Below are 288,358 nucleotides of genomic sequence, written 5' to 3'. Positions count from 1 at the left end.
TGCTTGCAGGCAGCAAGGTACCATGGGACACGTAGTCCTTACAAATTAAAAGTAAACAGCAGAAGAGAAACTGCAAAGCATGCAGGGAATACAGGAAGTTGTGGTAAGAGATGGCCAGCAGACAGGCAGCACTTGGATTGTTAAAAATAACTATTGTTTATATTGTTATTACAATGCTGATGTTATAAAATGAATGTGTTTGCTGTGACCATAGAACAGAATCATTAAACAGAGTCTAAAAATGTACACATGATTTTTATACAGCAGTACTAGTGCTTGTATACTCCTAATCACTCTCCTTCCTATCAATGTACTCTTATGTAAATAATAGTGAATGCTGCCGTTTTGGCACCTTCCCCAGTGACTGAAATAAAATGTCCTCAGAAAGATGCTGTTGTGTGACCTGTTCTTTATCTCTTTTTATGATGGTACTTCAATAAAAAAAGAAAAATATGAAACAAGATAACCTATCTTTATAGAGAAGTCAGGGAGTTTTTTAATGATCTTTTTGTTTATTAGTTGGCTACATAAGTAAAAGTGAAAGACTCAGTGGGAATTATTTACTAAAGTAAATTCCACTTTACACTGCAAGTTCACTTGGAAGTAAAGTCGCTGTAGATCCGAGGGGGGCATGCAAGGAAAATAAAAAACAGCATTTTAGCTTTCACATAATTGGATGCTAAAATCAGCAGAGCTTCCACTCATTTCAGATCTACCCCTTAGATTTAGAGCGACTGCACTTCCAAGTACACTTGCAGTGCAAAGTGGATTTGCCTTTTGTAAATAACCCCCAGTGTTATTAATCTTATGCTCATCAAGTTGCCTTATTTTAAATTTAACCACTTGAGATCCGCGCTATTGCCAAATAACGGCATTAACGCGGACCTACATTTCCAGGACTACGTCTATTGACGTCGTCCTGGTTACGAGCGGCCTGCGCGCCCCCTGAGGGGCGCGCGCGGCGCGCTCTGTGATCGGCGAGTCCATGAGACTCGCCTGATCACCGATCCGTGTAAGGGGTCGATCCCGACCCCTTATCACGTGATCAGCTGTCAGCCAATGACAGCTGATCATGTGACAGAACGGAGCCGGTAATCGGCTATTATTCCTCCTCGCGCTGACAGCGCGAGGAGAGAAAAAAAAAGCCAATCACCGGCGGCCGTGATCGGGACATCAGTCCCGATCACGGCCAGCAATACAGCTGACCACCTGCCCCCTGCCAGTGCCCACCTGCCCACCGCAGTGCCATCCTGAATGAAAGTAAGTGCCCCCCATCAGTGCCACCCAGCAGTGCCCATAGTGCCCCCAGCGCCACCCACAGTGCCACCCACAATGCCACCCACAGTGCCATCCAGCAGTGCCACCAACAGTGCCACCCACAGTGCCCACAATCTGCCGCAAAGGTGCTGCACCCCAGTGCCGCCCATCAGTGCCCAGCAGTGCCGCCCATCAGTGCCCAGCAGTGCCGCCCATCAGTGCCCAGCAGTGCCACCTATCAGAGCCACCTATCAGTGCCACCTATCAGTGCCCATCAGTCCCATCTATCAGTGGTACCTATCAGTGCCCATCTGTGCCACTTATCCGTGCCACCCATCCATGCCATCTTATCTGTGCCCATCTTTGCCCATCAGTGCCGCCTTATCTGTGCCGATCGGTGCCGCCTTATCTGTGCCTATTAGTGCCGCCTTAACTATGCCTATCAGTGCCCACCAGTGCAGCCTATCAGTGCCCACCAATGCAGCCTATCAGTGCCCACCAATGCAGCCCATCAGTGCCCACCAATGCAGCCCATCAGTGCCCACCAATGCAGCCATCAGTGCCGCCTAATCAGCGCACTTCAATGAAGGAGAAAAATGACCCGTTTGCAAAATTGTATAACAAACTATTAAAACATGATTTTTTATTTTTATTTTTTTGCATCTTTTTTTGTTTGTTTAGCAAAAAATAAAACTCCGAGCTGTAACTAAATACCACCAAAAGAAAGCTCTATTTGTGGGAAAAAAATGATAAAAATTTCATTTGGGTACAGTGTTGTATGACCGCGCAATTGTCATTCAAAGTGCATCAGCGCTGAAAGCTGAAAATTGGTCTGGGACTGAGGGGGGTTTAAGTGCCCAGTAAGCAAGTGGTTAAACTAGATATGTATTCTTTAAAAATAATTACTGTATTTGCCGGCATATAAGGCGACTGGCCATATAAGACAACCCCCTAATTTTCAAGTTAAAACATAGGTTTTAGGCTATACTCGCCATATAAGACTACCCCCCTTCCGAGACAACACCATTTAAAAACATCAGATTTGATTTAAATAATTTTAATCAAAAGGGTTATGACTTACCGGTACTTAAAATTCTTCTAAATCCTCATCATGTTCATCCTCTGACATCATAGTTCATCAAGGACATCGTGTGATATATTTTAAGACAGTCAACCTATGGATCTAATGTTGTTTCGTGTCACTACATAACCATTTTGACGATGTTCATGCACCATCTGTCTGCTACATTTTTGAGTTCTGGCCAACGTGGGGTGCCTCTTCTTAATGCACACTTACTCCTTGGCATACTCTTTAATGCATCTTTATTTGCTTTCCAGTGTCGGACCATCTTTTCTGTTGCTCTATATTGTCTTGCAGCAGCACAGTTATTATGTTCCGTGAAAAAGTTTACAACTTTCAGATTGAAACGGGCTTCATATTTCTTTCTTCTTGCTAAAGCCATAATGGGGTCTTGTCTACCAGCCATTTTGTTTACACCCACTAATCTGTCAACCTGCTGGATGTGCGGTAATACTGTATGTATGGTAGCTTTGGTTACATACAGTATACATACAGTATACCACGCTGAGCCAATCACGGCAAGCAATGTACTCTATTAATGAATACAAAGCCTGCTCGGATTGGCAGAGGTTGTAACATCATCAGCCCGCCTCTCTGACTCCGAGCAGGCCTTGCATTCATTAATAGAATACATTGCTCACCGTGATTGGCGCCAATCACAAAGATACATACAGTATTATCGCATATCCAGTGGGATGACAGATTAGGGACATTCTTTTGGGCCATCTTGGCCCAAACTAACTAAAGGTTCTCATTTTATACTCTGCGTATAAGGCAGCCCCCAATTTTTGGGTGATGTTTTTAAGTATAAAAAAATCGCTTATACACCAGCAAATATGCTACAGTATCTGTAATTTACTGTAGATCTGACTTAGTTTCAGCCTCTTGTAATCCCCTGCATTGCAGCACTCAGACCGGGAAAGAGAGATGCAGCACAAGGGGCCAATCAGATGTGCTGAATGCTGATAAAGAATGCAGATTCACTCTCCAGTTGGCTGCTAGACCCGAGCATTGTCACAGGGGAGGAGGTTACATGCTCTCTCTTACCTGAAAACACCAGATATATTCACCTGCTGCAACGGAGAGCAGTGATAGAGTGCGTGCAGACATCAGAATAGTGAATAGTCATTTCAAGTTGAATTCCTCTTCTTTCCTATATGACTGCTTCACATTTATGCTTTGCAGTTTAGTGTGTTTTGTAAAAAGGAAACTATAGTTTATGGCCAAAAGTATGTGGACACCTTTCCAAATTAGAAAGTTCAGGTGCCCAAAACTTGGGCCTATAAAGAGATGATTTGACATATTTGGCTTGGAGCCCTAATTTTAAGTATTGAACACCTTTAGGATGAATTGGCACACCAGCTGCAAGCCAGGTCTTCTCACCCAACATGAGTACTTGACCTCACAAAAGCTCTATTGGTTGAACAAGAATAAAATCCCACAGAGATACACCAACATCTCAGGGAAAGCCATCTCAAAAAAGTGAAGGTAATTATAATAATAGCCATAAAGGAATAGTTAACTCTATATTAATGCCCAAGGTTTTGGAATGGTATGTCCAACAAGTTCACATAAGTGTGCAAACTTTTGGTAATATACAGTAGGTATGACAGAAGAATGTTATAGAAATAATTGTGATATGTTGGTGTTCAACATTTTATTAAATGCTCCGGAACCCCAAAACACACAACTTATGGTTTCCGCTTCATACTGTAAAGCCATGCTTAGTAGAGCTCTACTCCATAGTGCTAAAGATGGCCATACACAGATTTTCTGTTTAAACATTTATAGTAAAATCATTGGTCAGAACATTCATTTTTGCCATCACTAATTCAAATAATTTTGTTCTAAAAACATGTAAAATTCATCCAGTCTTACTATTTGAATGGAATGGAATCCCAGATGCATGAAACAGGTTTTATAACCCTAGGTATGATTTTTTCTAAACAAAAAACACAACTAGAATTTTGTATATTCAAGAAAAAAAATGAATCTTGCTTCTTTGAATTTCTTTTCACTACTGTCAAAAACGAATTTCAATTTGACCCCATTAGCCATCAAAAAATCTAATTAATGTTCTGAAAACCAAAATTTTCTGAGAAAATTCTACTGTTTTATGGCCAATGATAGTGAAAATGGCTCAACCATACCTCCCCCATTACAAATGAACACAGAATATTTAGAGAGGAGGAGACATCACTGCTATGCAACCCAAACTTATTACAAGGATGATCAATTAAAGCCCAACTCCACCCCCACACCTTCGTTTTTTTATAAACTTAATTTTCCCAGATGTCTTTAAGGCATAACTAAAAGTGAAACATTTTGGATAGAGTGGAGATGGATTAAAACACGCCAGGATTTTATTGCTATCTGTGCCCCCCGTTGGGGAGATTCACCCTCTCTATTTGCCATGTTTACCATTATCATCTAAGGAGAAAGTAAAAAAAATCCCAGATTTTGGGTTGTCCAAGGGTAAGTAATAGATGGGGGATCTTCCGATGGGGATTGGTGGCAATCAGGGATTCCTTCACTTTGAAGAGATTTCCTCTCACTTCCTGCTTTGGCTATTGGACAGGAAGTGAAGGGATATCTGTCCAATAGGACATAGATTGGGGGGGGGGGGGGAACAGACCGGGGTTATAACCCTGCATTATTCCATCCAAAATGTTAAAAAAAAAATTGCCTTTAGTTCTACTTTAAGCTAGTCACATGACCACTCAGTGTCCTCTTGCTCCTTTTTTCTGGCGTTGGGTGGTCCCCAGTGATGCAATGAGCCTCCCTAGCATGGACACATCACTGACATACTCTGCATCATTGTGCTCTTTCCATAACGTTTCCATTATATTAGTTTTCAGAAATAACCAGTGCAATCATCTGAAGTATAAATGAACTTTAATTCAGCATAAACTGCTTTGGTATTATATAGTACATTTATATATAGAGATCTCAGCAATAGTGCTAAAAAAAGGAACATTTTAGAAGGAATTAGGGACAGATGCATGCAGACCCCCAAAAAAGGGACAGTCTATTTAAATGACACGTGCAAGTCATGGTTTATTTACTTCTGCGGAATAAGGTTTTGTATGGGAAATAAGGTTTTTCGGGTTTAAAATCTATAATGAAATCCTATAAAGAAAAGATAGAGATGCAGCTTTCCTCTAATGACTGTACAGGGGAAACATGTCCATTACACAAATATGAAATTATAATGCATTACTCAGGATTTAAATACAAGAGGTGAGGTTTCCTTACTATCGGGAAGAGTAGAACGCTCGAGTGACATTTTTCACATGGAATGCCCTGATCACATATCAGCCTAATGAATACCTGCTTTGTTTTGTGTTACATCAAAGGTTGTAGGCTGATATACAGTATGTATATACAGTATTCTAAAGCCTGCCTTACACATATAGAATTTTATTAGAAAATTTTAATTTTCAGAACTTTTCTTCGGTTATGCATTTTGTGTATCCATGTGATTCAACAATCGGTTTTGACCTTTGAAAAAAATCAACAAAGAAAATCGAATGGGAATTTCAATAAAATGTTGAATTCACTCCTGGCCAAGAAAAATTTTAACTACCGTATATACTCGAGTATAGGCCGACCCGAATATAAGCCGAGGCCCCCAATTTACCCCCAAAAAAACTGGCAAACTTATTGACTCGTGTATAAGCCGAGGGTGAGACATGCCTGTCCATCCCTGTGTGTGTGTCCGTCCATCCCTGTGTGTCCGTCCATCCCTGTGTGTCCGTCCATCCCTGTGTGTCCGTCCGTCCATCCCTGTGTGTGTGTGTGTCCATCCATCCATCCATCCCTGTGTGTGTGTGTCTCCATCCATCCATCCATCCATCCCTGTGTGTGTGTGTCTCCATCCATCCATCCATCCCTGTGTGTGTGTGTCTCCATCCATCCATCCATCCCTGTGTGTGTGTGTCTCCATCCATCCATCCATCCATCCCTGTGTGTGTGTCTCCATCCGTGTGTGTGTGTGTGTGTGTGTGTGTGTGTGTGTGTGTGTGTGTGTGTGTGTGTCCAGCCTACCTGTGTCCCGAGCCTTTGTCCCGAGCCTCCGTCCCGTGCCTTGCCTCCTTGCCTCCGTCCCGTGCCGTGCCTTGCCTCCGTCCCGTCCCGTGCCGTGCCGTGCCTTGCCTTGCCTTGCCTTGCCTCCGTCCCGTGCCCTCTTCGTCGGCGCCTCGGCGGCCATTGTAAAATTCAAAAGCTGCGCCGCCGCCTTCGCCTGTGATAGGCGGAACACTGAATTTCCCAGCAGCCTGTGTTCCGCCTATCACGGACATCGTATCATCCTCGTCCGTAGTACGAGGATGATACGATGTCCGTGATAGGCGGAACACAGGCTGCTGGGAAATTCAGTGTTCCGCCTATCACAGGCGAAGGCGGAGCCGGAGGCGCGGCTTTTGAATTATAGAATGGCCGCTGTCTGTCTGCTCGACACGCTGATCGAGCGGGCAGACAGCGATGACTCGAGTATAAGCCGAGGGGGGCACTTTCAGCCTCAAAAAAGAGGCTGAAAATCTCGGCTTATACTCGAGTATATACGGTAGTTTCATTCGCATGCACTTGTTAAAGTTAATTCAAAAGTAGAACATTTGTTTGCAGAAAATTGAGACATAGACATGGTACACAAACAAAAAAGTTGCCTGAAATTAGTTGAGTCCATGAAGTCATCATCAAATCGGCGAGCGATTTCTATACATTCTCTTACAACCAAAATTCTGCAGGTGTGAGACCAGCAAAAGATTTTTCAGTTGTATATAAAGGTTTACTTAAGGCATTGATGCATATTGTCTTTTGTTGATGTGTTATATTGATGAGAATGGGAGTGAGCGAAAATGCATGATATTTGATAATGCATGAAAATACATACTGAAAGGGTCTCATTTAAAGCATGTGCAGTGACCTGTGTTTTCCTGCACTGGATCAACGCAGGTCACTGAAAAGGCACATGGTTTCTATGTGTCTTGTTCACAGATCAATGTCATGCACAGGTGTGTTGCAGTATGTTGTGTTATAATGCAACCTGATGCATTTTAATACAGGGCGGCAAACATGAATGCATGTAAATGTAACCCAATGCTTGGACGATCAATGCCTGGTCTGGAATGGGGCGTGACCGGATGTGTAAGGTGTAAGGTGGAGTGAGGGATGCGAGACGCCGTGTGTTACCTCCTCCTGGGCCCCATGAGGAGAGTGTGGCGTGCTTGATGTTGTGGCTGGATGCACGGTGAGGAGGGTCGGAGTTACTTGTTGAAGCCGGACGGGAGGAGAGATGATGATATACGTCTGCATTACGGAGCCGAGCTAAGCCGAGCCCTCGGGGAGCAGCGTTCACTTCCGGGTCCCGAGTCCCTGACGGAAACGACCGAGGACACACGAGGACACACGAGCACCCCCCAGCGCCGACCGCATCAGAGCCACCGAACCTTGCTGACTTTCGCTGAACAACGCTACATACAGCTGACAACAAGTAGCTCTCCCCGCCCGCCCGCCCGCAAGCCGAGACAGGAGGAGGGAGGTAAGCGGTGGTGTGCGGGGGGGAGAAGAAGATAGAGGAATGAGGTGTGGCAAAACAACGCTGCGGACATAGTAGACATTGTGGTGTCTGAAATCAGGCAAAAGTTAACAGGAGAAGTGCTGGCTGGGGGTGAGGAGGTCCCTGAGCGTTTTTTTTTTTCTCTCCCCTCCCCTCTCTGGAGTACATTGCTTTGTATCACCCTGTATTGCTCACCAGGACGTATTGCCTACCAAGATGAACGAATGGTAATCAAGCGGTGTATGCAATTAATTACCTGCTGTAAAGGCAAGAGTTGGTGGCTAGTGAAGCCAGGAAAACTGTGACGCTGGAGTTGAATATCTGTGGAATGGCTATAAGGCAAGACCGCTGGTGCACTAAGTGACTTATTAAGGGATGGTGGCAGTCCTGAAAAACTAACTGATTTTTTGTACATGTGAAAAAAAAAAAAAAAACACCAGCTGTGAAGTAAAAAAGCAGGGATTTAAATGTGATTCATGAAGTGTACGCTGGAGAGCTGGGTATAAGATATCGCTAACACGGTATTAAACCTCTGAATGAGTGATGGTGGAGGACGGCTGTGTCACAAGGTTAAGAAAGTGTTAAAAGCAATATTCAGGACTGATTTGAAGATCGGATGGGAATAAGATAAATAGAGAAGGAAATACCCAAAGAGAGGGGGGAGGAAAGTGGCGTGAAGGGGGAAAAGGAAAGAAAGAAAGATGCAACACCTGCGCTCGGCCAAGGAGAGGGGGGAAAAAAGCATGCAACAGTCTGCCACGGCAGCTAAATTGGAACAATTCGCTCATAATCCTGCACAATCATCTCAGACCCCTCCAAAAAAGGGGCATACTAAGGGACAACAAGGGATACTGCCTGAAAGGAAAAGCACGGGACATTTTAATACTAATATTAACACGCAGGCAGGTGCAGTGGCAAAATGTTCAGTTAATAAGAATCCGGGTGCAGGGGAAATGAACTTAGAGAATTTAGAGACTATAACAGGTGACCCCCCTCCGTTGGAAAAAGAGCCTACTATTAAGGATGTGTTAATGGCCGTAAATGCATGCAACATCTCATTGAAAGAATTGTGTACTCAAATGAAGGGAGTGAAGGATGACCTGCTGGTGGTAAGGCAAGATTTACAGAAAGTGGTGGAGAGGACGGTAGAACTTGAAACAAGGACCAGTAGGTTAGAAGATGATACAACCTTCCTAACTAAAGAACTAGAAACTTTGAAGGAGCAGTTTACAGGATACACAATAAAAATGGACGATATGGAAAATAGACTTCGGAGGGACAATGTGCGTGTAGTGGGTCTCCCTGAAAAAAGCGAGGGTGTAAATCCCGCTGAGTTCATGGAACACTTATTAATTGATATGTTTGGAAGGGACACATTCTCAACAATGTTCTCTATAGAAAGGGCGCACAGAGTGCCTTTTAGAGCTCCACCTGAGGGAAATCGCCCTAGGCCATTATTGATGAAATTATTAAATTATAAAGATAAAGTGGTGTTGTTACGGAAAGCAAGGGAAATGGGGAATATGTTGTATAAGGGGGTTAGAATCTCACTATATGCCGATTTTTCCCCAGAACTTCAGAGAAAAAGGGCAGAGTTCTTTCAGGTGAAGCGTAGGCTACAGAAACTTAGATTGACGTACGCTCTTCTTTATCCTGCAAAGTTACGGATTAACGCATTGGGGTATACCCAGGTTTTTTGTTCCCCAATGGAAGTGGAAAAATGGATAGAAGAAAATAAAGAAAAATTTTAGACGTTGGGGTTCTCGGTAGTAAGAGGGTCAGGAGGTTAGAATGAGTTGGGGGGATGAAGTATGTGTGTTTTTTTTTTCCCTTTTTTTTTTTTTATTTTTTTTTTTATTTTTTTGTGTGTAGTATGGGAGGGGGGCGGGAGGGAGGTAATACACGGCGAGTGTAACAGGTGTGGGTGGCGAATAGGTCGTGAAGAGAGTGGTATAAGGTCACTAATAGCCCCTAGGGTAACACCTAGGAAGGTGGGGGAGGGGTGGGAGGGAGGTAGAATGGGGGGGGAGGGGGGGGAAAATATGGGGGAGGTTGAAGGGGAAAAAAATATGTTTGCACTAATAAATGGGGTGCAGGAAATAACTCAAATTAAGAAAGGACACAAAATATGGGGTGGTAAAACTTGGGGTGGTAAAAAACAAGGACAATTTATTAGGTACAAGGGGGTAAATGGTAATAAACAGTTATATAGTATAATCTACACTAAGAGACACATAATATACGAGAAGTTAATAAAAGAAGGTAAGGGGGAGTTGGGGGGCACGGGGAGACAAGTGGATCTCAATAGTATCCTCAGCAGATTGGTTATCCTGCTCTCTTTTTTACCTGCTCTATTGTTTGTCTTTATTTGCTTATGGTTATGCAGGATGGAAAAATTAAGATAGGCTCCTGGAACGTGAGGGGCCTGGGGACGCAGGTGAAACAAAAAGCTGTGTTATCTATGTTGGAGGGATATGGAGTAGAGTTGTTCTGCCTGCAGGAGACCCACTTAAATAGAGATACAATATACCGGTTGCAGTGTAGAAAATATCAATTTCAATACCACTCTGTTTATTCGACATATAGTAGAGGGGTGAGTGTCTTGGTAAAAACGGGGGTGAATTTTGTATGTAAACGGGTCAGCCTGGATGAAAAGGGCAGATATATTTTCTTACATTGCTTAATAGAAAATAGAGAATGTATGTTGGCAAATATCTACATCCCTCCACCATTTAAAATGGAAGTGCTCTTTAAACTACAGGAATTCTTAGTGGGGATAGATGGGGTTCCTATAATAATAGTAGGGGACTTCAACACGGTCTTGGATATTAAAATTGATAGATTCCCAGACAAAACACTGGCAGAACCAGCTGGGCAGGGGAGGATGGGTCAGTACCTGGAAGAAGTAGGACTACTGGATTTATGGAGAACTGGGAACCCGGGAGCCCGGCAGGATAGTTGTCAATCGGTCACGCATGCTACACTATCCAGGATTGATATGATACTGGGGAATGACCTGGCCTTACAAATGGTGGAAAAGATTGAATACCAGCCCAGGGGGATCTCAGATCATTCCCCAGTAACAGCAGTATTAAAAATGAGAGAACGAAAGGTTCAAAGGATGTGGAAAGTGAACCCGCTCTGGTTGGAACTGATAAAAAAAGAGACAGAAGAACGCCCTGAGAGAATTCAGTGGGAACTAAAAGAATTTCTAAAATATAACCGGGGCACAGTAACATCAGGGATCCTATGGGACACTCTGAAAGCTTTTGTGAGGGGTCTCCTGATCCAATCAATAGCAAAAATAAATAGAAAGTCTAGGGAGCAGGAGGTACAAAAAGGGAGAGAAGTGTTAGAGGCTGAAAGAGATATTATTAGTGACCCCATCCAGGGCAAAGAAAAAATCTGGGTAGATAAACAAGAAGAACTTAGGCTAATAACCCTGAAGAAAGCAGAGATACAACATATGTTCCAACGGCAAGCCTCCTTTGCTGAGGGGGAAAGCGTGGGGAAAATGCTAGCACAACTGGTGAAGAACAACACGGGTCCCTCCTCAATATTGGCGATTAGGATTCCTGAGGGTGAGGTTACAACGGAAACTGGGAGTATATGCCAAGTATTTGAAGGATATTATAAAAAATTATATACTGCACAGAAAGTGGGGATGGAGGAGCAAATGGAAACATTTCTAGGTCAATTAGAGGTACCATGTTTGAAACAAGAAGAAAGAGAAGAACTGGAAGCCCCAATAACTTTGAAAGAACTTCAGGAAGCAGTTGCGAGTATGCCAAATCAGAAGTCGCCAGGGCCGGATGGGCTACCGATTGAAGTTTATAAAAATTTTGGTGAGATACTGCTTCCTGAACTCCTTGAGATGTTAAGAGGAGCATGTGGGGAGGGTAAATTGCCACCATCAATGATGGAGGCGGTTATAATCCTGTTGTATAAAGAAGGAAAGGACGCCCTAGATGTTGCAGCGTATAGACCAATCTCTCTCTTGTGTACCGATACAAAGATACTGGCTAAGGTATTAGCGAATAGGCTTAATCGAGTTATAGCAAGATTAGTCCATATGGACCAAACAGGGTTCATAGCTAACAGGTCAACGAGTATAAATATTAGAAGAGCTTTTTTGAATTTGCAGATCCCAATGGATAATGAGACTCCGGGAGTAGTAGTGGCATTGGATGTAAGGAAAGCATTTGATAGCGTAGAATGGGGATATATATGGAAAGTCTTGGAGAAATTTGGCATGGGTCCTTCCTTCATAGGTTGGATTAGGATGTTATATGATAAACCTAGTGCGAGACTAAAAATTAACAATGAGTTATCCGGGAAAATAGAGCTGGGGAGAGGGACTAGGCAGGGGTGTCCATTATCGCCCCTGCTCTTTGCGTTGGCTATAGAGCCCTTGGCATGTGCAATTAGAGCAAACCGGGAGATAGTCGGTTTTGTAAGAAAAACTGGAGAGGAAAAAATCTCACTTTATGCAGATGATATCCTATTGTTTCTGGGGGATATGAGGTACTCATTACCAAGGGCAATGGGATTAGTGCAAGGGTTTGGAGGCTTCTCAGGGCTGGAGATTAATTGGGAAAAGTCGGAATGTCTCCCTCTGGACCCAATTGATCAGCAAACGGCCCTGGGAACCCCCCAAATGCCAACAGTGGACAAGTTGAAATATCTGGGAGTAACCTTGACAAGGGATCCTAAGCAATTTATAAGTTATAATTTAGTCCCATTATTGGTTAAGTTTAAACAAAAAATTGCTATATGGAAGCGAATGCCTCTCTCGGTGGCTGGTAGATGTAATCTGATAAAAATGATATGGATGCCCCAACTTTTATATATATTGCATAATGCCCCAACATGGATCAATAGAAGTTGGTTTAATAAAATCGAGATGTTGTTTAGGGAGTTAATATGGAAGGGAGGACAGGCTAGATTGAGATTGCGGATGCTCCAGCTACCGGGAGAGGAAGGAGGATTCGCAGTCCCCTATCCGGAGTGCTACTTCTGGGCGTCCCAATTACAACAGCTAGGGGGGATTGATGAGATGAACGGAGGAACCCCAAATGGGAGATTAGTATTAACAGGCTCCCCACATAGCAAGCTGATTGAGACCCTGGAAGCGGACTCATTCCAGTGTAGATGTCCTACAGTAAAAATGATGTTAAAGCTATGGGATATAGTTAAAAAAAAATGGGATATAGTAAAATAACAAAGTATACACCTCTTTGGAACAATAAGAAGCTACAGGAAATATGGCGGGTTGGAAAAATTTTAGAATGGGAAAAATGCGGTATTGTAAGGCTTAGCCAGTTATATGGCGGCAGGGGTATCAAATCTTTTGATCAACTGCAAAAAGAATTTAAGATATCACAAAACTCATTCTATGCTTATATACAAGTGAGGCATGCCTTAAAGACCCAGTTTGGAAATGTATCATTAACATGGGAAGAACTGCCCTTGCTATATCCAGTAGCACAAGTAGGACCCACTAAAGGATTAATATCTAAATTCTATGCCCAGCTGAGTGAACAGACTAACAGCGAGAGGAAAGGGAGGGTCGAGAAGGGGAAATGGGAGCATGATCTAGGCAATATAACACGGGCACAGTGGAAAAATATTCTATCAGCATGCCCAAAGGTCTCGGTTTCTCCTCCCCATAGGATTTCCCATCTGATGGTAATTAACAGAGCATATTATACTCCCCAGAAATTATTTAGATTTGGTAAGAGAACAGATGACCGTTGCCCCAGGTGTGGGGGGTCAGGGAATTTAATACATATGCTCTGGAAATGTCCCAAATTATTCAGATACTGGGAAGGAGTGGTAGAGACAATAAGTAGGGCCTTTGGGACTGTGATAGAATTAAACCTCATAGTGTGTATTTTAGGATATAGAAATGAGGAAGTAGAGAGAAAGGGAGTAACAACGGTAATTCTAAGATGTCTATTTCAAGCCAGAAGAATGATTTCTAGGAGATGGCAATCAAATCTAGCCCCCACAGTAGAGGATTGGATGAGTGCTGTAAATGAATTTCTATGTAAGGAGAGAGCAGTATACGCAAAACGAAATAACTTAAAAGAGTTCAATAGAAATTGGAGAGATTGGATAGAAGAGATGCACACCCCAGTTTAAATCACGATAGGAAAAGGAAGAAGAGAGGGGGAGGGGGGATGGGTACTGGGAGAGAGCAGGGTAGAGGACATTAAAGATATGGGAAGCAGTATAACATATTCACGATATATGGTAGGATAAAAGCACAAATATATATAGAAGAGAGGGGGAGGGGGGATGGGTAGTGGGAGGGAGCTGGGTAGAGGACATTAAAGGTATGGGAAGCATTATAACATATTCACGACACATGGTAGGATAAAAGCACAAAGATATATACTGGAGGGGAGGGGGGGGGGGGTTGTATCGATAGAAAGGGTGGGAGGGAGGGGGGAGGGGTATATCATCAGGAAAAATGTAGGAACTGCAAAAATACTCGAGGAAGGATAAAGGGGATTATGGTATTACATAGTTACATAGTTACATAGTTAGTCAGGTTGAAAAAAGACACAAGTCCATCCAGTTCAACCTTAAAAACAAATAAATAAAATAAAAAATAATCGTACAATCCAGATACCCAATTTTATGCCCACAATTGATCCAGAGGAAGGCGAAAAAAAAAACCAGCAGAGCATGCTCCAATTTACTACAGCAGGGGAAAAAAATTCCTTCCTGATCCTCCAATAGGCGATCGGATTTTCCCTGGATCAACTTTACCTATGTTAGTACCTAGTTATATTATGTACCATCAGGAAAGTATCCAAGCCTTTCTTAAAGCAATCTACTGAACTGGCCAGAACCACCTCTGGTGGGAGTCTATTCCACATTTTCACTGCTCTAACTGTGAAGAAACCTTTCCGTACTTGAAGCTGAAATCTCTTTTCCTCTAGACGTAAAGAGTGCCCCCGTGTCCTCTGGGTTGACCGTACAGAGAACAACTCAACACCAAGTTCACTATATGGACCCCTAATATATTTGAACATGTTAATCATATCCCCCCTTAATCTCCTCTTCTCAAGAGTGAATAAATTTAGTTCCTCTAATCTCTCCTCATAGCTGAGTTCCTCCATGCCTCTTATCAGTTTGGTTGCCCTTCTCTGCACTTTCTCCAGTTCCCCGATATCCTTTTTGAGAACTGGTGCCCAAAACTGAACGGCATATTCCAGGTGAGGTCTTACTAATGATTTGAACAGGGGCAAAATTATATCTCTTTCTCTGGAGTCCATACCTCTCTTAATACAAGAAAGGACTTTGCTCGCTTTGCAAACAGCAGCTTGGCATTGCATGTTGTTATTGAGCTTATGGTCTACCAAAACCCCCAGATCCTTCTCCACTATGGATTCCCCCAGTTGTACTCCCCCTAGCATGTATGATGCATGCATATTCTTAGGCCCCAAGTGCATAACTTTACATTTATCAACATTAAACCTCATCTGCCACATAGTCGCCCAATTAGACAGTGTATTGAGGTCGGCTTGTAAATTGGAGACATCCTGTAAAGACGTTATTCCACTGCATATCTTGGTGTCATCTGCAAAGACAGAAATATTACTTTTGATGCCAGACCCAATATCATTTATAAAGATGTTAAAAAGTAAGGGTCCCAACACTGAACCTTGGGGTACACCACTGATAACCTTAGACCATTCAGAGTAAGAGTCATTAACCACGACTCTTTGAATTCTGTCTTCTAGCCAATTTTCTATCCATTTACAAACTGATATTTCCAAACCTGTAGACTTTACCTTACACATGAGCCGTGTGTGCGGAACAGTATCGAATGCTTTTGCAAAATCCAAGTATACCACGTCCACCGCCACCCCTCTGTCCAAGGTTTTACTTACCTCCTCATAAAAAGAAATCAGATTTGTCTGACAACTTCTATCTTTCATGAATCCATGCTGTCTGTTGCTTAAAGTGTTATTGTTCAGCAAGAACTCGTCGATGTGGTCTTTTATTAAACGCTCCAGTATCTTCCCAGCTATAGAAGTTAAGCTAACAGGTCTATAGTTACTTGGTAAAGACTTTGATCCCTTTTTAAATATAGGCACCACGTTCGCCCTGCGCCAATCCAGTGGGACTATTCCCGTCATTAATGAGTCCCTAAAAATTAGATACAATGGCTCTGAAATTACAGAGCTCAATTCTTTTAGGATCCGTGGGTGGATGCCATCAGGTCCAGGTGCTTTATCCACCTTTATTCTGTCTAAGTATTTCTGGACCATATCCCTTTTGAGCCATTGTGGATCATTTGGTATTGACTAGATATCGTTTTAATTTTGTTAAGTAGATGTGATGTATGGATGTTTCTTCATCTCCCCCCCTTCCTAGAACTTTAAAACTCAGGCCTCTGAAAGGAAGGAATATGTATTGAAATTTTGGTAATGTTATTATAAGATGTGGTCTGTATATTGTGAAAATTTAATAAAGATTAATATAAAAAAAAAAAAAAAAAATGTAACCCAATGCAACTGAAAGTAAAAATATGAATAATAAATTATTGTTATCATTTTGACAGTTCCAGGGACCTGTCCATTCTCAGCAAATGATATGAAAAGGAATGCGAATGCGTATAAAAATGTGACCTAATACAACACAATGTGCATGAAAATGCATGTTAAATGCACATACATGTTTGGTGTATTTCCATGAGTTTTTATGTGCAGTATAATGAGAAAGGACCCTAAGGCTAGAGTCACACTCTTGCAGGTCCTGCATGCTGCATTTACGTAGGCACAGCAGCCCATTAATTTGAATGGGCTTCTGTACCTTCTGGAAATGCAAGAAAAGGTTCCCCAATCTTTTTTCCAAGACACACTGTCAAGTCATTGATTAAAAATGAATGTCACCTAGCTTTGGGATTTACATACGCTCCTGTACCCACAATAGTCAAACCTAGCCTCAATGTTTATTTTTAAAGGGTTACTAAACCCTTGTTTTTTTTTTAAAATAACAAACATATTATACTTACCTCCTCTGTGCAGTTGGTTTTGCACAGAATGGCCCGATCCTCCTCTTTTGGTGTCCCTCAGCAGCGCTGGTGGCTCCTCCTCTTCTCAAGTGCCCCGTTGGAGAAGTGCTCTCCTTTGGTACACCTGTGCCGGCGAGCTCCCGACCCACCCCCTGGTGCCCACGTCTTTCATTGACAGCCGTGGGAGCCAATGGCTACACTACTATCGATCTATCCAATCAGGACACGAGACACCGACCGGAGCTGGTGTGCCCATTCCCGTAGCAGGAATTACAGGGATCCGGTAAGTAAAAAGGAGGTTCGGGAGGCTGCTGCATGACAGAAGGTTTTTCACCTTAATGCATAGAATGCATTAAGGTGAAAAACCTATAGAGTTTACAACCCCTTAAAGCCTGGTACACACTAATATATATATATTTTTTTTGAACGAAAAAAACAAAACTGATAGCTACGGTCGGAGCCACTGTTAGCACAGTGATGTCCACCACTGAGTTGTTGTGTTCTGACATGGGGATGGACACTGTGGTCAGCTGGTCGGCTACTGCTTTTCCAGCATGCTCGTCCGGCTTCTGTAGGACCAGCTGGCATACACACGGGTTGAATGTCAGCTGTTTTTTATTGCATTTTTATTGAATTGGCTGATGTCTCCCGCCCGTGTATACGAGGCATAACTTTGCTTAATGCACATAACCTGTTACCAAATGCACATAACTGCACACACAAAAATTGAATATTACTTCTTAAGCAAGTTTGTCTAGCTCTTGTGTTGGTATATTTATGTCAGTACCCAACACGTGTCATTCAGGAGCTTTGGTGCTGTAAGTGTAAATTAGATTAACTTCAAGTGTATATATATATATATATATATATATATATATATATATATATATATATATATATATATATGTGTGTGTGTTGTGCATTTGTGCAAGGGATTAAAAGGATCTGTCCACCCTACACTGATATTTTGATCTCTGGTATCTGTCAGATGATAAAACTTAGAATTGGGGTCTCACTTTTTTTGTTGGATTTTCCATTTATTTATGTAATAGAGAAAGAAATAGGAATAGCTAGAATGGCAACGGCAGAGTTGGAAACACAACGGGCAATTCAATCCTCTTCAGTTCATACTAGAGGAGATGTATGGGGATAAAAAAAAAAAATGGACTGTGACAGGTACTCATATGGACTGTGACAGGTACTCGGGTACTCATATGAACTGTGACAGATACTCAGGTATTCATATGGACTGTGACAGGTACTCATGTACTCGGGTACTCAGATGAATGGTGACAGGTACTCGGGTACTCAGAGGGACTGTGACAGGTACTCACGTACTCGGGTACTCTGATGGACTGTGACAGGCACTCAGGTACTCATATGGACTGTGACAGGTACTCGGGTACTCAGATGAACTGTGACAGGTACTCAGGTACTCATATGGACTGTGACAGGTACTCATGTACTCGGGTACTCAGATGAACTGTGACAGGTACTCGGGTACTCAGATGGACTGTGACAGGTATTCACGTACTCTGGTACTCTGATGGACTGTGACAGGTACTCAGTTACTTGGGTACTCAGATGGACTGTGACAGGTACTCAGATGGACTGTGACAGGTACTCGGGTACTCTGATGGACTGTGACAGGTATTCAGGTACTCTGCTGGACTGTCACAGGTATTCAGGTACTCTGATGGACTGTGACAGGTACTTGGGTACTCTGATGGACTGTCACAGGTACTTATATGGACTGACAGGTACTCAGATGAACTGTGACAGTTACTATGATGGGTGATGACAGGTCCTCTTTATTGGGGGGCAATCAGTGCACACTGTAAACAGTAACAAGATGTTACCGCAAGCTCCTCCTCACACACAATCGGTGTGTGAGGAGAAGAACCCAGTAACATCTTGTTACTGTGGTTTGTTGACATTAAGTTATCGGCTGTGAAAGGATCACAGCTGATCACGTGGTAAACAGCCACTGGCCAATGGCTGTTTACCAGCGTCGGTGATGAGCAGTGTTCCCGGGAACATGCCGCCACCGACGTGCATGCGCAGCACGCCCGTAATTGCGTGTATGCACCGTGCACAGTGGGGCGGAACCATCTGTGATCATCCGTGACTTCATCACGGCCGATCACGTGGTAAACAGCCATGACCAATGGCTGCTCACCCCCCTCGGTGGCGAGTGGTGGCTCTGTGACACACCGCCACTGAAGGAACAGGGATGTGCATGCACGATCGTGCGCATTCCCTGTTTAAATGGAGGGACATCATACGAAGCCCTCCCAGAACGAGAGCCGCGCTGCCTGTCTCCTGTTCATTCATCTGCAGTGAAGCTGAGGCTACAGAGAAAGGAACTAGGGAATGTGTTTCCTCATTTCCTTTCTCTGTCTCAAAAGTGAGACTTCAGGGGTCCATTTAGACCCCTGATATCTCACCAAAGAAACAAAAAAACTCTCACCAAAAAAAAAATGTAAAAAATAAATAAAAAGATTGTAACAAAAAAAACAGCAGACTAGACTAGACTGTACTAGTATGTACATAAGAGGGTTGCGGAGTGTATGGCAGTGGGTAGTATGTACACGAGAGGGGTGTGGAGTGTATGGAGGTGGGTAGTATGTACATGAGAGGGGTGTGGAGTGTATGGCGGTGGGTAGTATGTACATGAGAGGGGTGTGGAGTGTATGGAGTTGGGTAGTATGACATGAGAGGGGTGTGGAGTGTATGGCGGTGTGTGGTATGTAGGGGTGCCTAGTGTATAGAGGTGGGTAGTGTGTACATGAGAGGGGTGCGGAGTGTATATATACGTGAGAGGGGTGCAGATTGTATAGAGGTAAGTAGTATGTACATGAGAGGAGTATGGAGTGTATAAGGGTGGGTAGTATGTACATGAGAGGGGTGTGGAGTGTATGACGGTGGGTAGTATGTACATGAGAGGGGTGTGGAGTGTATGGTGGTGGGTAGTATTACATGAGAGGGGTGCGGAGTGTATGGTGGTGGGTGGTATGAGAGGGGTGCGGAGTGTATGGTGGTGGGTGGTATGTGCAGGAGAGGGGTGCAGAGTGCATGGAGTTGGCTGGTATGTACATGAGAGGGGTGTGGAGAGTATGGCGGTCTGTGGCATGTACAGGAGAGGGGTGCGGAGTGTATGGTGGTGGGTGGTATATAAAGCAGAGGGGTGCGGAGTGTATGGCGGTGGGTGGTATGTACATGAGAGGGGTGTGGAGTGTATGGAGGTGGGTGGTATGTACATGAGAGGGGTGCAGAGTGTATTGCAGTGTGTGGTATCTACAGGAGAGGGGTGCGGAGTATATGTCGGTGTGTGGTATGTACAGGAGAGTGGTACGGAGTATATGGCAGTGGGTGGTATGTACAGGAGAGGGGTGCGGAGTGTATAGCGGTGTGTAGTATGTACAGGAGAGGGGTGCGGAGTATATGGCGGTGTGTGGTATGTACAGGAGAGGGGTGCGGAGTATATGGCGGTGGGTGGTATGTACAGGAGAGGGGTGCAGAGTGTATAGCGGTGTGTGGTATGTACAGGAGAGGGGTGCGGAGTATATGGCGGTGGGTGGTATGTACAGGAGAGGGGTGCGGAGTGTATAGCGGTGGGTGGTATGCACAAGAGATGGGTGCGGAGTGTATGGCGGTGGGTGGTATATACAGGAGAGGGGTGTGGAGTGTATGGCGGTGGGTGGTATATACAGGAGAGGGGTGTGGAGTGTATGGCGGTGGGTGGTATGTACATGAGAGGGGTGCGGAGTGTATGAAGGTGGGTAGTATCAAATACACCACTGGCCACTGATGCATTAGTGACCAGTGGCAGTTAATTAACCCCTTTGTGCTGAATTAGTGCCACCAGTATCAGTGTTTATGAACCTTTTCATATTGCACCATATAGGGGTTAATTAACACTGATACTGTTGTCATTAATGCAGCACAATAATGTATACTAATGCATTAATCCCCTCCATGCTGCATATTACAAATACCATTTAAATGAACCCCCCAAACATACTTGCACTGTTGCACAGGGCTTCATTGGCTCCCCACAGGTCTTTGCAGCTGCGCTCTCCTCTTTCATCCCGCCTCTTGGCCTGTGAATGACATCCCGCCGGGATCACTCCATCTGACAGGGTAGTGAATGCGTCGGTTGGACTCATAGCATACTCACACCGGTCTGTTGCAGATTTAACACAGTGTACCGGCGGCTGACACGGCTGTCTGCAGCGGTGCTGAGCAAGTGGCATTTTTAGGAGGCCTCCCTGCCCCCAATCTGTCCCTACCTCCTGGCAGGTTCAGTAGCGGCCGGCAGCTCTGCCTCCACCTCAGCCTCCTCTACAATTCATCTGCAGCAGGCAGCGCTGTATACTAAAGACAGTGACCCTTTACCAACCTGGCTCGCTCACCCTGCCAGCTTGGGGACACTGACCTGAGACATTCCCTCCCATTCTCCCACACACACATCAGGCAAAGTAGGCGGCCGCAAGGACCCTGGGAGTGCGAGGCCTTAGGCGACCACCTACAAATTAACATAAGTGTGAACCAAGCCTCAAACACACATGGAAATCTCCATCTCTCAATTTCCTCATGAGTAGTATATAGGGAATTTATTAATGAAGAATTATCTGCCATATTATAAGATTCTCATGATAAATTTCTCTCAATGTGGCACCCATTGCTTAATTACTCCCTCACAGCAGACCCCATGCATTCTACAACTCTGGGACCCTGACTTGGCTCTCCACTGTGAACAAATCCTTAAGCTTTTCTATCTATATCCTTTCATAACTAAAATAGCAACCTCTGAGGACCCCCTTTTCCCCCTTTTCCTTCTCATCCAGTCATCTTTCTAATTCTCTTGTCATCCCTTCTTAGCTTTCTATTTCTTCTCTTCCTATCTGGTCTTCTCCTTTCAATCTAATTTCTCCACTCAAAGATAGGTAGGTAGTACCTTTGACCAAATTAACCGTCCAGCAATTATTTTGAGGCCTATATCTTCAAACTTGTTCTTAAGTTCAACGCTGTGCTTTTGTGGCTACTCTAATGACATCATCTCGTCTCCTGTCCTATGTCTCAGGAAATTGTGTTCAATTATCACACATTTCTGCTCATGACATTTAATTTGCCTTCACCAGCTTCTGTAAACCAGTATTCTGGTTTAATTCAATATGACTACATGTAGTGCTTACTTGTCAAAAATATTTTATATTCAATAAAATTAAGTACAATAAAATGAATACTGAGTATTGTACAAATCAGAATACTTATATAATAGTCATATGTGGTTACAATTATAGAATTGATCATGAGGTAAGGCATTGTGAAATATCGAAGTAATTAATTAAAAATTATGCACTAAACCAATATTGATGTAGACATTCAAATATTGTTTAATACTAAAGATTATGAAAAACTAAAGATTTCCTGAGTAATCTTGAGTTAATGGAATATATTTCAATACTTAAGCCCCATACACAGTATCAGATTTTCTGCAGATTTTTTCCTTCAGATTTACCTAAACCATGTAGTGCAAGGGCCTGCCTGATTGCATACAAATTGAAACTCCTAGGGTTTGACTTCATATTATATGGTTTTGGTAAATCTGAAGGAAAAAATCTGCAGAAAATCTGATAGTGTGTATGGGTGTATGGGGCTTAATGATATCTTTGTAACCTAAGGTACATCTAAATCATAAGGTGTAAATAGAGACAGAGTAGAGAAAGGAAGAATAAGGTAAAGAGTGAGGAGTGAAGAAGACATATTAAGGAGGGGTCCGCCGGGTTGATCCAGAAGTCACAGTCAGAACTATATGGTCAGCATGAGAATGAGAATCATCTACCATGGCCATAAAACATTGTCATTGAATGATAATGGTAAGAAATGTTCTAACCAAGGCTGCCATAGTTTTGGAAATTTAGGTATTTACATGCAGTGCTTCCAAGCTCATACTGTATGCATTTGTCTATTATTACAATACAAACTTTTGGTGAGAAAGCTGACAGAAGGAGAGAGCAAAGAGATGATCTCCTGCTGTTACTGCACTTTTCAATCACAGACTGGGGGACAGGGATGTGATTAAAGTGATTCTAAAGGCTCACTTTTTTTTCTCTCAAAATAATTAAAATGTTATACTTACCTGCTCTGTGCAATGGTTTTGCACAGAGCAGCCCCATTTCTCCTTTTCTTGGATCCCCAGCTGGCGCTACTGGAAACCCTCCCCTGCTGAGTGCCACCGATATCAAGCGGCTGGTTATGGGGGCACTTGTGCGTGCTCACTCCCGAGCCAGGTCTGTGTGTCCATAAGACACACAGAGTGTGGCTCCACACCACCCACCGCTTCCTCCATACTGGCTGTGATTGACAACAGCAGGAGCCAATGGCTCCCATTGCTGTATCTAAGCCAATGAGGAAAGAGAGAACCAAGATAGCTTTTGCTCTCCTGCACATTGCTGGATTGAGATCAAGCTAAGGTAAGTATCTGGGAGGGCTCTTGGGGGGGGGGGGGGGAGGGAGCTGCTTGCAAAAGTTTTTTTTTTCTTAATGCTTTAAGGTAAAAATCCTTCTGGCTTTGGAACCACTTTAAGCATATCGCTTAACTGCAGCTTAGAAGGGTCAGGTCACCAACCTGGCAGCGTTATGTAAATCCCAGAGCTGTTTGCCTGAGGCTCCGATCTAAAAAGTAATGTAATTCAAGCAGTTTGTAAGTAAGGAATGTAACAATTTAAAGGGAGAGTAATGATACCGAAACCCTGTAAAAAAAAAAGTGAAATTATTTTTCGGGGAAGACATTAGCAGGGAGGGATGCAGCTTCCAAACCTGCTAAAGGGAGGCTTTTATTTAGTTTTTCTTTAAAGACATATGGCCTGTTGATATGAAGTCCAGGTGATGGTAACTGGATTCCCAGAGGGTCCTAATTCCCATTGAACAGCACAGACATTTCCAAGAACAGGACAATTGTCATAAATAATGAGTGAAGCCCTTCACATATGGTACAGCCAGAAACATTAAGTTTGTAATATGAGAGCCTTTAACTAGACCTAACATAATAGCAGTGCACTGCTAGCAGAGTTCCATTGACGATACATACTGTAGTAGTGATCAGGCTGTGTGACCTGTTTATGAATGATGTATATGTGCTTTTCCTTTTACAATTTATGTTGTGTCATCCTTACATCTATAAAAATAAGTGCATAAAGAGCGCTATATAGTCAATTCGTCTATTCTGTGGTTGTCTATAGTTACTCTATTCTGCAGTTGGCCAAAGTACACTTAGATGTTTGTGGTTCTGTATGCATCATACACCATTCACAGTTTTTTGATCCTTACAATTAATAATATTGTTTAACAATGAAAAATATATTAATGTGGTCTAAATATCATCTATAACAAAGGAATTCCTTTTTCACTGTGGGTTATTTTACTTTCCCATTAAAAAATTGTGGATGATAATTCGTAGAAATGTTCTCTCTGAAACGTTGCTTCTAAAACTCCCAGCATTTTCCAAAGCCACATCGTTCTGGGTACTACTTGCTGCTACACACTTTAATACCGCCCAACATTTTGAGATGGGAATGAGGGACACCTACAAGCAAAAGTATGTAGACATAGGACATGCCCCATGCCACGCCCCCTTAAAGGAGAAACACCTTAAAACAAGATTAGTTACATCCACAAGGGCTTTTTATTTACCACTACTATTCTTTTATAATGGCTTTTAAAATCTATAAATGCAGCAATTTAGAATTTAATTCAACACTGGAAAACACTTTTGTGCATTTTATATACAACTATATAGATCAGACCAAAATTAGGGACAAATGAGGAAGAAAGAGGGATAGAGGGACATTGCTCCGAATCAGGGATAGTTGGGAGCTATGCACGTTGAATGTCATGTTTGGGTCTGTTGGAGTCTTCTCCTTGTCATTGTGCCCTTGAATGTTTTGGTGATTACCTTTTGGACGTCAGATATTGTGATGATATACCTGTCACTTCCGAGTTGCTGTATGTGTTTAACTTTTTAAATAAACCTCATATGGGATGGTTTTACACTATGTGGATGTCTCTTGTTTCTGGAGTTTTTTGAGTATCGGATTTCATGACCAATTAAGAAGGCTGGTTTGTTCGAGAGATGGTGTCTGATTCTTGAGGACCATTCCTCCATGACCATCATCCTGGAAATATTTTACCTCTATGCCTGTTTGACCCAGAGCTGCTGGCATCTGGGTCCTATTCTTTTGGTAAGAGTATTTATCCTTTCTCCTCGGTGGTGGATGCACGCGCTATGGTGACTCCTTTAATTGACATCAGTGGTCCTCTATGATCCTAAGTGGAATAGACTGTTTCCGGCTCACCTGACTCTTGCTGTTTCATATTTACATCTATTTATGCACACATTTCTTGCACACTTGCCTTTGTTTGCACATTTTGCTGGTTCATATCTACAGTTGCATAAGCAGATTTTTTTTCACACTGTTTGATTTTTGGACAGTTTTATTTGCACAGTTTTATTTGTACTGTGCACTTTAATATGGTATATGCTACTATGTAATTATCACTTTACACATATATATCTTAGTTTGATATATTCATTTATAAGATTTAAGGTAAATTCACATAGCGCAGTACTTGTTTTGTATAAATGGTAGATACCCAATGTCCTGTCCGGTTGTGGTGCTAGAAGCTTTCCATGGAGATTGACATTAGTGCAATCATTTTTATTGACACCCATCCTTAATATACCTCCCAACTTTTTGAGATGGGAATGAGGGACACCTATTAGCAAAAAGTATGTAAGCATAGGACACACCCCCGGCTACACCCCCTTAAAAAAGAATTAAGCAACAAAAAAAGATTAGTTAAACCCACAAGTGCTTTTTTTTTTACCACTACTATTCCTTAAGGTTAGGTTCAACTATGAGTCGCATGCGGCTCACAGCAGTGGTCCGGTGCGCGCTGGTTCGCAGTTTCAGGTCTGTTTTCAGCCCGAATTTTGGGCTGAAATCGGACCTGAAACGGACCAAAACGCATTGGACCCGCTGCAGAGATATGTGAACTGGCTCCATAGAGAGCCAGTCAAAATCTCCTGCTATTGCGAATTGGATGGCGAGATCCCACATCCTATTCTCAATGATGTGAACCCAGCCTTATACTGGCTTTTTAAATGATGTACAAATGCAGCAATTTAGAAATTGGATGAAAGGTTTAGCTCCCTTTGGGAAACACTTTTTGAAAGATAATTAATGCATTTTATATACAACTATATAGATCAGACCAAAATGAGGGACAAATGAGGAGGAAAGAATGACAGAGGGACTTTGTTCCAAATCAGGGACAGTCCTTCGAAAACAGAGACAATTGGGAGCTATGTTTTTATTCCTCATTATAATTCGCAGTATCTGGGGAATTCATAAAAAAAGTGTTTACAATAGTCTTCAGAGTTCTGTTGTACCTCCTCAAAACAGATGTTGGTGCCTGTGACAAAGCTCTGTTTCTGTTGGAGACAGGTACATGAATTCATCAGATGCATTGTACTTGGCAGCCCTAAGGTCAGAGTGTCTGTGCCGCAGACACTTCTGTCCTCGATGAATGTTCAGCCCCAGTAGCACAGCATCACTGGTTGCTAAGATGCTGGCGGCAGTACAGGCGACAGCATCATAGCAACCAATGATGCAATCCTCAATCCCATTCAGCTGCTGGTCGAGAGATTCCTGGCAATGGCCATTGTAAGGCTTTCCTGAATTAGTTGCAGCCTAAAGGGGCCATGCTGTCAGAATAGTGTCCTATATTGTTTTTTAAACTCCCCAATATGTCTCTTCTTTTAAAGTCTTCTTACCTTCCTCCTTGCAAGATGACATTTGACAAGGAGAACTAAACGTGTCAACCCTGTTGACACGTTTAGTTCTGCTTTAACTTTCAGATTAATTAAATCAGAAAAGTTTTCTGCAGTCAGATGATTGCTTTGAGTTCCTAAACTTTGAAGAGTGTTCGCAATGCATTGGTAAATAACTTCCTTAGTTCAACATTTGGGCCATTTCATACATGACACCCTGTGCTGTTGCAAGTAATTGGATTCAATGTTTCCATTACCCGGTACCGATGAGAATGAAAGGTGCCGCATCTTATATTAGATTTCTTTAAACGACAAACAATACATTTGTGATACTCCAGCAAGATTAGGGCAATACAATTGAATAAAATCAAATAATTATTAATAAAATATATATTTATATGTATGTTATGTAAGGAAAGGGTAGTCCTATAGTTAGGCAAAAATAGACTGTGGCTTCAGATAAACATTGCAGGTTGCAGCCAGCTCAAAAGGAGAGGAGTGGGAGCTCCAAAGAAAACTTTAACGTAAAATCAAAAGAAAAATCATCACAAAATTCTCCATAGTGTAGTATACTGTATAATGCACAAATGTATTAATAAACACAGGAGTAAAATGCACTCAAAAATATAAATGTAAGGAAGATGGTGAATATAGAACAGCAAGGAAAGTGTCCCATACAGTGCCTTGAAAAAGTACTCATACCTCTTGAAATTTTGCAAATTTTGTCATGTTACAACCAAAAATGTCAAAAATGTCAATTTATTTTATTGGGATTTTATGTGATATACCAACACAGAGTGGCTCATAATTGTGAAGTGAAATGAAAATGATAAATGTTTTTCAATTTTTTTGACAAAGAAATATCTGAAAAGTGTTGTGCGCATTTGTATTCAGACCCCTTTACTCTGATACCCCTAACTAAAATCTAGTGGATCCAATTGCCTTCAGAAGTCACCTAATTACTAAATATAGTCCACCTGTGTGTAATTTAATCTCAGTATAAATACAGCTGTTTTGTGAAGGCTCAGAGGTTTGTTAGAGAAGCTTAGTGAACAAACAGTATCATGAAAGCCAAGGAACATACCAGACAGGTCAGGGATAAAGTTGTAGAGGAGTGTAAAGTAGGGTGAGGTTATAAAAAAATATCCCAAGCTTTGAACATCTCACATTGTTCAGTTCATCATCCAAAAATGGAGAGTATGGCACAACTGCAAACCTACCAACTAAACTGACAGGCTGGGCAAGGAGAGCATTAATCAGAGAAGCAGCCAAGAGGCCCATGGTAACTCTGGAGGAGCTGCAGAGAGCCACAGCTCAGGTGGGAGAATCTGTCCACAGAACAACACACCACAAATCTGGCCTTTATAGTAGAGTGGCAAAAAGAAAGTGAAAGAAAGCGACGAGAAGTCCCCTTTCCAGCTGGCGAGAAGCCATGTGGGGGACACAGAAAACATGTGGAAGAAGGTGCTCTGGTCAGATGAGACCAAAATTGAACTCTTTGACCTAAAAGCAAAACACTATGTGTGGCAGAAAACTAACACTGCACATCAGCCTGAACACACCATCCCCACCGTGAAACATGGTGATGGCAGCATCATGTTGTGGGGATGCTTTTCTTCAGCAGGGACAGGGAAGCTGGTTTAGAGTTGATGGGAAGATGTATGGAGCCAAATACAGGACAATATTAGAAGAAAACCTGTAAGCCCTTGTACACACGGTCGGAGATTCCAACTACCAAATCCGTCGGAGTAATTCCGACGGATTAATTCCAGAAGAGGTCCGCAAGTGATGTTGCATACACATGGTCGGACTAAGTTGTCGGAAAATCCGATTGTACATAACGTGATGATGTTATTTCGTTAGACGGGACTACGTTCAGGCTAGTAGCCAATAGCTTTGGTCTAGGAATTTGATCTGAGCATACGTGGCACTTTGTCCGTCAGAGTAGGCTACACATGATCGAAGTATGTCCGATAGGAGCATTTTGTCGGAAAATTTTACCGGCAAGTTGGAAAACTTGGTCCGTCGGATATTCCGACGGAAACAGTCCGATGCCGACAAAACGGTCCGATAGGACACACTCCATCGGAATCTCCGACCGTGTGTATAAGGACTTAGAGTCTGCAAAAGACAGAGGTTCACCTTCCAGCAGGACAACAACCCTAAACATACAGCCAGAGCTACAATGGAATGGTTTAGATCAAAGCATATTCATGTGTTAGAATGGCCCAGTCAAAGTCCCGATCTAAATCCAACTGAGAACCTGTGGCCAGACTTGAAAATTGCAGATTGGAAAGACACTCTCTGTCCAATCTGACAGAGCTCCAGCTATTTTGCAAAGAAGAATGGGCAAAAATGCCATTCTCTAGATGTGCAAAGCTGGTAGAAACACCCCCAAAAAGACTGGTAGCTGTCATTGCAGGACAAGTTGGTTCTACAAAGTATTGACTCAGGGAGGCTGACTACAAATGCACGCCACACTTTTATAATTTTCCTTCCACTTCACAGTTATTTGCCACTTTGTGTTGGTCTATCACATAAAATCCTAATAAAATACATTTCCATTTTTGATTGTAACATGACAAAATGTGTAAAATTTCAAGGTATGAATACTTTTTCAAGGAACTGTACCTGGTGGAGAAACCTGACATGATGAAAAAAGCCTCTCTTACACCTCTGGCTCAGAGCCCCTGATAGAGTAGACAGGTAACACAGGAGCACAGGGTGGAAAGAGTTCCTGTTGATCTTGCAAGCAGCAAACTCGAGCAGGGTGTTCAAGCTGGAGCAGAAGGCAATAGTGGATCACAGCAGAATGGACTGGCTGGGTAAAAGTAGGTAAGTAGCAGGCTGACACAGGCAGGTACTGGCTGGGAGCAGACAGCTGATGAGCAGGTACTGGGCAGGTAGCAATCATGTGTGCGCAAGCACTGGCTGGTAGTAGACAGGTGAAAAGCAGGCATTGGCTGGTAGTAGGCAGGTGACGAGCAGGCATTGGCTGGTAGCAGGCAGGTGCTTGGAATGGTTTGTTGGCAGCGGGTAGATGAACAGCAGAGTCAGACATGCTGGGTCAGGGACTGGTTATCAGATCAGGGACAAGTACGTAGACTAGAGCATGGTAAGGTTGCAGGGTAGAGTTGGTATCGGATCAGCAGTACAGTGGCAACAGGAGCAGGCAGGCACAAAGGTCAGGAAGCAAGCCAAAGTCAGTACAGGCAGGGTTCAAGTGATGGCTTAGTTTAAGTAGCTCACCTGATGACAACATTAGTGTCAGATGCAATTGCACACACAGATGAGCGTGAGCATGTTTATACATGCGTGCATGAGCATACGCGTATTTTCTTTTCTAAGTGGATATGTAAGATCAGCCCTCAAAAATTACACTCGCCTGCTCGCATTTTGCAAGTGAATTTTGAGGACTGGCGAGGAAGGGCTGCCTGGGAGTGAGAGGGGCGAGCACTTCCGGCCGTCGGATTGTATTGGAGTCCTTTTCCCAGCGCTCACAGAGGGGAAAAGAGGGGAGAGAGCCAGCTGGATGATTCAGAGCACGAGGGACATCACTAGCGGCTTTCATTTCAATAGCCGAGTGTTCCCCGCACTCGCTGTCACACACAACCCGCACCCTGGTCCCGGGGAACTTGATAGACAGATCACCCGTCCAACCAGGGACGAGTGATGTGTATCAAAGTTTCCGGGCCAGGGGGCGGGGCTGTATGGGACGCCGAGCAGCGGGAACAAACAGCAATTGAAATCAAAGCTGTTCCAGTTATATCCCTCTGCGCTCTTATCATCTGGCCAGCAATGCTCTTCTTCTCCTCTGCTCCCCTGCATGATCGAAAAAGGTAGGCAGCACGATGAACATGGGTGAGGCTGCATTGGTGGACACAGGTGAGGCTGCATTGGTGGACATGGGCAGGCTGCACTGGTGGACACGAGTGAAACAGCATTGGTGGACAAGGGTGAGGCTGCATTGGTGGACAAGGGCAGGCTGCACTGGTGAACAAGGGTGAGACTGCTTTGGTGGACATGGGCAGGCTGCATTGGTGGACAAGGGCGAGGCTGCATTGGGGGACACAGGGGAGGCTGCATTGGTGGACACAGGAAGGCTGCATTGGTGGACACGAGAAGGCTGCATTGGTGGTGGACACAGGGGAGGCTGAATTGGTGGACACAGGTGAGGCTGCATTGGTGGACACAGGTGAGGCTGCATTGGTGGACTCGGGCGAGGCTGCATTGATGGATACGGGTGAGGCTGCATTGATGAGCATGGATAAAGTTGCTTAATTCTGCAAAAAAACATTTAAGGGCAATTTAATGAGATAATTTATGAGGACATGTTTAGGGGCGGAATTAGGGGTGGGACAGTGTCGGGGTTGGGTGGGGCAACTGGTGGCAAGTAACCCTTGAGGCCTGGCTAGTAGCTCAGGACTTGATATTTTGTGTTAGCCCTTGTACACACGGTTGGACATTCCCACAACCAAATCTGTCGGATTTTGTCTGATGGATTTTGTCCGAAACTGGTGTTGCATACACACGGTCGGACAAAGTTGTCAAAAAATCAGATCGTTCAGAACGTGTTGACGTTATTTTGTTATGACGGGACTACGTTCAGGCTAGTAGCCAATAGCTTTGGTCTAGGAATTTGATCTGAGCATGCGTGGCACTTTGTCCGATCGGAATTCTCTACAAATGATTGGACAAAATCCGATCGGATCATGTTATCGGAAAATTTTATAGCCCAGCTCTAAAACTTTGTCGGTCGGATATTCCGACGGAAACAGTCCGATGGAGCCCACACACAGTCGGATTATCCGACAACGCGGTCCGATCGGAAATTTTCCATCGGAATGTCCGACCGCGTGTACAAGGGCTAAGACTGTATGCTGGCCCACGACTGCATACATAAATCTTGCCCGCTGCCATGCCCTCCCAGTCAGAAAGTTTCTCCTGATGCACATGTTTTTTTTCTTTAACAATCAGGAGTGCTTTATTTAAAAAAAGTAGTTACAGTACAATAAACAAACAGTTATTACATGTAACAGACAAAGTGCATTACATTCAGCTAAACATAACTTATCTCACTTTGGCAGTATCCTTTCAGCAACATATTCAAGAAGACAAAAGGAATTTGATGCAATGGGAGAAAACCAGATACAATAATTGGTCCAGTTTGGGGGGGGGGGGAAGGGGGGAAAGAAGTAAATCCATCACTAGATAACTGCACTCAATGTTCAGCAGAGCAGTGGACATGCAAGGTAGTACAAGCAGCTGCACTACGCAGTCCAGGGCAACCACACCTTATCAAACTTCCAGGGGCAGCCCCGACTAATATACATTAGTTTATAAAGAGGTAATGCAGCATTAATTTTATTTTCCCACGATGACAGAGTGGGGGGGGGGGGGGGGCATTTGCAAAGGATCTCTTTTTTTGCATAAAAAAGAAGGAAAGAGATTAAAAGCTATCTGTGGTGTGGTCTTTGCTCATCCCCATGTATTCCCAAAAGGGCCAGCTCCAGTTTGTTGGGGACAGACAATTCCAATCGGTTATTTAATTGTTCAAATACCATTGACCAAAAGGTCCATAGTGCCGGGCATTCCCAGAACATATGCAAATAAGTGACCAACTGCGTGCGACATCGGGGGTAGTGTGGGTCCCTATCAGGGTATATCCTAAATAACCTCACTGGGCTGAAGTAAATTCTATGTAGGAATTTTATTTGTATTCGTTTATCCCCCGCCGAGACTACCAGCTTGGGGCCTTGTTCCAAACAGTCCACCCAGTCCTCCGCATGTCGTAACTGGGCATAACGGAAGTACATCCAAACAGGAAGATCATATGTCCTGGAGAGTTGGACGAATGACCTTAGTGTGCCTGCAGGCATAATGGGGGTTATTTACAAAAGGCAAATCCACTTTGTACTGCAAGTGCACTTTAAAGTGCAGTCACTCTAAATCTAAGGGGTAGATGTGAAATGAGTGGAAGCTCTGCTGATTTTATCATCCAATCATGTGCAAACTAAAATGCTGTTTTTTATTTTCCTTGCATGTCCCCCTCTTATCTACAGTGACTTTACTTCCAAGTGCACTTTCAGTGCACTTTCAAGTGCTGTTGCAGTGCAAAGTGGATTTTCCTTTAGTAAATAACCCCCATGTCTCTTAATGTCTTAATGACAAATCTCGCCCACACTTGGGGATCTGGGATTGTCCAGAAATGGGGAAAATTAGGATTCCCCTAGAGAGGCTGGACTGGTGACCAGCGTTCAGCTAGGAAAAACCTGCGCCGAGCTGCCACCCAAAATTGTATCATTGCCTTTGTTGGAGCACGTAGTTCTGCATAGGGTATTATCCCTCTGTATGCTAAATTTTGTAACGCCTGCAAAGAGCTCACCCGAGCAACCTCCACACACACCGTATCGTTAGAAAGTTTCCCTTCGAACCACCAGTAGGCCGTAACTAGCATCGAAACCCAGTAGTATACCCGCACATTTGGGAGAGCAAGCCACCCCCCCCCAACTGTGTAGGCAAATACAGCATGGATTTTGCTAGTTGAGGAACGGTACCATTCCATGTAAAGGAAGTAATGCAGCTGCCCACATCCCGAAATTAAGACGCAGAAAACCCAGACCGGACTATTCCTGAATAGATAGTTGAACTTGGGGAGTATCATCATCTTTAAAATGTTAACACGACCCAATAAATTTAGTGGAAGTCCGGACCAGGATCGTCACTTCTCTCCATCCCTGACCACCGTGACCCAAGGTACTTGAAATCAGAGACCCATTTCAGAGGTGTAGAGTTAACCACATTAGGGGCTCAATTGTCCAGGGGAAGAGGATAGATTTTGACCAATTGATACGGATCCCTGACAGGGTTCCAAATTTGTCAAAAAGCTCTAGGGCAGCCGTCAGTGAGGGCCCAGAATTATTCAGGTAGAGTAGGGCATCGTCTGCATATAACAATATTTTCTCCTCCAATCTTCCTATTTTCAACCCCCGAACCTCAAGAGACTCCCTTACCAATATTGCCAAGGGTTCTGGTGCTAGGGCAAATAGACTAGGGGACAGTGGACACCCCTGACGAGTGCCTCTGTGGAGTGGGAAGGGATCAGAGATCCTATTGTTCGTGCGCACCCGGCCCTCGGCGCCCGATAGAGAAGCTGAACCCAGTGCAGAAAGCCAGGGCCAAAACCAAAGTGCTGCAGCACCCCCCAAAGATATTCTCACTCCACAGAGTCAAACGCCTTTTCAGCGTCAAGAGAAGCTATCACCCTGGATCCGGTATTATGTGTTATGGATAGGTTGAGGAAAAGGTGCCTGATATTTATATCAGTGCCCTTTCCTGGCATGAAACTTGTCTGGTTTACATTGTTCAATGAGGAGATAACCGATGATAAATGTGTGGCTAGGATTTTGGCCAAAATCTTGGCATCCACATTGAGCAACGTGATGGGCCTGTATGATGCACATTCTTGGGGATCTTTACCGAGTTTGGGAATAAGAATAATATCCTCGTCCATGAGTCCAGAGAATATGGATGTGAGTCTAGGGGCAAGGAGTTCCACATGTTGGGAGTAGAACTCTGTGGACAAACAATCCACTCCCAGGGTTTTCCCACTCTGGAGACCCCAAATTGCAGCTTGGACCTCCTCTATGGGCTTCTGATAAAGTAGGAAAGGGAATATGTCCCAGGTAGTCCTGCAGTTCACAAGGGGTAAAATCAGTCCTAGAGGTATAAACCTCCTGAAAGAATTTACAAAATCTGGAACTGATGTCCTCAGGGGAAGACAACAATTCTCCCTGGGCATCTTGAATGCTCGCAATGTGTGTGGAGGCCAACTGACCCCTCGCCAACCATGCTAGAAGTCTCCCGTTTTTATTACCATATTCAAATATCCTCTGTGTGGAGTGCAGCATGGACTTTTTGGTTTGTTTAACGTTGTACAAAGAGAGTTCCCTCAGGGTCCTCTGCCAGGTTAAGTGGTTAGTAAGATTCGGAGACTCAATATATGCTGCCTCATATCTTCCAGCCTTCCCTTCTGTTATTACCAGGGAACGAGAGGCCTCTCTCTGCAAGTTCAAAATGCGGGAGATGTATTCCCCTCTTATCCAGGCCTTGAGCATAACCCATAAAATTGTGGCATTAGCAGATTCCCCATTTCGTACCCAAAAATTACAAATAGCTTCCCTCATCGACTCCTGTATCCTTTCATCCAGCGCCCAGAACCTGGACAGACGCTATAACCTCGGGCCCGGGGATCTAACCAGGGAAATGGTAAGATTAAGAGGAGCATGGTCTGAGATTCCCCTGGGCAAATGCTTAACCTCCTTAGTCCAACATAATGCACTGGAGGACACATACACCAAATATATTTGAGAAAGGGTTCTATGTGAGGCAGAGTGACAAGTGTATTCCCATTCATGGGGGTGAAAGTGGCACCATGCGTCAGTCAGTGCAAATTTGTTTGCCCAATTTTGCAAATCTGAAGAGGTATGGGCCCCTGGGTGCAGCCTGTCCAGTTCCTGTGAGGCCACTAAATTAAAGTCCCCAAATAGAAAGACCCCCTTGGTATGGTATCCCATAACTATTTGCATGATATCATAGAGAATTTGTATGTTGGCCGGGGGAGGGAGATAAAGGCCCACCAACACCAATTGTTTAGCATATATTGTCATATGTATAATCACATATCTACCCCCAGGATCCGTTCGTACATCAAGAACTGAGATGGGAGGGACCTGCAGATCAATATACTCACACCCCTGGCATAGTTTGAGTAAGTGGAGTGGTAGTGTGCTCCTACCCATGCCCCCCTAAGACAGAGGATTTTAGAACCGGTGTTCTGGCAGATAGTGTCCTGCCATCATATAGCGTCCGCCCTGTACTGTGCATGCGCAGTACGGGGCAGAAGAAGCTTCGGAAAATCTCCGAAGCTGAACGGCGCCTGCACCGTAAGTGGAGGTGGTAGCCCCCCCATCCGAGCGGACATAGGGTTGTGAAAATTAGAGGGCCCCTCCCGGGCGAGCTTCGCTCGCCACGCTTCGGGCTCGGCCTCGCTGCGCTCGGCTCTTTTTTATTCCTACTCTATGCCCACTTGGATTGTGGGGCTAGAACCTGGACTCACGGCGCAGGCGCCGTTTATCCTCGGCTATTTTCGGAATCTGTGTTGCTGTGTACTGCGCATGCGCAGTACACAGCGGATACTATCTGATGGGGGACCTTATATGATGGGACACCGGCTAGGTGTGTCTCTTGTATGATGCAAATATGTGGGATGGACTTCTGCAGGAACTTAAAAACAAGGGATCTTTTGGTAGCTGAGTTCAACCCTATAACGTTCCATGAAATAATGGAAATATTAGCCATTTAGCATGTAGGAAGAGATAAATGACCATGATCCACATGTCCCCAGCACCATCAGTCGGGACCCCAGAGGCAGGCATCCAGGCCTGTACAGTCCCTCCACCCGCCAACTGGACAAACCATAAAGTGAGCATTACCAAGTGAAAAAATACTGTATGAAGAGAGAATTGTATACATAGGAGACAATAGGTCCCCCATAGTAGCAAAGCAACTCCAAAATCAAACTAAAAAAGTAAATTTCCCCAATATCTACAACAGCAGAAAACACCCCCGCATCCCCGACAGAACTGGTGATGCATATGAACCCCTAACCCCAACTATTATAACTTGGTAGGGGATGCAAGCTTAAAGCAAGAGGTGTTGTCTTCCAGGACAACAGAGATGCTGGTCTAATAGTGCATAAAAGTTCTCCTGAGCGCTCTCAGGTATACATAACTTAGTTACCAATAAACATTTAACCTTTTTCCCCCAAACACATGTAACTCAGATGTCTGAGCCTGTAAGAGAGTGTGCAACCAACCAATGGTCTGAGAACAAGTTCAGTCCTGTTCTGGATCCGTAGAAACTGCATTAATTTATCAGAGCATGTGACAGAGGTTCAGCAGTGTGAAACACAGAAATCACCTGGAAGAGGGTGATTCAAGGGTGTCCCTGCACCCTGCCTCCCAGTGTCCTGAATTTCCTGATGTGCATGCCACATAGTTTGAGCTAGACCATAGAATATTACACACGGCGCCATCCATTACAAAAGGGAAGCGTGTGGTAGTGTTGCCCAACCATGCAAGGAAAGTAGGCACCGAGCATGAGGCTGCAGTCAGTTTCTACATGGTCCCTATGAAGATGCAGAGTCACTCACAATAAAAGACACATATCTGCAAATGGCGGCCAGGCCCAGCAGCAGGGCACCAGGACCAATATCCACCGGCCCCGACATCGCATGCAGGCTGGAAACAGAGAGATCCCAGAGACATTAGTTGCGATGTGCAGCCACCAAGTCATACCAGTGGTATCCAGGGCAGGGAAGGAGAAAGATTATATCCGGCCAGGTTGCATTTGGAGAGATAGCTCACAAAAAGTTACATAACAGGACTCAAGAAATCAGGGAAAACAAGAATATCAACAGGGACTAAATAACAGACAGGTTTGTCAGTCATGAGCGGGGAGGCAAGGACTTCAGCCGGGCAGCAGCGTCCGAAGGTGAGGATAAAAACTGAACAGTCTCACCGTCCTGGACCCTTAGCTTGGTGGAGAAAAGGACGCTGAACTTAAGGTTTCGTGCCCGCAAGCCCACCTTAACCAAAATGATCTACGGAGCTTTTGGATCTCCAGGGAGTTATCGGGGCAGAATAACAGTTTAGCATTTTGGTGTTTCAGTTCACCCACCTTTTTAGCCGCTTGGAGAATTTCCCCGGGGTCCCTGAAATTTAGCATCCGGAAAATCAGGGTGTGGGGATTAGAGCCCGGCAGTCCGGGAACAGGAGGAATCCGGTGAGCACGCTCTACTGTGAAGTACGGGAAAAATTGCGTGGCCGGTAGCAGGGCCCACAGGAGCTCCTCCACAAATATCGCCTGGTTTTTCCCCTCCACTCCCTCCGGCATGCCCACTAGTCGGAGGATGTTCCTCCTGTTCCTATTCTCTGCATCATCGACTTTATATTCTAGGGCCCGGACCATAGTTTGGAGGGTGTGAATAGAAGTCGTGTGGTAAGCAATGGCGTCTTCAGCCTAGCCCATTCTGCGTTCCACCTCCGTCACCTGCGACCGTAGCTTGTCGAGGTCTTGCCTAATAAGGCCAACATCCAGCTGTACTGCCTCTATTTTGTTGGTCAGGGTTGCCTGACAAGTTGCGATCGCTGCCATCACCTCCTGAAAGCCGTGTTGCGTCTCAGTCGACTGGTCCTCCATGTCCGTCTGCAATGCCATATTGCTCAGTTTCTTGAAAAGGTCCATCACGTGCGGATCCACTTGTGGGGCTGTATCTTCTGCAATCGGTGGGAAACGGAGCCTGTTACCACTGCGTCTTGTTTTATATGACATCCGCAGCAGCGTTTTTCAGGTAAATAGTGTAGCAGCGGCTCCTGAAGAGCACAGGCTATGCGTGCTCTTCAAAGTTAAACTTTGCCTAAACTGCAGTTTGGTTTGGGTTTATTTGACTAAATTGGACCTCTGCATCAGTCTGACTGGACTGTGAGATGTTCAGCCTGGCCACAGGGGGCACTGTCTCTTGTGGCAGGCGTGGAACTATGGTCTGGTTAGGTGCTTAAGTTACTCTCTTTCGGATCCAGGTCAGTGGGAGTGGCCCTCTCGCTGTGCCCTCTGGGTATTTAAGATGCGGACGTCACGTGGTTCGGGTTTCCGGTTCAGTTTGATGTGCTGACTTCATGGTCCTGGTCCTCCTGACCAGCCCCCAGGAAGGCTATGGCCTGGGGTGCGGATCCACCTGACTTTAATGCCTCGGGGCTGGCTAGCCCAAGGCAAAGAAACTAAAGGAGGATTCTAAGGTGGTTGGGTGCCGTCTCCGCTCCGGGAGAGACACAGAGTACTTTGAGCATTCCAGGGGAGGACTCTTTAGAAGAATACCATGTACAGGTTGGTTTTCTCAACAAGAGCCTGGAAGGGTTGAAGTAACCGAGAGAATCCGGTCTTGTGGATATCGCCAAGCTGGCTGAAAGATCCAGGTATCTTACAAGTGTTTCAAGTTTAGTTTCCCTACATGTTCTACAACAACGTTTGTGGCAGAGACATTATCTTGTACGTTCTACAACGTCTGTGGCAGAGACTTGTTCCTGAGTAAGCACCTTGTTGGCTGCTAGGTCTTGTGAGAGAGGGACTGTCCAACCTGGGTGACCATCCAGCTGCAAATGGATATTCTCTGGATGTAGTCAAAGTAAGCAAGTTCTTCAACTTTTTTTGTTTTGACACTAAGAGTACCTGAACTTCCTTCCCAACCCTCTGATCCCAAGTTGTTCAATTGACTGAGTTTTGCAAATAAAATCCATTCAAGTGGATCTGTTGTTAGTCTCAAGTTACTGGGCTATTTACCACGGGACATCCCCTAGATGTGCCACAAGGAGAACATAAGGTAATGGTAAGCCTAAAAATAACCAGCAGCTCCTTCGGGGCTTAGTGCTACAATAGTCTGTCAGGAGTCAGAAAATATGTAGGGAACCAGCAGAGCTCCGGATCCCACATCCTTTCAGGTTGCCATCTTGGCCACGTCCCCTGATGCATGTGTTTAGTCCTGGCCGTTGTCGGGGGGAAAAAGCAGTCAGATGAAGAGACTAACAGCATCAACAGTCCAGGCATCAGCCATTTCTTGTTCAAAAGTTTTTATTTTATGTTAAAATAAATTACATGTACAGAATATAAGACAAATTATGTGATATCAGAAATAAAAAGTAGACATATTGAAGTACGGATGATACAAAGCAAAGAAGAATTTCAAGATATTCTCATGGGAATGACAATAAATGGCCTTATATATTTTAGAATTTGAAAACATTCTTATAGCTGAGTTTTAAACATTTTAATCCCAAGAAAATATAAATATGTCTAAAAGAAAATATATGATTTTAAAGTTAAACAATAAAACTCGGTTGTCAATATTATCTGACATATAATATTTATTCCAAGGTTTCCATATTATATCAAACTTTGTCATTTGGTTTTTATCTATAGCGTCCATTTTAGCATGGATGAAAGATTGATTCATTCTACGTTTGGTTTCTGCAATATTCACCACATCTGTTTTCCACGCATTGGCTATAGTCTGCTTTGCGGCTATCAGGAGTGTAAGAACTAATTTGAATTGTTTCTGATTCAGCAAGGCTGGTTTTAAATTAAGGAGAGCTATAATTGGGTCTGGAAAAATTGGATGATCAAAAAATTTTGTAATTATCAGAAAGATCTTTTTCCAAAATGATTGTACAATTGAGCAATGCCACCAGGTATGTATATAGGTACCTTTTTCTGGACAGCCACGAAAGCAGAGGCCAGTGTTGTCTGTTGAGAATTTGGCGATTCTCGCAGGAACCAAATACCAGCGTGTGAGAACTTTATAATGATGATTCAGACGCCAATATATTTATAGAGGAAGATTTTGTGAAAGACCATATGTTGGACCAAGACCTAGAACCGATCGTACAGTCCAGATCTTTTTCCCACTTGGCCACATATTTAGGTATAACAGTATTAGAATTAGATATCAATTGTGTATACAATGATGTAATACGACCTTTAGCGTGTGGTTCCTTGAGACAAAATCTTTTAAATTGAGAAATATTATGTAAGTTTACATTTAAATTGAGAAGAGGAGTATAAAAAATGTTGATTTGGAGATATCTGAATATTTCTGATTGTGGAAGCTTATATAATTCACATAGATCTGTAAAAGATTTTATTGATGTAGTTGAAGTTAAATTATATAGACAAGTGGTACCAACCTTAGACCAAGCTTTAAAGGTTTTGGGATATTTCCAGGCTGGGTAAAAAGTCGGATTCTTGTGGAAAGATAATAGCGGATTTTGTGGAGATTGCAGACCATGTGAATTTCTATACCTATGGCATCAGCCATTTCAAAACATAAACAGGTCACTGGAACACATTTGGAGGACAGACATTCCCCTTCATCTTCCCTTTTAAATGTCTGGCAACTCCCTCCCACTAAAAACTGTAATAATAGATATCAATAATTCTTACTATCTTTAAAAACTATTTTGTAAACAGGCAATAACCTGCCATTGTCATTACTAAAACTTAACACACAAAAAAAAAAAGAAAAATGTTGTAGTTGTTAAAACAATTTTATTAACAACACTATGAAAAAGCATTGATAGAGGGAAAACATAAAGGTCTATAAGAAAACAATAAAAACAAATAATCATTTTGATAGCAACATGTATATCAAAAGCAATCTGCATATAACTGAAATGTTATACAATTGAGTGGTGTAGCAGTGCCTGAATAATTCAGAGTATAAACAAAACACTGAGACTGCTTGTAATAGGATCTGTGAATGGAGGTGAGATTCCTGTGACTGATCAGACTCTCACCTATTACAGATCATGTTATCACCAGTGCATCAATGAAAGAACTTTTCTCAATGGCAGAGGAAGGTGGGACATGTCCCCATCAGACCATCTGTACTGTTCTGCCTGAAGAACCAAAGTTGTTAACCATTGAGGTCAGAGGTGTAACTAGAATCTTCAGGGCCTCGTGCAAGAAACCATGAAAGACCTCCACCAAGGGTGTTGCTAGGTCTACAAAAGATCCCGGTCTAGAGCCCATAGCAGAGAAGTAAAGAAAGTCATACTCTTGGGCGGGCATAAACATGTATATAATATACATGTGTGTGTGTCTGTATATATATATATATATATATATATATATATATATATATATATATATATATATAAAATATCGTTACATAGGGCGGATTCCCCCTTACATCAGGGTCCCCAGAGAGCCTCCCCTAACATCAGGATCCTCAGAGATCCTCCCTACTTATATTAGGATCCTCAGAGGGCCCCCCTTACATCAGGGTCTGCAGAGAGCCCCTTTACATCAGGGGCCCCAGAGAACTCCCCCTTACATCAGGGTCCCCAGAGAGCCCCCCTTTACATCAGGGTCCCCAGAGAGCCCCTTCCTTATATCATGGTCCCCAGAGAGCCTTCCTTACATCAGGGTCCCTCAAGAGCCTCCCTTTACATCAGGGTCCCCTGAGAGCCTCCCCTTACTTCAGGGTCCCCAGAGAGCCTCCCCTTACATCAGGGTCTCCAGAGAGCACCCCCTTACATCAGGGTCCCCAGAGAGCCCCCCTTACATCAGGGTCCCCAGAGAGCCCCCCTTACTTTAGGGTCCCCAGAGAGCCCCCTTACATCAGGGTCCCCAGAGGGCCCCCTTTACTTCAGGGTTTCCAGACAGTCACCCCCCTTCCAGAGGTTCCCCTGTATCTGGCTGGTCTCTGCAACTTGCACCCCCAGCATCAGGGAGGTAAGGGGGGCTCTCTGGGGGTTTTGGGAGTTGAACCCCCCCAGAGCATCAGTGCAGTCAGAAGTAGTAACGTTATGTGTGCTTCAACTACCTCGCCACACTAGGCAGGCACTGACTCACATACTCTGTTGTTGTGTGCTGCCTGAGCCTACTGTTACATCGCCCGACCACCGGGGTGCGCCGACCTGGGCTGTTGGGCTCGGCTGGGGCTGAGGGAGGCTCTGTCTAGTACGTCACTACGTTCGTGTTTGTGTACCGTTTTTATGCAAGACAAAATCCAGGCCCTTTGGACAAAAGTCTGCCGCTTTGTCTGCGGAAAATCCAATCATGTGTACAAGGCTTTAGTGTTTCAATTTGTATGTAAACAGGCAGGCCCTTGCACTACATAGTTTTGGTAAATCTGAAGACAAAAATCTGCAGAAAATCGAATAGTGTTTATGGGGCTTAAAGATTGTTGGCCAGCAAAGCGTCAGACTTTTGTCCAAAGGGCGTGTGCCATGAACTTGTCTTGCATACAAACGGTACAACAAATACAAACGTATTGACGTACTACGAGGAATTTCAGCTCTTGAGCACCACCCTTTGGACACCTTCTACTAATGTTGTGTTTGTTGAGCATTGTACAGACGATAGGAAAATCTGACAACAGACCATTGTCCACCAAAAAGGTAATAGCCTGCCATCCAACATTTGTTGGCGGAAAGTTGGACAACAATCTGTCATCACACAATTCCCTGCCGAAAAACTGATCGTGTGTACGAGGCTTAAGACTGATAGTACTGTGCAATGCAGTAGAGCATTAAAATGTCCGCATGTGTTTAGTTTCCTTTGTTGAAGTGGTTGTAAATCTCTGCTGAAATGAAAAATGAACAGAGCATATCCCTCTATATCCCTCTATAGTGTGTACTTGCCTCAATCCAAAGCACCTAGTGTTATTTCTGTCTTATCTGTTATTGCTCTGCTATCTACATGACTTCATGACACGTCAATTCAACACCACAGAATCTTGATGGCCAATCCAGCATACAAAAGGTGATTGACAGCCTCTGCTGTGCATGTTTCCCTATGAGACTGTGTAGAGGGTACGTGCTGTGTGAATGGCGGTGGTGCCAAGCAAGTGATCCCCTGTGGTCAGTGTGTAGAGGGGAAGGTGCACAAGCTTCAGAAGTGCTGATCACTGCTGTCTCTTCTGAATCTCCAAATTCTTTTTCTTTTGTTGCTGCTGTGATCTGACTTCCTGTTTGAGGGTGGCTACATTTGTTCTTCATGGTTCCACATATTGTAGGAATGTAGGCCTCTGCCTCTTGCTTCTGAGATAAACTATGGACTATGGGAACTGTAGTTTGCATTGAGTGGTGCACATGATTGCAACTAATATGCACTGCTCGTTCCAAACAAACAAAAGTGAGGAGGGAAAAAGTGAGGTTTAGGAGCTCACAAAGGATGTACGGTAACAGGGTTGTAAAAAAAAAAATACACAGTAAGGAATGATAAATAGATCACAAGGCCATTAAACAGTGGATGTTTATGGATGATTTTTGGAGAAATTAGATCTTGCTTTGTGTAACTGAAATATGTGAAGTGAGTAGACAGATCCTGAGGGCCTGGGAGAGTCTTTAGCAGTAACCAGGATGAGCTATTTATTTTTTTCAGAAATATGACCACATTTATGTAACGCTCATGAGAAAATATTCTCTGAAGATGTAAACTCGGGCAGAACAAAGTGTGCGGGGGATCCTTTTGTAACTCTAGAAGCGTCTCTGTTAGTAGATGAAAGTTGATCTGGCCGATTGTTGCTGCCAGCACATAGACCACACTGTGCAATGCTGGACATCAGGGTCAGCTCTGTGTGGAAAGGACACAGACACACAGCTGTTGTCTTACAGGATTACAGGCCTAGAATTGTTTGGAATTCCCCCGTGTCCTCATAATGATAGAGTTCCTTTAACATATGACTTACGCCCCTTGATGGGTCTGTTGTAAGATCTGTGACACAGACTCAGTGCTATGTATCCCTGCTAGTAAATGTTATCATTCCATGTGTTATAAAGATTGTCATTATGATATTCAATGAGCCAAGGACATACAGTACATAGATCTGTTTATATTTACATTACATGCTGAAGAAATTTCTAGCGTATTTCAGAGGCCCTAGGCCCCGTTCACACCTGAGGGATTTTCTGCTTGAAGCATGTAGCTCTAAAATACTCAACAAGCCAAATCCCATTTATTTCAATAAGCCCCTGTTCACATATATTGTTGCCTGAATCAAAATGCCTGTCATTTCAAAATGTATATGAGCTTCTTTTTTGGAAGATTACAAGCGTTTTGTCACTCATGTTCTGTTCAAACAGCAGCTCTCCACTCCTAATTTCCTCTCCCCCCAGTGCTTTCTATAGGCTAAACTAAAACGCCTGAAGCTGTAAAAGGCTTGTAATACGCTTCAAAAACACAGTTTACTATGCTTCCGTTATGAATAAACACAGTGAGTGAACATGTTTATTTATGTAGCACTGACCCCCGAAGGAGCAGCTGGTTTTCTTGGGCTTACCGTTTACCTCCACCGCCTTGTAACTCGTCGTTCTTGTCTAGGGGTTCCCGAGGTTGATAGCCCAATAACTGCAGAGACCGACACTTGAATTCCTTTAGGAATTTTTATTTGCTTAAAACGTTGAACAGAAACACAGGGAATAGAGGGTATAGGTATGGAAGCTTAGGCACTTTGGAAACTGCTGACACTTAATAAATGTCTCTCTCTAGGTAATCCAGGGAATAGCCACTCGCAACTGGATATTTCCACTGTCAAATAAATCCTGGTTTATGGATTTAGCAGCCGACAAATGACTCAAACTTAGCCAAGTCTCTGCCACAGACTTGGTTGCAAACTTTAGATGAACACAGAAAGTCTCTCACAGGAATGTAGTTGTAACCGAAGGATGAAAATGGGAACTTTCTTACAGTATCTTGCAGCCGGTCCGGCGATACCATAAGAAATGTGGAGTCAATTAGTGTCCATACATGGCTTTGTATCATATGCACCCATTCAGAAAATAAAAAGTATCCTATGAATTAACAGTAGAGGGGGAGACACAGACAGAGCAGCTCCTGTGTAGCAGTGTGCATCTCTCAACTCAGAGTGGCAGGAATATAGCCAAATTGGTAGCCTACACCTTGTTGTACAATATATTTTTAAAAGTGCAGCTGTTCCTGGAGTTCGACTTTTAATTCTTTTGTCTTTCACCTTCAGTACTGGGGTCTTACCAGCAGACATAAATAAAGTGTCACATGTCAGTGCCTCTGTAATTTGAGACCACAGCTGTTAGTTGGCTATTGTTCAGTGATTCCAAAGAGGTCATCTGTAGATAAATCTATGGCCTTTCCGCAAATCGGTAATTGCGTCTTCATGTGGATTACCAATTACAGATTTGAGAAACGCGTAGCGGCTGCCTGAACCCCGCGAGTTGGAAGAGAGGTTGGGGCGTATCACTGTGCATCCATGGGACACCACTGAAGGCTTTGAATGGAGGGTGAGATAGAATTGTTTCCCACATCCACGTACATTGCTGGACAAGCTTAGTGCCGGCTGGGGCACTGGTCCATGTGTGTGCACATGTGATTGATTTTAAACATTATTTTAAATACATTTGCATTTACTTGCTACACTATGATGGTCCTTTGCATGTCTTTTTCAGCCATATTATGTATTATATGCACGTAGCACTTTTTCTTACAGGAGATACTTAAACACTTGTAATATTAACGGTATATTGGAGCATATTGTGGTATATACTGTTTGTGTTATATAGTAAGCAGCAAACAGTTTTTTTCCCACATATTTTTCACACTGTTGAAACTATTTATTGTGGATATTTTTTTTTTCACAGGTTTTTCATATAATTTTTAATATAATTATTGGGGTTGGAGCACATTAGTTGTTTGTGGTCTGAATAAGATAGGTTGTATTTGTTGACACCAGTGCAGGAGTTAGGGGACTGGCCAACAGAAATTGCAGTGGTGCCATCACATATATATTTATGTATGTATATTTTTTCTCTTTTTTGGCTAGTTTCATGTCATAGGTCACACCATGGCAAGGCGGAGCACAGCTATAAGACACAAGGTAATTACACTGCAGCAGCAAGGTCTCCCCCAGGCAAAGTTTTCAAAGTAAACTGAGGTTTCAAGATGTGCTGCTCAAGCTCTTTTAACGAAGCACAAAGAAACTGGCAATGTTGAGGACCGTAGACACAGTGGTCGGCCCAGGAAACTTAATGCAGCAGATGCAAGACTCAGCATGCTTACTACTTCTCTTTGACATCGGAAGATGTCCAGCAGTGTCATTAGCTTAGAACTGACTGAAACCAGTGGGACCCAGGTACACCCATCTACTGCTCAGCAAAGTCTGGTCATAAATGGTTTTCATGAAAGAATTGCATCCAAAAAGCCATACCTCTGACATAGAAAGAAGGCTAAGCAATGCAACTATGCACAAAATCATAGGAACTGGGAAAAATGGCAGCAGGTGCTCTGGACTGATGAGTCAAAATGTGAAATATTTCGCTGTAGCAGGAGGCAGTTTGTTGAGCAAAGGGTTGGAGAGCGGTACAATAATGAGTGCCTGCAGGCAACAGAGAAGCAAGGTGGAGGTTCCTAGGAAGTTTGGAGCTGCATTTCTGCTAATGGAGTTGGAGATTTGGCCAGAATCAATGGTGTCCTCAATGCGGAGAAATACAGGCAGGTTGTTATCCATCATGCCATACCATCAGCCATCAGGGAGGCATGTGATTGGCCCCAAATTTATTCTGCAGCAGGACAACAACTCCAAATATACAGCCAATGTTATTAAGAACTATCTTCAGAGTAAAGAAAAATAAGGACTCCTGGAACTGATGGTTTGGCCCCCACAGAGTCATGATCTCAACAGCATGGAGTCTGTCTGGGATTACATGAAGAGACAGGAGGATTTGAGGTAGCCTACATCCACAGAAGATCTGTGGTTAATACTCCAAGATGTTTGGAACAACCAACCTGTTGAGTTTCTTCAAAAACTGTGTACAAGTGTACCTAGAATCATTGATGCTGTTTTAAAACAGAAGGATGGTCACACCAAATATTGATTTGATTTGGATTTATCTTCTGTTCATTTAATCCATTTTGTTAATTAATAAAAATAAACTATTAACACTTTTATTTCTGAAAGCATTCTTAATTTACAGCATTTTTGTACACCTTCCTAAAACATTTGCACATTACTGTTTTGTGTATATGTCCCCTATGTTGTTATCTCACATGCACTATACCAGAACCAGTTTGTTCTGTGGCACAGTGGTCATCTTGCTAATTACTATATCATAGTAGCTAAACCTGTTTTATTGGAAAAGAGTTTACCGTATTTATCGGCATATAACACCCGTCAGCGTATAACACGCACCCCAAGTTTAGGAGGGAATTTAAAAGAAAAAAACTTTTAGGTGGGAAGTTTAAGGAAAAAAACTTACATTTAAATGCCCATCAATGCAGCCTTATCAGTGTCATTTGTAGCCTTGCATTGCAGCCTTGTCAGTAATTTGCAGCCTTGTCAGTAATTTGCAGCCTTCCATTTAGCCTTATCAGTCATTTGCAGCCTTCCATTTAGCCTTATCAGTCATTTGCAGCCTTCCATTTAGCCTTGTAAGTAATTTGCAGCCTTCCATTTAGCCTTGTCAATCATTTGCAGCCTTGTCAGTCATTTGCAGCCTTGCATTGCAGCCTTGTCAGTCATCTGCAGTCTTGTCAGCGTCTTTGCCATTTAAAAATGTCACCGCCGAGATACAGAGAGGATGTCCTGTGTATCTCGACGGCACTCAGTAGTTCTCAGACGTTCTCTGCGGCTTTCGGGTATTTGTGGCTGCACTCGGCTGTTCTCGGCTATTTTCGGCCGTTCTCAGCTATTTTCAGCCACACTTGGCCTTTCTCAGCTGCTTTTGGCTTTCCGAAGATAGCCGAGAACGGCTGAGTGCGCATGAAAATACCCGGAAGCCGCAGAGAATGGCGGAAAGGTTTAAAAACAGCGGGAATCAGCGTATAACACGCACGTATAACACGCACCCCTGATTTACCTCTGATTTTAGGGGGAAAAAAGTGCGTGTTATACGCCGATAAATACGGTATATTCAGCTCCTGATATTTTAGTTAACCCTGTCCTTTCTGATCTGGTATTCCTTAGCTAGTTTTAGCTCAGGGCTCAATAACCAGCATAGGCTGGAGCCAGTTTAGGCATCCGATGGCTCATTAAGTAGTTGGTGGTCTAGATGCATGGCAGATTAGAAGCTACTAGAGATTAAGATGCAGAGTAGATAGACTGATTCTGAATTCCAGTATCACACCACGGTTTCTACTGGTGAGAAGCTGCAATCCATTCTGCTTGGACAACTGTCTGAGGGTTTCCACATTGTAGCAGATTCTGTGTTAAAGCAGAGTTCCACCCGTTTTATAGTTTATTAAAAGTCAGCAGCTACAAAAAGCAGCTTAATAAACCGACACTTACCTGCCCCACGGTCCAGCGATGTGGCCACCCAGAGGCTAGCTCCTCTCTCCCTCCTCTCCTCTGTGCCATCATGGTAACTGTGGGCACCCAACCGTGACTTAGCCATGGCTTACGGCTTCAAGGCTGGGTGCGCACTGCGCATGCGTGAGTCCCGCTGTGCTCTCCTACTGGCCAAGCGATCTTCTGGGATATGAGTTGTGTCCCAGAAGATTACTGGCAGGAAGGGGCCGCCTAGGGCAAGAAGAGGAGTCGCCTAGGCGGCCGAAGATAGGAAACAGGAAGTGGGACAGGAAATTCCACGAAACAAAAGGGTACACACCCCCCCAAAAAAATGACATGCCAAATGTGGTATGTCAGGGGGTGAGGACTGCTTAACCCCCCTGACGGTCTTCCCGAGTCTGGCTCGGGGTGGAATTTTTATACCAAAAGCAGTAATCCCGAGCCAGACTCAGGACTGCATCGCTGGATCCAGGAGGATGTTTACTTACCTTCTCCCTCGGATCCCGCGTTGTCTCCCCGCTGTGCGAGCGAGCCGTGTCTCGCTCGATCTATCACATCGCCGATCTCCGTTCCCTGCGAGCGTTGCGACGCATGGGGATGAAGATCGGCGCCAAATTCAAAAAGTGAAACACACAGTATACATACAGTATAATGTAATCTTACAGATTACATTGCTGTATGTAATTATTTCACATCCCCTTTGTCCCTAGTGGTCTGCCCAGTGTCCTGCATGCAGTTTTATATTATAAAAACTGTTCTTTATGCCTGGAAACTGGAGATTGTCCATAGCAACCAAAACTGTCTCTTTACATCAAAAATTATTTCAGACCAGCTAGAAAACAGCGATAATAAATTGTAATCACTCGCAGAATTGAGCAGTAGCGATTTGTGTGGAGATCCGTCATCAAATACTGAAAAGTAATGACAGTGACAATTCTGCAAATGAGCAAATTTCAGTGTTTTTGATTTGATTACATTATTGAATAATTTTTATTATTGTTATATTATTATTTGGTACAATTATTTATAATTATTTATTATACTATAATTCATGATTTAATTTTTCAAACTTTATTATACCCGGGATGTCTACTAGACTCTGGTTTGGACAGATTTAAGAGAGTTATTCCTAAGAATTACAGGACTACAATATAAAACACCAAATTTTCATGCAAAATAATGGTACCACTTTTAGCACCTAAAATCTGAAATAATCGTACCGCCAGGGAGGTTAAAGTGAAAGCTCCACTTTTGGGTGGAACTTCGCTTTAATGTCTTCGATACCAAGATGGATGCTCTATTGTGATCATTCTCAGGGGCCCCCGTAACTGATTTTTGCTGCAAAATTCATCTGAGGGTATCTTTATTATTAACCATATATACCCAGGTATACAGTATGTACACAATTGCACCAGGAATCTTGTTGGGCCCCTTGCTAATAATACATGACTGCACATTGGATGTATGTATAATTTTTCATCTTTTATATTATAAAGCTGGTATTATTTCCATACTGGTGTGTATCTGTATACTTTTGGTAATGTTACTTGCTGGCTGCAGTAGGGGCGAACTGACCATTTGGCCACTTGGGCACTGCCGAGGGCCCCGGGCCACTGGGGGCCCCAATAGGGTTGCCAGCCTCAGTAAAACCAGGCACAGTATGTATCTGTGTTTTTTTTACAGCTGTCTCTGAAATTTCCCTTACCGACATACTTTTGAACTAAAAATCCTGAGATTATACAGTGGTGTGAAAAAGTGTTTGCCCCCTTCCTCATTTCCTGTTCCTTTGCATGTTTGTCACACTTAAGTGTTTCGGAACATCAAACCAATTTAAACAATAGTCAAGGACAACACAAGTAAACACAAAATGCAATTTGTAAATGAAGGTGTTTATTATTAAAGGTGAAAAAAAATCCAAACCATCATGGCCCTGTGTGAAAAAGTGATTGCCCCCTAAACCTAATAACTGGTTGGGCCACCCTTAGCAGCAACAACTGCAACCAAGCGTTTGCGATAACGTGCAATGAGGCTTTTACAGCATCCTGGAGGAATTTTGGCCCACTCATCTTTGCAGAATTGTCCTAATTCAGTTACATTAGAGGGTTTTCGAGCATGAACGGCCTTTTTAAGGTCATACCACAACATCTCAATAGGATTCAGGTCAGGACTTTGGCTAGGCCACTCCAAAGTCTTCATTTTGTTTTTCTTCAGCCATTCGGTGGTGGACTTGCTGGTGTGTTTAGGATCATTGTCCTGCTGCAGAACCCAAGTTTGTTTCAGCTTGAGTACACGAACAGATGGTCGGACATTCTCCTTCAGGATCTCTTGGTAGACAGCAGAATTCATAGTTCCTTTTATCACGGCAAGTCTTCCAGGTCCTGAAGCAGCAAAACAGCCCCAGACCATCACACTACCACCACCATATTTTACTGTTGGTATAATGTTCTTTTTCTGAAATGCAGTGTTCCTTCTACGCCAGATATACTTGGACACACACCTTCCAAAGAGTTCCACTTTTGTCTCATCGGTCCACAGAATGTTGTCCCAAAAGTCTTGGGGATCATCAAGATGTCTTGTGGAGAAATTGAGATGAGCTTTGATGTTCTTTTTGCTCAGCAGTGGTTTTCTCCTTGGAACTCTGCCATGCAGGCCATTTTTGCCCAGTCTTTTCCTGATGGTGGAGGCATGAACGCTGACCTTAACTGAGGCAAGTGAGGCCTGCAGTTCCTTGGACGTTGTTGTGGGGTCTTTTGTGACCTCTTGGATGAGTCGTCGCTGCGCTCTTGGGGTAATTTTGGGCAGCCAGCCACTCCTGGGAAGGTTCACCACTGTTCCATGTCTTCGCCATTTGTGGATAATGGCTCTCATTGTGGTTCGCTGGATTCCCAAAGCTTTGGAAATGGCTTTATAACCCTTTCCAGACTGATAGATCTCAATTACTTTCTTACTCAATTGTTCCTGAATTTCTTTGGGTCTCGGCATGATGTGTAGCTTTTAAGGATCTTCTGGAGGACCTTACTGTGTCAAGCAGCTCCTATTTAAGTGATGCCTTGATTGTGAACAGGTGTGGCAATAATCAGGCCTGGGTGTGACTAGAGAAATTGAACTCAGGTGTGGACAACCACAGTTATAGTATGTTTTAACAAGGGGGGCAATCACTTTTTCACACAGGGCCATGATGGTTTGGATTTTTTTTCACCTTTAATAATAAACACCTTCATTTACAAATTGCATTTTGTGTTTACTTGTGTTGTCCTTGACTATTGTTTAAATTGGTTTGATGTTCCGAAACACTTAAGTGTGACAAACATGCAAAGGAACAGGAAATGAGGAAGGGGGCAAACACTTTTTCACACCACTGTAGCTGCCACACCTCTACAGTACCTTCTCAGTCAATAGAAGCATGTCTGTGTATACTGTGTGCACATGTATGTGTATACTGTGTGATTGTATACTGTGTGGGCCCATAATCTCTGATTGCCTGGGGGCCGCATAATCTCCTATTGCCCGGGGGCCCCATGAGTTGTCAGTCCGCCCCTGGGCTGCAGTAGTTCATCTGCTCCAAATTACTCTGAATACATTAATGGTTAGTTTCCCAGGAAGGCAATCCCCTCTGTTCACAGAGGCCCTGTCCTGAGTGGAGGAACTGCCAACGTTCTAACCAAACCCACTCTTCCACTTACCATAGGTTCTGGTTCTCTTATTATACATGAAGTTACCAGCACTGATACAAGCTCATCATAAAAATATAAATTTGCAACAATTAACAAAGATTTTTGCTGCATACAACTGAAAATATACACTGCTTTGTCAAGGACCCACTTTGTATCATGATCCCTAACATTTATTCTGCTGATTTTTGCTTTCTGAACCATTCCTGCTTCTGCTGGTCTACTGTACTATATTAGGGGAAGAGTTGAGCTCTGTGACGTTCACTGGCCGCTAGAGGCGATGAGCCAGATGATTCATGCTTGCTAAACGTGTTATTCTTTTTACCTTTTTATAAGTGCAACTTTTAAAGCAGGGTTTAAATGAAAGAGTTATTACGGTAGTACGCTATGTCTGTCTCTTTTGTCCTGTTATATATAACCCATAGGGAGCTGTGAGGACGGAAGTTTACATCCCATCAAGGAGGAGAGGAAGCAATCACGTGGGTTTTAGGAGACAAGCTGTTTTTTATGTGAATGGAGGCGAGCAGGCACTTCTATTAGTGATGGATACTCGCAGTGCATGAAGAGAGTAGGCACGGGGTGCATTGAAGTAGATTAGCACATATCATTGTGGAAGATTTTTAACTACATTGTTTTGTTTTGCTTTATTTCACAATTTATTTCGTGATATATTCACAGTTTGGAGGTGTATGTTACCACATCTTTATGGGACTTTTTGGACTGTTAATAATAATAATAAAATAATAATTTTTGCTGCGCTACACTGATTACATTTTTTGGCTATATATACTACAGCTAAAAATTTTAATAATTGTCTCACCTCAGAGCTTACATTAGGCATGTGTCTGATCTGGTCATCGGCCATGCCAACATGGAGGGATCCGTGGTGGAAGCAGCATCTTTGGTTAAGTATTCTTGTTATATTTTCTATTATTTGTTATCTGTATCTGTCATTACTTACATTTTATTTTAACTTATCATTAGTTACATTTTATACTTATAAGTACTTTTGTACATAAGCAATCTCTGAATTGGGACTTTCTTAAAGGCAACCAAACATAACAATCAGTGGCGGCTGGTGAAGTTTTAGGATGGGGGGGCGCAAGACCCCGCCCATCCACGGTTGGCCCCTCCCACTTCTCATAAGCCACACCCAGAATTTGTAGAATGATATTGGCGTGTATCCAGAATTTCATTGTCCTGCAAATACAGTAGCTGTGTACATAGACATACTGTACTAACATTATCTATGTATCCAGAAATACAGGGTTATGTATAGGCATACCTGTGTATAACTGTGTATAGGCGTATCATTGCCCCAGAATTGCAGAGAGCTGTATAGAAACTGTATATATTAAAACAGTAGTGTAACATTGTAGCTGTGTATTCAGAATTACTGAGTTCTATATGTATAGGTGTAACATTATTCAGGATTACAGACTTCTGGATAGACACATCTGTGTGTATATGTGTACCACTACCCAGGATTGCAGAGTGCTGTATAGATATATACTGTGTATTTATAGGTATACCATTATTCAGGATTGCAGACTTCTGTATAGCTATGTATAGATGTGATATTATCCAGGTTTTGCAGACTCACATGGATTGCAGAGTGCTGTATTGATATCTATATGTATAGGTGTAACATAATCCGATATTTCAGAGTTATATATATATATATATATATATATATATATATATATATATATATGTGTGTATAGGTGTACCATTATCCAGGATTGCAGAGTGCTGTATATATATCTATGTATACTATACATATATATATATAACTCTGAAATATCGGATTATGTTACACCTTTACATATAGATATCAATACAGCACTCTGCAATCCTGGATAATAGTACACCTATACATATAGATATCAATACAGCACTCTGCAATCCATGTGAGTCTGCAAAACCTGGATAATATCACATCTATACATAGATAGCTATACAGAAGTCTGCAATCCTGAATAATGGTATACCTATAAATACACAGTATATATCTATACAGCACTCTGCAATCCTGGGTAGTGGTACACATATACACACAGATATGTCTATCCAGAAGTCTGTAATCCTGAATAATGTTACACATAGGTGTGCTGTTGCTCTCCTGTGGCCATTCCTCCGCAAGGCACATTACAGGGAGGACAGGTCGGAGTGGCCAGGAGATAATTATCTGTTGTATGAGCAGGAACATCCAGGTATTTGTCGCTGGCGCCTGGTCCGGACAATGCAGAGCTCAGACAATAGTCCCATGTATGCCCAGGACCCGCACACACACCCGAAGCCCACTTACCTGACTGTGTGCTCCTCTCCGGTGTTCTCCGCAGCCGCTCCTCTCCTGCACACCGCTCTACTCCTCTTACTTCCTGTTTCCTCTCTCAGGTGAAATGGGAGAGAGAAGACAGGAAGTGACATCTGAGTCAACTCAGATGTCAATCAAACTGCCCGCCCGGCCGTAGTAACACATACTACAGCGCCGGGCGGAAGCTACTCAGCGCTTCAGAAAGCGCCCTGAGGCGGGCTAAACGCCCGCAAATGAAGCGCCACGCCTGCAATCTCATGATTGCAGGCGTGGCGTTTCCCATAGTGCACTGTGACCGGCGCTCGAGCACAGTGCACTTCCTTAAAGAACTTTTTTTTTTTTTTAAAGGGGCAGTTTTAAAACTTTTATTTATTTTTATTTTTTTGTGACCACACAGGGGGGGCGGCGCCCGGGCGCCCCCTATGGACGGGCCGCCACTGATAACAATATATAATAAACAAGTATGATTTATTGAAACACGAATAAAAAATTCCCACTTGGGACAATTTAAAACAATTTTGTATACAAAACATGGAACAGGAAGTGGTGATACCCAAACTCATTGTTTGTACAATTGTATAAGTACTGTTTGTACTCCAACAATGACATGGATTGGCAGCTTTTATTTTAATTTTATCTTTTTCATAACTTTTTTAATTTGCCATTATATTACTATTTTTTTTTTTGTTTTTTCATGCCCTGGGCTTGCAGTGTCGTTTTGGAACAACTGCTCCCTCTTGTGATCAAAGTGCAGCCCTACATATAGGGGAGAAAAATACATCAAAGAATCTTCATATAGAATGATTTAAATCGTTCTTGTTGAAAATCCTCCGATGCGCCTTGCTTGGTGGAAGTGCTGGAGCTCTGCAGGAGATTTGACATACTTATCAATGTTTCTAAGTATACTACATATGTATATATGTTTGATATGATGCAATGCATATGTATACGGTACATATAAAGAGAGTTATATTATGGTAGAATTCTCTGATTTTAGAGTGGTGATTCATATGCCTGAAGAAGTTAATTGAAACGTCCGGATACAGAACCCAATCCATGTCATTGCTGTAGTACAATCAATCAGCTTATGAGTTTGGGTATCACCACTTGCTACTTCCATGTTTTGTATACAAAATTGTTTTTAATTTTCCCATGTGGGAATTTTTTATTCGTGTTTCAATAAACATATTTTTTATTATATATTGTTATGTTTGGTTGCCTTTTAAGAAAGTCCCAATTCAGAGATTGCTTATTATGTACAACAAAACAGGGCTGATGGCAACCCTGATTCAGCCCTAGATTAAATAAATAGTGTTCAAATTTGTGATCTCTCTTTGCACACATCGAATACAACCCCAAAAATGTAAATGATCACATATCTGCGATAAATCAGTGTACTGATCTGTATAGTTTTAAACTCCATACACAGCCCTGGAGGTTGTGTAGCAGGAATATTTCTGGCAATAGCTGTCAGCCATTGGTCAGTACAATCAGGTGACAGCACTGACCAATAATAGTCTTTTCTCCTGTTCCAGAAGAAAGCTGCCATTATGCTGCTTCCAGGGATGTGTATAGATTTTAAGACCCCTTTCACACTGAGGCACTTTTCAGGCATTTTAGCGCCTGTTGTTAATGCGCTATTGTTAATAGCACCTGAAAAGTGCTTTCACAATGGGGCGGTGCGCTTGCAGGACAGGAAAAAAAGTCTTGCAAGCAGCATCTTTGGGACAGTGCAGGAGCGGTGTATACACCGCTCCTCCACCGTCCCTGCCATTGAAATCAATGGGCAGTGCTGCCAAAGTGCCTGCAAAGAACTTCAGCAGCGGTGCTTTTGGGGCGATTTTAACAGTTTCCTCAGCCGAAAAGCACTAAAATTAGCAAAGTTTTAACGCAAACTCCCCCCCCCCCACCCCAGTGTGAAAGTAGCCTCATAGTGTACAGATCAATACACACACAGACATGGCCAGTGGAGGAGCAATTTAGTGTATTGGGGACCTGAGGAGTAGTGAAGGTGTTGAGAATTAAACTTTCACTTTTTTGGTGTGAAAGTGGAATTACACATTAAAGTGATTCTAAACCTAAAGCCCCATACACTCTATCAGATTTTTGCAAGGGCCTGCCTGATTGCATACAAATTGAAAACTCCTAAGGTTTGACATCATATTATATGGTTTTGGTAAACCTGAAGGAAAAAAACTGCAGAAAATCTGATAGTGTGTATGGGGCTTTAGACATGAAATATCAAAAAAAGCATACCCCTCTATAGTATGTACTTGTCTCAATCCAGAGCACTAAGTGTCATTTCTCTTTGCCACCTCTTTCCTCTGCTATCTGCAAGAATAACTTCTGACAAGTTTTCCTGACACCAAGAGAAAAATGGTGACGGAGGAGGTACCTCCAGCATATTGACAGCCTCAGCTCTGTTCCTGTGTGCTGTGTGAAGGGGGAACTACAAGTTGCCATTATTCAATATTTTTTTTTCAATTTTTAAGAATTATTTTTATTATTTTTAATAAAAAACAAAATCACAAATGACTTGTATAGCAGTTATATACTGTAACGTATGCTGATGTTAAATAAAGCTGGATTTTTTTAGACAAGAATACAAAACCTTCACACAATAAACAGAACAATTAGTTTTGTTTCAAATTATGTTTTCTGCTGTTTCTGGGAACTTTGTTCTATTAAAGATGTGTTGTGCGTTAGACTCTTAAATGAAATGGCTCCTGTCCAGCTCAGTAAAATCATATAGTCAGCATCTCCACCCTCTAGAAAAATTTGTCATACTATACAGCCCAAAAGTGCTTTGAGTTCATGGCTAAAATCTAACACCACGCCTGCATTTTCTGTTATGTTAGGCAGGAAGTTTCTTCTATGAAAATTGAAAATAATAAATTAAAAATAAAAAAACGGCAGGAGGGAAATCTGGATCTGACAATGCCGTGTGAACACTCTTTCCTCCAGTCAGGTTTGACCACTCCATAGGACATCCCTTCCTGAATTTGATAAATTAAGCATAAATCCAGGCACAGTGAATATGAACTGAAAGGGTGAGGTGTATATACTGTAAGACCACCCAAGATATTACAGTGCAGGAAATTCCTAAGCTGCTCAGAGCTGTGATGGCACAGTTGCAAATAATTATATCTAGGGAGCAGGGATGCCCAAATGTTGGAGTACAGTGGCTCATGTAAGTGGTATACAGAAATCAGCAGCCTGTACACACTGCCTGGCACTGGGCACTACATCTGCATAGTTAGGATATTGGTATTTTATTTTTAGGATTAATGAAGAGGGCCTGAAACAATAAAACTTACACTTGAAAGAGTTAGGGCTCATTTACACTTGCTTCAGCTTCAACACACATTAACGGCTAGTTTACACTTGCTTCAAAACAGGGCTTTGGACAGGCTTTGTTAAAGCTCTCTGAACACCAGTCAAAGCTCCTGTCACTAAATAAAATAGTTAGCTTACAGTCCTGTTTACACCTTGCTTTTGCTTTGCTTTGGCTTTGCTTCAAAAATTATACCCAATGTAGCTTTAGTGGTGCTACAAAGTGTCTTCAAAGCCTCCATAAAAGTCTATGGCAAAGCTCGCTTGAAGCCCCACCAAAGCCTCATTGAAGCCCCACCAAAGGCTCATCGAAGTCCCATCGAAGCTCCACCAAAGCCCCATTGAAGCCCCACCAATGCCCCACTGAAGCCCCATCGAAGCCCCACCAACGCCCCACCGAAGCCCCATCAAAGTCCCATCGAAGCTCCACCAAAGCCTCATCGAAGCCCCACCATAGCTTCATTTCGAAACCTCACCAAAGCACCAAGCAAAAGCAAGGTGTAAACAGGACTGTAAGCTAACCATTTTAGTTAGTGACAGGGGCTTTGATTGGCATTCTGAGAGCTTTACCAAAGTGAGTCCAAAGCCATGTTTTGAAGCAAGTGTAAACTAGCCCTAACTCTAAAACATTCCCCTCTGGATGATCTGCGTACATTGCAAGGATTTTAACAAACTTTGTTGCAGATTCATACCTTTTGTTAATCTGAAGGCATGTGTTGAGTGAGTCTGTATGGGAGTGTTTTTTATAATTATCAATCAGCTGTGCACCTACAGGGTTCTAATGAGTCAAGCTGCAAGGTCTGCATCCCTTTAGATGTGATCTCCCTTTGAGAGTATCTCACCAAAAATGATTTTTTTGTTGCAGCGGATGCCCAAAATCTGATTTGTATCTTAGTGCAGACTTCTGGGGAAAACAGTGAACCAATCACAAAAGAAGGAAGCCATATTGCATTTTACAGAAAATGATAGAGATGCAGATTGAAAAGGAAAGGTATTTAACAACATTCAATTACAATATGACTTGTGTCACAATTGTATGTGCTATATTATTTTTTATTTTTTTTGCTTCTCACTTTTTTTCCCCATGAAAATGGAGTTACTATTGATACGAATATTAGTACTGAACCTAAAAAATAAAAAAACAATGTCTTTCCCTGTAATTTGAATGTTAAAGGATACAAATTGAAAATAATTATAGAAGCTGTCATTGGTGTGACAAGTTTTAACCACTTCAGCCCCGGAAGGTTTTACCCCCTTCATGACCAGGCCATTTTTTTGCGATATGGCATTGCATTGCTTTAACTGACAATTGCACGTTCATGCGACGCTGTACCCAAATAAAATGTATATCCTTTTTTCCCACAAATAGAGCTTTCTTTTGGTGGTATTTGAACACCTCTGTGATTTTTATTTTTTCTGTTTCAGTAGTTTTTATTCAGGTTCGACAGGTGGTTAATATACAAAAGTTCTGTCCATGCAGGGGCTAGCATTGAAGTTGCAACAGGTATTATTAGCGCATAAGAAGGGCAAAAATAAAGCGACACAAGTATAAAAACATGCAACTGTAGTAAATTTAAGTGTGAATGATACCATCAGGATCCCAGAGAGGCACCCTATATCTACCAGGGAACCCCCTAGGCCCCTCGAAACCCAAAAGGTGGTGCAATGTACAGCCAAAACCAAACTAACAAGGATAGAGGAGCAGAAAGCAGAAGACAATTAGGCAGAAAGGTGAATCTAAAGAGAGGGAGGCCGCTCACCTACTGAGTAGGGAGCTAGAGAAGGGATAGGGGAGTCTAGGAATGAAAGGGAAGGCCAGAAGGATGGGGATCAGGAAATGGGGAAAAGGGAGGGGCTCAGGAACATCCGGACCGTTCATCACAGGCGGCCCCAGCTAGCTGGGGGGAGGGTAGGAAAGGAATATGACAGCCATGGTTCCCAAATTTTCAGGAACTGAGTCTCCCCGCGGATGCTTGACATCTGTTCAGTAAGCATCAGCACGGTCATGTGATCTTTTACCCCCTGAAAGGGGACAGATAACTTTTTCCATGCTTGGGCAATAGTTCTTTTGGCTGACAGAAATAGGTAGGAGGCAAGTTTCCTGCTGATAACAAAATAGGCCTGGAATTGGACAGTGTAATAAGGCAAACTTGGCCTCTTATGGTATGGGCGGCAAAACAACGTAATTAGGTGGCAAAATACCCAAGACCAGAAGCCAATTACTCTAGGACATTTCCACCATATATGTATAACATTCCCCCGATGGCCACAACCCCAGAAACAGCGATCACTGTAGGATGGATTGGCATGGGCAATGTGAACAGGGACCCAGTACTAGTGTAGGAGCACCTTATATGCCGCCTTTAAGGTGGCGGTATTAAACAAGCATTTGGCCACAAAAGACCAGTCCACCACGTCTATTTTGGTTGCCAAATCCTGTTCCCACTGAGCTACATAAGTGAGATAGGTATGAGATGAACAATTATTCAGAGAAGCACAGAGAGCCAAGATAAGGGCTGGAGATCCCAGGGAGTGCAGGCAGATGTGTTGAAATGCAGTTTCTGGAATGGGTACGTAGCAGTCCTGCGCAGCGAGGTGAGCCAATGCTGAAGTTGGAGGTAGCAGAAGAGCTCCTCATGGGAAGTTATCTGGTGGTTAAGAAGTGTCGAACATGTGAGAACCCATTAGCGACCCACCAAGAGAATGCCCGTGATTGGTCCAGATCCGGGGGAAAGAGAATGATTATTAGTAATATGGGGGCAAGGGCAGAAAGGGGGACATGAGGCTTGAGACTTGTAAGCTCTGATGCATGAGTGGGCTTAAAGTTGATGGGCGGAGATTATGGGGGAGCCAGAGGAGGGTTGGCATGGCGATGGGAGCACAGTTGGGTAATTCCATGACAAGGCACAAAGGAGTATCAAATGTAGCATGAAGCAGGGATAAATGGGCAATCTAGGCGACCAGGTAGTATTTGGCAAAAGTAATATAAAAGTTTGGGAAACAAAGTAATTTTCAGGGAATTAATACAACCTATCCATGATAAGTGCGTGAATTGCCAAGATTGCATAAGGGAAGATATAGAGCGTAGCAATGGGTAATAATTACAGGCAAATATGGAGGGGTATGAGGGGGTCAGCTGGAACCCAAACTACTCAATGTGGGAGGACGTCCATTGCAAAGAGAAGTGGGACTGTAGCTGAGTGACCAGGTCAAGGGCCAAGGTCACATTAAGGGCGACTCTTTGTTGAGATTGATACATCAGCCGAGATTAATGAGAATCGGGAAAGGGCCTGCTGCAGATTGGGGAGTGTGATGAGAGGATTGGTCAAGGTCAATGGGGCTTCATCTGCGAAGAGGTTAAGCTTATACTCTTTGCCTGCATAAGGGATTCCAGAGATATTCAGGTCAGCCCGGACGGCCATCGCCAGAGGTTCCAGCACAAGGATGAAGAGAGCTGGAGACATGGGGCATCCCTGCCTCTTACCCCAGAAAATGTAAAAGGGGGTGAGAAGAACCCTGCATATTTCACAGAAGCAGAAAGGGTTGAGTATAGGGCCTGGATCCAGGCTAAGATGGCCTCTCCAAACCTTCAGCGAGACAGTACAAAGCACAAATATTCCCATGAAAGGGAGTCGAAGGCTTTGTAGAGGTCCAAAGAGAGTAGGAACCCAGGAGTTTTCTGCTGATCTAGGAGGTGTATGAGGTGGACCACTTTGTGGACATTGTCATCGGCCTGTCGACCTGGGACAAAGCCCATCTGGTCTCTTATGGACCAGGTGGCCCAGATATTTTTTGATACGGAGGCTTAAAATCTTTCCCAAAATCTTCATATCCTCATTTAGGAGAGAGATAGGATGGAAGGCTTGTGGTTCTGGACTGTCCTCTGATGTTTTAGGGAGCATAGTAAGGTGTGCCCAGAGTGCGTCTGAAGAAGGCAGGGACCCCTGTTTGCATGCTCGGAAACTATTTGCATGCTCTGAAGCATTGAACTTCATTTTCTCGGCTCGTCATAGTGTTGTATGTCACCGCGTTCTTGACAGTCGAAAGTTCAGAGAACTTTTTTGTGACCGTGTGTATGCAAGCCAAGCTTGAGCGGAATTCCAATTCTCCAACGTAAAATCCGATCGTGTGTACGCGGCATAAGTGACACTTTTTGGGAATCAGTGACAAAGCCCGTCGCCACAGGACAGGCAAAACAAGCAACTGCCCCGGGCAACTGGGGCCCCAGCCGCGCCGCCGGCCACTGCTTCCTATAAGCTGCAGCCTGTAGCGTGGCCGAGCTCCTCTTCCTCCCTCCTGCAGTCCGTGCGATACAGGAGATTCAGTTTCCTGTTCCCGGCCAGACTGACAGGAAGTGCACACACTGAGTGCTCACTTCTCACTTGTCGGAAAGTCCGATTGTGTGTATACAAGTCCACGCACAAAAGTTCACATATGCTCGGAATCAAGAACGAGTCAGAAGTGCTTGTTCTTGTAAAACTAGCGTTCCTAATAAAGATATGCAGTGCATTCTCTTCTTCTATATAATGCTATAATAATGAAGTGGCTTTGCTGCTGATATTCACACAGTTCTGACAAACGTATTTTTAATTATTTCTAGTGATCTCCTGAATAGTATTTGTTTTTGTTGGGCTTTTTATTCGTGATTTCCAGGATAATCTTTTTTTTTTCTTTTTTCTAGTGATCTTTATAATTTACATTTAAATTTTATGTGTCAAGTTACAATACCATTATTATGTTGTATTTTTAACCTTAAAGATATAACTATGTTGGTGTCCCTTGTTAATTTGACATTGTATTTTTGAAATGTACCTGCCTACTCACAAACAAACTATCTTTTTTTAAGTAAAATACATAGCCAAGTATTTGTCAAAAGAAAAATTTGAAATTTAATAGGGAGCACAAAGGTCATAACAAAATAAAGAGGAAGGCAACACTGGAGAAACAGTTCAAATTGGTGAAGCCTTGTACCCCAGGGCAGACATCAATTATTTGACTGTCAAAATTTGTAAGCTGAGGAGTCCATTTAATGGGGAGCACAATATGGTCCAAGACTCTGAGAGATTGGGAGCAGCAGCAGATGACATATATGTCCCCAGGCTGTGGTCTTACAACAGCCTGCGTTTTGTGCCAGACCACACCAAACCCAGGCCATCACTCTCAACACTTCCTTCCACGCTTCCTTCCATGCTGCTGTGGTGGGTTGGGTGGCTGTGGTGTTGGTGGTGTTGCTTGGGCGGTGGAAGAGTATGGTCCAACTCACAGAGGTGGGTTTGAGTTGTGAGTTCGCCCCTCATTCCATTGTTTAGGGCCTTCAGAATAATTTCTTCACAGATCGTGCATTGGCCCTCCTCCATGTGTTCTAGCTGGCTTGCAGTGACACATCCAAATGCCTCATGCTCCTCCACATCTTTTTCCTGGGTGGAAGGCCCAGGTTGGACTTCAGGAGCCTCAGCTGATGTGGAAGGAAAATGTTAAAGGAAGTGTTGATAGTGATGGCCTGGGTTCCGTCTGGTCAGACAAAAAACGCAGTCTGTCGTAGTACCACAGCTTGGGAAAATATACATCATCTGCTGATGCTCTGGATCTCATGGAATCCTGGATGTTCTTGCACTCCCTATTATATGTGCTACTCAGCCTACCAAATTTGGCCTTCAAATAGTTGATGTCTGCCGTGGGATACACAGGCTTCACCAATACCAACAGTTTATCCAGCACTGCCTTCCTCTTTTGCTTGTTTGAATAGTCCCTGGATTGGACTTGCCAGAGACATGGCAGCTCTCTGTACTTGTCTATGAAGTTGGGCAGGAAGTCAGGTTCTGTGAATTTATCCCCCATTTTAACACAAGACAAACCCTAATGTCAGGCTAAACTCTCCTAATCTTGTCCCAATATAGGCCGTGATCTATAAGCAGTATAGGCCACTAACCACTGATGCCCCAAGTTACAATTGTACCTTCATTTGAACGATTGGCACTAACGATCTTCCGTCCTCCACTCACAGATCGTACGTACGTCGTCAGCGTGTTATGCTTTATATACACTGCGCATGCATCAAACTCCGCCCATGTCCTTCTTTCTAGTGCTAAGATATGCAATTAGCAGACCTCCAGCTGTTTCAAAACTAAAAGTCTCGTCATGCTCTGTCTCTGGGTGTCATGCTTGTGGCTGTCAGAGTCTTGCTATGCCTCATGGAACTTGTAGTTCTGCAACAGCTGGAGGTCTGCTAAGTGCATATACCTGTTCTAGTGTATTACCTGCCTATTCTCTTTCAGGGCAGTGGAGAGCATATGGCAGAAACAGAGCAGGTGTGTGCTGTGATCAGCAATGACAAGGAAAGCCTGGAGCAAGGCAGTTCCAGATCCAGGAGGAGATATAAGGCCTCAAATATGTCCTTTGAAGAGACGGTGGAGATGGTGGACATCTTGAAGAGGACAGACTATGATGGGAATCATAGACCGTACAGGAACCCAAATGTGAGAAAGGCCAAGATCACGATTAAATTTGTGAGAAGTCTGCACAGGACTTTTGGGGTACGACGATCCAAGGAGAAATTAAGTAAACGCTGGTAAGACCTGAAATTGAGGGAGCAGAATCCAATCAGCTTCCAGGTTTTATTGTCAATGCTTATTTGAACAAGCTGAAATAAGAAGCCGATTGGCTACCATGTACAGCGGAACCAGATTCTGAGTGCACCAGTCTTCGTAAATCTCCCCCATTTTGTGTGTGTGTAGCAGACCCACAGCACAACATAATTGTTAGCTGAAGAAGAGATTGTCACTTCATGTATGAAATAAGTTACATTTGCACTATTGAAGAAAATGGGCAAAAATAAAAGGCCATTGGAGAACCTAGGAGACAGATAAGAAACACAGGCAGTAAATCAAATGAAATGAGTTTAGTTTAAAAAAAAAAAAGATCTTCAACAGCTTTCAGATTTTCTGGTAAATCAATTACCCCCCTACCCATGAAGTACTCCACATACTTTTGTCATACTTCGTGGGCGCTTTGGGGGGGCAAGCCAGGATAGCCAGTTTCAAGCGCTGTCATTGTTGGTGCCGGTGAAAAGTCAGCCTCAGTGGCAACTGAGGTCAGATAGTTCGCTGCATTCTTCCGTATGACATTATGAAGAATGCAGCAGCTCATAATGATGTGGTTGAGTTTGTATTCGCCCATGTTGATGGCCATTTGGAAAAGCCGGAAACGACTGACCATTATGCCAAAGGCATTCTCGACCACTCTTCTGGCACGGGTCATCTGGTAATTAAAAACCCTCTGCTCTGGGGTCAGGGTCCTCATGGAAAACGGCCTCATCAGATGGTCCCCCAGCTCAAAGGCCTCATCTGCCACAAAAATAAACTGGAGGCCCACCACGTTATCCACTGGAGGTGGCAACCCCAAGGTGCCATTCTGGAGACGCCTGTAAAATTCCGTCTGTGTGATCACTCCTCCGTCTGACATACGGCCATTTTTCCCTAGGTCTAGAACTCATAATTCGCTGTCACCACCCCCAACATCACAATATTACTGTACCCCTTATAGTTAAAGTAGTATGACCCGATTTGGGGGGTGGGATGATCCAGACGTGCTTCCCATCTAACGCACCACCGCAGTTGGGAAAGTCCCACTGCTGGGGAAATTGGGAGGCCAGTCTGCCATTGTGGGTTGGAAGAAAACTATGGAGTGCAACAAGAAAAAAAATTAGTACTTTTGCACATAACATTGCAAGCAGATTGGACAAAAACATTCTTGGCCAACATAAGTATAACATTTATTGAAATGAGTATTTAAAGACAAAAGTATAAGGTCCACTTATCAGATTCCTCACCCCCTCTGATGGCCCATTGTAAAAATTTGAGGGTGGGGGGGATGTTTTGGACAGGTAACCCTCTCCACTTCATTGAGAGCTGAATGTCTAAATAATGTGTGTTACTTTAGCCAGCCCCTCCTTACTTACACTATTGGCAGCCCACTGGACAGGTAAGAAGTGTCATAATCCAAAAATATGAACACACACTGTACAAATTGAAGCACATTTGTACATTCTGCAATTACCGAGCAAGATTATAGGAGAATAAAACTTTAAACAGTACCATATGAAAGTATTCAGGCAGGCATTTGCACTACATGCTTTGGTGAATTCCTCCATAAATCTGACCACAAAAGAGGTAGGTATAGTGTGTATGGGTTTGGCAAAGTCAGCAGATATTCACCGATACCATACCAATACAGTATTGGTATCGGTTGACTTAGCGGTTGGGGGGAGGGAGGGTTCCAAATGAGTTTTACCCCCTCCCCCAAAAAAAGCCTCTTGCACTCTGTCTGAATTTAATGACATCAATACCAGGCACTTAAACACCTTCCTGCCCAGACCAATTTTTTGCTTTCTGCGCTGTCGCAATTTGAATGACAATTGCGCAGTCATGCTACACTGTACCCAAATGAAATTTTTATCATTTTTTTCCCCACAAATAGAGCTTTCTTTTGGTGGAATTTGATCACCTCTATGGTTTTTATTTTTTGCTAAACAAATAAAAAAAATACAGATTTTTTTTTAAAAATATATGTTTTTTTTGTTTCAGTTTCAAAACGTTGTAAATAAGTATGTTTTCTCCTTCACTGATGGGCACTAGTGGGGCAGCACTGAGGGGCACTGATAAGACGGCACTGATGAGGTGGCACCAATGAAGTGGCACTGATGAGGTGGCATTGATGGGCACTGATAGGTGGCACTGATGGGCGACACGGATGGACACTGATAGGGGACACAAATTGGCACTGATAGCTGGCATGGATTGGCATGGATAGCTGGCACAGATTGGCATGGATAGGCGGCACGAATGGGCATGGATAGGCGGCACGAATGGGCATGACTAGGCAGCACAGATGGGCATGGATGGGCACTGATAGGTGGCATGGATGGGCACTGATAGTTGGCATGGATGGGCACTGATAGTTGACACAGATGGGCACTGATAGGTGGCACGGATGGGCACTGATAGGCAGCATTGTATTGTACTGATGGATACCAATCAGTGCCAACAATAATGCATGCCAATCAGTGATGCCCATTGTGGGCACTGATTGGCATCCATTGTGGGCACTGATTGGCATCCATTTTGGGCACTGACTGGCATCCCTGGTGGTCTAGGGTGGCATACCTGGTGCTGGGCATCCCTGGTGGTCTGGTGCCATCCCTGGAGGTCCAGTGTGGGCATACTCAGGGGGGCTGTGCTGATAATCAATCAGCACAGACCCCCCTGTCAGAGGAGCCGATCGGCAGACGTGAGTGAGGAAAAGCCGATCACCGGCTCTTCCTATTTACACTGTGATCAGCCGTGATTGGACACGGCTGATCATGTGGTAAAGAGTCTCCATCGGACACCCCGCAACAACGATCGCTGCGGTCTATGACGTCCAGTTAGGATTTTGAAACCACTTTGCTGCCGTCATTTGACAATGGGCCGGCGGCAATTGGTTGAGGACAACAATAACATTTGGACACATTTTAGGGGGTGTTTAGGGTAAGCACTACAATGGAGATGACAAAATACATTGTTAAATGACTAGGCTAGTGTGTATGGGCCCAGGATAGCATGCTGGGGAGGTTAGTGAAGGCAAATATGTATGAAGGACAAAAAAGGAGTATTAAAAGCTTACAGCATACATGAGGACAAAGAGGACATTCACATCATATTACAATCATAGCAATTACGAAATGATGAAATAAATACAATATATTAGCAAACATTAAATACATGGAATGTGATGTTAAAGGATAAAACTTATCTTAATATAGTCCTTCTGCAGGACCTGAATGAGGGCAGAACGGGTCTCTGGAATAATGATTAACAGAGCCTGGGGGGAGATCCCAGTCGTGAACTTGATGTCCTTGAGACTTGTCCCCATCACCAAGTACCGCAAGGTGGCGACGAGCCTTTATTTGGGAGTGATGGCTTGCAGCATGCAGGTTTCCTGCTTCGAAAAGACGGGGTCCACCATCTGTACATATTTCCTGAAATCACCAGGATTATTCTCCTGGAGTTCCTGCAACAAAGGAATATGAGAGAATTGGTCACGATTAAGCAACCAATTCTTGGTCCAAGAACTCCTCCTTCCCCTGTTTATGGACTGGACTTGGGTCAAAGTAATAACTCCAACACCAAGCCCAACAATAGCACAAATTCTATGACGAGTACCTAACCGCAACATGGCTAGAAAACGAACGGCTGCTCAGAACGAGCTGACAGAACGCACGGAAAATCAGAAAGGACCTGAAGAACGAGAAGAACGAGCTGAAAATCAGAAACGAGCGGACAAGAACACACTGAAAATCAGAAGCGAACTATAAATAGAACGCACTGAAAGACAGGAACTGACAACACGCACTGAAGAACAGATACATAGTTACATAGTTAGGTTAAAAAAAGACACAAGTCCATCTAGTTCAACCACAAAAAAAATAATAATAATATTAGACAATCCTATATATCCAATTCTATACCCACAGTTGATCCAGAGGAAGGCAAAAAACCCCAGCAGAGCATGATCCGTTTTGCTAAAGCAGGGGAAAAAAATCCTTCCTGATCCCCTGAGAGGCAATCGGATTTTCCCCGGATCAACTTTACCTATAAATGTTAGTACCCAGTTATATTATGTACACTTAGGAAATAATCCAGGCCCTTCTTAACCACTTCAGATCCGCGCTATTGCCAAATGACGGCATTAGCGCGGACCTACATTTTCAGGACGACGTCTATTGACGTCGTCCTGGTTACGAGCGGCCTGCGCGCCCCCTGAGGGGCACGCGCGGCGCGCTCTGTGATCGGCGAGTCCGTGAGACTCGCCTGATCACCGATCCGTGTAAGGGGTCGATCCCGACCCCTTATCACGTGATCAGCTGTCAGCCAATGACAGCTGATCATGTGATAGAACGGAGCCGGTAATCGGCTATTATTCCTCCTCGCGCTGACAGCGCGAGGAGAGAAAAAAAAAGCCGATCACCGGCGGCCGTGATCGGGACATCAGTCCCGATCACGGCCATCAATACAAGGGACCACCTGCCACCTGCCTGTGCCCACCTGCCTCCCGCAGTGCCATCCTGAAGTAAAATAAAAGAAAAAGTAAGTGCCCCCCGTCAGTGCCCCCTGTCAGTGCCCATAGTGCCCACAGTGCCACCTGCAGTGCCACCCACAGTGCCACCCACAGTGCCACCCACAGTGCCACCCCACAGTGCCACCCACAGTGCCACCCAATCTGCCTCAAAGGTGCTGCACCCCAGTGCCGCCCATCAGTGCCCAGCAGTGCCGCCCATCAGTGCCCAGCAGTGCCGCTCATCAGTGCCCAGCAGTGCCACCTATCAGAGCCACCTATCAGTGCCACCTATCAGTGCCCATCAGTCCCATCTATCTGTGGTACCTATCAGTGCCCATCCGTGCCACCCATCCGTGCCACTTATCCGTGCCACCCATCCGTGCCATCTTATCTGTGCCCATCTTTGCCCATCAGTGCCGCCTTATCTGTGCCCATCGGTGCCGCCTTATCTGTGCCTATTAGTGCCGCCTTAACTATGCCTATCAGTGCCCACCAGTGCAGCCCATCAGTGCCCACCAATGCAGCCCATCAGTGCCCACCAATGCAGCCCATCAGTGCCCACCAATGCAGCCTATCAGTGCCGCCTAATCAGCGCACTTCAATGAAGGAGAAAAATGACCCGTTTGCAAAATTTTATAACAAACTATTAAAACATGATTTTTTTTTTTTTTTTTTTGCATCTTTTTTTGTTTGTTTAGCAAAAAATAAAACTCCGAGCTGTAACTAAATACCACCAAAAGAAAGCTCTATTTGTGGGAAAAAAATGATAAAAATTTCATTTGGGTACAGTGTTGTATGCCCGCGCAATTGTCACTCAAAGTGCATCAGCGCTGAAAGCTGAAAATTGGTCTGGGACTGAGGGGGGTTTAAGTGCCCAGTAAGCAAGTGGTTAAAGCAATCTACTGAGCTGGCCAGAACCACCTCTGCAGGGAGTCTATTTCACAGCTCTTACTGTGAAGAAACCTTTCTGTATTTGGAGATGAAATCTCTTTTCCTCCAGACATAAAGAGTGCCCCCTTGTCGACTGTAAAGTGAATAACTCAACACCAAGTTCACTATATGGACCCCTTATATATCTGTACATGTTGATCATATCCCCCTTAATCTCCTCTTATCAAGAGTGTATAAATTCAGTTCCTCTAATCTTTCCTCATAGCTGAGCTCCTCCATGCCTCTTATCAGTTGCTCTTCTCAGCACTTTCTCCAGTTCCCCGATATCCTTTTTGAGAACTTGTGCCCAAAACTGAACTGCATATTCCAGATGAGGTCTTACTAATGATTTGAACAGGGGCAAAATGATATCTCTCTCTCTGGAGTCTATACCTCTCTTAATACAGGAAAGGACTTTGCTCGCTTTGGAAACCGCAGCTTGGCATTGCATGCTATTATTGAGGTTATGATCTACCAAAACCCCCAGATCCTTCTCCACTATGGATCCCCCCTAGAATGTATGATGCATGCATATTCTTAGCCCCCAAGTGCATAACTTTACATTTCCCAACATTAAACCTCAAACTGACAACACGCACTGAAGAACAGATACGAACCGACAAGCACAAACTGAAAAGCAGAAACAAACTGGAAACCACGAGGCTGAAAAACGCGAATGGTCTCTCCCCAAACTTCTATTAACACGAGATAAACACAAGATTAGCAGAAGGAGCACAAAGGGTGGCACACTGGCTATTGAACTTCCTTTTTATCGGCTCGTCATATGTCTTGTACGTCACCACGTTCCCACGTTCGTAATTGTTGGCCAACATTTGTGTGACCATGTGTGTGCAAGACAAGTTGGAGCCAACAACCTTCAAACAAAAATCCACGGTTTTGTTGTCGGAAAGTCCCATCGTGTGTACGGGGCATTAGGCCTCATTTACCTTGGTAGTGACATACATACATTTATATGTGTTCACAGGACATTTTTGAATGCATGGAATTAATTGAAATGGTATCATTCATGATGTGTGTTTATCTTTGTTTAAATGCAAGTATAGTTGTGTTTAGAGAAAATAGAAGTCTGGTTGTGCAGGAGCAGATTAGTTACTCTAAAATGTATATAACTGCACATAAACGCAAGTACATATAAAAGAGGGAGAACTTGATCTGAGCAGCATAAAGTCTGGTTATACTTCCTTTTTAAGCGTTACTAAACCCAGGACCCTGCATTCACTATATCTGGTCTCCCACAGTACACAGAATGGAAAGGCAATCATTTTAGTAACTATAAACCTCTAAATATCTTTTCTCATCAGCAGTATATATCAGTCTTGTGACTTCTATCACTGCCTAGTTTAAGCTTGTAGGAGGAGTTTTCATAGTGCACTGGCTTTCCTATCAGGATCCAGACAAAGATTTGGGGGGCACGCCCTAAAAATGCATTGAAGATGCATTCAAAGTACCCCAATATCAGTGGGTCCTACGCTATCCATAGAATGGAAGATCCTGCTGTGTGTCCCCCAAATCTTTGTTTGTCTAGTGCGGTGATGGCGAACCTTGGCACTCCAGATGTTTTGGAACTACATTTCCCATGATGCTCAACTACACTGCAGAGTGCCTAAGCATCATGAGCATCATGGGAAATGTAGTTCCAAAACATCTGGAGTGCCAAGGTTCGCCATCACTGGTCTAGTGTATGGATTCTGACCAAATCCCTTTGAGCTGGAGCACCCCACCCATCATTGCCTCTTATTAGTGTCCACTTGTGTTATAGGAGGAGTCCTTTTTATTCTCCCATATAGAGGAGTGTATTTCTCCCATGGTTCAGAGAAGCAGGATCTTCCATTCTATGGATAGCGTAGGACCCACCGATAGAGGGGTACTTTGACGTAGTAGTGGGCTTAGCACTATATGCCCATATGGTGTTACTAAATCCCCATATTTTCTGAATATGCTCAGGTGTTTTTAAATAGCCTTGCAGGAGCTAAATGTAATTTTTGTATGTGTGCCCTATAATCTTTTTATCTATCAGGATCCAGGACCCCTGATCCTCTGTCACTCTGTCTAGACAGTGCTGATTGGCCCTGTACTGATCACAGGCATTCCCAAGATAAAAAAAAAAAATAATCTCTAGCTTTACACACCAAGTTGAGTGCAGCCTGTGCAGCCTGACTCCAGTAAATCTGTCTTATCCGGATATGTTTTGGAGTTAGTGGAACAAGAGGAGGATCTGTGCATACAGGATAAAACATCAGTTTTACACAATGCAGAGGATTAACCGTTTAGGTTCCACAGTGAATATAACAAACATGCTTTACTGCATATACAGACTGTTTTTACTGATGTGGGTTTAGTAACACTTTAACAAAAAAAAAAAACTGGACAAACTCAATGGACTACTCTTTTTTTTTTCTGCCATCACTTTTCTATTTTTCATTTTATTTCTTCTGCAATAAATTAAACCAAACACAGGAGGATGATTGTAGCTTTCCATTTTCATGACTTTATTATTGTTTTGATCACTGCAGTACAGTTATTTTCCAAATGGTGGCAGTGTGTACTAACATTGCAAGCAATCCTACAGCTCACACAATAACGCTGTATATCCTAACAATGATCCCCATCCTCCAGTCTACACCTATTACCAGTGGTTTATTAACCACTTCAGCTCCCGGAAGATTTTCTCCCTTAATGACCAGGCCATTTTTGTGCAATATGGCACTGCTTTTCGTGGTCATGCGACGCTGTACCTAAACAAAATTTACATCTTTTTTTGTCCCACAAAAAGATTTATTTTGGTGGTATTTGATCACCTCTGCGTTTTTTTTATTTTTTGCGCTATAAACAAACAATATTTCTTACTTTTTGCTATAATAAATACAACCAAAAAAAAGTTTCTTCATACGTTTTGGCCAATATGTAGTCTACGTATTTTTGGTAAAAAAAAATCGCAATAAGCATAAATTGATTGGTTTGTGCAAAAGTTATAGTGTCTACAAAATAGGGGATATATTTATGTTTTTTTTTATTATTATTATTTATTTTTTTACTAGTAATGGTAGTGATCAGCAATTTTTAGCGAGACTGCGACATTGTGGTGGACAGATCGGACACTTTTTATGCCAAGTTATAGTATATACAATCGTTAACACAAGTCATATTGTAATTGAATCTTATTAAAAATTACCTTTCCTTTTTAATCTGAAGCGCTGTAATTTTCTGTAAAAAGCAATGCATTGTGGCTACCTGGAGGCATTCTGTACACGAATGGTTTATGGTAAGTCAACACAGTAACATCATTTCCTGTTTGTGTGATTGACTTACTGATTTTTCGAGAAGTCTGCACTAAGATACAAGTCCGATTTTAGACATCCTCTGCAACAAATATTTCATTTTTGGCAATATGCTCCTAAAGGGTAATAACTTCTAAAGGGATGCAGACACTATAACTTTCCTCATTAGAACCCTGCAAGTGCATCAACCGATCAATAATGAAAGTCTTTCCCATTCATAATCAGTATCCGGAAGATAAAGAACAACAAACAGCTTTTTCTTCAGAGCAGAAACAGGTAGGGATCTGCAAAATGAGTTTGTTAAAATCCTTGCAATTTACAGGGGATTGTTTCTTTTTCCCAACAAAAATTATCCCCTTACCTTATCCTCACTGCAGGATACTGCTGTAATAGTAGATCCAAACTTCACCCATCATGGTGGGTAGCGTTAGTAAACCTTCAAAGACCGGGTCCCTATAATAGGGGTTCCACTCCTTTGGACCTGTATAGCACCCCTCAGGAGCAACTTTAGGTAATGTAGCAAGACCAATAAGAGTCCAGCCCTCAAAGAGAAGCGTTACAGGCAAAACCTCATTCTTCTATGTGAGTCCGGGTACCATCCTGTGGCCTCAGTGGCGTTGATGGATCCGGTTGTGGAGGTTTTTTAAAACCAGCATGGATCCCTCCTGGAGCTCATCAGAGCACATCTTCAGTTGTGACCAGCACCTTAGACACTGGCGAAAAAAATGAGGTACTCCTGGTAGGAGGAGGGGTTATATAGGGGAGTGAACTCCCTGTATTGCCAGTGTCAACACCTGAAGGTGGCCCATAACCCATTAAGTTATTATTTAGGCTCTGTGTCCCATGATGTACGATAAAGAAAGAGGTAAAGTTCTTTATGATGTACGATAAAGAAAGATACCGTGTTTACTTCCTTTTTAACCAAGGAGTGTTTGTGGAATTTTTGTAAACTGCTTCCCCAAATTTGATTACAATTATGGTATAACTGTTATTTGCCTTTTGTAACCTGCTGCTTGTTTAAGCCTTGTAATAGGATGTGTGATCAACCAAATAATTAGAGCATACGTTTAACTTTGAGTTTACTAAATGAATGCAGAGCAGGGACAACAAAACAGGTTGGAAAAGCCAACATAATGCATATAGCACATAACAATGTGAAACAAGTAATCCAGCTGTTATTAAACTGGAGCCAATATGAGTAATGCTAAAATGGGTCCATAGGTGGCAGCATAGTGCAGTCTATGAGAAACCCCATACAGTGGCCTTTCACAACCTTTTCAAAGCAGCGGAACCCTGAAAATAACTTTCATCTCTCAGGGACCCACTGAAAAAATTACTATATCTACAACTCGAAATACATTAGTGCGATGGTCAGTGAGAAGCACTTGTGGTCATTAGGAAAAATTACCTCCTTACAAATAGCTTAAAAGATCAATGGTGTCAATGGGAACTTATCGGAGAGGCAGAAATTTCTCATTGCTTAAGGAATCCCTAGCAATTTCTGGAAGAACCCTAGGGTTTCAAGGAACCCTGGTTGAGAAACCCTGCAATTGAGAAAAACTACAGTGAGAAGTAACTAATACAATAAACCAAGCAGTAAAGTACAAATGCCTACTTGTTCTTCCCTTATGACTATGTAACTCTCACAGTGAGGTATGCTAGGTCCAGTAGACCAGGTTAGCAAGCTGGAGGGATCCCAGGAACACCTCCATAGACAATTGTCACAAAAAAAATCTGTCCTGGCTGGCTCCTGGAGCCTAGAGACTTTGCAGAGTTTTGGGTGGGCTAGAGCCAGCATTCCTAGGTCCACATCTTTACCTGGTAACTAGACCTCATTATTAGTCTCAGTGGTCCACAGGCCTTAATACTGTATATTCAAGGTGACTAATGCTCAGGCTTTCTCTTTGGCTGTCTCTGCTGTGGGAGCCTGCTGCTGGGAAAAAAGACAGACTACTGGCAGGACACTGACAAAGGTACAAGTGCTTCTAGTTTATGTTGTGTTTGGGTGTCCCTGTGTTGTCACTTTAGTTTCTCTATAGTTCATAATTCATTGTCATTTAAATATTGTGTGATTTATTTATTTATTTTACATTATTAATCTTGTTTAACCCATTATTTGTTATATTATTTATGGAAGCTAACAGAAACTAATCAGAATTCATTTTATACTAGTCTTACTCAGTGGCAGCCCGTTCATTAGGGGCACCCGGGTGCCATCCCCTCTATCCATAGCCGCCATCCCCTATTCATGCGTCTTGTCCCTTCCAGGGTGCACAGGTACTCCAATGGGCTGGTGACAAGTACTCCAATGGGCTGGTGACAGGTACTCGAATGGGCTGGTGACAGGTCCTCTCTATTTGGGAGCAATTGGGCACTGTACTGTACATTTTCTACCAGGTCTCCTCCTCCCACACTGAGGAGAACCCGGAAACGTCACTACAGCCGTTTGTTGAGATTCATGACCAGCTGTGATTGTACACAGCCGGTCACATGGTAAAGAGCCAATTTCATTGGCTCTTTACCCTGATCTGGGTTAGGCTGTGTCCGAGGGACACGCCTCATCCCTGATTGCCATGCTGCGGGAAGTGGTTCACACACATAATTATATTATATATATTTATAGTATTTTAAAGTGGAACTAAAGGTAGTTATACTTAACTTTAATCCAACCAGTCCCTTTGCCTTGCTGACACTGGCATCTTCTTTTGTGTGCCGGTCTTTGTCTTCATTTGCCGGAGTGAGATATCATTCCTGAGCATTTGCAGCATCAGACCACCTTGGCACACAAGAACCGGGTCACCACCGTAAGCTGAGCTGCGCAAGCACAGCTCAGTTTACATGCTAGCATCTGCTGAGAGCAAGCAGGTAGGTGGATTTTACTGTAAAAAAGAGCCTGCCTGCTCACAGGGAATAACTGCAGAACATTACTTGACAGATGGGAATCGGGGGCGTTTGTGTGTGATATAGATCTACATATAGACTCACTCTTCTGTCAGGTATAAACAAAGAAAAATTGCAACAAATTCTTTAAAAAATCATTTATTATAGGAAATCTGGCAATTCTTATGGTAAGCAATCAGATGGAATCATGATGTACTGCTGGATACCGGAATCAGTGGCATTTTGTAGTATTCTGTTTCTGTAGGTTATGAGAAGACCCTCTACTTGGATTTGAAGGATTGTTTTGAGAATAACGTTTTCAGCTGTTCTGCCGTGGTCGCCTCTTTCTGCTGCATCAGCTCTGTATCTCCTTTGGTCACTCCCCAAGCATCAGGCCTTGACATTGATGGGCAATATGGTCTTCCAGAAGCCGGAGGCAACTTCTCCCAAAAGTCTCGCCTGGCCCTGCCACACAAAAGAAATAATTTAATACAGGTGAGATTAAAATGCTACTTCCACCCAAAGCTGTTATAAGTATTGACAGTATCTGGAGTTTATCCAGGGGAACCAGAGGAACAGAAGAGGAGGTTCTTGGCAGACCCTAGGTGGCCGCACCTGTTTCAATGATCTGTATAGTGTGGTGTTCCAGGAATCAAATGCATCCTCTGGTTCCCCTGGATAAACTCCAGATACTGTCAATTCTTGATAATTACTGGATGGTAACCGGACCAGCTCTATATAGCGGCACAGGGGCTTACACTGTGGAGGCGCATTAACCCCTTAAGGGGCGGGGGAGCTGGTGAGTGCGGATTATTGTCTTTAAACACGGAAATTGCACCGGTTGCAATCCAGGAATCCACTAAACATTGAAGCACACTGTCACTTTTGTTCCAGAAGGACTTTCTGATATTATTGTTTCTGTAGTTGGACTATTATTTTTTCTGCCGTTGGATTTCTGTATCAACTTATAACTTGCACGCTTCCATTTAGCGATTTTACAAAGTGCAAAGGACTGGATTTACATATCGTGGCACTTTTAGAAGCACGTAGCACTTTTTTCACGGTTGATATTGATATTGTGGCACCTTTATAAGCACCTAGCACTTTTTTAATGTATGTTTTGCACAAATGCATATATGTACTTTTAACACTGTAGTAAGTGTATTGAAGTTTCTGTACTAACACATAATATTTTTGTGACAATGTGAGTTAGGATCTCTATAATATCTTTATGCACGTTTCATATTGCTATCGATTTGCACATGTGGAATATTTATTTGCATTTTTATTTTTATTTTTATAAATTTATTTATGTGTGTAAAATTGCCATTAAGCACTTTAATAACTAGGTTTCACTTTAGTTACACCCTTTGATTTGAAATAGATCCCCGCAGGGACTAGGTACAATTAACATCAGGTGAGTCTCCTGCAGGTATTACTAACAGCAGGCGAGCGCCATTACTACCCCCTTAGCATTTATTTACGTTTTTTCTACCTTTTAGGTTGAATATGTAAGGTAGGGGCAGCCCCTCCTTTTATCACTAAGATTCTTGGTCTTCACCTTTGGTGCAGCTTTTTGATTCTTTAGTAACAATTTAGGGTCCTTAGCGCACCTTAACCCCCTCTTTTCTACACCCGCACAGCTGCCCCCATAAAAAGTGGCTCTCAGTGGGGGCACTCGAAGAGGAGGAGCGCTGCTGGGGGACCCCAGAAAAGGAGGATCGGGGCTGCTCTGTGTAAAACGCTTGGACAGAGCATGCAAGTATAACATGTTTGTAAAGGTTTTTTTTTTTTTTTTAAATAACAATCACTTTAAACTAACAGGTCTATAGTTACTGGGTAAAGACCATCCATCAGGCCTGGTTCATACCTAGGCAGATTGATTTTGATCTATTTCTGCAGTGCGCCTTGTGTTTTTGCAGATGCTTTCTGTATGCTTTTTTTGTTTTTTGCCAACTTGTTGTTGGGCAGATAAAAAAATGCAAAACGCATCAAAAATAAGTAAAAAATACACGACATGCTTTTTTGCAGCATTCACTCAAGTATATCGAACAAAAAAAAGTTTTGCATTTAAAAAAGTCCCGACCCTTCCAAAAATGTAGTGGCTGAAAAAAGCATAGCTGTGAATGCGTCTTATAGGAAACCATGTTAATTGCATTAAATGCATTTCAGGAAAAAAAAACGCATAGGTGTGAACCAGGCCTCAGGGACTGCAGTGCCAAGACCCCTTGACAGTTACTGCTTCTGTTAATTTGCATGCTGCAGAGTCTGTTTTCTCCATTCAATAATTTTGCCACAGTCCCCATTATTTCTAAAATACATTTGAAAGGCTGTCAAATTTAAATCAGGGAAGCAGTGCACATGTTCAGAGGTTTTGCTACTGAGATGCATAAGGACTACAAGATGAAATCAACATCTTCTCAAAAGTTACAGCTTAAAGAGGAAGTAATAAAAAAAAAAAAAAGGCAACCTGCAAGGCAAAGGCATAATGAGCTAGTATGCATAGCATACTAGCTCATTATGAATAACTTACCTGAGAACGAAGCTCCCGAAGCGGTCCTCCGTCTTCATCTTCGCCGCTGCCATGTATCCCGAAGTGACTTCCGGGTCTCGCTGCTCCGGCGCTGTGATTCGCATGGGAGCCGACACGAGCGGCATATCGCAGTTATCTGCGGCCGGCTCAGTGCGCCTGCGCGCCGCTGTCTACGGCGCATGCGCCGTAGACAGAGGTGCCTGTCTTTTTGTAAATATCTCCTAAACCGTATAGGTTTAGGAGATATTTCTTGGACCTACAGGTAAGCCTTAATCTAGGCTTACCTGTAGGTCAAAGTGGTTTGTAAGGGTTTACAACCACTTTAAAACCGCACAGCTTAAAACCCAACTCCAAGCACAGTTATTTTTATGTCTTTAACTCTTTAACGCATAAACACTTTTTCTTACTTTAGGAGCTTTCTAAGCTCTGCTGAACAATTCTGATGTGTACAGCAGAGAGTCACACTCCCAGCTTCCTGCATCAGGATTGGTGTTGTCTCTTCTCCTTCACAAAGCAAAGCACAGTGGAGGATATTTATATTGTGCAAAGCCACTACCCCAGAACTCATAGTTCATAGACTTTGTTCTGATGCAGAACGGCTGTATATACCAAAAATGCTCAGTAGAGCTTAGAGAACTCCTAAAATAGTTTAAAAAAAACGAATAATATATACTGTAATTCCCTGGAGTTGGACTTTAGACTCATGCACGCTGGATGTTTGGCCATCTCTCCTAGATATCTCTTCTCCTGGCAGCAGTGTTTTGCCAGAAAAACCCTTGACGCCTGTGCATTAATTCACTTGAATGGCAATTTATTCTGGCCATTGAAAATAATTAACGCTCAAGCATTTGACAAACTTGATGTTAAATATGCATTTAGATGTGTTAACACGTCCCAAGCGTTTTTTTCTGCCACAGAGCTGCTGCTCCTGGATGCACTGGAATGCTAGGTTCATCCCTAGGTGTTTTTGAGGGATGTGTTTGCGCGGGCACAGCAGCTTTTTTTAAAATGAATGGGCTGCCATGCCAGCATTTCCGCAAAAGAATGCTTACACCTTTTCAAAAACGCATCCGCAGGGAAATTGCATAGTCTTTTTGACCATGCAATTTCCCTGCGGGTCCCTCCCCCAGACGTTGCTGATAAATTACTCAAATAACTTAATAGCACAAGGCAAAAAAAAACACAAACTGTACATTTTCTGGTCTGAATTCATCCTAACATCTACTACCCCCCCCCCCCCCCCCCCACATGATTAAGTGTAATGCTCTGCACACATGGTCGGACATTCTGACAACAAAATATTTTCGGCCCAAACTTGTCTTGCGTACACATGGTCGCACAAATTTGTCGGAAATTCCGATCATTAAGAAAGAGGTGACATACAACACATACGAAGGGACTATAAAGAGGCCAGTAGCCAATAGCTTTTGTCTCGTAATTTATTCTGAGCATGCGTGGCACTTTGTGCGTCGGAATTGTCTACACACGATCGCAATTTAAACGATTGGATTTTGTTGTCAGAAAATTTTATATCCAGATCTCAAACGTTGTCGACAGAAAAAGTCAGATTCAGCCCACACACGATCGGAATTTCTGACAACACAATCCGATCGCACATTTTCCGTCGGAAATTCCGACTGTATGTACAGGGTATTGGACAGGAGAGATGGTGTTCTCTACATAGGTAAATTGAGACAAAAGCAAAAATATGCGCACCTTTATGGTTGAACATGCAAAAATAAAAAGACATTTTAAAAAAACATTAATGGCAAACTATAGTCTCAGAGGTTAAAAAAATAGCCATAAAAAATATATAAATAAATTACTATGAACTCTAGTTATATTGATATAAAATACTGTTTTGCTGTGTTGATTACAGTTCTCATGGTTTTAATTACAGGATTCAAATATCAACCAAAAGAGAATGGACAAAATAAAATGACCCCATCATTTATATCACTTACTTGCTTAGGGCAGATGAACCCCTAATCACTGCTAGCTCTACCTGTGAATCTGCAGATACAAAGCTAAAGGTGTTCTCACCTTGCTCGGACCCAGGGTTTGGTATGCATTTCAAGACCACTTCCCCAGCTGCCATGCTTCTCTGAACCCTGGGGTAAGAAGCCTCTTTCTGGTGCCAGCTCCTCTGCTATTGCTCTAGTGTGGTAAGGTTCAAATCCACAGCAGCCGCCGATGTATCTCACTCCAAGATTATAAGCTGCCCGAGCATACTTGTGTATGTCCCACCTTGTCACAATTCTTGGTTCCAAAGCTAAAATAGACCAAAAAAAGGTGGTTAGGGAATAAGCATGTAGTCTATGCTAGTACTGCAAGGAAATATTTATGCATTTAATGTATGTATTAATGTAAATATAAACACTTTAGGCAGATTCCTGTGCTTGGTATCTGTAATGGTGAGCCTGCAGATGTCTCTCAACAATCCACTACATTAGTATGTAGATGAATGTGGCCTCAGCCAGTATTGCTCCAGCCATGTCCCCATGACGTGAGCAGCGCAATGCTGGGGGACGTCATGGAGCAACGCTGGCTGAGGCCACGTTCATCTACATGCTAATGTACTGGGTTGGTGAGCAGCGCCCTTTCTTCTCTTTGGTAATACTCTCATGCCACGTACACATGACCGGACTTTCTGGCAGACTAGGTCCGAAGGGATTAGTCAGTCGGACAATCCGATCGTGTGTGGGCTAGTCCGATCGTTTTTCGAAATAAATAAATATCCAACGGACCTAGAAATAGAACATGTTTCAAATCTATTCGATGGACTCAACTCAACGCAAGGGAAGCTATTGGCTACTGGCTATTGAACTTCCTTGTTTAGTCAAGTTTATGTCATCACGTTCAAAACGAATGGACTTAGTCCGTTCACGTGTGGCCAAGTCCATTAGTTCTGAAAGTCCGTCGGAACTCCGCCGAAAGTCTATCGGGAAGACCGTCGGACCTAGTCTGCCGGAAAGTCCGGTCGTGTTTACGCGGCATGACACCTCTGAATGGTGCACGGACGCCAGCTCCCTTCACTGCAACTGGGCCCGCGATGCAAGAAACCATGAAGGGCCCCCCTGACAGGACCCTTTCCTCCGAGTCCAGTGGCGGAACACCAGGGCCCGGTCACAAGTGGGTGGCTGCATATAAAAGAAACCGATTTCTCCATTTCCCCCCGCTTCTCCTCCTCTCCCTCCCACAGGCATTCAGAGGCTGCAGGAGGAAGATGGAGAGATTGGTTCCTTTATGCCAGTGTTTCGCAGTCTTTTTCCATTCAGGCCACCCTTGAAGTATACCCCTAGGTGAATGGGGCTGCACTGCAACCACTCTGCAACTGTGTGCATTGCATGCAGTTGCAGCATAGTGGTGATGTATTTAAGGGGTTAAAACAGGCAGTCATAAGCCAACATATTGCCTCTTTACGGCTGTCAAATGCCTCTGAAAAGCAATCTAAGCATGGATCGCTTTTCAAAGACACAGCATTTTTTTTGCTGGTACTATGAACAAGCCAGAAAAAAAATCAGTTCTGATTGTACACATATAGGGGGTCAGGATTAAACACGCATACATATATACACCCACACACACACACACACATACATAGATACAAATAGCTTTTTAAAAACAGTAGTGCTTTACCTTACCTCTTCCTGCTGGAGGAGGAGACAGGGCACAGCACACACTACTTTCATTTTAGGTCAAATCAGTGTGACGAGCTCCCTGCAGTGCCGATTATGGTTCGGCTGAGGATCGGGGAGCTCGGTCTCAGCCGCCCTTATTGGTCCTCTTTGCCCGGTTACCATGGTGACCTCTATACTTCTGCCACCGGGTGGGGAGATCCCTGTCTCAGCATAGAGCAGCACTGCAAGTTTCATTTGGATCAGCCTGCAGATGTGTACCACCGCAGTGTAGTAATGCTGCAGTGGCACATAGGTACAATGAGGCTCTTTCTCTAATAAAAAGCCAAACTATGCACACCGTATGTGGCACACCTGGTCTTAGGCTCGGTTCACACTCTTAGGATCCGACTTGTGAGACCCAGAGTCACAGGACATGTGAAACGCCATGCATCTCTATGTGAGCCATGCCAATTGACAGGTTAATGCAACTTCACAAAAGGTTCCTGCGCTACTTTAATTTGATTTTGATACAGCTTCAGTGCCAGACATAGTAAAAGTTGTATAAAAGTTGGACTCCAAAGTCACACTGAAAATCGCACAGATTTGGAGTTGGCCAATGTGATCCAAGCATTAATCATTGTTTAAATTAGGAATAAATCACTTGACCAAAGGTTCCTGTTTCTGCTAAACTGTGTTTGTAAGATTTATCAGGTGACTTTGGATACTGGTACTTAAAGTTGCCTTCAGTTAGGACTTGGACTAATCTTGGTGTTTGCCTGCCCTGGCCTCCTGACTAGATTTGCCTGCCTCTGGCCCCAAGATTCTGCCTTTCCTGACCTTGTTCTACGTTGCAATTTGGCACTGGATAGTGGCTCATATATACACAAGCCAGCTGTCTTAATTTTGGCAATCCCCATGGCCAGGCTCTATCAATATCTAACGTACAACATCTAACACCTGCAATGGCTCTGGAGAAGACCTATCGCTCTAGAGTTGCACCTTGGTGAGAGAAGTCCATCCCCTGCTGGTGGACAGGGTATGCACCTCATTCAGTAACAGTATTTTTCACTGGTCTAGTACATGTTGTTTTGTCTGTATCAAGATTTGCAGACACTGCATCTCTTTGTTGGGAGGATAGTTGACAAATCAGAGTACAGGGAGAAGCTGCCAATATGTAGCCTGGGTTCAAGTTAAACTATCAGAAAAGTACATGTCAGCAATAGTCTTTTTCAGAATAGCACTGATCTCTGCAGTATTTGTGAACATACCGAAGGGGAACTCTGGCAGGTCAATAAAACCTTGTTTGCCACAGTCAGGTGTATGATAGGCAAGTGGTTGTGTCATCAGATGTGCTTTCACATTGGCAGCAGCCAAGCCTTCTTTCATGAGCTTCACGGTTTCAACACAGGTCATTGGGTCAAAATGGCAATTAACCCCAACAACAGAGGCACCTAGGAGTACAGAACAAAGACAAATATGAGTGGTGGCCAGAAGGACAGAGCTATGGAAATGGCAAGAACAGACATGTAAAATTTGTTTTAGCTAGCTTTTAACCCTTTGAGGACCAAGGGACGTATTTGTCCCATGTTTTTAATTGCCTGTATCATCTGATTAAGAACTTAAAATACTTTTTTGGGGTTTGAGTCAAAATATTAGTTCTTATCAACAAATGGATGTCATAATTCCTCCCCCAAAAATGACACAAGTGTGGAAATGGTTTTATTTATTGTTCAAATACATTCTTAAAGGGAAAAAAATATAATTATTTTTATATTGATGATGGTAATCTTATGGTCCTCAAAGGGTTAACACATAATACAACATTTAATAAAAAATAACTGCAAGGACAAGTTAGAAATGGAACAATAAGCTCCCTTAAAGAGCAAAAAATACAGGAATCAAGCAATATTAGAAAACTGAAGAAATAATGAACTATAGTTTGGTGGTTTAATTGCCTTTTCAAAGCATGGGTTTCATAATGCAGGATAGTTGGTTGAAAAGTTTAAAACCTGTAAATGAGAGTGTATTACAAGCTGACAAATATCTCCTACATCAGATGACACTGAAGTTTTCTTGATTCTTGGCCTAGCAGTCCTTGCATTGGTGGGCAGAGTCCACGAACCGCAGTACTAATTGCCTAACACAGAAGGTCAGACACCTTCTGGTTGATTTACTAAAGGCAAACAGGTTGTTCATTTTGCAAGAGAAGTTGCACTTTGCCAGTTGTGGAGTGGTGAAATTTAACTGCAAAAATGATTCATCACATGCAAGGAAAATTAAGAACATTTTTTTTGCTTGCACATGATTGGATGAAGTCAGCAGAGTGTATCCTCATGCAGCAAGCTCTAGGGAAAATTCCCTTTCAAAGTGAAGCATCTTTTTGTCATTGGTAAATTAACTCCATTGTGTCAAACGGTGCTTGGCTCCATATAATAACGGTATCGGATTCATGACCAAGTTGAACTGTTTTCTAAAGGGAACCAAGGAGGATCATGAGCAAGAATAAAAATGGCTTAGTGGTATCAAGACTCATTTCAGTCTGCCAGCTGAAAGGGTAAAACCATGTGGTTTCAGAACTATAATTTTGTCTCAAACTTACCAGCTTTTGCCAGTCTCACTGCACACTGTCCTGGGGACACCCCATTCATGTCTCCGTCTGGTCCGATACATAATGTAGCAGCCACGGGCTTTCCTGCCTCTTTCAGCACCTCCACAGCCCACACTGCCTCTTCCACATGCTCAAAGTACTAAAATGAAAAGAGTGATAGATATATTAAAATTAAAGTCCATTTATAGAAAACAGGATGCCCTACTGCCTGCCAACTGAATGTACCTCCCATCCTGTGTGCATATCAAGCAATGTTAGCCCAGGTAGAGCTTATTAAAAGGTCAGGTTAGCAACGAAGGCCAATCTGAGATGAGACAAAAAGTTGATTTCACAAGTTAAACTATTAGTTGCGAGTGAAACAAGTTACCCTTGGCAAAAGAGCATGACCGATCAGGGTAATGATGGCTAGTGATGTTTGGTCATGCCCCTCCAGGTAGACGGCTTTTCTGAAGAAAGAAATGGAATGCGTGTGATCAGGCAATGGACTTGAATCTGGCCAACTAAAGAGCCAAAGAGCAGTGAGACCAAGGCATCTACTCACCATTTCAGAAAGCAAAGCTGTGGTTGTTACATGCTCAGGCAACCTGTAACAATCACAGTTAGTGCCTGTACTCCTGGCCTACCTTAAAAAACTAATTGTTCTGTGGTCTGCCCTTTCCTTCTCTACCTATCTCCCCACTGGCCCCATCACATACAGTATCCATAGGGACAAAAGGAAAGGCAAGAACAGGCAAACTACATTTTGATCTTCCTTTATTACAAAGCCAAGTTTTTTCAGTAAGTAGAGGACATAACAGAAAAAGTAGTTAAGCATGCTGGCACATGGAGGTTTTCATTAAGGGTGGAATACAACTTATTATTTTTCAAAAAATGCTTGTGTCAGAAATGGCTGAATGAAATAACTTCTGTTTAGCAAGGCAATACTGTACTTCAGTGTTTTAGCAGAAGGCCCTTTACATTTTTTCTCACCTGACTGTTTAGTCCGATTCAGTTTTATCTTCCTTGAAACCATGGAATCAGTACTAGGTATGCAGAAAGCAGCTTGTTTTCCCCCTTCCTGTTGAACTGGCTCATTGTTTTCTCCCAGATATCTGCATAGACGTTTAAATTAAATAACAGCCCCCCATTGAATAGCGTAAGCAGTGGTCTCCAAACTGTGGCCTGGGGGCCAGATGCGGCCCCTTGCTTGGCTTTATCTGACCCTAGAGGCACTATTCCTTCCAATGAAACCAACAATGAAGCACTATTGTTCCCACTTACACCAATGATTGGGCACTATTCTTCCCACTGACACCAATGTGGCAATGGGGGTTATTTACGAAAGGCAAATCCCCTTTGCACTGCAAGTGCACTTGGAAGTGCAGTCGCCCTAAATCTAAGGGGTAGATCTGAAATAAGTGGAAGCTCTGCTGATTTTATCATCCAATCATGTGAAAGCTAAAATGCTGTTTTTTATTTTCCTTGCATGTCCCCCTCAGATCTACAGCGACTTTACTTCCAAGTGCACTTGCAGTGCAAAGTGGATTTCCCTTTCGTAAATAACCCCCAATATTCCTTCCACTGATAACAATGATGGCAACGATGGGACACGTCTCCCCCTAACACTAAACATGGGGCGCTATTTCTCCCACTGATACCAATGATGGGACACTATTGGCCTAATACTAAACATGGGGCACATTCTATTCCTCCCATTGATACTAATGATGGGACACGTCTCCCCTCTCCAAATACTATACATGACTGACACTGACACCGGGACATTTTCTACTCCCACGGGCCACGGTCCTCCACCCCCGCCCCCCCACCCCAAGGTATGAGCAACAGTAAAATGGCCCTTTGTTTACAAAATTTGAAGACCCCTGGTATAAAGGATCCCCAGTAATTTTCTTAGGTTTACTGCACTGGGAGTTCGAGTTTTATGGATGTGCAGGGCCTCTTACACACAGGAGTAAAGAAAAAAAAAGCAATTTTTTTACTGATTTAAAATGAGATGCACTGTTGTCCATGGACAATGCACACAGCTAAGTAAAGATCAGTATTAGCCCTTGTACACACGGTCGGACATTCCGACAACCAAATCCGTCAAATTTTGTCTGACGGATTTTGTCCGACGGATTTTGTCCGAAACTGTTGCATACACACAGTCGGACAAAGTTGTCAGAAAATCCGATCGTACTTAACGTGATGACGTTATTTCGTTAGGACGGGACTACGTTCAGGCTAGCAGCCAATAGCTTTGGTCTAGAAATTTGTTCTGAGCATGCGTGGCACTTTGTCCGATTGGAATTCTCTACACATGATCGGACAAAGTCCGATCGGATCATGTTGTCGGAAAATTTTATAGCTCAGCTGGAAAACTTGGTCCGTCGGATACTCCGACGGAAACTGTCCGATGGAGCCCACACACTGTCGGATTATCCGACAACACAGTCCTATCGGACATTGTCCATCGGAATGCCCGACCGTGTGTACAAGGGCTTACAGTGATGAGTACAGAGCCTTAAAACAAAAACAGAAAATGTTACATATGAGTGCACTAATTTACTTGCATATGCGTGTTTACTCATCTTTAAGCATGTTTACACGAGTATAAATGAGCATTTACATGTCTATATTCAACATTACTCAGGTCTTTACAGTTTTTTTTACTCCAGGAACTTGGAAACATCAGTAAAATGATGATGTCCATGTGCAAGGGGCCTACAAGGGAAGGCGGGGGTGCACTGTTTTTTAATACAGCACTGGGGCCAGTCAGGCGATTACAAAGGTCATTCTGGTAAACTTGTTGAAACCTTTCAAAGTAGGTGCTACACCAGTACACACTGAAGTGAAGCAGTTAGGGTAAATTTGCTAAATCCTTAGAGACAGAGATATACAAGATGGGAATGGCTTCAGTTTATGTACAATATTGGAACCTTACTTTAAAGTAGGTGGAGTTACAGTGGTGGAATCTGTCCCTACATAAAATGATCATCATCATTTGGGCAATGAGAAAACATTATATTTGATACTAGCTCTCCTCACCTCAGCAATGAGAAAATCAACATTTTTCTTAACAAAGACGTCAAGTTGTTTTCGGAATATTGCTTTGACTTCAGATTGACTCTTACAGCTGAGATACGATGGAGTTTGGCTGACCCCACCTGCCACCAGGGCATCACCTTCATTTGCCACCTCCCGTGCTATGTCACAGGCAGCTTCATTGACCTTCTGGCCCTGCAAATAGAACAGAAGTGTCAGGTATGTTCAAATATACATTCATAGTTTGGAAATATTAAACAGTTGGGCTCAGCAGGGTCAATTATGGCAAGGTAGATATGTGTTTGTCTGAGCAATCTTTTGTTTCACACCAAGATGATGCAAATCTTGTCCTCAGCACCTGGGAGGAGCACACACCAGAATTCTCCCAGGCTCTCCCCCAGCACCACCTGAGCCAAGGTCGACTTCTTGAAATGGACATTCTTTACATTCTGATGGTTTAAGCAGCCTTCACAGCTCACCATACAAGCACAACTAATGCTTACCCAACATGTTATAATTATACTGTATAGTCTACTTTGGATCTACCAACTGCTATGTGGCGCAAAAGCATGCCTGATTGGATACTAATCGACTGGGAAGTTTAGGTCCTCATATTATATAGTTTTAGTAGACCCAAAGGTGACTGTACACAGATTGTACAGTCAGATTGTAAAGTGTATAAATTAGCCTAACAGCTCCAACTCACGTACTCATGCAAAAGATATAAATGGCACTGGAGGAGGTGGGTACTACTCCAATACACGTTAAATAAGTCCATATGCATTAAAGTCCATAATAGTCCATAGCTTTCATAGCAGATAAGAGGTAGCAGCCCCACAGTGAAGTAAACTCTGTCAATCTGGAAAATGAACACAAGAGGGTGCCAACTAAGTGCAGTATTAAAACACACATCTATTGAAAAGCAAGTGGGCTTTTAAATAAATGTATAAAGCACTTAGTTGGCCTCCTTGTGTTCCTTTTCCAACTCACACTGGGGTTGATTTACTAAAACTGGAGAATGCAAAATTAGGTGGAGCTGAATCAGCGTCCAGTTTTTTTTTTTTTTGGCAACACTTAATTGAACAAGCTGAAATTAGAAGCAGATTGGCTACCATGCGCAGCTGCACCAGATTTTGCACCCTCCAGTTTTAGTACATCAACACCAGACTTGCCTAAGGTTTTTCATGTCTCCCAGCTGCTCTCTTGGGATCGGCTTGTAGAACCCTGCATCTGGCTGCATTCTTTTGACAAGTACCAATCCCAGGACATAGATTCTACCTACTTTTCCAGATCACTGGGCAGAACCTTTTCTATCCAGATGTAAGGAACAAGTCATATTAATTTACAATTACAATGCAGCACAAAGAACAGACACTCACTGAGATCTTCGCTGCTACGTAGTTGCCCCTGTTCTCCAGCTTGTCATCACTGGCATAGAAAGTAAAGGTCTGCATGACATTCGCCCCAGCTCGGAGGAACTCCCTATGTAGTTGTCGCACTGTGTAAGAAAGAGCAGTAAGTTAATGTGCTACAAGTTACAAAAACATAATTCTTTTTATTTTCAATACACCTTGAAGCTAATTCGTCTGTCCACCCTAAACTAAAAAGTTTAATTTGGATAGATATGGGTAAAGTGCATTATACACACCCAACTGACTCCTTCCTTCTTGTTTAAGAATAAGGCTATGTTTCCACTATTGCGTCCCTAAAGTCACGCGATTTTTTGCCGCGACTTGAACCAATGCCTATGTATTTTTGAGGTCTAAGGGACCTCAAGTCGCATCAAAGTGGGACAAAAGTAGTGCAGGGACTACTTTGAAGTCGCTGCGTCTTAAAGTCGCACAGATATGAAAGGTACTCATTGGAAATCATGGGGTACGACTTGTCATGAAAAGTCGCACAAGTGGAAACCTAGCCTAAGAAATTTTAATTAATGGAATGATTGTCACAGCACAGTCTGTAGACACAACACTGCTGTGCTGCAAAAGATATTTTATTTGGTTCTCCTTGTTTGAGTGGAGCTGTACATTTCATAGTGTGTGTACTTGTTCAGGGACCTCCTACTACGCCATGACCATGCTCTATCCCTGCCTTCAGGCTGCCTATGCAAAATACAAGTTTCAATACACATTATGCAGACATGGTCCACTGTTGTCCCCATCAGAAAATACAACCTGTAGGCAGGAAATAAGTGCAAAGAGGCTGCATGAGACCAGCAGCACCGAGATGCGCCAAAGGGTGTAAAAAATGGTAAAGCAAAAATTGTAATCAAAAAGGCAACTGTTAATGATACACAGGGGTTTATTTATAAATTGTTTGTGCCTAAGATTTACAATCAAGATTCACACATCTCTCTAATAGACCCGGAAGTGTTTTAGAAACCAGAAATATTTAATTTCTAAGATGAATGATTTTTTAGAATGCCATTTATTTATCCCTGGAGTGTTTAGCATTTTAATATTTAGTAAAATAAAGGATTATATACCAATATTGTACTTTCTGGTTACTGTATGAGCAAGCAAGCTTTGGGTCATCGCATTTTAAAAACTGATTTTTTTTCTTTAATTAAACGATTTTTTTTTTTTAAATAACCCAATTGTCTTATTCCTTACTTGACAATTCAGCCTCAAGTTTTATTCAGAAAAATTATGCCTCATAGCAAGTCATTTTTTCTGTGTTATTTCTTAAGCTAACCCATAGTGGTCTGGGAAACCGTTTGTTGTGTTTTATTTTATAGATATACAGTATACTATAAAACAGCTTCAGTAAAAAAAAAAAAACGAAGAAAGAAGTAGTTTAGAGTGTTCCTGTTTGCTTGACCACCATTGTATATTTGTGGTTAGCCTAAAAGCTATTAACATGCAGCAACAGTTCTCCTTTGGTTATCCACAAAGTATAGCACACATCAGGCTTTTTAATAAAGCACTGCAGAGAGCAAAGGCAGTGTAGACAATGTTGTAACCCATAGCAAAGAAGCAGATCAGCAACAGATTGTTTTTTATAGTTTTGGTGATGTGATATATTAAAGGTTCAGTGAAATAGATTGACAAATATACAATATGCATACCAGCCTCAGGATGTTCTACTGCAGCTTCTGGTGTCCAGGGCCCAGCTTTGACATAGCCTCTCTTCTCCAGGGCAAACACAAAGCCTCCATCTCCGATCACAACCTCTCCGGCATCCAGGCGCTCCAAAAGGCCCTGAGAACAGTTATGGTAATTAGGTATTAGCTGAATATTGGTACTCATCTGAATATTTAGCAATGTCATGATATAGATACATTATATTATATCTCTCAACATTGGTCACCTTGTTGAGATGGCTGAAGAGAGCTACTGCCAGCTAGGGAGCACATATGCCATGCCAGCTCCCTAGGGCAGTGACAGCCATTTGTGTGGGCAATGCCACCACAACACCTGTTCCAGCTTTACTGTAAGCAAATGCCATTAAACAGTATAGTTTATCAGGCTAGCTTCCTATAATTTTTACTCTCCTGACAAACCAGGGAGAAATCCGTTTATAGGGGATATGGTGGGTAAAAAACAAAACAAAAAATACATAAATGGAGAAGACATAAGAACAAGAGTCGGGTAGTCTACTTGTTGGTGAATATAATCAATATATTACACTTCATGTTATAATCCTAGAATTACAATCCTACTTGGCATTAGCAGAGAAACCAGTCTCTTAGGGGTGTCATAACTGAGCTCTACAAATGGTTGAGGTTCTCCTCCTTGCCAGCCATTCCATGCCAGCCTATGTAGTTCCATTTCTGCCTGTCTGCAGCACCTCATTCTATATAAATACAGTAGTCAGACTATTTTCTACACCAATGCTGTGTTTAATTTTGTGTGCCTAAAGGCTTTTTAAGGATAATTACAACCTATGCTTTTACTAGCAAAACTTCCAGAACAAAAGTTGAGGACCTCACAAAAACTGTTGTGGAAGTGTTTTATATACACACATCAATAAGATGTGGTAGCAATGGGGTTTATTTACTAAAACTGAAGAATGCAAAATTTGGTGCAGCGCTGCATAGAAACCAATTCGCTTCCAGGCTTTATTGTCAAATCCTAATTGAACATGCTGAAGTTAGACATTAGATTCTGATTGCCACTAAGAGCCCTCTCACACTGAGCCGCTTTTAACCCCCACTAGCGGCGAAGAAAGGGTTAAATGCACCCATGTAGCGCCGCTGCTGAAGCACTCTGCACTTCTGCAGCAGTGCCTATTCATTTCAATTGCAGGGACGGTTTAAGAGCGGTGTATACACTGCCCCCCCCCCCCCAAAGATGCTGCTTGCAGGACTTTTTTTTAACATCCTGCCAGCGCAGTGCCCACTCTGGCTTTCACATTGGGGTGGCAGGGGAGATGTTTTTTAGGTGCTATTTTTTAGCCCTTTAGCGCCTGAAAAACGGCTTCAGTGTGAAAGAGGTCTTAAGGACCAGGCACATTTTTTTACACCTGGTGTTTACAAGTTAAAATCATTTTTTTTTTGCTAGAAAGTTACTTAGAACCCCCAAAAATTATATATATTTTTTCAGACATCCTAGAGAATAAAATGGTGGTCGTTGCAATACTTTATGTCACACCGTTTTTGCGCAGTGGACTTACAAACACAATTTTTTGGAAAAATACACTTTTTTGAACAAAAAAAGAAATAAATAAGAAAAGAGTAAAGTTAGCTGAAGTTTTTATTTACATTGTGAAAGATAATGTTACGCTGAGTAAATTGATACCCAACATGTCATGCTTCAAAATTGCACCCACTCGTGGAATGGTGACAAACTTCTACAGGCGAAAATTTCTACAGGAGGTCTTTTGCTAGAATTATTGCTCTCCCTCCAACAATCGCAGTGATACTTCACATGTATGGTTTGAACACCATTTACATATGCGGGCGCAATTTATGTATGCGTTTGCTTCTACACGTGAGCATGCGAGGACGGGGAGCTTTACATTTTATTTGTATTCTTATTTATTACACTTTGAGGCTGATTTACGAACGGTTTGCGCCATGAGTTGCAGCGCACGCCAATGGCAATGCCCGTTTTCGTATTCACAAAACATTTGCACCTGTAGCACAGTGCAATTCCCCATTTACTATTATTTTGCCGGTGCACGGGAGGCGGCGATCGGTGCGCCGCTATAGACATGGCGCACGCATTCTTCAACTCAGAATTTAAAGAAGGTGGAAGTGCCAATATTATGGGGGTGATGTGGCTGATGTGAGGAAGTATAGTTATAACTGTCCAAGTAATAAATATGGCCAAAATAGAATGAGAAAGTAACTTTCTCTGAACAAGCCTGCTGCGCCTGCAAATACACTTAGAACTGCGCAAGGTCAATTTATGCACTGCGCATGCGCAAGCGGCATTTGCGCACGTTTAAATGCTTTGGTTCACTGGGCCGACAAAATCTTAGTAAATGTCAAGCAACGCAAATGCATTTGCATAAGTTGAACGGGCGCACCTCAACTTGATTTTTTTTTTTTTTACGCTGGTACATTTTTATGTTTTTTTTTTAAGGTTATTTACACACAGGTCATGTTAGCATTAAGAAGGGAAAAAAAAATAAAGAAAAAAAAAATACCAGCTCTGATATGATTATTAAGGGGAACCCAGTGCCCAAAAAAAAATTACGTGGGGGTCCCCCTCAATATCCATACCACGCCCTTCAGGTCTGGTATGGATTTTAAGGGGAACCCCGCTCCAAAAAAAATGGCCAAAAAAATGGCGTGGGGTTCCCCTCAAAATCCATACCAGACCTTTATCCGAGCACGCAACCTGGCAGGCCACAGGAAAAGGGGGGGGATGAGAGAGCACCCCCCCTCCTGAACCGTACCAGGCCACATGCCCTCAACATTGGGAGGGTGCTTTGGGGGTACCTCCAAAGCACCATGTCCCTATGTTGATGAGGGCAAGGGCCTCATCCCCACAACCCTGGCCTTGGTTGTGGGGGTCTGTGAGCAGGAGACTTATCGGAATCTGAAAGCCTCCTTTAACAAGGGGACCCCCAGATCCCAGTCCCCCCTGTGTGAAATGGTAAGGGGGTACCATTTCACCAAAAAAGTGTCAAAAATGTTAAAAATTACAAGAGCCAGTTTTTGACAATTCCTTTATTTATTATATTTATTTATTTAGTCTTCTTTTCATCTTCTCCGGAACGTCTTACTTCTTCCTTCCTTCGTCCTTCGGTTTCTTCCTCCATCTTCTTCCTCTGCTTCTTCCTCCGATCCTCTGTTTCTTGCTCCGGTGTTCTCGTCCGGCATCTTCCTCCACAGTGTCTCTTCTTCCTCACTTCGTTCTCGGGCCGCTCCTCTCAATGGGAGCCTCCCGCTGTGTGGCGCTTCTCTTCTTCTGACACTTATATAAGGGAACCGTGCATCAGAGGGGGGGCGGTTTCACTGGGGTGGCCCCACCCTCCGTTATATAAGAATTATCAGAAGAAGAGAAGCGTCACACAGTGGGAGCCTCCCATTGAGCGGAGCGGCCTGAGATCAAAGCGAGGAAGAAGACGCCGCGGAGGAAGATGCCGGACGATAACACCGGAGCAAGAAGCAGAGGATTGGAGAAAGAAGCAGAGGAAGAAGAAGAGGGAGGAAGAAACCAAAGGATGAAGGAAGGAAGAAAGAAGAAGACCCAAAGAAGGTGGAAAGAAGAAGACTTTAATAAAGGAATTGTCAAAAACTGTCTCTTGTCATTTTTAAAATTTTTGACACTTTTTTGGTGAAATGGTACCCCCTTACCATTTCACACAGGGAGGGGGGCAGGGTCTGGGGGTCTCCTTGTTCAAAGGGGCTTCCAAATTCTGATAAGCCCCCTGCCTGCAGACCCCCACAATCAACAGTCAGGGTTGCGGGGATGAGGCCCTTGTTCTCATCAACATGGGGACAAGGTTCTTTGAGGGTACCCCCAAAGCACCCTCCCAATGTTGAGGGCATGTGTTCTGGTACGGTTCAGGAGGGGGGTGCTCTCTCGCTCCCCCTGTTTTCCTGCGGCCTGCCAGGTTGCATGCTCGGATAAGGGTTTGGTATGGATTTTGAGGGGGACCCCCACACCATTTTTTTTGGCACGGGGTTCCCCTTAAAATCCATACCAGACCTGAAGGGCCTGGTATGAATTTTGAGGGGGACCCCCACACAATTTTTTGTTCTTAAGTTTTTTTTGTTCTTAATGCTAACATGACCTGCGTGCAAAGAGCCTAAAAAAAAAAAAAACATAAAAGGGAACCAACGTTTAAAAAAAAAGTAAAAAGATAGTAAAATAAAAAAATGTATCCTGTCCCTTTAAAGCATGTTATACAGCACAGCACTTGTGCTATGCCTTTACGTGCCTCTGTCATCCGCAGCCCTCCTGTTCTGCCTGTCTGCCCTTGTGCTAGTACCAGCCCCCTCCGTCCATGCTGCTCTTATAACATTAAATAAGCCCCTCTGTGTTCTAACAACAAGTGCTCCTGTCTGTGCGCTTTATTTAAAAAAATGCCCCTTTTACCATATATCCCATGGTTCACATGATGGCCGGCTCTCTCTGTTCTCCTCTCTGCGTCTTGGCTGATGTCAGCGGGGGAATCCCGGCCCTGCCCGCTGCATCTGTCAGCCGGGCAGAGAGGAGAGATGGCCGGTAAAGTGACTGCGGGGAAACCGCTGTGAAACAAGGTAAAAGAGGCTTTATTAAAAAATAAATAAATAAATAAAAAAGACGGGGCACTTGTTATTAGAACACAGAAGGGCTTATATAAAGTTATGGAAGTGGGTTAACAACCACTTCTGTATCAAATATGTAACTGCAACATTGTTGCCTTTATTGATAAACATTCTCCTTTGTGGTCTGAAAACTGACAGATTTAAAAAGAAGTGAATTTCAAAAGTAAACAGCCACATCACATGGCATCACTACAATACATCTCAGTCCAGATTTTACTGCCAAATTCCCGTTGTCACAGTTCTGAACATCTGCATAAGTGGCATCAATTCAACATCAGTGCCATTATAGAAACACTACTTACATGACTTTACTAAACCCAGGACCCTGCATTCAGTATATCTGATCTCCCGCAGAACATGGAAATTCAATTATTTTAGTAAATATAAACTGCTAAATACCTTTTCTCATCAGCAGTATATGGCAGTCTTGAGACTTCTATCGGTGTCTGGCTGGGCACTGGTTAAGGCCTCATGAACACTGGATGTTTGTACAGCTGCTGTTTTTGGCTTCAGATGTTTTTTTCTACAGCCAATAAACTGCCCAGCATGTTATCCTATGTGTCCATGCACACAAAGGCTGTTATTTGGCAGGGGCATTTTCTGGCTGTAAAACCCCCCCCCATAACGAGTGGGTTTTTAGGCCTCATGCACAATGGATGTTATAAAACTGCCAGTAGCATTAGCTGTAGAAAGCTGTAGCTGTAGAATGAGTTTTGCAGCGTTTTTGCAGTAGCGTTTTTCACCGCTTTTTAGCTGTAGTGTTTAGCTTTTTTTTTTTAGCAAAACTATACTCCCACAAAAGCCTATGGCTCAAAAACACTGACTAGCTAAAGTCACGAGGGGACGGGGTCTAAATGGATGGGCATGCCCCATGGCCATATAAGTACCCGCAGAGAGTGGAGCTGGCACAACAATGGGAGACAGCCGCGATGGAAGAAGACCGGGGGGGGGGAAGACTGAAGGAAGATTTTTAATAAAGGACTCATTCTACAGCTGCAGCTTTCTACAGCTAATGCTACTGGCGCTTTTTGTAATGTACAGTGTGCATAAGGCCTAAAGCTTGTAGGAGGAGTTTTCTGACTGTCCTATGAGGCTGCATGACCCCTGGCCCTCTGTCTGGACAGTGCTGATTGGCCCTGTGCTGATTACATGCACCCTCCCAACAAAAAAACCTCTCTAGCAATACACACTAAACTGAGCATGTGCAGAGTGACTCCATACTGACTCTGTTATTAGAAAATTATTAGGGGACAGTGGAAGAATTAGAGAAGACAGGCTCAAACAGCCTTTTTACACAGAGGATTAACCCCTGAGGTCCCACAGTGAATATAACAAGCATGCTTTACTGCATATACAGACTGATTTTACTATTGTGGGTCTAGTAATAAAGGAGTTGTAAAGGCAGAAGGTTTTTTATCTTAATGCATTCTATGCATTAAGATAAAAAAAAAAAAACTTTTGTGTGTAGCAGCCCCCCCAGCATCCCCTAATACTTACCTGGGCCCCATCTCTCTCCAGAGATGTCCATGAGTGTCTAAGCCATCCAGGACATGCCTCCTGATTGACTGAGACACAGCAGCAGTGCCATTGGCTCCCGCGGCGGTCAAAGTCAGTCAGCCAATCAGGGGAGAGGGGGTCGGGCCAGGTCAGAGCTCCCTGTCTGAATGGACACACGGAGCTGTGACTCGGCTCCAGTGCCCCCATAGGAAGCTGCTGACTATGGGGGCACTCGATAGGAGGGAGGGGCCAAGAGCACAGAAGAGACCAGAGAAGAGGAGGATCCAGTCTGCTCTGTGCAAAACCAACTGCACCGAGGAGGTAAGTATAACATGTTTGTTATTTTTATTTATATTTTAAGCGAGACTTTACAATCACTTTGAGTACATCAATCCATATCTGTAAAACAATTTGATATGATTTTAAAATATTTGAGAACTGATAGAACATGTAAGCTTAGTCAATGGCAAAACCAGGGACATCTTCAGAATTTGTGACTGCCCTTGGAAATCACTCTTCAATGCTTATTGTAACTTACCTCCTATAGATGAAATATAAACTCCAACATATGGCGGAAGATATTGTTGCCGTTTTCCTTCACTGTAGATAAACTACAAACCGCAACATTTAAAGCGTAACTCCACATTTGTTGGAAAAAAAACAATGTACATTGCATGGAATTTAAAAAACTTTGTTGCAGATTCCACCTTTTTGTTATTCTGAAGAAATCCCTGTTCATTTCTCTGTGCCCATGTGCCGAGTGACAAGAGTCTAATGGGAGTGGTTTCATAATTATCAACCAGCTGCTGCAGAATCAGGGCTCTAATGAGGAGAATTGCTGGGTCTGCAATCCTTTAGACGTCATTTTCTATTGGGAGGATCTTACCAAAAATAAAATTTTTGTTGCAGGCAATGACAAAAATCTGACCTGTATCTTAGTGCAGATTTCTGTCAAAATCAGTGAGCTAATCAAAAAGGAAAGAAAATTATGTTTCTGGGGAACGTTCTGTACACATTCTGTTTTGCATTCCACTTTACAGAAAATTACAAAGCCGTTGATCGAAAAGGAAAGGTAATTTTTATTAACACTCCATTACAATATGACTTGTGTTGCAATTGTAAATGTTATAATTTTTTTCCCCAAGAAAGTGGAGTTACCCTTTAAAGTTAGAAAATATTGGGGTTGATGTACTAAAACTGGAGAGTGCAAAATCTGGTACAGCTGTGCATGGAAGCCAATCAGCTTCTAACTTCAGTCCATCTAACATGGTTTCCTATGATCTGTAATGCAAATCTGTAAAATGCACTAAAAATGCATAGGTGTGAATCCAGCCTTAGCATTTCCCAATTTTAGTATATCTACACCATTGTCTTTTTGCCCCCTCCCCAGATGAACTACAAACCCCAACATGTCATGGCAGATGATGTTATCACTTTGTGTCCCCCCCCCCTTCCTTCCCCACCCCAGAAGATAAACTACAAACCCCATATGTCATGGTGAGAGATTTTCACTGTGTCTCTCCCCCCTCCCCCCTTTACCCCAGATGAACTTCTAATCCCCAAATGCCATGACAGAAAATATTGTCTCCCTGTTCCCCTACTGTGTATGAACTGCAAACCCCAACATGTCAAGGTTATTGTCACTTGGTGTACCTCCATTCCCCCAGAAGATGAACTTCAAACCCCAATAAGTGACGACAAAAGATAGTCAAATTTGCCCCCCCCCCAGTGCTTCTCCCCAACCCCAGAAGATAAACCCCATCATGTCATGGCAAGAATGTGCTCCCCTTCTTCCTCCAAGAAGATGAACTTCACACCCCAATAAGTGACGACAAAAGTCAAATTTGCCCCCCCCCCCCCAGTGCTTCTCCCCAACCCCAGAAGATAAACCCATTCATGTCATGGCAAGAATGTGCTCCCCTTCTTCCTCCAAGAAGATGAACTTCACACCCCAAGATGTCATGGCAGAAGATAATGTCCCTGTGTTCCCCTTCCTCCTTTAGAGAAGATGAACTTCACACCCCAAGATGTCATGGCAGAAGACAATGTCCCTGTGTTCCCCTGCTGTATATGAACTACAAAACCCCAACATGCTATTGTAGAAGATATTGTCCCTGTGTTTCCGTTCTTCCTCCAATAAGATGAACTTCACACCCCAAGATGTCATGGCAGAAGATATTGTCCCTGTGTTCCCCCACTTCCTCCAAGAAGATGAACTTCACACCCCAAGAGGTCATGGTCATGGCAGAAGACAATGTCCCTGTGTTCCCCTGCTGTATATGAACTACAAACCCCAACATGCTATTGTAGAAGATATTGTCACTGTGTTCCTTACTGTAGATGAACCCCATACTATAACATGTCATAGCAGAAGATGTCACTTTGTGTCTCCTTCCTCCCAAGATAAACTACAGACCCCATCATTTAAAAGTAGAAGATATTGTCACTTGTCCACCTCCCCAGAAGATGAATCACAAATTCCAACATATCATGACAGAAGATAATGTCACTGTGTTCCCTACTGCAGATGAACTACAAATGGCAACATGTCATGGCAGAAGATAATATCACTGTGTTCCCTACTGCAGATGAACTACAAATGGCAACATGTCATGACAGAAGATAATGTCACTGTGTTCCCTACTGCAGATGAACTACAAATGGCAACATGTAATGGCAGAAGACAGGGCTTGCTGGGACTTGTGGTGCCCTGCACTGTCTATAGAAGGCAGGAGGTCACTTACCCTCTTAGTTCCAGGTAGTGCCATGCTTGCGATGTCTCAGAAGCTTTGCCCAGCGTGCGGGTGTCTCTTATATAGAAATGGGAATAGGGTGTGCCAGAATCAAACTATCTCCCTCCCTCTGATTGGTGGGATCCTCTTACGCCCTCTCCTGTTATTTTATATAGCTCAGCATTGCCAGGGACCGCAAAATACACAGATCGGACAGTTATCTGCTGTGCAAACAGGGATGCCCTTTAGCAGATGTTAACCTGTTCCTGGCAGAACTGTACACTGACCCCCCCCCCCCCCCCCCCAGTGCCACCCTCTGATGATGATTAGAGGGGGGATGGAGCAGTCAGGAGTGACCCCTATAATCCCAGAATAGGGTAAAATGATGGGCATACTTCTGCAGCAGTCCAATGCAAATCTACACTCACAGCCTGCTGGGTGTAAGCCAAGAACTGGGTGAAATGTTTACTGATCGGTATAGCCAATGAGTAGACATGTGAGTGTGCTCGGGCTGTACAAAGTTCTGCAGCAGCAGTGGAGGCAGAGGAGTCGGGGAGAGAGGAGTGAGGGAGAGAGAGGAGTCGGGTCTGGCAGAGGAGTCGGGTCTGACTGTGGAGGAGGCGGGTCCTGACTCCCATATTTCTATGGTCTGCAGGCTGTGTATGATCCATAAGTGTCAGCTCTGCCCAGCATGATGAGGCGCAGCCTGACCTACCTACTGCGCAACAGGGGCCACATACTGCCCCCCAGGGACAGGCTACACACTGCCACCTGCTGCCTGCAGGAGTCCAGGAGATCCACCACCACTGACAGGTAAGTGATAGGCATGATGAGGCGCAGCCTGACCTACCTACTGCGCAACAGGGGCCACATACTGCCCCCCAGGGACAGGCTACACACTGCCACCTGCTGCCTGCAGGAGTCCAGGAGATCCACCACCACTGACAGGTAAGTGATAGGCATGATGAGGCGCAGCCTGACCTACCTACTGCGCAACAGGGGCCACATACTGTCCCCCAGGGACAGGCTACACACTGCCACCTGCTGCCTGCAGGAGTCCAGGAGATCCACCACCACTGACAGGTAAGTGATAGGAATAAAACTCCACAATCTCCAGGCTTCCCTGATCTCAATGCTGGGGTTGGTTGCTTTGTCTCTGGATTGTTTTTTCCTCTGTTTGCACCTGGTGATCTGTCCTGTAACACGCCTCCTGTATTAGAGTGCTTCCACTCTGGAGGAAGGAGCAACAGAGACACCTTTGAACAGCAGCATTGTCAGTCTGGATGGAGAGCAGTGTTAGATGTACTAGCAGATTTAGATACACTAACAAATCGAAGCCACATTCCAGCTAAGACTCTATAAGCCAGTGATTCTCAACCAGGGTTCCGTGGAAACATAGGGTTCCTCCAGAGGTTGCTAGGGGTTCCTTCAGCATTGGGCAATTTGTGCCTCCCAGGTAAGTTCCCACTCACGCCATTGATCTTTGTAGCTATCTGTAAGGAGGTAATTCTTCCCAATGGCCACAAGTGTAAGGACCATTCTTTTCACTGACCATCACATTAATGTATCTTGAGTTGTAGATTTCAAATTTTTAGAAGGGGTTCCCCAAGACTGGAGAACCATTTCAAGGGTTCCTCTGTGTTGAAAAGGTTGAGAAAGGCTGCTATAAGCAGTTACAGCAAGTGATTTTTTCCCTTTGAGATAAAGGTTTTACATAAATAAATAAAAGCTGATCACTGTAAGCACCCCTGTCAGTGGTAAATGGTTTGTCTCAACTTAACTTTTTTGGGGAGGGGGCAACAAACAACCCCCACCCCCGAGCGGCCAGCAGCACCTCCCCCCGATGTTTGCCGGTCGGTCCTGCACTTACCCCATCTGGGCGGGTGGCGGGCAGTGGCTCCATGTCTTCTCCTCCATTGGTGGCTTCCAGCGTGTGGCTCCTCCCCTCCTCCAAGGCTTCCAATAGGATTGCCTGAACTTTCAGCCAATCGGGTGACAGGTCTCAATACCCGCTTCCTGATTGGCCGGGAGGAGGATCAGTGTTACAAGAGCGAATAATCACGCCGAGCCCTCTCTGTGGGCACGCCATGAAAGGAGAGCCATTAAATGAGAAAAGCACACAGTGAAAACATAATCGTCCGCACAGCGAACTACATCTCCCACAGTTCTGTAGGCGAGTGGGCGTGACAAAGAATAAGCACCCGGGGGTGACGCGTGCATGCTAATCCAATCATAGAGGCTGTCTCATCCACACCGCACCCACCAGCAAACAAATCAGATGTGATGTGCTGGGAGCGTGACTGGGAGAACCCGCGGCTGGGATCAGAGGAGACTTGCGGGCGGAAATGAGCTGCCGGAGAGACTGGAGACAGGTAAGATCATTGTGGAGTGGATCCATTATTTCCCTTCATCTAAACATCTCGAAAGTAAACCTTTCACTGTTAAAGTTTATTGCTTGTTTAACGGTATGTAACGATCTACAAAAAACAAATACAAACCAACTCACGGCAATGCCGACATTGTGCTCTGTACAGTTACAGATTTTACTCAATTTTGCAAAATAAAGGTGTTAATTCGGTGAGTGTATGTGTCAGGTAGTTGAATGTATGTGTTGGGTAGGTGAGTTTAATGGTCAGGTAGGTGAGTGCATGTGTCAGGTAGGTCAGTGCATGTGTCAGGGAGGTGAGTGTAATGGTCAGGCAGGTGAGTGCAATGGTCAGGTAGGTGAGTGCTTTGGTCAGTTAGGTGAATGCATGTGTCAGGTAGGCAAGTGCAATGGTCAAGTAGGTGAGTGCATGTGTCAGGTAGGTGACTGTAATGGTCAGACAGGTGAGTGTAACGGTCAGGCAGGTAAGTGCAATGGTCAGGTAGGTGAATGCATGTATCAGGTAGGTGAGTGCAATGGTCAGGTAGGTGAGTGCATGTGTCAAGTAGGCGAATGTATGTGTCGGGTAAGTGAGTGTAATGGTCAGGTGGGTGAGTTCAGGGTGTCAGGTAGGTAAGTGCATGTGTCAGGCAGGTGACTGAGTGCAATGGTCAGGTAGGTGAGTGCAATGGTCAGGTAGGTCAGTGCATTCTGAGCAGAATGCATTGCTGATCCCTGCATTCTGAGCGAATCTGCTAGAATTGTAGGTTTTTGGTCCCTTAGGATTCATTCAGAGGGATGATCAGTCCCATCCTCTGTACAGAGCCTCTGGCAGGTTTAATTCTTTGTTGGCACTTTGAAATAAATAAGTTGGTTTTGCATTGCGGTTTGGGCACTCGGGCTCAAAAAGGTTCGCTGTCACTGTACTAGTCCATGTAACACCCCCTTTCCACAGATGGACAGTGATGCTGTCCAAGGGTGGCCACATTGTTCTTCCATGGATACAGTGGAGTGTAGACACCCTATAGTGGCTGCCATTGCTGACATCCCTCTTTGAAAAATAGGATTTTTATATACAGCTTACCTGTAAAATCCTTTTCTTGAGAGTACATCACGGGACACAGGGGCTCATTACATAGTGGGTTATATAGGTACCTCTGGTGATTGGACACTGGTTAACCCCAATTAAGGAGAATGCCTACCCTATATAACCCCTCCCATATGGGAGGCACCTCAGTTTTGTAGCAAAGCAATAGGAAACCACATAAAACCCATGAGGGGCGGGAGCCCTGTGTCCCGTGATGTACTCTCAAGAAAAGGATTTTACAGGTAAGCTGTATATAAAAATCCTATTTTCTTGATCATACATCACGGGACACAGGAGCTTCATTACATAGTGGGATGTCCCAAAGCAATGCTCAGATTGAGGGGAGGGAGACACAGATCATAATTATAGACCACCATGGGCCGGAGGACCTAAACTGCAGCCTGCAGTACACTGCGCCCAAAGGCGATATCCTTTTGCCCTCTGACATCCACCTGATAGAATCTGGTGAATGTGTGGACTGATGACCAAGTTGCAACCTTACAGATCTGAGCCAGGGAGGCCTGGTGATGCACTGCCCAAGGAGCACTTACAGCCCTAGTAGAGTGCGCCTTCACTTGAAAAGGAGGGATTTTCCCTTTAACACTATAGGCCTGAGAAATAGTCTGTCTAATCCACCTTGAGAGAGTGGATTTTGATGCCGCCTGGCCCTTCCTAGGGCCTACCAGCAAAATAAATAAGCAATCAGTTTTCCTTATCTAAGCAGTTGCTTGAAGATAGATACTGATTGCCCTAACTTGATTCAAATGGAATCGCGAAACCACCTTAGGTGGAAAGGACCTGTTGGGGCGCATGACCACCCGGTCCTTATGAACAATTAGATACGGCTCTTTGCTGGAGAGAGCTGCTAGTTCTGACACTCTTCTAGCCGTGGATATGGCTACCAAGAAAACCAATTTTTTGGTCAAAAGAACCAATGACGCCAGATGCAAAGGTTCAAAAGGTTGCCCCTGCAAAGCCGAGAGAACCAAATTCAGATCCCATGGGCATACCGGAGGTTTGACTGGCGGCCTTATCCGCATAGCCCCCTGGATGAAAGCCCGCACCAGGGAATGCGATGCAAGTGGCTTCTGAAAAAACACTGACAAGGCCGAAATCTGCACCTTGATAGTGCTTACGGCCAAATTCATTTCTAGGCCTGACTGGAGGAAGGCCAAGATCCTGCTAATGACATACTTTCTAGGATGCCATTTCCTGAGTTCACACCAGGAAACATATGCCCTCCAGATTTTGAAGTAAATAAGCCTGGAGGCCGGATTTCTGGCATTAAACAGAGTAGAAAGGACTGGCCCCGAAAGCCCACGGTCTCTCAGAATGTGGGTCTCAGCAGCCAAGCCGTCAAATTCACACTTTGTAAAGCAGGATGGTAAATCGGACCCTGTGAGAGCAGCTGTGGCCGGAGAGGGAGGATCCATGGCCTGCCTACTGCCAACTTCATGATCTCTGCATACCACGGTCGCCTGGGCCAAGCCGGGGCTACCAAAAGAACCGATTTTGTCTCCCTCTTGACTCTTCCCAGGAACCGCGACAGAAGCGGGCACGGGGGGAAGGCATAAATCAGATTGTACTGATCCCAGGGAACAGATCCCAGGGAACTGACAGAGCATCTGACCCCTGAGCAAGTGTATCTCTTGTTCTTGACACAAATTTGTCCAGTTTTCTGTTGAACCTGGACGCAAACAGATCTACTTCTGGAGTACCCCACCTGCGACATATGTCCAAAAACACATTGGGGAGCAGAGCCCATTCTCCTGGGCACAACTGCTGGTGGCTCAAAAAATCCACCTGCCAATTTTCCACTCCTGGAATGAAGACTGCAGAAAGGCATGGAACATGCTTTTCTGCCCAGACAAGTAGGCGATTCACCTCTTTTTGCGCAACCAGACTCCTGGTACCGCCCTGGTGATTGATATAGGCCACTGCTGTGGCATTGTCGGACTGAACCCGAACAGGGAGACCCTGTAGTCGGGAAGACCACTTTATGAGAGCCATGTAAACTGCCCGGATCTCCAAGACATTTATGGGCAATAGCTTCTTGATTGCAGACCATCTGCCCTTGCGAGCACGTCTCCTCTAACACTGCTCCCCAGCCTGTCAGGCTGGCATCTGTCGTAATAACCTTCCATGGAAGAGGAAGAAAAGTTTTGCCTTTCAGCAAATTATCGGTTTTTAACCACCAGACGAGAATCTTGCGTGTCCCTGGGGATAGACGCATAGGAAGATCCAAGGATTGGGGCTTCCTGTTCCAAGCCGCAAGGATGCATCTTTGCAGAGGCCTTGAGTGTAACTGGGCAAATGGAACGGCCTCAAAGGAGGCGACCATTTTCCCTAACAGTCTCATGCACAAGCGAATGGGGGAAGATCTCCTGCCCAGAATTAGGCGCACCAGATCCCTGATGGCCAAGGCTTTTGGCCTTGGAAGAAACACCTTGCCCTGAGTGGTGTCGATAAACATACCCAGGTATTCCAACCTGGTAGCAGGCTGTAGGGATGACTTTTCTAGGTTTATAATCCAACCTAGGCACTGCAGGTGTTCTAGCGTTCTGGAAACACTGTGGTTCAGGAACGCTACTGTTTTCTCCATGAGAAGCAAGTCGTCTAGATAAGCCATGATGGCTATACCCTGAGCTCTTAGGTTTTCCAAGAGAGGGTCCAGAATCTTTGTGAAGACTCGAGGGGCCGTAGCGAGCCCGAACGGCAAGGCCACAAATTGAAAATGGCGCCGCTCTACCACGAACCTTAGATACTTTTGGTGTGCGGGAAAAATTGGCACATGGAGATATGCATCCTTGATGTCTATTGATGCCATAAATTCTTCCCCTTGCAGGGAGGAGACCACAGTGCGAATTGACTGCATTCGGAAGGACCGGATGCGTAAAAACCGGTTTAGATCCTTCAGATCCAGGATAGGTCTGACACTTCCATTTGGCTTTGGAACGGTGAAGAGATTCGAGTAAAACCCTGAACCCTGTTCTTTTGGGTCCACTTCTACTATCACCCCCTGGGATAGTAAATGATAGTAAATGATCTAAGGCCAGAGATACCGAAGAGATCACCCACTTGTCCCGGATCTCTTCCCGCCAGGCTTCCGCAAACTGCTGAAGCCTTCCCCCCACTCGGCCGAGCGGGGGCGCCCCTTCACAAGGAAGCTTTCGGGCTCTGCTTGGCAGGCTTTCGCCCCCAAGTATTTTTGTGCCCCTGGGCTCGGCCCTGAACCTTTCCTGTAGAGGAGGGTTGAGAAGGCCGTTGCCACTGCTTAGAGCTTGATGCTCCGGGAGAGAGAGAACGCCTAAAAGATGGACGTTTGTTCCTTTTGACTGGAAGGAGAGTAGATTTATCCCCTGAAATTTTTTGGACGAATTTGTCTAATTCTTCTCCAAACAAACGTTCCCCTTTAAACGGGAACCCAATCAAATGCTTCTTGCATGATAGCTCAGCTGCCCAATTCTTTAGCCATAGGGCCCTTCGCATGTGTACCAACAGGAGAGACAAACGAGATGCTTTTTGGACAGAATCCAAAATCGCATCAATCATAAAACACAGTATTTGAGGTATTTCTGCATAATTCTCCACTTCCTCACTGGGAAGGAGGCCAAGCATCTGCTTAACCTGTTCCTTGAGGAACTGACACAACCCTACGGCTGCGACTGTAGGTTGCACTACAGTGCCAGTCATGGAAAAGGAGGCTTTTAATAATGTTTCCAACCTCTTATCAGTTGGATCTTTAAATACCTGAGCATTATCCAACAGACAGGTCAGGTTTTTATTCACGCAAGAAACAGCCGCATCGACAGATGGGACCCCCCATTTCTTGGTGAAACTTTCCTCCAGAGGATAATGCATAGAAAACCTTTTAGGAGGAGCAAACAGTTTATCGGGCTGTCCCCAATCCTCATACATCAATTTATCCATTAAGGGATGAATTGGAAAGGAAAACGCAGTCTGTGGGATTTTCCTGACTCCCAGGGAAGAAACAGAGGACGTAGGGACTTCAGCAGCAGGCATTCTGAATGTGGTATGCACCAATTCAGTATAATACTGCACCTGTTTTCTGAGCGCCTGGGAGGAGGGGACTCTCTCCTCTTCCTCTGATTCCCCCGACTGCTCAAGATCCCTGTCCCAAGATAGGGATCTCTCATTGTCAGAAGAATCATCTGAAAGAGGAATCTCAGCAGAGGGAGGGGATATACCCCTTTTCCTGCTATCTTTCAGGGAAGCAGAAATAAAATTCATGATTCTCCCTTCAAAACCCTCCAATGTAGCCCTAAGGGAGTCCTCAGTGACGTATATCGGGGCTGACACATTAGGAGAGGCTGCAAAACCTGACAGGGGCACTGACTCATCCTGTGAGGCTGGCTCCAGTCTTGCAGGGGGGGATGGTAACTTACAGGCATTTTTAGAACCCCTGGACCTAGGCGGTGATTTACCAGTGCCCTTGTTACCTCCCCCTGAGACCCTCTTACAAGGAGACATAGTCCTAAGCTACAAAGCAGAGGTACTAATACAAAGTGCAATCACTGTTGTGCTAAAAGTCTCACAATAAAATATAAATGCTTAATACTTCACAACCTGATGCTGAGTAGGTGTCTAAGGTTTGCCTGGATCCCAAACCCCTGGGATGCTTACTGCCCACAGCTCCTGTGTCTCTCACTTACAGCCCCCTGACGCTCTGGGCTTTTAAAGCTGCCGCCTGGTGCCTGCGCAGTACAGCGCCGTGCACACCAACGTGCACGGCTCACAACCACACTCCCCCCTCCTCAACTAACCCGGGAGCGCGCTCGCGCTCGTGCACGAGGACCGCCGGAATCCAGGGGGGGAAAAGGAATCTCATCAGAGCTGCGTGGGACCCCCAGACTTTGTGGGACCCCTGTATTACATTATTGTGGCAGGGACTGCAGTGGAGACGTGAGACCTCTGGAGAACCAGGCTTCACTGAGCTTGTGTACTGAAAGGCATGTAAGTATGCATCAGGCTGCTCTTACTCCCTCTAGTGGTGGAAACCAGGTAAGACATACTACTACTCAAATGAAGAAATCCATAATATAATTATATATAGGATTAACTTCCTTTACCTGTCCTCGCCGCAGGAATTGCTGAAAACAGATAGATTCCAGCCTTCACCCATCATGGCGGGCAGAGTTGTGCCAACCTTCAGGTTTTTCTGGGGTTCTTTCTCAGAAGAACCTCCTACCTGGACCTTGTAAAAGACTCTGCCAGAAACTTTCGTGCCACTATGTAAACAGTACACCAAGTCTGGTTTTCCCAGAGCCCAGTCTTCCAATAGGAGAGGACTTAGAGGCCAAACCTCGTTTCTTCGGATGACGAGGCCCGGGTACCATACCATCTTGGGAGTCAAATATCGTCCCGAGATATGGATCCGGTTTGTTGTAGCCCTTAGGCCCCCGCAGGGACCTGCACAGAGCTTTCTTCATAGCACATGTTTTACGTGACCAACCACCATAGACACTGGCGAAAAAACTGAGGTGCCTCCCATATGGGAGAGGTTATATAGGGGAGGAATTCTCCTTAATTGGGGTTAACCAGTGTCCAATCACCAGAGGTGCCTATATAACCCACTATGTAATGAGCTCCTGTGTCCCGTGATGTATGATCAAGAAATATTTTTTCTGAAAATACTAGCAATCTAGCGGCCATGTTCTGTAACTGTTTTAGTATCAGAAACAGGACATTATTTGTTTTATATTGCTATGCTGCATTTTAAAAGTTATATTAACCACTTTATCCCTGATCTGAAGTTATTCAAGGGGTCCATATTGTTTCTGGCATAGTCTGTAAATGCACTATGGGGTATGAAGCAATATCGTTACAAAAGACAAGAAGAGGAGTGTAGTTGCTATAGGTAACCAAGTGAAAGAACAAGCGACAAGCAACCAGTCGTTAAAGTGAACTTCCACCCAAAAATGGAACTTCCACTTTTTGGAATCCTCCCCCCTCCGGTGTCACATTTGGCACCTTTCAGGGGGGAGGGGGGAGAAGATAACTGTCTAATACAGGTATATGCTCCCACTTCCTGGCATAAATCACCTCAGTGATTGCGGGTATCTATGCCACTTCCGGCACCTACTCTGCCCTCCCCTGCTGTATTCTGGGAGACACACAGGTCCCAGAACATAGCAGGGACCAGCGAGGACACTCTGGTAGCGAGGGGGCTGAAGTTCTGGTTCCCTACCTAGTAGTCCAGCTATGTGCTTGGCGGGAACCTGTTCTGTTAGTGGTAGAGAGATAACAGAGGTATGCTGGACTGGTGGAGGGGGCGCAGGCTCAGCCTGTCTCTCCTAATACATACAAGTTACAGTGTGTAGTGACATGGGAAAAGTCGCTTTTTAGAGGAACGCTGCACTTTGTTACTGCACACAGCTCATCTGTAAGTCGGGGAACTGCCTTAAACGGTTGTGTTTTGAACTTCCGAAAAAAAGCAAAAAAAACAAATGAAACAAAAATGAACAATTTTTTTTTTTATCAGTGCACGTGTCTAATATTTACTTTGCATGCACTGTGAATGTCCGGCTGAAGTTTCCGATGCTGCCAGACCTTGCCGGGAAGAAGACATTTACTGACCTAGCTATAGATGTATGTCACAATTTCTACATATTGGTTCAAAACATCAACTGTCTGTTGGACTTTCAACTTACTGAAGTATTCTGTTTATAGCGGTTCATAAAACCCATCTTCTAGTTTGGGGAAGAGATGGAAGGACACCGCGGAGACAGTAATCATTGGTGGTGGATGTGTGGGGTTGAGCTTGGCATATCACCTGGTCAAAGCACATGTCTAATATTTACTTTGCTTGCACTGTGAATTACCGGCTGAAGTTCCAGCAGATGCTGCCGGACCTTGCCGGGAAGAAGACATGACATCATTGTGGCTCCGGCCACTCACAGCGCTGGAGCCACGAACCCGGAAGAAATGCAGAGGGCAAAAAGTCAGCTGCATCGGCGTGGACCAGGCTGCGATACGGGGACTTTGTTCTAAGGTAGGTATTTCATAATGAGCTAGTATGCTCATTCTACTAGCTCATTATTCCTTTGCCTTTACAGGGTTTTTTTTTTTTTTTTTTTTGACATGTGGGTATACAACCGCTTTAATGTTAGATTCTTCATATGACTCCGCTCCGCGCAAGAGGTACTTCCATATGCATAGGTGCCGATGACGCCTCCCACAGGCAAACCCAATGACTACTGGCCCAACGATTTTGGTCCAAGGCCTAGCCCTAGACTACACAAGCAGATACGTGTAGCCAATCAGAACTGCATGTGATTTTTTTTATTAAGCACTGTAACCATTGTAGCTAACATATTCCATGTAATCTGGGTCCACAGTCTGGTGGGCCTTCTGTGGGCCTTCTGTGCAGTTTCCCAAATAAAACAAAGCAGATCGGTTTAAAAAAAACATCTGCAGAGTACACCAACCATCCCGTTATGGAATGGTGCTCCTGAAAATAAAACTAAACCCACAAACAAAAATGTAATATATATTGGTTTACCACTCCTGAGAAGTGGTGGCTTCATTCATTTTTTCCCTTTTTTTTCTGATCCTGCCAGTAAGGCTCGGTTCACACAGGGGCAACACGACTTTCAACACGACTTTTGGAGGCAACTTGGACACGACTTGAACATGACTTGGACACAACTTACAACACGACTTTAAGTCGCCCCAGGCCAGGCGACTTTTGCCATGGCCAATCAGAGAATGAGCTCTCAAGGGGGAACTCCACACCAAATTAAAAAAAAAGAACGGCGTGGGTTCCCCCTCCAAGAGCATACCAGGCCCTTAGGTCTGGTATGGATTTTAAGGGGAACCCCCTATGCCGAAAAGATGGCGTGGGGGTCCCCCCAGATCCATACCAGACCCTTATCCGAGCATGCTACTCGGCCGGCCAGGAAAGGGGGTGGGGACGAGCGAGCATCCCCCCCCCCGAGCCGTACCAGGCCACGTGCCCTCAACATGGGGGGGTGCCCCCCCACCCTGAAGCACCTTGTCCCCATGTTGATGAGGACAAGGGCCTCATCCCGACAACCCTGGCTGTTGGTTGTCGGGGTCTGCGGGCGGGGGGCTTATCGGAATCCGTGAGCCCCCTTTAATAAGGGAGCCCCCTTTAATAAGGGGACCCCCGGATACCGGCCCCTCCACCCTATGTAAAGGAGTATGGGGTACAATGTACCCCTACCCATTCACCTGTGAAAAAAATGTAAAAAAAAATACAACACACAAGGGTTAAAATAGTTTAGCACAGCTCCGGGGGTCTTCTTCCGTCTTCGGGGGTCTTCTTGCCGGACTTCTCCGCTATCTTCTGCTCTTTTGCTAGCTCTTTCACTAGCGGAGGAGCCTGGCTTTCTTCTTCGCCGCCGCCCTCTTCTTCCGACTTCGGGGTTCTTGTCCCCCTCTTTGGTTCTTCTTGCCAGGCCACCGCGCCTTCTTCTAGCTCTTTTGCAAGCGGTGGCCCCGGTCTTCTGTCGCTGCTGCCGCCGTCTTTTTTTTTTCTGTTCTTCTCTTCTGGAGATGTTGCCTCGTCGCTGTCTCCGGTCACAATGACAGGACACGCGGCGTGCGGCAACTTATATAGGAACATTACCGGATGATGTCCTCGCCCATTATGATGTCACAGTCCCAGAGGATGCTGGGACTGTGACATCATAATGGGTGGGGACATCATCCGGTGATGTCCCTATATAAGTCGCCGCACGCCGCGTGTCCTGTCATTGTGACCAGAGACAGCTACGAGGCAACATCTCCAGAAGAGAAGAACAGAAGACGGCGGCAGCGGCGACAGAAGACCACGGAAGGCGCGGTGGCCCGGCAAGAAGAACCGAAGAGGGGGTCAAGACCCCCGAAGAGGGGGACAAGACCCCCAAAGTCCCCCCAAGGCACCCCCCCATGTTGAGGGCACGCGGCCTGGTATGGCTCAGGAGGGGGGGGGCGCTCGCTCATCCCCACCCCCTTTCCTGGCTGGCTGGGTAGCGTGCTCGGATAAGGGTCTGGTATGGATCTCGGGGGGACCCCCACGCCGTCTTTTTGGCGTAGGGGGTTCCCCTTAAAATCCATACCAGATCTAAGGGCCTGGTATGCTCTCGGAGGGGGAACCCACGCCAATTTTTTTAAATAAATTTGGCGTGGAGTTCCATTTTGAGAGCTGATAATTCTCTGAGAGTCACCTCCGTATAGACGGAGATCCGACTTGGAGCCGACCTCCATTGAAATCAATGGGTACCAGTCGCCTACAAGTCGGATAGCAGTAGTACAGGAACCTTTTCTGAAGTCGGAGAGACTTCATTAGTGTGCATTAAGACGGCTCTCATTCACTTACATTGATTTTTACATGTAGCGTGACTTAAGGCGACTAGGGGCGACCTGAAGTCGGATCTGAGTCGCCCCTGTGTGAACCGGCTCTAACACACCTCCTGTTCTAGGATGACAACACTCTCTCTCAATTTACTGCATCTACGGAAGAACATCGGTGTCATCCTTACACAGAAAGGGGCTGTGCTGGGACAACAGAACACCTCCCCCTTCCTTATCTCTAAAACACAAGGGGAGGTGTTTTGTGTTTTAAAGAGAAAGCTTGGAACAATGCTAACTGATAAGAGTGCAGCAGTAAGTTATAAGCTCAGAGAATTTCTGACAGGTATTTATTGTACGTATTGCTCAAATATAAAAAAATGCTTTATTGCCATATTTACCAAGCAAATCTGAAAATGTCATTGTTGTTCATGTTTTGAGAGCAGCGCAGGAAAAGCACATGGAATGCCGCGCACACAGGAGCGGAATTTCCGTAGGAAAAAACTTGGATGGTTTTTCCGACGGAATTTCGCTCAAGCTTGGCCACAAAAGTTCTCTGAACCTTCGCCCGTCAAGAACGCGGTGACGTAGAACACTACGACGAGCCGAGAAAATGAACTTCAATGCTTCCGAGCATGCGTTGATTTTGTTTACGAGCATGCGTAGGAATTTTGCACGTCGAAATTTGCGATCTGAACTTTTTCAGACTGAAAAATAGAGAACCTGCTCTCAGTCTTTTGTTGGCCGGAATTCCGCCAGCAAAAGTCCGATGGAGCATACACATGATCGCATTTTCCGACCAAAAGCTCTCATCGGACTTTTGCTGGTGGAATTTCCGATCATGTGTACGCGGTAGAACACACATTTTCCACACAATGTTCTGGTGTGAACTGACCCTCAATCTGACAGTGGCTCCTACCTAGGTACCTAGGCTCTAACCTACCCTCCTGCAGGAAATCAATGATCAGTTTTAGTGTGAGCCCTGAGCAATTTGAAGCCTCTACAGAAGCGTGACCCAACACTCGACGCTAGGATTTCCATTATATTTAATGATTCCTGATCACACCTCACTTGAAAAAGTACAAAGGGAAAGAGGAGAAAATTTTAACCCCGATAGTCTCTAATAGGAGTGCCTCAAAAGTGTGCGACATGCATTTTCTGTGTTTTTTCTCTTTTTCTTGCCTAGTAACTAGCTTTTTATTGGATACAAGTAATAAAAATATACTCAAGCCTGTACAAATGTTTAAAAAACTCCCTAAAAATATATATGATATAAGGATATTTTATTTTATTTTTTCCAATTTTTATGTCGACTAGAATTTCCCCTCTAAATCTTGGGTATGTTTCCCAAATACACTATAGTACCATATTGGGATGCCTGCCTTTACACACACATGAACTTTAATGGAATCCCAGTCTTAAGCCTCGTACACACGATTGGATTTTTGGCAGCCAAAGCGTTAGACTTTTGTCCAAAGGGCATGTGCCTGGATTTTGCCTTGCATACTAATGGCACACAGTTATGGGCCAACAAACACAAACACCTACATGCTATGTGGAATTTCAGCTCTTAAGGGCCACCCTTTGGGCACCTTCTGCTAATGTTGTGTTTGGTGGGCAGGTTTTTTTTCTCAAACAATAGGTGCTGGAACTCAACCACGACCCCCCAAAACCCCTCCCCTATACACACCCTCCAAATCACATCAAATAGTGGGTGTGGTCAGTCAAATTTCACAAATAGTAAGAGGGTCTTAAAGGGGTAATAAATACCAGGATTGCATTATATACAGAGTGCAGAGTTCAGGGGGGTTACACCCAGAGTGCAAAGCTATCACTTGTAAACACAGAAACCAAACTTCTGTGTTTACAAGTGATTGTGGTGAACAGGCACCAAAGGGTCTGAGCCAGAGGTGGTGGAACTGAGTTCCACCAAGTTCCACCTGAAAAAAAGCCCTGTTGGTGAGCATTGATTCCAAGCATGTGTGTTTGTACTTTTGACTTTTGTGTGATGAACTTGTGTACACACAGTACCTAAATCTGACAACAGACCATTGTCTGACGAAAATTTACTAGTCTGCTATCACATTTGTTGGCTGAAAGTTGGACAACAATTGTCTGATGGAGCATATTAACGGTCAGATTTTAGGCAAACAGTCTGTCATCACACAATTGCAAAATCTTTGTGTGTACGAGGCTTTAGTCTGTAGGGTTCAATATTGAGTTGGCCCACCCATTGCAGCTATAACAGCTTCATCTCTTCTGGGAAGGCTGTCCACAAGGTTTAGGAGTACATCTATGGTAATGTTTGACCATTCTTCCAGAAGTGTATTTGTGAGGACAGAAAGGCCTGGCTCTCAGTCTCAGCTCTAATTCATCCCAATGGTGTTCTGTTGGGTTGAGGTCAGGACTCTGTGCAGGCCAGTCAAGTTCCTCCACCCCAAACTCGCTCATCCATGTCTTTATGGACCTTGCTTTGTGTATAATATAGTGTATACTGGTTATAGATTTCTGTCATAATTTAACAGTCCTTGGCCATATTGACATCAAAGTCACAGGATTGTGTGTCTGATGGGTCATGTTTACATCCTCTGACATTTACTGACCTAGCTAGATATATGTCACAATTTCTACATATTGGTTCAAAACATCAACTGTCTATTGGACTTTCAACTTACTGAAGTATTCTGTTTATAGCGGTTCAGAAAACCCATCTTCTAGTTTGGGGAAGAGATGGAAGGACACTGCGGAGACAGTAATCATTGGCGGTGGATGTGTGGGGGTGAGCTTGGCATATCACCTGGCCAAAGCAGGCATGAAAGATGTGGTTCTCCTGGAGAAATCAGAGCTTACAGCTGGATCCACATGGCATGCAGTAAGTTAATATCTACAAATACACAACACAAGAGAGACATCTAGTCATGGGTTCTGGGGACCGCCACCTATTAGACTACATTCAGACAAGCAATTAGAATGCCCCAAAATTTCCAATGCAAGCATCAGCAATATCTTGCATCTGGAGTGACAGGTTTGCTCAAATAGAAGCTGCAATGGCAGGCTGATGGTGGCCACAGCTACTTGTTACTGTTCCCACAACCAGCGATTACTTGAGGCGATCACAACTGGATGCATTGTGTGCATGTAGCCAAAACCACCACACGCGGATTGCTGACTGTGCGAAGAGTCACAAATAGTCATTGTTTAATATGGTCACATAACATCACAGCTCCTTCTTATTTTCATCTGGATCCAGTGGTGAGCAGGTCCAGAATGCTCCAGAGCATTCCACTGTAAGTCCAGGCCAGCTTGTTGACACACTTTAAGGAGGTGAGTCCATGACAGCATGGGCACACAGGAAGTGGATTGAAATGCGGTTTAATCCTAGACTTCAGATCAGTAAGTCTTCGGGACTGCATCATAGAGAAGGCAACAAGACCTGCTTCTCTCTTTTTCTTGTAGAAGCTGACATTCCATTTTACTTTTTTTAAAAGAGATAAACTAGTTTGGCGTTTCCAATATTCCGTTAATACACTCATTGAGAGTCCATTCACACAGGGGCAACGACTTCCAGCGTGACTTTGGGAGGGAACTTGGACACGACTTGAGTATGAATCACAGCGAGATTTGGGGCGACTTCAACACAACTTGAAGTTGCTTCCAGGAAGGGGACTTTGCCAGTGGCCAATCACATAATAATCAGCTCTGAGCGGGAGGGGTTTACCTAAAAAACAATTTTTACTTCCTGGAAAGTTGCTTCAGTTAAGACAGGGGATCAGACTTGGAGGCGACTTCCATTGAAATTAATGTGTACAAGTCGCCTAGAAGTCGGATTGAAGTAGTACAGGAACCCTTTCTGAAATCGGAGCGACTTCAGCAGTGTGCATTGAGATGGCTCTCATTCACTTCCATTGATTTTATCATGTCGCGCGACTTGGGGTGACTTCAAGTCGGATCCAAAGTCACCCCTGTGTGAATAGACTCTTACATTGCATTGGACACGCTTTTTTAACCAATTGCTGACCAGCCGCTGTGCTGCCCCAACGGGGCATAGAATTTATATAAACTGTTTTCCTAACCATTTTCTATGGACATTTATATTTAGTTCACATGCTGCCATTTGGTGACCTTTTGTGGTAATGCACTTGTTTCTTATGTTCTTTTTTCCTTATGTTATGACACACTTCCTTTTGTATGTAATGCTCCACCCTTCTTCCTGTTATTGTACTACCTGTGTAATGGATGCAGCAGCAAGCCACATGTAGAAGGGCACATGTATTCTGCATTGTAAGCTACAGACAATATCATCTTTTGACTGCATAAATACTACAACCTATTCATCTGTTTGCATCCTGTCATCTGCTATAACCTGATGTTCAAAATAAAAGTATCTTGTGGATGGAATTGGTATTTGGTGAGTTAAAACTATCTGATGAGGATTGTCCTCAGTGATTATATCTTATACAGGCCATGCATAGAGGTCTCACAAGGGATAGTCGCTTCATAACAATCAGAGTCAGAATAGCCGCCATCATTATACTGCGGCAGGTCGGCACAATCCTGCTGTAGCTGTACGTCGGCTCCTTTAAGCGGGATAGCAGGCGCACGCGCAAGCTGCATTACGGGGGGTGCCGATGCTCGTGGCCGGTGCCCGCGCAGGAGAGGCAGAACAGGGATGTGTGTGTGTGTGTAAACACACAAATCCCTGTTCTGTAAGCTGAGGAGAGGCAGATCATGAGTTCCTAATAGCTAGGAACCACTATCTGTCATCTCCTATAGTCAGTCCCCTCCCCCCACAGTCAGGGAACACAGTTAACCCCTTGATCACCCCTAATGTTAACCCCTTCCCTGCCAGTGACATTTACACAGTAGTCAGTGCATTTTTATAGCACCGATCGCTGTTTAATTGTCAATGGTTTAAAAAATGTGTCAAAAGTGTCTGATGTGTCCGCCATAATGTCGCAGTCCTGATAAAAATCGCAGATCACCGCCATTACTAGTAAAAAAAAAAAAATAATAATAAAAATGCCATAAATCGATCTCCTATTTTGTAGACACTATAACTTTGGTTTGCACAAATCAATATACACTTATTGCGATTTTTATTACCAAAAATATGTAGAAGGATACATATCAGCCTAAACTGAGGAAAAAAAATTTATAAAAAAAAAAAAATTGGGGATATTTATTAAAATTTTTCAAAATTGTCGCTCTTGTTTTGTTTATAGCGCAAAAAATAAAAACCGCAGAGATGATCAAATACCACCAAAAGAAAGCTCTATGTGGGGGAAAAAAAGGCGTCAATTTTGTTTGGGCACAGCATTGCACGGCCATGCAATTGTCAGTTAAAGCGACATAGTGCCGAATTGCAAAAAATGGCCTGGTCATTGAGCAGCCAAATCTTCCGGGGCTGAAGTGGTTAAAGCACGCTGAATGCCAATCAAAGCACCTGTCACTAAATAAAATGGCTACATTACAGTCCTGTTCACACATTGTGTTTGCTTCACTTTGCTTCAAAAAATATACCCCATATTGCTTTCTTGGTGCTTCAAAGCATCTTCAAAGCCTCCAAGAAAGTCAATAATAAAACTCGGTTACAGCACCTGCAGCTTTACAGAGGTCCAAGGATACAAGAGTACCAATGCTGAACAGGAGTACTAAGAATCTGGGTATTTGCTGAGTGGGGTTACCACTGAGCCTCAACACACACTGGGCATTGTAACATTTTTTTAATTACTTTTTCCGATGTCAACATGTTTAAACTTTGTAATTCCAATTTTCACAGGCTGGTTTAACTACATATTATCACCCTGGAATTAACCTAAAGAAGATCCATTATTACAGTATTAAGCTTTATGAGGATTTGGAAGAGGAGACAGGTCAGGTATGTCCAGGAGTACAGTTCAACTTTTTTATATCATCAATATATAACCAGGCCATTTACTGAGTACATTTACACCACGTCTGCCCATGCCTGTACACAACACACACACACAAACACTGTTTCTATCAACCTGAGGGACCCCGCCAGTGCACTAATTTTGTTATTAAGGAGAAATTAAAGGGCTGCAATACTAAGGGGTCAAATGATCGGTTTTGTTAACATTCATGCAGGATTCACACATTTTTCTAATTGGATTCACTTGGAAACATGTGTGAAACGTATGTGAAAAGACTTATAAATAGACACCTGAAGTGCAAAATACACTCCAAGTCATCTTCCAGATTGGTATTAAAGCGGGAGTCCACCGGGACTCCGCGTTTTTTTTTTTTTTAAAAGCCAGCAGCTACAAATACTGCAGCTGCTGACTTTTAAAATAGTGACACTTACCTGTCCAGCGCGCCCGCGATGTCGGCACCCGAAGCCGATCTCTAGATCGACACTCGAATGCTGCCGCCGCCATCTTGGGTATGGGAATCAGGAAATGGAGCCTTTCGGCTTCATTTCCCGGTTCCCTACTGCGCATGCGCGAGCCGCGCTGCGCAATGAGGACGGTCCCCGCTGCCTCTGGGATCTGTGTGTTTCCCAGCAGGCAGCGGGGCACTTGCGGGAAGGGGCAGGCACTTGCGGAAAGGGGCGTAAGTTACGCCCCTTTCCGCAGAGAGCTATCCCGGAAGTGGGTGCAGTTACCTGGATTATCCAGGTAACTGCACCCCCTCCCCCCTGAAAGGTGCCGATTGTGGCACCGGAGGGGGGGAGGGTTCCGATGAGCGGAAGGTCCACTTTAGGGTGGACCTCCGCTTTAAATTGTGCTTCTTTGTTTAGTGTCTGCCTGTAGCATCGTCCGCGCTGGTGTCAGATATTTTCCATTTACATCTGTGGGTCTGATGGTTAAGTGAAGGACAAAGGGACCTAATGATACAGGGCACTGAAACACAGAACAGGGCTTCTTTCTTTTCCTTTCCTTCTTTTTTTATCCTTTTTTTTCCAGCAGGAGCCAAAATACTTTATTCTTTTTCTTTAATGCGTGTTGCAGCCCATTAAGCTATGATGTAGTGCATCATGTTCCATCTTCACCCAGTGCATACCAATATACAGTGGTGTGAAAAAGTGTTTGCCCCCTTCCTCATTTCCTGTTCCTTTGCATGTTTGTCACACTTAAGTGTTTCGGAACATCAAACCAATTTAAACAATAGTCAAGGACAACACAAGTAAACACAAAATGCAATTTGTAAATGAAGGTGTTTATTATTAAAGGTGAAAAAAAATCCAAACCATCATGGCCCTGTGTGAAAAAGTGATTGCCCCCTTTGTTAAAACATACTATAACTGTGGTTGTCCACACCTGAGTTCAATTTCTATAGCCACACCCAGGCCTGATTATTGCCACACCTGTTCACAATCAAGGCATCACTTAAATAGGAGCTGCTTGACACAGTAAGGTCCACCAGAAGATCCTTAAAAGCTACACATCATGCCGAGACCCAAAGAAATTCAGGAACAATTGAGAAAGAAAGTCATTGAGATCTATCAGTCTGGAAAGGGTTATAAAGCCATTTCCAAAGCTTTGGGAATCCAGCGAACCACAGTGAGAGCCATTATCCACAAATGGCGAAGACATGGAACAGTGGTGAACCTTCCCAGGAGTGGCCGGCCGCCCAAAATTACCCCAAGAGCGCAGCGACGACTCATCCAAGAGGTCACAAAAGACCCCACAACAACGTCCAAGGAACTGCAGGCCTCACTTGCCTCAGTTAAGGTCAGCGTTCATGCCTCCACCATCAGGAAAAGACTGGGCAAAAATGGCCTGCATGGCAGAGTTCCAAGGAGAAAACCACTGCTGAGCAAAAAGAACATCAAAGCTCGTCTCAATTTCTCCACAACACATCTTGATGATCCCCAAGACTTTTGGGACAACATTCTGTGGACCGATGAGACAAAAGTGGAACTCTTTGGAAGGTGTGTGTCCAAGTATATCTGGCGTAGAAGGAACACTGCATTTCATAAAAAGAACATTATACCAACAGTAAAATATGGTGGTGGTAGTGTGATGGTCTGGGGCTGTTTTGCTGCTTCAGGACCTGGAAGACTTGCCGTGATAAAAGGAACTATGAATTCTGCTGTCTACCAAGAGATCCTGAAGGAGAATGTCCGACCATCTGTTCGTGTACTCAAGCTGAAACGAACTTGGGTTCTGCAGCAGGACAATGATCCTAAACACACCAGCAAGTCCACCACCGAATGGCTGAAGAAAAACAAAATGAAGACTTTGGAGTGGCCTAGCCAAAGACCTGACCTGAATCCTATTGAGATGTTGTGGTATGACCTTAAAAAGGCCTTTCATGCTCGAAAACCCTCTAATGTAACTGAATTAGGACAATTCTGCAAAGATGAGTGGGCCAAAATTCCTCCAGGACGCTGTAAAAGCCTCATTGCGCGTTATCGCAAACGCTTGGTTGCAGTTGTTGCTGCTAAGGGTGGCCCAACCAGTTATTAGGTTTAGGGGGCAATCACTTTTTCACACAGGGCCATGATGGTTTGGATTTTTTTTCACCTTTAATAATAAACACCTTCATTTACAAATTGCATTTTGTGTTTACTTGTGTTGTCCTTGACTATTGTTTAAATTGGTTTGATGTTCCGAAACACTTAAGTGTGACAAACATGCAAAGGAACAGGAAATGAGGAAGGGGGCAAACACTTTTTCACACCACTGTAACAGGTTGATATAAATGGGGCTTATTGGAAACAATAGACTTTGGCTTCACAGTTGTGGTCACAGACTTAGATAGTCACACTTGAAGTCCTATAGACATGGTACCAATAACCTCAATATCCTTAGTCATAACTCCACTGTAAGCCCTTGTACACACGGTCGGAGATTCCGACGGAATGTGTCCGATTGGACCGTATTGTCGGATAATCCGACTGTGTGTGGTCTCCATCGGACTGTTTGCGTCGGAATATCCGACGGACCAAGTTTTCCAACTTGTCTATAAAATTTTCCGTCAACATGCTCCGATCGGACATACTCCGATCATGTGTAGCCTACTCCGACGGACAAAGTGCCACGCATGCTCAGATCAAATTCCTAGACTAAAGTTATTGGCTACTAGCCTAAACGTAGTCCCGTCGTAACGAAATAACGTCATCACATTACGTACAATCGGATTTTCCAACAACTTTGTCCGACCGTGTGTATGCAACAGTTTCGGACAAAATCCGTCGGAAAAAAACCAACGGATTTGGTTGTCAGAATGTCCGACCGTGTATATGGGGGCTTACAGTAGATATCTCAGAGTACGATTTGCCAGAGATGGGCACCAGAGATGGGCCCACTATATTCTGTAATGTAACAAACTTGGTCAGCCACTGCCTCTTCCATTGTCTGTAATACAAGTCTGTGCAAGGACACTGACAGCATAGAGCACTGCAGTGTGAGGACAGAAAGCAGCAGAAGAAGAAAATGGTATTTAATGGCATTTTTCAAGCAAATGCCAGTCACAAATCATAACAGGGGGGTGACTGGAATATAGGATATAAAAAAAGTGTGATTCTTGAGTTTGGCTTTTAAATACAGTCAAGTTTTTTGCTATCTGTAGATCCAGTCATTAGGTTCCTAACCTCTTGTGCAGTCCCTGGGACAGAAAGAAAGGGGAAGCTGTACCCCTTAGAAAAGGGGTACAGATGGCAAGCATATCACTTGTTTTCAATGCAGTGGGAATGAGCCAATGCCAGTGAGTCAAGAATAAACATGATTTGGCTATAGTTGAGCTTTAAAACTTTGCCTCTGGAATATTTTTGTTAATCGGCAAATCCTTTAGCCCGATCACATCTGTTATTTCGCACATTTTCTTATATCTCTTGGGGACTTCAGTGGTGAGATATCTTCATTTGAGTTCCTAGGTGTGCACAGCACAACTCTTGTCACCATTGGTATGTATTCTCCTTGTTGGGTTTTTAATTTACATGCATCAAGAGACTGGCAGGAATATCAATAGTCCAAGGTGTTTAGAAACACAGCCAGGACGTATGGCAGGGAGGTTTTGATACTAGATAAACAAGGGATATAACAAAAGAGTGAGTGACTCTGTTCACCAGACATCAGTTTTAAAGAGATAAATTCTTTTGGGTGGACTGACCTTTTAAATCTTGACATTGTAACCTAGGCATGCTCAACCCATGGCCCACTAGCCAAATATGGCCCCTGGAGCCATCTGATGTGGTCATCGACCTCAAACCTATGGCAACCCGCACAACCAGCTCTACTGAATGATTATCAGTCCTCCATAATCCCTGTGGCTGTCATATACAAACTGCTATTGTGGCCAGCTCCCTGCTGTTCACTTTCCTTCCTAACACACAGACAGCTGGGTGGATTACATCTAGTGGCATGGCATTCATACAGGGATTCTGAAGGTGGGATCTCACAGTCGTGTGATGAGCTTGGTGTCATTCTGGGAGCATGTGGTTATGTGTAATTTTATCTTTGCCTAATAAAGCAGTTTTGTTGCACTACCAGGGCATGCGTTTCCCCAGACTGTTGTTTTTTTTTGTTTAGATTGTCCACAGTCCTTGTTGTAGCAATTCAAGGGGTGGCTGCAAATACCCTGTTATAGTGAAGGCTGCAACACTGGATCAGAGCTGTTTTTGGCTAGTCACACCTGAGCGCAAGAGTGGAATTAATGGTGATCTGGTTAATAAAAAAATAGATTTTTGTTATTGTGATTAAACAGTGGGTAAACATCCAATGGGCATTGGTCCCACAGAAAATGAATATCCTGGTTGCTGTTTAAGATCTTTATTATGCTATTCAAAACAAAAATAAAAATCATTGTGGTTGATGACTGGTTACCAAATCACTTAAGTGGTGCTCTTAAAAAAGGTTAAGCACCCCTAATGTAGCTAGATGCTACCCCTGTCAGCACTGATAATCACTATTCAACTGATGTCTTATGCAGGCTGTTGGGTTTCACCAGCCAGGAAGTATCAGAATAGCCTCAACCCCAACAAGAGTGGATGAATTAAAATACCAGATGACCCGTGCTCAATGGCATCCAAATCCGCAGTATCTCATTGGGCCAGAAAAAGTTAAAGAACTATTTCCATTACTGAATCTTGACAAGGTAACGAAACAACAAAACTTTGCTACTGATGTCTCCAGCCCTGGTTTAATTTGTATTTTAGTGAAGGTTAAAAAAAATCAGAAATATTTCCAAATTTTGTGGAATTAAGCAAAACCTGTTATCAGATGTGCAACAAATAACAAGAGCATTGTGGTGTAAAATTTAAACTGGGACCCTCCAATATCTTATATACAGTCCTCCACTGTCCATTTAAAGGGGTTGCAAACCCTCGTGTTTTTTCACCTGCTTTCAGCCTGTTCATTCACTTGGCGGAGACGTGCCCTCCCTCTTTCCACAGGGTTCCAGCTCTTCATTGGATAGATTGATAGCAGTGCAGCCATTGGCTCCCGCTGCTGTCAATCAAATACAATGATACGGGCATCGGGGGTGGCAGGGCTGAGTCCAGTATTCATGTCTATGGACAGAAATGCTGGACTTGGGAGCGCGCCCACAAGGTAACCCCGCTGGGAGATCACTTTTCCTAGGGGGTTATCTGGGAGGAGCCGCGGGAGCCACCGGGGGACCCCAGAAGACGAAGTTCAGGGCCATTCTGTTCAAAACAGGCTGCACAGTGGAGGTAAATATGATATGTTTGTTATTTTAAAAAAGTAAAAATCGAGCCTTTACAATCACTTTATGTTCTTAACAACTTCTAATAGGTTTCCCTAAAAGCAAGAAAAAGATTTAAACAGAAAATAACAGGTGGGAAATACTTAGCTTAGAGTAAAGGTACACACAAATGACAAGTACAAGAGAGCAGAGGAGGTAAGTACAGGGACTTTATCAACTGCAACAGATTAATGTTACATTTATTAATGTATATTGAGTTATTTTAAAGTACACTTTGAGTCTGGCAGGAATCCTACAATGTGTGGGAGAAGTGGCAGCAACTGCAATCTGGAAAATGACTGATAATCTAATACAACATCCTTTAGTTGTACATTATCCTGGGCATTTTTATTGAGGTTCAAATGCATAAGTTATGTTTGCGGTCTTCAAGTTATTTTCTTGATCATAAATCACGGGACACAGGAGCTTCATTACATAGTGGGTTATATAGGCACCTCTGGTGAATGGACACTGGTTAACCCCCAATTAAGGAGAATTCCTCCCCTATATAACCCCTCCCATATGGGAGGCACCTCCGTTTTTTCGCCAGTGTCTATGGTGGTTGGTCGCGTAAAACATGTGCTATGAAGAAAGCTCTGTGCAGGTCCCTGCGGGGGCCTAAGGGCTACAATAACTGGATCCATATCTCGGGCCGATATTTTGACTCCCAAGATGGTATGGTACCCAGGCCTCGTCATCCGAAGAAACAAGGTTTTGCCTGTAAGTCCTCTCCTATTGGAAGACTGGGCTCTGAGAAAACCAGACTTGGTGTACTATTTACTTAGTGGCACACAAGTTTCTGGCAGAGTCTTTTACAAGGTCCAGGTAAGAGGTTCCTTTGAGAAGGAACCCATAAAAATTCCTGAAGGTTGGCACAACTCTGCCTGCCATGATGGGTAAAGGCTGGAATCTGTCTGTTTTCAGCAATTCCTGCGGCGAGGACAGGTAAGGGAAGTTAATCCTATATAACTTATATATTATGGATTTCTTCATTGAGTAGTTGTATGTCTTACCTGGTTTCCACCACTAGAGGAAGTAAGAGCAGCCTGATGCATACTTACATGCCTTTCAGTACACACGCTCAGTGAAGCCTGGTTCTCCCAGATGTCTCACGTCTCCACTGCAATCTCTGCCACAATGAAGGTAATACAGGGGTCCCACATAGTCTGGGGGTCCCATGCAGCTCCGATGGCGATCCCCTTCCCCCCTGGATGACCGGCGGTCCTTGCCGAGCGCGCTCCCGTGCTAATCGAGGGGGGGGTGTGGTTGCGAGCCGTGCACATTGGTGTGCACAGCGCTGTACTGCGCAGGCGCCAGGTGGCAGTTTTAAAAAGCCCAGAGCGTCAGGGGGCTGTAAGTGGAGACACAGGAGCTGTGGGCAGTAAGCATCCTAAGGGATTGGATCCAGGCAAACCTAAGACACCTACTCAGCATCAGGTTGTGCAGTTTAAGCATATATATTTATTGTGAGACTTTGAGCACAACAGTGATTGCACTTTGTACTAGTATCTCTGCTTTGTAGCTTAGGACTATGTCTCCTCGTAAGAGGGTCTCAGGGGGAGGTAACAAGGGCACTGGAAAAACACCGCCTAGGTCTATGGGGTTCTAAAAATGCCTGTAGGCTACCTTCCCCCCCTGCAAGACTGGAGCCAGCCTCACAGGATGAGTCAGTGCCCCTGTCAGGTTTTGAAGCCTCTCCTAATATTTCAGCCCCGGTATATGTCACTGAGGACTCCCTTAGGGCTACATTGGAGGGTTTTGAAGGGAGAATCATGAATTTTATTTCAGCTTCCCTGAAAGATAGCAGGAAAAGGGGTAAATCCCCTCCCTCTACTGAGACTCCTCTCTCAGATGACACTTCTGACAATGAGGAGAGATCCCTATCTTGGGACAGGGATCTTGAGCAGTTGGATGAATCAGAGGAAGAGGAGAGAGTCCCCTCCTCCCAGGCGCTCAGAAAACAGGTGCAATATTATACTGAATTGGTGCGTACCACATTCAGAATGCCCGCTGCTGAGGTCGCTACATCCTCTGTTTCTTCCCTGGGGGTCAGGAAAATTCAGACAGACTGCCTTTTCCTTTCCAATTCATCCCTTAATGGATAAATTGTTGTATGAGGATTCGGGACATCCCGATAAACTGTTTGCTCCTCCTAAAAGGTTTTCTATGCTTTATCCTCTGGAGGAAAGTTTCACCAAGAAATGGGGGGTCCCATCTTTCGATGTCCTTTGGATAATGCTCAGGTATTTAAAGATCCAACTGATAAGAAGCTGGAAACATTGTTGAAAGCCTCCTTTTCCATGACTGGCGCTGTAGTGCAACCTACAGTCGCAGCTGTGGGGTTGTGTCAGTTCCTCAAGGAACAGGTTAAGCAGATGCTTGGCCTCCTTCCCAGTGAGGAAGAATTATGCAGAAATACCTCAAATTCTGTGTTCCATGATTGATGATGATTGATGCGATTTTGGATTCTGTCCAACAAGCATCTCGTTTGTCTCTCCTGTTGGTACACATGCGAAGGACCCTATGGCTAAAAAATTGGGCAGCTGAGCTATCATGCAAGAAGCATTTGATTGGGTTCCCGTTTGTTTGGAGAAGAATTAGACAAATTCGTCCAAAAAATGTCAGGGGGTAAATCTACTCTCCTTTCAATCAAAAGGAGCAAACGTCCATCATTTAGGCGTTCTCTCTCTCCCGGAGCATCAAGCTCTAAGCAGTGGAGACGGCCTTCCCAACCCCCCTCTACAGGAAAGGCTCAAGGCGGGCCCAGGGGCAGAAAAAATCTTGGGGGCGAAAGCCTGCCAAGCAGAGCCCAAAAGCTTCCTTGTGAAGGGGCCCCCCACTCGGCCGAGTAGGGGGAAGGCTCCTGCAGTTTGCAGAAGCCTGGTGGGAAGAGATCTGGGACAAGTGGGTGGTCTCTTCAGTATCTCTGGGCTACAAGCTAGAGTTTCAGGAGATTCCACCTTCTCGCTTTCTAAGGTCAAGGATCCCCAGGGACCCAGTAAAGCAAAGACCGCTATTTCTGGCCTTAGATCACTTACTATTCCAGGGGGTGATAGTAGAGGTGGACCCAAAAGAACAGGGTTCAGGGTTTTACTCGAATCTCTTCACCGTTCCAAAGCCAAATGGAGGTGTCAGACCTATCCTGGATCTGAAGGATCTGAACCGGTTTTTACGCATCCAGTCCTTCCGAATGCAGTCAATTCGCACTGTGGTCTCCTCCCTGCAAGGGGGAGAGTTTATGGCATCAATAGACATCAAGGATGCAGATCTCCATGTGCCAATTTTTTCCGCACACCAAAAGTATCTAAGGTTCGCGGTAGAACGGCGCCATTTTCAATTTGTGGCCTTGCCGTTCGGGCTCGCTACGGCTACGGCTCCCCTCGAGTCTTCACAAAGATTCTGGACCCTCTCTTGGCAAACCTAAGAGCCCAGGGTATAGCCGTCATGGCTTATCTAGACGATTTGCTTCTCATAGAGAAAACAGTAGCGCTCCTGAACCACAGTGTTACCAGAACGCTAGAACACCTGGAATGCCTAGGTTGGATTATAAACCTAGAAAAGTCGTCCCTACAGCCTGTTACCAGGTTGGAATACCTGGGTATGGTCATCGACACCGCTCAGGGCAAGGTGTTTCTACCAAGGCCAAAAGCCTTGGCCATTGAGGATCTGGTGCGCCTAATTCTGGGCAGAAGATCTTCCCCCATTCGGTTGTGCATGAGACTGTTAGGGAAAGTGGTCGCCTCCTTCGAGGCCGTTCCATTCGCCCAGTTCCACTCAAGGCCTTTGCAAAGATGCATCCTTGCGGATTGGAACAGGAAGCCCCAGTCCTTGGATCTTTCTATGCGTCTATCCCCCGGGACACGCAAGAGTCTCGTTTGGTGGTTACAAACCGAGAATTTGCTGAAAGGCAAAACTTTTCTTCCTCTTCCATGGAAGATTATTACGACAGATGCCAGCCTGACAGGCTGGGGAGCAGTATTGGAGGAGACGTGCTCGCAAGGGGAAATGGTCTGCGATCGAGAAGCTATTGCCCGTAAATATCTTGGAGATCCGGGCAGTTTATATGGCTCTCATAAACTGGTCTTTCAGACTACGGGGTCTCTCTGTTCGGGTTCGGTCCGACAATGCCACAGCAGTGGCCTATATCAATCACCAGGGCGGTATCAGGAGTCTGGTTGCGCAAAAAGAGGTGAATCGCATACTTTTCCATGCCTTTCTGCAGTCTTCATTCCAGGAGTAGAAAATTGGCAGGCGGATGGGCTCTGCACCCCGAATTGTTTTTGGAACATATATCGCAGGTGGGGTACTCCAGACGTAGATCTGTTTGCGTCCAGGTTCAACAGAAAACTGGACAAATTTCGTGTCAAGGACAAGAGATGCACTTGCTCAGGGGTCGGATGCTCTGACAGTTCCCTGGGATCAGTACAATTTGATTTATGCCTTCCCCCCGTGCCCGCTTCTGTCGCAGTTCCTGGGAAGAGTCAAGAGGGAAACAAAGTCGGTCCTTTTGGTAGCCCCGGCTTGGCCCAGGCGACCTTGATACGCAGAGATCATGAAGTTGGCCGTAGGCAGGCCGTGGATCCTCCCTCTCCGGCCAGATCTGCTCTCGTAGGGTCCAATTTACCATCCTGCTTTACACAGTCTGAATTTGACGGTTTGGCTGCTGAGACCCACATTCTGAGAGACCGTGGGCTTTCGGGGCCAGTCCTTTCTACTCTGGTCAATGCCAGAAAGCCGGCCTCCAGGCTTATTTACTACAAAATCTGGAAGGCATATGTTTCCTGGTGTGAACTCAGGGAATGGCATCCTAGAAAGTATGTCATTAGCAGGATCTTGGCCTTCCTCCAGTCAGGCCTAGAAATGAATTTGGCTGTAAGCACTATCAAGGTGCAGATTTCGGCCTTGTCAGTGTTTTTTCAGAAGCCACTTGCATCGCATTCCCTAGTGCGGGCTTTCATCCAGGGGGCTATGTGGATAAGGCCGCCAGTCAAATCTCCGGTATGCCCATGGGATCTGAATTTGGTTCTCTCGGCTTTGCAGGGGCAACCTTTTGAACCTTTGCATCTGGCTTCATTAGTTCTCCTGACTAAAAAATTGGTTTTCTTGGTAGCCATATACTCGGCTCGAAGAGTGTCAGAACTAGCAGCTCTCTCCAGCAAGAAGCCGTATCTAATTATTCATAAGGACCGGGTGGTAATGCGTCCCAACAGGGCCTTTCTACCTAAGGTGGTTTCGGGATTCCATTTGAATCAAGATGTAATCCTACCATCCTTTTTTCCGGACCCACAGTCCGCAGAAGAAGAATCTTTGCACACTTTGGATGTGGTAAGGGCAATCAGTATCTATCTTCAGGCAACTGCTCAGATAAGAAAAACTGATTGCTTATTTAATTTGCCGGAAGGCCCTAGGAAGGGCCAGGCGGCATCAAAATTCACTCTCTCAAGGTGGATTAGACAGATTATTTCTCAGGCCTATAGTGCTAAAGGGAAGATCCCTCCTTTTCAAGTGAAAGCGCACTCAACTAGGGCTGTAAGTGCTTCTTGGGCAGTGCATCACCAGGCCTCCCTGGCTCAGATCTGTAAGGCTGCAACTTGGTCATCAGTCCACACATTCACCAGATTCTATCAGGTGGATGTCAGAGGGCAAGAGGATATCGCCTTTGGGCGCAGTGTACTGCAGGCTGCAGTTTAGGTCCTCCGGTCCTTGGTGGTCTATATATTATGATCTGTGTCTCCGTCCCCTCAGTCTGAGCATTGCTTTGGGACATCCCACTATGTAATGAAGCTCCTGTGTCCCGTGATGTATGATCAAGAAAATAGGATTTTTATATACAGCTTACCTGTAAAATCCTTTTCTTGAAAGTATATCACGGGACACAGGGCTCCCGCCCCTCTTGGGTTTTACGTGGTTTCTTATTGCTTTGCTACAAAACTGAGGTGCCTCCCATATGGGAGGGGTTATGTAGGGGAGGAATTCTCCTTAATTGTGGGTTAACCAGTGTCCAATCACCAGATGTGCCTATATAACCCACTATGTAATGAAACTCCTGTGTCCCATGATGTACTTTCAAGAAAAGGATTTTACAGGTAAGCTGTATATAAAAATCCTATTTTTAAATGGTTCTTTTAAACATACTCAGTGCTGCTTATTCTTAATTGAAGGGTGGGTATATGCTCAGGTACATTTGTGCTCATAAGTTTACATACCCTGGCAGAATTTATGATTTCTTGGACATTTTTCAGAGAATGAATGATAACACAAAAACGTTTCTTTCACTCATGGTTAGAGTTTGTCTGAAGCCACTTAGTATCAAACAGCTGTGTTTACTCTTTTTAAATCATAATGACAGCAGCAACTACCCAAATGACGCTGATCAAAAGTTTACATACCTTAGTTCTTAATACTGTGTATTGCCCCCTTTTACATCAATGACAGCTTGAAGACTTTTGTGGTATTTGTGGATGAGGCTCTTTATCTTCTAGGCTCTTTAAAGGTGCCCATTCCTCTTGGCATAAAGCCCCCAGTTCCTGTAAATTATTGGGCTGTCTTGCATGAACTGCATGTTTGAGATCTCCCCAGAGTGGCTCAAAGATATTGAGGTCAGGAGACTGAGATGGCCACTCCAGAACCTTCACTTTATTCTGCTGTAGCCAATGACAGGTCAACTTGGCCTTGTGTTTTGGATCATTGTCATGTTGGATTGTCCAAGTATGTCCCATGCGCAGCTTCCTGGCTGATGAATGCAAATGTTCCTCCAGTATTTTTTTTATAAAATATTGCATTCATCTTGCAATCAATTTTGATCAAATTTCCTTTGCCTTTGTAGGCACACATTTGCACACATATCCCCAAAACATCAGCAATCCACCTCCGTGTTTCACAGTAGGAATGGTGCACCTTTCATCATAGGCCTTGTTGACTCCTCCCCAAATGTAACGTTTATGGTTGTGGCCAAAAAGATAAATTTTGGTCTTATCACTCCAAAGTACTTTGTGCCAGAAGGTTTGAAGCTTGTCTCTGTGCTGTTTGGTGTATTGTAAGTGGGTTACTTTGTGGCATTTGTGTAGTAATGGCTTTGTTCTGGCGACTCGACCATGCAGCCCATCTTTCTTCAAGTGCCTACTTATTGTGCATCTTGAAACAGCCACACCACATGTTTTCAGGGAGTCCTGTATTTCACCTGAAGTTATTTGTTGGTTTTTCTTTGCACCCCTAACAATTTTCCTGGCTAAAAAGTTTAGTTGGTCTATCTGACCGTGGTTTGGTTTCAACAGAACCCCTCATTTTCCACTTTTTAATTAGAGTTTGAACACTGCTGATTGGCATTCTCAATTACTTGGACATCTTTTTATATCCCTTTCCTGTTTTATACAGTTCAACTACCTTTTACTGCAGATCCTTTGACAATTCTTTTGCTTTCCCCATGACTCCGAATCCAGAAACGTCAGTGCAGCACTGGATGAAAGATGCAAGGGTCTGTCAGAAGTCCAGAAACTCACTGACCTTCTATACGCACACACACTAATTACAAACAAACAGATCTCAGGTGAGGAAGGTTACCTTTAATAGCCATTCAAACCCCTTTGTGTCAACTTTTGTGCATGTTATAAGGCCAAAATCACCAGGGTATGTAAACTTTTGATCAGGGTCATTTGGGTAGTTTCTGCTGTCATTATAATTTAAAAAGAGTAAACACATTTGATTGATAATAAATGGCTTAGGCCAAACACTAACCATGAGTGAAAGAAAAGTTTTTGTGTTATCATTCATATTCTCTAAAAAATGGCCTAGAAATCATAAATTCTGGCAGGATATGTAAACTTATGAGCACTCCTATATTCAGTACTGCTGCCCACATTAATAAGAAACTGGTCATTTTTAGTTTATTGGCCTTTTTATTAATTATGTAAAGATATTCATGCAAATAGTATCTAGTGGCATTCAATTGGATGTGTTCTATAATCGAATAGACATTTCAAAGCTTATACAATTCACTTTATCTAATTCTTAATCCAATCCTCTTTTGTGCTTACGAACTGATGACGTAGCTTGGATGAGCTACAAAACATCATCAACATTACAGAATAAGTCCAGTTGAATGTGACTGACTACTATTGGATATACCATAACCTGGATAAGTGGGAAACTTCACAGAAATACAAAGAATTTTTCTGAGATGACAATTGGCAAAAAAATTGTAGAAGCATAAATGTTTCTGTTGGACGATATTATTTTCTAATGATTGCCATAAGGTAATTGAACAATCACAAACTCATTGTTTCCATATTATCTGGCACCTCCAAAGAGCAATAACACCAGTGGATTATCTGGCTACAGGAATCTAAAATCCAGTTGGTTGATATAGCTTAACTGAAGAAGCCCATTCGAAGACAAGAGACTAAACCATGAAAATAAGGTAGAGCCCATTAGAAGACAAGAGACTAAACTATAAGAATAAGGTAGAGACCAGTTTACCATTTTGGATAAACTTAAAGGGGTTGTAAAGGTAAATTTTTTATTTTCTACATAGGTTCCTTTAAGCTATTGCATTGTTGGTTCACTTATGTTTTTCTTCGATTTCCCTTCTAAATGTTTTTTTTTCTTTGTTTTCTTTGTCTGAATTTCTCACTTCCTGTTCCTCCTCAGTAAGCTGTTCAGTAAGCTGTTCTGGCTGACTAACCACCAGCTGGGATGATGGTGAGAAGTTTACTGAGGAGAAACAGGAAGTGAGATATTCAGACAAAGCAAAAAAACATTTAGAAGGGAAATCAAAGGAAAAGGTAAGTGAACCAACAATGCACTAGCTTAAAGGAACCTATGTAGAAAATAAAAAAATTACCTTTACAACCCCTCTAAATTAAAGGAAGCAATAGCTGACTGCTAATGACTGAAATATGATAATGATTTTTTTTGTTGTGTAAATACAGAAAATTGCTTGTTTTTTAATAAGTGCAATTGCAACCCGTAGCTTTTCTTTACTACTGGTTTTTGTTTTGTGCTTCTGTATATATACACCAATGTCTTATACTGTAGGTCCTTGCTGGCCTCTATAACCCGGGAGATGGACATATTGACCCCTATTCCCTCACTATGGCCCTTGCAGCTGGAGCCAGGAAGTATGGTGCCCAATTATATTTTCCAGCACCAGTGACTGCTTTAACACCTCAATCTGACGGTACATGGAATGTGGAAACACCTCATGGAACAATTCATGCCAAAAGGATTGTGAATGCTACAGGTAAATGATATATATCTATATATATATATATATATATATATATATATATATATATATATATATATATATATATATATATATATATATATATAATAACTTGTTTTAATTTGGGAATATATGGGAATATATATATTGTTTTTAAATGCTTTGAAACCTACAAGTTAAAAACTTTCTCCTTCAAATGTATATTCCAACAAGGGCTCCCAGCCTTACAAGAGAAGTATGGGTATTTTTTCCCCCCATTCATATTTACCTGGGTGGATGCAGCATCAGTCTGTTACTGCATCTGTCGTCCCCCCGACTCTACACTGAAAACCAAATGATCGAACACTGCAGATCGATCGGTTCTCACAGCTCTCTGCTCTGCTCTCTCCTCGCTCATACGAGCGCTGAGTTGTGGAGAGGTGGAGCGGGCATCTCAGGCTCTCAGCGGGTTGCTGAAAAGGCTGAGACGGGTGTTAGTCCAGGCACCTGGCAGATCCAGACTCCCATTGTCAGCATGACAAGGTGCCTTGACTGACATTGGTGATGTCAGCAGAAAGCGAACTTCTGTCTGATCTCTGCTGAAAATGGGTCACAGAAGGGCAAAACTAATTTCACTCCTGTGATCTATAGGAGAAGTCCAGCCAAACAATCTGTGGATGGACTTCTCCTTTAATTCCAGATTCTGTTGTTGTCCACTTAAGACTTCTCGGTGTTCCTACTTCTGCATGTTCAAGCTAATCCTGTTACATTTTCTCTAATATAAATAATAAAGTTTACAGGGATGTAAGACCCATCATTATCGCCACAACAAGTTTTCAGAACCAGAAACACAACAGATATCTCACCAGTGGAGTCCCCAAGATATAAGAAACTATCAGGTAGTGTAGCTCTACCAAAAACCTAAATACCAGGTTGGGGTTGACTGAAGGCAAAACCACACTTACCTGTGATAAGTGCGTGATCCTGTGGCAGTAAAATATATTATGATAACAATAATTAAATGTCCAAAATATATATATATATATATATATATATATATATATATATATATATTATATATATATATATATATATATATATATATTTATGGTCCAGAGCCCTCTGACCGATACAGATAAGGATGACAAACAAGGTTAACATAAACTCGCTTACTTGAAATGGACCTGAAAGTGTGCCCTGGTCCGACGTACGGTATACCAAAATAAGGGGGCATACCTTAGATAGAGAAGTGGGTGATAAATGAAATGAATATGAATGGAGTGAAATGAGTACTCTCATGAGGAGTATAATGCTTGAGAAATGCCCTGAAAAAGGGGATGGGTGGGTGGGTATCGCGCACCGGAACCGACGAGGAGGAAAGGCGAACGGGCTGGTTATATACACCACCGGGCTCCTCCCATAATTTCAGGCCACCACACTGGCCTTTCTATTTATGGTCCAGAGCCCTCTGACCGATACAGATAAGGATGACAAACAAGGTTAACATAAACTCGCTTACTTGAAATGGACCTGAAAGTGTGCCCTGGTCCGACGTACGGTATACCAAAATAAGGGGGCAAAACATTCAGGTAGGGGTTGCCTTCTATTGATTCAAGTTTGTTACTGGGTGAGCTCGACAAAGGCCTGGGCCATCTCCACTAGCGGATTGGATATGAAGCGGGCGAAACAGGTGGACCTCCATCTGCCCAACTTCTTGATAATGTGGTCCGGGACCCCTTGGCGGGATGCTGTTGAAGCTGCTCCGATACGGAATGAATGTCCGGAGTAGTGGGTAGGATAGAGGCGAAGGATACCCAGGAGTATCCTGAGATGATCCATAAAGCGGGCAGCGTTCAGAGGCTTAGTGTGAAACGGCAGAAGCAGACTAGTACTTGGTTGATCAGCCAAAAGGGGCAACGAGCGGTGAGAATGGCGATCGGGTACCAGCGGTTGTTGGACTTATAGAAGTGTATGTCCGTACCCGAGCCAAGCTGCTGTGTCTTGGAGACTGCTAAGTATAAGGCGGAATGGTCTTTGTATCGGACCAGGTGGTGCTTGTACAGCATGCGTGCTGTGAGGCTACTACAAGTAAACTCGCTTGGCCGTAAGAAGCCGTAGAAGGCCGGGTGTATGGCTGTTTGTAAATGACACTAATGTGGAGACCGAAAAGGTGCAGTGGCCAGGATATCTGACACATTTCTAAACGTCTCCTGTGATAGGCAGTCGTCTGGTGCCGGCCATCGGCTGGCGCTTCTGGATACCGCACATAACAGCCTGAACGGCGAGGTAAATAAGGAGGGTACGGTAGGGTCCTGGTGGGAGGTGTAATGTTATACACCGGTCAGGTATAGCCGGGTCGCATTAAAGGATAACGCCAACTGCGAGTGGCAGTAGGAAATGAAGGCTATGACTTGCTTGACACGGGACGTCTCTGTGCTGTGATCCGTGATTAAACGATTAAAGGCCCTCCAGGCTGATTGATAGGCCTTGAGGTTATTTGCGGAAAAGGGAGTGATCAATGAGTTGGGTAGCCGCTAGGAGGTGAGGGGCTAATCCAGGGTCAGCTGAGACCAGTCCGGGATAGCTGCTGATGTTGGTCCGGCTCCAGGTACCTGAACGGAAAACGAGACAAGGTTAAAGCGGGAGAGGGCGTCCGCTGCCTGATTGAATTTACCGGGGATAAAGGAACAACGGATGTTGAACTGAAACAACAACAAGAGCTGGACCAGTCGACGTAGAAAGGACATAATCAACAGAGAGGATGCCTTGGCGCAGCCAGGAATTGCCAGTAACTGGGGAGGCCAGGGAGCTGCGAGCCAGAGGTGGCCAAAAACAGCCGCAAGCCCGTGGAGGCCGCTGCGTCGGTCATCACCTGGGGAGAAAGGGAAGACACAGAGGAAATGAACAGGGAGACGCCAATCCCAAACGATAGCAATTCCTCCCGCAAGGCAAGGACTGCTATTGCCGCGGGATCCAGGCTGAGGACTTGCTCTGAATCCTGTGAGAGGGACAGTAAGACCAATAGGCGTGACACAAAGGCGCAACCCTGAGGGATGATGCGCATAGGGAAACTCGACATGCCGTGTAGGGACTGTAGGTGTCTATTGGATGACTAGACAGGGGAATATGCGAGGATATTATATGCCCCTAAAGACGGTAGTTGTGATGGGCGAGCGTCTGCCGTTGGCTATGGGCTGATGCCTCTGGATGCCTCGTAGTGGGGATCTTGCTGTATGGGCCGAATGACAGAAGGCTCTCCGTGCATTTGTAAGGATAAGAAATGCTGAACGCTGGCTAGAAATAGCCTGGGCGTGCTACAGGAAGAAGTCAGTTGCGTGTGTCAACATGATCCTGGTGCGGGACGGGAGTTGAACTCAACTGTCCTAAGGAAGAGACGAGTAGGCAGACAACAGTGAGTGGTTGTGTAAGAAAAGCCACAGGAGACGAGTGGCCGATTGAGTGCTGCTGAAAATGACGTGTAGCCGGTTCGTGTGCCACTGAGAACGTGCTTGCCAACGAATGATTGCAAGAAGTTATGCTAAGTCGCGAGTCTTGGTATGACCAAAAGTGTGTTAAACGTGTGCTTGCGATAAATGCCCGGGAGTTTGTCACTGGAGATGTGTACGTAGTGACTGTGAGCCGTTCATGTTACCGCATGTGCACTGCGAGGACTGCAGGAGTTGTGCTTGAATGTATGTTTTGGACGCGTGCTTGCAAGATGTTACCCAGGATGCGTGCTTGCTATGATTGCAAGATGTTATGCTAGGATGCGTGCCTGCAACTAATGCAAGGAGTTATGCCGGGATTCGTGCTTGCAACGATTGCAAGGAATTATGGTAGGTCACATGGGTAGCCAGGCCGGAAAGACCGAAGTCCATCCAGTCCCACCACAAATCAAATTAAATAAGGTATCACACAAGCCGACACACCCAATTCTACACCCGCAGCTGATCCAGAGGGAGGCAAAAACCCCCAACAGAGCATAGCCCAATTTGCTACAGCAGGGGAAAAAATTCCTTCCTGACCCCTCGAGAGGCAATCGGATTTTTCCCTGGATCAACTATACCTATAAATAAGTACCCCGTAATACAACGTACCTTTAGGAAGGTATCCAGGCTTTCCCCAAAACAATCTATCGCGCAGCCAGAAGTGCCTGCCAACAATGATTGCAACAAGTTGTGCCTGGACACCTGCTTGCAACGATTACAAGAGGTCTATGCTCAAATGCGTGCTTGCCATGATTGCAAGAGAACTATGCTCGAATGCGTGCTTGTAATGAGTGCAAGAGGTCTATGCTCGAATGCGTGCTTGCAATGATCGCCAGAGGTCTAAGCTCGAATGCGTGCTTGCAATGATCGCCAGAGGTCTAAGCTCGAATGCCTGCATGCAACGATTGCAAGAGGTCTATGCTTGAACGCATGCTTGTAATGAGTGTAAGAGGTCTATGCTCGAATGCGTGCTCGTAATGACCGCGAGAGGTTTATGCTCGAATGCGTGCTTGCAGCGATTGCAAGAGGTCTATGCCCGAATGCGTGCTTGTAATGAATGCAAAAGGTCTATGCTCGAATGCGTGCTTGAAATGACCGCGAGAGGTCTATGCTCGAATGCGTGCTTGCAGCGATTGCAAGAGGTCTATGCCCGAATGCGTGCTTGTAATGAATGCAAAAGGTCTATGCTCGAATGCGTGCTTGTAATGACCGCGAGAGGTCTATGCTCGAATGCGTGCTAGCAGCGATTGCAAGAGGTCTATGCCCGAATGCGTGCTTGCAACGATTGCAAGAGGTCTATGCTCGAATGCGTGCTTGTAATGACCGCGAGAGGACTATGCTCGAATGCGTGCTTGCAGCGATTGCAAGAGGTCTATGCCCGAATGCGTGCTTGTAATGAATGAAAAAGGTCTATGCTCGAATGCGTGCTTGCGATGATCGCAAGAGGTCTATGCCCGAATGCGTGCTTGCAACGATTGCAAGAGGTCTATGCTCGAATGCATACTTGCAATGAGTGCCAGAGGTCTATGCTCGAATGTGTGCTTGCGATGACTGCGAGAAGTCTATGCTTGAGTGCGTGCTTGCGATGATCGCAAGAGGTCTATGCTCAAATGTGTGCTTGCGATGATCGCAAGAGGTCTATGCTCGAATGCGTGCTTGCAATGATTGCAAGAGGTCTAAGCTCGAATGCATGCCTGCAATGAGTGCCAGAGGTCTATGCTCGAATGCGTGCTTGTAATGATTGCGATTAGTCTATATCTGGATGCGTGCTTGCCATGATTGCAAGAAGTCTACGCTTGGATGTGCGTTTGCAACGATTGCAAGAAGTCTACGCTTGTATGTGGAGAAAACGGCGAGACCCACCTAAACGAAGCTGAGTTTCCCTTCCGAGGCAACTGATAATGAAATGAGGCCGAGGAGCAAGGCCCCCGGTAGGCGTCCAAACATTGAAGAATCAACTGGACCCAAACCGGGAAGCGGTATGTGACAGTGAAGTGAGAGAACCTGCCATGACAGAGATCCAGATCGCCATGCCACAACTTGCGACCAAGCACGAAATGGATTCTGGAGCATGTACCGAAATGAGGCCATTCCTGGGGCACGCCGAGACGAATTTGGTACACAGATGTGACTATTCGTACCGGAACATGATAGGTGAAATGAAATGAAAACCCATGACAAAGACAAGAATCAGAGGACGAGCCCATGAAGCAAACAGATGAAACCTGTCTTTGGAGCATGTACTGAAATGAGGCGTAGCAGCTGGGCACCCCAGAACGAATCAGTGCATAAAAACGAAATGCGACAGGATTCGAATTGGCGCGTAATAAGTGACAGAAATGATATGCCATGACAGAGACAAGATTCAACGACTGGACTGACGGTTACAACAAAGAATCCGTCTCTGGAGCATGTACTGAAATGAGGCGTAGCAGCTGGGCACACCGGGACGAATCGGTGCATAAATAAACGCAACAGGATTCGAATCGGAGCGTAATAAGTGACAGAAATGATAACCCATGACAGAGACAAGATTCAACGACTGGACTGATGGTAGCAATAAAGAACCCATCTCTGGAGCATGTACTGAAATGAGGCGTAGCAGCTGGGCACACCAGAACGAATCGGTGCATAAAAAATGCGACAGGATTTGAATTGGAGTGTAATAAGTGACAGAAATGATGTCCCATGACAGAGACAGGATTCAACGACTGGACTGTAGGTTACAAAGAATCCGTCTCTGGAGCATGTACCGAAATGAGGCGTAGCAGCTGGGCACACCAGGACGAATCGGTGCATAGAGGAATGCGACAGGATTCGAATTGGGGCGTAATAAGTGACAGAAATGGTATGCCATGACAGAGACGAGAATCAGGGACCGTGCGTGAACCTGCGCGTGATTCAGTCTCTGGAGCATGTACAGAAATGAGGCCGAACCCTGGGGCACTTCAAAGCGAATCGGTGCACCAGAGGTGCGACAAGATTCGCGCCGGAGCGCGACTAGTGACAGAAATGATTTGAAACGGTAGAAATGACTGGGAGTGAAATGATTTGACATGAGAAAAATAAGATACATAGCATAACTGCATGAATGAAGAGACATATATTCGAACTGGAGCAGACAAAGCGAAACGTGCGGACTGCTTGCCTTGTCGTAACAAGCAGTCGGCTGTGAGTCGAACGATTCGACCGATACTAATAGAAATGCTCGGGCAGACGAATGGTTTCGAATGCCGTACCTGCGAATGAATCGCCTGACGTGGCGTAATCGAACGTGTCGAAAAGTGATAACGACTACATCGAAAATAGAAAATAGTGACATGCGTACGAGGGCCACGGTAAACCTTCGATTTAAAAGAAGCGAGCGGGTCGAGAGTACAGGGAATGTTGATGGTACATCGAAATACATAATTGAAAAGGGGATGCCGAAGCCAAACCTGCGACAGCCGGCCCAACGTGAAACGACAAATTCGATGGGTACGACGACACTCCGACGGCGAAACCCACGGACGCTGATGTACGAGAAGACGAGTTGTCAAGACGGAAACGAATAACGCGGGAACTCACGAACAGGCTCACTGCATCTGGTCTGGATAGTCGGCCCTTGATGTCTGACGTATCAGATATCGCGCACCGGAACCGACGAGGAGGAAAGGCGAACGGGCTGGTTATATACACCACCGGGCTCCTCCCATAATTTCAGGCCACCACACTGGCCTTTCTATATATATATATATATATATATATATTTATATATATATTACAGTGTCCAAAAAATAAATAATTAAAATATGAAAAAATATATAAATATAAAAAACAAAGCAATCACAGTCAATGAGTGACAATCCATGAAAAAAGGCAAAAATGAAGGTGAATCTTCAGTGCTCCCCTCCTTCATACACTTACCCCTCTTATGATTGCACTCACCAAAGTGCATCACCTCTGCAGGGGTAACAGCCGTAATATCCTATCCAGAAGGCCATGTTCCCCTTGCCAGGATCTCCCTTTGTTCCGGATGACTGTTAGCCTTCCAACGCTGTTCTCCTCTCAGGGATGGTTAACGGGCATTCACATGAATACGAAAGGATGAGCCTCATATCGTGAATCCATCAAACAGATGAGTTTATTTAATAAAAAATATCATCTAAAAAAGTTGCTCGGAGCTCCAATACTCCAACTCATATACCAAAAATACAGAAACCGCCGCAGTTCCGGCTTAGTTTGGCCCAGTTCGGGGTACAGCATTGGAAGGCTAACAGTCATCACATGCACATTGCACTTTATATTGTACTTTACAGGTAGTGCTGTATTACACATAATTTTCTGTGGTGTTGAGATCATATATATAAATATATATATATATATATATATATATATATATAAGTTTACCCAGTGCGTATATATTTGCACTCACAATATATTTGAACAGCGCCAATTTCCCTTCCTTGAGTATTTCCTATACTACTCAGTTATGGGTAGAGATGTTAGTCCATCTCTAGTGAGGTACTAGTGTACCTTACTAGTAAAGGAATTAACAGCATATTTCATTTCACGCCTCTCCTTTCCTTTGCCACAAGTTGGAAACTAAAGTTTTGGTGTCATTCAGTTGTCATTCATGGTTGTGTAGAATATGAATTTACCTACAAGATCTAGGCAGGAATTATTAGTCTTTTATAAGCGTGGTTAGTAGGGATGCAGCGATACCATTTTTTTTTTTACAAGTACGAATACCAATACTTTTTTTAGTGCTTGCCGATACCAATTACCGATCCCTACCGCAACTGTTTTGTTTACCCTTCAGCTGTCAGCAATGGTACAAAGCATCAAAGAATTATTTACAAATTAAATTATTTATTTTTTTGTGCTTTTTTTAGTGTAAAATTTATAAATATATGTTAATGGTATAAAAATATTAACGAACAAAGCAAACAAAAAAGTTTTAATTATTAATAGTTTATAAAGTAGGAAAATAATTAAATGGAGGTGACAAAACAATTAATTAGGACTAAACAGAGGAACATTTATTAAAAAATAAATGTTTTATTTATTTGACAGGTTGCTTTAAAATGAATTCATGTGCAGATTGAAGTTCCCTTTGATCTGTTGATGAATAAGCTGAAAGATACAAACTAAACCATGTTTCTTTTTATCTTTCTGTTTCAGCAGCTGAGAAATGTTGTTGATAAACATTGCCTGCCTGCTTTTTTTTTGTTTTTTGACCGCTCTAATTGCTGGAACTTTGTTTACACTTCAGCTGTCAACAGTGGAACCCCACTGACAGCTGAATGAGTCATTGGTTGGTAAGGACGCGGCAGCCCCCCCTCCTCAACAACTGATAATTTCCGGCTTTTTATTTTTACATTTTATCTGTCAGTGAGATTCCCCCACTGACAGCTGAAATGTAAAAAAAAAAAAACCCAGCAAAGCCTGAACGTATCAGTTTCGGATATCAGAGTACCGATACTCATGCAAATGCTTAGTATTGGCACTGATACAACCCTAATGGGTAGACTAGGCTCATATTTTGAGAAAGAAAGATTAGTTGAAACCGAGAAAGACTTGGTCATCCAGATTATGATTATCTACCAAGGATGATTGGTTGGAAGGCATACACAGAGAGAAGGAAGTCTGAGAAATGTGAACTTAGAAAGACAAGGGTAGACCAAATAAATTTTTTGGATTGCAGAGGACATTTCCACCACAATAGAAGTGGACTTTGCCACCAAACTTTGGTTTGTGTAAAAGACAAATTTTGGGCTCCTTCAACTACTGTACAAGTAGAAACATTTATTAACTGTGGACAGACACAAAAAAAGAAGAGTGCTTTTTGTGATACCATAAAACTCTCTCATCGCTTATAATGTGCAAATGATCGTTCGTGACCATAGTGTCAGGAGAAAAAGCATTCTCGTTGTTCAGGCTGGAAGTGGAGAAGCTTACTGCCTGACACCACTGGGCAAATACAAAGGAGGGGCATGAAGTGAGCAGCGTTCAGTCTATGTGGTAGTGAGAGGGGGTCCCAGCATCTGTCCACCTACATCTAGTATATATGGGTTTTTAAAGTCCCAGAGAGCCTTGTGCAGCCACTCAACCTGCATTCATTTTATGTCTGCCACTTAATTGGTAGTTGGAGAATCCAAGGTAGGATACAAGCTGTAACTATATCTATGGTGGGGGTTGAGTTATGGAAAAATCGCGTTTCTTTGGTTGCTGACCCAGGAACCTGGAGAGGAGGGGCAGCGGGGTGGCATTTAGTGGAACCGATGGTTGTATTTTTTTCCCTGCAGCAGCTGCCTGCAATGGTCCGCTTCTCCTGCTTACCTCACTGTTGGCATTCAGCTGCTGCAGGGATAAAAATATAGTCATTGGTTCCACTAAATGCAGCCACCACCTACTCTCTAGGTTCCTCTCCTTTATGTTGCCGATGTGTGCTGAGGGGGATCTGTCCCAATGGAGAGCAGGGAAGAGGCCAATAAATATGTCATTTACTAGCCCCTTTCTTTTCTGAATGAATACAAACAATGATTGGTGCCAATCAATGACTGTGTCTATTTATAACTGAAGTATAATAAACTGTGTATCCTATATTTCAGTTTGTGAATGACTGTCTGTTTAGTCCCCTCATTTTTTACCAAAGCCCTTCCATGGTGCTCCTAAAAAAATAAAAATAAAAAAAAAGTAAAATAAATAAATAAATAATGCAAAGATTAAAAATGGAAAAATAAAATAATAAAAATAAAAATTACTAACTCCATCCACTGCCCATTGACACCGCCCCCTCCCCCCCCCCCCCGACCACCAGAACACAACGGTCAGCGCTCTCAGCCATTGTATGCCTATCGGCAGACCTTTTTCAGTCTTGCCTCTTCAACAGAAGCCTGACATTTGGCCAGATTTTCTCAGACTAGCTGCTGTACACATGGGCCAAATTTTCGATTGAACCAGCCGATACCATCTGATGTTAGGCCGTGTGTACAGTGATGTTTGTTTTATTTTGAAAATTACAAAACAGGGAAGGGGGATGGGAGAGGGAAACAAGGGAGATTTTTAAGCGGTGCGATTATAAACACAAGTAGGACGAAGTATAATAAAAATTCATATTGATTTATTCATATACATTAAAAAGCACTATAGTATCAAATATAGTACATAGAAATACAAAGAGCAATGTACGCATTTTTACTGGACTAGAGGGATCCCGGCAATGCAAGTTGATAGGCTGATAGCACTCGTTCCCAACATGTTTCGCAACAAGCTTCTTCAGGGGAATGTGCAACTAACTATAAATATAATATAGAATTAATATACAAAGTAACATAAATCTACAATGTAGTTACAAGGATACATAGATACATATAGCTATATATAGCAACCCAAGCACGTGTGATCTGAACAAAATGGCGCTTACCACCTATCGACCAGCAACCGCAAACCAGGAATCAACAATGGATGAAGATATGTGCAACCAACTGGCCAAATCAGAGGCTAATAAGCCTTATGGAGGACATAGATGGGGGTAAGTCAGCGCTAAAAAAATGAATAATGAATAAATGAAAAAAGGGGAATGTTACAAAGATATATGCAGTATAATGAGAATGGTATATAATATATAGACTACTAACAACCAGGCTTAATTGATAGGCAAGAAAAATGCATAAAACACGACTGAAAAATAAATGAATAAATAAATGATACCAGAACCAAGCATAACAATGGTTAAAACTAGCAGTTAGAAAAGAGAAGTATATACTCATACCTTTAATACTGAATGAAAACTAAAGCAGATGAAATGGTAAGAGATTGAGGTAAACCATACACAGAGTAGGAGACCAATCGTCCAATCGTTTGTTTTATTTTATTTTTCTAAGTTTTCCTAACTTGATCTATGGAGAGCTGTAAATGTGGAGATCACTCTTCCACAGCTTTCATGCTAATGGATATTATGTATGTACAATAATTATCCTGCCAATATTGAAATAACAAGTGTTTGTTGACCCACAATCATACATTAGTATTACCGAGTAATACAGCTTCCCTCAAACTTTTTAGCCCTGGGGGACCCTTGAAATAATTTACAGATCTCAGGGAACCCCTGCTTCAAATTATAGCTAATCTCAGAGCACAATAGTAAGAAGTTATATGTGCTCAGTTGGAGATTAAATGGCCATCCCTTTGGTAGATAGTGAAAATAGATTTTTTTTATTCTTTAGGAGTTTTCATTAGGACTGTGTAGGAGAAGGGCATCTTTACATAATGGTGGATGAGAGAGATGTCCCCTTACATTTGTGGTCAGTGAAAAGAATGCTTAACCACTTGACCACTGGGCACTTAAACACCCTTCCTAACCAGACCAATTTTCAGCTTTCGGTGCTCTCACATTTTGAATGACAATTACTCAGTCATGCAACACTGTACCCAAATTACATTTTTGTCCTTCTTTTCACACAAATAGAGCTTTCTTTTGGTGGTATTTAATCACCGCTGTTTTTTTTTTTTTTGCGCTATTAATCAAAAAAAAACAGAAAATTCAGTAAAAAAAAAATTCTTTGTTTCTTTTAAAATTTATTGCAGAGTATTGGCAGAGTATTGGCGAGTATTGGCAAGTATTGGAGGAGTATTGGCGAGTATTGGCAAGTATTGGAGGAGTATTGGCAAGTATTGGCAGAGTATTGGTAGATTATTTCAGAGTATTGTCAGATTATTGGCAGAGTATTGCAGTGTTGCAGAGTATTGGCAGAGTATTGCACAATGTTGCAGAGTATTGGCAGATTATTGCACAGTATGGGCAGAGTATTGTCACTGAGCAGCGCTGTGGGCACTTCACATCCAGCCCGCAGCGCTGCTGCCATCTCTCTTCCTCTCCCCTCTCACTGTACCGATCAGTACAGACAGGGGAGGGAGGAATCGGCGTCATGGCGTGACGCCGGTTTGTTTACAAGTGATCGCTCCATCATTGGATGGAGCGTTCACGTGGTAAACGGTCGCTATCAGACCTGGCGGTCACAAATGTTCCCGGTTGCGTGCCCCAGAGAGCAAAATTCTGGGGGGACGTCCATGGACAACCTCCCAGAATAAGCTGACCACGCTGTAGCCGTCTTTCGGCTATGGCCCGGTCGGCATGTGGTTAAAAGATTGTTAATCTCATGTCATCGACTTTGCCAAGAGGCATTGACCTTGGAACTATGCTGGCACATCAGAGGAAAGGTCAGTGTGCCACAGCTCAAGGAACCCCTGGCAACCTCTAGATGAAATGGTTGAGATTGACTTGGAAAAGAACTTGAGGGCCTTAGTGCAGGAGTACAGTCTGTTAGGTTATTATTGAGTATGTGGTTCTAGTATAAATAAAGCTTATTTGAAGCCACCTCAATAAAGTCATAATAATATTTCTGATGCATATTTATATTGTGAAATTTATTTTCTACCTGTGAATTCAAGTGATTTGTCTAGGAAATCACTTCAAGTCGCCCCTAGTGATAGACCATGCAGCACTCCAGGGTGACAATTGAGTACAGAAGTAAAGGTAAAAACATTATGCAATCTGAGTGAGCCACCAACACACATTTATTTCTCACCCACACCACCTTACATGTACCTACAATGGAGTGGGTGTTACTGAGTAAGCAGAGCATGGGCTGTGTGTTTTCCTGAACCTCTCCCACAAACCAGTGGCTGTATTATAATTGTGCAACCATCTTGGCAGTGTAATAAAAAGCATGTACTAATCCTGATCTCTGACCAGGGTTTCCCCTCCACAATAGATCTTACCCTTACCCCTGCCCACAAGGTAATAACCTAATCAGATGATAAAAAAAATTCTTACCTAAGTCTATGGTCACGTGACACACTGGGATCTGACTCCCCCTTCTTTACTGCAGAGTAAGCCCTTGTACACACGGCCAGAAATTCCGACAACCAAATCCGTCGGATTTTGTCCGACGGATTTTGTCCAAAACTGTTACATACACACAGTCGGACAAAGTTGTCAGAAAATCCGATCATACTTAACGTGATGACGTTATTTCGTTAGGACGGGACTACGTTCAGGCTAGTAGCCAATAGCTTTGGTCTAGGAATTTGATCTGAGCATGCGTGGCATTTTGTCCAATCGGAATTCTCTACACATGATCGGACAAAGTCCGATCGAATCATGTTGTCGGAAAATTTATAGCCCAGCTGGAAAACTTGGTCTGTCGAATACTCCGACGGAAACAGTCCGATGGAGCCCACACACTGTCGGATTATCTGACAACACAGTCCTATCGGACGTTGTCCATCGGAATGTCCGACCGTGTGTACAAGGGCTAAGAGGATCCTTCTTTGAGTGTGCATGTCCCTTCTTGGTGACATAGACACTTCCTATTGAATCACAGAAGAGTCCCCCTGCAAGGTCCTCATGGCTCTGCAATAAGTGGCTTAAAGGATACGTTTGTTGCAGGCCAAAGTACAGAAGTGGGTCACCGCTTTGCATTATTGTAAGAGGGTCCACAGAGAATCATGTGACGCCAGACTCAGGTGATTAAAAAATAGATGAGAAGGTTTTCTAAATGTATTTTTAAATTGGTAATTGGTGAAAGTGGAGTGGGTGAGAGAGATTGAAAGGGGAATTGTATTTGCTTGGAAATGCATTGATACATCTGTACTTATGCATATGTAGTGTAGGTTGTCCTGGAACTCTACTGGAATAGCAACTTTTGAACCTTGCTGGAATAGCAAAGTGTTTGCAAACTAGCTAAGATTAGAATTCAGGTATAAACATTTGTCCAATGTATTATATTAACTTTTGATATCACTTCTAATCAAAACTAATAATAATTTCTTCAAGGAGTAAATATAGCTGTCATTGCTAACCACTTTATAAAAACGTAAGGGTCTGGCCTTAAAGCTTATTGGTTGCTGACACCAGGATCTAAGTTAAGTCACAACTCCTAACTCGGAATATCTGTATTGAAATTATTGGATAACCATGACAGCCAAGCAGCTAGCAATTTCCAAATGAGTAGTTGCCTATAGCAGGATCTTGTTACATTTCCTTCCAGAGCTGCTTCTTACTGTTTAATGTGGGCCTCCTGATAGAGAAATGAGAAGTATTCTACACTGGAAGGGGGTTATCTGATATGCAGTTGGGTGCCATAATCCCCACAATGTATAATGTGATTTTAGGAACATCCTAGAACAAACAGTATCAATGTCTGTATTGCAGCGTTTACTCGCAAGATAAAATCCACAGAGTCTTTTACTTTTGACTGAAAACAACATCTGCTTCTCACAAGAAAACCATGAGGACAGTTCAGCTAAAATCTGTGAGCTTTTCACATTCCTCATGAAACAGACAATTGCATAGTCCCTGCCAAGTCAACTTTTCTGTGTAACCAATGGGAGGGTTCCAAAAAATGTGCGTATTTGAGGTCTCAGTTCTCAGAAACAACCTCTGTGATGCATGCACTAAGATGAACCCAATGTGCAAGAGCGAGATTAAATAACAGCAGTGTCTGGCAGGACATTTACTTTTATTACTTATTAAACTCAGTCATGGTCAGTATATTGTGACTTAAAATGTGTATGCCTCTGCTTTATCCTATTAAATGTGCATGGTGGTGTATCTTTTCTCTCGCACCCCAAAGCCCCTCCTCTTGCATTCCCCCAATACATTAACGAAACCCTAAGGGACTATCTCCACTGACAGCAAACTTTGGTTTTTGTGCATTTTTTCTGCCCTTGAAATGCCCAAACACTATGTCATTGAAGCATGACAATGCAATTGATAGATACAGTACCCATGAAAATGGCCATCAAAAATCTAGCATTTAATACTAAAGCTTAATTTTTCTAGCTATAAAACACCCATAGGCCTGGGCACACCCTAATCACGCTGTGCTGCGCAGATTCCCCCTGCTGATTGCTTGGCTGCAGAGAAAAGGACTGGGGAATCTTTGTCCTCAGTCCCTTTCTCTGTATCAAAAGTGAGACATCAGGGGTCTGTTTAGACCCCTGTTATTTTACCAAAGCCCCCCCCCCCCCTCCCTATGAGGCTCCTAAAAAAAATTGTAAAAAAATATAAATAAATTATAATAAACTATTATAAAAAAATAATAAAATAGTAAAAAAGTTATAATAATAAAAATACTGTACACTACTGACACCGTCCATTGCTCTACTGCTATAAATATAGATATGCACACACACATACACGCGTGTTTGAGGTGCACACCCTAATGCAATAGGCTGCACACACCTATGAAAGCACCATACAATTTTTTTTTTTCATACTGTTTTTTATTATTCTTCATCACATACAGGATACACTTGCAAAACATATTACAAGCACAATTGCTTATACATTTATGAAAACATCAATCTCTTATGTCTTTTACTATAAATGTATCCTTTCTCCGTTTCTCCGTCTATACAACAAAAATTAAACAACCAACAGTACCGATTTCCCTGATGAAGAAAGTTTTTTTTTTTTTTTTAAGTTTAAATTTCCCCAGTTAAGCTTCATACATATTAGTTACGTATTAGTTATGTGCAGCGGTTTGTATCCCTCTACCTACAGGCATCTGCTTCAGCTAAAAATTCTGCCTGTAATGCCTCCTCACCGCCACTGGATACTGCCCTGAGTGGCCAACTTCCGCTGCTGTGAAGGTTAACAGCAGCTGCTGCTACTGAGAAAAGTTGGCCCACTCGCCTGCCCCCTTCTGCCTTCCTTTCCATTCACATTACTTTTATTACTACATTCCCATAATGTGGGTTCTGTGAATGGAGGAGGAGTAGTTGAATGACAGAATCTCCATCACCCTTTTACAAAAATACATTATGGGAGTGTAGTAATACAAGTTCTGTGCATGGTAAAGAGGACAGAAAGGGGCAGGCAAGTGGCGCAACTTTTCTCAGTCACAGCGCCTGTTGGTAACCTTTATAGCAACAGAAAACAGATCCTCAGGACAGTGTCCAGTGGCTGTGAGGAGACACTGCAGATTTGTAACAGACGCAACCACCTACTAGGTAATGGGATACACACCCTCACACACAACTGTATAGTGCTGTATGCCAAAAAAAAACATAAACTTCAGAGGGGCAACACAGGGCAACATTCCAACTTTCCAAGCCATGAGCAGTCATGCATGTTCAAAAAACATTTGCAAAATCTTAAGACACACGCAACACATTTTTTTAGGCCGTAAGGCTCATGTCTGTTGGGACGCAGCAGCTGCATGGACACAGCCACTTCTCCCAATTTCGCATCCGTGTGGGTGTGGATGCACGGCTCTGCCGTGCCCCTGCATGGATGTCCCTTTGAGTGCAGTGGCTGTGTCTGTGCACCCTCTGCATCCCAGAATAGACATCAATAGGATTGCCTGCACATGGATGCACAGAACACCTGTGCATCCCTGTGCAGGAAAACATGGAGCTCACACAGGTATATGCTGTAGTACACCCATGTGAATGAGCCCTAACAATGAACTTTTCCTATTTGATCCTTTTTGGTTTACTAAATGTATGAGGGGAAGTGTTTTGTTATCAAGGAATCTTGTTGATTTTGCCAGAAATCCAGTGACCTTGCCAGTTCCTGTGTACATTGCAGATTTTGTTACCCCAATACTTCATATTCCTGAGTGTGCCTGCTGTACCATGTACTTGTATGAGAAAGTATCATGTTCTTTGTATTGCTTCCTTTGTGCAAAATCCCTGGTGTTCCAGCCAGCAACTCTGCTCTCGTATTAAAACCTGACCACACTAAGCAGGAAACCACACCATGGTCAGTTCTCTAGCTGTGCTGGGAACTCAGTGTGCTCTCCTCCAATGATCAGAGTTGCTCCCCCCCCCCCCAAGCTGCAGAGCCATTCACTGGCAAGCTCAGTGTGCTTCTCCTCCCCCCAGCTCTTTTGCAGCTGAGAACAGAGGGAATATGTTCATTTATAAAAAAAAGGGACAAAAGGTATTTATAATATTTTTTTATATCTATACAAAAATGTTTTGCCTTTCATTTTTTCATTTTTAAACTGTTGTTTTACAAGGTGATTGTTTAAAATTAATTTAGTTGGTGCCGTCAGCCCTTCCCAGTTTTTTTCTGTGAACTACAGAAAACCTTCCCCCTATGTTAAGAAGAGGAAAGGGGGTGGTGTTTGTATGCTTGTATGCTTGTATGCTTTTCCTAGAGTGTCAACGCTGCTCCTGCCATAGTGGAGTTAGTTAGCATTTTCACCCTAGGATCAGAATTGTTTTACTGGCAGGATCACCGGGTAGAAATTAGGGAAAAAATGCAAAAATACATGTTAAACGCACATGTAATCCTGTTTGAAGATTTTTGTTGAAATGAATGGTCTGGGAACGAGGACTCCTTGACGTGATTGTAAAGTTAACAAAAAACATATTATACTTACCTTCTATGTGCAAAAGTTTTTCACAGAGTTGCCCTGAACGTACTCTTCTGGGGACCCTCGCTGGTGCTCTTGGCTTCTCCACTTCTGTGTGTGCTTACTACGGTGGCACACATGCGGTCTCACTTATGAGCAGGACTGTGTGCATCCATAGACACACAAAGTGCAGCTTGGCCTTGCCCCCTCTCTCTGCTCACAGGGTTTGACTGACAGCAGCAGGAGCCAATGGCCCCCCGCTGCTCTCATCCAAGCTTGTGAGAGAGGATAGAAAGGAGAGAAGACCAGCAGGTGGGCACAGAGCTGGATCTATACAGGACTCAGTTAAGTGTTTGAGGGGGAGGGGATAAACAGGCATTGAATGTTTTGCATAGAATGCATTAAATAAAAAAAAAGTATGACTTTAGAACTACTTTAATTCCTGTTAATTTGCTGTTTGTATAGTTTACACAATAGGGAACTATTTGTTCCATCTGTAAAGAGATTGATTGCTACACAATTGACCTACTGACATCACCTCTACCCTTACAATAGACTTTTTATGGGACATTACCATCTGGTAAGTTTACATTATTTTTGAGTAATTTATTAAAAAATAAACATTACCTTTTGAGTACAGTGATATTTGCTCTGTAAAGCAGCTGGTCAGAAACTTCAGAGAAACTTTCCATAGCATGTTAATTATTAAATGACACCATAGAAACGAATACAAGCTGAACTCCAGGATAGGCAAATATTGTTTAAATACGAGAGCCGTGTGTTCTTACATGATTCTTAGTGTGCTTTGTGTATTTCTTCCAAATCTATACAGAAATTTAGTGTGGAACAATTTGATCATTATTTGACCTCACTGATGATTACAGAATTGAAAAAAAATAGTGCAGCGGTTTTTCTGCATTTTGTGCTTTTCCACAGCTGGCGCTCAAAATATTTCAAGAGAGGGAGGTTGAACCTCAACTAACCGCAGCAGCTCCGCTAAACATGTACATAGACACATACAGTGCCTTAAAAAAGTATTCATACCCCTTGAACTTTTCCACATTTTGTTATGTTACAACCAAAATTATGAATGTATTTTATTGAGATTTTATGTGATAGACCAACACAAAGTAGCACAGAATTGTGAAGTGGAAGGAAAATGATAAATGGCTTTTTAAAATCTTTTACAAATAAATATCTGAAAAGTGAGGCGTGCATTTGTATGCAGCCCCCTTTACTCTGATACCCCTAATTGAAATCTAGTGGAACCAATTGCCTTCTGAAGTCACCTAATTGGTAAATAGAGTCCACCTGTGTGTAGTTTAATCTCAGTATAAATACAGCTGTTTTTTAAAGCCCTCAGAGGTTTGTTAGAGAACCATAGGGAACAAACAGCATCATGAAGGCCAAGGAACACACCAGACAGGTCAAGGATAAAGTTGTGGAGAAGTTTAAAGCAGGATTAGGTTCTAAAAATATCCCCAAATTATCCCAAGCTTTGAACATCTCACGGACCACTGATCAATCCATCATCCAAACAATTAAAGAGTATGGCACAACTGTAAACCTACCAAGACATGTCAGTCCACTTAAACTGGCAAGCTGCCAAAAGGGCCATGGTAACTGGAGGAGCTGCAGAAGATCCACAGATCAGGTGGGAGAATCTGTCCACAGGACAACTGGACAACTATTAGTCGTGGACTCCACAAATCTGGTCTTTATGGAAGAGTGGCAAGAAGAAAGCCATTGTTGAAAGAAAGCCATAAGAAGTCCCGTTTGCAGTTTGCAAGAAGCCATGTGGGGGACACAGCAAACATGTGGAAGAAGGTGCTCTGGTCAAATTAGACCAAAATTGAACTGTTTGGCCTCAAAGAAAAACGCTATGTGTGATGGGAAACTAACACTTCATATCACCCTGAACACCATCCCCACTATGAAACATGGTGGTGGCAGCATCATGTTGTGGTGATGCTTTTCTTCAGAAGGTAGAGGGAAGCAGATCAGAGTTTATGGGAAGATGGATGGAGCCAAAAACAAGGCAATGTTTGAAGAAAACTTTTTAGAGTCTGCAAAAGACTTGAGACTGGGGCGGAGGTTCACCTTTCAGCAGGACAATGACCCTAAACATACACCCAGAGCTACAATGGAATGGTTTAGATCAAAGCATATTCATGTGTTCATGTGTTAGAATAGCCCAGTCAAAATCCAAACCTAAATCCAATTGAGAATCCATTCTTCTTTGCAAACCAGCTCAAGCTCCGTCAGATATGATGGAAAGTGTCTGTGAACAACAATTTTCAAGTCTTGCCACAGATTTTCAGTTGGATTTAGGTCCAGGCTTTGACTGGACCATTCTAACACATGAATGTGCTTTGGTCTAAACCATTCCATTGTAGCTCTGGCTGTATGTTTAGGGTCGTTGCCCTGCTGGAAGGGGAACCTCCTCCACAGTCTTAAGTCTTTTGCAGACTCAAACAGGTTTTCTTCTGGGGGGCATGTCTGTCTTCCGGTATGTGAGCAGTCTTTTTCATGCTGAGATCCTACAGAATCCTGATCAGCCCTAGGCTTGAATTTCCACAGTGTACCCACCCAGAAAGTATCAGTGGCATGCCAGGCATGCCAGCCATGGTAAAATACGGGCCAAGTATAGAACCAATGCCTGTGGAGAGGCTTGCTTGGTTCACCCACGATGCAATCCAAGATGGCACCCAGTATACAAGAGAGTAGCCTCGCTCCCCTGCCACTGATGGCCAGCTGTGGACCGAGGAGGAGACTGAATGGATAGACTATTCCGATCTTTTTGGCGATTCCACTGCCTTCACCCTCTGCAGACCCAGGGGAGGGAGGCTCCGGTTCACAGGTAGGAGAGCCGACTCAATAACAAATAATGGAGACCATTAAGAGCTGCCATGCTTCACTCTCCACACAAATTGAAACCATCCGGGTTGATTTTGCACTGCTGAAGGACGATGTGCATAAAATCAGACACAGGGTCACTAATGTAGAACAATGCATTAGCGCGGTGGAAGATGATTTGAACCCACCGATGGTAATGGTTAGAGAAGTGGCGGTGGACCACAAGTCCCAGGAAGCCAAACTGGAAGATATTGAGGATCGGCTCCGCCAAAATAATCTTCACTTCTTGGGATATTCAGAAGGCCCGAAGGGCAAATACGCTGAGGAATTCCTGCTCTCCAAGCAAACCTTTGGGGAGAATAGCTTCTCTCACCTGTTTGCTTTTTTCCCCTGCTGTAGCAAATTGGATGATGCTTTTCTGGGGGTTTTTTTTCGCCTTCGTCTGGATCAACTATGGGTATAGGTTTGGGTATATGGGATTGTATGATAATATATATATATATATTTTATGGTTGAACTAGATGGACTTGTGTCTTTTTTTAACCTAACTATGTAACTATGTGACTAACTATTGCTCTGTCAGATTTTTCACAAGTTTCCTAGCTGGGTTTCTGAAAGTGAGTCAAGAAAGTGCTGAAGGAAGAAGTGGAGTGTACATAGAGAGCACTGGGCTGACTTTTCATTGTGGTGCAACCAAAAATACTAAAGATGGTTTGCAGCTAAATGGAAGGGGGTCTACTGTGCTGGGGGAGAGTTTTATGGAAAGGCTGGAGGAGTATTTAAACTAGGATTGTGGGGGAGGGTGAATTAGACTTAATGGGGCAGACAGGTCAGACAGGGGCGAGATGTTATTGGTGGGTGAAATGGGGAAAGATGTGGGGAGGGCTACGGCAGATGATATGAAGGTTCCTATGTTACAATCAACCATTGAAAATGGTACTATGGGGGTTAATAAATAATTTAAAAAAAGCTTTTAAAAAATATAAAAATGAAGGAACATTATCATCGTTTAAATGTTACAAATAATATAACAGAATATGTAAAAAGGAAATGAAGGATGCAAAAATTCAAAACAAACAACAGATTGCAAAACATAGTAGGACAAACCCCAAAAAATTCTTCAAATACTGTACATTAATAGTAAAAAGATCAGGTCTGAGCATGTAGGCCCTTTACAAAATAATCTAGAGCGGGTGACTGTGGACAAAGAGAAGGCAAATTTATTGAGCTAGTATGCAGTGCATACTAGCTCATTATGAAATACTTAACTTAGAATGAGGCATCGGTATCTAATCCCGGTCCTTGCCAAGGGAGCTGACATTTTGCCCTCTGGCATGTCTTCCGGGATCGCGGCTCTGGCGCTGTGAGGGGCCGGAGCCATGATGAGGTCATGCCCATGCACGCAGGAGTCTTCTTCCCAGCAGGGTGCAAGGTCATTACAGAGGACTAAGGGGCACTCTTTACGTCTGGAGGAAAAAAAGATTTCATCTCCAAATAAGGAAAGGTTTCTTCACAGTAAGAGCCAGGTTTTATTTTTTGCACTATAAACAAAAAATAGAATGACAATTTTGAAAAAATGCAATATTTTTTACTTTTTGCTATAAAAAATATATCCCCAAAAAATATATAAAAAAACTTTTTTTTCCTCAGTTTAGGCCAATACGTATTCTTCTACATATTTTTGGTAAAAAAAAAATCGCAATAAGCGTTTATTGATTGGTTTGTGCAAAAGTTATAGCGTCTACAAAATAGGGGATAGTTTTATGGCATTTTTATTAATAATTTTTTTTTTTACTAGTAATGGCGGCGATCAGCGATTTTTACTGTGACTGCGACATTATGGCAGACACGTCGGACAAGTTTGACACATTTTTGGGACCATTGGTATTAATACAGCAATCAGTGCAATTAAACATGCACTGATTACTGTAAAAATGCCACTGGCAGTTAAGGGGTTAACCACTAGGGGGCAGTGTAGGAGTTAAGTGTGAGTGTGTGTGTTTTTTTACTGTAGGGGGCGTGGCTTGGCATGTGACGTCACTGATCGTCTTTCCCTATAACAGGGAACAGACAATCAATGACAGCCACACTAGGAAGCACGAGGAGAGGTTTGTTTACATTTACCTCTCCTCGTTCTTCAGCTCTGTGGCCCGATCACGTGACACCAACGACGATCGGGTCTGCGGGTCCCATGGCCATGGTCATGGAGCTCAGGACCGGGTCACGAGTGCGCCGCCGGCAGCGCGCGACCCACAACTGGGCTATTAAAGGGCAACGTACCTGTACGTGCCTGTGCCCAGCCGTGAGATTCTGCCAACGTACATCAGCGTGAGGCAGTCCTTAAGCGGTTAAGAAAGGCCTGGATTATTTCCTAAATGAACAGAAACAGATAACTGGGTACAGACATTTATATCTCTATTGATATCTTTATTGATCTAGGGAAAATCTGATTGCCTTTTGGGGGATCAGGAAGGAATTTTTTCCCCTGCAGTAGCAAATTGGATTATGCTTTGCTGGAGTTTTTTGCCTTCCTCTGGACCAACTGTGGGTATAGGTTTGTGTTTTTTTTTGGTTGAACTGGATAGACTTGTGTCTTTTTTCAACCTGACTAAATAAGTAACTATGGTAGTTATTTACAAAAGGGAAATCTACTTTGCACTGCAAGTGTACTTGGAAGTGCAGTCGCTCTAAATCTAAGGGGTAGATCTGAAATGAGTGGAAGCTCTGCTGAGCAAGCTAAAATGCTGTTTTTTATTGTCCTTGCTTGTCCCCCTCTGATCTACAGCGACTTTACTTCCAAGTGCACTTTCAGTGCAAAGTCGATTTTCCTTTAGTAAATAACCCCCAATGTATATAGGACCGTATATATGAAGAGTTGTCCCTGAAGTTGTTCTGAAGTCAAATGGGCGTCCCATAATCTCCAATCCCTATCCAAGTTATTATCCCTCATTAAATAACAAAAACAAAATCATGGACTGTTCTCGGACTCTGAGTGCCTGTGGAAATTCGGTGTGCCTGGCTGTGAAGGGTGGGGGTTCCCAGAATCCCAGAAGGGGCTTCCTAGGGGCTGTGCTACATTTATTAAAAGAGAAATGGAAGGTGAGGTAAAAATGAAATGAATGAATTCTCAAAATGAACCTCCTAAATCTTCCTAAAGATAAGGAGATAGAATTTTGCTGAAAGCCTTTTTGCTATCACGTTTCAGAAGCCTGTGATTCCTATTGTGGGGAAGTGTATTGGCAGCTGTAGCTAATTCATGTCCACATTGAATATATTTTTGTTTCTGACAAAGCCAAGTTGGTGATAATTGTCTTCTTTTTATATTCTTGATGAATATTCCAAATAGCAGTAAAAAATACATGGGTTTTATTTGCATGAAGCAGCCTGTCAGAAATATAGAAACTGGATAGCGTAGAAAAAAGGAAACTGATGCCAAGCATTCCTTTGTAGGTGAGGGGTTCTCTTTAATACTTGCTGGAGTGTATCTTATCTCAGTGCTTGGTTATACTTATATACATTAGTGCCTTCAATTACTAGTTGTGATAGTACTGTACTGCTACCTATCATTCTTCAGCCTTGGCCATAATAACAGTATGATTTTCATTAACTAGTAATTAAAAGTTATTAATTTTTTTTTATATTAATTATTCAAATATAAATACTTCTAGATTGTAAGCTCTAACGAGCAGGGCCCTCGGATTCCTCCTGTATTGAATTGTATTGTAACTGTACTGCACTGTCTGCCCTGCAAACTGTTGGCACTATATAAATACTGTATAATAATAATACTAAATGAGCTAGCTAACCAGAATCTTAAAGAAAATGTAAAAAATGATGTATTCTTTAAGCAGGACAATATGGAAGTAGGAATAGTGAATATGAAGTTAGAAACATTTTATGGTAGAAAAATAGACCCTATGAGCGTGGTCTTAGTGCAGCTCTTACTATGCTCTTCTAGCATGCCCCTCCCACTTGGATTCTTGTCTATGTAGCACTGGTGCCAAGTAGAGCTGGCTTCATGTTTCCTGGCTTGGAACAGCTAAAATGTTTAGTGAAGTCTATTCAGAGCCAAGATCAGGCAGCAGAACCAGAATTAACTGGATCAGACAGCTTCTGAGCAGCTTCGCTGCTTTTAGAAACCTTTCTGAAAATTCAGTGTGTAATTAGCTGCAGTCCCCAAATTTTTTTTTATAGTATATCATTTTAAAGTTCCAAAGAGTGACATGCTAGCACTACTAACTTATAAATGTTAGATAAAACAACTTTTTTTGCCACCCCCATAACTTGCTGTCTGCTTTTTGATTTTAAGCAGATTGCCTGTTTGTTGTCCTTTGATCTTAAGGCCCTATGCACACTGGGCATTTAGCAGAGGTACATGAGGTTCTGGCATTTAGCTGTGTATGGAGGGCACAGGTGCATCCCTGCTACCGGTAGCCTGTCAAACTATATAAGAGTCTGACAGCTGCTGCAGCTGGACGGTGCACCTACCTGTACGAACATTCAGGGCAGAAGGTGAAAAGTCTGCTTTTTCAAAGACAAAAATGGTAAAAAAAAACGGACATCTTTATTTCTCATGAAAAACATCAGTCTTACATGATCCATTTCCTAATATTGAACTCGATAAGTTTAAGGATCAGGTAGGCATGCAAGTTTCAATTGCTCATTGTTTCCCATAGAAAAGAGAATGGGGGTTATTTACGAAAAGCAAATCCACTTTGCACTACAAGTGCAAACTACAAGTGGAAAATGCACTTGAAATTGCACTGAAAGTACACTTGGAAGTTCAGTCGCTGTAGATCCGAGGGGAACATACAAGGAAAAATAAAAACAGCTTTTTAGCTTACACATGATTGGACAATAAAATCAGCAGAGCTTCCCCTCATTTCAGATCTACACCTCAGATTTACAGCGACTTCACTTCCAAGTGCACTTTCAGTGCTATTTCAAGTGCACTTTGCGCTTGTAGTTTGCACTTGTAGTGCAAAGTGGATTTGCCTTTTGTAAATAACCCCCAATATTATTTCCTTTTTCCCAAAACATGATGCCATCTGTGGTATGCATTACTAGAAATGTTTGGGTGCCCCCGGAGTCTTTGCACTTACGACAATGATAGTCAAATCTCTGTCTGTTTTATATCCATAAAGGTCTGTCCTTCTAGGACCAGCTAAGCACAATATGTGCAGTTTATTTGATTAGCACCTGACATTGAATTTATCTCCTAGGTTTCTGGGCACGAGAGGTTGGAAAGTTGATAGGCCTGGAACATCCTCTTATTCCTGTGCACCATCAGTATGTGGTCACTGCTTCTGTTCCTGAGGTGAAAGCTTTAGAGAAGGAACTACCAGTGCTCCGAGACTTGGAGGGATCATATTATTTACGACAGGAACGGGATGGAATTTTGTTTGGACCATATGAAAGTCCTGAAAAAATGAAACTGCAAGATTCCTGGGTAGCAAATGGAGTCCCACCAGGTAATACTTCATACTTAAGTTGACATAATAAAGTAAATCACATACTGCATTCCTAACACGTAGTAAAGCTTTAAAACAAGCCCCTAATGACCCTTGTAGCTGCAGACACTGTAGAGCAATTCATTCACAATGCATGCACTGGAGTCCTATCTTTTAACAGCTTCCCCATCCCTACAATGCAATCTCTGTGATTACATTAGACATTAGAAGACTAGAAGTATGGTACATCAGTTCTGGGAAGGGGAAGTTGAGCTGCAGAGAGAACTAGGGGGTTATTTACTAAAGCCAAATCCACTTTGCACTACAAGTGCAAACTACAAGTGCAAAGTGCACTTGAAATTGCACTAAAAGTGCACTTGGGAGTGTAATCTCTGTAGATCCGAGGGGTATATGCAAGGAAAATAAAAAACAGCATTTTAACTTGCCCATGATTGGATGATAAAATCAGCACTCATGTCAGATCTACCCCTTAGATTTAGAGCGACTGCACTTCCAAGTGCACTTTCAAGTGCACTTGCAGTGCAAAGTGGATTTGCCTTTCGTAAATAACCCCCAATGGGTATTATTTACTAAAGCTGGAAATTACAAAATCAAGCTCACTTCTGCATAGAAACCAATGAGCTTCTAACCCTAGCTTGTTCAATTAAGCTTTGGTAATAAAACCTGGAAGCTGATTGGTTTCTTTCAGAAGTGAGCCTGATTTTGCACTTTCCAGCTTTAGTAAATAAACCCCATTATGTACTTACAAGTGGGGTATGCCTGTATTTTGTTTACACTGTTGGCAATAACCAAGGTTAACCTGTAACTAACACTCTGTGTTCTGTAGGTTTTGGGAAAGAATTGTTTGAGTCTGATCTTGACAGAATTATGGAACATGTAGAAGCTGCAATGGAGATGGTTCCTGTGCTGAGAAATGCCGAGATTATCAATATAGTTTCTGGACCCATAACGTACTCTCCAGATATCCTTCCAATGGTAGGGCCACATCAAGGTGTCCGAAATTACTGGGTTGCTGTTGGCTTTGGGTAAGTGTATACACTGTACAGTATGTTAGTATATGATCAAGACTCTTGAGAAATTATCTTTGTAGGTTCAGATTGGTACATTCTATCACCCCCACCCCATGCATAATCACCCTATTACAGTGTAGGAGAATTTTTTAATATAGTTTGGGATTCTTGGTGTTCACAGAATCTCAAAAGAGAAATTGTGATGTCACCCCTGCCTAGGAGCTGTGAACAAAAGCCAGGTGTAAGGGGAGTACGTTTTCTAACTTTTCTCTACAGGCCTTTTTTTAATCCAGCTATAATGCAATGATTACACATGAGGGGGTGGGCCAGCATTTGCATGCATGGTCTGCTTTAAGTGGGGAGAGCTCCTTTTGAAGTCAAGCTTAAATTGTTACTGGTGTTGGTGGATTCTCCCAGAACCCACCAAAGGGCAGGCCACAAAACATTACATCACACACCCCCTTTCGGCAATCACTAGCTATTTATGAATGACATTTAAATGTCTTGTCTGTGCTGGGGGTGATAGGAAGACATTTAAAGACCGATTAAACCCTGCCTTGTCTCACCCAAAGCTGGTAGAGCTTTCCTTTTGTATTAACAATGCGTTTATTCGCGTCCCTTTCTTTGCAGCTTTTCTCTCTGTTTTTGAATCTGGTCAGTGCTTTGATATCATACATTTTTTTTCTATTTTCAGGTATGGTGTCATCCATGCTGGAGGCATTGGTAAGTTCTTAAGTGACTGGATCCTGGACGGAGAACCTCCTTTCGACCTCATTGAACTTGACCCAAACAGATATGGCAAATGGACCACTACACAGTATACAGCAAAGAAAGCAAGAGAATCTTATGGATTGAACAATATTGGTAAAAAATTTTTGGATTGATAAAAATAAGTGTGACTAAAGAATGCTTGTGCTTCTGGTGTTTAAAGCCATAGGTCTGTAGCATTACTCAGCCAAGCTATGTTGGTTTGTTTATTGTCTTCATTTATTTTGGTTGTCCTGCAGCTACCAAAATGTTCTTAAAGAGGAAGTAAACCCCACCAAAAAAATTCTATTTTTACAATATTTCTATGTTTATTAACATATCCAAGCAAAAGATATATTAATAACTCCAAAACGAGCGCTGGAAGTACCTTTTTTTGTAGTTTTATTTTTTGTATCTTCCGGGTATCGTCTGCGCCATTCTTTGTGCTGTTTTCAGAAGCCGATACGGACGTCATTTCCGCCCTTAGTTCGTATCCCTGCCGAAATCTCGCGCATGCGCTGTAGCATCGTAACCAAGCCTCGTTCTCAATTGCCGTTACTACAGCAACAGAGCATTGTTCAGTCACAAGGGGGAATATCAGGAAGACCAGAATAATTACTACATCGCGAGACTTCTCCTCTGTGCCATTCAGAGGAGAATCTCACGCACAGTAAAATCAAGGCAAGCAGGAAAGACAGAATTGGCATTATATACATGCCGCCTTTGAAAGTGCATACTGCGCAATCGCGCATGACGTCACGAACATTAAAAAGACGATTTATATCATATTTACACAAGTAAGTGCACTTTCACAGGCAGCGATCAGCTGCCTGTGTTATGTAGTATCTGATAAGCTTAACTTGTATCTGAGGGTTTACTTCCTCTTTAATCTAAGCATTATATTAAAAATACTACCCTTCTGAACCATATTTCCACCTTTAAAATTCAGAGAGACCACGACTGCAATGGCCAGGAATCGATTCCGGGTCTCGTCTGGCACAGGCATAGCATAACAATCAGCAAATAAGCATTTTTAAAAAGATATATCTGCAGTGGCAGCCTCCATATTTTCTTGGATTAGGTTTTCTGTAAATAATATTTTGTTTTCCGATTCAAAATTTTCATAGAATTTTTGTTGACATATAGATGAAGAGTATCACAGGGCTGTATCAAATTGTCAAAAAAATATGCAAACAAGTGTAAGGGATAATGAAGTATCCAGGGCTATTTGTGCTGGTAGTTATAAACAATGCAGACCTTTGGTACACCAGATAGGTGACCCCGTTCCCTGACCTGCATGCCATTAATTGATCTAACAACCCCCAAGGGCTGGGAACATAAGACAATGCAAAACAATTATAGCTAACTGAGGTCAGTGTTCCCAGACTTTAAAGAATTTCTCTTGAGCCTGTAAAGATGTTATAACGTTTCTCACTGACAAGCAGCATATTCATATATGTCTTAACCTCTTGCAAGACCACCATAGGTTTTTTCCAACTTCTGGCACTAGTCCATTTAGCTACTATAAAAAGGAAGGTAACAAGCTTTTGCTTGGGGTTAGTAAGGCCTGGGATAGTGAGGTGGTGAAGAGCTAGTCTAGGGTAATTTTCTGGATGTTCACTGTTTAGAACAGTGGATTTGGCTTGATTATTCCTAAAACCTGAGAACACAGTAAAGATTGTGGTGGGGAATGTGGGGATTGGTAAAGCCTAACACACTATGAGTTTTTTTTTTCGTTCAACCCAGTAGGTTGGATGAAAAAAACTGTCAGCTCCGGTCGGAGCTGCTTTAATAACTATGCAAAGTTACTACAAAGATCTCTCCTGCTGAACTGTTATGTTCTGACGCCCTTCTAGAACACAGCATGTTCGTCTAACAGAAGCCGATATCTCCTGACATTCGGCTTGTGTGTGCGTGACTTATGGGTCAGGAGGGTGTTTGCAGACAATCTGATTTTGAAGTCAAGGCCTGTGCATAAATCTTGGAAATGTCCCAATTCCCCATAAAAGCAATCGCCAGGAGCTCTAGGGCCAAAATAAACACAGTAAGGGGAAGAGGGCAACCTTGCCTCATCTCATGGAGGATTAAAAAAATTGAGAAAGGGAGCTTGCATACTGGACCTTGGCCATAGGTCTGGAATGCACAGCTTGTCGCCCAGGCAACCAAGGAATTCTCAAATCTCAATCTAAAGAGTATATAAATGATATAATCTCATGACATGTTCAAAGAAGTAAGGAACCTAGGAACTCTGTGTTAGTGTAACAGGTGGGTAAGTTGATCCACCTTTCAGAGATTAGTACTAGCTTGGCACCCGGGATCAAATCCTGCTTTTTCTCTCTGAGTATGAGGGACTGTAGATGTTTATTAATCCTATTTCTCACTCAGTGAATACTAGTGTATGGAAATGCAAAGTATGCAAAAAAAGTCCATGGGAGTTATTTACTAAAGGAAAATCCACTTTGCATTGCAAGTGCACTTGGAAGTGCATTCGCTGTAGATCTGAGGGGGACATGCAAGGAAAATAAAAAACAGCATTTTAGCTTGCACATGATTGGATGATATAATCAGCTGAGCTTCCCCTCATTTCAGATCTAACCCTTAGATATAGAGCGACTGCACTTCCAAGTGCACTTGCAGTGCAAAGTGGATTTGCCTTTTGTAAATAACCCCCCATAAGATATAACATCCAATACTGGGTAATAGATCTGTTGATAGGTATTCAGTTGCTTGAATTATCTGACACCACACCATGTGACTTCACTCCCAAGTTATACAGTATCTGACAAAAGTGAGTACACCCCACACATTTTTGTAAATATTTTATTATATCTTTTCATGTGACAACACTGAAGAAATGACACTTTGCTACAATGTAAAGAAGTGAGTGTACAGCTTGTATAACCGTGTCTAAACCGCTGGGAACAAAAGTGAGTACACCCCTCAGTGAAAATGTCCAAATTGGGAGCAATGAGCTATTTTCCCTCCCTGGTGTCATGTGAGTTGTTAATGTTTCAAGGTCTCAGGTGTGAATGGGGAGCAGGTGTGTTAAATTTGATGTTATAGCTCTCACTCTCTCATACTGGTTACTGGAGGTTCAACATGGCAGCTTATGGCAAAGAACTCTCTGAGGATCTGAAAAAAAGAATTGTTGTTCTACATAAAGATGGCCTAGGTTATAAGAAGATTGCCAAGACCCTGAAACTGAGCTGCAGCCAAGACCATATAGCAGTTTAACAGGGCACTTTCCACTCAGAACAGGCTTCACCATGTGTGTTGAGTTATTTTGAGGGGACAGCAAACTTACACTGTTATACAAGCTGTACAGTGCTGTCTTGAGTGCTGTATGCTATGTGAAATGAAATATTTGTATATTTTTAGTTGGTTATCCCAAAGAAGAAAGATTTGCAGGAAGACCAACAGAAAGGATAAGTGGAATACATGAAGAGCTGAAGACAAAATGCTCCATGGGCTTCCATGCGGGATGGGAACAGCCTCACTGGTTCTACAAGCCTGGCAATGATACTGGATACAAGTAAGTGTCCATTTTTCGAGACATTCCTAAAAACGGGAAACTCTCTAGCCAGAAAATGTAAAAAAACAAAAAAAACACAAAGATAAGTGAGTAAATAATTGCTGCTGATCTGTAAAGCTATCGGGCACAATGTGTTATGACTATGGCCTCAAACAAAACACGTCAAACGATCTTATCTGTGGTTGTTTCTGAATAAAGATGAAGATTTTTTTTAAGAGCAACTATTGGTGTGCGGATCATATTTCTATATATGCACTCAGAGAAACAGCTGTGGATCGGGCACCCAGAGCTTTTTCATCGGTATGTTGCATGGGTAGCAGCACTGTTGCTTCTATTTGTATCGGGCACAAACGTCTGGGAAAAATAAAAACTGCTTTGATAATTTTATTGACATTACATCATATATGTAATTTTTTGGCCCATTTTAAATTTGGCCCATTTTAAATTTGGCCCATTTTAAATCCATTGTCAGCTGCCAGTAATAGTTTGTCTAGCTCATCAATTACTGTACAATAAGGTAGTAAACAATATGGGTCTATGTATTTTAGTGATGTTTTTCAGTGCAGGGCTGATACAAAAAATGATACACAAAATGTGCAAACTTATAACAATCAATCACAATTTGTACCTTTTTTTGTTTTATGGGAATTCGATTTTGAAAGTTTGTTTTTTCAAACTGTTGAATTTTTTTGGGCTTATTATCAGCATAATTAATATAAATGGAAGAAAGCAAAACAAACCTTCAAAAGCAGAACAAACTTTCGTCAAGTTTTTTATTTTATTTTTATTCCTAGACAAATTGTCAGCACTTTTTTTTTTTTTTTGCATTTTCTCACTTTATTTCATTTTTTCATACATTTATATGAAAAAAATTTTTTTATGTCAAACTTGTTTAACTAGAATTTATCTTAGTCATGTGATACATGTTTTAGAAATTTCCCATAGAACACAAGAGATAAGAAGGTGTAAATGTTAAAGTAGAAACCCAAGAACTTGTGTATTGGAGAGAGTGGGTTAGAGTTAAAATATCTGTCAGGTTTGTAATATTCTATGCTTCATTGTTGGGGAGAATTGTCCTCACTTCTTTTTTCAGAGACACAGGAAAGTGAAAGAAATTTCCCTAAAGTAAGACAAATCCCATCTTTGACAGTTGTTATTGGCATGTGTCCCAATTGCTTCCGTTCTGGCGACAACTGTAACATTTTGAATTTCTTTTCACGTTCTTTCCTAGTCACCACAGTCACTGGAACAAGGAATAAGGAAAATCTTCCAAATCAGATCACCAATAAAAAAAGATAACCCTGCTCTCGGACTTGTGCCGCGGTCCTATTTTTTTAGATACCTTCAACTCTCCCACGCCTTCAGTAGCCAATTCTCCGGCTCCCCTCCTCAACTAGTTCAGTCTTCCCTGGAGGATATCCTTAGGGCTGACTGCACACGAAAACCCACTTCCCAGTTGTATTCCCACCTACTTACCACCTCCCTCCTGGCATTAGACAGGCTAAGAGCTAAATGGGCTTGTGACATCCCCGATCTGGACAATGATGATTGGGATGACATATGGGATTTCCCCTTTAAATCCCTGGTCTTGCTGAGAGACCGCCTAATGCAATTTAAGATCGTCCATTGGGCATACTTTACCCCCCACAGGTTACATAAAATACACCCTGATTCCCCTCCCAGGTGTTGGAGATGTGGCGGAATTCCTGGGGATTTCGCCCATGTCTTCTGGACCTGCCCATGGATTGTCTGTTATTGGCAGGAGATTCTGGCCTTCGTCACGCAGGTTAACTCAATATCACTGCAACAGACAATGGAAATCTGTCTATTAGGCCTGGTTGAGCAACTAGTTCCCACGGTGGCGGGTCGTACCTTTGTGGGACTCCTACTGTTCTACGACTGCAAAGCCATCACCCTCAGTTGGCGCAAACCAACCCCTCCTCCTCTTTCCCTGTGGAAACAACTCATTAATAATAGTCTACCTCTCTATAAGGACACATACGCCAATAGAGGCTGTCCCAGCAAGTATGACAAAACCTGGTCGAAATGGTTGGCTGATCCCTCCACTGCCTCGGAGGTCACCTAGTGGTGCCCGCTCCAGATAGCTCCCATGCTACTTCCATGGTGCATTCTGAAAATGTCAGTTGTGATGTTGCCGTGAACTGCTTGTCACAGCACCCGGAGACCCAGGGAGCCGTGTTGTGTGTTGTTATATGACAATCATAGTACTGGTTATGTGCCTGTTATTCCTGTAAAGAATTACCCAATGGAATCCCTGAGAGGATTCCAACTCGCTGTGTAAGACCAATGTATGTCTGTTTGGTTATGTATGTTATGCTTTGTTTAAATCAATAAAAAGAAGTTAAAAAAAAAAAAAAGATAACCCTTGTCTGGAGTCATACTTTAATGCCGCGTACACATGATCGGAATTTCGGCCAGCAAAAGACCGATGAGAGCTTCTCATCGGAAAATGCAACCGTGTGTAGGCTCCATCGAAAATTTAGCTGGCCGAATCCTGTCGTAGAAATTTGGCTGTATGCTATCCACACAGCCCCATCTACTGCTGTGCTTCCAATAAGCACCCATTTCCATCTTAATGATATAATGCTTTAGGCTTACCTTCCAACACATTCATCCCAATGAACAGACTCAACCATCCTTCTACGTTCTCAGTTCCATGCTTATTCCCCCCCCGGGGGCTCAACATCGCCTTTTATTATCTCCCAAAGAATGACAAACAGGAAGTCCTGCCCCCAACAGGCAGGCACTTCCTTAGTACAGAAAATGACATCACAGGAAATGACATACATTAAAGGGGAGGGCATTCACAAGAGGAAATGCACACGCCCCCTTTTAGTCAGTATGGCGCACAGACCATAGTGCTTTCAAAGTAAACAGTATGGGGTGAGCTCATTATGATTCTTAAAAGTTTGAGACAATCTGCGGGGACATTGCTACTGGTGTTGTCAACATACGGTACTAGTATATTAACAAGGCCGATACCAATGTCCTCTTATTAAGGCAGATATGTATCCAAAAAGGATAACGTAGCCACACAGAGATAAAATATGTCTATCTCGTTATGTAGACTTCGCTTCTCTAATGCCCATATTCATTTGAAGGCAAGAAGCCCAGCGCATTGCGCTTGGTACCTATAAACCAACAAACATCCACAGACACAGAGAACACGTCTCAAATCCGATGAGAAGGTTTTCATACTGACTTTTTACCACTGGTCTCGATTTGACCCAAGTGCGCTCTGCTAGAGCGCTCCTCGATCAAACCGGACACAGGGAGACAGATGACAATCTATAAAACACACATCCTAGAATAAAATGTTATACAATCAAATTTTCCACAACAATTCCCACCAGCAAAAATGTGAGCGCATGTTCTCAATTTTTCCAACGGAAAAACTTTCTATCAGAAATTCCGATCGTGTGTATGCAATTCCGACACGCAAAAACTCACGCATGCTCAGATTCAACTATGAGATGGATGCTATTGGCTACTGGGTATTGAACTTCCTTTTTCTAATCCCGTCATACCTGTTGTACGTCATCGCGTTCTTGAGGGTCGAAATTGTGGGTGACCGTATGTATGCATGACAGCTTGAGCGAAATCCCATCGGAATTCCGTCGGGAAAACCATCAGAGCTTTTTTCGACCAAAATTCCGATCATGTGTATAACATGAGGATAACATGTTTATTTGACTTCACTATTTTATATCCATTTTTCTTCTACTAGACCAAGCTTTAGGAGGACAAATTGGTTTGAACCAGTGAGACAAGAATATAGACAGGTCATGGAGAAGGTGGGAGTGATTGATCTGACTCCATTTGGCAAGTTTACTGTGAAAGGAAAGGATGCCATTAATTTACTGGACCATCTTTTTGCCAATATTATTCCAAAGGTATGTGTGTATGTCATTTTGTTGGTTATTTATTGCAGCAAAGCAGCATTCAGTGCTTGAATTCTTGGCAAAATTTGAATTCTTAAAGGCTGGTATTGATTGCCAGTGAATGTACCTCATTGCTTTAAAGGGAAATTTAGTGTATTTGTAGTGGAATTGTATTATTGCAGCATTTGTTGTAAGCTTTGATATGACTTTTTTGTTATTGTACTTAATATAGAGATTTGCAATGGGAAATCTGTATTTGATTATTGTTTAGCAGTTGTGGAGATAAGATATTGGCCCCACAAAGAGTGTATTGCTTTCAAGAATTTGTCTGACTGAAAAGACTTGCTACCTGAGAATGAATACAGTCCCAGTAAAGTCTGAGGCCGCGTACACACGCGCGGACTGTTGGCCCAACCTTGTCCGCTGAACAGTGTTTGGGCGGACAGTCCGCTCGTGTGTGGGCTTTCAGCGGACAGTTTCAGCGGACAGTTGGACGGACAAGGTTTTACGGAAATTCCGAAAAACTGTCCGCTGAAACCTTGTTTCAACGAACAGTCCGCCCGTGTGTAGGCTTGTTCGTCAAACTAAGTTCCGCGCATGCTCAGAAAGGATTTTCAAGCCGAAAGTTATAATGCAGTGTATAGGACGTCGTATTTTGCGTCCCGTCGTACGTGCCGTTCACGTCATCGCGCACGGTTTCAGCAAACTGTTCGTTCGTCGTGTGTGGCCATGTCCGTCCATGCTAAGTTTGAGCGGACTGTTCGCTCAAACTGTTGGACGGACAAAGTTGGGCCAACAGTCCGCGCGTGTGTACGCGGCCTTAATGCAGTAAATAATGCTGCTAGTTAGGTGCCCAGTCCCTATGTGCTCGGTCTCTGCTAGCAACAATAGGTTAATAGCAGTAGTGTCCTCTCACCAGCAATATAGCAACAGGGCTCACGCTGTTTAGAATTCAGCTCACTTCTGGATCTGCCTGGAGAAACTCCAGTCCTTGGCACATATCTGCAGGCTTGTAGCAGGGTGATGTGCACACCTCGGTCTCCTTGTAGCAAAGAGGAAATACCCTGGTATTCAGTCTGTAAAAATACAGCTGTCTCTCTCTTTTTATACCCAGCTATTCACATTTGCAATTGTAGCCCAATAGTCCATTAACTGCCAAAGGAAAATTTATTGGAACTAGAATGAGGCTTGGCTAAGAAACCATTGTGCATGCACAAGATTATAGAAAGGGCTACATGAAAGCCCGAAAGTATTTTGTAATGTGGACTCAGAAAACAATACCGTACTTATCCTGGGAGGTACGACTTTTTAAAACGTCTCAAAAAAAGTAAGTAACATGTGATTGGGGCTGAATTATAATGCATAATGTTTTATAATCACTTAATATAATGGCCTAGATAAAAAGCAGCATCGGAGTGGGAGAGTTTACTACCCATTCAGCTGAAGTCCATTGGAAATACAGAAAGTACTGCAGCACAGTGTCCTACATCATTCTCTGTATCTACCAAAGCGCCTGGCCACAATAGCTAAATATATAAAATCACTTTGTTTCTGCATTGGTGATTGGTGAACATTAATTAGAGGTAGAAATTTATCTTGGATTGTCAATGACTAGTATGATGATATGTGCTCATGTTTTGTTGGGAGAAAATAATTGGTACTCTGTGTGTATAGGTGGGATTCACCAACATAAGCCACATGTTGACTCCTAGAGGGCGGGTCTATGCTGAGCTCACGGTGTCCCATTTGTCTCCTGGAGAGTTCCTGTTGATCACTGGCTCTGGATCTGAACTGCATGATCTCAGGTGTGTCCAGCATTTTATTCCATGCATTCTATTTTTTTGAGTAATTAACACGTTTGACATGAGCTTGGGTACCCATGTAATACACTTCTTACCCATCACAAAGGCCCTTTATATACTGCTATATAACTGAAGCCTGAATTAATTTTATAATTAATTTCAGGCATTATTTTAGGTATCTTAACAGAACGAGGGGCTTTAGGTGAATATAAAAATGAGGGCCAAGGAGTGTGTAGCCTGTTATTGGCATTAAAATGTTATTTGACCCAGAACCTATTTGTATGTGATTTATCAATACTTGTTAATGCATGACAAAAAATATTGCCTCAAACATAATGGATTGTTTTACTGTAAAAATTGACCAGTGCGGGATCTGTACATTTTCTTGATCAGGCCTCATACCTGCTGGTGCTTTTCATGGACATTTCCAATGTCAGAAAGGGGCTCCATTCGTGCTCTGATAATTGGGCTTAGCAGTGGGTACAAACAGCAATACACAGAACTCTGCATACAGAAAAACCTCCAGTAATCACATTGAAGCACTTGATGAGACAATGAGAAGTCCAATCAGTTGCAGTAAGCAGTCAGGTATCTGGCACCATGCAGCTTGAACGTACTTATAGTTTCATAGGACGAAGAGCTCTGCAAATGTTTTATAATTACACCCTTAAGTGTACCATTATATTGAAGCTCCTCTAAGGTTGTGAATTGTACCACTTCTCAGTGATCATGATCATGGACTGTATGTATGTTTTATTTCTCACTTGTACTATATGGCACTGACTTTGTTATGTTTGCAGGTGGATAGAAGAGGTGGCAACCCAAGGCCAGTACAGTGTGGAGGTCACCAATGTGACAGATGAGGTTGGCGTTCTAGGTGTGGCCGGACCACTTTCTAGAAAGGTTTTGCAGAAACTGGCTTCGGAAGATTTGAGTGAAGAAGCCTTTAAATTTCTACATAGCAGAAGAATGAATATTGCTGGAATTCCTGTAACCGCCATACGGATATCCTATACAGGTGAGGATGAAATATTTGAAAAACCATGGGCACCATGTCTGTAATAGTGGTGAATATAATGTTGTGTGCTCCTAGGTGAACTGGGCTGGGAGTTGTATCACAGGAGACAGGACACCTCTGCGCTCTATAGTAAGATAATGGAGGCCGGTCAGGAAGAAAGCATTGATAACTTTGGCACTTATGCCATGAATGCACTAAGGCTGGAGAAAGCATTTCGTGCCTGGGGGGCAGAGGTAAGGGTAACACTGCTCTTTTCCTATACAAATCTGTTTCTCTTTGTCCGCTGCAATGTCGCAGTACCACTAAAAATTGCAGATTGCCGCCATTCCTAGTAAAAACGATAAGAGATAAAACAAAACGTCCCTAAATCTATGCCATAGTTTGTAGACATGATAAAACTTGCACAAACTAATCAATATATGCCTATTGCGATTTTTCTTTTTTTTAACCAAAAATATGTAGAAGTATATATATTGGCTTAAACTGATGAATAAATTAGTTTTTTTATATATATTTTTTGGATATGTATTATAGCAAAAAGTAAAAAAAAAATATATTTTTTTACCAAAATTGACGTTCTTTGTTTATAGTGCAAAAACTAAAAACCGCAGAGGTGATCAAGTACCACCAAAAGAACGCTTTATTTGTGAGGAAAAAAAGGACGTCAATTTTGTTTGGGTATGGCTTCGTCCAACCATGCAATTGCCAGTTAAAACGACACAGTGGCAAAAAATGGCCTGGTCATTAAAGGGGGCAAATCCTTCCGGGGCTGAAGTGGTTAATGTGCCTAAAAAAAAAAAAATAGAACTGCCATCTATTTTTGCCTTTTCTAAGATGGCTAATAGATTGGGCAGACATGGTCTTTCATTTTACATTAGGTTGCCTGTATTATAGACAGAGGTCTTGAACGTAAACTACTCAGGCTGCAGTTAATAAGCAAAAATAAATGTGTTATATATATATATATATATATATATATATATATATATATATTACACATGATATATTATAATTTATATTCATTCTGATCAGGTCTAATACAGTCTCTGTGACTCTGTGAAATGGAAATGAAAGGTAGCCATACATATAAGATGATTGTCTGTGACTAGTGTGCATGTCTGGTAACTCGAGCCCAGGAACCATTAAGTCTAGATGCGCACTAAATAGAGGTGCGGGACTGCGTGTAATCGCACGTTTTCCCACACCCGCATTAAAAACGCGCTGCTGATAGCAGACAAGTGGAGCGCCATTAATTCTTAATGGCATTTCCATGCACTGGAAACCACAGAGCATTTTACTGTGCTGGGAACCACACTGTAAAATGCAGCCGTGAACCTAGACTTATGTGATTTCTTTGTATCCTTATTTGTGTGGGCACAGCAGCATCTCACAAAAACTAAGAAATACAGTTTGTATGTATGGGATTTGTTTTGTAATGTCAGTGAGTTGTACTAATCATACATTTTATATTTTGGCTAGATGAACTGTGACACAAACCCACTTGAGGCTGGGTTACAATATTTTATAAAGTTAAACAAGGTAAGTGAAAAAAAAAGTTCTTGTACTTATGCTACTGCTAATAACAATTTGAAAAATATGCCAGTGCAGCATGTCTGCCAAGTAGTGTCAAATCGTGTCTATCACACTGCCACCTTGTGGCTGCTTCATTAAGTGAAGAACGGAAAAAGTGCAACGCCAATAGATCTTTTGCGCATAGTGACCATCCAGGATTCTTATTTTTTTAAGCATAAAAAGGGGGAAGCAGATTGTTTGTTACTGACAATTCCCTTGCTCATTGTTTGCAGTGCTGATCTCTCCCCTTCTCTAACAGCAGAGGAGGAAGAGAGATTTTAATACTAGTGAATGAGAAAAGAATAAATGGATCAGCAGCTGCCGATTCATTTTGTCTGTTTCACTGATACAGGAAAGGGGGGGGGGCTTTTTTTTAACCCTTACCTGCTCCCTTCTCTCCTACACACTTTATATAAACTCTAGTAATCTGGATTATAACCCCTCACCTCCCAGATCCTGCACAGATGAACATTAATCCCTTCAACTCCATCCTGCCACTGTATGTGACCTGAACATTAACTCCTTACCATTACCAAGCTCTGTGTTTAACCCTCTCAATACCAGCATGTTTCTTCATTTCCAAAAAATAGGGTCAAACACGAGATCACCTTTGTGGTGTATGCTTTCTAAAAGGGCAATTTTGTGGATTCTCATACTGTCCTGACATTTTAATTTTAATTGAAACTGAGGGAAACTTCTTTTTTTTTTTTTAGAGTTGGTCTTTTTTAATTTTTGCCGTAAATAATGAAAAAAAAAAAAACAGTGGTGATTAAATATCAATTCATTTGGGTACAGCGTTGCATTAATTGAAGCAGTGTGGTGGAGACTGGAGAGAAATTGGCGCCGATCTGGCTTGACTACATCAGGCATGGAAAGCCAATTTGTGTGTCTATAAGGGTAAAATTGAGACTGCTAGATTAAACTTTTTCTCCCATGCTATTGAAAAAAATCTTAGCAACCCTAGACAACTCTTCTGCACCACTGACAGATTATTAAACATCACAGTCCCTCCACAATACCTGCTTCAACACATTCCTAGATTTTTTCTCCTAAGAAATTGACAAACTAAGACGCCTTATTCTTACTACACCACATGTTTTATCCACATCACTTCCTAGTTTTACTGGCTCTTCTCTCTCACTTCTCTCTACTTGACTCGGCATCTCTAACTAAATTGGCCTCTAATATGAAAACCTCCACCTGCATACTTGACCCTATTCCCACCCATTTATTTAAATCCTGTTTTAGTTCTCTAGGCCTCATTATTCTCAGTATCATAAATGACTCCTTTAGCACCAGTTTTGTATCAACAATCCTAAAAACTGTCAGCATCACCCCGGTACCAAAAAAACCCAACATGGCTCTGGACAATTTGCCATGATCCTTGTGCAGGCTGTGATATCTCCGTTACATAATCACCTGACTTTAAATAATCTATTTGAACCCCTCCAATCATTTTTTTTTGCCCAACATGGGCCAAGGCAAAAGTTCCAAACATACAAATAAACGAACAAAGGGGGAGGAGAAAAAGAGAAGCAATGTCCATCTATATCTTTCAATGTTTAGTTATATATCAGTAACAAGTGCATCTCGAAGGGGGGGGGGGGGATCTTCAAAGTATGGGAATTCAGGGAGGGAGCCAGCAGTCGTAGGGGGTCTGGGTGCACAGGGGGGCCGGAATGGGGAGGGGGCCCCTGATTGAGTCAGGACGACCCCTGGGTCTCCTTTTACACGGAGTCCTGCCTCCATCATGTAGCCCTAATGGTGATACGTTCCTGGGAAAGGATGAATTGGTGCCACAGCGCCCATGTCTTTTTATATGTTTCTTGTTGTTGTCTCGCGGTGAGCACCTAGTCCTCCATTCTACTGATGTCCTCTACTTTCTGAATCCAGCTAGCTATCGTTGGGGGGGATGTTTTTTCCAGTGAAGTGGGATGCAAGCTTTTGCGGCATTTAGCAAGTGGCAAATAATAGATTTTTTATATCGTATAATTGATATTGTGTTTACGTGCAGTAGGAAGAATGCCGGGTTGTATATTCCGTAAACTTCTGAATGTTTTTTTTTTTAATTGTGGACCAGAAATGGGACAGCTTCGGACGAGACCAGAATATATGCAACAGCGTTCCCCTGTCACCCAGGCATCTCCAGCATCTAGCTGAGGCATTTGGGTAGTAGGTGTGTAAGACGTGAGGGGTCAGATACCACCTTGTCATAAGCTTATAATTGGTTTCTTGTACTTTTGTACAGATGGAGGATTTCAGGGCAAACGTTACAATACACTGGGTCTGGTTAAGTAAATTCACACTTTAAGTCTCTTTCCCACTTGCTCAGGTAGGGCAAGCGTGTGCTTTCCGTCGGGGAGATAAGAAGATTGTACATCATGGAGAGCATCCTCTGGATTGTCTCTTCTACTGAGCAGAAGTCCTCAAAGGTGGTGAGGGTTTTGTTAAACTCTTGTGAGTTAGGTAGGGATGTGAGGATGTGTCTTAATTGGACCGCCATCCAAAACGGCAGTTTAAACGGGCCCGATAAGCTGCTTAGTGTTTCTAATGAGGGCCACAAGTCATTTACCACGAAGTGTCTAGCTTGTGTGCAATTTATGTTTCTGCAGATATTACTAATTTGGGGGTCCAGTCCAGGCGGGAATTTTGGGTTCCCTATAATGGGATATAGGGGGGAATTAGATGAGGATAGTGAGTACGACAGAATTGTTTGTGACCCTATGCGAATTGTTGTTCCTATCAGTGAATGTTTTTTGACAGCTGTATGGAGGTGTGCAAAGTTCCAAGCAGCCCCTTGTAAGCATATCTGTGATTGGGCCTGTTCTAGGCGTGTCCATAGTTTCAAGTCTCGGTGACGGCACCAGTCTATTATCCTACCCAGGTGCACAGCCAGGTAATATTTCTTTACGTCAGGTACTGCCAGACCTCAGTTTACCTTTGTCCTGGAGAGTAGGAAACGTGGCAGCCTTGGTTTCCTATTTGCCCATATAAACTTATGGAATAAGTTATGGGCTTGTTTAAAGAAAGTCATTGGAATAGAGATCGGGAGCGCTTGTAGCATGTAGAGAAATTTGGGGAGGATACACATCTTTATGAGATTGCATCTGCCGAACCAGGAATGGAGGCCCTTATGCCAAGATTCCAGTAGACTTCGGGTTTTGGTTAGTAGAGGAGGAATTTTCAGGTTAAATATATGTTCTAGGTTGGCTGGAACAGAGACGCCCAGATATTTCAGGGCAGTCTCAGTCCATTTAAAGTTAAAGTTAGAGCGTAATGATTGTAAAGCGATCTGTGGTATCCCTACTCCCATGGCTTCAGACTTTGTATAATTAATTTTGAGGTTGGATATGCTTCCGTAGATGTCAAATTCACGGCGGAGGTTTGGCAGAGAGACTAATGGATTCATGAGGGAGAAGAGCGAATCATCTGCATAGGCAGAGACTTTGTACTGAGTGTCTCCAACCGTAAGACTTTGGATGTTTGGATTGTGTCTGATTCTACATAGGAGAGGTTCCAATAAGGCAAAGAGTAGGGGTGATAGCGGATAACCTTGTCTAGTCCCAATTCTAATTGGGAAAGGATCTGATAGGATTCCATTTACTTTGACCTGTGCGGTAGGGGTAGAGAATATTTGGGAGATCCATTCCAATCAGTTTTTTCGGCAACTGCACAGCTAAGAAAACACCTTGGTCAAAGTCAACGACCTTCTGTTAGCTTCTGATTCTGGGTCACTAACTATACTTATTCTACTAGATCTTAGTTCTGCCTTTGATACTGTAGACAACAATCTTTTCATCTCTCACCTTTAAACCATATTTGGAGTCTCAGAATTGGCTCTGAAATGGATTAAGCCATATCTCACTGTCACTGTCATAGTTTCATAGTTTCATAGTTAGTAAGGTTGAATAAAGACACCAGTCCATCCAGTTCAACCTGAGTGAGTGTCTACCCCTATCCCTGTACATTGCACACTCAAATTGGTCCCTACCCTCAAGGAGCCCACAATCTAAGGTCCCCATTCATATACTAAGGCCAATTTTGGACAGAAGCCAATTAACCTACCTGCATGTTTTTGGAGTGTGGGAGGAAACTGGAGTACCCGGAGGAAACCCACGCAGGCACAGGGAGAACATGCAAACTCCAGGCAGGTAGTGTCATGGTTGGGATTCGAACCAGCGACCCTTTTTACTGCTAGGTGAGAGTGCTAACCACTACACCACTGTGCTGTCAATTTGTTTCTCTTGGCGGATTCCAGTCTGAAGTAGGTCCAGTCAAGTGCGGTGTTCCTCAGGGTTCCATTGGCATCCCCCATTAGGGATGAGCTTCGTGTTCGAGTCGAACATACGTTCGACTCGAACATTGGCTGTTCGTCCGTTCGGCGAAGTCCGAACATTTTGGTCCGTTCGCGTCAAATTCGTGTGGTGCTCACGGCCCACAATGCACTGCGATGGCGCAGTGCATTGCTGGCTCATGATTGGCCAAGCATGCACTGTGACCCCGCATGCTTGGCCAATCGCAGCGCCAGCAGCGAGGAGAGCCATGATTGGCCACAGGCAGGATGCCTGTGGCCAATCATAGCTCAGGCTGTGTAGTGCACGCCCCACACTATATAAGGCCGCCAGCGCGGCGGCCTTGTGTAGTGTGTTGGCGTCTGAAGCAGTGGGTGTTCTGTGTACCTTCAACACAGTACACACCGATCGTTTTCGGACGATTTTCGATCTTGCTGTTGTGTAGTGGTTATTGTCTGCGTGCCCTGACCGCAGTATACACCGCTATATTCACCTCACCTATATAGCTAGTGATCTATCTTTTATAATAGAGCTTGCAGTCAGTAGTGTTAGGAGATAGTGCGTGCTGTCTGCGTGCTCTGTACCCAGTACATACCGCTATATCCACCTACATAGCTGTTCTCTATTTGAGCCCACTTGCCATCTGCAGGAGTTATTGAAAGTTGTGTGTGCTTCCAGCACAGCACAGTATACATCTGTATATACCCCTTTATCTCTGGTGTTCTATAATAAAGGCATCTGCAGGAGTTAGTGGGTGTTGTGTGCCTCTAGCACAATATACACTACCCAACTCCCTTCAGGCCATTACCATGTCTGGAAGGCCAGCAAGGAGAGGCAGACAGGCGCGAGCCGATAAAAGAGGGCAAGCAGGCTCTGTGTCTAGAGACAACAGTGCTGGTCATAGACGCCGTGCATTGTCATCAGCACGTGGCCATGGGACACGCTTGTCCTTCTTTTCGGCAGCTGGACATGTTGAACCGCAACATGCCAACGACTTGGTAGAGTGGATGACCAAGCCCTCTTCATCCTCCTCATCCTCTCTCACCCAGTCTCAGGGTACTAGCAAAGCAGCTGCCAACACATCGTCTTCCCTCCTCTCAATGTCATCATCAGTGACTCCTTTCCTAGACCCACCACGTCCTCCTGAGGAGTCTCCTGAACTCTTTGAGCACAGTGTTGGGTACATGCTCCAGGAGGATGCCCAGTGTTTTGTGGGCTCTGATGATGACACTCAGCTAGAGGAAGGCAGTAGCGTGAGCGCAGAGAGAGGGGGATGCTCAAGAAGGACAGCAATCTGGCAGTCATGTTCCACAAGCTGCAGCATACTGCCAGGTTTGCTACAGCGATGAAGAGGGAGGGGATGATGAGGGCACTGACTCCACGTGGGTGCCTGGAAGGAGAGAGGAGGAGGAGGAGGAGGCACATGTCCAACGAAGCAGGATGCCCTCGGGGGGCCAGCTTAGGGGCAGCACACCAACTGAATCACACCGCAGAGCTCCGCCTGTGCAGAGCGCTGCCTCTGCGCGTTATTCTAAAAGTTCTTTGGTGTGGGCCTTTTTTGAGACGAGTGCATCAGATCGCACCGCTGCTATTTGCAACATATGTCTCAAGCGTATCTCACGTGGCCAAAACATCAGCCGCTTGGGCACCACATGCTTGACCAGACATATGTTGACCTGCCATGCAGCTCGTTGGCAAGCGTACCTCAAAGACCCACACCAAAGAACAAAGCGGACCTCTCCTTGCTCCTCATCAGCTGGCATCTCCAACCCCACTAGACCTTCAGTCCTCTCTGAAACCTGCTCTGAGAGGAATGAAGGTGTAGAATTAGGTGTGTCACAGCCAAGTGCTTCCGGGAACTCTGCTTGCGGTACACCCACGTCTGATTATAGCAGGCAAATGTCCCGGCCCCAGCTGCTGGACCGGCGAAAGAAGTTCACTCCCAGCCATCCACATGCCCAGCGGTTGAATGCTAGTTGGCTAAATTGCTAGCACTTCAACTGCTGCCTTTTCAGTTGGTAGACTCGGCCCCCTTCCGTGAGTTTGTACAATGTGCGGTTCCTCAGTGGGAGGTCCCCAAACGCCACTTTTTCTCACGGAAGGCGATTCCGGCTCTCTACCGGCATGTGGAAGGCAATGTCCTTGCCTCGCTGGACAGGGCGGTCAGCGGTAAGGTGCATATTACCGCTGACTCATGGTCCAGCAGGCATGGACAGGGACGTTACCTGTCTTTAACGGCCCATTGGGTCACTCTTCTGGCAGCTGGGAAGGATGCAGGACAAGGTGCAGTAGTGTTGGAGGTTGTTCCGCCACCACGCCTCCAAAATGCTACTATTGGTTGTGACACACCTCTCTCCTCCACCCCCTCCTCTTCTTCTTCCTCCATGGCCTCTTCCAGTGCTCTGTCCTCAGAACCAGCGGTGCTCCGTAGGCCTTCCAGGGGCTACGCAAGTACGCAGGCAAAACGATGCCATGCCGTGCTTGCGCTGGTTTGTTTGGGGGACAGGAGCCACACTGGGGCAGATGTTTTGTCAGCTCTGCAGGGGCAGGCCGAGAGGTGGTTGACGCCACGCCAGCTTAAGCCAGGAATGGTGGTTTGCGACAATGGCACCAACCTCCTCTCCGCCCTCCGACAGGGACAACTGACCCATGTGCCCTGTGTAGCTCACGTCCTTAACCTGGTGGTGCAGCGGTTCTTGGGCAGGTACCCCGGCTTACAGGATGTCCTGAAGCAGGCCAGGAAAGTCTGTGTGCATTTCCGCCGATCATTTAATGCCTGTGCTCGGCTGGCTGAGCTCCAAAAGGAGTTGAACCTGCCCAAGAACCGCCTTATATGTGGCATGCCCACCAGATGGAACTTAACATTGGCCATGCTGCAGCGGCTGCACACGCAGCAGAGGGCCATCAATGAGTACCTGTTCGACTACGGCACCAGGACAGGGTCAGGGGAGCTCGGTTTTTTCTCACCACGCCAGTGGGGCATGATCAGGGATGCATGCACTGTCCTGTCACCGTTTGAGGAGGCCACAAGGATGGTGAGCAGTGACAGTGCATGCATCAGTGACACTGTACCTCTTGTCCACCTCTTGGAGCATACGCTGCGTGGCATAATGGACAGGGCACTTGAGGCAGAACAGAGGCAGGAAGAGGAGGACTTCCTTGCCTCTCAAGGCCCCCTTTATCCAGACAGTGTTCCTGCTGTGCCACCCATCACACAGGAAGAGGATGAGGAGGAGGAAGAGGAGGAGGAGGATGATTGTGTCAGCATGGAGGTGGAGGCTGGCACTCAGCATCAGCATCAGCAACAGCAGCAGCAGTCTTGTAGGGATGATTTACAGTCCCAAGAAACACGTGGACTTGTACGTGGCTGGGAGGAGGTAGCTGCGGATCATGTTGTCCTTAGTGACCCGGAGGACTCCGGACCGAATGCCTCAGCTAACCTACGCTGCATGGCCTCCCTGATCCTGCAAAGCCTGTGGAAGGATCCTCGTATTCTTCGGCTCAAGGAGAGGGACCATTACTGGCTGGCCACTCTCCTTGATCCACGGTACAAGGGTAAGGTTGCCAACCTTATCTTGCCATCGCAGAGGGAGCAGAGGATGAGACATCTCCGGGAGGCCTTGCAGAAAGGTCTGTGCAACGCGTTCCCAGAGACTGGGAGGTTACAAACTCCTGGTCCTGGACAACGTGTTGCTGAGGCATCGGCCAGAAGGAGCGGTGGAGAAGGTGGCCGTCTGACTGATGCTTTCAGACAATTTTTTAGTCCGCAGCCCCAAGGTATGATCGGTTCCAGCACCCATCGCCAGCGTCTGATTTACATGGTGCAGGAATACCTAGGGGCAAGGTCAGACTTGGACACCTTTCCCACCGAAAATCCTCTGGCTTACTGGGTCTTGAGGATGGATCACTGGCCAGAGCTTGCACAGTATGCAATTGAGCTACTGGCCTGTCCTGCATCCAGCGTTCTTTCGGAACGCACCTTCAGTGCTGCTGGTGGCTTTGTTACCGATCACAGGGTGCGTCTGTCCACCGAATCAGTTGATCGACTGACCTTCATCAAGATGAATCAGTCTTGGATCACCCACAGCTACCAAGCACCTGAAGCTGATGTAACAGAATAATTTTTTTTGAAATATCACATCCCTTCAAGACTGCCTATGCTGATGCTGAGTGACTGTCCTGTTATGTTGATTGTCTATCCTCTTCCTCCTCTGCTGATATGTTGGAAGAACATTTCTGGTTCTGGTTGATGCCATCAGCCCAATTTTTCTGCCCCTGTTTAACAGGGGCGTTTATTTACAATTTTTGATGCAATGCTTTGCAGCAGGGCTAATTCCTGCAATCAAACAAGAGTATATGGGAGAGGTTGCAGTGTGGTGGCACCAGCACCAGTGCCTAAGGCCCAATTTTTCTGCCCCTGTTTAACAGGGGCGTTTAATTACAATTTTTGATGCAATGCTTTGCAGCAGGGCTAATTCCTGCAATAAAACTAGAGTATATGGCAGAGGTTTCAGTGTGGTGGCACCAGCACCAGTGCCTAAGGCCCAATTTTTTTGCCCCTGTTTAACAGGGGCGTTTAATTACAATTTTTGATGCAATGCTTTGCAGCAGGGCTAATTCCTGCAATAAAACTAGAGTATATGGCAGAGGTTGCAGTGTGGTGGCACCAGCACCAGTGCCTAAGGCCCAATTTTTCTGCCCCTGTTTAACAGGGGCGTTTAATTACAATTTTTGATGCAATGCTTTGCAGCAGGGCTAATTCCTGCAATAAAACTAGAGTATATGGCAGAGGTTGCAGTGTGGTGGCACCAGCACCAGTGCCTAAGGCCCAATTTTTCTGCCCCTGTTTAACAGGGGCGTTTAAGTACAATTTTTGATGCAATGCTTTGCAGCAGGGCTAATTCCTGCAATAAAACTAGAGTATATGGAAGAGGTTGCAGTGTGGTGGCACCAGCAGCAGTGCCTAAGGCCAAATTTTTCTGCCCCTGTTTAACAGGGACATGTAATTACAATTCTTGATATAATATTTCACAGGAGGGCCCCTTCCTGTGCCCACCCAGAGTAACGGTGAGGACTTATAGTGTTGTGGCACCAGCACCACAACCACCAAAGGTCAATTTTTCTACCACTGTTCAACAATGGCATGTAATTACAATTCTTGATATAATCGTTCACAGCAGGGCGCTCCAGCGCCCACCAAGAGTCACTTTCAGGGCTTACAATGTTGTGGCAAAACCAACACCTTGTTCCGCCATTTCTGCAGAGCATATAGGGCAAGCCCCTACTTTCAAACATCCAATTTACAAACATCTCCTACTTGCAAACGGAAGGAGACAACAGCAAGTGAGATGAAAAAAGATGGACGACAAAACAAATTATACAGGGGTGATAACCCTTCCCTATGTTTTCCAAAAAGCTTAAAAATAGTTTTTTTGACTGGAGCTACACTTTAAAAATGTACCAGTTGAAAATTACAAACAGTTTCAACTTAACACAACAAACCTACACAGTCCCTGTCTTGTTTGCACCGCCTGTATACTGCTGTTCTGAGTATATAGGGCCTGGGGGCCACACGCATTTCCTTTTTTTAATATGGGTACAGGGTTCCCCTTAATATGCGTACAAGACCCAAATAGGCTGGTAATGGGCAGGGAGGGCTACCCATGCCATTTTTCTCAATGATTTTCAACCATATTGCAGGAACCAGATATAACATTAAAACCGCAAGCAGTTTTAAATGGTGTTATTTCCGTTTAATGTCATTTTGTGCAGGGACTGTTCTAAACACGGGAAACACGTGGCACTTCACAGGCATACTACAGACACCCCCCAGGCACCATATTTAAAGGAATATTTCACTTTTTTTTTCACTTTAATCATCATTAAAATCAGTGCTCCCGCCAAAACGGCCATTTTTAAAAACATTTTAGGCATTGACCCATGTCCCCTGGGGCAGGAGCCAGGTCCCCAAACCCTTTTTAGGACAGTATCTTGCATATTAGCCGTTAAAATTATCACTTTTCATTTCGAACGTTCGAGTCCCATAGACTTCAATGGGGTTCTAAAGTTTGTTCGAATTTGGGGTCCGTTCGAAAGTTCTGGTGCGAACTGAACCGGGGGGTGTTCGGCTCATACCTATCAATTACGTAAGGCCAGTCCTACTGGCTTATCTATTGATAGCACTGTACTATAGCTTCAGTCTAAATTGAAAAAAATCACATGTACAAAATGTTGCCACTTGACAAACGTTGCTTGGCTCCGTACTATGCTATCATACACTTTAGCTGAAAAGCTGATCCGTACATTTGTGTTCTCCTGACTGCTGCAATCAGGGCTGCTGATAAGCCAGTACAACTGGCCCTGCTGTACCAGGCCCAGTGTTCTCGGCTCAGCAGGGGGGCCCAGGCAATCTGAATAGAGTGCCGAATTAAAAAAAAGCCTTTCTGAATTACAACCATCTACTAACTTAGCTGGGTTTTTTTTATCCATTTTCTGGGCCCCTCTCTCCCTTTGTAATATGATAGTGAGTGTGTGGTGGGTGTGTCAATTTGTTCTTTTTTGGGCGCATGTCAATTCCATGCTGTGCCTGCTCCACATGTTGATCTTGACACAAGTCCCGGCCGCCTGCCTACATATTTCCTTCCCTGGCAGAGTGATTTGTCTTTCTCCACTCATGGCGCACAGCTCTGCTCCCTACTCGGCCTGAGACCGGAGAAGCTGTGAGGCGAATGGCGGTGGCAGAGGAGGCAGCTCAGCTGACATTTGTCCAGGCAGCAGTTGAAACAGAGAGGAAACCGAGAGGAAACTATTCATGGGCTGCCAGTGTCTAACAGAGGTGTGTCCATGCTTTGGATTCAGACAAGATCTAATGATTACACTGTATCTGTCTTTGTCTGCAGCACATGACATACACATTATGGCATTGGTATGATCTCTGCAGCACATACACATTATGGCTTGACATGGTTGGCATGGTCTCTGCAGCACATACACATTATTGCATGGTATTGACATGGATGGCATGGTCTCTGCAGCACATACACATTCTGGCATAGCATTGGCATGGATGGCACAGTCTCTGCAGCAAATACACATTATGGCATGGTATTGGCATGGATGGCACGGTCTCTGTAGCACATACACATTATGGCATGGTATTGGCATGGATGACACGGTCTCTGAAGCACATACACATTATGGCATGCTATAACTTTTGCGCAAACCAATCAATGCTTATTGGGATGCTTATGCTTATTCTACCAGAAATATGTAGCAGAATACATATTGGCATAAATTGATGAAGAAATTTGATTTTTAACATTTTTTATTTGATGTTTTATAGCAGAAAATAAAAAATATGTTGCTTTCTTTTGTTTTTCAAAATTGTCTGTCTTTTTTTGTTTATCGCAGACTTTGGGGAGGGGCCAGGGGTGGGGCTGAAGGAGGGGCCAGCGGCGGGGTCAGAGGTGGGGCTGATAGGTCCCCCATCAGGAAGGCTGTACGAGGCTCTACTCACTGGTGTACCTAAATCCACTATTAATCAACTTCAATATGTTCAAAATTCTGTAGCCAGAATCCTGACAAGGTCTGGTAGAAGTGATCATATTACCCCTACCTGTCGGGTTTTGAATAAACTTTAAGATTCTTTTGCTTACCTACAAGGCTCTTCATAGCTTGGCATCCTATTATCCCTCTGAACTTTTTTCAACCCCCCCCATAACCTCCACTCAAATTCTGGTTTGCTGTGTGTCCCCTCTACTCACCTACACTCAGTGGGGGACAAAGCTTTCTCCTGCTGTGCTCCAAAACTTTGGAATTCACTTCCTAAGAATGTCAGCGAGTAATCTTCTCTAAACTCATTCAAATCAAATCTTTTTTCTTTAGACAACCTTTTACTTAATTGTCCCTTTTTTCCCGTTGTGCTATGTTATCCTGTGTATTCCTTGTGTTTTCCTTGTAAAGCGCTTTGAAAAGTTACCTTTAACCACTTCCGGACCGCCCACTGCACATTTACTGTGGCAGAGTGGCCCAGCTGCGCGAAGCAATGTACCTGTACGTTGCTTCCTCTTCTGGGTCTGGAGTGCAGGTGCGCGCCACCGGCAACTTGCTTCCAATCACAGCGGGAGCCAATCAGCGGATCCGGTGGCAGCAATGGCTGACGGGACCCACCGCTTGTTTGCTGAAGAGGCAGAACAGCGGGCTGCCTATGTAAACAAGACAGACTGCTGTTCTGCCAGAGAAAAAAAGAGATCTTGTGTACAGATCTCTCTCTTCCTCCAGTTAACCCCCCCCTCCACAGTTAGAAATCACCCCCTAGGAGCACATTTAACCCTTTGATCGCTTCTGATGTTAACCGCTTCCCTGCCAGTGTCATTCACACAGTGACAGTGTATATATATATATATATATATATATATATATATATATATATATATATATATATATATATATATATATATATATATATATATTTTTTTTTTTTTTTTTAGCACTGATCACTGTATTAGTGTCACTGGTCCCCAAAAAGTGTGAAATTTGTCCACTGCAATGTCGCAGTCCCGCTAAAAAATGCTGATCGATGTCATTACTAGTAAAAATAAAAATGCCATAAAAATATACCATAGTTTGTAGACGCGATAACTTTTGTGCAAACCAATCAATATACATTTATTGGGATTTTTTTTTTTTTTTTACCAAACATATGTAGAAGAATACATATTGGCCTAAACTGATGAAGAAATTACATTTTTACAATTTTTTTATTGGATATGTTTTATAGCTTATAGCACGGCACAAAGTAATTTTTTTTTCAAAATTGTCAGCCTTTTTTTGTTGATAGCACATAAGAACTGCAGAGGTTATCAAATACCACCAAAAAAAGAGCTCCATTTGTGGGAAAAAAGGGACATACATTTTGTTTGGGTACAGGGTACACGACTGCACAATTGTCAGTTAAAGCAACGCAGTGCCGTATCGCATGAAATGGCCCGAAGGGGTGAAACCTTCCGGGGCTGAAGTGGTTAAAGGCGCTATATAAAATGAAGTTTATTATTATTAATATTATTATTGATAATTATCAGTCAACCTGTCAGAGCACTGAAACCGAAAAATAAAATGAAGGCAATGAAGGGGTATTACAGGCTGGTTCTCAAGTGTTTAAGTAAATTTTATCTTATTTTGTAAGTATATGATTTGTGATCAAACAATATGTCTAAGCCTTATTGTGTCTCTGAATATTTTAGCGGCGCTGACACAGTAATGGACAAAATACATTTCTAATGTTGTTTTGACGTTTGTATGGCTTCTAGCAGTAAAGATGTTCATGTATGTAAATCTCTGCCAGACGGCCATGATGCTGCACACCATAGTCATTTATCATCATTCCTTTCCTGTGATTTCAGCAAGCTGACTTCATTGGCAAGCAGGCGCTGCAGCAAATTAAGGAAAAGGGGCTTCGGAGGAAGCTGGTGTATCTCACCTTGGAAACAGATAATGTTGATCCTGAGGGAAATGAAAGCATCTGGCACAATGGGAAGGTGAGAAGAGTTTAATCATTAGAAGTGGATTGGAAATCTTTTCCTGCCACAGCGAGGAAACCTGAACTGAGAGCAGGATGAGCAGTCGCAGCAATTTATCGTATTACATGGCAGCTATATGTTAAAGTACAAAACAATTATTAGTATATCCATTGAATGCTACGCAGTACAAATCAGAGTTTCTATTTCACCACAAGTTTGGCGAACATCTTAAAATTTTGTAAAAATTCTATTGATGAAATGTAGTAAATGGAGAAAGCAACTTTAAAGTGGTTTCTGGTGGATTTTAAAGCCCAGGAAATAGACAAAATCGGCCCTTAACGTGCCTCCCCACCCTCACTGCAAGGGTTAATGTCTCATTCAGTCTGGGGATGTGGGGGATCAGGTATAATACTAACCTTACTTCTCCAGCAGGGTCCCTTCAATGGTGCAACTTGCCCCGCGTTCTCCCCTCTAATGCACTCCTGTCTCCTCCATGTGCAAGGTTGAAGCAGAACTAAAAGCACTTTACTTACGTCCTCTCTAATGGTCAGAGTCCCCCACTGGCATTGGCATCTTCTCCCTGGGTGCCAGTCTTTGGGCATCTCTGCTATAAGAGTGTGACACACAAGGACCAAGGCAAGGATGTAAGCTAAGCTGCAAATGCGCAGCTCAGTTTATATGCTATAAATAACTACACATGTGCAATTTGTTTAGTTATGAATTAGTTTTTTAACAAATTTTGACAAATTCATTAATTTAGAAATTTCCAAATTTTTCAATTTACGAAAATTTCGAATTTCTGATTTTCGGATTTCCAAATTTTCACATTTTCGAATTTCGGATTTCTGAAACACGAATTTCAAATGTACAAATTTTCAAATTTCTGAATTTTTACATTTCTGAATTTTCTCATTTTAAAATTTCCGAATCTTCGGAATTCGGAAATTCAAAAATGTGAAAATCTGAAAAAAAGAAAGAAAATCAGTAAAATGCAAAATAATAACTAACTATTAAATTATAGGTATTGGAATTTCCTTTCAAATTTGGCTTGTAAATGTAACGAGTACGAATTTATCTGAAGTTACGAATTATCTGAAATAACAAATGCCACATCTAAACAAATAGAACGGAACAATCTAATAATAATAAATAACAATAATAATAATAAAGCCTTTTTTATTATTATTTATTATTCATTTGTTCCATTCCATTTGTTTATATGCAGCATTCCTTATTTCGGATAAATTTGTATTCGTTACATTCACAAACAGCCAAATTTGAAAGGAAATTCCAATACCTATAATTTAATAGTTATTATTTAGAATTTTACTGATTTTCCTTCTTTTTTTCAGATTTTGGATTTTTGAAATTCCGAAAATTCAAAATCCGGAAATCTGAGAATTCAAAATTCTGAAATCAGAAATTCATAATTCGGAAATTTGAAAATCCGAATTTTCGAAAAAAGCAAAAAAAACGAATGAAACGAAAACAAACACATTTTTTGTCAGTGCACATGTCTATAGAAAACTGCAAGTGTGCAGGTAGGTGTATTTTATTGGAGAAGAAACTTTGCATGTCTCTTTTGCGATAAAAGCTTGCCTGCTCAGTCTGTTGTAAAATTCATACATTTCCCCTTTAATAGCCCTGCATTTTATGTGATGATGGTGGGGAACTGCAAAAAGCCTACAGCACCAAAGGAAAAGAAAGATCACGTTGGAGCTTGCTGGAGCGGGGGTAGGGTAAGTAATGCAGCCTCTTCAGTTCCCCCTAGACCTAATGAGCATTTAACCCTTGAAGTGTGGAGGACCCTACTGCAAAGGTAGATTTTCTCCAATTCCTGAAGTTGGGATTTAAGAGTGCAGTGAGCTTTAAAAGGTTAGTTCACCTTTACTAAAAAAAAAAAAAAAAAAAACTGTCAATGTAGGTAAGAGTCACCTGTAGATAAAAACAAACTGTGCAGCTTTGACTAAATTGGGATAAAATATCCTTGCTATAGATGCAGGCCATTTCCATACCCCTGAAGCCTGGCTCAAAAACTCAACAGAGATGGCATCATCCTGTCCTGACTTGTAGCTAGGATGTTGCTAAGACACTCCCAGCCATTACTGCTCATCCCCATCATTATAGCAGCAAGCTCTCAAACCTCCACCAATGTGTGATCAACTATCTCCTCCATAGCAGAATCACTGAGCTCTGAGCTACAGTATTATGACAGGGAAGAGAGCACATGCTCTGAATCAGCTGTGAGTGTCTAAGCAATGTCCCAACAATAAGGCAGGGCAAGGTGATGCCATCTCTGGAGGTCTGTGCGAGAAAAACAGCCCTCATTACAATAAAAAAACTAAACAAATTATATTTATCTTTCTGCATATACAGTATATGCTCATAACAGACAATAGCACTATTTTGTTGGCATTTTGAAGAATAAAGCAGCTAATAGGAAGCATTCTGGTCAGTGGAACATTCACAGATTAAGGTCAATGGAACAATCCATATAGCAGTGAATCAGTCAGATGACAGAATTATGATTTATCCACGTGGAGCTGTTGGTAGCGTCTATAAAGATAATCAAACAAGCTCCAATGACAGTTTTCTGGTGGAGGTTCCTGTACCTAATTCAGACAAAAATTTGCCCCAGTGTTGGTAACATTACAGACGTGGCAAATTCAAGTCATTCTTACTGCCGCCACTACAAGAATCCATTTTGGCAGCGACAAATTCTTAAAGAATTACCGCCAGTTCTCCAAATAGGTGGGCCTGGAGGTAACACAGTCCTCCTTAAAGACACAGGGGCACACTGGACACCCAGCACATAGAATGTCTTTATGGAAACGTTTTATCAAATAGATACTTATATGCCTGTAAAATTATTTAGGTTGGTAAATGGTCATAGAACTATAGTCAAGTTAATTGAGGCTGCTTAGAGTGGATGTCCAGGCATTTCCTAACTGTGCTTAAACCTGCCGCCACCGCCATTCCAACGCCTAACTACCCTGTAAAAGGAAGATGTGTATACTTACCTATGCTGAGGGTGCTGTGGTCCAGACACATGATCACCCCAGAGGACAGCTTCAGGGGAGAGGAGCGTTCGCCAACAATGGCTGAAATGCCTGGGTGGTGACGTCACTCATAAGCTTGCTATGAGGCATCCATTGTTGTCTGTCCCTCCTCTCCCCTGAAGCCACCACTGGGAGCCAATAACATGGCTGGACCAGAGCACCCTCAGAATAGGTACGTATACACATCTTCGTATCACAGGGTAGTAAGAATAAGAGCTAGATTGGTGGTGTAATGGGGTTTAGGCATAGATAGGAAAAGCTTGGATATCCACTTTAATTTGGCCTGGGTAGCTTGGCATCACTGATCCCTGGCTATGAAAGGGTTAATGTGTATCTTTAGGCCTTGTGGTTTCATATAAATTAGTCAATTTACTTTATTTGGAGATTTAAATTTGAATGGCAGGAAAAACATGCTAAATTATTTACTACACAATATTCTCTAACAAAAATTGTGTTTAACCTAGTTGAACAAAGTGCAGTGTGACAGGCAAAGGTTGAATCACAGAAGTAACACCAATGTGACACATCTGCTTAGCTCTGGTAAATGTGGTTCATACTATAGAACCAACTACTAGAGGATGATTCATTGGTAAGGTAATTAAAGATGATTATCTGCCTTTAGATTTACAAGTAAGGGCAGTCTAGAAACATCAATAGGTGCGTTAGAGGACCAAGGGAAATGTCAACTGTTCAAGGCCACTCCATGATCAGATGCAGACTGGAGTGAAAACTGAGTAACATTCATCAAATACTTCTTGTATTAACTACATGTTGTACTATTTTTATGATTACAGTTAAGGGTTCCTCAAGCATGGCTTTAATTGTATAAATAAATTCTTATTTATCAGGTTGTTGGTAACACTACATCAGGGACCTACAGCTACAGCTCCAACAAAAGCTTGGCTTTTGCCTATGTGCCTACAGAGCTCAGTACAGAAGGACAGAAACTCGAGGTGGAACTTCTAGGAAAGCATTACCCTGCCATAGTAGTCCAGGAGCCCCTCGTGTTCACTGAGCCAACCAGGAACCGCATGCAGAAGAAGAAGTGATATCTGTGAATTTGTGAACACTCATCTGTGTACTTCACTTTCCTCTCCCCATGCTTTTCAGAATGGTTTTGCCAATGTTGCTCTGGATACAGCAGGTATGGCTGGTGGTTTGCATAACCTTTCTTTATGCTGTTACTACAGAGCAGCCTTTCTCAACCATGGCTCCATGAAACCCTAGGGTTTCTCCAGAGGTTGCTTGGAGTTCCTTGAGCTCTGAGCAATTTCTACCACTGAGATATGTTCCCACTGACACCATTGATCTTTTTAGCTATCTGTAGGTGGGGATACTTCCAACAAAACACAAATGTAAGGAGCATTCTTCTCACTGACAATCACACTAATATACTGTAAGCTGTGGATAAAGTCCTTATTAGAAGGTAGACCAGAAAGTTATTTCAAGGGTTCCTCCATGTTAAAGGATATGTTTTCCTTTGGAGCATGTTACATGTACCACACGTTTTTAGGGTGGAACATGTAGCATATTCCAGCATCTGCACCCCGCATGGTTGATTTGATCTCCCTGTGGCAGTGGGCGGGGGATCCTCTCCCTGCACCTGCTGTCACAAATTGAAAACACTGCCACGTCATTCATACAATTTTCTATGAATGGATAGACTACAAGCACTGTCAGCCACTGCGGTTATCAAAAACTACAAGGGTGCTGGTGAGGTAACTGCGTGCCCATACGATGTACGAGCAGACAGCTATCCTGAGAGTTTGCAGGAGCCTGAGATTGCACCTGCAATATGCTGATCGCAGGTGCAATTCTCTGCAGGCTCCCTAGATAAAAAAAAAAGAAATGCACATTTTTTAACCTGCAAAAAAAAAAAATGTGCATTTATATTCTTTTTCAAGTGGTGAACTTAGCCTTCAAAAGATGGACAAAGGCTGCTCTAGAGTGACTGAAGCACTGGGAATCTGGAAAAATCAGCAGCCGGGATATATCTATCATCCTAATCAATCCCATCATCACCTTGGTTATTCAAACAATAGGCCAGCCTGCCTGATCTTTACCCAAACAGCTTCCAGTCACATCTGGTCCTTCAAATATATACAAACTACACAAATCCAATAATGCAACCTATCCCTTTCTGCCTATAAGTCGGGACAATGTGTGTACATTTGTAAATGCTTGATTACCAGTGCTTAGATGTGGTGTCTGCATTTGTTTTATTTTTTCAGGTATTTTCCTTTATTTAAATCTGGTGATTCTGCAACAGGCAATGTGACAAAATTCACTCACTATCTATGGGGAGAGCTATGGTTTGTGCTTTAAATACAGCACACGGGAAGTTGCAAGTACACTGTATTTCTGAGATCAACAGGGATTCTCTGTACTTGCTGAAAATTTTCTTAGTATCAGAAATGAAAATCAATGCAGTCACCACACCTAAGGACTGGTATGCCGCAATATATTACGATTTTGTTCTTTGGTTCAGATTTAAAATGTGTAACTCTACCATACACTTCTATTTGTTGAAAAACAAAAGGAGTGTTAAAATTTGTATGTGTAATTCTGTTTGTAGAATGCCCCCTCTCTGACAGAAAGTTCAAAGAAAGTTCCCATGACACAGGGAACAATTCAAGCGCTTCTATCTACGGTACCAAAAGCATTTTTTTTTGCTGGTATGTCCCTTTTGGAGACCCATCCATCACTTCCTGTTTTTAACAACCCCTTTCCACCCTATCCAGAACTAAAAAAAATGGTTGCCTGGAATCTTACTTTTATATCTATCTTTTATATCAGTTTCTCAGAATCAAGTCAGTTCAGTTTATCTGATATTCCATCCACATAAATTGGTGAGGACATTAATTAATGTTAATGCAAATATTGGTAAATGAATGTACTTAATGCTCTGTAAACAGTTGTGGTGCTGAAAAAAAACAAAAATAAATGGAAGCTATGTATAGCTCAGTTGTGTTTTCATGCTGTTTATATTGTTATGCTTTGAACACTGAACATAGGTTGATGATGATGATGATGATGATGATGATGATGATGATGAAATTGACTTTTATTGATCACCCATAACCATGAAATAGTTCAGGAAGTCTAAAATGGTTTATAATAATTTTTTAATGCTCCACGGTACAGTGCACACACTTGAAACTAGCACTAGGTGCAATAAAAAAGTGAACACGCAAAAGTGAACCACACAATAAAGCGCATCGGGTGTACACATGGTCCTCCTCCGGAGAGAAAAGACCCTGACCCTGTTACCCGCAAGGCTCCTGATGAGGATTGGGGTACCTGTGGTACACCTGACCAAAACCAGATGGACCCCATACCTCAATAGACCTACCAAAAGCAAGGTCCACCCAAGAACTAGGTGGGACTCCTTTGAAGGGAAACCCCATAGGAGGGGGGGTGGAAGCTGACCATAAAGTCACATGCCCTCCCCCAAGACTTTCACCCTACTAATCAGAAGTGCGTAAAGTACATACATGCTATGCAAAAGAGTGCAAAAATAAATTGCTCGGGGGTGCCAAAGTGTAAAACAATGACTAGCCTTCTGGCCACTATAAAAATTCCTCCAGCCAAAAGGCCCAGCCTAGAAGGCAGGTGTGAAAAGAGCATGCAAAAGATTTTCAGCATCCTATCTACCCTAAAAAACAAAAGTAGCCTTTGCGCTACTATGTGTAAACAATATGGATAAATTATCAAAGATGATCACAAAAAATAGTGCAAAAATGCTAAAGTGCTATGATAAACAGCAATATCAGTGCAATATAAGTGCCAAAAATAGGCTTGCAGCCAAGACTATAAAACTTCACACAGCACCAAAAATAAATAAATAAATAGCAAAGTAAATAATTAAAGTGCAAACTAAAATGCAATTTCAGTGCAACAAAGTACCATGAAATAGACCTGCAGCAAAATCTAGTAGTGTTCACCGTTGTGCAGGATCACTTTTTATTTATCCTATCTACCCTATTTAGCTGTACTCTCGACCCTTCTCCAGCCGTGCCTATACTCAACCAAAAACTATTTCCCTGACTATTTCCAATATTGCTAATCAGAGACCCAACCCCCCCCCCCCCCTTTCAGGGCTCTCCACATTCCCTCCCCTTGGAACCGGCTCCAATCCATCCTTGTCTTACTGATTCTATTCTTTTTCTCCCCCTATCCTGTGTTTCCTGCTCCTCTCCTTCTCTTAAAATTTTCTTATTCCCACTATTTTTTATTTATTAGGGACCTATCTTACTAGCATAGGATCGCTAGCATGTATATATTTGACAGGACACCATCTGCAACTACTCTACATACAGTGGTCCCCAACCTTTTTGGCACCAGGGACCTCTTTTGGTGTAGCCATTTTTTTCAGGGCCCTGGGAAGGCGGGCAGTTTATGGAGTCTCACAACCCTCCCCTGCACTGAACTGTAAGGGAGCACTGTGATATAAAGGTGACTGTACTCTAATGATTACAGTCCCCTTTATATCACTGTGCCCCTTGCCATTATTGACCCCCCCCACATCACAGTGCCCCTTGCAATCTTTGCCCCCCCATCACAGTCCCCCCCTGCAGTCATGGCCACCAATCACAGTCCTTCCTACAGTCATGACCCCCCCATCACAGTTCTCCCTGCAGTCACGCTCTTCCCATCACAGTCCTCTCTGCAGTCATGCTCTCCCCCCATCACAGTCCTCTCTAAAGTCATGCTCTCCCCCATCACAATCCTCGCTGCAGTCATGCTCTCTCCCATCACAGTCCTCCCTGCAGTCATGCTCTCCCCCTATTACAGTCATCTCTGCAGTCATGCTATCCCCCCATTATAGTCCTTCCTGCAGTCCTTCCCTCCCCCCCCCCATCACAGTCCTCCCTGCAGTCATGCTCTTCCCCTATTACAGTCCTCCCTGCAGTCATGCTCTCCTCCCCTTACAGTCCTTCCTGCAGCCATGCTCTCCCCCTATTACAGTCCTTCTTGTAGTCATGCTCTCCCCCCCATCACAGTCCTCCCTGCAGTCATGCTCTCCCCCCCATCACAGTCCTCTCTGTAGTCATGCTCTCCCCCATCACAGTCCTCCCTGCAGTCATGCTCTCCCCCATCACAGTCCTCCCTGCAGTCATGCTCTCCCCCCATCACAGTCCTCTCTGCAGTCATGCTCTCCCCCCATCACAGTCCTCTCTGCAGTCATGCTCTCCCCCCATTACAGTCCTCCCTGCAGTCAGGATCTTCCCCCAACACAGTCCTCCCTGCAGTCAGGATCTCCCCCCAACACAGTCCTCCCTGCAGTCATGCTCTCCCCCATCACAGTCCTCCATGCAGTCATGCCCTCCCCCATCACAGTCCTCCCTGCAGTCACGCTCTTCCCATCACAGTCCTCTCTGCAGTCATGCTCTCCCCCCATCACAGTCCTCTCTAAAGTCATGCTCTCCCCCCATCACAGTCCTCTCTAAAGTCATGCTCTCCCCCATCACAATCCTCGCTGCAGTCATGCTCTCTCCCATCACAGTCCTCCCTGCAGTCATGCTCTCCCCCTATTACAGTCATCTCTGCAGTCATGCTATCCCCCCATTATAGTCCTTCCTGCAGTCATTCCCCCCCCCCCCCATCACAGTCCTCCCTGCAGTCATGCTCTTCCCCTATTACAGTCCTCCCTGCAGTCATGCTCTCCTCCCCTTACAGTCCTTCCTGCAGCCATGCTCTCCCCCTATTACAGTCCTTCTTGTAGTCATGCTCTCCCCCCCATCACAGTCCTCCCTGCAGTCATGCTCTCCCCCCCATCACAGTCCTCTCTGTAGTCATGCTCTCCCCCATCACAGTCCTCCCTGCAGTCATGCTCTCACCCATCACAGTCCTCCCTGCAGTCATGCTCTCCCCCCATCACAGTCCTCTCTGCAGTCATGCTCTCCCCCCATCACAGTCCTCTCTGCAGTCATGCTCTCCCCCCATTACAGTCCTCCCTGCAGTCAGGATCTTCCCCCAACACAGTCCTCCCTGCAGTCAGGATCTCCCCCCAACACAGTCCTCCCTGCAGTCATGCTCTCCCCATCACAGTCCTCCATGCAGTCATGCTCTCCCCCATCACAGTCCTCCCTGCAGTCATGCTCTCCCCCATCACAGTCCTCCCTGCAGTCATGCTCTCCCCCCATCACAGTCCTCCCTGCAGTCATGCCCCCATCACTTCACAGTCCTCCATGCAGTCATGCACCCACCCCCATCCCTCCAATCACAGTCATCCCTGCACAGTGCCCATTTTAATCTCTGCCTCTCCTGCAGTCTGTGTATTCTCTCATGCCTCAGTAGGAGGCAAGCCTTGTCATGAGCGCAGGACAATTAGTAGCCTGTGTATGTTCTGTCCGATGTCAGCCTACGAGTAAGACGGGGGTGGGAGCAGCTTCAGATCATGACAGAGAGCAAGGGCTGCCAAACTTATATTAACAAGCGGACAATTACCTGCTTGTTATTCTGAAGAGTCTCTTGCTCTCTGTCATGATCTGCAGCTGCTCCCTCCCCCTGCCTTGTTCATAGGCTGACATCGGACAGATTACACACAGGCTACTAACTGTCCCATGGTCTGTGACAGGGCTCTCCTCCTGCTCTGAAGGCAAGCCCGCTCAACAACAGGCCACAGACCGGTACCGATCTGCTGCCCGGGGGTTGGGGACCCCTGCTTTACAAGACCCATGGCCCTACCTAAGTGTGGTAATCACCTCCCATTTTCTCCCGTTTTAATCATCGGAAAGCCTAGTATCCTCATTTTTGTTTTGCACTTGTTTTTCTCTCTCTTGCGCCTAGGTTATGCAGAGATCCTGCTACCATGCTTATCTGTAACCACCCTTCTTGGTTAGCTATAGCTTTTTGCTTCTGTAAGAAGTAAGATGTTTTATGATCCTCCTGGATGTACCCCCTCACAAATCTTATTTCTAGAAGTTGTTTCTTGTGTCCATGTTATCGCATTGTATTATTGTATACCCTCTCTATCGATGGGAGTTTTCCCTTTTGTTCTTTACCTTTGTAAATTTATTCTATTTCTTCAATAAAATGTTTGAACATGAAAATCGCATGCAAAAGTGTTGTTACCATGGCAACATACTAAAAACACAGCGAGTTATGTTTTACAGTGCCTTGAAAGAGTATTCATACCCTTGAAATGTTCCACATTTTGTCATGGCACAACCAAAAACGTAAATTTATTTTACTGGGATTTTATGTGATAGACTAACACAAAGTGGCACATAATTGTGAAGTGGAAGGAAAATAATAAATCGTTTTCAATTATTTTTACAAATAAATATGTGAAAGTGACATACATTTGTATTGGGTTAGGTTTTAAAAAAATGTCCCAAGCTTTAAACATCTCAAGGAGCACTGTTCAATCCATCATATGAAAATGGAAAGAGTATGGTGTAATGATATCACGTACTGGATATGAGAAGCGGTAGCTAGTCGCCATGTTGTTTGGAACCTTAGGGCAGACAGCTTGGCTAACCATGTAACATTACAGAAAAATCTGAACTCCCTCCCTCTCCCTTGTGTCAGGAATTCATCGTTTTTAAACTTCAAAAGGAATGGTTATCTCAACAGAGAAAGCAGGACCAATCTGTAGAAACAGCTGATGTAGGCCTGGTAGGATGTTCAGGCCTGTCGTAAAACTGTCACCCTCTCAATTCAGAGAACCAGCAGATACCGGTCGTAAATACCTGAATGCACATAAACCTTAAACAGTGGAATAAGTATGAAATGTCAGCATGTTTCATAATTTCCAAAGTAATAATAGCACAGCCATAATATGGACAAATTTAGTTTCCTCAGATAATTTGTAACATTTCAAGTCCAGACACCCCTATGTCAGGTCATATGGGAAACCACTGGTACCCCTTATTCCTTCTAAGTAGACTAGACAGTCTACTTAGTCTGTAAACACTATAGAAGCAGAGATATGAATATGTATCACAAAGTGTACCTGGGACATGGTCATGAGTGTAGACATCTCCCAGAAACCAACCTCCAAACAAGATGACCAGACGATTGGTCACTGGTCGCTGTCAACACCCCCTTTGATTTGACAGAAAAGAGGAGACGACAAGACAATGGTCAGTTCTTCTTTTACCATCCAAGCAGGAACATCTGCTAAGTTCGAGAACCGATTACCCAGCTCATCGATCGAACTGATCAACCCTTGGACATTAATTGCAAGTATTCTTCCTCCGCAATTCTACCTTATTTTTTTGTGGCTGTATATTGTCTGCATCCTTTTGAAACATCTGTTTTCTGTAAATGTTTTATTTGCACTGACTTGACCTTTGCATAATAAACCATTGTGTTGAAAAGTGTTAACCTGGTCTCTAAAGCTCTTAATGCAAGCTATAAACAAACCTGCCTCTTAAAAGAGTGCTACTGCTTTAGAGTAAGGCCTCTCAGCAGACCTGCCTGTGGTGGCAGTGTGTGTTGCAGACGCCTATTCTGAAATCATAATTGGTATTGCTAAATTGATGGAAGTCCTGACCCTTCCTAAAACAAACGTCAGTGGCAGCAGTTAAAGGGTTAATTGCTTAATTAGCCCAGTGACAATCGCTCTTAGGCTGTTGGCACCTAGATTGTGGTCCCGCAAGCCGTAAAATCCTTGTGCTGGGCGCAGCTGAGAGTGGCATTGTTACGAAGTGACAGCATGGTGTGAGGTTGGCTGGGCCTTTGTCGCACGTTAGTAAGGAGGGCAGGGATCTGACACCCACGTTCTTCACATATGGCACAACTGAAAACCTACCAAGACATGGCCGTCCACCTACACTGACAGGCTGAGCAAGGAGAGCATTAATCAGAGAAGCAGCCAAGAGGCCCATGGTAACTTTGGAGGAGCTGCAAAGAACTACAGCTCAGGTGGGAGAATCTGTCCACACAACAACTATTAGCCATACACTTCACAAATCTGGCCTCACAAATCTGGCCTTTATGGAAGAGTGGAAAGAAGAAAGTCATTGTTGAAAGAAAGCCATAAAAAATCCAGTTTGCAGTTTGCGATAAGCCATGTGGGGCACATAGCAAACATGTGGAAGAAGGTACTCTGCTCAGATGAGACCAAAATTGAACTTTTTGGCCTAAAAGTAAAACGCTATGTGTGGCGGAAAATAACACTGCACATCACCCTGAACACACCATCCTGAGCATGAAACATGGTGGTGGCAGCATCATGTTATAGAGATACTTTTCTTCAGCAGTACAGGAAAACTGTTTAGAGTTGATGGGAAGATGGATGGAGCCAAATATGAGGAGCTACAATGGAATGGTTTAGATCAAAGCATATTCATGTGTTAGAATGGCCCAGTCAAAATCCAGACTTGAATCCAATTGAGAATCTGTGGTAAGACTTGAAAATTGCTGCTCACAGACACTCTCCATCCAATCTGAGAGCGCTTGAGCTGTTCTGTAAAGAAGAATGGGCAGAAAATGTCACACTATTGATGTGCAAAGCTGGTAGAGACATCCCCAAAAAGGCTTGCAGCTGTAATTGCAGCGAAAGGCGATTCTACAAAGTATTGGCTCAGGGGGGCTGAATACAAATGCACACCACATTTTTCACATATTTATTTGTAATAAAAATGTTGAAAACCATTTATCATTTTCCTTTCACTTCACAATTGTGTGTTACTTTGTGTTGGTCTATCACATAAAATCCCAATAAAATACAATTATGTTTTTGGTTGTTACATGACAATATGTGGACAATTTCAAGGGGTATGAATAATTTTCAAGGCTCTGTATGGCATTCCTGGACAGCCACTCTGGAGGCAAGAGCACCACAGACTTTTCTAAGACTCGTATTATTCATACCAAACGTCATACTGGCACATACAGTTGCTTAAAGAACCTTGAATAGGCAAAGTGAAGGAGTCTCTTTAAAGCCTACACGCAATCCACATACACCCACCTTCTCTGTGCTTCCTCACTCCATTGCTCTGTAGTCCTAACCTGTAAGTTCTATGATGGATGGTGTTAGAGCTTACACAGAGTTGATGATGTCAACCACCTCTGCCACATGATGGTGTTCAGGCCTGGCAATGAGCCACTGCTGTAAGGGAGGTGGTCACCTGCTTCCACCATGTCTAAAAGGGACCGTATTTCAATTTCAGCTAGTACCCACACTACTTTATTGTATGTGCTATTCATAATCATAAAAAGAAAATCATTACTAACATACAAAGGACCCGTTATGTGGTAAAATGTGATATATGCCCCTCATGCACCAATCCTTTGGCCTGGGTGGCTTGTATAATTTGCAGGGCTGCCCATGTGACGAATTGTAACAAAACAAAAGTGCCTGCGTACTTCGATGTGCCTCTTTTATTCATCAACCACGTGAGTTGTTAAATGTTGTACTTTCATTAAATGTAACGATATTGCTACACTTAGGCCGCGTACACACGCGGGGACTGTTCGCCCAACTTTGTCCGCTGAACAGTGTTTCGGCAAACAGTCCGCTCGTGTGTGGGCTTTCAGCGGACAGTTTCAGCGAACAGTCCGCTGAACAAGGTTTTTCGGAAATTCCGAAAAACTGTCCGCTGAAACTTTGTTTCAGCGAACAGTCCCCTCGTGTGTAGGCTTGTTCGTCAAACTAAGTTCCGCGCATGCTCAGAAAGGATTTACACGCCGAAAGTTATAATGCAGTGTATAGGACGTCGTATTTTTCGTCCCATCGTACGTGCCGTTCACGTCATCGCGCGCGGTTTCAGCAAACTGTTCGTTCGTCGTGTGTGGCCATGTCCGTCCATGCTAATTTTGAGCGGACTGTTTGCCGAAACTGTTTGACGGACAAAGTTGGGCGAACAGTCCCCGCGTGTGTACGCGGCCTTAAAGGCGCATCTCCTCTCTTTTATACTCTGTAGCTCCTGCTGGATTTTACTTCTAATCCCTTTGTGGATGGACGTTTATGGATACACAACCAATCACATTACTATAATCTTTTTATATGGACTATAAACTGAAGGATTTAAGAATAAATGGTTGTGGAACGAACCATCTGAGTTTCCATTATTTCTTATGGGGAAATTTGCTTTGATATATGAGTGCTTTGGATTACAAGCATGTTTCCGGAACAAATTATGCTCACAATCCACATTTTACTGTACAATATTTAGAAAGTAAAATATAGAGCAAAACAGGGCACAACTTCACTGTCCAAACTGAAAAAATAAAATAAAGCTTTGGATATAGTTCAGCTTTAATGAATACAAACCTATTAAATAGTTACTTCCTCTTTGTATCCAAATAGTATAGTCAAGTTAGATTAATGTTTGTTTACAAATGAAAACCGAGCATATTCCATCCTTTGATACAATCAAACTATTGCTATTTGATATTCTTTCAGGCTATCTTCCTGTGCAGCTTGTACTTTTCAAGGTCCTTGTGATCAGTAACACAGAGGAAACAAATGCATTTATTAATTAACCTAAACGACACAATACAATTTAAATACAAAATTTTCTTTTCGTTTTATATATTATATATATATATATATATATATATACACACACATACACACACACACAAATATTAAAGTGGGAGTAAACCCGCTGAAGTTTTTTTTTTGACCTGCAAAGGAAATGGCATAATGAGCTAGTATGCACCGCATACTGGCTCCTTATGAAATACTTACCTTAGAACGAGGCCCCGACATCTGGCTCGATCCACGCCGAGGGAGCTGATATGTTCCCTTGGTGTGTCTTCCGGGTATCGCGGCTCTGGCGCTGTGGGTGGCCGGAGCCGTGATATCGTCACTCCTGCGCATGCGCGTGGGATATTTCTTTCCGGCAGGGTCCAGCCTCTGCCGGACTTTCAGCCAAGAATCCCCTGTGCACATGCGCCGCTGCAGTCAGCGGCGCATTGCGAGGGGAATATCTCCTAAACCTTATTATAGGCTTACCTGTAGGTTAACGTTAAAAAGATGACTATACAACCACTTTAAAGTAAACCTGTCACAATCCTGGGCAATTCACCTAAGCATAAGATAAAGAAATACATATGCAGAGGTTACCTTTGTTGAAAACTATTTGCCAAAACAATGAGCTTCCCATTGGTCAGTAAGTCTGTCAATTACATTAAAGGACTAATAGGGAAGCACAGTGGGCAGGGCACTGCCCAAATTTTGCATACAAATATAAGATCTTCACTTCTCTTCAGCTGCCTACATCTCTACAGAGCATTTTGAGATGCAGTTTTCAATGACGGTAACCTCTGACTCATTCTCATTCGTTGAGAGACACCCCAGACTATACCTTTGGGATATATTGCCACGTACAGGAGAATTGACAATAAACTGTAGAGCAGCCCAGAATAACTCAGTTTCCTACCACCATGCCTTCATTTTTTACTAGTGTCCTTGGAGGATGGATGTCTTTTCTTCAACTCCGCTATATTTTTTGCTAGCATTTTTCTTTATTCTTCTCTTCAACAAAGATTATTTTCTACTTCACTTCAAGAGCTGGTCTCCAAAATTTTATTTATCTGATGAGGCCTATGGTGTGTTTTAGTATTTAGAGAGGCACCAACAGACCCTTCTGCATTGGACACTGTGGGGCTAGCCTGGTAGTGACCTTTGGTCACTGATCTGCGTAAAGTGCTTCACAGACTTATTCTGGTAACAAGTTACCTGCAGAGTGCTTTTCAGGTGCCTCAGCTTTTGCTCTGAAGATTCACTCTGTAAACAAGCTAATTGGAAATAGGATTGGAGATAGGATTTACCTGATTGTTTGGATTGCTGGGCACCTTTAAAATCCCACCCTCTGCCGGTTCCTACAACAGAAGGGGTTAATATTGGGGCATTGAGGGCTGATGTCATCAGCTGGATGGAGTTTGGCACATGTGCTCCGCCTTTTCTTTACCTTGAGAAAGTATCTCCTTGCTCCTACTTCTCAAAATCCATATGGAAGTCTGATCTCTGGTACATTTCTAGTGCTCACCTACAGTGACTTTGGTTACCTCTGGCCACCTGACCCTCAGCAGCTGCCAGCTGTCTGGGTTTCATGAGTACTTGAAGCCTTGGCTTGTATGCTGAGCTTAGTTGCCTTACTGCCATGTGGTCACAACATGTCTGTATCAAGACACAGAGTGAATTGCCCCCTGCTCACACTTCCTTAAAGGAGAAGTACAGTCAAAGCTCATTTAACTGTACTCCTGTGGATCACAGGAGTGCAGTACTGCACTCCTGTAACCTGTTTTCAGCCAACAATGGACTGAAGCCCGCTGTCGGCTGATGTCCCAGAGCTGGTCCAGGCTGGGGAAAGATCGCAACCATATGGTCGAGATCCAACCAGATGTCCAGATGCCTGGACAGGAACATGGCTAAGCTTCTCAGTGAGCCTCTGGGAGCCTGAGCCAGATGTTCCTGCCCCCGCCACAGCCAAGCACTCCAGTGAGTGTGGGGAGGAGGACAGAGCAGAGAGCCGTTGACTGATAGTCACCAGCTCCCTGCTCACGGAGCACTGCAGTGTTTGATCACTCGGTTCTCAGTCTTAGAGTCGGCAGGGGACAGATGCAGCATTGGATCAATTCTGCATCCACTAAGGTAAGTATGATTGTTAAAAAAAAAAAAAAAATCTCCCAAACTTCTCTTTTAAGACTCCATTCACACTTGAGCATTTTGGAATCGCAGTAAAATGCCGGACACATTTGCGATGATATTATTTTTTAATGGCACCCCAAATGTGATGTGATTTTGCCATGAGTGTCGTGTGAAAATTGTGGCAACATTAAACGTGCCTGTCTCTGTGTAAAAATTTGGTACATGAGCTTCTTTGGAGCAAAGGGAGGCCCATTCAAATGAATGGTGCCACTCCAAAAGTGCGCAGAAAAACGCAAGGAAAAAAAAACACGGCACAGCAAGTGTCACTGCAGTACACTTAAGTGTGAACGGAGCCTAATGGTTCCAGGGATGTTTGATCTGTGCCTTCGGAAGGTGCTGATGTTTGCAGTCTGGCATCTTCCTACCTTATTAGGGTCTACTCTGTCACCAGAGTCTTCATTAGTTCCTCTGGGTGAGGCATCGTTGTCCTTTGCCTTATTGACCTGGGTCCCTAAGACAGGCACGCATAACTTTGTGGCCAAATTCCTGGATGGCTCGGACTGCAGGGGCTCTAAGTGTGCTCCTGAACCTTCCCCAGAGAGTTTACTGTTGATCTGCCTGCAGGCCTAAGAGGCAGGCCATTGGTTACAATAACCATTTAAATATCTGAGCTTGGGCCACTTCAGTCTCTCCCTGATGTGACTATTTTTGAGGAATTGCAGTCTTCTGGTGCTAGTTCAGATTTAAAAGACTGTTTCAGCACTTATTGATGCACTACATACTACTCTGCACCTGGAGGATCAACCTTCTGTCTTGAGTTTTGCAAAGCTCCTACAGCTGAAAAGACATTCCAATTACACCTCAATATACTTCTCTATGGGGACTGGAAGCACCCCCCCCCCCCTTAGGTCCTGGTCACCCCCTGAACACTGAATTTGTTCACATTTGGGAATGATTTATGCGCCCACTGTGGATCCACCAGTGATCTACCATAACAAGGAAACGACGAATCCAGTGGAATGTGTTCTGACTGAAAGGGGTTGTAAAGCTTTGTTTTTTATTTTCTAAATAGGTTCCTTTAAGCTAGTGCATTGTTGGTTCACTTACCTTTTCCTTCGATTTCCCTTCTAAAATGTTTTTTTTCTTTGTCTGAATTTCTCACTTCCTGTTTCTCCTCAGTAAAACTTCACACCATCATCCGAGCGGCGTTTAGTCAGCCAGAACAGCTTATTGAGGAGGAACAGGAAGTGAGAAATTCAGACAAAGAAAACAAAGAAAAAAAACATTTAGAAGGGAAATCGAAGCAAAAGGTAAGTGAACCAACAATGCACTAGCTTAAAGGAACCTATTTAGAAAATAAAAAACAAAGCTTTACAATCCCTTTAAGGGTTCTGCTGGCCAACAATTAGAATCCCTTTTTAAAACCCAGTTCTTGCTGGCAGGCTCTGCTCTTTGCCTTGTTCTGGCTGTGACCTGACAAACCCTGACAGAATGGTCAAAATTCCTCAAAAAGGATCTCGCCACTGCAGCAATGGATCCTTTCCCGATAGAGTGTGTGAAGTAGATGTCTGGGGCCTTGCACTTCAGCTGTGATGCCTGGCTTGTCCCTGTATGGATCTGTTAAGTATACACATGTACAAAGCACTCTGGTTAAAATGCTGGAATGCAGAAACTGCGTTCCCGGAGTGCCTGACCAACTTGTTCTTCAAATGAGGATGGTTCTTTGGACCATTCCTTGACATGATCATCAAGGATATCATTGTAGGCAAGAACAACCAGCTTATGTGTAAAAAGACTTGGTGCACTTGGGAAATGACACACCAACTATGGTGTAGGGCTCGTTCTCACCATGTACAGTGAGTGACCTGCGTTTTTCTGTTCTAGATCAATACAAGTGACTGCAAGGACATGTAGAAAACAATGATTTTCTATATACCTCGTTCATGTGACAATGCTGTGTAGTGATTTGCTGCAGTGTACTGCATTTACATGTAGCATCTATGAAAGTATGTAAACACAGCGTAATTAAGTAAAAAAAAATTAATTAAATAGTTGTTGTATTTCAACCCTTCCAGGGACTTGTCGCTTCACAATGTGTGACATGAAAACTCACACTAATGTGTATAAAAATTGAACGCACATGAAACCTTATGTTGAATACATTTCAACAAGCATGCACTTTTAAAGCATTACTTTGAGATTGTATGTGTGTTATGGTATGGAAAGGCCCTCAGTGTAAAGCCTTGATGTACATGCAGAGGGCTGAATGTCCTCGGGCACAGGAACAGTGGCTCCCAAGAAGGAAGATCTGCAAGAGCAGAGTGTCCAGGAGGGAGAGAACAGCATGGAATGTGGAGGTGGCTACCTTGAACACACACAGACACGACGGGAGAGGCAGCGTATACCTATGTTTTTTTCCACTGAGTGATCTATCCTGCAACATATTGTAACGTGTTTATTTCTCATTCATAACCTGGTCCATTTAATGCTGACAATACAATCTGATTGTACAATCTCCTTTAGGTCTACCATCAACAATGTAATGCAAGGGCCTGCCTGATTTGATATTTATTGATCAGATTGCTTGGGTTCGCCCTCATAGTACAAAGTTTTGGTAATTCTAAAGGACATTGTACAGTGTATGGTCAGCATAGCTGGACAGCTGTAGGCCAGGGCAGTGCTGTGTGATGGGAATAATGGGACTTTGTGATTAAAATAATGATGAGAGGGAGAGATACAGAACCAATAATTTGCACCCTATATAGACTCCAGAGAGAGAGAGAAAGATCTATTTCCACCCTGTACAAATCATTAGTAAGACCTCGTCTGGAATACGCAGTTCAGTTTTGGGCACCAGTTCTCAAAAAGGATATCAGGGAACTGGAGAAAGTGCAGAGAAGAGCAACCAAACTGATAAGAGGCATGGAGGAGCTCAGCTATGAAGAACGATTTGAGGAACTGAATTTATTCTCTTGAGAAGAGGAAATTAAGGGGGGATATGATCAACATGTACAAATACATAAGTGATCCATATAGGGAACTTGGTGTTGAGTTATTCACTTTAAAGGTCATCACAGAGGACAAGGGGGCACTCTTTATGTCTAGAGATAAAGAGATTTAATCTCCAAATACGGAAAGGTTCATTCACAGTAAGAGCTGTGAAAATATGGAATAGACTCCTCCAGAGGTGGTTCACCCCTCACATTTTTGTAAATATTGTATTATATCTTTTCATGTGACAACACAAGAAATGACACTTTGCTACAATGTAAAGTAGTGAGTAGGGATGAGCTGAACACCCCCCGGTTCGGTTCGCACCAGAACTTTCGAACGGACCCCAAATTCATACGAACTTTAGAACCCCATTGAAGTCTATGGGACTCGAACGTTCGAAATTAAAAGTGCTAATTTTAACAGCTAATATGCAAGATGCTGTCCTAAAAAGGGTTTGGGGACCTGTCTCCTGCCCCAGGGGACATGGGTCAAAGCCTAAAATGTTTTTAAAAATGGCAGTTTTGGCGGGAGCACTGATTTTAATGACGATTAAAGTGAAATATTCCTTCAAATATCGTGCCTGGGGGGTGTCCGTAGTATGCCTGTGAAGTGCCACATGTTTCCCGTGTTTAGAACAGTCCCTGCACAAAATGACATTTAACGGAAATAACATCATTTAAAACTGCTTGCGGTTTTAATGTTATATCTGGTTCCTGCAATATGGTTGAAAATCATTGAGAAAAATGGCATGGGTAGCCCTCCCTGCCCATTACCAGCCCCTTTGGGTCTTGTACGCATATTAAAGGGAACCCCATACCCATTTAAAAAAAAGGAAATGCGTGTGGCCCCCAGGCCCTATATACTCAGAACAGCAGTATACAGGCGGTGCAAACAAGACAGGGACTGTGTAGGTTTGTTGTGTTAAGTTGAATCTGTTTGTAATTTTCAACTGGTACATTTTTAAAGTGTAGCTCCAAAATATTTTTAAGCTTTTTGGAAAACATAGGGAAGGGTTATCACCCCTGTATAATTTGTTTTGTCGTCCATCTTTTTTCATCTCACTTGCTGTTGTCTCCTTCCGTTTGCAAGTAGGAGATGTTTGTAAGTTGGATGTTTGAAAGTAGGAACCTGCCCTATATGCTCTGCAGAAATGGCGGAACAAGGTGTTGGTTTTGCCACAACATTGTAAGCCCTCAAAGTGACTTTTGGTGGGCGCTGGAGCGCCCTGCTGTGAACGATTATATCAAGAATTGTAATTACATGCCATTGTTGAACAGTGGTAGAAAAATTGACCTTTGGTGCTTGTGGTGCTGGTGCCACAACACTATAAGTCCTCACAGTTACTATGGGTGGGCACAAGAATGGGCCCTCCTGTGAAATATTATATCAAGAATTGTAATTACATGTCCCTGTTAAACAGGGGCAGAAAAATTGGGCCTTAGGCACTGGTGCTGGTGCCACGACACTGCAACCTCTCCCATATACTCTAGTTTTAGTGCAGGAATTAGCCCTGCTGCAAAGCATTGCATCAAAAATTGTAATTAAACGCCCCTGTTAAACAGGGGCAGAAAAATTGGGCTGATGGCATCACCCAGAACCAGAAATTTTCTTCCAACATATCAGCGGAGGAGAAAGAGGATAGACAATCAACATAACAGGACAGTCACTCAGCATCAGCATAGGCAGTCTTGAAGGGATGTGATATTTAAAAAAAAATTATTCGGTTACATAAGCTTCAGGTGCTTGGTAGCTGTGGGTGATCCAAGACTGATTCATCTTGATGAAGGTCAGTCGATCAACTGATTCGGTGGACAGGCGCACCCTGTGATCGGTAACAAAGCCACCAGCAGCACTAAAGGTGCGTTCCGAAAGAACGCTGGATGCAGGACAGGCCAGTAGCTCAATTGCATACTGTGCAAGCTCTGGCCAGTGATCCATCCTCAAGACCCAGTAAGCCAGAGGATTTTCGGTGGAAAGGTGTCCAAGTCTGACCTTGCCCCTAGGTATTCCTGCACCATGTAAATCAGACACTGGCGATGGTTGCTGAAACCGATCATACCTTGGGGCTGCGGACTAAAAAATTGTCTGAAAGCATCAGTCAGACGGCCACATTCTCCACCGCTCCTTCTGACCGATGCCTCAGCAACACGTTGTCCAGGACCAGGAGTTTGTAACCTCCCCGTCTCTGGGAACGCGTTGCACAGACCTTTCTGCAAGGCCTCCCGGAGATGTCTCATCCTCTGCTCCCTCTGCGATGGCAAGATAAGGTCGGCAACCTTACCCTTGTACCGTGGATCAAGGAGAGTGGCCAGCCAGTAATGGTCCCTCTCCTTGAGCCGAAGAATACGAGGATCCTTCCGCAGGCTTTGCAGGATCAGGGAGGCCATGCAGCGTAGGTTAGCTGAGGCATTCGGTCCGGAGTCCTCTGGGTCACTAAGGACAACATGATCCGCAGCTACCTCCTCCCAGCCACGTACAAGTCCACGTGTTTCTTGGGACTGTAAATAATCCCTACAAGACTGCTGCTGATGCTGAGTGCTAGTCTCCACCTCCATGCTGACACAATCATCCTCCTCCTCCTCTTCCTCCTCCTCATCCTCTTCCTCTGTGATGGGTGGCACAGCAGGAACACGGTCTGGATAAAGGGGGCCTTGAGAGGCAAGGAAGTCCTCCTCTTCCTGCCTCTGTTCTCCTTCAAGTGCCCTGTCCATTATTCCACGCAGCGTATGCTCCAAGAGGTGGACAAGAGGTACAGTGTCACTGATGCATGCACTGTCACTGCTCACCATCCTTGTGGCCTCCTCAAATGGTGACAGGACAGTGCATGCATCCCTGATCATGCCCCACTGGCGTGGTGAGAAAAAAACCGAGCTCCCCTGACCCTGTCCTGGTGCCGTAGTCGCACAGGTACTCATTGATGGCCCTCTGCTGCGTGTGCCAACGTTGAGTTCCACCTGGTGGGCATGTCACATATAAGGCGGTTCTTGGGCAGGTTCAACTCCTTTTGGAGCTCAGCCAGCCGAGCACAGGCATTAAATGATCGGCGGAAATGCACACAGACTTTCCTGGCCTGCTTCAGGACATCCTGTAAGCCCGGGTACCTGCCCAAGAACCGCTGCACCACCAGGTTAAGGATGTGAGCTACACAGGGCACATGGGTCAGTTGTCCCTGTCGGAGGGCGGAGAGGAGGTTGGTGCCATTGTCGCAAACCACCATTCCTGGATTAAGCTGGCGTGGCATCAACCACCTCTCGGCCTGCCCCTGCAGAGCTGACAAAACATCCGCCCCAGTGTGGCTCCTGTCCCCCAAACAAACCAGCGCAAGCATGGCATCGTTTTGCCTGCGTACTTGCGTAGCCCCTGGAACGCCTACGGAGCACCGCTGGTTCTGAGGACAGAGCACTGGAAGAGGCCATGGAGGAAGAAGAAGAGGAGGGGGTGGAGGAGAGAGGTGTGTCACAACCAATAGTAGCATTTTGGAGGCGTGGTGGTGGAACAACCTCCAACACTACTGCACCTTGTCCTGCATCCTTCCCAGCTGCCAGAGGAGTGACCCAATGGGCCGTGAAAGACAGGTAACGTCCCTGTCCATGCCTGCTGGACCATGAGTCAGCGGTAATATGCACCTTACCGCTGACCGCCCTGTCCAGCAAGGCAAGGACATTGCCTTCCACATGCCGGTAGAGAGCCGGAATCGCCTTCCGTGAGAAAAAGTGGCGTTTGGGGACCTGCCACTGAGGAACCGCACATTGTACAAACTCACGGAAGGGGGCCGAGTCTACCAACTGAAAAGGCAGCAGTTGAAGTGCTAGCAATTTAATAATAATAATAATAATAATACATTTTATTTATAATGCACTTTCCATCAAAAGACCTCAAAGTGCTACATAATTACAATAAAAACAAACAAACCGCTTAATTTACAAAACATTTGCTAAAAAGAAAAATTTAGCCAAGCTAGCATTCAACCGCTGGGCATGTGGATGGCTGGGAGTGAACTTCTTTCGCCGGTCCAGCAGCTGGGGCAGGGACATTTGGGTGTACTGCTAGCAGAGTGCCCGGAAGCACTTGGCTGTGACACACCTAATTCTACACCTTCATTCCTCTCAGAGCAGGTTTCAGAGAGGACTGAAGGTCTAGTGGGGTTGGAGATGCCAGCTGATGAGGAGCAAGGAGATGTCCGCTTTGTTCTTTGGTGTGGGTCTTTGAGGTACGCTTGCCAACTAGCTGCATGGCAGGTCAACATATGTCTGGTCCAGCATGTGGTGCCCAAGCGGCTGATGTTTTGGCCACGCGAGATACGCTTGAGACATATGTTGCAAATAGCAGCGGTGCGATCTGATGCACTCGTCTCAAAAAAGGCCCACACCAAATAACTTTTAGAATAACACGCAGAGGCAGCGCCCTGCACAGGCGGAGCTCTGCGGTGTGATTCAGTCGGTGTGCTGCCCCTAAGCTGGCCCCCGGAGGGCATCCTGCCTCGTTGGACATGTGCCTCCTCCTCCTCTCTCCTACCAGGCACCCATGTGGAGTCAGTGCCCTCATCATCCCCTCCCTCTTCAATGCTGGAGCAAACCTGGCAGTATGCTGCAGCTTGTGGAACATGACTGCCAGATTGCTGTCCTTCTTGAGCATCCCCTCTCTCTGCATTCACGCTACTGCCTTCCTCTAGCTGAGTATCATCATCAGAGCCTACAAAACACTGGGCATCCTCCTGGAGCATGTACCCAACACTGTGCTCAAAGAGTTCAGGAGACTCCTCAGGAGGACGTGGTGGGTCTAGGGAAGGAGTCACTGATGATGACATTGAGAGAAGGGAAGATGATGCGTTGGCAGCTGCTTTGCTAGTACCCTGAGACTGGGTGAGAGAGGATGGGGAGGATGAAGAGGGCTTGGTCATCCACTCTACCAAGTCGTTGGCATGTTGCGGCTCAACATGTCCAGCTGCCGAAAAGAAGGACAAGCATGTCCCATGGCCACGTGCTGATGATGACGATGTACCGCGTCCACGACCAGCACTGTTGTCTCTAGACACAGAGCCTGCTTGCCCTCTTATCGGCTCGCGCCTGTCTGCCTCTCTTTGCTGGCCTTCCAGATATGGTAATGGCCTGAAGGGAGTTGGGAAAAACAGCAATTGGGTAGTGTATATTGTGCTGGAGGCACACACAACTTCCAATAACTCCTGCAGATGGCAGATGGCTCAAATAGAGAAGAGCTATGTAGGTGGATATAGTGGTGTAAACTGGGTTCAGAGCACGCAGACAGCACGCACAAGCTCCTACCGCTGACTGCAAGCTCTATTTAAAACGAGCAAGATAGTTTGCTATATAGGTGGATATAGCGGTGTGTACTGGGTTCAGAGCATGCAGACAGCACGCACAAGCTCCTACCGCTGACTGCAAGCTCTATTTAAAACGAGCAAGATAGTTTGCTATATAGGTGGATATAGCGGTGTGTACTGGGTTCAGAGCACGCAGACAGCACGCACAAGCTCCTACCGCTGACTGCAAGCTCTATTTAAAACGAGCAAGATAGTTTGCTATATAGGTGGATATAGCGGTGTATACTGGGTTCAGAGCACGCAGACAGCACGCACAAGCTCCTACCGCTGACTGCAAGCTCTATTTAAAACGAGCAAGATAGTTTGCTATATAGGTGGATATAGCAGTGTGTTCTGGGTTCAGAGCACGCAGACGTGCTGTCTGCGTGCTCTGAACCCATTACACACCGCTATAACAAGCTCCTAACACTGACTGCAAGCTCTATTATAAAAGATAGATATATCGCTAGGTATATAGGTGAATATAGCGGTGTATACTGCGGTCAGGGCACGCAGACAACAACCACTACAGAAGAGCAAGACAAAAAAAAATAAAAAATCGGGCGATAACGATCGGTGTATACTGTGTTGAAGGTACACAGAACACCCACTAACTGCTTCAGACACCAACACACTACACAAGGCCGCCGCGCTGGCGGCCTTATATAGTGTGGGGCGTGTACTACACAGCCTGAGCTATGATTGGCCACAGGCATCCTGCCTGTGGCCAATCATGGCTCTCCTCGCTGCCGGCGCTGTGATTGGCCAAGCATGCGGGGTCACAGTGCATGCTTGGCCAATCATGAGCTAGCAATGCACTGCGCCATCACAGTGCATTGTGGGCCGTGAGCGCCACACGAATTTGGCGCGAACGGCCCATAACGTTCGGAATTTCGCCGAGCGGGCGAACAGCCGATGTTCGAGTCGAACATATGTTCGAGTCGAACATATGTTCGACTCGAACACGAAGCTCATCCCTAGTAGTGAGTGTACAGCTTGTATAACAGTGTCATTAACCACTTGCCGACCATGTCCTGCACATATACACCGGTAGAATGGCGCGGCTGGGCAAAGTAACGGACCCGTACGTTACTTTGAATTTCCCGCCATGCACGCGCGCCGCAAGCTCTGTGACCAAGCCCGTGGGACCTGCAGGCTCACAGTAATGTCGCAGTCACAAAAAAAAATAAAAAATTGCTGATCGCCACCATTACTAGTAAAAAAAAAATATAATTTGAATAAAAATGCCATACAACTATCTCCTATTTTGTAGACGCTATAACTTTTGCGCAAACCAATCAATAAACGCTTATTGTGATTTTTTTTACCAAAAATATGTAGAAGAATAAATATCGGCCTAAACTGAGGAAAACATTTTTTTTATATATATTTTTTGGGGGGTATTATAGCAAAAAGTAAAAAATTTTTTTTTTTTTTTTAAACTGTCGCTTTTTTTGTTTATAGCACAAAAAAAATCAAAACCGCAGAGGTGATCAAATACCACCAAAAGAAAGCTCTATTTGTGGGGAAAAAAGGACGTAAATTTTGTTTGGGAGCCATGCTGCACGACCGCTAATTATCAGTTAAAGCAAAGCAGTGCTGAATCGCAAAAAGTGCTCTAGTCTTTGGCCGGCAAAATGGTTCAGGGCTTAAGTGGCTAATGTCTAAACCACTGGCAACAAAAGTGAGTACACCCCTAAGTGAAAATGTCCAAATTGGGCCGAAAGTGTCAATATTTTTTGTGGCCACCATTAATTTTCCAGCATTGCCTTAACCCTCTTAAGCATGGAGTTCCCCAGAGCTTCACAGGTTGCCACTGGATTCCTTTTCCACTCCTCCATGACAACATCACGGAGCTGGTGGATGTTAGAGACCTTGAGTTCCTCCACCCACCGTTTAAGGATGCCCCACAGATGCTCAATAGGGTTTAGGTCTGGAGACATGCTTGACCAGTCCATCACCTTTACCCTCAGATTCTTTAGCAAGACAGTGGTCGTCTTGGAGGTGCGTTTGGAGTCGCTATCATGTTAGAATACTGCCCTGTGGCCCAGTTTCCAAAGGGAGGGGATCATGCTCTGCTTCAGTATGTCACAGTACATGTTGGCATTCATGGTTCCACAATGAACTCTAGCTCCCCAGTGCTGGCAGCACTTATGCAGACCCAGGCCATGACACTCCCGCCACCATGCTTGACTGTAGGCAAGACAAACTTGTCTTTGTACTCCTCACCTGTTTGCAGCCACACACACACTTGACACCATCTGAACCAAATTCCTTAGTCTGATTGTCTTCAGCAAACTATTTGCAGGCTTTCTTGTGCATCATCTTTAAGCCTCATACACACGGTCGGACTTGTACAAACTTTTCCGTGGACTTTTGTACAAAGGGCGTGGTCCACAAGTTTGTATTGCATACACACGGTCGGACTTTTTGACAACAAACACGAACGTGGTGACGTCACAACGTACGGACGCCACTTCAAAAGAGGACGTTCAATGACTCCAGCGCCACCTTTGGTCAACTTCTGTATTGTAGTCTGATCGTTTGCATAGGTTCTGAGCATGCGTGTTTGTACCTTGTACAAAAGTCCGATGCTTTTGCGTACACACGGTCGGACTTTGCTCCATCAGACTTTTGTTGCCAGAAAGTTTGTCCGTTCGCACAGCCAACAAAAGTCCGATGAAAACAGAAAAAGTTTGTCCGATGGAGCGTACACACAGTCGGATGTTGCTCCAAAACAGCTAATTTGCATGTTTGTTGTCAAAAAGTCCGACCGTGTGTACGGGCCTTTAGAAGAAGCTTCCTTCTGGGGCAACAGCCATGGTCTGAGCACTGACAGGCTGACCCCCCACCCCTTCAACCTCTGCAGCAATGCTGTCAGCACTCACGTTTATTTACCCAAAACAACCTCTGGATATGACGCTGAGCATGTGCACTTCTTTGGTCGACCATTGCGAGGCCTGTTCTGAGTAGAACCTGTCCTGTTAAACCGCTGTATGGTCTTGGCCACCATGCTGCAGCTCAGTTTCAGGGTCTTGGCAATCTTCTTATAGCCTAGAGCCCTAGGCCATCTTTATGTAGAGCAACGTTGTTTTTTTTCAGATCCTTAGAGAGTTCTTTTCCATGAGGTGTCATGTTGAACTTCCAGTGACCAGTATGAGAGCGTGAGAGCAATAACACCAAATTTAACACACCTCCTCCCCATTCACACCTGAGACCTTGTAACACTAATGTGTCACATGACACTGGGGAGGGAAAATGGCCAATTGGGACCAATTTGGACATTTTCACTTAGGGGGTGTACTCACTTTTGTTGCCAGAGGTTTAAACATTAATGGCTGTGTGTTGAGTAATTTTGAGGGGACAGCAAATGTACACTGTTATACAACTGTATACTTACTACTTTACATTGTAGCAACATGTAATTTCTTCAGTGTTCTCACATGAAAAGATATAATAAAATATTTACAAAAATGTGAGGGGTGTACTTACTTTTGTGAGATACTGTAACTGGATACTAATATTTATAAAGTTGATCCAGGGAATATCTGATTGCCTCTCTGGGCATCAGGAAGGATTTTTTTTCCCCCTGCTGGAGCGAATTGGATCATACTTTGCTGAGTTTTTGTTTTGCCTTTCCCTGGATCAGTTGTGGGAATAGGATTGTGTATAAAGTATTGTACCTTTTTTTTTTACCTTTTTATTTTTTAAACTAGATGAACTTGTTTCTATTTTTCAACCAGACTAATGATGGCCATACACTATATGAAAAATCGGCCAAACCCATTTTCGAAAAAAAAAAAATTCAGCCGTGAATGCAAACGATAATGCCATCATGTAATGACAGATAAATTGTTCAGTGGACATAAATAAATCATTTTTTTGTTTGTTTTTTTTTTTTTACATATACATAGTGCAATCAGTTCAGACGGGAAACACATTACCTTTCAATGTATCCTTCACTTCGGCAGAAAATTTCCAAACTCGTCCTTTGTTTTTTCGTCTCAAAAGCGTCCCAATGATTATCGATTTTGTGCCCATTAACTGGCCGAAAAATAAACAAACTGTCTAAATGACCGAATTTAGGCCAATTTTTCAAATAGTGCATGGTAACTAATCTGTACACCCCCACCCGCGAGCCTGGTAATTTGTGATTTCCCGTCAGCTGGCTGAACACCCCCCCAAAAGTCTGCTTTAATTACCTTTGCTTCAAAGGTCCTGGCACCTGAATCTGCTCCCCAGCATCTTACGAGTGCTGGTCTTCAGTGATCTTGATTGGCCAATGCAATGTGACATCACTCCTGCGCATGCGTGGGAGCACAGTCATCCTGACACACAGACACTGTGCCAGAATGTAAACTGAGCTGCGCATGCACAACTCAGTGTACATTCTATAGACAACTGCAAGATAAAGTTCTGAGAATATTTTAATGCAGACATGTTCTGCAGCACAGTACAGAGTGAACAGAACACCCATGTAAATGTATACTTTGCCACTAAACTCAAATGCAGACAAGTTCTTTACATTGAATTGAATTAGTGTGCAGCAAAAAACAGTCTGCAAATTCCTGTTTAGAAAGGCGAATGTTACCCTTTGTCCTGTTCTCTATTACAACCTCCTGATTCTGTTTCCATACAAGCTTTGAAACTTATTTTGATGTTTCCTGAGGTCAGGAAATGATTTCAAGGGTTCCTCTGTGGTAAAAAGGTTGAGAAAATCTGCTGAGCAGGATTCCAGCGTGACAACACAGCTTCCTCCAACCATGTGTGACATGACAGAAGGGAGGAGGGTGCAGGGCGGTCCCTGGGCTCAGCAGACAGTTCCTGAATGAAATAGAAGAGCCATCCGCAGTCAGTGGCAGAACCATGCTGGCTCTCCGGGCTCTGCTATGTGGGTGGATGGGGCTGATGCTGTGCCAGGCTGTGCTCGGCTCCCCTCCACACATCCTATTCATACTGGCCGATGATCTGGGCTGGAACGATGTCGGCTTCCATGGATCGGAAATCAGAACCCCCAATTTGGACCGGCTGTCCGGGCAGGGGGTGAGGCTGGGGGGGTACTATGTGCAGCCTCTGTGTACCCCATCCCGGAGCCAGCTGATGAGCGGCAGATACCAGGTCAGTGACCCTATTATGGGGGTAGGTGGTTTACTAAGACTGGAGCACACAGAATCTGGAGCAGCTGTGCATGGTAACCCACCAGCTTCTAGCTTTACCTTCTTCAATAAGTTAGTTTAGTTAGTTCAACTTTGAAAATGAAAGCTAGAAGCTTATTGGTCTGATGCTCGGTCATTAGTATATTTGCTTCTCCTGTGCTATGCCTGGTAATACCAAATAAACATGTATCTGTCCGCCTCTATTCATCTGTATAGCTGTCTTTGTTTATCCGTCCGTCTTACTCTTGCAGCTTGCTCATGGTGCCCTCTCTGTGTACACTGTATTTTCAGTTCACAGTCACATGACTGAGGCTGGTCACATGACTCTGGGGGTTTGTGAAAGGAAGCAGACAAGTTCTGAATGTTGTTTGTCTGGTTGTATTTGCTTTTGTCTGTGTGTGTTTTTTTTTTTTTTTATGTTTTACTGTTATCAGAACCTTGACCAATTCTTAAGCTGGCCATACACCATACAATTTTCTTATTCAATTTCCTTTAGCTTTACCTTCAACTGTGTAGTACAAGGGCCTGCCTGATTGCATGCAAACTGAAAGTGTTCAGATTTGACCTCATATTATATGGTTTTGGTAAATCTAAGGCCGCGTACACACGCGCGGACTGTTTGCCCAACCTTGTTCGTCAAACAGTTTCGGCAAACAGTCCGCTCAAAATTTGCATGAGCGGACTTGCCCACACACGAGCGGACTGTTTCAACGAACTGTTTGCCAAACAGTCCGCTCAACTTTTGAAATGAACGGACTCGCCCACGTAAGGCGGAGGCAAATCCGCCCATTTCGAGCGCGTGTACAGGTAGGCGGGGCCCGCGAAGGAGACGTCGCGGGCTCCGCCGCCTGGAATGGGCTTAAAGGGGAACCCCAACGCCGAAAAAAATCGGCGTGGGGGTTCCCCCAAAGTCCACACCAGACCCTTGTCCGAGCACGCTACCCGGCCGGCCAGGAAAGGGGGGCGAGCGAGCGCGCCCCCCCTCCTGAGCCGTACCAGGCCGCGTGCCCTCAACATGGGGGGGTGCCTTGGGGAAGGGGGGCCGCGCGGCCCCCCCACCCCAAAGCACCTTGTCCCCATGTTGATGAGGACAAGGGCCTCTTCCCGACAACCCTGGCCGTTGGTTGTCGGGGTCTGCGGACGGGGGGCTTATCGGAATCCGGGAGCCCCCTTTAAGAAGGGGGCCCCCGGATACCGGCCCCCCACCCTATGTGAATGAGTATGGGGTACAATGTACCCCTACCCATTCACCTGTGAAATAAAGTACAAAAAAAAACACAACACAGGGGAAAAAATATTTTATTGCACAGCTCCGGGGGTCTTCCGTCTTCGGGGGTCTTCTCGCCGGACTCCTCCGCTATGTGTGTGTAGCTCTTTTACTAGCGGAGGAGTCCGGCTTTCTTCCTCCCCGCCGCCGGCCTCTTCTCCCGACTTCGGGGGTCTTGTCCCCCTCTTCGGTTCTTCTGCCGGGCCACCGCGCCTTCTTGTAGCTCTTTTACAGGCGGTGGCCCGGTCTTCTGTCGCCGCTGCCTTCCGTTCTTCTGTCGCCGCCTTCGGTTCTTCTGCCGGGCCACCGCGCCTTCTTGTAGCTCTTTTACAGGCGGTGGCCCGGTCTTCTGTCGCCGCTGTCGCTGTCGCCGCCTTCCGTTCTTGTTCTTCTTGTTCTTCTTCTTCTTCTCCAGGCGATGTTGACACGTCGCTCCCTCCGGCCGGAATGCCAGGGACACGCTCCGCTGCCACTTATATAGTGACAATGGGGCGGTGTCACATGGTATATGTCACATGGGTTGGTCACATGGTGACCCCGCCCCCTTACGATGTCATAGTCCCCATGTGACATCAACCCATGTGACCAACCCATGTGACATATACCATGTGACCCCGCCCCATTGTCACTATATAAGTGACCGCACAGCGCGGCTCTGGCATTCCGGCCGGAGGGAGCGACGTGTCAACATCGCCTGGAGAAGAAGAAGAAGAACAAGAAGAAGAACAAGAACGGAAGGCGGCGACAGCGACAGCGGCGACAGAAGACCGGGCCACCGCCTGTAAAAGAGCTACAAGAAGGCGCGGTGGCCCGGCAGAAGAACCGAAGGCGGCGACAGAAGAACGGAAGGCAGCGGCGACAGAGGACCGGGCCACCGCCTGTAAAAGAGCTACAAGAAGGCGCCGTGGCCCGGCAGAAGAACCGAAGAGGGGGACAAGACCCCCGAAGTCGGGAGAAGAGGCCGGCGGCGGGGAGGAAGAAAGCCGGACTCCTCCGCTAGTAAAAGAGCTACACACACATAGCGGAGGAGTCCGGCGAGAAGACCCCCGAAGACGGAAGACCCCCGGAGCTGTGCAATAAAATATTTTTTCCCCTGTGTTGTGTTTTTTTTTGTACTTTATTTCACAGGTGAATGGGTAGGGGTACATTGTACCCCATACTCATTCACATAGGGTGGGGGGCCGGTATCCGGGGGCCCCCTTCTTAAAGGGGGCTCCCGGATTCCGATAAGCCCCCCGCCCGCAGACCCCGACAACCAACGGCCAGGGTTGTCGGGAAGAGGCCCTTGTCCTCATCAACATGGGGACAAGGTGCTTTGGGGTGGGGGGGCCGCGCGGCCCCCCTTCCCCAAGGCACCCCCCCATGTTGAGGGCACGCGGCCTGGTACGGCTCAGGAGGGGGGGCGCGCTCGCTCGCCCCCCTTTCCTGGCCGGCCGGGTAGCGTGCTCGGACAAGGGTCTGGTGTGGACTTTGGGGGAACCCCCACGCCGATTTTTTTCGGCGTTGGGGTTCCCCTTTAAGCCCATTCCAGGCGGCGGAGCCCGCGACGTCTCCTTCGCGGGCCCCGCCTACCTGTACACGCGCTCGAAATGGGCGGACTTTCCGAGCGGGAACAGTCCGCTCATTTCGAAAGTACAGCGGACAGGCCCACACACGGGCGGACTGTTCGCTCAAACACAGTTTCAGCGGACAGTTTTTCGGAATTTCCGAAAGACTTTGTCCGTCCAACTGTCCGCTGAAACTGTCCGCTGAAAGCCCACACACGAGCGGACTGTCCGCCCAAACACTGTTCAGCGGACAAGGTTGGGCGAACAGTCCGCCCGTGTGTACGCGGCCTAAAGGAAATCTATAGAAGAAAATTGTATAATGTATGGCCAGCTTTAGGCCTTGTTCTAGACACTATTCATCTTGCTATTCTACTAACTGTACAAAATGAAAAACAAACATCTCAACATCTCATTTAAAAAGGAAATATATATATATATATATATATATATATATATATATATATATATATATATATATATATATATATATATAATTTTCCTTTTTAACCACTTCAGCCCCGGACCATTCTGCTGGTCAAAGACCAGACCACTTTTTTGCGATTCGGCACTGCGTCGCTTTAACTGACAATTGCGCGGTCATACGACATGGCTCCCAAACAAAATTGACGTCCTTTTTTCCCCACAAATAGAGATTTCTTTTGGTGGTATTCGATCCCCCTGCGGTTTTTATTTGTTGCGCTATAAACAAAAATGGAGCGACAATTTTGAAAAAAACGCATTATTTTTTTACTTTTTGTTATAATAACTATCCCCAAAAATATATAAAAAAAAATGTTTTCCCCTCAGTTTAGGCTGATACATATTCTTCTACATATTTTTGGTAAAAAAAAATCGCAATAAGCGATTATTGATTGGTTTGCGCAAAAGTTATAGCGTTTACAAAATAGGGGATATTTTTATGGCATTTTTATTAATAATTTTTTTTTTACTAGTAGTGGCGGCGATCAGCGATTTTTATTGTGACTGCGACATTATGGCGGACACATCGGACATTTTTCACACATTTTTGGGACCATTGTCATTTATACAGCAATCACTGCTATATAAATGCAGTGATTCCTGTGTAAATGACACTGGCAGTGAAGGGGTTAACCAGTGGGTGGCAGTGTAGGGGTTAAGTGTTCCTAGGGGTGTGTTGCTAACTGTGGGGGGTTGGGCTTTCATTTAGTGAACACTGATCTCTGCTCCAATCACATGGAGCAGAGATCAGCCTCACTAGTTGCTAGACAGAATGGGGAAATGCTGTTTACAACGGCATTTCTCCGTTCAGCCGCCCCGTGAGACGATCGCGGGTATGCCCGCGGCGATCGAGTCCGCAGGACCCGCGACCAGACTCACGGGGGTCCCGACCGGCACGCGAGCGCGCGGCCGCCGCCACGCTCACGGTGGCAGGGCGGCAAATTTAAAGGGACGTACAGGTACGCCCATTTGCCTGCCCGTGCCATTGCGCCGGTCGGGAACCGGTTAAATACCGTGTGTGTGTATATATATATATATATATATATATATATATATATATATATATATATATATATATATATATATATATATATATATTTAACCACCTTGCGCCCGCCCTATAGCCGAATGACGGCCGTAAAGCAGGCGCGTTCGTCCAGGTGGCCGTCCCTGGGCGCGCATTGCGGAAGTTCTGTGTTCGCCGTGTCCCCCGGGGACAGGCAAACACAGATCGCTGTAAACGGCCAATCACAGCGGCCGTTTACAGCGTGATCGGCGTGTCCAATGGGAGATGATCTCATATGTAAACATATGAGATCATCTCTCAGCGCCGCTCTCCCTCCTTACACAGACAGTGTGAGAGGTGAGAGATTAACGGCTGCAGCGGCAGCCGTTCTTCCTCGAGTTAAAAAAAAAAAAAAAGTGCCATCCACCCCAGTGCTACCTGCCCCCAGTGCCATCCACCCCAGTGCTACCTGCTCCCAGTGCTACCTGCCCCCAGTGCCACCTGCCCCCAGTGCCACCTGTTGTCAGTGCCATCTGTCATCAGTGCCACGTGTCATCAGTGCCACATAGTGCCATCTGTCATCAGTGCCACGTATTAGTGCCATCTGTCATCAGTGCCACGTATCAGTGCCATTTGTCATCAGTGCCACCTGTCAGTGTCACGTGCCATCTGTTGTCAGTGTCACGTGTCATCAATGCCACTTATCAGTGCCATCTGTCATCAGTGTCACGCGTCATAGGTGCCATGTATTAGTGCCATCTGTCATCGGTGGCACGTATTAGTGCCACGTATTAGTGCCATCTGTCATCAGTGCCACATATTAGTGCCACGTGTCTTCAGTGCCATGTATTAGTGCCACGTGTCATCAGTGCCACATATTAGTGCCATCTGTCATCAGTGCCACATATTAGTGCCATCTGTCATCAGTGCCACGTGTCATCATTGCCACGTATCAGTGCCATCTGTCATCAGTGTCACGTGTCATTGTCCTGGTGCTTCAAAAGTGTAATAAATAGTCAACAAGTTAGATGTGTAATTTATGTTCCGAGAACACATAATGGCGCTACCTGCATGTTGGGCCTCTCTATGTGGCCAGGCTGTGAAAAAGTCCCACACATGTGGTATTGTAATACTCAGGAGGAGTAGCAGAATTTTTTGGGGGGTGTCATTTGTGGTATACACATGCCACGTGAGAGAAATAACCTATTACAATGACAATTTTGTGGAGAAAAAAAAAAAGAAAAATCTTAATTTTGCAAAGAATTGTGGGAAAAAAATGACAACATCAAAAAGCTCACCATGCCTCTTACTAAATACCTTGGAATGTGTACTTTCCAAAAAGGGGTCATTTAGGGGGTATTTGTACTTTCCTGACTTGTTCGGGTCACAAGAAGCGAGATAGGCCACCAGTACATCAGATGTGATCAATTTTGTGCGATTCGCACCACAGCTTGTAGACTCTCTAACTTTCACAAAGACCAAATAATATCCACTAATTTGGGTTATTTTTACCAAAGATATGTAGCAGTATAAATTGTGGCCAAAATTTATGAAGAAAAATTAATAATTTGCATAATTCTTTCACAGAAACAAAGAAATATGCGTTTTTTTTTTCAAAATTTTCGGCCTTTTTTCATTTATAGCGCAAAAAATAAAAACCCCAGAGGTGATCAAATACCACCAAAAGAAAGCTCTATTTGTGGGAAAAAAAGGACAAAAAATTCATTTGGGTACAGTGTTGCATGACTGAGTAATTGTCATTCAAATTGTGAGAGCACCGAAAGCTGAAAATTGGTCTGGGCAGGAAGGTTGTTTAAGTGTCCAGTAAGCAAGTGGATATATATATATAGATATATATATATATATATCTATATATATATATAATGCAAACCTGTAATACATGAGTACTTCCCACTATCTGCTCTTTATATTGGTATATAGTGCCAGCCTAACATGTCAACTAGGGATTAGGGATGAGCTCAGGCGTGTTCGCATGGTCCACGTGCAGAGCCCGCCAGGAAGTTGGCGCAGCGCTGCGCTAATCACAGGCAGTGACACATTGCCCGATCTCTGCACATCGGGGCAATGTCTCACTGCCTGTGATTAGCGCAGCACTGTGCCGACTTCCTGGCGGGCTCTGCACGTGGACCATGCAAACGCGCCTGAGCTCATATCTACTAGGGATGCAGCGATACCAGTTTTTAACCCCTTTGCGGCTAAGGGTAAAACATCTTAATGCCTAGGCACAATTTTGCAACTTTGACATGTGTTAGTAAAACCGTACAAATGATCACAACTACTTTGTGCATCCAGGTGGATTACACCGCATTTTTTTTCAGGTCAAATTGGGCTTTCATTTGGTGGTAAATGGTAATGGATATCTCTGGATTTCTTTTTTATTATAAAAGGAAAACTGGCCCAAAATACATTTATTTTTATTTTTTTGGTACTACAATAACCTTTCACCAAAGAACAACCCAAAATAAAATTCTTCTGCTCCTAATGATCGCAAAAATACCGCATATATTTCCCCTAACCCTGGGCCTCCCTTATTTAACTATACCCAACACACCCATCACCCTACACCCTCTGGCAGTAGTCGCAATCTACGCAATTTAGTCTCCGTTCCTCTTCTTCCCAACACCAGCTTCCCCCTCTCCTGCACCCTCTGGAACGCTCGCTCTGTCTGCAACAAACTCACCGCTGTTCATGACCTCTTTGTCACTAATTCCTTTAATCTAATTGCTCTCACCGAAAACCTGGCTCCACGAATCTGATACCCCTTCTCCTGCTTCCCTCTCTCAGGGTGGCTTTCCCTGGACTCACTCCCCTAGGCCTACTGGATGCAAGGGAGGTGGAGAGGGACTCCTCCTAACCCCACGATGCACCTTCCAGGTTATTCACTCCCCTCCCCCTCTTTCCCTCTCATCATTTGAAGCTCACTGTATACGTCTATTCTCTCCTACTTCCCTAAGAATTGCTGTGATCTAACGGCCCCCTGGACCATTATCAACTTTCCTTGATGAGTTCTCTGCCTGGCTACCCTACTTTTTGTCTTCAGAAATTCCCACAATCCTTCTCGGTGATTTCAACATCGCTGCTAAAACAAACACTCCTGCTACTTCTAAACTTCTTATGCCGCGTACACACGATCGAATTGTCCGGGGTACCTAGTCCGCAGAACCGCATTTCACCGGACAATCCGATCGTGTGTGGGCTTCAGCTGACTTTCTCAGTGTAAAGTCCGACGTACTTAGAAAATAGTTTTGCAGTCCAATCTTTCCGCTGGACTTGGGTTTTCAGCGGACAATACGTCCGTGAGTATGCTAGTCCAGAGGACTAAGAATGACGCATGCTCAGAAGCAAGTACGAGAAGGAAGCTATTGGCTACTGGCTATTGAACTTCCTTTTTCTAGTCCCGTCATACGTGCTGTACATCATCGCGCTAGCAAACACCGGACTTTCTGTGTATCCGTGTGTGGCCAAGTCCGTTCTGTAGAAAGTCCGCCAGACTATCCCCCGGATTGTTTGCCGGGCTAAGTACGCCGGACAATTCGATCGTGTGTACGCGGCATTAGTCTAACCTCTTCATTTGACCTGAAGCAATGGGTACAGGCTTCTTCTCATTCTGATGGCAACACCCTTGACCTTGTATTCTCCTACCTTTGCACTCCATGCAACTTCTCAATTAATCCCTTTTCTCTTTCCGACCATCACCTAATTAGTTTCTCTCTATCCCTTTCTTCCAACACCTTTCCCTCCAATCGCCTAACCATCACCCGTAGAAACTTTTGCAACTTCAACTCTTCTCTCCTCTATTCTGCTGCTGACCACCTCTATGACCAAATCTCTCCCCTGTCCTGCCCCAACCAAGCCACTTCCATCTACAATAAATCCCTGTCCTCCACCCTGGACAAGCTCGCTCCCCTCACTACACGCAGAATCAGGCCTCGACCCCTATAACCATGGCAAACGGATGACACTAGAATTCTCAAAAAACATAGTCGCGCTCTTGAGCGTCTGTGGCACAAGACCAAGTCTCTCAAAGACTTCAACCAATACAAATCTGCCCTCCAAAAATACTACTCTTTCCTCCACACTGCCAAGCAGACCTATTTTACAACTCTTATTAACACCTTCTCGTCCAGTCCCCATAAAACTTTTCTCTACGTTCAACTCTCTACTCTGTCCTCCGCCGCCTCCACCCACTGTCTCACTCACTGCCCAGGAGATTGCTAATCACTTCAAAAACAAGATTGATACAATCCGTGATGAAATCTCCACTCTACAGTTATCGCCCCCAGTTAAGACCCCACTACAACAGGTACTCTCAACGCTCCCCTTATTCAAAACTGCTACTACAGATGAAGTTGCTAAACTCCTTTCTAACGCCCACCTAACCACCTGCCCCCTGGATCCTATTCCCTCTCAAACACTACGGTCGCCTTCTGACTCTATCCTACACTCTCTAACTCACATCATCAATCTCTCCTTCACCTCTGGCATTTTCCCCAATGCTCTAAAACATGCACTGGTCACCCCCATACTTAAAAAGCCGTCCTTGGACCCTACCAATCTTAACAACCTACGCCCTATTTCTTTGCTCCCATTTTCCTCTAAACTTGAACGCCTGGTTTACAACTAACTGAGTGATCACCTCATTAAAAACAACCTTCTTGATCCCCCTTCAATCTGAATTTCGCCCTCAACACTCAACAGAAACTGCTCTTTTAAAAGTCACAAATGATCTAGTAACTGCAAAAACAAACGGACACTATTCTGTACTCCTACTTCATGACCTTTCAGCTGCCTTTGACACCTCCTCCTCAAAAAACGTTACTCCCTTGGTCTCCGTGACTGTGCTCTTCAGTGGCTCTCATCCTACCTATTCCAATGCACCTTCAGTGTCACTTACATTTCTACTTCCTCTACTCCTCTTCCCTTCTCTGTCGGAGCCCCCCAAGGTTCTGTTCTTGGACCTCTTTTATTTTCAATCTACACCTCTTCCCTGGGTCAGCTGATAGCCACTCACGGCTTTCAATATAATTTCTACACTGACGACACACAAATCTATCTCTCCACCCCTCAACTCACTCCATCGGTCTCGTCACGCATCACCAACTTACTAACAGACATATCTATATGGATGTCACAACACTTCCTCCAACTCAACTTGTCCAAAACCGAACTTATAATATTTCCTCCCCCACATGCCTCTTCCCCTGACTTCTCTGTCAAGAGTAATGGCACAACCATCCACCCACCCCCACATGTCAGGGTGCTAGGTGTTATCCTGGACTCTGAACTCTCCTTTCAGCCCCACATCCAATCACTTTCCAAAGCTTGCCGCCTCAACATCTCTAAACTATGTCCCTTTCTAACCAATGAAACCACAAAGCTCCTGATTCACTCCCTGGTTATCTCTCGCCTTGACTACTGCAACTCCCTCCTCATTGGCTCACCTTTAAATAGACCATGCCCCCTTCAATCCATCATGAATGCTGCTGCCAGACACGTACACCTTACAAACCGCACAGTGTCTGCTGCCCCTCTCTGTCAATCCCTCCATTGGCTGCCACTTGTCCAACAAATTAAATTCAAAATACTAACACTTACTTTCAAAGCCATCCACAACTCTGCCCCCAGCTACATCACTAGCCTAGTCTCAAAATACCAACCGAATCGCCCACTTCGCTCCTCCCAAGTCCTCCTGCTCTCTAACTCCCTCATCACCTCCTCCCATATCCGCCTCCAGGACTTCTCCCGAGCCTCGCCCATCCTCTGTCTACTCACTACCCCAATCTGTCAGAATGTCTCCAAATGTATCCACTTTTAGGCGATCCCTGAAAACTTTCCTCTTCAGAGAAGCCTATCCTGCCTCCATCTAACAACTGCACTATTGTCTCCATTAGCTCATCCCCCACAGCTATTACCCTTTTGTATAACTTGACCCTCCCTCCTAGATTGTAAGCTCTAACGAGCAGGGCCCTCTGAGTCCCCCTGTCTTGAATTGTATTGTATTGTATTGTAATGTCTACCCTAATGTTGTAAAGCGCTGCGTAAACTGTCGGCGCCATATAAATCCCGTATTATAATAATAATAATCCTGTATAATAATATGTATATGTTAGTTGTTGTATGCCCCCCAATGAGCAGGACGTTTTGAGAGCGCTAACTACAGCGCTCCCAACCCGCCCCAAAAAAAAACCATATCGGTCGACCTCTAACCTACATCCTCATACTTGTCAGGTACGTAGGGGTGTTGTTGTTTCGTGTGTTGGTTGTCTATTCTCATTTCTCTAGATCAGGGTATGTCATGCATTTCCGAAGCTGCCTTTTCACATTCATTCCTCCACCGCCCCATAGGGGTTCCAGTGCATGATAGCACCCCATCATCAAGGGGTGGGTCCATACCCATTCATAGCTTAGTTTTATCACTGGTGTACCCCTTTCCCAGCCTCAGCTGGGGGGAGGGGCAGTTCTTTTAGGTGGCCATCCCAACTTTTTCCCAACCTTTTCCATCCGCCAGCATTCTTCGTCCCAGATTCATGCGGTTCTTTATGCACTCTCACGTCCATACGACAATTGTTAGACAGGATGGAGGGGATCTTAGCCCGCTCTGCTTTGCGCAGAGGTGTTAATTGTGGCTCCTGCTCTTCTCAGTATGCCTGCAGGTGATGTTGGAATTTCTTTACAGTGGCACGTAGAACTGGGGGCAAGCTTGGTCTCAGGTAATCGATCTGGCCAATGTTTCTTATCCAGATTATTCCGGGGGCGGGAAGGTTTCATAGGTTCATGTCTCTGGCTTACGCTGCTTATTGCATCAGAAGTTCGGCTTCATCTGTCAATTCCATGAAGTATCTATCAGGTGACCAGCTTTTCAGGACCTACAAACTCCTGTCGGTCTGTCCATTTTTTTGCAGCTCTAAGCAGTCAAGGGAGGTAATGCAATGTTCTCTTTGAACAGCTACCAGTTACCGGCCAGGTTTTCGTGGTGTTTCAGACTTCCGGTCTCCTTCCCATGGCGCAGTTCCCAGTTAGTGCTCTAGGTAGTTCTCTCTTACCAAGCTTACAACTTCCCCTTCATTTGAATAGATGGTTAAGCTAGGGGTTTGTGGTTATATTTCTGTACTACAGTCATGGTGTCAGATTAAAGTAGTCCTTCTCTGCAACATTCCTTGGGTCTGCTTTTTCTCCATCCTCTCACTACAAACAGTTCGTTCTCATGTCCAGGTTACTTGCCAAACCAGGCTTGAAGCCTAAACCCCTTTTCTGAATATTCATTTGGTTCGGAGGCAACTTTTGTCGGCCCAGGGGGTCCCTTCTTTTCGTCAGGTCCGTGGGGCGCTGGAGATCCTCCGTTTTAGCTACATACGTAACCCCCCTTCTCTGCAGTCTTCCGGCATTTGCATTTTATGGACTAATGGTTGTTGCTGACCCTTCTTTGTAGCTTTCACATCACACCTACTTCCTGTCTCTTTTGCTCTCTTTTAGGCATACTGACCAGCCAGGCCAAAGCACATCTCAGGTCTTGTTAGTTCTGACTACAAGTTGGAAGGCTGGCCGCAGGCTAGCCTGAATTAGTAGGAGGAGCCTTAGGGCTTTAAATCCCTCCTCCTCCATCAGAGCCTTCGTCGGCTCATTTCCGGGTTCCCACCCACCCGTTCCCCTATACTTTCATAATTTAATTTACATTTCATACATATTCATTCAGGGTATGCACTCTATTAGGCATACTGACCAGGCACACCTCAGGTCTTGGTAGTTGGGGTTATCATATTTCCAAGTGAAGACTCTGACTACAAATATATGTGTGTGTGTGTATGTATGTGTGTGTGTATGTATGTGTATATATGTGTATGTGTATATATATATGTGTATATATATATATATATATATATATATATATATATATATATATATATATATATATATATATATATATATATATATATATATATATATATATATATATATATATAGTGCCAGCCTAACATGTCAACTAGGGATGCAGCGGTACCAGTTTTTAACCCCTTTGCGCCTAAGGGTAAAACATCTTACTGCCTAGGCACAATTTAGCAACTTTGACATGTATTAGTAAAACCATATGATCACAACTGCTTTGTGGATTACACCGCGTTTTTTTTTTCAGGTCAAATTGGGCTTTCATTTGGTGGTAAATGGTAATGGATATCTCTGGATTTCTTTTTTTATTATAAAAGGCAAACTGGCGCAAAATTATTATTTTTTTATTTTATTTAGCTGTATATTTCTTGGTACTACAATAACCTTTCACCAAAGAACAACCCAAAATAAAATTCTCCTGCTCCTAATGATAGTAGAAATACCGTATATATGTGTTTGCTGGTTGTTGTATGTCCCCCCAATAAGCAGGACGTTTTGGGAGCGCTAAATACAACGCTCCCAACCCGCCCCAAAGATGCTGCTTGCAGGACTTTTCGGAATGTCCCACAATGGCACCGACTGAGTGTGAAAAGTCACACTTGAATGAATGGGAGGCAGTTTTCAGGCGCTTAGTAGAGGCTATTTCCAGTGCTAAAGCGCAGGCTTTTCAGTGACTGGTCACTGTGATAGCCAGTGAGCGATCAGGTGACCTGGAATCAGGCATTCCAATCGTTAGTACGAGGCCCAGTCTCTGTTTTTGGAATCACCATGCGGTGTGCTCCCAGCACAAAGACATATACAAATATGTGGCCCCATGGAAAAAAGCCCAGTCCAATGGGGCCGCATATTTGCGTACACTCGGTGCCAAGGGGTTAACGACTGAGTACATGTAGCAATACTTTTTCTCAAGTACTCGCCAATACCAATTACCATTACCTATTTTAGCCTGCAGTGCGATTTGAGCTCCTGTGTGTTCTTTAACCACTTTCAGCGCCGGACCATTTTGTTGGATTAAGACCAGACCACTTTTTGCGATTCGGCACTACGTCGCTTTAACTGACAGTTGCGCGGTCGTGCGACCTGGCTCCCAAACAAAATTGACGTCCTTTTTTTTCCCACAAATAGAGCTTTCTTTTTGTGGTATTTGATCACCCCTGCGGTTTTTATTTTTTGTGCTATAAACAAAAAAAGAGCGACAATTTTGAAAAAAACATTATTTTTTACTTTTTGCTATAATAAATATCCCCCAAAAATATATAAAAAAACATTTTTTTCCCTCAGTTTAGGCCGATACGTATTCTTCTACATATTTTTGGTTAAAAAAAATCGCAATAAGCGATTATTGATCGGTTTGCGCAAAATTTATAGCATTTACAAAATAGGGGATAGTTTTATGGCATTTTTATTACATTTTTTTTTTTTTACTAGTAATGGCGGCGATCAGCGATTTTTTTATTTTTTTTATTGTGACTGCGAAATTATGGCGGACACATCGGACATTTTTGACACGTTTTTGGGACCATTGTCATTTATACAGCAATCAGTGCTATACAAATGCATTAATTCCTATGTAAATGACACTGGCAGTGACGGGGTTAACCAGGGGGTGGCAGTGTAGGGGTTAAGTGTGTCCCAGGGGTGTGTTACTAACTGCGGGGGCTAAGCTGTGTGTTAGTGAACACTGATCTCTGCTCCAATCACAGGGAGCAGAGATCAGTGTCACTTGTTGCTAGGCATAACGGGGAGATGCTGTTTACATTGGCATCTCCCCGTTCAGCCTCCCCGTGAGACGATCACGGGTATCCCCGTGGCGATCGAGACCGCGGGAACAGCGACCGGACTCATGGGGGTCCCGACCGGTGGCGGCGCGCACGCGATGGCAGGGCGGCAATTTCAACTGGACTTCCCTGTACGCCAGTTTGCCTGCCCGTGTCATTCTGCCGACGTACATTGTCGTGCGCCGGTCGGGAATTGGTTAAAAACTGGTATTGGTGCATCCCTATTTAGGCTCCTCAAATGCTTCATACAGGGGGACAGAACACTGAAAAAAATGAGTTTTTCTTTAAACTAATCACTAAATTGATATTATTCTTATTTGCTTTCTAGTTACCGTAGTTTTTTTTTTTTTTGCATTTTCTTTTTCTTATACATAGATTCACACAGGATTGCAGCATGAGATCATTTGGCCCTGTCAGCCCCATTGCCTACCTCTGGATGAGAAGCTTCTACCCGAGCTACTGAAAGACGCTGGCTATGTCACACATATGGTGGGAAAATGGCACCTTGGCATGTATAAGAAAGACTGTCTGCCAACCCGAAGAGGATTTGACACTTACTTTGGTGAGATGATGATATTTAATTATTTATCATTAGATTTCTGCTTGTATTATGTCACTACATTCTGATTAAGGACCCTTTCATGTGGACAGCACCCATTCCAATCGGCAGATGATCTGTGAACATGCAGTGCCTTGGAAAAAGTATTCATCCCCCTTGAAATATTCCACATTTTGTCATGTTACAACCAAAAACCTAAATGTATTTTATTGGGATTGTATGTGATAGACCAACACAAAGTGGAACATAATTGTGAAGTGGAAGGAAAATAATAAATGGTTTTAAATTTTTTTTTACAAATAAATATTTGAAAGGTATGGCATGCATTTATATTCAGCCCCCCGGAGTCAATACTTTGTAGAACCACCTTTCACTGTAATTACAGCTGCAAGTCTTTTTGGGGATGTCTCTACCAGCTTTGCACATCTAGAGGGTGACATTTTTGCCCATTCTTCTTTGCAAAATACTTTTTCAAGACCCTGATGAATGTTAACGGAACAGAACAGAAATGTATGTGTTCAGTTTTTTTCCCTCACAGACCTGTGTTAGGTCTATGGGCAGGCAGGTGTAAATGGATTTGCACCTGTTTACATCCTTTAACTGCCGATTCAACATGGTTTTGTCCAAAAAAAATGTGTGTAACATTTTTAATCAGAGTACTGTCCTTCAAAAGGATAGGCCAAAACTTTTTAAGGGACTTTTCAACCTTTATATCAGGGGTCATCAACCCCCGGGCTGTAGCGTCTTTGCAGCTGGGCCGCGGCGGGCTGTAAGGTACCGGTGGATCAGAGAGGAGGGCAGACAAATAAGAGAAGTGGGCTGGCGAGCAGAGATGACACCTCTCTCCGCCCGCCTAGCATCACCGCTCTTCCTCCCTCGCAATGTGCGGAATGTCGGCGGTGCGGCAAGGAGCAGAGAGATGACATCATCTCTCCCTGCCTGCCTAGCATCACCGCTCTTCCACCCTCACAGCATACAGAATGTCGAAGGTGCGGCTGGGAGCAGAGAGATGACATCATCTCTCACTGCCCGCCCCGCATCTCTGCTCTCCTGCCCTATTTTAAGAAAGACCACTGAACCAGTGTCACCAATGCAGTGACAATACTCATCTGGTGGCACTGGCAGGCTATGTGGCAAGTGGCATTCCTCATCTGGTGGCACAGGCAGGCGATGTGGCAAGTAGCATTCCTCAACTGGTGGCACAGGCAGGCGATGTGGCAAGTAGCATTCCTCAACTGGTGGCAGGCAGCGTGGCAAGTGGCATTCCTCAACTGGTGGCAGGCAGCGTGGTAAGTGGCATTCCTCATCTGGTGGCAGGCAAGCGTGGCAAGTGGCATTCCTCATCTGGTGGCACAGGCAGGTCATGTGGCAAGTGGCATTCCTCATTTGGTGGCAGACAGCGTGGCAAGTGGCATTTCTAAACTGGTGGCAGGCAGCATGGCAAGTGGCTTTCCTCATCTGGTGGCAGGCAAGCGTGGCAAGTGGCATTCCTCATCTGGTGGCAGGCAAGCTTGGCAAGTGGCATTCCTCATCTGGTGGCAGGCAGCGTGGTAAGTGGCAATCCTCATCTGGTGGCAGGCAGCGTGGCAAGTGGCATTTCTCATCTGGTGGCAGGCAACATGGAAAGTGACACACTCAGGGCTCCTACTGATTCTGCATTATGGGGAGTTGAACTATTTCATTTATATTACAATGTAATATAAGAAATAATGCGCCTCAATCATTCTGACACCATACCAACTATGGTGCCGCGATGATTAAAGTACCAACAGCAGAACACCAGCTATTGCCCCAATAAATTTCCTGTGTTATTCGCTTACCCCCCCCCCCCCCCCCCCCGCACGCGTGTGCGTACATCCACACCCACCAAATCCCCCCCCCTCGCCAGGCCTTGGCACAATTTTCTTTTTGACAAAAAGGTTGGGGACCACTGCTTTATATAATCTAAATTGGAACCAGTGACAAAGGCTGCCTCATACTTCTTCTTCTCTTTATTAATCTTTCTTTACACTAGATCTTAATGCACATCAGATGCAGGTCAGGGAATTGCTCATGACTGTAATGGAGCACTGCACATGACTGTTCAGAGTCTGCAATTGACCTGCTTTGCATTGACTGCCTTTCCTGACAGACTCCATGGCAGCCTACGTATGGGTTAATCCCCGCCTCTCATACCTCATAGGACCCCACTCCCATAAATCTTTGCTTCTGAACAGAGACTGTGTTCCTTTTTTGTCCTCCTCCTAGGACCAAGGTGTTTGCTTACCTTTACGAAGAGTTCCGGTCCAGTCCTGTTTGCACGAAGATCCTGAGGGTGATTGTGATTCCAGCAGTCCCAGCTATTAGCCGGGTGGAAACGGGCGATATATGCGATGCCATGAAGAGCTTACTAACCTGCCATTGGCAGGCAAGCGGCAATTTGGCCATACATCCTTTGCTATTAGCAGGAGGCCTCTATTTTGATGTCCCGTTCGTGCAGTGGGTGGAGTACCCCCAGTCAGGATGGATCGGGATCGTGCCGTGGCGGTATCGTATTGATTTTAATCATTATCATTATGGCAGCCTGTTTATGTGTGTTGTTTGTCATCTCCTTCTTTCCATTTCCTGGTATGTATGGCGGCTGGAGCGCATTTGCGTTCCAATCCGCCGCCTCTTCCGTTCGTTCTGCGCAGGCGCGTGCCTCGTTCGGATCGAGGCTTGGTCCGAACGTGCGCAGTTTTCGGAAGACGGCGGTGATCGCGCATGCGCACGAACTCCGCTGACCGACGCCAGGGGGGCATGGTGACGTCCCCATCGGCGCCAACTTTTAAATAGCTGTCAGATACAGCTATGGTTGGGATCGCTCTGCGAGAGTGTGCTGTGTGTCTTGCTTGGAGGTATGTTCTGTTCGCCAGGAAGCTCTATTATTTGATTCCTGTCAGGTGCTTATGGTGTTTTCAAATCTCTCCAGCATACAGACTTTCTCATTATGGACGTATCATCGCCCCCCAGTGGCCAACCCTTACGCTGCAGGTAGGAATATTATTTCCTTCTGCTGGGTTGTTTTCGGTAATTACTTTTGGTTTTCTTGCTGTAGTTTTTTCTTTCTATTTAGCCCTTCTAGGTCTGAACGTCATTTATCGGCACGCAAAGATACTGACCAGTCTAGGTTACATCATCGTCAGTCTACGTCAAGTTCTAGACGCTCTAGATCACCCTCCAGACACCATAGATCAAGATCTGGATCTGGTCGTCATTCAACCCACCGTTCCAGCCGCTTAGAGAAAGCCTGCTGGGGTTGTAAATCTCACGTTCCAGAGGGTAAATCTCTCTGTGAGTCTTGTTATTCCAGAGCTATGAAGGAAAGGGGAGCCGGAGACCAGCAAGTGGAAGCATTGGTCAGGAAGGTGGTTCAAGAATCTCTGAACAAGGCAGAGTCTGATCGGATGTTTAACCCTCCTTCCGTTACAGCTCCTGTCGATGTAGATGCAGACCCCGTAATTCCGGGTCCCTCCAGACACAGTGTCTCTCCAAGTGAATCTTCAGACAGTGAGATTGATGATTCAACTGCAGGTTTTGATTTTTCTCTTGTCCCGCAGTTAGTCAGAGCAGTCAAGGACACTCTAAAATGGGAAGAGCCAGTTGAAGCACCCTCTAAACAGAGGAAGTACTTTAAACACCTTAAGAAGGACCGCCCGAATTTCCCCTTCTTGGGTGAGCTCGGTGAGATTATTTCAGACGAATGGGGAAAAGTGGAGAGGAAGAACTCCTTAATTTCCAAGATTGCCAAAATGTACCCGTTTAAAAGCGAGGAAGTTAAATATCTGGATTCAGCCCCTCTTATTGATGCGGCTCTAATGCGTCTAGTCAGACATGTTACACTCCCTCTTGAAGATTCCGTTTCGTTCAAGGATGGTTTAGAGAGGAAGATTGACATCGACCTGAAGCGCATTTATATCACCGCAGGCATGGCTTGTAAGCCAGCTCTGGCTCTTGCAGCATTATCTAAAGCCATGGAGTCTTGGACGGATGATGTTGGTGCGGCTTTGGGAAGCGTTTCGGAAGAACTTATCCGGAATTCACCAGTACATGAACTGAAGTTAGCATCAGTCTTTTGGGGGAAGCATCCCTTGATATTATCCGCCTAGTGGCACGTGTCATGCTCTCCTCAGTTACTGCGAAGCGCGCTCTGTGGCTTCGTCCGTGGGTTGCAGATCCTGCCCCTAAACAGGCATGGTGTAAGATTCCCTGTGAGGGACCCTCCCTCTTCGGGAACAAACTTGATTCTGCCATTTCCAGTGCTACTGGGGGTAAATCAGTGTTCTTACCCCAGGATCGTCGCCTCTTGGGTCAGAGGAAAGTTCAGCCCAGACAAGAACAAGAGCGTGCTAGAGATGCTCGCCGTTACAGGCCTGGTCGGGAATTTAGGAAGAATTGGAGAAGGGCTCAGTCTTCAAGCCAAAAATCCTCTAAGTCAACTACATCAAGGTACAATCCTACCACTTGTGGAAGAAAAAAAAAAAAAGAGAGAGGTACTCCTGTCTTACACAGATTCCCTGTTGGCTCAAGGCGCTGCCATTCCGGTCCCAACCAGAGAGAGATTTCAAGGGGTCTACTCCCCCCTCTTTATGGTCCTCAAAAGAATGGCTCCTGGAGACCAGTTATCGACCTAACGCATCTGAATTCCTTCATCAAGAAGGAAAAATTCAAGATGGAGACATTACTAACAATACATCAGTCAATACAACCAGGCGACTGGTTGATTTCCATAGACTTGAAGGATGCTTACTTCCATGTTCTGATCGCAAAAGAGTTTCAGAGGTACCTTCGGTTTGCAGTGGGCGAATTACATCTTCAATTTGTATGTCTCCCGTTCGGGCTTACAACATCGCCTCGAGTGTTTTCGAAGCTCTTACTGGCTGTGGTAGCACTAATCATGATCAAAGGTATTCGATTACACCATTACCTAGACGATCTACTATTGCTTTCCCAAGACAGAGAACAGCTACTGTTACATCGAACTCAAGTCATCTCGACACTCACGGAATTCGGTTGACTGTTGAACCGGGGGAAAAAAGTCATCTGGACCCAACTCAGTCTTTGATTTTTCTCGGAGCCCAGTTCAACACGGTCGAATGTACCATCTCCCTTCCGGTGGAAAAAATTCCGGTGATCCGAGACAGGATTCGGCCTGCATTGCATTCTCTTCTTCTCAGGGCCTCACAGTGCCTCAAGATAATTGGCACTATGGTATCCACAGCCCCATGATAAAGTGGGCACAATGGAGGATGTGTCCCTTTCAGAAGGGTTTTCTTCTACAATGGGACCAGGGGTCTCGAGACCATCTGGTCAGGATAACCCCCTCCATGCGGGAGAGTCTCTTCTGGTGGCTCCAACGAAAGAACCTCCTCAATTGCCATTCCATAGCTTCCGTCTCTTGGATCACAGTAACGATGGACGCCAGCAACATGGGCTGGGGCGCCCTGTGTCTGTCAGAAATAGCCCAGGGCGTGTGGGAATTTCCAGCCCAAGAGGTAGTATCCAATGTTCTAGAGCTTTGTGCTGCTCTCCATGCTCTTCAAGCCTTTTCTCACCTGATTTCAGGGACCTCGGTTCTCCTAAGGATGGACAACACGACAGCAGTGTCTTATATCAAGAGACAAGGAGGCACCCGCAGTCTCTCTCTGCCGAGGGAAGTGAGCCCGATCATGTCTTGGGCTCAGATGAACTTGTCAAATCTGATGGCAGTTTATCTCCCCAGAATTCAGAATGTCCAGGCGGACTTCCTATTAAGGTTCTCCCTGGACAACGAGTGGTCTTTCCATCCCGAGATATTCACATGGATTCTGTCTCTGGGGATCCTGCCAGAAGTGGACCTGTTTGCCTCCCCGTGCAATTTCAATCCGGAGAAATATTATACGAGGTGTCGTTGTCCTCAGGCCTTCGTTATGGATGCACTGACGGATCAGTGGAGGTTTCGCACGGCTTATGCCTTTCCCCCAGTCCCGGTCATCCTGCGATTCCTTTCAAGACTCAGGTGGGAGAAAGTTATGGTGGTGACGGTTGCTCCATTTTGGCCCAACAGGCCGTGGTTTCCGCTCCTAATGCAGCTGAGTTTTCGGGATCCAGTTCCTCTCCCTTCCAGGGCAGATCTCCTGCTACAGGGAACATCTCTTCACCCATACCCAGCCCATCTTCATCTGATGGTTTGGTTCTTGAAAGGGGAAGGTTGGAAGCATTAGGGTGTCCAAGTACTGCCATCGCTACTCTACTGAATGCTAGAAGGCCAGGTACTAATAAAGTATACTTCTTCCGTTGGCAGTTCCTGTAGTGACCTGAAGATTCAAGACATTTTGGGTTTCCTACAGACGGGACTAGACCTGTCACTATCAGTGAGTTCCTTACGAGTTCAAATTTCGGCAATTTCAGCATTTACTGGCGTTTCCTGGGCCAAACACCGTCTTGTCAGACAGTTTTTCAGGGGAGCAATAAGACTCAGACCCCAGAAAAAAAACAAGATTCTCCAAATAGGATCTTCCTTTTGTCCGGGATTCCTTTTCAGAGGAAAGACCTGAGCATATGGTTCAATCATCTATCAAGGCTCTTTCTCTCAAAGCCGCCTTTCTGGTGGCTATAACATCGGCCAAGAGGGTCTCCGAGATCAGCTCTCTGGGTTGCAAAGAACCTTTTCTGACGTTTTTCCCGGATCGTGTGGTCTTGGTTCCCATGTTAGGGTCAAATCCTAAGGTCACATCTGTATTTCATGAGAACCAGGAGATTGTTCTTCCTACTTTTCGGACTTCCGGAGATTCTAACATTCATCCTTTAGATGTTGGAGAAGTTCTAAAACAGTACTTGGAATCCACAGCTCCTTTTCGAACTTCTGACCATCTCTTTGTTTACTTCCATGGAAAGAATAAGGGATCACGTGCTTCTTCAAGAACCATCGCAGCTTGGATTGTTCAGGCTATTCAAGGGGCTTATAAAGCTAAGGGTTTGGCTCCTCCAGAGGCAGTGACGGCTCATTCTACCAGGAGCGTTTCAACATCATGGGCGGCTGCTCGTCATGTTTCTCCAGAAGTAATCTGTAAAGCGGCCTCATGGTCATCAATTAATACCTTTATGACACATTATTGTGTTGAGCCGGCTTCTTTATCGTCGGTTAATTTTGGTTTGCATGTCTTATCTGTTGACGGTGCCAATTAAACCTTTTTCTGTTAACCAGCAATTTCCCACCCGGGTGTGTATGGCTAGTTATTTCCCATACGTAGGCTGCCATGGAGTCTGTCAGGAAAAAGGAAAATTTATATCAAATACTTACCGTAATTTTCCTTTGCTGATGGACTCCATGGCAGCAGGAGTTCCCTCCCTTTTGCTGGAGTAGGCTAAGTTACGGAACACAGTCTCTGTTCAGAAGCAAAGATTTATGGGAGTGGGGTCCTATGGGGTATGAGAGGCGGGGATTAACCCATACGTAGGCTGCCATGGAGTCCATCAGGAAAGGAAAATTACGGTAAGTATTTGATATAAATTTTCCTTTTTCTTTGGATGCTGCTTGTCCTATTGAGGTGCATTTTAACTGTAGGTTAAATGCATAGCAGCCCATTATGATTTACCTTTGCAGGGAAATAAAGAGGAAGTAAAACCTATCAGGATTTACTTCCTCTTTAAAGCTGTTGTATACCCCGCTTGGTGATTTTTACGTACAGGTAAACCTATAATAAGGCTTACCTGTAGGTAAAAAGATATTGAACATTCATACAGCCACTCTGCAGGTCTGGCATGTCCTGCCGGAATGGAGGGCATGCGCGGGAGTGACGTCATCGCGGCTCCAGCTAGTCACAGCATCGGAGCCAGCGATCCCAGAAGAAAACGCGAGGGAACGTGTCAGCGGTGACCAGTGCGTCGCTGCAGGGCTTCGTTCTAAGGTAAGTATTTCATAATGTGCTAGTATGCGATGCATACTAGCACATTATGCTATTGTCTGGCAGGTTTTTGTTTTGCATGGTTTACTACCGCTTTAATAGTTCGTTGGAATGCATAGTGTCAGGTTTCCATTCGGGAAAAAAGTCTGTTCTGTCGAGGTGGTGCACAACATTCTGGCTGAGGTTGGGAAGATTGGGGGTCTTGAGAAGGACAGGTGGTGGTCGGTGGCCTGGAAAAAGGCATGGAGGAATGTCAGGTCCCCGTAGCGGCTGTCTGTCAGTCTCTGGGTGTGCGGCTTTCTTTTTGTTCTTTTATGTCCGCTAGATTTTGTTATGATCAGATTTTTGGGGGAAAAGGGCATGTATTGGTTAAGTGTCTGGTCATTTCTTAGCCTGAGGGTGTGTTTAGGTTGAAGTAGGGTTGTGTTTTGCTTAATTTAGTAGTTTATGGATAATACAATTATGTTTCTTTGTATATAATTCTCTTATAAAAAAAAAACATTCTGTTATTTGCTTATGTAAGCTTGTTTTTTTTAATGTATATATTCATTTTTATTTATTTTTTGTATATATGTAAATATGTCCATAGGTTGGACTTGATGGACTTCTGTCTTTTTTCAACCTCACCTACTATGTATGTTTTTATTGTTTTATGTATTATTTTATATGTTTGTAAGATTTTTACTCAACAAAAATTTACACAGTGGCAGCAACACTGTTTTGCAGGGAAATAAACCAATGGTATGCATGTAAAGAGGAACAGAGAGGACTGGATGATAAGTGTAATTCTGTAGTTAAGCAGACAGCGCTGACACCATTGTTTGGGATTTGGCACTGTGTTGTTGGTTTAGGAAATTAGCCACACTCTGGATTTCTGGCAGACCATCATGGGTTTACTTTAAACTCAACGTGAAAAGTTATTCTGACCTAATATGGGGAACTGAAATGCCAATAAAGCTACATTCGCATTGGCCTTTTCGCCCTGGTATGGATGGCATGTATGTGTCCAGCAGCAATCACTGCAGGTAATCACTTACTGTACATAGATAGCTGCGGCCGCCAGCGACCTGTCATCAAAGTGTACTGGATCGGTGGCCGCAGATAGCTGCTTACAGGTGGCAAAAACAGCAGCAGGAATCAGCAGTTTCCTAGTGTTTTGATTCACACCGGGGATAGTCACAATTGCAAATGTAGCCTAACCTACTGAAAACACGCAGACTTCCTGGCGGGCTCAGCACGTGTTCAATGCGAACACGCCTGAGCTCATCCCTACTCAGAACCAATGCAAAAGATCAGACAACAATACAGAAGTTGACCAAAGGTGCCAGTAAAGAGCAGAAAAAACACGTAATTTGGTGAAAGTTGGCTGAAAAAGTCCTGCCGTGTGTATGCAAGTTCTCCGCCGACGCCTTTTCTACAAAAATCCACAGGAAAGTTTTACAAAGTCCGATCGTGTGTATGAGGCTTTAGGTGAAAGCACAGATCAACTGACCACATAGAAGTGAAGTAACATTGATAACTGCTAGAATTGTGTTTTTATGTATTGCACCTTGTTCTGTATTCCAGGATATCTTCTTGGCAGTGAAGATTATTACAGCCATGAGAGATGCTATGAAATTATTGCTCTGAACAAAACCATGTGTGCTCTTGACTTTCGAGATGGAGAATCACCAGCCAAAGGATATGACAAGAAATACTCCACTCACCTATTTACAGAGAGAGCTGTGGATCTCATCACTAATCACAAGTCTGAGAAGGTGTGCATAACTGTCATTTTATAAAACAAAACAAAACAAAATAAATTATATATATCACCATCAATTACAAACTTACTAATTCACATCAGTCCCTGCCTTCAAGGAGCTTACAATCCAGACCCGGATATCAGGGGGTGTTGGGGTGGTCTGCCCCTCCCCAGATTTTAATTGTGCCCCCTGTCCCCAGATCTCTGATGCTGCATACACGCGATTGGAATTTCGGCCAGCAAAAGACCGATGAGAGCTTCTCATTGGAAAATGCAACCGTGTGTATGCTCCCTCGGAATTTAGCTGGCCGAATTCCCGCCAGCAAAAATTTGAGAGCATGTTCTCAATTTTTTCAACGGAAAGAGTTTCTATCGGAAATTCCGATTGTGTGTATGCATTTCCGATGTGCAAAAACTCATGCATGCTCAGATTCAACTACAAGATGGAAGCTATTGGCTACTGGGTATTGAACTTCCTTTTTCTAGTCCCGTCATACGTGTTATACGTGACCGCGTTCTTGCCGGTCGGAATTTGGTGTGATCGTGTGTATCGGAATTCCGTCTGGAAAACCATCAGAGCTTTTGCCGACCAAAATTCCGATTGTGTGTACGCGGCATTAGAGTGAATCCACTAATCTAATGCCTTTACACGCACATGAACTTTAATGGCACCCCAGTCTTAGTCGGTAGGGCTCAATATTGAGTTGCAGCTATAACAGCTTCAACTCTTCTGGAAAGGCTGTCCACAAGGTTTAGAAGTCAAGTAGAGCAAAAAGGATGGTACTATAGTGGTGCAAGAATCAAACCAAGAAATAATATTATGATAAAATCTTCAAAATGTATTACCAAAATTATATTAAAGCCATGTTAAAAAACATAAGCTTAAACCCATTAATGGGGTCCGTGAACTTTTTAGAGCAGCATGTTTAATCCCGTCATGTTTTGCCCTATGTATTGGGCTTCTTCAGGGGATGCTATCCGCTTGGGTCTCAGCCTTCCTGTATTTCTGAAATAACAGTTAGGCCCCTTTCACACGGGGCTGTCTGCTTTTACTCCTCCGCTTACTCATCGGAGATCGCCCCGTTGATCCCCGCTGAGCCGGCGGATGATAAGTCAATCTCTGCACTCTGTGCAGGGACGTACCTGTCAGATATCCGCTCTCCCCTGTGGGGGGATCAGATGATTATGGACTGGCTGTCCGTTTTCATCTGATCGGATCCGCCAGATAGATGAAAAATAGGACAACCATCCATCTGGATTTTGAGGAGCATATCGGGGCGGATTGGATGTCAGCAGACATGTCACCGCTGATATCCGACGCTCCATAGTGGTGTATGGAAAAAAAAAACGGACAGGCAGATCTGAAAGGTCCGCACATGTGAAAGGGGCCTTAGAGCAATAGTCACAATTTTTATTCAGTGGATTATGAAGTGCTACAGTAAATCCACTACAAAGCCTGCAGGTGGCCACAGGACCAGATTATTTAAGCTGTGTAAGCGAATGACAGCGGTTCTTCTGTTCTTCTCTTCTTGAGATGTTGCCTCGTCGCTGTCTCTGGCCGCAATGACAGGGATGCGGCGTGCGGCAACTTATATAGGGACATCGCCGGGTGATGTCCCTGCCCATTATGCTGTCACAGTCCCAGCATCCGACCGCGTGTGGCGGTCGGCAACTAGTTAACCGCTTAAGGACTGCCTCACGCCGATGTACATCGGCAGAATGGCACGGCTGGGCACAAGCACGTACAGGTATGTTGCTCTTTAAGTGCCCGTCGGTGGCGCACTCGCAACCCGGTCCTGAGCTCCGTGACCCCCGGTGTCCCGCGATCGGGTCACAGAGCTGAAGAACTAGGAGAGGTAAGTGTAAGCCAACCTCTCCTCGTGCTTCCTACTGAGCCTGTCACTGATCGTCAGTTCCCACACACTTAACCCCTACACTGCCCCCTAGTGGTTAACCCCTTCACTGCCAGTGACATTTTTACAGTAATCAGTGCATTTTTATTTGCACTGATTGCTGTATTAATGCCAATGGTCCCAAAAATGTGTCAAGATTGTCCGACGTGTCCGCCTTAATGTCGCAGTCACAATAAATATCGCAGATCGATGCCATTACTAGTAAAAAAAAAAAATTATTAATAAAAATGCCATAAAACCAACCCCTATTTTGTAGACGCTATAACTTTTGTGAAAAACAATCAATAAGCGCTTTTTTTTTACCAAAAATATGTAGAAGAATACGTATCGGCCTAAATTAAGGAAGAAAATTTTTTTTTATATATTTTTTGGGGGATATTTATTATAGCAAATTGTAAAAAATAATGCGTTGTTTCAAAATTGTTGCTCTTTTTTTTGTTTATAGCACAAAAAATAAAAAACACAGGGGTGAACAAATACCACCAAAAGAAAGCTCAATTGTCAGTTAAAGCGACGCAGTGCCGAAACGTAAAAAGGGGCTTGGTCCTTTAGCTGGAAAATGGGGCTTAAGTGGTTAAACTATTACTAAGTTTCTTGCAAATCAAAAACTATTAAAAACAAAAGAAAAAGATTAATGTTATCACTGAATGAACCAGCTAACTACTACAGTGATTGTCAGCTCCCCCAGCGGCAGGGCCGGTGCTACCACTAGGCAAACTAGGCAGCCACCTAGGGCGCAGCCACGGCATGCCGTAATAAGACAGCGGCATGTAGAGAAATCATTCCCCTGCAGCTGCTGAATGCCAGTTTCTCCTCCTCGCCCTCCCATTTAGCAGCTACAGGAGAGAGATGGAGGAAATCGGTTTCTCTAAATGCTGACCCTCCTATCCAAGTCCTGCTGTGCCGCTGTGAGTTATTTCTGTTCATTCATTCTTTGCTGCTGAGGCTCCAGAGATGGAGATTGCGGGCTGTAGCCTCCATATCCTTTCTCTGTCTCAAAGGTGACATATCAGATGTCTCTTAGATTGCCTGATATTTCACCAACAAGGGTCCTAAAAGAACAAATAAAAAATAAAATTGTAAAAAAATGAATAAATAAATACAAAGTTAGAAAATAATAATAAAGAACAAATAAAAACAACTACTGCCACCAATGGAGGGAAGCAGGCTAAATATAAGTAAAAGATATTGAGAAACTGTAATTGTCATTATGTGTAATTTTGATTTAAAAAAAAAAAAAGAAATAAAAAATAGTCTGCTCAGTTTAAAATGCCTGGGCCTATTTTTTCGTCGTAGTTCAGGCCTGCTTCTGACTGTGTGCTGCAAGATTGGCTGATGTTACCTGGAGAAATTTAGCAGTTTTTGAAATCAAGACAAGATGGCCAGTGCGTCTGGTTCTTACATGTCTGTGTGCTTCTTGCAGCCTCTCTTCCTCTATCTGGCCTTCCAGGCTGTCCATGCTCCTCTACAAGTTCCTGAGGAGTACACTGAGCCTTATAGCTCCATCCAGGACAAGAATAGACGCCAGTACGCAGGGATGGTGTCCGCCATGGATGAGGCGGTGGGAAACGTCACAGCAGCTTTGCAGCAGAAAGGACTCTGGGACAACACCATTCTCATCTTCTCTACAGGTAAACCTGAAGTTTAGAAAACACGGTAACCCATGGGGATGTTGGTGAAGTGGGATTTAGTTGAGATCAAAGATGGTAAACCTGATTAGGTCTGGCGGCACTTTTTATTCATTAGATTAGATTCATTTTATTTTCATTCATTTGTTGGATTGATTCAGCGCAAAGGACTACACCCTATATCCAAACCTGATAACGCTATTACTAACACCCCCCACCCAGGGATGACAACACTAATAACTTCACCTACCTAGTGATGGTGACACTACCAACTCCTCCCACCCATTGATGACACTACTACTACCTACTACTACTCGGGCGGCACAGTGGTGTAGTGGTTAGCACTCTCACCTAGCAGTAAGAAGAGTTGCTGGTTCAAATCCCAACCACAACACTACCTGCCTGGAGTTTGCATGTTCTCCCTGTGCTTGCCTGGGTTTCCTCCGGGTACTCCGGTTTCCTCCCACACTCCAAAGACATGCAGGTAGGTCAATTGGCTTCTTTCCAAAATTGGCCCTAGTATATGAATGGGGACCTTGGATTGTGGGCTCCTTAAGGGTAGGGACCGATGTGAGTGTGCAATGTACAGGGATAGGGAGAATTGTAGACACTCACTCAGGTTGAACTGGATGGACTGGTGTCTATTCAACCTTACTAACTATGTAACTATGTACCTCCGCCCACCCATTGATGAAGTCACTACTAGTCCCACCAACCCAGTGATGGCGTCACTACTAGCCATGGTCGCCCCCACCGATGACATCACTACCAGTTCCAGCCGCCTGTTAAGGATGTCACAACTGGCTCCGCCCGACCATTGGTGACATCATTACTAGCCCCTGTTGATGGGGCACACTAATAGCTCCTCCCACTCAATGATGGTGATGTTACTATTTGCCCTACCCACATGTTGATGATGCCTCTGTTAGCCCCACCCACCTATAGATAAGGTGACTACTAGCCCTGCCCACCCATCAATGATGTACCTACTAGCTCCATTTACTCTTTGAGGACATCACTAATAGCTCCATCCACCCCTAATGCCATCACTAAAGGGCCCCAGCCACCTGTTGATTGTGTCAGTACTAGACCTGCCCACCCAATAATGAAGTTACTACTGGCTCTGCCCACCTGTTGATAATGTCACTACTGGCCCACCCACTGGCTGATTACACCTCTGACCTGCTTACTGGAGAGATGAGGTTGATGGTGGCGGGGCTCTGCTCCTCTCCTGAAATGATGGGACTCTCCTCCTCTTCTGCAGTGGCGGGAAACGACGGCTCCGGTGTCGCTTGACTCCTCAGGCTTCCTCCACCGTGTATCCTCTTCCACCAAAGCATTAGGCATCTAATAGGATCGCCTAATGCTTATGCCAATTGTGAGACAGGTCTGGCTGACCTGCCTCCTGATTGGCAGGGAGAGACATTAGTGTGAAAACAGCAAAAATGTATTTGCTATGTCACACAGCAGGGTGGGATCAGGACGCAGTGCTCTGCGCCCAGAGCCCACCCTGTTTTGATGCCTATTAGAGCCTCTGGCTCTAATCACATGCTTCAAAATACACACCCCCCGCCTATCCCCACCATAGTATTTCATGTGTCTGGCGTTCTGAAAGGTGTCGGGCACATCAATAGGGAGGTCGGCGGAGGTGTTAGAGGGGCAACGCCCATGCACCCACAATGCACGGGCCACCACTGCATGACAGGTTGCTGGAGCTAGGAATTGTGATATACAGAGCTCACTGATGGAGGCCTTAGTGTAGATGTATCCAGACACTGGACTGAAAACTAAAGTAAGTTTTGGATTGGTTAAAATGAAAAAAGATTGCAGAGTGGAATTTGGCGTTAAAATAAGATCACAGAATAAATTTTGTTGAAATAAAATTTTTAAGTATTTCAGTCAAAGTGTAGAGAAACCAATATATGTTGAGGGCGATTTCATGCATAGTTGTTACATTCCTTACTTACCACTGGAGGGCACCAAACATCCATAATGTTCATATTTTTTAGTGAAGCGTTTTTGATGCTATCAAATAAATTCAGCACCATTGTAAGTGTGAGCTACAGAAATCACGGTACAGCTTTCACATATTACACACAGTGGCATACAACCCCAATTCCCCAAAAGTTGGGAGGCTGTGTAGAATCTACATATAAACAGAATGCAATAATTTTCACATCTCATAAACCCATATTTTATTCACAATAAAAAAGATATCAAATGTTTTAAAATGAGAAAATGTATAATTTTAGGAAAATACCATAAATATGGAATTTTGAAATTGATGGCAGCAAAATGTGAAGTTAGAACATGGCAACAACAAGATTGCAAAGTAAGTGGTACTAACAAGGAGCAGTTTGCAGCTAATTAGATTAATTGGCAACAGGTCAGTGACATGATTGAGTATAAAAATAGTCTCAGAAGTATAGATGGGCAGAGGTTCACCAATCTGTCAAAAGCTGCGTCTAAAATTTTCAAATTCCAACTTTGCTCTTCGCAGCATACATTATAGGAAAAATGGGAGGAATTGTGGCATATAAGCATTAATCAATATTTAGATCATTTCCCAACTGTTTTGCTTTTTGTCTTTTTAAGGTTATTTTCATTAAATGCATGGAAGCATTAAAACTTCTGTGGTATATTAATGTGCATTATTGCATACAAACAATTTCCAGTTATAGGAATACAATATCGACAGCTATACATAAAACACACACACTATCTATACAATAGAAATATGTTAAACGTTACTTAGCTCAAGTATAGCGGCGTTACGATCTCTATAGGAAACCAGGACTCCCAGCTATTCAAGTGATTGCAGAAATTGGGTGCTAGCATCATCCCCAGGTGATGTTTTGTCTGGCACAAACATTCTTTGTTGTATGTCATCATGGAGTCCTCCTGTCAGATTATGCTGTTGGGCTTTTATTTGGAATATTTAGGTAGACAATCCCACACAGGCATATTCTTTCCCACTTCTTCCTTTATATTTAGTATTTTATGAGTGAAACATTTCCCAATTCAACCCCTAGATGGTATTATTGTATCATACATGCTATAAGTCATATGCCAAAAGGTCAAGCTATTGTTGACCTCGGTCACCTGAATGCCAAACATACAACAGTAGTATCTATTTTCCCATTGTATTAGAGGACAACTTGTAAATAATTTCCAATGGCATTTGTTTGAGAAGTGTTCACCCAAAGAAACCCGATATGTGCTTTTAAAACAAACAAATTAATAAATACATTTTTGTATATATAAGATTGAGAAAATCTGAAAACACACACATGAGATATATATATACAGTATATACAATCATCTAATGTAGTCATACATTAATATCTGCAGGTGCTTAAACAGCTAAGCAGATTACCGAGTACAAAAATGTTTTGTTATAATTTAATATACTTATTGGAGGGTTATTGGCATTTTATTGACAGGAAGAATCACACTGAGCAAACAACCTCTGCCAGCTTTAGAGTCAGCCTTTTCTGTTGTGTTACTTACAGTATATAAACAGCATAAATGTTAACCACTTCTGGACCAATGTGCACATATGTGTGTCCTCGGAAATTGGTGGAGATATCTGGATGATGGCTGCAGTTACAGTCATCATCCAGATACCATTCTTTAGATACAGTGATGCCCTTTCTGGTAAAAGCAATCTAAACAGCTGTTGTTTACAACAAGCAGCAGAAGGGGTCCTGAGCTCTCCCATCCCACCCATAAGCTCAGAGCCGGTTACAGCATGGACCTATCGCCACCAACGTTTTGCTGATACCATAGCAGCACAAAGCCAGTCTGTTCCTGGGCACAAACCCTAACCCAGTATCTACTGTTGATCACAGACTTATTGGTACTACAATATGTGGCCGAACCCCAACACCATCTAACAATTTATGCTGGAATTCCACTCTTTTTGCTCCGCCTTCTGCTCAAGACTCAACTGGCAAAGCTGACACATTCTCCACATGTGGTCAGGTACCCCATCCTGCTGATTATGGCAAATGTAAACAGGCCCCTGGCTGACTACCAGCAATGACCATGCTGGTCCAGTGCACCTCCCTTCATCTTGATGTGACATTAATGGATTAGGGTTTCTGACACACCTTGCTAAATAAAAACTCTGTCATATTGACTACTCATACACTCCCAGTTGGAGGCCCTCTCTTACAGGATCATTTGGAACTTGTTCCCAATAAGCGATTGTCAGCCTTTCATTGCATTACTTATAAACTTGGAACATTATGCAGAGCAGTTCTATCACGTTCACATTCAGTCTCTCTCTCCAGATATAATGTATTTGGCAGGTAAAGTACTGGATAAAGGGGTACAGTCCAGCTTTTCCTTAATCCCAATCCCATAAGGTTTCCTTGACTCATGAACACCTCACCCATTTATGCCTGGAGTCTACCCCAGAGGAGTGTTTCTCAGACTCCCTTGTAGCTCACATTTTCATTGCTTTGGGGTCACAACTTCCCATAATCCTCTGCCACTCCAATCCCACAGTGGCATTATATAGGGAGAAGAAGACTCAACCCTCAATCACTCCTAGAGGTAGGAATTTCCACAAAGGTCTATTAATGCCCTGTTTACATACTGAATTCATGGAAGAGCAATGATTTCACCCTAGGGCAGATCTGCAGAACAGAATTGCTGAGATCACCGAGGGTCTAGGGTGACATCACCGAGGGTCTAGATTCAGCCCACAAAATGGTTTTGTAAAGATGAGAGGTACATTATAAAGTCAGTGACAATCTGTCACATCTAACTTAGCCCACACAAGACTCTTATTAATAATATCTTGACACACAAAACATATAGCAGCTTGGCGCTGGGCTCTGATAATTGTCAGAACACAATGATACCTGCTGAGCTGCAGACGTATTGTGACTCTCACCAGGTGGAAAGTATTGAGAGTCATTGACACACGGTGTTCCGCTCTGATGTTCGGGAAACATTAAGGAGGCCGGAGTTCTCTATGTCTGCCCGCTGAGAATGGACTGCAGCCTCTGTGTTGGAGCTGTCTTTGAAGCTCCACAGGTAGCGCAAGTAATTTAAGCCTGGCCACGTTCAGTGTGACAATAGATAATTTTTAGTTTTTAAAAATATGCAGGAATTTGTGCAGATGATGTAAAGACTCTATTGAAGGTACAGGTGGCAGGGAGGTTACAGCTAAATGTGCCTGTAAATGAGGATATTTTATTTGTAGGAAGCTGGGTTGTAGATACAGGTAAAATGACTTTTAATGGAAGATAACTATCTAAAAGTTTTTTCCTTGAATAAACAATTTATTTATCAGCAAAGAACAATGTGCAAATTATAGTAACTCATAACAAATCTGGATTTATATTTTAATGCTCTGACATTAGCTAAAGCCTAGAAAAGGTGATTTGCAAACCCCCCCCCCCCCCCCCCCGAGAAATATGTGACTTTAAATTGGCAAAGACACTAGTAAGTTTGTTTAAAAATTTTGTTGATTTATTACACAAGAAAGACAAGAAGACTATGCTAAAAAATCATCTGTACATGATGATTGATAAAACAAACACTGACAATAACACAATTGCACATGAAAAACAATGGTATCTTGCAATAGAAATGTGAAGATACATATACAAAGTAGTTTCACTCCAATGTCTGATAGTACTTTCCGGTGTCTAACATCCGGGATAAGTCCTAGCAGTACCAAACGCGTTTCAGGTTCAAAGTCCTTTCATCAGGGGTAATTATATAGGAGGATTTATATTCTGATAAACAGAAAAGTACAGTGTAGATTATGAGGCAAAACCATGATCTAAACAGGCATAATGAGCATAGTGAAACTAAGGTCAATGAAGGCAAGGAAAGGGCTGGGGTAGAGAGGAAGGAGGGGAAGAGGATAAGCCAAGAGGAAAAAAGGAATATAACCTACCTAGACCAGGTGAGTGGCATCATGATCAAGAACAAAAAATGGCGATATTGCAGCAAGAATGTATAAATATAGCGTTGTCAGTGTATGGCATGTATGGAGGTTTTTATTTAACCTGCACCCTTGGCGTACTTTTTTCCCAAAGTGGGATAAAGCCTTAATTTAGTCAAAATTAAAATTAAAAAAATCAGCACAAGGGACACTATTTTCAATCAATGCAAAGTGTTCCTTTTGTGGCTGGCTGTGGTTTTAGTTTAAATCCTATGTCCACTAATTCCCCTTTTTCCCCTGCAACCATAATCTTCTGGTGCTGCAGGGGCTAACATAAACCAAGGGACCTGTCATATGCACTTGTCAAGATTGCTGACCATGCTTACCCTTTCTTCCCCCTTCCTCCATTCATGGACACTGAAAAGTACTCTTTGAATGGAGGATAGGCGAATGAATGAAAGTCTCCTGCATTCATAGAGTGTTTTTCATTCAAGGAAGCAATAATGCAGATTCTATTATGCTTTGACAGAGCGGGGCGGCGGCCACCAAACGCTTGGTAGGGTGAATAGGTCCTGCAAAAGCCTTCAAGATAGACTGAACCTATGTAGATGTAGGCCAACTGGGAGGGAGTTGCAATAAGCTAGGAGAGAGATAAGAAGGAAGTGCATTAGTAGCTTTATTGTGTAATTTGTTAAGAAGAAGATTAGAGAAATAGATTTGGGTGTCATCAGAATGGAGATGGTCAGACAATAGAGTTGTAGGTGACGCTGATTGTGCTCTAAGATTAATACAAGGAGAACCAGGGAAATGCAGAATCTTGTAGGTCAAGGGAGTGGGGGTTTTTTTTTTTTAAGGAGAAGCAGGTGGTCAACTGTAGCAAAGGCAGTAAAAAGGTCTAAGATTATAAGTACAGAGTAGTGGCCATTGGTTTTAGTAGTTAGTAAGTCCTTATCAGGTTTTGGTAGGGCATATTCAGTGGAGTGTTGCATCTGTAAGCCAGATTGTAAGGCATCGAGAAGCTTGTTAACAGTGCAGTGACATCACAGACAATTGTAGACTGGGTATTCTAAATGTTTGGAGGTGCAAAGAGAGGAGAGCAAGGAGATGGGCCTCAGACTAGAGGGGTCCAGGGAGCGCTTTTTAAGTATGAGGGAGACTAGTGCATATTTTAGAGGTCAGGGAAAGATGCCGGTAGAAAGGGAGAGATTGAAGATGCAAGCTGAAAACTAGAGCAAAAGAGTGACCCAAGTAGGTGTAAGAGAGCGGGGTCCAAAGGGACAGGTGGTTAGGTCAGCATCAAATAACATGTTGAAGAAGTCAAAGAAGAAAGTAATGATGGTGAGAGACCTGTTTTGTTAAGTGGGGAGATATCTGGATAGTAGAGATCTCATTACACACAAGTCTTGTTTTTGAAATGACTAGAAATCTCCCGGATATTTAAGGGGGAAGTGGGTGGTGAAGTGGTGAGTTAAACTGGGTACATAAATGCGCCCTGAAAGGAGGAACTGGCTGACATCTAGCTTCTATTGAATGGTCATGATGGAAAACCAGCATTCAGTTAGCGCTTTCAGCCAAAAGCTTCAGCGTTGATCTGTGTATTCTGACTGGGGGGGGGGGGGGGGGTGCAGTCAGAATGCTGTCAGAATACAATAGCGTGGCAGGGGAAATTCCTACATCCACACTGCATATGTGGATGTAGGGGTCTGTTGTAAGGGTTTTTTGTTCAACCCATTGGTTGAAAGAAAAAAGCTGCATGTATTGCTTTAGAAGGTAGAAAAGAGTTTTAACCACGACTAGATGGGAGGGAATAGGTTGGCAGAGAATAGGTTTGGTAGGAATTGTATTTTTGGGGGCCAGATTTATTTCTTGCAGTGACTTAGATTTATACCACAGTGGCTTAACCTGCCTGGCGGTATTCCCGAGTCTGGCTCGGGTGGAATTTCAGTACCATAAGCGGTAACCCCAAGCCAGACTCGGGATCGCATAGCAGGATACAGGGAGACTTACTTACCTTGTCCCCTGGATCCTTCCATGTCCTCCCCGATGTGTGTGCAAGCTGTCCTCCTCCCGATTCACACAGTGCCGAGTGCCGTTGAGCTACGTTCCCTGCGACGTTATGACGGGAGATTGGCGCTAAATTCAAAAAAGTAAAAACACAAAACACATACAGTATACTGTAATCTGTGGGATTACAGTACTGTATAAAAAAATACACATCCCCTTTGTCCCTAGTGGTCTGTCCAGTGCCCTGCATGCACTTTTATATTATAAATACTGTTTTTTTCTGCCTGGAATTGGGAGATTGTCCATAGCAACCAAAAATGGTCCCTTTAGGTCAAAAGTGATTTTAGACCAGCTAGAAAACAACAATAATAAATTAGAATCACTTGCACAATTGAGCGATAGTGATTTGTCGGGAAATTTGTCACCAAACACTAAATCTAATGACAGCGACAATTCTGTAAATGAGCAAATTTCATTGTTTTTGGATTTGATTACATTATTGAATAATTTTTATTATTATTTGTTATAATTATTTATAGTTATTTATTATATTATAAACTTTATCATACCCGGGATATCTACTAGACTCTGGTTTGAACAGATTTAAGAGAGTTATTCCTAAGAATTGCAGGCCTACAATATAAAACGCCAAATTTCCATGCAAAATAATTGTACCGCTTTCAGCACCTAAAATCAGAAATAATCATACCGCCAGGGAGGTTAAGAGCATGGCTATGTCTTTTTAGACTTCTGCTGTCATCTGTTTGCCAAAGTTGTAGTGTTCGCGGCCTAATTCTGTGTGTAGTGAGAGGACACGTCTGTCCAATGAGGATGAGAGTGAGCTGTAAACAGGGAAATCCTGAGTGAAACTGGAGAAAAGAGCAGAAATTCAATGAGCTTCAAAAGAGGGGTGGGATAGTGAGGGAGTTGTAATAGAAACTTCATATTGCTTTGTGGGGATAGAAGGAATCCCGATGCCACCTCCCTCCGAGTGTATGAATCCAGTGGAGGCCATCATGGGAGAGGGCAGCTGGAGAAGCAGAGTGAGAGTTAGGAGGAGAGTCTGATACCTGAAGCCAGGTTTAGTAAAAGCAAGGAGGAGCTGTTTGCTTGCAATATTGTAAGATTTTTCCAAAAGTTTCGATTTTGGAGCTGGTGTAGTAAATCCTGCTACTTCACCCCACTTCACTGATCTCCCTGGGAGCTGCAGGGCAGCCACAATGGGCTCTGTTTGGCCGAATAGATTCCAATTTCCAGGACTCCGACCCCCCCACGTCTTCAGTGCCCTCCCCCTGATCTGCGGGCTCCACCCTTCATGCAGCTGCTAACTGGCTCCCCCCCCCCCCGCCACCATCAGCTGCAGCCGCTGCTAGTGTGGGAGGTCGCTGGATGGATGGAGAGATTCTTTTCTGAAGGAATACAGACAGCGATCACATTAATGATCACTTCTGTAGTCATTAATAAAACTGTTTACTATTTGTCAGTTTGGGAATTAAATATAGAAAACACTGTTTACTATATTTCATTTTATGAATGAATAGGTGTCTCCATACAGGCTCCCATCTCATTCATCCATAGTGCAGCTCAGGATGCAGAGACTGTCTTCAGTCTCTGTCTCAAAAAAGAGACATTAGAGGTCTGTTTAGACCCCCGATGTCTCTCCAAAGTCCCCACCAAACTTTTACCAAAATGTAAAAAAAATATTAAATAAATACTTAAAATGTAAAAAATAAAATTGTACCTGTACAAAAATAAAGTTGTATTTAAAAAAATAAAATAAAATAAACATAGTAAGGGCCCTTTCACATGGGCAGGCTCCATAAAGTGGATCCGCCTGCTCAGTAGGGATCTGTCCGTTATGCAGAGTGGACACGGACACAGGGCTGGTGCTACCACTAGGCAAACTAGGCAGCTGCCTAGGTCGCACTGCTGCCTAGGGGTGCCCAGCCGCTGGTTTCCCTCTGCGTCTGCATGCTCTGCAGGCTACAGCATGTAACTAGCTCAGACTTAGGCAGCTGCTCCATCCGACAGGTAGTGTAATTAGCGGCGCAGCATTGGAGCCAGCGCTGGAGGAAGCAGAGCCGTTGCTTCCAGTATAGCGCCACCTCCTGTCACATGGGCAGAGCAAAGGGGGTAGGGTCAGGGATGGAGCCAATGGGGCGGTAAGATTAAGTTTCGCCTAGGGTGTCAAAAATCCTTGCACCAGCTCGCTTTCCTCTATGGGGCTGTTGGATTGAAATGGACCACCTGTCCATTTCCACCTGACTGCCATCTGATCCGATCCACCAGACAGATGGGGAATAGATCCCTCATCCATCTTTTTTGGCAGACAGGATCAGATCGGATGGGGGCAGGTGTCAATGGACAGGAAGGGGTGGTACAAATTTAGATGGGGGGGGGGGGTCTGGGGTGCCCGACTTTAGTCTTGCCTAGGGCAACACAAAACCAAAATACACCTCTGAGCATAGGCCTATTCTATGCTATATACAGGTTCTCATGTCAGAAATGCACCTACCTCTTCACCTGGAATAGAGCAGTAATAAAGGTTAAATGGGTATACCCACAGTATCAGAATCACCTAGAAGCTCGATCTTCACACCTACATTTTGAACACAGCCCACCTGTTGTTGCCATTCAGAGGGTGTTCTCTTTTTACTCTGCTTTTCCTTTTGTTTGACATGAAAGAAGATGCAGCAAAGCTTAATAAGCAGCAGAGCTGAGAACTCCAGTGGGTGCATTTCAATGGCACAGTCACTGGGTCATATAAGAAGCCATCCCTTCAATACGTTGCTATTCAACTGTCCGGCTTCTTTGCCAGAGGAGGCAAAATAACGCATGACCCATTTCAAGTGATATGGTCAAGTTACCATTACTGAGTAGGGTATCCTGTGTTGTTCCAGTTATAGTAGCTATGATCTATGCTGAGCTGGATTTTGAGACTGCTGTACATATTTAACAAGAAATGTCTAAGAGTGTCCCAGTGACTGTAAATTCCATAGCCTATTTTGTGTCAAATATCACCAAAATTTTATATATTTTTTTAAAATTGCATTCATGTCTCTGCATCCTGGTTGATGGATAACCTTTTGCTTACAGATAACGGTGGTCAGACCTTATCAGGAGGAAATAACTGGCCTCTGCGTGGGAGGAAGTGGACGCTCTGGGAAGGAGGAGTGCGAGGAGTGGGCTTTGTTACAAGCCCCTTGTTAAAACAGACTGGAGTCACAAGCCCAGAGCTGATCCATATTTCAGATTGGTTGCCCACATTAGTGCACCTAGCAGGAGGATCTACCAATGGGACAAAGCCCCTTGATGGGTTTGATGTATGGGAGACAATCAGGTATTTTTTCTTTACAAAGCAGATACAGTGGTGAACATTAAAGTGGAATGTTACTCGCTCAATCAACATTAGTTATTTTTAATCCTTATGCTGTCAGCATTAGTATATATATATTTTTTTATTACATTTCTTCAGTTATTTCCTCGTTCTGGCTTAGACCAAAATGATGTCATATATCCCAGAAGTCTTCATGGGTGTTTTCTCTTTCATCTGGAGAAGGGTCTTTCTTAGCTAAGCACACCCTCCTGTCTGCATGCCTAAGGCCGCGTACACACGGGCGGATTGTCTGCCCAACTAAGTTCGTCAGACAATCCGACAGACAGTCCATTCAAAATTTTGAATGAACGGACTTGACCACACACGATGAACAGACAGTCCGCTGAAAGCGTGCGTGATGACGTGTACAGCGCGTACGACGGGACTAGAAAAACGACGTCCAATACACTGCAATGCAACCTTCGGCGTGTAAATCCTTTCTGAGCATGCGCCATACTTAGTCCGTCCAACTTGCCTACACACGAGCGGACTGTCCACTGAAACCAAGTTTGGACGGACAAAACCAAGTTTGGAAATTCCGTAAGACTTTGTTCGTCAGACAGTCCGCTGAAAAAGTCCGCTGAAGCCCACACACGAGCGGATTGTCCGCTGAAACACGGTTCAGCGGACTAAGTTGGACAGACAATCTGCCCGTGTGTACACGGCCTAAGGGTTAAGCTAAGGGCAGATGGATTCCAGGAAGTGCTACATGAATCCTCTGCCTTTTTCAAAGTGATTTCTCAATGTAAAAAAGAATGGAGACATTAATGGATGATTGAGTTTGCTTTGCATATCAAAAATTTTATAAATAACATTTTTGGTTTGTGGTAATTAGATAGTCAAGTTCTGCTTTAAGAGCCCCTGTGGTATTTGTATTGCTCTTTGTGTCCCTGCTAGGTAGATGTACTGTCTGTATTTGTCCTGGTGACCACTGTCATAGAGGCTGAAAATTTTCAGTTTTGAGGTGAGGGAAACTGTGCCAATGATCAGATCTCCTGTTCCAAGGACAGCTGTCTACAGAGGAATTTTTCTCTTGCTTCTTTTTGAGTACAGGAAGTAAAGGGGATCTCCCCAATGAGACATACACTATATTACCAAAAGTATTGGGACACCTGCCTTTACATGCACATGAACTTTAATGGCATCCCAGTCTTAGTCCGTAGGGTTCAATATTGCGTTGGCCCACCCTTTGCAGCTATAACAGCTTCAACCCTTCTGGTTAGGCTGTCCACAAGGTTTAGGAGTGTGTCAGGTCACCTCGAGGCGAGGTGACAGATGCACACCGTAGGGATCGGGAGTGCACCGCAAGGTTGTGGACCCTACGGCTGACTGCTGCGGACGGGAGACAGATCGCACTGAGGTTAGAGTGTAAGATTCCCTGGGCGCGGATTCTAAGAGCCAGCAGGTGTTCACTAGCACCTCTAGTGGTGAGGATGGACTTGACTGCAACTGGCTCCAGGTTGCGACCCCCAGGGTCCCCCAGCTCACACCCACACTAGGCAATAGGAGGATAGGGATGGTGAGGGACAAAGCCAAGGTCAGGGTCACCAGCAGACAGGAATAGTCAGGGACACGCCAAAAGGTCAGGATCACAGGCAAACAGGGATAGTCAAGGACACGCCTAAGTCGGTAACGGAACAACAGTAGAGCACACGGCAGGTAACAGGAAGCTAACACACAAAGGAATACACAATGGTTGATCAGCAGGGTTGGCCTGCAGTGCACAGGTTAATATAGAGCTCTCTGATAGGAGCTAGGGTGGAGTCATGCCAGAGGATGCATTACAAAAGCAGTCAGGTGAGGGTTGGCTGGTCTCTAGAGATGAACACATGGAAACAGGTAAGCAAACTATTGCAAAACCATGACAGAGTGTGTCTGAGAATGTTTGACCATTCGTCCAGAAGTGCATTTGTGAGGTCAGGTGCTGATGTTGAATGAGAAGGCCTGACTCGCAGTCTCCACTCTAATTCATCCCAAAGGTGTTCAATCCGGTTGAGGTCAGGACCCTATGCAGGCCAGTCAAGTTCCTCCACCCCAAACTCACTAATCCATGTTTTTATGGACCTTGCTTTGTGCACCGGTCCAAATTATTTGGTATAGGGGGATTATGGTGTGGGGTTGTTTTTCAGGGGTTTGGCTTGGCCCCTTGGTTCCAGTGAAGGGAACTCTTAAGGCGTCACACTCCAATTTCACACTCCCAACTTTGTGGTAAAAGTTCAGGGATGGCCTCTTCCTGTTCCAACATGACTGCGCACCAGTGCACAAAGCAAGGTCCATAAAGACATGGGTGAGCAAGTTTGGGGTGGAGGAACTTGACTGGCCTGCACAGAGTCCTGATCTCAACCCAATTAGAACACTTTTGGGATGAACTAAAGTGAAGACTGCGAGCCAGGCCCTCTCGTGCAACATCAGTGCCTGACCTCACAAATGTGCTTCTGGAAGAATGGTCAAACATTCCCATAGACACACTCCTAAACCTTGTGGACAGCCTAACCAGGAGAGTTGAAGCTGTTACAGCTGCAAAGAGTGGGCCAACTCAATATTGAACCCTACCACTAAGACTGGGATGCCATTAACCACTAGCCGACCAACTCGCGCAGATATACTGCGGTTTGTGCAAGGAGGATAGCGGGCACGTATGCGCCCGGCGTGCACCACGGGAGCGTGGGTCCCGTGGACTCAATGTCTGCCAGCGACCTGCGATTGCGGTCAGGAGAGGCAGAATGGGGAACTGCCTATGCAAACAAGGCGATTTCCCGTTCTGCCAGATGACATGACACAGATCCACTGTTCTCTGTGATCGGGAACAGTGATCCCCCTACAGTTAGAACACACCCAGGGAACACACTTAACCCCTTGATCACCCCCTAGTGTTAACCTCTTCCCTCCCAGTGACATTTTTACATTGATCAGTGCATTTTTATAGTCCCCAAAAAAGTGTAATTTGGGGTCGGATTTGTCTGCCGCAATGTCACAGTCCCGCTAAAAATCGCAGATCGCCGCCATTACCAGTAAAAATAAATAAATAAATAAAAGACTCTAAATCTATCCTGTAGTTTGTAGACACAATAACTTTTGTGCAAACCAATCAATATACGCCTATTGTGATTTTTGTAAAAAAATATGTAGACAAATATATATATATATCTATATCTCGGCCTAAACTTTTGAATAAATTAGTTTTTTATATATTATTTTTGGATATGTATTTTAGCAGAAAGTAAAAACGAAGACGTCAATTTTGTTTGGGTACAGTGCCACGCCACCGCGCAATTGTCAGTTAAAGCGACAGTGTATTTTCGCGAAAAATGGCCTAGTCATTAAGGGGGCAAATCCTTCCAGGGCTGAAGTGGTTAAAGTTCATGTGCGTGTAAAAGCAGTCCCAATACTTTTGACAATATTGTGTGTGTGTGTGTGTGTGTGTGTGTGTGTGTGTGTGTGTGTGTGTGTGTGTGCGTGTGTATTTTTTTTATATATATATATAATATATATATATATATATATACACACACCTAAACACACACACACACTTATAAAAATGTATTAAAACATAGACAGTGTCACAGTGGCAATGGACGTGTAAGTGGGGCAGAGATTGATGTGTCAGTAGTTTTTTATTTTTATTATTTAAAAAAAAAAAATCAGGAGTCCTATTGGGGTGCTTTGGTGAAATATCAGCAGGGGGAATCTGCACCACATAGGATGATTAGGGTGTGCCCAGGCACATCTGGCACATCACCTGAGCTTGCCTATGGGTAGCACTATTGTACCATGATTTTAATACCTGAGGATTTTACATTTCATTGGAAATCCCCTATCTGATTTTGACAACAGAGCATTAAAAATGTATTTTGTACCAACTTTAAATGATCCTGCAGAAATCTTACAGCTCTTGTATAGTATATAGTGACTGTGATGTGTGTTTTTTGAACTAGTTTATTGTCAAAAGAATTCCCCAGTTGTGGTAAAGTACATAAATAGAATATAATACTGCTAGCATATATAAATCAAATAATGTTTTTTCCCGTTCTGCATGTCATTAGTGAAGGAAGACCATCCCCAAGAAAAGAGCTGCTGCATAATATAGACCCTTTATTTGTGGACACTTCCCCATGTAAGTAAGACACTCTTTACATTCAGTGGTCTGTGAACATTTCTTGAATGCTGCATCAGGATCTTTTCTGGATGTCCTGCGCCAATAAGCTGCAGTGATAAGCACTAGTCAAGCACTCCTGCCTATGATATAGTCTGCAGTCATCTGATCATACTCCTTGTGATAGAAGCAGCTAATGGAATTGATTGGCACCACTTTGGCTCCTGCTTAATGAAAAAAGATTAGAAAACCCATAGTGGTGGACTTTTTAGACACGTACAACAAATATCAAGTATATAAAGTATAAAGAAAAATGTATTGAATATAATATTATAAAAAAAGCTGTATATAACAAGGAATGCATAGACAAGCTAGTAATGTATACACAACAGACTCTAAAGCCCCGTACACACGAGCGGACTTTTCAACATCCAAAGTCGGACGGACTGAGTCCGTCAGACTATTCGATCGTGTGTGGGCTGCAACGGACTTTTGACTCGCCAAAGTCCGAAGGACTTTAGAATATGGAACATGCTTCAAATTGTTCCGAAGGAACTCCGCCGGACCCGGTCCCTTCGAAAAATTTGCTCGTGTGTATGCTATTCCGAAGGACTAAAACCGACGCTAGGGCAGCTATTGGCTACTGGCTATGAACTTCCTTATTCGAATCCAGTCGTACGTCATCACGTTCGAATCCGTCGGAGTTTAGTGTGATTGTGTGTGGCCAAGTCCGCTCCGCCGAAAAGTCCGTCAGAACTCCGGCAGAACTCCGACGGAACTCCTTCGGAAGTCTGTCGGACATAAGTCCTCTCGTGTGTACGGGGCTTAAAGCTTAAAACACCCTACGCATTTCGGAGACTCTGCATCTCCTTCTTCAGGGGTAGGTATAAAGCACAAAACAATTGTATTCAGAGAGGTGTATTGAATAAGCATTCCATGGTACTTGTAATTAAAAGCAGTTAGACAGGACAGGTATAGCCAATGGTTACTTTACTTTCGAGAAACTCCCAATATGATCGTCTTAGCAGATAGGGCCAAAATAGCCGTGAAATGTTGATAGAAGGCCAAACCCTCCCAACCCCAGCAATGGTGGGCAGACAAAAAAACTCGGAGAAGCACTGGGGCAAAGCAGTGAGTTCTGGGGATGGTAGTTATAGGAGATTGGTATTAAAGTGATGATTCTGATGAACAAAGGCAGCTTCTTCTATTAACAAAGTCCATCAAGCATATGACCGTCCATCACGGCGTCCAACACTCAAGTGTGGTTAATGACAGGTGGAAACAGCAATATATTTTGGGTGTGGAAGCCATTTGGGCAGCCTAAAGCCTCATATACACCATCAGTTTTTCTGCTGGGGTTTCCTTAAGATTTACCAAAACCATGTAGAGCAAGGGCCTGCCTGATTGCATACCAATTGAAACTCCTAAGGTTTGACCTCATATTATATGGTTTTGGTAAATCTGAAGGAAAAACTAAGCAGAAAAACTGATAGTGTGTATGGGGCTTTAGAGAGGCCTACTATGGGCACATAGTGCTTGATGCCAGGACTGACATTCAAATTATAAAAAATTAGTCCTGGGGCTCAACTGAGGTCATGGGGGTACCTTGTGTATCTAATTAGTATTATTCAGTGTATATACTCAACTGAAATGTAAACCGTGATTAGCTGGGGATGATTTGATAGCTTAGCCTTGTCATTGACAACAAATATAAGGATAACATGCTGAAAGCTCTTTACATACTTATTCTTTCTTAGGTTCTGCAAATAATGAAACCAGGACACCCTTGTCCAGCACCATTCCTGATTATAATTATTCACTGTTCAATATATCAGTTCATGCTGCTATTCGACATGGGAAATGGAAACTACTGACTGGATATCCAGGTATCATTTGTTTTGATTTTGGCAGGTCCCAGGTGGGCTTCACTAGGAAGTATTTAAACAAAACATTCAACTATAAGGACTGTGGTTTCATGCACTAAAATTCTTTTGCTTTCAATGTCTATGGAATGTAATTGCTTTGGTATGGCTTGTAGTTTCTGAGTCATAACGTACACCCAAGAAGTGCATCAGGACCCTGTCCTCTGCCACCTCCCAGTAGCTTAGAAAAACATCATTATATAGAATCTCCCTATAGACATTCAATACACAAACTCCCTGCATGCAACATCCATACATCCCCTCCCTTCTGCTTTAACCTTCGTATCCCTCCCTTCTGCTTTATCAGCCATATCCCTCCCTCCTGCATTTACCATCCATACCCCTCACTCCTGCATTTATTATCTATACTCTTCACCACTGCATTTAATATCAATGCTCTTGCTTGCTGCATTTAATATCTATACTCATTCCTGCATTTTTTTTTAACCATACACCCCCCTCCTACATTTAATATCCATATCCCTCCCTCCTGTTTTAACATTCACACTGCTCACTCCTAAATTTAACATTCATATCCCTCTCTCATAGATTTATTATCCATATTCCTCGCTCCTGCATTTAAAAATCCATAACCCTCACTCCTGCATTTAACACCCATACCCTTCACACCTTCCTTAACATCCTTACCCCTCCTTCCTGCATTTTTTAGCCATACTCATCCCTCCTGCATTTAATATCCAAATCACTCACTCCTGCTTTAACATTCAGACCCCTCTTTCCTGCATTTAGGAACTATACCCCTCCCTTCTGCTTTACCAGTCATACCCCTCCCTCATGCATTTAACTTCCATAACCCCTCACTTTTGCATTTAATATCCATACTCCTCACTCCTGCATTTAATATCCATACTCTTCCTTGCTGCAATTAATATCCATACACCTCCCTCCTGCATTTAATATCTATATCCCTCCCTCCTGTTTTAATATTCAGACCCCTCACTCCTGCATTTAACATCTATATCCTTCTCTCCTGCATTTCATATCCATACTCCTCACTCCTACATTTACCATCTATAATCCTCATTCCTTCTTTAAAATCCATACCCCTCCTTCCTGCATTTTTTAACATACCCCTCTCTCCTGCATTTAATAGCCAAACCCCTCCCTCCTGCATTTAACATCCATACCCCTCACTCCTGCAATTAATATCCATACTCCTCATTCTTGCATTTAATATCCATGCTCTCCCTTGCTGCATTTAATATCCATACTCCTCCCTCCTGCATTTTTTAACCATACACCCCCCCCCCCCCGCACGCATTTAATATCCACATCCTTCCTTCCTGTTTTAACATTCAGGCCTCTCACTCCTGCGTTCAACATTTATATCTCTCACTCCTGCATTTAATATCCATACTCCTCACTCCTGCATTTAACATACATAACCCTAACGCCTACATTTTACATCCATACCCTTCACTCCTTCTTTAACATCCATACCCCTCCTACCTGCATTTTTCAACCATACACATTCCTCCTGCATTTAATATCCAAACCCCTCCCTTCTGCTTTACCAGTCATACCACTCCCTCCTGCATTTAACATCCATATTGTATTTAATATCCACACTCCTCCCTCCTACATATTTTAATCATACACCCCCCCACTGCACTTAATATCCATATCTCTCCCCCCTGTTTTAACATTCAGACCCCTCGCTCCTGCATTTAACATCCATATCCCTCTCTCCTGCATTTAATATCCATACTCCTCACTCCTACATTTAACATCCATACCTCTCACTCCTTTAAAATCCATACCCCTCCTTCCTGCATTTTTTAACCATACTCCCCCCTCCGGCATTTTTAAAAATACTCCTCTTTCCTGCATTTAATAGCCAAACCCCTCCCTCCTGCTTTAACATTCAGACCCCTCCTTCCTACATTTAACATCCATACCCCTCGCTCCTGCATTAAACATCCTTACTCCTCACTCCTCACTCCTGCAGGAAATATTCCCACCACACCCTCCTGCAGCTAAATCCCAAAGTATCTCATTTTTCTACATCACCTACCATCCATCCACCTGTGAACACCCCTAGGGGAACAGATGCAATTGTTTTTGTGTCATACTCTCAAACTCTTGGAACACGATTTATGGTGATATACTTTGGCACAAATGACAAGTAGTACATACCTCCCAACTTTTTGCAATTGGAACGAGGGACACCTATTAGCAAAAGTATGTAGGCATAGGACACATTCCCTGCCATGCCCCCTTAAAGGTGAATTATACAAAAAAATTATTAGTTAAACCCACAGGTGCTTTTTTTAACCACTACTATTCCTTTATATTGGCTTATGAAATTTACCAATGCAGAAATTTAGAAACTGGATGAATACTTTAGCACTGTGAAACACTTTTTGAAAGATAAGTAGTGCATTTTATATATAACTATATAGATCCGACTAAAATGAGGGACAAATGAGGAGGAAAGAGGAACAGGGGGACTTTTGTTCCAAATAAGGGACATTCCCTTTAAATCAGGGACAGTTGGGAGCTATGAATAGTACTATCTCATATTTAGCTGTATTTAAGCTATATACTGTATATATTCTACATAATAAACTAAAAGCTTGTTTGTAGATGGAGGTGACATTTACTGTCTCCTATTTGTATTTCATACATTTTACATGCCATCTTAGGGAGAATTTACATCTTTGTTCCAAGCTATCGGAAAAAGGAACTTGACAGTTTTGCACAGATTTGCATGTATTAGTCAATCTGTTCATCAGGTCTTGTGATTTAATACAGTAGATGTTTGTGCCATACACAATTGTGTGATTTCAGTACTATAGTTTCATTTTTCTCTATTTCTACCTTCTCTCTGAAAAGGTTGTGACCATTGGTTTCCCCCACCAAATGCCACAGACATTCCCTCTCTGGATTCTTGGAAAAAATCTCTCTGGCTGTTTGATATCATCAGTGATCCCAAAGAGACTCAGGATTTATCAGACAAGCACCCTGGTGTGGTGAAGAAACTTCTTTCCCGTCTGGAGTATTACTACAACAATTCGGTTTCTATTTACTATCCAGATGATGATCCGAGGTGTGACCCCGGAGCCTCTGGTGTCTGGGGGCCTTGGGAATAATGGCTTCTTACAGGAAAAATTTAACTTGATTATGATTTAAAAAAAAGTCTTTGGAATAAGACTGAAGAATGATATCTGATAAATTATCTTTTCACAGATAGGAGCCCTGTGAGAACCAGATACATTGGACTACTATAACAACAGAAAATTCTTTCCTGCCATAGTTGCCTCTCTACTGATATTAGCTCCTCACAGCTGGAAGAAGAGCCTACATGAGGCTTTGCTGAGTTTTATATTGTATGAAAAAAAAAAAAAAAGTTTATAGCAAAATATTTGTTAACAACTTTGTGATTCTCTGGTGGCTCAGACTATCCATTTTTCTGTAGCTCTACCATTTTTTTACCATCTCTTTTACAGGTGATTTTGGGGCTACTCTATCAGATGTCTCCAAAGCGTAACTGTAACTGGAGGAAAAGAAAGGGGTGGTTTTGCACTTAAAGAGACTTTTTCACTTTAAGAATACTGAGAACTGTTGACAGTATGAAGCGCAGACACCCAGAGGTGGTTGTGCATTATGGCCAGCAGCGTTCAGTATCCTCTTCTTCACCCAAATGCCAGGCAGTTCTGATCAGACAAAGCTTCTGCATGTCTGTATAATACTAAAGTGTCCACCATTATTCCACACATTCCTACTGGCCATTGAAGCAATCCATCTTGGTGAAGGACTAATAGAAATATGTGGGGGCGGGACTTAGCAGCGAACTCCGACATTACCTTTCAAAAATAAGCCTGACCGTAACTGCTTAATATTTGGACGAGGAAGCACATTCTAAGTGGATTTACTAAAACTGGAGCAAACTAATTTTTGGTACAGCTATGCACAGTAACATTTAGCTTCTAACTTCAGCTTTAGTTAGGGTTGGACAATAAAACTTATAAGCTGGTCCTAGGTTTCCAAGGCTGGGGTGGGCCACCCGAATGTCAGCTCTTTCATCTTTTTCTACCTCTACTTTAGCTATTAGGTCGCTACAAGACATCATTTGATGAAATATATTTGTCCATAAGTTGATTGGCCTATTGTGTTCTTGTTTTGACATGTTAATGGAACCTGTTAATGCAGTGGTTCTCAACCCTGTCCTCTAGTACCCCCAACAGGCCATTTTTGGGGAAATTCTCTAAAATAGCTGTCCAAAATACCAAGCCATTGACTCTGATTTAAAGCACAGGTGAATGATAAAGGAAAACCTGCAGCATGGCCTGTTGGGGGTACTTGAGGACAGGGTTAAAAACCACTGTGTTAATGTACCACTCTCTACATGGAAGCATTCCCTCGTTATGATGGCTGTTCTAATTCATGGGATTGGTATTGTGATACTCAATTTAATAAAATATTTAAATATGAAAACTTAGAAGCTAATTGGTTACCATGCACAGCTGCTCCAGTTTTAGTAAATCCCCCAACTGAAAGCCTCTGCAGTTAGGTGCACCTCTCCATGCCTATCAGCAGCCTTCAGTATTCTTGAAATTACAGAGTCTCTTTAACAACCAATCAGTATACAGCTATAATTTTGCTAAAGCACATTAGAAATAAAAGGTAACACTTAATTGTTTGCTAGAGGCTACACTTCCATTTTTTTTCAGATATCCGCATTCTACATGAAGACTTGAATTTCAACAATGTCTTGCAAGGAAAGATGGCCCCTTTTGGCTCTGCTTGTTGGAAATAGATTGAAAATATAATGTATTGTATAATATGAATGAATATCTCCTTGGAAATGAAGTAATATTTGTATTTTCTACCTCAGATAGAATCGATTTTTCTCTGTCAATTTTTAAATGAGTATATGGGAAACAGTCAATGCAGATGTGTTGTCCATTCCTATTTGGTGTTTGTATTACTACATTGCAATAAAAAGTGCCACGACTTATTGTATGTAACACAGTGCATAGAATGAATTTACAAGGTTCAGGATATTGTGTTCTTTATCTTTATTAACCCTTAACACCTCAAAGTGGAAGTAAGGTGGGTGAGCTCAGCATACTTCCACATTATGGCACACTTACCGTATGAGTGTACCCACCTCCAGTGCTGATCGATCTGTGCTGTCGGTTGCTGGTCAATCCCTCTGCCGCCATCTCCTTTGCTGCTACTTCCAGGTCCCACGTCATCTTAATTGCTCATTGGATGGCCCCTAATGTAACTCCTGCATATTCCCACAGGGGTTACATCATTCCCGGTACTTAGCATGAAAGGAGGGGGAGTATACACTGTTTTTCGGTTTACTTCAGCTTCAACAAACTGTTCTTAGCACTGGTTGCATCTAAATGCACCACATAACGCAACAAAAGTGCAAATTTAGAAGCACAAAATAACCCTTTTTATGAAAAAAAATTACTCAAACAGTGATACATATGTGGAATAATTAAGCAGGCAATACACTAGTAGATTTTTGTTCAAAAATTTGTATACGTATGCTCAGTACATTTGACGCCTTTACAAATGTCATTCTAAAGTACTTCAAAATCCAGTTTGCTTAACATTTAAAGTGCCTTTAAACCCACATCATAAAAAAAATCAAATAAATGGCATTTTACATGCTGTTCATACTCAGTCAGTCACTATGAGATTTGTTTTCTGTATTCTGCAAAAAACCTGGTTGATCCTGCTGCTCTCTAGCTCCACCTTCTGTTCATGTCCCCAATTAAGCTAGGGATTTTGCAGCTGTGGCAACTCTGCACATGCTCCGTCTTCAGTGAGTTTGTATGCTGAGTATTTCCTCCCTCTCACATCTGAGCAGCCCATGTGACTATAGACACATGTATCCACTAACCAGGTAAACGCAATGGGGGCAGGATATCACATGTAGTTTGATGGAGGTTTCGCCTACCTCTTATTCTAGGACTGTCAGAAATTCACTCTCGTCAGAAAATCCGATCGTGTGTGGGCTTCATCTGACTTTTTCCGTCGGAATTTCCGACACAAAGTTTGAGAGCAGGATCTAAAATTTTCCGACAACATAATCCAATCGTTTAAATTCCGATCGTGTGTAAACAATTCCGACGGACAAAGTGCCACGCATGCTCAGAATAAATTACGAGACGAAAGCTATTGGCTACTGCCCTCTTTATAGTCCCGTCATATGTGTTCTACGTCACCTCGTTCTGAACGATCGCATTATCCAACAACTTTGTGCGACCGTGTGTACGCAAGACAAGTTTGGGCCAAAATCCGTCTGAAAAAATCTGACGGATTTTGTCGTCGGAAAGTCCGAACGTGTGTACGGGGCATTAGACTTGCCTAAAGGGATGCTGACACTGCAGTTTTTTTTAATTACAGCACTGAAACTGTTCATCTGACCATAAGGAGTGTTGGCCCTCCCATTCAGAAACCTGTTTGAGATAGGACATAGAAAAGCAAGCACAAATGACTTTAGAAATGAGAAAGATAATCATTTGAAAAAAGGTTTGCAAAGATCCTTGCAATGTTTGCTAACCTTTTTACCATTTATCTAGAAGGATTGCTTTTTTCACAGCAAAACCGGAGTTGTTATATACTATGATACCAAACTTTTTGCTGTTCACTACAGCCCTATAGCCATATGTACTTAAACCACTTCACCAAACAAGAAGTCTATAGGGTTTCGCTGATGGCTTGTCACATGACCAGTGCCATGGCAGCTTGAAAAATGATTCTCAGCCTATGTTACTCCCCCTGGATCCAGTTTAGCACATCAGGGATATGGTAGGAAACCAGCATAGGTACTAATGCATAATTCGCATTAAAACTTTGTGTGTAAGGAAAAGAAAAGTGAATATTTTTAAATAAAATCAAGTCTAGAGCAAGTGTCTCAAGCGGGGTTGTTATGTTCCTTGCTAACCCCTAGAGGTCACCATCAAACCACAGTCTGAATGTAATACGCACTGAAGTAGAAGTTCCCGTCATTTTTTGGCTGTATGCAGTTTAGAATAAATTGCTAAGGTTATATTTCCAATATACACCAGCGGCTCTGGATGTGCAACTGGCCAATAGGGTGCAAAGTAATGATCTGTATAGTTCCACCCACTGTCGTGAATTGAGAAAAAATCCTCTTTTGGGATATGTGATAGAATGAGACATGTGAATATCATGTCTTCTAAGAAGACTTTATTGGGCTTTTTGATTGCTTTAGTACTTTTTGGGCGTTTAGCCCTGGTGCATGAGATTTTGGCATTTAACTGCAGGTGGAAGGCATAGGTAAGTCATCTAAACCTCTTAGAGGCTGAGAGCTGCCTAGGCTGGACAGGGCTGGACTCCCCGCTAAATGTTACAAATGTTTAGCGCAGTATGCACCAAGGGACGAATGCCCAGAATGCAGACTTCTTGCATTTTGGGCATTCATCTGTGGGTGCATACTGCTCTAAATGTAAGTACTTCTAGTTGACCCGTCCAGCTAAAGCAGCTGTCGGCCTCTCATGGCTGCAGTTAAAATCTGGAGCCCCATGTGCATGGGGCCTCTTCTGTATGATCATACTCTCTCATTAGCTGATACAAGTAATGAACTGCTTTAAAAAGTGCGGCTCTATGTATTTTCTTCTATAGTACTTATTTGAAATGGGAATGAAGATGGAGCTATTGTACTTTGCAGTGTACAGATTAACAACAGTGGCCTAACTAGGGCCTTCAGGGCCCTGGTGCAAGAAACCATGAAGGGCCCCATGACCCCCGGCCAGGGCCCTTCCCTCTGAGCCTGGTGGTGGAACGCCAGGATCCAGTAGCAAGTGCAACTTTTGGGACCCTGGTAGTTCTGCCACAGGTCTCAGTAGTTTTTTATTTTTGTTATTTTATTTTTTATAATTTTTTTACCTTTATTCTTTTTTATTACTTTTCATCATATTTTTTGGCGCCCCATTGATGGGCTTTGGTAAGATATTAGGGGTCTAAACAGACCTCTGATGTGTTACCTTTGAGACAGAGAAAGGAGATTGGGGGCTGTGTCCTCAATCTCCTTCTCTGCATCCTTAGCTGCACTGATTTAATGGACAGGAATAGCTCTATACAGAGCTTCCCATTCTTTCATAAACTGAAGCATATGTTTCAGTTATGAATGGACAGAGTCAGTGATCAAATAAATATAAATGATTCCGCGCAAGGAGTAAATACCAGCAGGAAAAAAAAAAAATATATATATATATATAGATGAAAAAATAAAGGAAGAGGAAATGGAGTGTTTAAATGGGATAGGTGAAAAGGAACTGCTGCCTCTACTAATTACTTCCACCTAGGTGGAGTAAATAAATGAAAGAAAGATGACATAGAATTTGGCGCTGTTCAAAAAACCTTAATCCAAAAAAATAAAAAATAAAATAATAAGAAGTAATAGGTGATGATAAATTGTGACTCAATAAAGCTTATATAAGTATAACTTAATACTCATTAGATTGTGTATAGCTATCCTTCTCCATAATTTACATCCACAATATTATGATGAAAAAGTGAAAATAAATGTGTAAATGAAACAGATATAAACATATAATGGTTTATAAAAATGTAAAAATAGATGTGTTAAATATAATAACAAAAAATCTATATAATGCTGCAAGCCAATTAATCAATGGTGATCTAAAAAATATGATGTGAATCAATACTGTATAATGCTGCAAACTAGTTAATCAATGGTGATCTGAAAAATATAGCGTGATTCAATAGTCCAAAAATGAATAAATAAAATCATTCCAAAAACAGAAATAAAAATAAAATCAATAAAGTGCTGTTGTGCCAGTGAAGAAATAATACTGATCTAATTCACTTTCCAAAAGGTGATCACAGCATGCGTGTTTTATCTGTGCTGCTATTGTGATTGCACGCAATGGAAATTTCCCCCCTCCTGGGGTCTGAAGCTTTCACAGTATATGCCACTGTGTAGCACTTTAGAGACTATCCCGTCCACGAAGATTTAAAAATACTCCCATCATGTACCTTCTGTCCCGGCGGTGACCAGCGGCCTGTCTCTCTGGTAAGTCTCGGTTGGTGTCTCTCCCGGTGTCCGGTAAATCTCAGTCGGTGTCTATCCTGGTGTCTGTCCGGTAAGTCTCGGTTGGTGTCTCTCCCGGTAAGTCTCGTGGGTCTCTCTTGTCACAGAAGCCGCTACAACCTGCAGAAGCCTCTCCACACACACCGGCCGCTCCCTCCTGAGATTCTGACAGCTGTCCTGCTGTATGTAGGCATAGGACACGCCCCCTGCCACACCCCCTTAAAGGAGAATTAACCCCCCCCCCAAAAAAAGGTTAATTAAATCTACAAGGGCTTATTTTTACCACTACTATTCCTTTATAATGGCTTTTTAAATTTACAAATGCAGCAATTTCGAATTTGGATGAAAGGTTTAGCACTGGAAAACACTTTTTGAAAGATAAAAAGTGCATTTTATATACAACTAAATATATCAGACCAAAATGAGGGACAAATGAGGAGGAAAGAGGGACAGAGGGATATTACATCAAATGAGGGACAGTCCCTCCAAATCAGAGACAGTTGGGAGCTATATAGCTTGTGAGATACTCCCCTACAATCACAAAGGGAGCACATGCAATCTCTAACTATGTCAACACCCTCTTAACTAGTGATGGACGAACTTCCGACGGGACGTTTCGCGAAAGCGAAATGCGAACGGACCCAAACGTTCGCGAAACCGAACGTTCGCCGCGGGCCCCATTGACTTCAATGGGAGGCGAACTTTGCAAACCTTCATGTCGAATTTGCGGCCACGTGGTAATTATTATGGGGTAAAACGTAGTCCCACCATCTGGACAATGACATAATACATGTATGAGGTGAATTTGGGATCGATAACTACAAGCATTTTTATTTTATTTGGGAAATTGTTCTAACAATTCAGGACTATGGAGCTAATGAAGGCAATGGAGGAGAGGGAAGGTCAGGGACCAGGGTAGGCAAAGAAGAGGGTGCAGGAGATGATCACCAGCAGCGTGACATACCGGAATGACACATGCACCGTGATAGAGGCATCTGACAGCAGCACCGTAATACAGAGCACTGACAGCAGCACCGTGACATACAGCGCTGACAGCAGCACCGTGACATACAGCGCTGACAGCAGCACCGTGACATACAGCGCTGACAGCAGCACCGTGACATACAGCGCTGACAGCAGCACCGTGACATACAGCGCTGACAGCAGCACCGTGACATACAGCGCTGACAGCAGCACCGTGACATACAGCACTGACAGCAGCACCGTAAGCAGCCCCAGGAGGAAGTCAGCACAGCACAGGGATGGTGTGATCCCCTCATAATAAGAACCCCCAGGAGGAAGTCAGCACAGCACAGGGATAGTGTGATCCCTTCATAATAAGAACCCCCAGGAGGAAGTCAGCACAGCACAGGGATATCATAAGCAGCCCCAGTAGAAATATGACACCGCTCAACCTCTTCAAAGAGGAGGGTAGGGGCATATAGTACGGTGTGCTTTTTTGGGTCAAGGAAGTGAGCCAAATGAATTAAGAAGGTCTGTGTGCTTGATTAAAAAAATAGTTTATAGACATATACATGGTCTACTGGTCACATGTGTTGAATTCCTCCGAGATCCATGCCTCATTCATTTTTAGAAATGTGAGGTAGTTAACACTGTCGTGAGCTAGGCGAGTACGCTTATCGGTCACAATCCCCCCTGCTGCGCTGAACGTCCTTTCGGACAGGACACTGGATGAGGGGCAAGCCAACAGTTCGATTGCAAATTGGGCAAGCTCTGGCCAGAGGTCAAGCCTGCCCACCCAGTAGTCTAGGGGTTCATCACTCCTCAGAGCGTCCACATCGGCCGTTAACCCAATGTAGTCGGACACCTGACGGTCTAGGCGTTCCCTGATGCTGGATCCGGATGACACCTGTCGATGGGTCGGCTGAAAGAATGACCTCATATCCGAAGTCACCAACACATCTTCAAACCGGCCTCTTCTTGCAGGCGCTGTTGGATTGGTACCCGCAAATCCTTCTCTGGGAGTGGGAATTGCTCCTCTGCCAGCGCACGCAAAAGCAGAATGCAGCATTTCTCGAAGCAAGGCCTGGAAGTGCTGCATTCTGACAGCCCTCTGCGACGGCGGTAACATTTCCGCCATTTTGTGTTTGTACCGGGGGTCTAAGTACGTTGCCACCCAGTACTGGTCCTTGACCCTCATGCTTTTTATACGGGGGTCCCTATTAAAACACTGGAGCATGAAGGCCCCCATTTGCACTAAAGTGGAAGCGGTGTGGTGGCCTGGCTCCTGCTCATCATCCAGGATAATGTCGTCCTCTTCATTCTCCTCTCCCCATCCTCGCACAACAGGGATCCCAGAAAGGTTTAAAGCATGCTCTTCTTGCTCCTGCTCATCCGCCCCGGCACCATCCTCCTCTGACTCCTCATCAGACTCCTGTTGTTGACTTGTCTCAGATAGAGTAGCCCCCCCTGGGAATTCATCCAGCATTGCGACTTCCTCATCTTCCCGCTCCTGCTCCTCCACAGCCTGATCAATGACACGACGCAATGCACGCTCCAGAAAGAAGGCATAAGGTACCATGTCACTGATGGCGCCATGGCTGCGACTGACCAGTTTGGTGATCTCCTCAAATGGCCGCAGAAGTCTGCATGTGTCGCGCATGAGCAGCCACTGGCGCGGTGAAAAAAAACCCAGCTCCCCAGAACCGTTTCTTTCGCAGAGTTCATACAGGTAGACGTTAACTGCACGTTTCTGCTGGAGCAGCCTATCAAGCATATAGAAGGTTGAGTTCCATCGCGTCGGGCAATCGCAAATAAGACGTCTGACCGGCAGATGGTGTCGCCGCTGAATGTCAGCAAGGCGAGCCATGGCCGTGTAAGATCTTCTGAAATGGGCCGAGATTTTCCTTGCCTGCCGCAAGATGTCCTGGACCCCAGGGTATTTGACAAGGAATCGCTGCACGACCAAGTTTAAGACGTGTGCCATGCACGGCACGTGCGTGATTTTGCCCTGTTTCAATGCGCTAAGCAGATTGGCACCGTTGTCACACACCACTTTACCAACTGTCAAATTGAGCGGTGTTAGCCACTCATCTGCCTGTGAACGCAAAGCTGAAAGGAGTGCCGGGCCAGTGTGGCTCTTTGCTTCCAGGCACAACAGACGCAGCACGGCATGGCAACGTCTCACCTGGCATGTGGAATAGGTTCTGGGGAGCTTGGGCGGTGCAGCGGAAGAGACGCTAGCAGCGGAAAAGGAGGAGGCAGCTGAGGAGGAGAGGGAGGAGGATGGAGTAGGAGGAGGAGAAGAAGAGTCAGGCCTGCATGCAATCCGTGGCGGTAAAACCAAATCTACACGGGTGCCACGGGTTACATGCTTGACGGCCGTCAGAAGGTTCACCCAGTGGGCAGTAAAACTGATATACCTTCCCTGCCCGTGTTTGCTAGACCACGTGTCTGTGGTCAGATGTATCTTGGCACCGACACTGTGTGCCAGAGATACATTCACTTGCCGCTGAACATGGCCATATAGCTCTGGGATGCCCTTCTCTGAGAAATACTTCCTTCCTGGGACCTTCCATTGTGGTGTTCCAATGGCCACAAATTTGCGAAAGGCCTCCGAGTCCACCAGTTTATATGGCAGTAGTTGGCGGGCTATGAGTTCTGACAAGCCAGCCGCCAACCGTTGGGCAAGAGGGTTATCCGGCGTCATCATTTTTTTACGCTCAAACATTAGGCCCACGGAAGCCTGCCTTTTTGCAGAAAAATGTGAGCTTGGCGTGATGGAAGGTGGAGTGGAGGACAATTGTGAGGAGAGAGGAGAAGGAGAAGTAGAAGACGAGGCTGGACGGTGAGAGCCTGCAGTGTGGCTTTGTGTGTTCCGTTGCTCCCACTGGGCTCGGTGATGGCTGCTCATGTGCCTTCTTAAGGCGGTCGTCCCTAGGTGAGTATTGGGCTTACCGCGACTAACGCGTTGACTGCAAAGATTGCAGATGGCAACGCTATTGTCAGCAGCGGACACGTTAAAAAAAGCCCACACTGCGGAGCCATGTGCCGGTGTCCTGGGAGCGCCAGATGTGACCGTACATGGTCGATGACTCGCTCCTGATACATTTGCAGTCTGCTTTGTCCCTCCTGTGCAATGTAAGTTATTCCTGCTTCTCCTCCCTATCTGCTGGTCCATATCTCCCTCTGAACTCCCCTCCTCTTCCTCTCTTGTGGGCACCCACGTGACATCACTAGACACGTCATCATCAACGTCACCTTCCCCACCGCTATAAGTAGAGATCTCGGAGTAGGCAGCAACACCGGGGACCAACCTCCTCCTTGGGCTGATCTGGGTACTGTCGTCAGACTGCTGAGTAGCGCTTGTTGCTACCTCCTCTTCCTGATCCAATACCAAGAGTGGCTGCGCATCAGAAATGTCCTCTTGATATGGATCGGAAAATAATTCCAGTGACTCAAGCGGAAGGTATGTGGTGGTGGTGGTGGTGGTCGTGTTGTTGGTGGTAGTGTCTTTGGGGGTGCACATAGCAGAGAGTGAAGAAGAGGGTGCAGATCGAGAGGATGAGGAGGGTGCAGAAGAGTAAGGCTGAGCGAGCCACTCAACCAAGTCTGGTGCATCCTTTAAAGTAATTGAACGCACCTTCTGCAACTTCCCACTTTGGCTCAAGCCTGTTGCTCCTGCCCTACCCCTACCACCCCTGCGGAAGGGCCTGCCTCTTCCTCTGCCTGTCATTTTTTAAATGACCCTGTGACAAAACTCTTAGTCCCTATACCGATGAAGGACTGCTGCAGTATAGGGCAGCAGTCAGCAGTGGTGCACGTCAACCCTATCTATTGTGGACCGATAGCGGTCCTTACAGAACAGCAGACTGTACCGCACTCAAGCCTATGTACCGTAGCACCCTATACCAAGTTACCAGTCCTTATAAGAACTTTTGTGGACCAAGCAGGTTGTGTATTAGTGTTTAGCAGACTGTACGTCAGTCCCTATACCGCTGAAGGACTGCTGCAGTATAGGGCAGCGGTCAGCAGTGGTGCACGTCAACCCTATCTATTGTGGACCGATAGCGGTCCTTACAGAACAGCAGACTGTACCGCACTCAAGCCTATGTACCGTAGCACCCTATACCAAGTTACCAGTCCTTATAAGAACTTTTGTGGAACAAGCAGGTTGTGTGTTAGTGATTAGCAGACTGTACGTCAGTCCCTATACCGCTGAAGGACTGCTGCAGTATAGGTGAGCGGTCAGCAGTGGTGCACGTCAACCCTATCTATTGTGGACCTATAGCGGTCCTTACAGAACAGCAGACTGTACCGCACTCAAGCCTATGTACCGTAGCACCCTATACCAAGTTACCAGTCCTTATAAGAACTTTTGTGGACCAAGCAGGTTGTGTATTAGTGTTTAGCAGACTGTACGTCAGTCCCTATACCGCTGAAGGACTGCTGCAGTATAGGGCAGCGGTCAGCAGTGGTGCACGTCAACCCTATCTATTGTGGACCGATAGCGGTCCTTACAGAACAGCAGACTGTACCGCACTCAAGCCTATGTACCGTAGCACCCTATACCAAGTTACCAGTCCTTATAAGAACTTTTGTGGAACAAGCAGGTTGTGTGTTAGTGATTAGCAGACTGTACGTCAGTCCCTATACCGCTGAAGGACTGCTGCAGTATAGGGCAGCGGTCAGCAGTGGTGCACGTCAACCCTATCTATTGTGGACCGATAGCGGTCCTTACAGAACAGCAGACTGTACCGCACTCAAGCCTATGTACCGTAGCACCCTATACCAAGTTACCAGTCCTTATAAGAACTTTTGTGGAACAAGTGAGTTGTGAATGTTTAGCAGACTGCAGCAGAAGGGCAGCAGTCAAGTATAATATCCTTTCTATATTTGGAAGAAAGAATATTATACATGTACAAGCCTATTACTGTACCACTGATACCAGTCCTGAAAAGAACCTTTGTGGAACTAATAATAACAGCAAGTCTTTAAAATTACCCTCACTGCCTGACAACACTGCTTCCTTCCTGTCCCTATACAAATTGGCAAAAAAAGAGAACGATTAGTGGTTACTGGAACAGCTCTTTTGTGGACCTTGATAGTAACAGCTAATGATGATGATGATGATGATGAAAGACTAATCTGGCTGTCCCTGTAGCATACACCGTCCTTTCCCTTTCTCTAAACTAACAAAAGACACTCAGGCTGCTGCAAGAATCAGCAGCACAGCAAACCTATCAACACCTAACACCTATACCAGTCCTGAAAAGAACTTTTGTGTACCAAATAGCTAGTGGTTTATCTCTCCCTACTCCACACAGGAACCTGTCCCTATCGTAACAGAAGAAAGAATGTAAAATGGCCACCGGATCGGGTGTATTTATAGGTTAGGGGGAATGTCCAAGTGTCCATGTGCTGTCATGTCTCAATTGGCTGTCCTGTATCACATGATAAACGTGTCACCAAAGGTTAAAGTTCTTGTATACATTAAACACGTAAGTCCGCCGCGGCGAACGACGGAAAAAGGCGTTCGAACGTGCGGACCGCGAATGTCGGAAATTCGCCGCGAAACGACCGCCGGGCGAAACGTTCGTCCATCACTACTCTTAACCCCCTCTTGCTTGTTTAGTGGTCACATGGTCAGTAAGGGTTGACAATGCAGCATGTCTTAAAAGCAGTCAATACACAATGGAATCATAGAAAAAATTTGGTCCACAAAGGTCCTTTTAAGGGCTGGTATAGGTGTACAGTATATAGGATTGTACACATATAATTTACTTTCTTTCAAATATAGAAAGCATATTATATATCACGGTGCTGGTGTCAGTGCTCTCTATCACAGTGCTGGTGTCAGTGCTCTCTATCATGGTGCTGGTGTGGTGTCAGTGCTCTCTATCTCAGTGCTGGTGTCAGTGTTCTCTATCTCGGTGCTGGAGTCAGTTCTCAGTCTCTATCGCGGTGCTGGTGTTAGTGTTCTATCTCAGTGCTGGTGTCAGTGAGGGAGATAGCAGCAGAGAAGCCAATCAGTAGGCAGTGCCAGCACCATGGCTGAGGATCAGCACTGTACTGGCACCTCCGGACCACCGTAGTGGAGCCCTGCATAGGTGGGGGTAAGGGCTGGGCAGAGGGAGGGGCTCAAGCACAGGTTGGCACACTGGGACACTGGCACAGGACTGCGCTGCCCTGACTGTGGCACTGATCATCTCCTGCACCCCCTTCATAGCCTGCCCTGACCTTGCCTCTCCATGGCCTTCATGCGCTCCTGAATTGACAAAATGTCACAGATAAAAAAAGAATGCTTGTCGTTGTCGATCCCAGATTCACTTAATACTTTTGTTTTGTCAGTGTCCATGTTGTGGGACTGTGTGTGCACAGCTAGTAAGTATTTTGTGGCTGAAAATATGACCTGAAAAAAAAAGCATTGTGAGGAAAAAAAGTAAAATTGTTAAAAAATGAAATAAAAAAAACAAAAATAAGAATGTAAACAATAAAAGATTGCCACAAATAATGATTTAAAAAAAAAAAGTATATAATTTGGGCTCATTTACACTGGCTTTCTTGCAGCCCCCAAAAATCCTCAGGACCAGGCCCATATTGCTCTTAATCTGGCCCTGCCTAAACCACCGTATCTAGCTCATGATAATCCTGAAGGCATCAACCTTGGTATATCTGCATGTTACCTGGGATATGTTCCCCAAAACCATGGCAGGGCATATACAAAATCAAAAGGACCCTCCCCGTCCCTAAGATCCTATTCATGTAGTAATTCATGGGACTAATAAATCCACCCAGCCCAAACATCATGAAACTTCATGAAACTTATCCAGTGTAAAAACACCTACTAGGTTTTAATTGTTGTCTGTGATAGAGGGGAAACCTTCCAATAGGGACACTAGTTTTGGTGACCTAGGGAGTCCCAAGGGATTCCGCTAATTTGTGGGGATATTTGTTTGCTTCCTGTTTTGGCTATGGAAGTGAAGGTGAACCTCCACAACGGGACACATATGATGGGGAAAAAAACTGACCCTCCCTTACTCTCAATCTAAAATTAAAAGAAAAGTTTTGCCTATAGTTCTACTTTAAATATTTTCAAGAGTTCAGCTTTCGCATTGTACAGCTGATTACATTTTTAGTTTTGGAGTTTTAGTAAGTAAGTAAAATGTAAGCATGAAATAAACATAAAGTAGACGTTAGGCTAATTTGGCTGCAAAAGTGGAAATACACTTTAAAGTAGTTGTAAAGGCAGAAGGTTTTTTTACTTAAAGGGATTGTAAAGTGAATTTATTTTTATTTTTTAAATAACAAACATGTTATACCTACCTCCACTGTGCAGCTCGTTTTGCACTGAGTGGCCCCGAACCTGCTCTTCTGGGGTCCCTCGGCGGATGTCTTGGCTTCCTCTTGCAGGTGCTTCTCACGTTCATGTGAGCTCCCTCGCATTGTGAGAATCATCTACAGGCACGCTCCCGTGATACAGTCGGCGGCTATAGCCGCTCGCTGTATCACACGGCCCGGCCCCCCGGCGCTCCGCGTCAGTGGATGTGATTGACAGCAGCGCGAGCCAATGGCTGCGCTGCTTTCCATCCATCCACTCCAGCCAATCAGCGGCTAGGCTGAGCGGTGGAAAGGACGTTGTGGGGACGAGCGCGGGACTTTCGAGGGGTGAGGTAAGTAAAACGGGGGGGCTGGGGGCACAGGCACTGTCAGATGTTTTTTCACCTTAATGCATGGAATGCATTAAGGTGAAAAAACATTTACCTTTAAAACCCATTTAATGTATTCCATGCACTAAGATAAAAAGCCTTCTATTTGCAGCAGCCCCCCCCCCCCCCCCAGCCCACCTAATACTTTCCTGAGCCCCTTCTTGATACAGCGATGTTAAATGAAAGACTTGGCTGTCCAGGACTCTCCCTCCTGATTGGTTGAGACACACAGTGGGCGCCATTGGCTCCCGCTGCTGTGAATCAAAGTCAGTGAGCCATGGCTCTGTGTCTAAATGGACACACAGAGCAGCGACTCAGCTTGGGTGCCCCCATAGAAAGCGGCTTGCTGTGGGGGCAGGAGGAAGGGGCCAGGAGTGCCAGTGAGGGACCCGAGAAGAAGAGGATCCGAGCTGCTCTGTGCCAAATCATTACACAGAGCAGGTAAGTATAAGGCCTCATTCACATCAGGCGGATCCTCTGCCACGGAGTCTGCCAGCTCAGCGGGAGATCTCTCCATTGATCTCCTCTGAGCCGGCCGATGACAGGCCCTCTCTGCTCACTGAGCGGGGAGGGGCTTGTCGAGCGCCACTGCTTGCTATGGAGAGATCGGACAATCTCACCCAATCCGCCAGGGACGGATGTGAACGTAAGGCCATCAGTCTGATTTTAGCGGATCGGACTGGGTCGGATGTCAGTGGACATGTCACCGCTGACATCCGTCACTCTATAGACTAACCAGGAGAGCTCATTCAGGTCCGCAGACAAAACTGACAGGCGTACCTAAACGGTCTGACAGTGTGAAAGGGGCCTTACATGTTCATAATTTTTAAATAAAAAAATAAAAACTTTAGTATCACTGTAAATTAATATTTCATCACGGGTCCACTTTAATGCATATCTAATATTACATAGTTACATAGTTAGTCAGGTTGAAAAAAGACTATCCAGTTCAACCACAAAAAAAAATAATAATAATATTATCATACAATCCCATATACCCAATTCTATACCCACAGTTGATCCAGAGGAAGGCAAAAAACCCCAGCAGAGCATGATCCAATTTTCTAAAGCAGGGGAAAAAATTCCTTCCTGATCCCCCGAGAGGCAATCGGATTTTCCCCAGATCAACTTTACCTATAAATGTTAATATCCAGTTATATTATGTACACTTAGGAAATAATCCAGGCCCTTCTTAAAGGAATCTACTGAGCTGGCCATAACCACCTCTGGAGGGAGTCTATTCCACATTTTCACAGCTCTTACTGTGAAGAAACCTTTCTGTATTTAGAGATGAAATCTCTTTTCCTCTAGACGTAAAGAGTGCCCCTTTGTCCTCTTTGCTGACTGTAAAGTGAATAACTCAACACCAAGTTCACTATATGGACCCCTTATATATTTGTACATGTTGATCATATCCCCCCTTAATCTCCTCTTATCAAGAGTGAATAAATTCAGTTCCTCTAATCTTTCCTCATAGCTGAGCTCCTCCATGCCTCTTATCAGTTTGGTTGCCCTTCTCTGCACTTTCTTCAGTTCCCCGATATCCTTTTTGAGAACTGGTGCCCAAAACTGAACTGCATATTCCAGATGAGGTCTTACTAATGATTTGAACAGGGGCAAAATGATATCTCTCTCTCTGGAGTCCATACCTCTCTTAATACAAGAAAGGACTTTGCTCGCTTTGGAAACCGCAGCTTGGCATTGCATGCTATTATTGAGCTTATGATCTACCAAAACCCCCAGATCCTTCTCCACTATGGATTCCCCCAGTTGTACTCCCCCTAGAATGAATGATGCATGCATATTCTTAGCTCCCAAGTGCATAACTTTACATTTCTCAACATTAAACCTCATCTGCCACAGTCCCCAATTAGACAGAGCATTAAGGTCGGCTTGTAAATTGGAGACATCCTGTAAGGACGTTATTCCACTGCATAGCTTGGTGTCATCTGCAAAGACGGAAATTTTACTTTTGATCCCAGACCCAATATCATTTATAAAGATATTAAAAAGCAAGGGTCCCAGCACTGAACCTTGGGGTACACCACTGATAACCTTAGACCATTCAGAGTAAGAATCATTAACCACTGCTCTCTGAATTCTGTCTTTTAGCCAGTTTTCTATCCATTTACAAACTGATATTTCCAAACCTGTAGACTTTACCTTACACATGAGCCGTGTGTGCGGAACTGTATCGAACGCTTTTGCAAAATCCAAGTATACCACGTCCACCGCCACCCCTCTGTCCAAGGTTTTACTTGCCTCCTCGTAAAAAGAAATCAGGTTTGTCTGACAACTTCTGTCTTTCATGAATCCATGCTGTCTGTTTAAAATATTTTTTTCCTGGAAGAACTCGTCTATGTGGTCTTTTATTAATCTCTCCAGTATCTTCCCAACTATAGAAGTTAAACTAACAGGTCTATAGTTACTTGGTAAAGACTTTGTTCCCTTTTTAAATATAGGCACCACATTGGCCCTGGGCCAATCCAATGGTACTATTCCTGTCATTAATGAGTCCCTAAAAATTAGATACAATGGCTTTGAAATTACAGAGCTCAATTCTTTTAGGATCCGTGGGTGGATGCCATGAGGTCCTGGTGCTTTATCCACCTTTTTTCTGTCCAAATATTTCTGGACCATATCACTTTTGAGCCATTGTGGATTTGGGGCTGTGTCCCTCCACCCCCATTATGGACATGAGCTCCCCCATGCTCCTTTGTATACACAGAGCTGAAGAAAGTATTGAATAAGTTAGCCTTCTCTTTGTCCCCAGTCCCCAGTCAAGTTTGAGCAAGGGCCTACATGCTCAGACTTGACCTTTTTACTATTAATATATTTGAAGAATGTGTCTGTTTCTGTATAGTTATTGATACTATTACATACATATTTGTGACCTTTGTTTTATATATATGGTATTACAGGGAGCAGGCGCTATGGTTTTTTGAAAGGTAATTTGCCTGAAACCACAGTTGGGTTTCAGGACTATTTCTCTAAATTTCTGGTTTCAGTACCAGTCCAGCTGGGTTGCACTGGGTTCTCCTTGACCGCAGGATGTCGCTGTCACCGCCGGCAAGAGTAGAAATGCAGTCTAGCTGGGTGCATTGAATGCCATTATTCTCTCGGAACCAGCCCAGTGGGAGTGTTTTCCTGCTGTGCATTCTGGGAGGTGGTATTTAACCACTTAAGGACTGCCTCATGCCGATATACGTTGGCAGAATGGCATGGCTGGGCACAAGCACGTACAGGTACGTCGCCCTTTAAGAGCCCCACCAGCAGCACACTCGTGACCCGATCCTGAGCTCCGTGACCATGGGACCCGCGGACCCGATTGCCGCAGGTGTCCCGCGATTGGGTCACAGAGCTGAAGAACAAGGAGAGGTAAGTGTAAACAAACCTCTCCTCATGCTTCCTAGTGAGGCTGTCACTGATCGCCTGTTCCCTGTCATAGGGAAAGACGATCAGTGACATCACACGCCAAGCCACACCCCCTACAGTAAAATAAACACACACACTTAGCCCCTAAACTGCCCCCTAGTGGTTAACCCCTTCACTGCCAGTGACATTTTTACAGTAATCAATGCATTTTTAATCACACTGATCACTGTATTAATGCCAATGGTCCCAAAAATGTGTCAAAATTGTCCAACTTGTCCGCCATAATGTCGCAGTCACAATAAAAATCGCTGATTGCCATAAAAAAATGTCATAAAACTATCAATAATCAATCAATAAAGCTTATTGCGTTTTTTTTTAACCAAAAATATGTAGAAGAATATGTATCGGCCTAAACTGAGGAAAAAAAAATATTTTTATATATTTTTCGGGATATTTATTATAGCAAAAAGTAAAAAATAATGAATTTTTTTCAAAATTGTCGCTCTATTTTTGTTTATAGCGCAAAAAAATAAAAACGCAGAGGTGATAATAGAGGTGAAATACCACCAAAAGAAAGCTCTATTTGTGGGGAAAAAAAGGACGCCAATTTTGTTTGGGAGCCACGTGGCACGACAGTGCAATTGTCAGTTAAAGTGACGCAGTGGCGAATCGCAAAAAGGGGCTTGGTCCTTTAGCTGCAAAATGGTCCGGGGCTTAAGTGGTTAAGGTACCGATGCCACGTGGTTCAGGGTTCCATCTTTATGTTCTGTCTGTTCGGTTCTGGTGGTCCTCCTTATCCAGCCCCATGGCCCTCCTGGCCTGGGGTGCGGAACCATGCATCCCGAGTCTCGGGGCCGGCTGGCAACGCAACTGCAGGGACAGGCCCGAGTGAAGTTTCGGGGCCTACAGATCCAAGGGTGGTCCGGTGCCGTCTCATCTGAATGGAGAGGCCCAGCAACTGAAGAACCCCAGGGGAGGTCTCTTCAGGAGAAGGTCGTGCATAAGGCTGGCTTCTCTGACTTGAAGGATGCAACCTGGATCAACACTCATATGGTATCGCCGGATCGGCTAAGAGAACCTGGTACCGTATGTTAGCTCTTTACATTTATCTACATCCCTCAGTAATGCTCAAGTGTACATCACAAGTCTGTGGCAGAGACTTTGTTGAGCACCCTACCGGCTGCTAGGCCTAGTGAGAGGAGGTCTATCCGGGGGTTGTTAAATCCAGTTGTGAAACGGTTGCTATTCTCTGGATTTTCCAATAACAGACTTTCATTTTTGCAATACAAGTACCTGAACTCACTCCGCCCTAACCCTCTACCATTTATTGAAATACTCAGGGTGAGTGCTACATATATATATATATATATATATATATATATATTGTATTTTATATATATATATATATATATATATATATATATATATATATATATATATATATATATATATATATATATATGTGTATATATATATATATATATATATATATATATATATACATATACATATATATATATACATATACATACACAGTATATCTATATCTTGTTTAGTAGTTTCTGCTATAGCTACATCAAAAGGTTCTATTGGCTCATGTAACAATGGCCGTTTATAAAGGGAACCACGCTTTCTTGCCAATATTTTACAGCCTATAGTGTAGCCAGAGGAAATGCAGGCTTCAAAAAAATATATTTTGGAAGACATCTATCTGGCAGTAATTTCTGGCCTGCTTCCAAAGATCCGCCAGCAGCCTAAACACGTTCACCCCGAGAAAAAAAAAGATGTGTTTTTGTCCCGGATACGATCTCTGACCCGTCCACCCTAATTACTCGACTCCCCAGCACACAGCGGGTTATTTACTTGCACAGCAAAGCCAGATGGCAAAAGTATAATCATGTGTGTTCTCATTTTGGCATTTATCATATTGCAGCTGGATGTGTGGGAGTAGAGACTTCTTCAGTAGCATTATGTGGACGCACAGACAGAATGAAGTGCATCAAACACAATCTGGCTGGTAGCTGCTTTTAATAGCTTAATACCATGTTGTCAGTAAATTAGGTTCCCTGTGAAATTTACTCCAGTATTAATGAAATCGGTCAAGAGCAGAATGGATATTTTGAGATTTTCTGTGGTTAATGGTTTCAATTATTCCTGACAAAGAGGTAATGATCCCTCCAAACATTTCTGGAAAATAAAGGACTTTTCTTGTAGTTTGGAAAGTTCAGTGGGAGAGCCAAGTCATATCCACTAGAATGCTGAGATCACATTAACCATTTTTATTCCAGTTATATCTTTCCATTGCTGTTTAAAAGTTAACCTGTCAGAACAGATATATAGGAGCTACACTTGCTGACTTGTTTTTGAAGGCGCAGGTTTTCAAGCTGTCATCTCTGTCCTTTCATTTTGCTGACATTGAGCAGTCATGTGGCTATTGGGTGCTGGGTCATTAAATAGGTGAATGAGTATTCCAGGTCAGTGACTCACAAAGTAGTGAAGTGAGGAAAACAAAGATGGGTTCTTTGGAATAGGGATGAGCTTGTGTTTGTTCAGAACCAGTTTTGGGCCCCTGAGGTCAGCTGTCACTACAATGAGAGAAGGGGCAGGGATGCTCCTGACATCATTGACCTAATATGGCAATTTGGCTATATAAGGCCAACAACAAATGCAAGCTCATCCCTACTCCGGAACATAAACCTGCAAAGGCAATCAGAATCAGAGGTTTCCATATTTCTCTACTGGCAGATTTGATTTATGTTAGAATACTTCCAATAAATCCACTTTGCATGTTATCCAATACACTACCATACAGATTACTACACTGTCCATATAACATCTCTACCCTTATTCATAACATCTACAATATATGTCTAAAAATATCTGGACATCATGACATGCCCCCAAATTATTGATTTCAGGTGCACAATCCATAAAGACATGGTTTGACAAGTTTGATGTGGAGAAACTGAACCGGCATGCAGAGAACACTGACTTTAACCCTACTCAATGTCTTTGGGATAAACTGAAACATTGGGGGTTATTTACTAAAGGAAAATCCACTTTATACTACAAGTGCAAACTACACTTGAAATTGCACTGAAAGTGCACTTGGAAGTGCAAATTCGCTGTAGATCTGAGGGGGACATGCAAGGAAAATAAAAAACAGCATTTTTGCTTGCACATGATTGAATAATAAAATCAGCAGAGCTTCCCCTCATTTCATATCTATTCCTCAGATTTACAGTGACTGCACTTCCAAGTGCAATTTCAAGTGCCCTTTGCACTTGTAGTTTGCACTTATAGTGCAAAGTGGATTTGTCTTTCGTAAATAACCCCCATTAGCACTTAACACAATGCTCAAATTCCTGTGGAAAGCCTTCCCAGATGAGTGGAGGCTGTTGTAGCTGCAAAAGGAGGTCAAAGCAATATTAAAGAAGAATTCCAGGAAAACATGTTTTTCCCATGCAGTGGGGCTGTGCCTGCACTGCATGGGTTAATTGCAAATTTTTTTCTTAGGGGTAGGAGAGCGGAGATATACTTACCTAATCTGCTGATCCTGCCAGCGCAAGAGTGGTCCATGCCGCTCCTGCCCCTGGCGGTCTAGCAGTCTTGTGCAGTGGACTGTTCTTGATGGACTGGTCCTGCTCTGGATGTGAGGACAGCAGGAACAACCCACCGCTGGACATCCACCAGCTGGTGACCCCTTTAGCAGACCCACAACTAAATATAACTAGGCAACAGTGGGGTAGCTAGAGCGAGTACTGTCTTTTGGCGTAGGCCAACAAGGCTCAGGTATAGGGCAGAGCTTTGCATGGGGCGGCACCCATCCTACCGAGTCCTGGCTCCCATCTTGTTGTAGTGCAGCACTAGTAAATATAATGGGCAGCAGTAGTTTGGGCATGCTTGGCTGAGGGGGGTGGAGCGACGTGCATCCCCATAAGGGGGTGGTGACTGGCTGCATTCCATTTGACTGGCCTAATGCTCTGCCTACCCTCCTCCGTGCAGCTTTGGTTCACTATCTGCATCATCTCTCCGGCCTGGGTGTGTCAGTGTCTGTGACAATAGGAGGAGAGAAAGAGGAGTGAGAGAGGAGCATGAGGAGAACCCAAGGCAGTGGCCAGGACAGCAGGTGAAATGTATTTCTATTACTATAGCAGAAATGACCAGTGCTAATTTCTGCTATATCTTTATGTTTGGATCTCATCTGGATTTTTTTAGCAGCTGCCTATAGACTAGATGTTTGTTTGATTCTCACTCATTTAATACGTTTAATCTTTATTATTTCCATCACTTCCTAAAGCGCTTGAGTGTGCGGGCCACATTTTGTTCACATTTATTTCAATTCATTTATATTAACCAGCCAATCACATAGTGCTCAAAATGTGCACTTTCACTGAATGTGCACTGTTTAATAAGTTTGCATTGATTTCAGCATGTGCAAAGTGCCCCATGCATGCTGAAATCAATGCAAACTCATTAAAGAGGAATTAAAAGGTCTCTTTCACACAGCGGTCCTGCCGATGGACTCATCTTTGCTCAGTGGGGGATCGATCCATTGATCCCCGCTGAGTAGTAAGATGACAGGTCCGTCTCCGCTCACTGTGCAGGGCCGGACCTGTCAGAGCCCCGCTGTCCTCTATGGGAGATCAGATGAAAACGGATCCGCCTGTCCATTTTCATATGATCCGATCCACTAGACGGATGGAAAATCAGGTCTCCATCTGTCTGGCTTTTGCAGACAGGATCGAATCATATAGCAGCAGGTGTCACCAGGCATTATGGCTGGTTCCCTACTGTGCGAAGCACACTGCACTTTCTGAATAGTGCAGCGGAGGAGGGGGTGTGGTTTACAGATTGTAGGGTTAGTCTTAAACAGGAAGGGGTGTGGCCTTGGCAGGAAGGAGTGAGTCATATTTAAATTAGGGGTGCACATGTTCAGTCAGGCCTAGGGTAGCACAAAACCTAAATACACCACTGGCTAGAGCACAAGGTCCCCAAGATCCAGAAATGTCTGTACTCATAAGGCCCAAGGACAGATGAATGCAGCCTTCCAGGA

General features: G+C 43.9%; 3 protein-coding genes across 4 annotated transcripts; 2 read left to right on the top strand and 1 right to left on the bottom strand.

Moving 5' to 3' along the window:
* Nucleotides 1-76,305: 76,305 nt before the first annotated feature.
* LOC143940830 (betaine--homocysteine S-methyltransferase 1) lies at nt 76,306-100,047 on the bottom strand. Its single transcript, XM_077462599.1, has 8 exons — nt 99,894-100,047; nt 91,015-91,147; nt 89,327-89,445; nt 87,951-88,142; nt 84,915-85,062; nt 83,584-83,766; nt 80,739-80,967; nt 76,306-76,627 (listed from the first exon to the last, which is right to left on the bottom strand). Exons 1-8 carry the CDS (start codon nt 99,915-99,917, stop codon nt 76,444-76,446), a joined length of 1,212 nt encoding a protein of 403 aa, XP_077318725.1. The 5' UTR covers nt 99,918-100,047; the 3' UTR covers nt 76,306-76,443.
* Nucleotides 100,048-100,276: 229 nt separating this feature from the next.
* DMGDH (dimethylglycine dehydrogenase) lies at nt 100,277-193,105 on the top strand. Of its 2 annotated transcripts, none has more exons than XM_077462597.1 (16): nt 100,277-100,829; nt 115,343-115,520; nt 118,428-118,526; nt 123,545-123,709; nt 133,352-133,556; nt 159,441-159,689; nt 160,516-160,714; nt 161,394-161,563; nt 164,825-164,978; nt 168,727-168,892; nt 170,555-170,685; nt 171,483-171,700; nt 171,776-171,933; nt 173,180-173,239; nt 186,966-187,100; nt 190,990-193,105. In XM_077462597.1, exons 1-16 carry the CDS (start codon nt 100,708-100,710, stop codon nt 191,188-191,190), a joined length of 2,610 nt encoding a protein of 869 aa, XP_077318723.1. In that variant the 5' UTR covers nt 100,277-100,707; the 3' UTR covers nt 191,191-193,105. The 2 variants fall into 2 exon arrangements, with proteins under 2 accessions (XP_077318723.1, XP_077318722.1); XM_077462596.1 differs by lacking the exon at nt 100,277-100,829 and adding an exon at nt 100,843-100,964.
* A 23,705-nt stretch (nt 193,106-216,810) lies between these two features.
* On the top strand, nt 216,811-267,185 carry ARSB (arylsulfatase B). The gene is made up of 8 exons (XM_077462595.1): nt 216,811-217,125; nt 231,522-231,708; nt 241,176-241,366; nt 244,690-244,897; nt 255,900-256,143; nt 260,223-260,293; nt 262,030-262,158; nt 265,051-267,185. The coding sequence occupies exons 1-8, from the start codon at nt 216,874-216,876 to the stop codon at nt 265,305-265,307; spliced, it is 1,539 nt and encodes a 512-aa protein (XP_077318721.1). The 5' UTR covers nt 216,811-216,873; the 3' UTR covers nt 265,308-267,185.
* Nucleotides 267,186-288,358: the final 21,173 nt, after the last annotated feature.

This window comes from Lithobates pipiens, unplaced genomic scaffold (genome assembly GCF_037356315.1).
Source record: "Lithobates pipiens isolate NorthernLeopardFrog02 unplaced genomic scaffold, aLitPip1_a1.2 Scaffold_3, whole genome shotgun sequence".
Lineage (NCBI taxonomy): Eukaryota > Metazoa > Chordata > Amphibia > Anura > Ranidae > Lithobates > Lithobates pipiens.
The sequence above is the reverse complement of the archived record's forward strand: the minus strand, read 5'-3'. Positions and strand labels throughout refer to the sequence as shown.

Bases quoted from the DNA above. Each gene is read 5' to 3' on its own strand.
- ARSB (XM_077462595.1), top strand. From the start codon at position 216,874: ATGCTGGCTCTCCGGGCTCTGCTATGTGGGTGGATGGGGCTGATGCTG. The intron at 231,709-241,175 runs GTGAGATGATGA...TCTGTATTCCAG, and splicing joins AGGATTTGACACTTACTTTG to GATATCTTCTTGGCAGTGAA. The intron at 260,294-262,029 runs GTAAGTAAGACA...ATTCTTTCTTAG, and splicing joins ATTTGTGGACACTTCCCCAT to GTTCTGCAAATAATGAAACC.
- LOC143940830 (XM_077462599.1), bottom strand. From the start codon at position 99,917: ATGGCACTACCTGGAACTAAGAGG. The intron at 91,148-99,893 runs GTAAGTGACCTC...AACTGTTCTCAG, and splicing joins CACTACCTGGAACTAAGAGG to GGCCTTTTGGAGCGCCTGGA. The intron at 88,143-89,326 runs GTGAGTGTCTGT...TTCTATTTGCAG, and splicing joins ACGTAGCAGCGAAGATCTCA to GGCCAGAAGGTCAATGAAGC.
- DMGDH (XM_077462597.1), top strand. From the start codon at position 100,708: ATGATGAGGCGCAGCCTGACCTACCTACTGCGCAACAGGGGCCACATA. The intron at 123,710-133,351 runs GTAACGAAACAA...CTTATACTGTAG, and splicing joins CATTACTGAATCTTGACAAG to GTCCTTGCTGGCCTCTATAA. The intron at 159,690-160,515 runs GTAATACTTCAT...TGTGTTCTGTAG, and splicing joins AGCAAATGGAGTCCCACCAG to GTTTTGGGAAAGAATTGTTT.